At 37.8% G+C, this 221,195-nt stretch overlaps 2 protein-coding genes, 1 long non-coding RNA gene and 2 pseudogenes across 14 annotated transcripts; 2 read left to right on the forward strand and 3 right to left on the reverse strand.

The window, feature by feature from the left end:
- Positions 1–6,288: 6,288 nt before the first annotated feature.
- On the reverse strand, positions 6,289–35,081 carry RESF1 (retroelement silencing factor 1). Of its 5 annotated transcripts, XM_049102301.1 has the most exons (8): positions 34,574–34,689; positions 33,555–33,651; positions 32,693–33,004; positions 20,816–20,881; positions 17,354–17,499; positions 10,829–15,849; positions 9,522–9,605; positions 6,289–7,019 (listed from the first exon to the last, which is right to left on the reverse strand). In XM_049102301.1, exons 6-8 carry the CDS (start codon positions 15,789–15,791, stop codon positions 6,847–6,849), a joined length of 5,220 nt encoding a protein of 1,739 aa, XP_048958258.1. In that variant the 5' UTR covers positions 15,792–15,849; positions 17,354–17,499; positions 20,816–20,881; positions 32,693–33,004; positions 33,555–33,651; positions 34,574–34,689; the 3' UTR covers positions 6,289–6,846. The 5 variants fall into 5 exon arrangements, with proteins under 5 accessions (XP_048958258.1, XP_048958259.1, XP_035563261.2 ...); XM_049102302.1 differs by lacking the exons at positions 32,693–33,004; positions 34,574–34,689 and adding an exon at positions 34,947–35,081; XM_035707368.2 differs by lacking the exons at positions 17,354–17,499; positions 34,574–34,689 and adding an exon at positions 34,947–35,081.
- Positions 25,206–35,132, forward strand: LOC125753872 (translation initiation factor IF-2-like). Its single transcript, XM_049102888.1, has 4 exons — positions 25,206–25,250; positions 30,777–30,889; positions 34,312–34,484; positions 34,585–35,132. Exons 1-4 carry the CDS (start codon positions 25,206–25,208, stop codon positions 35,130–35,132), a joined length of 879 nt encoding a protein of 292 aa, XP_048958845.1.
- Positions 35,133–85,158: 50,026 nt separating this feature from the next.
- On the forward strand, positions 85,159–86,630 carry LOC112665675 (elongation factor 1-alpha 1-like; annotated as a pseudogene).
- Positions 86,631–96,141: 9,511 nt separating this feature from the next.
- Positions 96,142–215,692, reverse strand: LOC112665588 (uncharacterized). Of its 8 annotated transcripts, XR_004809857.2 has the most exons (8): positions 212,539–215,692; positions 211,153–211,231; positions 177,983–178,089; positions 124,689–124,809; positions 123,600–123,674; positions 105,874–105,977; positions 100,588–100,641; positions 96,142–96,654 (listed from the first exon to the last, which is right to left on the reverse strand). It is a non-coding gene; the product is annotated as an uncharacterized LOC112665588 (long non-coding RNA). The 8 variants fall into 8 exon arrangements; XR_004809855.2 differs by lacking the exons at positions 96,142–96,654; positions 100,588–100,641; positions 105,874–105,977 and adding exons at positions 109,024–109,225; positions 166,622–166,656 and having other exon boundaries at positions 124,689–124,806; XR_003140481.3 differs by lacking the exons at positions 96,142–96,654; positions 100,588–100,641; positions 105,874–105,977 and adding exons at positions 109,024–109,225; positions 166,622–166,656.
- On the reverse strand, positions 190,027–190,109 carry LOC112665682 (U4 spliceosomal RNA; annotated as a pseudogene).
- Positions 215,693–221,195: the final 5,503 nt, after the last annotated feature.

The raw sequence follows: 221,195 nt of genomic DNA on the forward strand, positions 1-221,195 counted from the left end.
CAGGGATCTAACAATAAGCTTCATTCTGCAAAAGGATAAACACATAATAACAGTATGTTCTAAATCCATGAAGTTGGTATATAGTACTAAATCACAAATGCAGAAAGGGGAAGTTAAAGATCCCACTGACACAAAGTGGATTAATTTGGGTAAAAAGCACCAGGCCACTAGAAATTCTAAGTGCAAAGCCAAACAGACATGGAAGCCGAAGCGCCATCTGTGAGTACTGTGCTGAGATTACTTAGCAGACATAGTCAGGCAAATTGGTCCAGTACTTCTTTATTTATTCATGAGAAACACATTGAGAGAGAGAGGCAGAGACACAGGCAGAGGGAGAAGCAGGCCCCACGCAGGGACCCCGATGTGGAACTCGATTCTGGGTCTCCAGGATCACACCCTGGGCTGAAGACAGCACTAAACTGCTGAGCCACCAGAGCTGCCCTAGTCCAGTACTTCTAATACTGTAGAAGGGACAAGTGTTCATCTCTATCATGTAATGAAATGTTCCTAGGGGAGAAACAGATTATAATCACTGATTTTCGTGTTTTTGACCAAATTAGAAGTTGTTTGATGACTATATCAATTTTTAAGTGCTCCTTTATTACATTAAAGCTGTTTGACCTTATTTCTCTGGAGCTCAGTTTTCTCATATGTATACTAGGACAATATGACTTCCTGGTTTATTGTGAACAAGAAATAATCATTCATGATAGGCAATGAGTAAAGGTATATTAATGAAGGCCATACTTGAATCTGAGCATAAAACTTAACGGCTTCTACATTTTGTTTCCTCCAAGAGTCTTTGAAGCATCCAAAAGGAATGGAGTTAATTCTCATCAAGCATAAGAAGTTAATATTTTGCTCAGCCCGTGCAGTCATAAGTAGATGATTTATATTTGATATGAGGGTCTTAGAAGTGGTTAAGAGTTTATGAACCTCAGAAAATTAGAACAAGGTAGGAGTCACATTTTGGTTTTTTTCTTTGTTTTTTGTTTTTTTTTTTTTAGAAGTCACATTTTGAATATATAATTCAAAGCAATCAGAGCAAATTCCCAGTGATCAATGAAATATAACACATTAAAAATGTTGCCAAAGTGACAGTAGTAGTTCTCTGATCATTGAGTCCCCATAATTACAACAGCCTGGAATCTCACGCAAGGTATCAACTTGGAGTTATAGAGAGATCAGATAATAGAAGACAGGAAGGTTTAGAAAAAGATTTAGAAAAGGCAATGCTCAATTCAGGTCAACAATCTGTTTCTTGCTATTAACAAAAATACATTATCTCATAGACAAATCCATTCTACTCAGGAAAAACAAAAGTTGGGAGATATTACAAAGATTTCAAATTAAGCCTCAATTATTTTCTAAAATTTACCTTGAAATATCGGTTATGAAAATGTCTGGAAAACTTGTGCCCTGAGTATGAGTCCATTCCTCAACCACTAAGAGTTGTGGGTTAATTTATTCAAGAATGTTGGAGCACTTGAATAAATGTTAATTTATTCAAGAATGTTGGTGACTCAGTTAAGCATCTGCCTTCAGCTCAGGTCATGATTCCGGGTCCTGGGATTGAGCCCCACATTAGGCTCCCTGCTCAGGGGGAAGCTTGTATCTCCTCCTCTCCCCGGTTTGTGCTCTCTCTCAAATAAAATCTTTAAAAAACTTATCCAAGATTACTGCCTTGCAGGTTAGCCTTCAGGTAAAAGCTCCATGGAAACTGGCCACATGCTTAAAGAAATCAATTCCTGGTCAGCCTAAAGACTTCCTACCCATTCAGTGGCACAGTCTAGAAACAAGATTCTCCTCTTTTTCTCCCTTATCTAATCCATCATCAGGTTCTAGTAGCTCTTCCTCCAGAACATAGATCCAAACTGTCTAGCGCATTTTATATTCTAGTGCTCAATACCTACACACAAGGCTAACAAGCTACCATACCGAACAGCTGACTTGTTGACTACTTTCTGGTTACTAGGATTACAGAATTATCAAAATGCTATTAACTTGTATCATTCTTTTTTTTTTTTTTAAGATTTTATTTATCCATTCATGAAAGACACACACACAGAGGCAGAGACACAGGCAGAGGGAGAAGCAGGCCCCATGCAGGGAGCAGGATGCAGGACTCCATCCCGGGCCCCCAGGATCACCACACCTCAGGCTGAAGGCAGCGCCAAACCACTGGGCCACCAGGACTGCCCAATTTGTATCATTCTTAAGCTTCCTTAGCAATGGTTTCTTTTTAAGATTTCATTTATTTGAGAGAGCAAGCCAACAAGAGCACGAGTGGGGGTGGGGAAGGCAAAGGGAAAGAGAGAAGTAGACTCCCTGCTGAGCAGCCTGGGATCATAGATGCTTAACCAACTGGGCCACTCAGGCACCCCTCTAGTAATGCTTTCTTAAAGGTGTATTCATACCCTTTTCAAGGCACCTTCCCAATCTTGAAATATAATAGTTTGATGGTCAGTCTCAAGCTATCTTCAAGTATTTCAGAGGCTTTTTGAGTCCTGATGGCCTAATGGCTATTTTGATGTGATAGTCTTCATTTATGTATATAGTTTCACTGTAATCCTGATTCACACTCCATAATCTCTGCTCTGCAGTCTAAATTTAATATAGTTAAAAGTTTCAAATACTTTTCCAAGTTCTATTTGTAAATATCTTGAGTTGGAAGAAAATGAACCTTGAATGCATTCCTAAACATGGAAATAACCACAAATCAACATTATTTATGCTTCTATTATAATAACATGTTATTTGTGCTTCTTTCTCTGGACCCTTCCCTTGAAGAGAAACTCCAATGAAAATTAGTTGGTAAGACGAGCAGTTGGTTTTGGCCACTTTCATCTAGATATAGATAGGCAAGAGAAGATTAACCTGGCTGTGGTAAGGTAATATAAGGCATTCCAAAGTCAGTAAGAAAACTTCTATCGTAATTGTTTTTTATCTCTCATTTTATCTCCCCAAATATTTATGCCTCTCACAAGTACTGACATTTGGACACTTGCCTCTTCTCATCTTCTAGATTGGAGAATCCTAAGAACTTGTTTTACTCATTTTTGCAGCTTCTATAGTAGTACCATGCTTTCCACAAAGCTTTATACATTATAGTTATTTAGAATTTGCAAATTTACCTCCATCTCCAGGAAATAAGATATATGTAACACCCTAATCAGTGTTGCCATTCAGACGGATTTTTCACTTATTTTTCCTTTAAAATTAGTTTTATTGTGTTCTTTCTGTGATCATTCTTTAAATGAATGTCCATTTAATTTGACCTTTCACCCTTGCATCTCCCTTCTGTTTTCAATTTCCTTCTTCCTGAAGGAATATCATTGGTATTTCTTTCACTGAGCAGGTCTTTCATTTGTATTATGCATAAAGGAATATTTTACACACTGCTGTCTGGAACCTCAAACACCTAAAGGATTGAATTTATTTTACTTATTTTTACTTTTTAAAGAAGATTTTGACAGAAAAAGAGAGCAAGAGAGCAAGAGAGCACAAGCAGGAAGAGCAGCAGAGAGAGAGGGAAAAGCAATGCTGGACTCAACCCCAGGACCACGACCTGAGCCCAAAGGCAGACGGCCAATCTACTGAGCCACCCAGGGACACCCCCCCTTATTTTTTTACTAATTTATTTTTTTTAATGAAGGCTCCATGCCCAGTGCAGAGCCCAACACAGCTTGAACTCACAACCCTGACTCAAGACTTGAGCTGACATCAAGAGTGGGCACTTAACCCATTAAGCCACTCAGGTGTCTTTTTCTTTTCTTTTAAAAAAAAAAAAATTTTTTTTTTTTTTTTTTACTAATTTTTGTTGTATTATGGAGGTTTTTCTCATCCAGTTCTGAAATTAATCTTTGAAATTGAATGTCATAAAATAACATTCATTGGTACCTATAAGGCTTTAGCCTTAACACGTAAAAGCCACACCTAACATAAAAACGTTAACTACTAAACAATTAAGTAACAATAGCAGCCAATTGCCAATTCAACACTGTTAACTACTTTATATGCAACTCTAAGTAACTCCTTTATACTACTTAAGTACTTGAAAGTTAATGCTGATTTCTCGGCAACAATGCAAGACTGAACATAGCAATCTAATTGTGCTTGCTCTTGCATCACCACTGTGACCACCCAGATTTTTAACCATTTTAAAAACTGTGAAATTGAGATACTTATCAACATTTGTTCTATGAAAAATTCAAACAGCGCTTTCATTTAAAGCTAAATCATGTCATGGTTATATAAATAGAATTGTTATTAAAAATATTTACCAGAGATGCCCGGGTGGCTCAGCAGTTGAGCATCTGCCTTTGGCTCGGGCGTGATCCTGGAGCCCTGAGATGGAGTCTCATGTTGGGCTCACTCCATGGGGCCTGCTTCTTCCTCTGCCTATGTCTCTGCCTTTCTGTGTGTCTCTCATGAATAAATAAAATCTTAATAAAAAATTTATCAAAAAAAATCGATGAAAGATCTTTTTTCATTTTTGCAAATCTTTTAAGGTCTGACTTCATAGAACTCAGTTGAATTTATCTACTCGTGCATTCAGCCTGTTGTTGAGCTACATCTTGGTTCAAGTATATCATGAAAATCCATCTCACACACATAGATGGCTTTTTGTGTGGACAAGAGCATTCCTCCAGCTTTTCAGATAATCTATATATTCTTTTGATACACCAAAAGCTGAGTTTCCTAAAGGTTGATTCCAACATGGAAGCCTGATATGATGGATCTTTCTGCATTCTTCTATCGAAATCCATTAGTCTACCTGTCATGAGTAATCTCTTATCAACTTGCATTGTCATCAGAAAATACTAATTCATGAAGTTATGCAGATCTTCCAAGTGTTGACATACTTTAGCATACCTCAAAAATAATTACATACAGGGATGCCTAGCTGGCTGGCTGTAGAGCACATAGGAGTCTTGATCTCAGGGTCATGAATTCAAGCCCCACGTTGGATGTGGAGCCTACTCTAAAAAATTTTTTTTAATTACTTTAATATCTCCAATGAACTCAACAGAGATCTAGTAGTAGGATGCTAAAATTTGGTCTCAGATACAAGTTTTCCAAAATCCTAGTTTTGGAAAGCTCAAGTTTTATCACTGACAAATATTTTATTTTCCTTGAAACGTCAGGATGACATAGTTGAGAAAAATGTCAATAATTTCTTCAAATAAAAAATTATGTTCCAAGGGACCAATTCTGCAATGGCATTTGGACTATCATTGCTTGTGTATTTCGGCTTCAAAACCTTCTGAAATGTTTGAGAGTTTCCAGCAGTAAAGAATAATACAATGATCAATTATAATGACCATCACAGTTTGAAGCCATTGCCTTGACTGGTGCTATGGTGCCAGCTGTTTCCCCAACTATTGCTTTTCTAATTCAATCTTTTATTGACATGAAACCATCAATTATGCAAGATGAGCAAAGCAGCTTAGTATTTTGAGAAGCCCAGTCTGAAGTCTTCAAAGTTTTTAAACTTGTAACATAATATACAAAAAAGTTACTATCTTAAGCATTTTTAAGTGTACAGTTCAGTAGTGTTAAGAATATGCACATAATGGCAAAATTGAAACTGTATCCTCAAACTCCCTATTTCTCCCTACTCTCAAAAGTGTATTTTTAAAATATGAACTATACGTAGAACTTTGAGATTTTATGAAAATAACCAACACTTTTCTAGTCATTAAGTAAAACCCAGAAACATTTCACGTTCCATGTTTTCTTTTGCTCTTCTTCTGAGTGTAACCTGAAAATATTTACTTCTAACAGCTTAGTTAAAATTTCTTCTTAAAACACCCTTCTAGGGCAGCCCCGGTGGTGCAGAGGTTTGGCACCACCTGCAGCCTGAGGCGTGATCCTGGAGACCCGGGATCGAGTCCCACGTCGGGCTCCCTGCATGGAGCCTGCTTCTCCCTCTGCCTGTGTCTCTGCCTCTCTCTCTCTCTCTGTGTCTATGAATAAATAAAATCTGGGATCCCTGGGTGGCGCAGCAGTTTGGCGCCTGCCTTTGGCCCAGGGCGCGATCCTGGAGACCCGGGATCGAATCCCACGTCAGGCTCCCGGTGCATGGAGCCTGCTTCTCCCTCTGCCTATGTCTCTGCCTCTCTCTCTCTCTCTCTGTGACTATCATAAATAAATAAAAAATTAAAATAAATAAATAAATAAATAAATAAATAAAATCTTAAAAAAATAAATAAATAAAATAAATAAAACACCCTTCTAAAATGTGTCCTGTTGTGAGGATAGAAAATCAAATACAGACCACTATGATATATTTATATATATTTTAAAAATAAATGTTTATTTCAAGTATGAAAAGTAATGTCTAAACATTATCCAAAAATTATGTCCAGCTTAACAAGTACAAAACAAGACTTCTGACAAAGTTTACAATTAGGTATAAAATACTTAAGAATATACTTTGACATTCACAGTGAGGGTTTTTAAAAAATAAGTTTTGCTAATAAGCTTTAGAAATAAACATATTTACAGTCCCAGCTAAAATAAGCAAGTACTTAACTGAGAACAGCCCTCCCTCAGGATGGATAGTTAGCATTTCAAAATAAACTGGTAAATATTGTTCAATAATGTCAAAATTCAATACCTTATGGTTTCCCTGACAAATACCGTCTATTTCTTATATCTGGTATGCACAGGTAAGATCCCCAAGCCCTATTAAATAACTTCAATGATTTACATAACTAAGTGGTAACTAAACTCTCTTGATATTTTATCATGGCAATTCCAAGCATTTCCAGCAATATATTCTGAACAGAAAATGGCAGAAATTTTCTGGTGTCAATTATAGAACCATCAAAAAAATTAGCCTCAGAATTGTTTTAAAGGACTGCTATCAAGGCTTCTGCTTCTCTTTTCCATATACATCCTTTTGTAGGTTTGAAACATTGCCTTTGAATCTTTTACTGGATTTTGTAGTGTCTCAAATCCATCTGCACCGAAGCTTCTCTTCGAGAGTCTTGAATTAGTCAAAACATTATTATCTAAGAAAACAGAAACTTTATTACTCAGTATTAGTGACTAATATATAATCAATTAAAATGAAGAAGGAAAACCTGCATTCTTTTTTGGGATACAATTTAGGACAAGGAGCTTGATAAATTATGGCTTTTAATCTTAGAATGGTAAATTATACACACAGGACATCTTGCCTCTCTTTTGGGAACTATTTTCTACTCTCATGCCATCTTCACAGTCCAGGGCTCTTCCATTCTACTTTTATTTGCAGATTATTATAAATGTGACCTTTTTAAAAAGCTATTTAAACTAGCAATATAAAGAGCACGAGCACAAGCTGGTTCCACTCAGTGAATGGAAAAGACTATTTTAATATTCTGGCCTTGCTACATATTAGGTATCCTAAGACATGTCTGTAGTTTTTGTTTGGTTAGACTATTTCAGTGTTGCATTAGTCTCATTATCTTTTTGATGGGTCCAATTTTCCTACTTCTTATATTTCTAGATGTACCTCTACATCTCAGTAGCCATTCCCCCTATTTACAATTCCCATGGTTTTCATTCCTGCTCTAGCCATTCCTTTCTGTATAATAATCTTGTTTTACCTTTTTCTAAGAAGTCAAGTATTCTGTCCTCTTGGTCCTTCAACTGTTTCAAATTCTTGTACGTCCTTGTTAGCATTCTTTTTGATGTCAGCAATACTGATAGCTAAGATGGGTCCCTAAGTCATTTTCCACTGAATTGTTACTTCCCTCTTCTCTGTACTTTACCCTGACTTGATATAGTTTCACATCTTGTTCCATCTACACTCCAACCTTTGCCACCAAATTTAGATGTATGATTATCTAAAAAGTTTCTTTGCATCTGTTTGGGAATTTATGACATTTGTTTTTGTTTCTCTTCACACTAATTCACATTGTCCACCCTTCATCTTGGTATTTGTTCACATTTTTCCTAAACCTTATCAGGCTTTTTTGGATTACAGGTGAACTTTATTTGCCTTTACTTTTTAATTGAAATAAAACTGACATACAGTGTTATATTAGTTTCAGGTACAACCCAGTGATTCAATCTTACACTTTTGACAGAGCTGTGACTCATATTTTGGCTTTTCTCTACCATACATCAGATCTCCTAGAGCTTGTGCCCCAACTTGTATTTTTTTTCATAGTGATTCTGAGTATTGAGGTTTATTCAACTTCAGCTTATTGCTCCTCCTATTTGTGGTTATCTTTAGAATTCTCATTTAGTTCACGCTTATCTTTGGTCAATCTGTACAGGCATCCGTATTTTCAGATTCAGGTCCCAACCATGCCTCTCACCTTCTCTGTGAGGTAAGGTGTCTACTATTTCCAAGGACCTTCCTTGCCTAATCTCCATGACCATTTCTATCTTTCTCATTTTTTTTTTTAATTCCTGTGTTCCACCCTTAGAAGTGTGTTCTCTACACTCAGGAGTCTTAAAATTCATTTTCCCCTCTTTCAACTGTTTTTCGGTTCTGATTAAGGGTGCATTTCTTCCTTCTTTGAGTCTTCTATTGAACTTAGTTTTTTCCTATATGCACCTTTAATACGTAAAACTCAATTTCTATAAGCCTATGTATTTAAGCTCTCTTCTCAATTTTGTCACACTCCTCCCTTTTAAGAAATGTGCTTCTTTATTGTTGCTCATGGTAAAATTCTGCTTCCTTCCATTCTCAAGGAATTCTAAACCCTTATCTTTACATATTCAGTTAACCAAACTAAGGTAAAACTCCTGAACTCTAGCTTCTAGTTCTCAATATGAAACCCTAAAAACAAAGTACATTCATTTCACTACTTAAATCAGATACTTGAAAGCTTTGCCTTTTCTGGTTGGCCCTTGGCCCAAAATCCTCCCCTATAAAAGAAAGAAATTTGAACTAGGAGGCTCCATCTTTCATCATCAAAATAACTCAGATTCCACACTTAATTAACTTTGAAAAGTGGGGATCTATTTCAAGTCCCTATTCAGTTACTAGTCATGGAATTTCAATAAAATGATCTAACCTCCCAGGGATAAAATAGAAACATCCTTGCCTATCTTGTTTTGACCAGGGGCTGGCAAACAGGACATGGCCTGTAGGCCAAGCCTAGCCTCTAGCCTGAGATGGTAAATAAAGTTTAATTGAAACATAGCCCATAAACATTCATTTATAATTATCTTCTCACTACAGTGTCAAGAGACAAGTATTTAAGAGAACTTACATTCCGAAAAACTTAATATTCACCATCTAGTCCTAGGGAGGGAGAAAAGTATGCCAACCCCTTACCCTACCTAACTCATGATGAGAAACATTTTCTTGCTAAGAGGAAATAGATCACTGTTTCCTTCTCCACAGCATGAGAAAAAATACCCCCAAAAAATCTTCCAACCACTCATACAAACACTGAATCACTTTAAAAACATGGATAAAAACCAAACCTCAGAATTGTTTAACTATAATTCAGCTTCTAGATGACCAAGTGCCCAATAGATAAAATAAAAATTTAAATAGATGATAATTTTACCTATTTCTTGTTTGGCTTCTGGCATCCTTTTCTCCTCAGTTGTACCTCTTAACCAGTCTTCTTTTGTACTTTTTATTCCTGTAACTATTTAAATATTCATTTTCAGAGCTCTAGAAATTGCTATTCATCTCTTTTAGTATTGTGAAGGAAAATCAGGTGAACGTAAAATAGACTTTGAAAGGTATTAAATATATTTATGTATAACACAAGTCTAAAAGAAGCCTGAAAAAAAATGTTTTCTTCCATTTCAAGTGCCTGAGTATCTCATAAATGAAAAATAAGTTGCTTTAAGTTTGTTTAAAAAAAAAAAAAAAAGTTTGTTTTCACCATGAAATTATGTCTCTCCCACTTAGGTTGAATATCAACAAATGTCAAGGTACTTAAGGGCACAGGAAACAGAAAGTCACTCCCATTGCCCCCAACTCCACTTTTAATGTTCTTGTTACACCCATGCCTCAGTTTCCAAAGATCTACTTCTATGGCCAAGTAAAATCACCAATGCTTTACAAAATGAATTATATACCCTATTTTATCATATCCCTATCTCCTTTCAAGAAAATGTACCTTAATTTACATCATAACTTTCTGTGCTCCAACAGATTCCATCTGAACAGCACAGGAGAAATTAAGATTGCCATTCAAATCCTTTAGTTTTCCAATCTCAATTTCTCAACATGTTATTATATATATAATATCCACAACCCCTAAACATTTCCTTACTATCACAAATCATTAGTCATCTATTTTCTTCTTTCTTTGCACTATGATGAGAATTCTATCATTCAGCCAACAGTAGCGCTTTAACTTTTCTGGTAACACAGTCGCCAACTATTTCAAAGATGACAATAAGTTTTATACATTTCCTTATGTATAAAAGTTTTCACTAATATATAATAATTATTCCCTCATATCTAGACTAAAATTTCAATTCACAGGGCTTTGAAATTACAAGTCCAAATGAGAATCAACAAAACACATGAAATAATGTAAAAACACTTTTCTAACTTAGCACAAAGAACGTTTTCCATAATATAGGCTTCTTGGTGAAAAAGGAAATCTTTGTATTTGGCAAATCCTAGAATTTTACATACCACTTGTCATCAATACAAATGGAGTACAATTTACAGGAAGAGGGCGATAAAACAAATAGTGCCCAATGAACCATTGATTTAGAAAAGCAAATACCAAGGAATGGCAAATGCATTTAAGTCTTTGCTAGCTACCCAGATGGCATAAGTAGTGCTAACCCACTGTTCACCTACAATGCTTTAGTGTTGGGAGACACCATCAAAAAAATCATACTAGACCTTGCACAGGGGCTTCTTCCTTCCTAGGACAAGGCTGCAGATCCTTCCAGTCATCAACAGAATTTGTATTCTTAATCAGGCCATCTGGACATAACTTAAATTCCAGCATGTTTGGTTTTTCTGTGGTATCTTTCACAGGTAAGAGGCTCTGAGGTTTATTTTCTGGTCTCTCTTTATTAAACTTCCTTGGTGAACTGTCTAATTTTGTGAGACAAATGCTCTCGTGCTCAGTGCATCTAAATGCAACTCTGTTCAGATACGTTTTCCTTTGATCCTTTGACTGGGGAGGCATTTGACTGAATTCCACTTCACTGTTTGAATTTTTGTCTAACTTGGTTTTATCAATCCACATTTTCTCAGGTTGATTTCCACCAACTATTCCCTTAGCATCCCTTGAAATGTATGCTTTAGACTCCTCTGAAGAGTCAGTCTTGAGGTTTTTACCATGGCTTGCACAAATATTTAATGATTCCTTACAAGTCTGTACACTGCTATTGTGTCTCTCATTTGATTTCTCCCAACTCCCTACTTGCGTGGAAAGTTTATTAGACTTCATGTATTGAGAATCACACTGTAAGTTTCTCACACAGCTTTTCTTTGATGCGTTGCTACCCATTGCTTCTTTGTGTTTCTGTCTTTGCAAATATTCCTTTGGTGTTAGAACTTTATTAATTTTAGATGAGTTACCCTTAGAGGCTGCGGATTTAACATTTGACATAGTCTTTTCTTTAACCCTGGCTCTTTCATTTGGGATTGACAAAATATTACATAATTTAAATGTTCCATCCCCATTTTTATTCTGCTCTTGTTTATCATATTTCTTCTTCTTTACTTTTGAATCAAGTATGCTCCCATCATCTAACTTCCTTTTATCCGAAACTTCTGTTCCAAAGCCACCTTTCAATCTTTTCTCTGAGGATACTGATTGTACCAAAGAACCATTTTTCATATGTAAATCTTTATTTTTATTTGTCAAGAAGCCTGCCTTTGTTTTTAGTGGGTGTGAGTTTTGTGCCATGAGCTTTTGGTGCAGACTCTCTTGAGAAAATTTTGTCATTTTATTACTGGTGTGAAAAGTTATCTCATGAAACTGCAGTTTTCCTTTTCTTTTGTGACTTTGCATGGAATCTAGTTTTTTATCACCTTTAGAAAAAAACTGACCTGATAATTCTTGTTCTGTCCTCAGTGATTTGTGTTTTGTTTTGGGCATTTCAGTTATATTTTTGCCTTGCTCTATTTCAGGAGAATGGTTTTTCTTATCTGGAAAAGTCAAAGGAATCTTCAGATTGTTATTTAGAGGACTCTCACATCCACGAGAGACATTTCTATCAGAAGTTCTTTCTCCTTCCTTACAACTTTTGATCTTCAAAGGTGAACACTGATTTTCCCCTTTGTCTTCTTTTGAAGCTGAGTTATTGATGCAATTATATTGACACTGGGGTACTCCTTCATAAACCATAGACAGCCACCCCAATGTATAGCAACCAACATCATCTTTCTCTGAATCCATTATATTATCATCAGTCTTTCCATCTGTATCTGCTTGTGGGTCACACGGACTCCCTTCTATTTTTATAGGCTCTTCTTTCTGATGTTCTGTCAACTTGTCAACCTCACAGAGTGGGTCGTCATGTTCAGGAAATAATTCTTTCATTTGCTCAGAGTTTAATACCGTAATCTGTATTTGTTCTGTTGAGTCCTTGAAGTCACAACCAGTTTGATCTTTTGAGATTTGGTTGGTTATCTGTTGGGCCACAGAACCTTCCTTTGTGTTCACAGCTTCAATACCATAGGGAAATTCTTTTAAAAGTTCTGACAGCTGATCGTGTAGGTATGAGAAAGATGCCTTATCATTGAGAATCTCACTTCTTGCAGGATCTTGGGCAGTATAATTGCAGGACGCATCACCTTCCTGAGGAATAGCAGACAATGAACATGTATCATTAGCTGTGCTTTCTTTTTTAGTGACATGTTCCACGTTGCTTTCCTCTAGAATTTCACTGTTGGCTTTAACATACTTCAAAGATAACGATTCTGGATGTTGTGGTGATTCTGCTGGTCCAGTTATTTTATGTGAAACATCTACACACAGTGAAAAATTACCATTTTGAAAACCAAAGTCTTTATTTTCAGTGAGGCTGTCTATTTGCTCTTTTTTACTAATCACTTGATGATTGGGTAGAGAAGATTTCTGTGGCTCAACCCTTTTCAAAGGAGGCAAGTTGAATATCTCTGCTATTTGGGAATTATAAGATGTATCACCTTCAACAAGAGAACAAATGTTGTCAATATGTAACATATCACCACTAACAATATCACTGTTCCTTGACTTATATGAGGCCTGCTGTTCACTCACAGAACAGTGGGGATCTGGTTCGGATTTGATATGATCTCCTTGATGGCTATTAGGTGTATCTTCTGAATTAGTCGATTCATTTTGATCTTCCTTCTGAACTGATGAGAACATCTTTGTATTTGTTGTGGTATCTGCTACTGGTTCATTAACATTAGCTTTCAACGCAGCAGTAACATTGGTATTTTCTGCCAACTGATTTTGTAAGCTACAAACACTGCCTTCTTTAATAACTGGATACAGTGTTTCAGGTACCGCTTCAGGTGTTACACCTTTGGCAGACAATGTTTTGACATCTGAAAGAATTAAGGGTGACACTACAGCAACCTGAAGTTCTGTTCCCTTTGTAACAGTTGCACTGGAAGACTCATAATTCTGTACTACTGTTGACAAAGATGTTTCTTGGGAAGTGTTTACCATCTTATTCTGAGAATTTCCTACAACTAAAAATGGACTCTTATCACAGGTTTCCACAGGCTTTGAAAATCCAACTGCTGTTCTGTTTTTTGCCTCATTATACTGTTTTTCTTCTGTAGGTTCTTTAGGTTGCTTTTTCCACAGAGAAAGACATGTTGCTAGCAATTCCATGGAAAAGTGATGGTCACTTTTAGAAGACATTCCACTCGAGGATTTCCGCTCAAGGCAAAAAGAGTTGTCTAAAACCTTGGTATTTATATTACAAGGACTTGGAGTTTCCATGGTTTTCAAATTCGTTTGGTTACCAGTGACTTGGGTATTTGAACTAATTTCAAAACTATGTGGTTTAGAGCCCTGAATAGTTTCACCAGTATTTTTAAATAATTTCTCCTGTAGTTTATCTCTACATGTAAGTAAACTGAGAATCAGCGTATTTTTATTTGGGTATTTTGAAACATATTCCTCAAAAGATGTAGACTGAGGAACAGAAGTTGTTTCAGAATTTGTTGGCACATTTGGTTCAACGTTGACATTTCCTGATGAAACCTGGGTGTTATTTAATGTTGTCTGGGTAATCTCAACAGTTGATGACTTTAAAGAAGTCCTAACTTTCATATCATTTAACTGGTCTGGCATTGGTAACTTTTCTGAATAGACAGAATTTCGTAAAGTAGAATTCACTTGGTTACAATTTCCCCAATTGAGGTCTTGAATGTTAGAATTCATTGTAGTGTGTGTTCTACTTGTTTCTTTTGCAGATTCCATTATGGTTGGTGGCTTATTCTCTGGAGTCAGTAGGGTTACCTGTGGCCCAGACTGGATTTGGACATTTTGTTTCACAGACAATTCAGAATTTGGAGCTAATTCATTGTAAGGGGTATCAGTTGTTTTAATACAACCTGCTGCCATCAAAAGATTTTTATTAATTTTAATTTTCCTTGCAAGTTCGGAAAACTTCTTTTTTATTTCTACTAATGTTTTAATATCCCTCACTAACTTCTCTTTTGTGGCATTTGTGTCCAGTATTTGATTTGAAGATAGATCACAAGAGTCTACGCTTCTCTCTTGATTATTCTGAGCAAGGGTCTGAACACCATCTATAGAAGATCTAACAGGTTCAGTAAAAGGCTGAGTGACATTAGTATTTATTTTCAAGTTACAGGAATTTCCAACTGTGCTGACATTTTCATTAAGGCTTTGCCAATGCTGTTGAAAGTTTCTAGGAAAGTCTCTCCTCATTTCAGGTAAGTGCATTTCTTGACTCTGAGAAACACCCAGAGAAGTCTGTTTAATAACATGCTGAGTACTTTGAAAAGGCTGGCTTACATATCTACAGTCAGAAGGCGGAGGAAGTGGTCTTTTGTCAGTATGAGTAACTGCACATTGATAGGACTGTATACTTGCAGTCTGCTTTGACTGTAAAGTCCGTGGAGAATCTGGAGGGTGACTATTTTTCATCTGCAATGATGTAGATGGCATAGGATTTTGTTTCTGATGAGTGGGATCTTGCAAAAAGCTTTGTGACGGGTAATTGTATTGCTTTGGAAGTGATCTGTAATCTGGGTAAGTCAGTCCACTGGATGTATACTGTTGTGCCCAATCAGCCTGTCGTTCTGATAAAGATGGGTTAAGTCTTGGGGCTCCTTGATAAGTTACAGGAACTCTTGCAGAATTAGGAGGGATCATTTGTAGTTGCATAGAATAGGAATCTGATGATACAAATTGATTCTGTAGTGCATGTAAATTAGGTGTATTAGTTCCAAAACCAGTTTGATGGGACACAGTTGCCCCTGTATGAGAAAGCATAGAATTCCTCATTTGAGAGTTCAACCATATATTTTGTGTAACTCCTGAAGACATTTGCAAATTGTGATTTAGTTGTTTGGATCCTTTAACATTTGCATATGTGATTCCTTCTACTGAAGTTTGTGAGGCCACAACTGTCCCATTATGCATATCAGGAATAGGGATTTGCTGAGGAGCTGGATAATTTCTGATGTTTAGCAGTGGCTGTGAAACTGTATTTGAATTACCAAGAAACATACATGCTTCTTGGTTACTTCCAGGATAGTTTAAAGAACTTTGAGATGTTGTATTAAGTGTATTTATTAAAGCCTGCTCCAAAAAAGATGACTGCTTTTTAGGATACTGTGGTGGTAAGGTGACATTCTCTGGTTTTACATTCCAATTCATTGTTGATTTGATGTAGTAGCAGTGTATTAAAAGTCAGTTGTTCTGAATGTCAGGAAATCTGTAGGAAATAAGGAACTTTTATTAAAAATTTATCTACATAAAACTTCCCAAGAAAATTAGTTTACCTTGATACCAATGCTATGTCTATCATAATTCCAGAAACCTCAGATCAAAGCTTCATCTTTAATTTGGGGAAGAGAAACAAAAGAGCAAAGGAGGATATAATAAATACAGCAAATATAAAAAAAAAATTGTCTAGGGTGTTTTACAGGCATTCATTCTACATAAAAGTATTTTGTTTGTTACACTGAAGTGGCAACTACTTTCTGCTTTTATTTATTCTAACAGGCTCTTTATTATGAGTAACCCATGCTCACTGAAACAAAACGAACAAGTCAAACACATGGTAAAAAGTCCTTTTTGTCTATTCCCATTGTCTAACTCCCTAAGGGTGTCTACTGCTACCTTCCCTTTCAGAAAACTTTATACATAAAAAGCAAACACATGGAGAAAACCCTGTCTTTTTGTCTGATTTTCATTACTGTATCTAGGATACCTTATCATTGCACTACAAATATATTCATTGGGGATCCCTGGGTGGCGCAGCAGTTTAGTGCCTGCCTTTGGCCCAGGGCGCAGTCCTGGAGACCCGGGATCGAATCCCACGTCGGGCTCCCGGTGCATGGAGCCTGCTTCTCCCTCTGCCTGTGTCTCTGCCTCTCTCTCTCTCTCTCTGTGTGACTATCATGTAAAAAAAAAAAAAAAATATATATATATATATATATATATATTCATTGTCTGCATAACATTAGTTTCTCTGTATATCATCATTCAACCAGTCCTCTATTCACTTTCTTATGTTTCTTCTATTTGGTTTTCTTAAGTTTTTGTGCTTATAAACTATCCTAAACTAAGCATTCTTATATTTATGCTTTTATGTTTGTGCCTGTTTCTGGAAATTCCTAGAAGTGAAATCAATGTGTCAAAGAACATTAAAATTATTTACATCAACAGTGACAAATTGCCTTCCAAAATGGTTAATTTGTACTGACCAACAGTATATTGCTAAATCTAAAAATGGTCAAATCTATAACCACAGCACATGAACACAGATTTTTTTTCTTCTTCTTTTAAGTTTAGCCAGTCCAATTTATTCCAGAAAGTGCTTAATTGTCCAAACTTTGAAGGTAAGATATTATGGCACAGTCTCAGAAAATAATGGAATTTGGCACAAGATGTTTTTGCCATTTTTGGTAGGCAATTATTATTTTTTAAGATTTTATTTATTCATTCATGAACACAGATTAAAATAACAAAATTAAACAAATGTAAAGTAAGCATATTAACAGTACACCCCAAATGCAGAATACACATTCTTTCCAAACACACATGGAATTTTTACCAATATGACCATCTAGCTGAGCCAGAAGTAAATCTCAATTTTCAAAGTATTAAAGTAATTCAGATTAATTTATAATGGAATCAATCTAGAAATTACAGGGAAAAAAGTAACTAGGAAATTGCCAAATAATTGAAAAATAAGGAATGTACTTTATACTTACATTACAAAGAGAAAAAGTGCTCTCTGGTGCCTCTTCCTCTACACCAGTCTTACTGGATCAAGCCTCACCCTTATGACATCATTTAACTTTAATTGCCTCCCTAAAGGCCCATCTCCAAATAGTTACATTAGGGGTTAGGCTTCAACCTAGGAATAGGTGAAGAGGGACATGCAATTCAGTCCATAACATGCTCTTATACTCATGTTTACTTAACCCTTGAGGATAATTCGTAATATATTTTAAAAAGAAGACTAAGGGGGGGATCTGGTTGATGCAGTTGGTAGAGCATATGATTCTTGATCTCAAGGTTGTGAGTCTGAACTCCACCTTGGGTGTAGAGATTACTTAAAATCTTTTAAAAATTAGTTATTGATATAAAATAAAAATTAGGGATCCCCGGGTGGCGCAGCGGTTTAGCGCCTGCCTTTGGCCCAGGGCGCGATCCTGGAGACCCGGGATCGAATCCCACGTCGGGCTCCCTGCATGGAGCCTGCTTCTTCCTCTGCCTGTGTCTCTGCCCCTCTCTCTCTCTGTGTGACTATCATAAATAAATAAAAATTTTAAAAAATAAAATAAAATAAAAATTAGACTGGGACATGAACTCCACATTTATCATAATAAGCTAACCTAAGAAAAGAAATGATGAGAGTGAAAATAAAATAATGAACAAAAATGTAGAGATTCAACAAGTCACAAGGTAATTCTTTAAAAAAGAATATTAAAAAAAGAATAAAAATCAATAAGCCTCTAACAATACTGATCATGACATTTTAAAAGTGCAATAGGGCAGCCCAGGTGGCTCAGCGGTTTAGCAGCACCTTCAGCCCAGGGTGTGATCCTGGAGACCCGGGATTGAGTCCCACGTCAGACTCCCTGCATGGAGCCTGCTTCTCCTTCTGCCTGTGTCTCTTGCCCCCCCCCCCCCCGTGTCTCATGAATAAATAAATAAAATCTTTTTTAAAAAATGCTTAAAAAATAAAAATAAAAGTGCAATACTGGGGGTGAGGGGGTGCCCCTGGGCGGCTCAGTTGGTTAAGTGGTAAACTCTTGTTTTTGGCTCTGAGTCAGGCTCCATGCTCAGCCAGGAAGTCTACTTGTGGAATTCTCTCTCCTTCTACGTGTTTGCCTGCTTGCGAGCACACTCTCACTTTATCTCTAAAATCAATCTTTTTTTAAAAAGTGCAATATTGGCAATAGAGACTACTACTAGACCCTATAGATGTTAAAAATACTAAGTATTTATTTTGAATAATTTTATTCCAATACATTTCAAATTTAGAAGAATAGAGAAATTCTTCGAAAAATACACCTAACCAGGATTGACATGGTAACAATACCATTTAAGTACCAATTAATTGATAATCAAGTCTCTTTTCACAAAGAAAATGCCAGACCAATACGGCTTTGCTGGAGTATGCTAACAATCTATGAAAGAAATAATCTAATATGAAAAAAGATAAAAAAGAGAACACTTTAGAGCTCATTCATTGAGGCTGTCATCCAAAAGCCAGAAAGAAGGAAAATTAGAAGCCAATTTTTTGCAGAAACGTAAAAACAAAAATCCTAAACAAAATGTAAGCAAACCAAATGTGGTGACATGAAAATGATAACCTATCATGATCAAATTAGGATTATTTCAGAAATACAAGATTTGTCATTTGAAAATTAACCAAATAACAATAATTTTTAAAATCCTAAATTCAACAGATGCAAGAACTTTTCAAAAAATTCACATTCATTAGAACAGTTTTATCAAACAACACAAATTTCCTTAATTTTGATAAATGTTAGCTTTAAACATTTAGACTGACAATAAAACAAATACACCACTATTGTCCCTTCTATTAATCACTGTATTGGAGATCCTGGAAAGTATAAGAATTGGGAAGGAAAACATAAAATGGATATTCACAGATGTAATAGATGTAATAGAGAAAATCCAAAACAATCTATAGATCTTTAAGACTTACTAAATTATGGGTCATAGTGTTCTCACTAAGAAGAAAAACAAGATTGAAAAGATTGAAGAAGGCATATATCCATCTGAATTAAAAACAGATCCCAGAAAAACGGAGTGGGAAGAAATCAGAGAGAAAAATCATAAGAGACTCTTAACTATATGAAACAAACTCAGGGGTGCTGGAAGGAGGGGACAGGGGTGATGGGGTAACTGGGTGATGGGCATTAAGGAGGGCACCTGATGTGACGAGCACTGGGTGTTATATGCAACTGTGAATCACTAAACTCTACGTCTGAAACTAATGACACAGTATATGCTGGCTAAGGGAATTTTTTTTTAAGATTTTTTATTTATTTATTCATGAGACAGAGAGAGACGGGGGGGGGGGGGGGGGGGGAGCAGAGATGCAGGCAGAGGGAGAAGTAGGCTCCATGCAGGGAGCCCGATGTGGGACTTGATCCTGGGACTCCAGGATCACGCCCTGAGCCGAAGGCAGACGGCAAACCACTGAGCCACCCAGGGATCCCCTGGCTAACAGAATTTAAATAAAAATTAAAAAACAAACAAAAAGATCCTAGGAAGAGACATCTCTGTATTCCTCACATGCCTTCTCCCAGGAAAGCTCCTTAATAATGGCTGGCTGTCAGTAGAGCATGCAACTCCTGACCTTAGGGTCATGAGTTTGAGTCCCAGGTTGGGGACAGAGTTTACTCAAAAAAAAAAAAAAACAACAAAAAAACAAAAAAAAAAACTGGCTGATCAGGCACAGGCGTAATACAAAGCAGCACTTCTAGAGTTAATGATGCCTAATAAGTTTCCCTTAGTTTTTATGCATACTTAGGGTGGGAGGCTGTTATGGAGTGAATTGTGTCTTTTTACCACCAAATTCCTATGTTGAAGCCCTAACCCCCTATATTTGGGGACAGGCCCTTCAGGGGGGTAATTAAATTTAAGTGAGGTGATAAGGACAGGGCCTTAATCCAACAGGACTGGTGTCCTTTAAGAGAGACAGCAGGCATATGCACAGAGGAAAGACCATGTGAGGTCACACAGAGAAGGAGGCTGACTACAAGCCAAGAGGCCTCAGGAGAAACCAAATACCTCGATCTGTGAGAAATACAGGTGTTATTTAAGCCACCAAGTCTGTGATTACAAGAGAGCAGCCGGTAGAGGACCAATACAGAGCATATGGGTAGGCAGACAAACGCTCTGAGTAATTTGGGGTTACTTTATTCCTCTCTCTGCTTTGCTAGCACACAAGGAAACTAAAGCCTGGAAAATCATCCCTGAACTACCTATTTAGAGGGAAGGAGTCAAAAGTTGTCTGACTTTATTTCAGATTGCAGAGTCTCTACTTCTAGATACAAAGTATTAAACTTTTTGAAAATATACTATAGTGGAGAGTACAAGAGACTGGATTTCCATGGTCTATCATTTTAATTTCACTTGAAAAAAATTAACTTTTTGCCAAAATCTCCACCCAACTCCAGCATGGCACTTACCTGACAAATCCCAAGTATGGCTGAACTTAAGAATCTCCTTCTCTGCACAGGAATAGCTGAAGTTTTCTGGGGAAAAAAAAAATTTTGACACAAGCCAGCCGACTAATTTTACTTTATGAACAAAAACATAAAACTTAACACCGCTCACAATTCTACTTCATTTTTTGAATTTTTTTCCCCCATGCTCTACGACTTTTTCTCTCCGCCCTGGTCCCTAGCCACTCCAACCATGCTCCCCCTGCCCTAATTCAGCTCCTTATATTTGAGGGGAGAAATAGCACCAATTCTCCATCCTTCCATCATCAAATCTATAAAGCCCACCCTTGTAATTGGAATATGCATCTCCAATGACAGAGCTGACCTTCCTCCTACCAAATCTCTAAATTTAAAATCCTACTCCCCTTCCCTTTATTCCTGATATCAACCTGACTCTATGAGATTAGGCCATCCACAAAGGTGCACACATATTCTAGGACTGGCAGGATTCAAAAACAAACCTCATTGGGCCCCATACTCTTCACCTCCCTACCTCTGTACTAGTGACAGCCTTTTCAGTTTGTTTTAAAATCACAAGCATTTAAAAAATATATCAAAAATAAATAAATAAAAATAGATCAGATTTTAAATGTTTAACACCTTAAATGCAGATAAAAATGATTTTTAAAAGTAATTTGTGTTTTCACAAAATATACAGTAAAAAAACCATTAAGGAGATTGAAATGTACACTAGAAAATATTCACTTAATGCAAAGAAATGTTAAGGGGGGGGAAAGACACAAGACCTAGAAAACAAAAAGCATAAACAGCAGATGTATATCCCCCCCATATTAATAACATTAAATGTGAATGGATTCAACAATCCAAAAGACAAACTAGATTTTAAAAAAACTAAATGCTGTCTCCAGACACATTTTAGATCCAAAGAAAGAAATACAGTGAAAATAAAAGAATACAAAAGGTATCAGATGATGCAAACACAGCAGCTGCGAGATATGTGGAAGGCCTATGCTAATTATCAGACAAAACAAACTAAACAGGAACACCTGGCTGGCTCAGTGGTTGAGCAGCTGCCCTTGGCTCAAAGCATGATCCCAGGGTCCCAGGATCAAATCCCACATTAGGTTCCTCAGGGGGAGCCTGCTTCTCTCTGCCAATGTCTCTGCCTCTTTCTCTGGGTCCCTCATGAATAAATAAAATCTTCAAAAAAAAAAAAAAAAACCTAAACAAATCTTACTACAGATAAAAAGGAATATTTTAAACTATAAAAGGGTCAATCCAAGAAAAAGATATAACAATTAGAAATACTTAACAGATAATTAAAATAAAAAACAAGGAATAGGCAATTCACCAAGAGTTGAAAACTTCAATTCCACATTTTCAATAATGAATAGAACTGGCAAAAAAAATCTACAAGAGAAGTACTGAACACATTATACACACCCACATTTGTTTCTAGTAGGGATTAAAACAGAGTATCTTAAGTTGTTAATAAATAAATGTCCACAGAGGCCCAGGTGGCTCAGCGGTTTAGCGCTGCCTTCAGCTCAGGGTGTGATCCTGTCCTGGAGTCCCAGGATCAAGTCCCACGACGGGCTCCCTGCATGAAGCCTGCTTCTCTGTCTCTCTCATGATAAATAAAATCTTTAAAATAAACAAATAACTGCCCATTAGTTGCCTTGTAGATTTAAGGCTCTCTCTTTGGCAACAATAGTTCAAATTCTTTTGTCAAGTGCTGAAAGGATCAGCAACCAGCCCAGTAATGAGAGCGGATGTCACGGGGCCACAAAAGCAATGGATTTTTATATTCAATTGTAGGAAATTCTAGGAATATCCTTGCTATTAGTAGCTATAGGTAAATTAGCAAACCCTGAATAATGACCCTAGATACAGTTAGCACAAAGTCTGGCTCTACCAACCCCACCCATCTGGCAGGTTTTGCAGTATAAAGAATAGGTAATACCAATATGTTGATGCTGATAAGATGTGGTGGCCCTCACTGGGAGGCAAGCAGCCCTTGTATGTTGACCCTGATAAAGTCCTATGACCAAACTGAGGGAATTCAGAGCCATAATTCACATACTCCTACATCCATGGAGGTTTCCTTGTATGTCATCATGAAAATGACTTTAAAATTTTTAACTAAAAAAAACCAAAAAAAAATATATCCTGGACATAGACAAACTTTTTTTTTAAAGATTTATTTGAGATAGAATGCTCACATACAGGAGCATACATTTATTTGAGCAGAGGGATGGAGAGAATCCTCAAGTAGAGGATCCCTGTTGAGTGTGGAACGTGACACAGGCTCCATCCCAGAACCCTGAAATCATAACCTGAGCCAAAATCAAGAGTTGGCCACTTAACTGACAGCCACTCAGGTGTCCCTAGATAAACTACCTTTAGGTTTAACAGTTTGGGGCTTTAAGTTTTGATACTATTACCATTACTTCCTGCAATAAAACTGGGAAGAAAGCATGTCACTAAAAATTCAAAGTATAAAAAGCTGTGAATAGCAAGCTGTGAATTGCAAAAATAATTTGTGAAGCAGGAAAAAAAAAAAAGAAATGGCTGGAGACTACATGTAACAATGCATCTGATTTTCGTATAATTTCATAAAGACCTCACCAAGTTTAAAAAAAGATTTGTGAATTTTTTCATTTTATTCTATATCCATATAACACAAAGAATGTAGTTTAAGCAAAAAATTGTCAACCCAGAAGCTTATCTGTAATTTAGCCTTATGACAGGAATTTACAAAGCAAAAAAAAAATCCCTAAAAATCATAGTTTGGAGGGGCAGCCCTGGTAGCTCAGCAGTTTAGCGCTGCCTTCAGCCCAGGGTGTGATCCTGGAGACCCGGGATCGAGTCCCAAATCGGGCTTCCTGCATGGAGCCTGTTTCTCCCTCTGCCTGTATCTCTGCCCACCCCCCACCCTGTGTGTGTCTCTAATGAATAAGTAAATAAAATCTTAAAAAAAAAATCATAGTTTGGAGAAATAATCATATTAATATCTATCCTAAACAAATGCACAAGTGTACACCCCATGAACACAACTCTAAGAAAAAGGATCTGTTATATTAGTGTTTGCCATGGCCAGGCCTACTATAAATCAGATAAAATAGTAAGAAAGAACAGGACAAACTAAGCCACATCAAGAATTGTTCCATTTCTAATGTGCTCCACAAACCAAAGTTTATTTGGAGTACCTATTGATGTGGTTAAACTGAGGAAAGCCAGTATTTTCCACTGAAAAACTAATTAGCATTTTAAAAAGCTTAGAGATACTTCTATAACATCAACAAAACCACAAACACCAACACTTCAGTGGAAAAGACACTTTTCAGGAATGCCAAAAGTATCGTGATTTACTTAACCTATTCTAGCTCTGGCTGTTTGTATCCTTAGTCACGTGATAAATTAGGCTATTAACCCTTGAATTAGGCTTTCAAAAGTATTCTAAGTTTTGTGTTATTTATAATGCAACTCTATAAATAACAGCTAACATTTGAGAATTTACCATATGTTAAGAACTGTCTGTGCTGAATGCTTTAAATACATTATCACATTCAACTGACAGAACAAATGAATGAAGCCAGGCAGAAGTGCAGTGGCTAGCAAGAATACAAGTCCCACTATCACTGCTGTTAACTCTCCACAGTGCCAGAGAAAGGCAACAAGACTATAATTTCATGTGCAACTTATTACTTACACAAACAGAAAAACCAAGATTAGTGTCCCTATTCCCAGAAGGTGATACCAAAGTGGTTGAGAATACAGGCTGCTGAGGAGCCAATTCAGAAACAACCATTTTATAGCCTACTGCTCTATCCCAAGGGTAAGGGAAGTGGTAAAGTCCAGTACTCAACTGACACACTGGGGCACAGAAAAAAACTATCCTTGAGGCCATTTTTCACAAGGGTTCTTATCAACCTTTTCCCAGGAAGACAAGCAGGGTGTCCTGCCAAGGTATGGGTTAGACAGAGATTATGTTTTGCCTGTTCAGCCCATGACAAGACAAAGGTAATCAGAGTACCATGGTAAAGCTGCCCGCCCCCCAACTCTACCCTCCACCTTTTATGTGTCCAGCTACAAATTCTATTCAGACACTCCATCAAATACCCTAACTGTACTTTCTCTCAGGCAATATTTGAAAAGTGACTTGACCCTGACCCTTGGCGGGATGATCAGGCCTTTTGTGGAGGTCAGACTACAACCAAGTTCCCCACACCAAGCCAAGCCAGTGAACTATGTCCCAGGTATCATCGAGGTTCACCAATGACAGCCACATGGCTTTCTCCCTGGAAGAACAAGGGAGTGGGAACAGCTCTACTTTTGCTCACGGATTAATCTAGGTACAGCATGGGGTGCTGGCAGTCACATATATCCCATCATGACTGGCCAGTCCGAAGTCCAGAGCAATGCATCTATCATTCAGGTTACAAAGTTTACACTTTCCTGTGTCTCTAGAGCAGAGGTCAGAGACAAATTTCAGACTTCATTTATAGTTGTATTATATCCTACAGTGGGAATTAATGATTCCAGAGCATACATGAAAAAGTCAGTTATCTTTCCTTCAAGTGCTGCCTAGTAACTCATTTTAGAGTGCTCCAGGTATCCACCTCAAAGAAACAGGAATCATTAGAGGGGTAATGGTCTCAAATACCTAGAAATCCCCGACAAGTGCCTCACGTATACATGAGCAGTTTGCCAGGCAAGTATAAGGAACCTAAGATGAAACATGCGTTTGGAGTACAAAGTTTAAGTATTGCTATTATAATAGGAGTGAGCCAATTCTGTGCCTCTTGAGGTAGACAAACTCTATGAAAAGAACTAAACAGTTGCCGTAAAGCAGGCTCAATTGCCCTGAAGAAAAATCTGAAAACTTTTACACCCTGTTAGTTACCTCTGTCATTATAGGCAACATTCTATTGTCTACTCTGGTTGTCTGAGGTTTAGAGTTGCAAGAACTTTTAACAGAGGCATTTTGTTGGCATGGAGTTAAGATCCAGATTTTATAAAATTAAAAGTTGAGATTAATAATGCAAGGGGATCTGAAGTACCCAAGAGACCTACTGGACAGAATCTACTTTGCTAGCGGGATCAAGGCAGGGGATGACAGATCTACTTAAATTCAGAGCCATTAACTGTAGTTTAGACAATATATACAAGAGAACTTGTATACAAGGGAACTGCTTTCCCTTAATCAGGGAACCAATGGAAGTCATGACTAACAGGATAAGGTATACAAGCCTTGGTCCAAAGGATACCACTCCCAAGACCTTCATTCCCAAATTCAGCAACAGCTGAGAGACTGTAGGGAGTCCTTAGATTAAGATCTTCTCCTGGCCAGCAGTATGTTGATTGAGGGTGGTAGGTAGCAACAGCCTGGGGTAAATTAGATTACTAGTTTCTGCCTATTTCCCCAACCCTGATCCCACCTGGGTCTATTGTCTTCCTTCTCCAACTACCATAGGGGAACTATGCCGTTATGCTGGGGGAGAAGGAATGATAATCAGTCAATTGTGGACTGATCAATCCTATGCTCTAAGCCACCCAAGCCACAATCCTTTGTCCAGTAACACTATCGCATGGAAGGAAAATGTAAAAACCGATAGAAGTTGTGGCAATGAATCTTCAGTGCTGTAATGAAGCAGTGACCTATTGAGACATCCAAAACACCCTCAACTACTTCAACTAAAAACACATGCAAAAAATTGAATGCAGAAACAGATTTGATAGAACCTACATAAACAAATATTCTTTGGGGTCCAAAAGAATTTCTAATGTATATAAATGCTTCCTGAGACCACCTGTCCTTTCCATCTGTAGCTGTAGATAGCATACCCACTCAGTACTCGTGGAAGGAGAACCTGGAAGCATGTACCTCACTTCCATGGACTCTTGCCCATGCATCTCTCTCTTCTCTGTTTGACATATATTGTGTCCTTTGCTGTCATAAACTTTAACCATGAGAATACAAAAGTAGAGAAAAGGAACAAAACTAAAACTTGGGTCTTTGAAAAGATCAACAAAACTGACAAACCTTTATCTAGACTGACCAAGAAGAAGTCTCAAAATTATTAAAATCAGGAAATAGAGACATTACTACCAACCCTTCACTGAAAACGAAGAGAGAATACCATGAACTGTTTGCCAATATATTTAATGATTTGGATGAAAACGACCACCGTGATATTTTATAGTAAGAAATATGTATTTGATCTTTGTCCCCACTTCCTGCACAGAGTTCCTAAAATCCTTGGGTTTTCCTAAGTGATGTGTTAAAGGTGTCTTTTGTTATGTTCATAACGCCCAAAGAGGGGGCTGTTTGCCAGGAGAACCAGTCCTGTGATCAGGGGATTAGAACTTTCAGTCCCACCCCACCCCACCTCCAGAGAGGGAAGGAGAGATGGAAAGTGAATCAATGGCCAATGTTTTTAATCAATCATGACTATGTAATGAAGCCTCTATGAAAACCCAAACGAGAGAGCTTCTAGGTCTGTGAACACATGAAGATTTAGGGAGAATGGCATGCTCAGAGGAGGCAAAGAACTTTCACTCTCCTTCCCACATACCTCACCCTATGCATCTCTTCTAGGACTGTGGATTTGTATCCTTTAAAATCATTTTAAATACACCAGTAACCTAGTAAGTAACATGATTCTCTGAGTTCTGTGAACCCCTCTAGCAAATTAATAGACTCCATGGAAGGGTTTGTGGAAACCTCTGTTCTATAGCCAGTTAGTTGGAAGAACAACCTGGACTTGCAATTGGCATCTGAAATCCGGGAGGGTTGGAGAAACCTCCAATCTACAGCCTTTTGGTCAGAAGCACAAGGGAAAACCTGGGCTTCAGACTGCTATCTTAAATGGGGGAGGAGGGCAGTCTTCTGGGTCTGAGCCCTCAACCTACAGAATCTGATGCTACTTCCAGGTGTTAGAATGGTTTAGAACAGTAGGATACCCACATGGTGTCCCCAGAAAATTGCTTGTTGTTGATGTGGGGGGACCCTCCCCCCACATACAGTGGAATTAAGTGCACAACCCCAGAAGACCCCAAAAGACATTGACCAAAACTAACTCAAGAAGATACAGGAAATCGGGGATCTCTGGGTGGCGCAGCGGTTTGGCGCCTGCCTTTGGCCCAGGGTGCGATCCTGGAGACCCAGGATCGAGTCCCACATCAGGCTTCTGGTGCATGGAGCCTGCTTCTCCCTCTGCCTATGTCTCTGCCTCTCTCTCTCTGTGACTATCATAAATAAATAAAAAATTTAAAATAAAAAAAAAAAAAAAAAAAAAGAAGATACAGGAAATCTAAATAGGACTACATAAAAAGATTGAATTAGTAATCAGAAAATTACCTAAAAAGAAATGGTTAGTCCCATACAGCTTTCTGGTGAATCATACCAAAAATTTAAATATTAAAAATCAATTCTACAAACTTTTCTGAAACACAAAAGAGAGAATACGTCCCAAGTTAATTCTATGAGGCTAATAATATTGTCTGAATAGCAAAAACAGAAAAGAAATCACAATAAAACTGCAGACCAGTATCTTATGAATAGATGCAAAAATCCTCAACAAAGTACTTGCAAACCAAATAGATCAGCATATAAAAATTATACGCCACAACCAAGTGGGACTTATCCCTGAAATGCAAGACAGGTTCAACATTAAAAAAAATATTATATAATGTATCAATAGAATAAAGGACAAAATCAATTGACCATCTCAGTAGATGCAGAAGGATCAAATAAGATAGAAATTAAATGCACCTTCAAATCCAACATCTTTTCATGATAAAAACAAACTATAAGTAGAAGGGAATTTCTCTGAGTTGGTAAAAGGCATCTACAAAAAACCCACAGCATATATCATAATGAACAGGGAAAGACTGAATGCTTATCCTCTACAAGATCAGGAACAAAATAGATGCCTGTATTTGCTATTTCTGTTAGATATTATACCAGAGGGTCTAACCACGGCAGTTAAGCAAAAGAAAAAAAAAAGAAATAAAAGACACCTAGATTGGAAATGAAGAAGTAAAACTATCTCTAGTTGTAGATGACATCTTATATATAGAAAACCATAAGGAACCCCATAAAAAACATAATAAGATAGTTTAGCTAGGCTGTCTAGTACATCCTCAATATACAAAAGCCAAATGTATTTCTAAACAACACAATCTAGAAAACAATCTCATTACAGGAACATTAAAAAGAATCAAACACTTTGGAATAAATTTAACAGAAATGAAAAATTTATACTCCATAAAACATTGCTACAAGAAATTAAAAACCAAGGGGGCCTGGCTGGCTGGGTCCGTAGAGCATAAAACTCTTTTGATGATCTCAGAGTGAATTCAAGCCCTGTTAGGTACTGAGTTTACTTAAAAAAAAAAAAAGAAAAAAGAAAAAAAAATTCAAAATATTGGCTGGCTCGATTAGAAGAGCATGCAACGCTTGATCTTACGGATTTGAGTTTGAGCCCCATGTTGAATGTAGAGATTACTAAAAAAATTTTATTAAAAAAATTAAAGACCTAAAAAAAAAAAAAAAGGAACTGAACACCCCATGTTCAATTAAAGATTTAATGCTATTAAGGAGGCAATACTCCCTGGATTCATCTACAGATTCAGTGCAACCCTTACCAAATCCTAGATGTCTTTTCAGAAATTTAGAACCTAATCCTAGAATTCATTTTGAAAGGAATAAATCTGGAGGACTCACACTTCCCAACTTCAAAATTTACTACAAAACCACGTAACAAAACATGTAGTACTGAACAGAACTGACAATCCAAAAAATAAACCATCATATTTACAGTCACTAGAATTCAGTAAAGAATTCTTAAAACTCAACAATAAAAGACAACTCAAATTGAAAGTTAACAAAAATTCTGAATAGACAATTTTCCCAAAGATATAAAAAATAGCAAATATGCACATAAAAAGATGTTCGACATCATTAACCACCAATGAAAAACACAGTACCTATCACAAAAAGACCAGTATTTGCCATGGATGTGGACATACTGGAACTCTTATGCATGTAGTTGAGAATATAAATGGTTCATCTACTTTGAAGAACACTCTGGCAGTTTCTCAAAAAGATCAAATATAGTTATATGATGGAGCAACTCTCTGCTCCTAGGCATATACCCAAGAGAATTAAAAATGTAGGACTACACAAATACTTGTACATCAATGCTCACAGCAGCAAATGCTAACAATGCAAATGTCTGTTAACTGACAGAAGGAGAAACAAAATGTGGCATATCTATACAATGGACTATTACTTGGCAATAAAAAGCAGTGAAGTACAGACATGCTTCAACATGGATATGCCTTGAAAACATGTGAAGTGAGAGAAAAGTCACAAAGGATCACATATCATTATTATTAATTCATCTAAAAGAAATGTTCAGAACACACAAATCTAGAGATAAAAACTAGATTAATAGCTGCATGGGAATGCTTGGGTTGGAGGAAAGGGAAGTTATTTGTGAAGAAGATTCCAAAATACAGGCATTATAAAGAGTCACTCTAAATAGAGTCAAAAGGATAGTGAAGAAACAGGGCCTATGCTGGTCTCCAGTTTCAATTTTTGGAACACCATGAACTTTTGACTTTTGGCAACTAGACCACCTCCTGGAATACATCCTCCTACTTTGGACTGAAATAGAGAATGTTCACGTCTATTAACCAAATAATCAATCATGTGTTACAGTTAGTTTAAACTCTGCTAGCAAAAAAAAAAAAAAAAAAAAAAAACTCTGCTAGCACCAACCATTATTCTTCCAAAACAAGTTATATAGCCTTGTGGTTTCTGCCTATATAAGCATGCACTCCCCACTCACTGGAGCATACTCTGAATTCTGGTCAACTCTGGGTGTCCTAGACTGCAGTCCCTAAGACACCAAATAAACCCTTTTGTTTGCTTTACAGCCTCATTATCATCTAGATTGACACCATTAATGAACATGGAGATGGTTTTGGAGGTCAAGAAACTGTTCTAAAATTAACCTGCAGTGATGGCTGCATACCCCGTGAATATACTGAAAACCACCGTACTCTGTAAATGGGCAAATTCAATCATATGAATATGGTATATGAATTATATCTCTGAACTGTAGTTGGAAAAAAAAAGCAAACACAGCATTTCCCTGTTATTAACTTAGGCACATGACCCAATGAAATTAATTCTAGACTTTTGATAAAGCAATCATATGAAAGGCATGTCTGTTCAAGTTGAAGTTGAATGTATATTATACCTGGAGATACTGCAGCCACTCAATGAAGGGGGAGGGTGTGCCTGAGAATTAAGTCAATGTTGAAGACAGCAAAGATAGAGTATCTCAAAAGTCTTTTAAGATTTTCTTTCCTTTGGGCAGCCCCGGTGGCTCAGCAGTTTAGTGCCGCCTTCACCCCAAGGTGTGATCCTGGAGACCCAGGATCGAGTCCCACGTCAGGCTCCCTGCATGGAGCCTGCTTCTCCTCTGCCTGTGTCTCTGCCTCTGTGTGTGTGTGTGTGTGTGTGTGTGTGTGTGTGTGTCTCATGAATAAATAAATAAAATCTTTAAAAAAAAAAAGATTTTCTTTCCTTAGATTCAGATGCTGAATCCAGCCAAACATGAAGATTGAGCCACTTGAACTTCTAAATGATGTGATCCAATAAATTACGTTTTGAGGCTTAAAAAAAAAAATTTATGATTTGTTTCTTATAACCTATAGTGGAAAATACATCCTATAACACACTTTGCAACCTTAACCATAAAGATTTTATCTACAAATGAAGTGTTGTAATTTAATACATCTCAAGAGAATCTTAGTGATTATCATTAAATGTTTGCAGTAATTACAACAATGAGCAATGTCTCACTTGAGACACTTACCTCAACAGGCCAGCCTCCAACATTGCCCTTCAATTTACAAGCACATTTAAGATCTCAAGAATATACACACTACAATGATGGCTCCAAAAAAAAGCATTCAGAATTCCTCAAAGTCCACAAGATTACTTCTTTCTTTACAAGGCTTATTACAAAGCAAATTTTAACTTGCATTTCTGGAGACAGAGTTGGTAAACTGTTATCTCTTTACCTCAAACTGAAAAGTATGCCTTACATGGTGGGGATGGGACAGGACAGTGGAGAAAGCCTGGTTACAACAAAAAAAATCTGGAAATCCAACTTTATAAATACCTATTTACTTTTTTTTTCTATTTACTTATTTTTAAAGATTTTATTATATACTTATTTGAGAGTGAGCAAGCACAGGCATATGTACGGAAAGGGGAGGGGCAGAGGGAGAAGAACAAGCATCCCTCCCAGCCCAACACAAAGCCAAGCTGGTTGCAGAGCTCGACGTGGGGCTCAATCCCAGGACTCCAAAACCATGAACCTAGCCCAAGTCAGATGTGTAACTGACTGAGCCACCCAGGTGCCCTTATAAATACCTTTTAAAACAGCAAGATCAATTTGCTAAATATCTGTGCTTCTATTTGTACGAGATACCAATAATCTAAATGGGAAGAGATTCCTGTACATCACACAATAATGTGGAAAAACAGGGCTGTGGGGCAAATATGCCCTCAATAAAGAATTTAATGGAGGTGTCCCTGATTTCAAATTAAACCTGCAGGTAAAAACTATAGACTTGCGTTCTGGTACTTCCTTGCAAAAACTGAACCTACAACAGGTTCTATAGTGAGAGGTTTAATCAACACAAAGCTGTTAAATTGACTTAGAGTTGATAAACTTTAGAGCTTAAAGCAAACTGAATTTCCTATTAGACGTAATACATCTTTCCTTATATAAAATACAAGCCATAATATCTTTCCTCTAACAGGACAACAGCTAAAATTTATTGAGCACTTACCACTTACAGCCAGCAGCTGTTCCAAGTAGGTCATATGAATAAAAAATCATGTAACTTATCCCACCAATGCTATGAAGCAGGTGCTACTGTTATCCTCATTTTACAGATGAGAAAACAGAGGCAAAAGGTTAAATAATTTTGGGCAGCCCCAGTGGCTTAGCACCACCATCAGTCCGGGGTGTGATCCTGGAGACCTGGGATCCAGTCCCACATCGGCTCCCTGCATGGAGCCTGCTTCTCCCTCTGCCTGGGTCTCTGCCCCTCTCTCTGTCTCTCTTCTCTCTGTGTCTCTCATGAATGAATAAATGAAATCTTAAAAAAAAAAAAAAAAAAAAAGGTTAGATAATTTTCCCAAGGTTGTACAGATAATAAATGGTACAGCCAAGACCTGAAACTCAGCAAAGGATGCAAGGCCACGGTCTTAATCATTACAGAATATTTCCTGACACAACTTGGGTGTTTACAGGATGGAAGCCCTGGAGATGATCACTCTGGTTTTAGAGGTTGTCCTCTCTCAGAATGGTTCTCCTAGAGTTGAGCTCTATGCTGCCTCACCCCAACCCCTTGCCAGAAATAATAAAAACAAATTTTAAAAAAGGAAGAAACAGAACCATCTTAAGTAGACCTCTGCCTGAGTAACTTGACCCAGTCACCTCACCATGATCTACTCTTCCTTATTCACAAAAGATTAACAACTGAATTCTCTAGGCTAGGTCAACCATTGTCATGTGTCCTCAAGCTCTGTCACTGAATCCATTGTATCCTGCCATTTAATTGTCTAACTGATGCTGATTCGTTTAATTAATAATTTCATTCCACAACAGAAAAATCAGAGGAGGCTACTTGGAGGTAACATACTTACTTGTTAAGTATAATCTTACTCTTTTACCATTGTGTACGTTCCCATTTCCCTCCAAACACGTGCTCCCCCTTCACACAGTGTTTTTACTTCTTTGGTCCTAGGAAGAGCAAGAAACATTCTGCAATTAGCGGTTTAATATAAAGCGTATATATATATATATATATATTTTTTTTTTTTTTATTTATAATGAATTTTACAGTCACAATAAAAGCACACGTTTCATCTGTTTACCCTGATAGGACAACTGCCGGGCCAGAGTGTGTTCCTGTAAGGTTGCACCAAAAAAAAAACGCACTAAGTCTGCAAAATTCCTACTAGGTGTGCAACCTGACAGAAACACAAACTAGGTGTGGCCTCGAATACCCTTCACTGCTTAAAATGAGAATTCGTGTGTGTGTGTGGGGGGGGGGGGGTCCTCCAGGTTCACTGCTGTCCGACCGTTCTAGAACAAATACTTCAATTGCACTGCAATTTCCCTCACTGGAAGAGTTCGGAGAATCCGACTGCACAGAGAAAAATAATTAATAATAATAATAATAAAAGAATGTGAAGTAAAACCTTAACATTCCTGCATGTTCACGCTGGTACCATTTACAACCAACGTCAAACAGAAAAATCCCCAAACAAGCTCCCTACTGAAATGCGCCCCGAGCTTGAATCGCGACGCCGGCTGCCCTCTTTTCTTCTCAAGCTGGGCTCTTGACAAGTATCACAAATGAATTGTCTTCACGGAAACGATTCCCCCCCCCCCCCAAAGGTCGCCGCTGAGGTCGAGACCGGAGTCCCCCGAGGACACCCAAGAGCGACAGACGCCCGGAGGAGCCGAGCGCGGGGAGCGTCCGCCGGCCCCTGGGAGACGCTCGCCGGGCGGTCCCGCTTCGGGAGGGTCAGCAGGACGGAGCCGCGGAGGAAGGAAACGCTCGAGAAACAGTAAATGCAAAAACAAAGACTTTTTTTTTTTTTTTCCCACGACCACGACGCAGGAAATAATTAAAAACAGAAGCTTCTCTCACACCCACCGCCTCAACAGTCGCCTCGCGGCGCCACAAAACGCGCACCCGCCACCTCCACCGCGGACTGAGGCGATTTAAAGCAAACAGCCCGCGAGGCGCCGCCCTGCGGCGCGGGCTCCGAGTCTGGCGGCGGCCGGCGGGGCCCCGAGCGAGGCTGCCCGCCCAGCCGCGGGCGGCCGCGCGCCCGAGCCTCCCCGCCCGAGGCCCGGAGCCGCCCGAGCGCCGCGACCCCGCGCCGCCGTCCGCGCCTCAGAACAAAAGCGGCCGCCGCCGCCGCCGCCGCCGCCCGCGGGCGCCTGGGCTTGGGGCGCCTGGGCTTGGGGCGCGCGGACCCGCGGAGGCGAGCGAGGGGCCGCGGGCCGCCGGGCCGCACACTTACCGACGGGCCCAGAGCCCAGCGCGGGCCAGCGGGGAGGACGCTCCGGCCTCCCGGGCCCCTGAGTTTAAGTCAGCTCGGGCCGCCTCCGGGGGCGGGTCGAGCGGCGAGGCCCCGGCTCCTCCCGCGGCTGGGCCCCGCCCCCGGCCGTGGGCGGCCGCCCGGAGGCCGGCGGCGCCCGGGTCCTAGTGCCCCCCGGGTAAGCAAGGCGGCGGCCGGTCGGGCCTTCCAGTCCCGGGCGGCGAGATTTGCAAAAGCCCGCTCCCGTGTCTGATAGGAATAAAGGGGAAAGGAGAGAAAATGAGTGGGAAGTATCAGTGAGGGTGACGGATCGTGAGAGACTCCTCACTCTGGGCAATGAACCAGGGGTGGTGGAAGCGGAGGTGGGCGGGGGGATGGAGGGACCGGGGGCGGGCCGGGGGGGGGGCGGGGGGCACTTGACGCGATGCGCACTGGGTGTTATGCTCTATGTTGGCAAATCGGATCCAATAAAAAAATATATACAGGGGATCCCTGGGTGGCTCAGCGGTTTAGCGCCGCCTTCAGCCCAGGGTGTGATCCTGGAGACCTGGGATCGAGTCCCACATCAGGCTCCCTGCATGGCGCCTGCTTCTCCCTCTGCCTGTGTCTCTGCTCCCCTCTCTCTCTCTCTCTGTGTGTGTCTCTCATGAATAAATAAATAAGATATTTAAAAATATATATATTAAATAAGACATTTAAAAATATATATATGCAAAAAAATTAAATTTGAATGAAAAAAAAAAAGTCTCTATCAGTGGTTCTCTGCCTTTCACTCACATCAGAAGCATCCAGAGAGCTCCTTAAAAAGGATTGAAGCGCACCACCTTGCAAAATTGCCAATTCAGTGGGCTAAAGTAAGGCTGAAAATGCAGATTTATTTTTTTAAGATTGGTTTGAGAGAGAGAGAGTCAGGCAGAGACACAGGCAGTGGGAGAAGCAGGCTCCATGCAGGGAGCCGGATGGGGTCTCAAGCCCTTAACTGGGATCACGCCCTGAGCTGAAGGCAGATGCTCAACCCTTGAGCCACTTAGATGTTCCTGAAAGGGTAGATTTCTAACAAGCTCCCGGGATAGGCTGTTGCTGCTGATCTCAGAGCCAATGATACAGGGTATGGGGTCAGCAAACTTAATATAAAACAAGTGAAAGAGAAAGCACACCAAGTGAAGCGCACCAAGTAAATAATTTTTTTTTTCAGGTCATTGAAATAGGGAGAACGACAATTAATGCAGAGGAAACTTCCAAAAGTTAGGCCTTTTTTTTATGAGGGGTTTTATAGGAAGAAGTAAATGAGAGAATATGTCTGAGTGGTTAAACGTAAGAAAAGGCAGAGGTAGTTAGTTCTTGGCATAGGGAAGGCAGGGTATTCCTTCACCCCCAGGTCTGGATCTTGACTCTGCCACTCACTAGACATACAACTTTGGGAAAATCACTTAATCTGTTTCTGCTATTTTCCTGCCTGTAAAAGAAGAATAACAGGAATGCAGGTTTCTCCTGCTGTCTGAAAGTAGAGAATTCATATGAAAAGCCAAAGCGGTGTAAAGTGAGGAAGCAATTACCATTAATTTATGTGGAAACATTTTTGAGCATTCCCAGACCCAAAGAACAACTCCTTTTAGGCTTTCCTTAGGACACATCTTGCTAACAGATGCACAGAATAAGTTGGGATAAAGCACAGATGCTCACATAGTTAAAAGCTATAGCAGCTCAATGCTGAGATACCGAGTGTAGTTCCCAAGGAAGGTGAATTGGCGATGCCACTCTGGCTGCTCCGGGTACACTCCGCATCACAAACGCTGAATGCTATTCTCACTTATCATCTTTTTGCAGGAAAGCAAACATCTTCTTCAGATTTCCTTGGGTTAGCACAAACAAGTACTAATGTAAGTCTTTCGTAAAAGCAAAGTAGCATAAGGAAACCTTTCAAAAAGTGAAAAGCAGTGGGGCAGCCCTGGTGGCGCAGCAGTTTAGTGCTGCCTGCAGCCCAGGGCGTGATCCTGGAGACCCTGGATTGAGTCCCACGTCAGGCTCTCTGCATGGAGCCTGCTTCTACCTCTGCCTGTGTCTGACTCTCATTCTCTCTCTGTGTCTCTATGAATAAATAAATAAAAAATCTTTAAAAAAAATAGTGAAAAGCAGTGGATACTTGTACTTACTTTCTAGGATTATTGAGACCATTACATAAATTAACGCATTAACTTAGGACATCTCCTGGAGCATGGAGTGGTATACTTGGCTCAGAAAAGGGGTTTTCCAGAGCCTAAGCCATACAGATAGACTATGAGAAATCAACCCAAGGGAGAGGGAGTTCTATTGCCAGAAAGTCTGATGCAGACCCCACTCCTACATAGCCTAAGGAAGGCTTAATGCCCAGCAAGATTTAATGCCCAGGAAGCTACAACTTTATTTGAGATGAAGTCACTGATCTCTCTGCCATGTATCCTTGTCTGTGTTTATGCTGACTTTCTCCTTTCTCCTTTAGATAAGTAAAGCTTGTCTGACTTCCAAAAAGTGTTTGGTCTTTCCACAAATCCTAAAGTACAACTGGCATTCATCAATTTAGCAGCCTTGAAGGATCACCAGCAAGGAGACTTGCAGAGGGAAGACACAATCTCTAGGACTTGAAAGTATATTTAATACAGGGCTGGATCTTACATTGACTTCTCTTTACCGTACTTATGGCACAGTGTTCCAAAGAACCATATTATCCAGATGGTCAGGCTTGTGGGACCCAGGAAATTTAACAAAATCCCTTATCCCTGGACAAGCAGAGCAGGACTGACTCTATTTTGTGCTGCACCCGCCTTGTGCTGACCTGCTTATTGCTTAGGGTACTGCCCCACCCTAGTCAAAGACCAGGGCACACCCTAATTGGAAATCCGGCTCAGTGATAGGCCGACCTGCTTATTGCTTAGGGCACTGCCCCACCCTAGTCAAGCCCAGGGCACACCCTAACCGGAAATCCGGCTCAGTGATAGGCCAGTTCAAATAGATACTGTAGGGTAAAATGTAATTCAATCGGCCACCTGCGAGTGGACCAGCATGACTGTGCAACTTTCTACGTATCCCATTGGCCACTGGCCCCTATAAAGTTGCTAAGCCTCATTAGTCTCGGGGTCAAGTCCCTGCTCCGCTGTGTCAGGTACACCTGGACCCAGGCTCGAGCTTGTAAATAAACCCTCGTGTGTTTGCATCAGTGTCGGCTCCTCGTGGTTTCTCGGATTCCCGATCTTGGGCACAACAGGCTGAGGAAAGATTTCCCCAAAAGATTAGATTGCTGTATGCTATGTCTACTATCATAAATTACACATCATCTTCCTATGTTTCCCAACATTCAAAAGCAAAAACTCAAAAATCAATTCAACTATAGATATGATCTCAATCTTTTAAAAGCATAATACTTAGCCTCAAGGTTTGTTAACTCCTAAATTTATAAGACATGTTTTAGAAAAGTGGATGACATGGGGCTCTGGGGTGGTTCTGTTGGTTAAGCATCTGGTTCAGGTCATAGTCTCAGGGTCATTAGATCAAGTCCCATGACAGGCCCATGACAGGCTCTATGCTCAATGGGGAGTCTGCTTGGAATTTGCTTTCTCCTTCTGCCCCTCCCCACTGTGTGCACTCTCACTTTCTAAAATAAATAAATAACTCTTGTAAAAAAAAAAGTGCATGACATCATTAGCATGTCTATAGTAAGAAATTATAGTGGTGTACAAAAGATGATTATTATACATTTAAGTGGCAAATTAGGTCATTGGATTCCTTTTTATTTTCTTGGCTATCCCTTGTGTTCTGCTTCCCCTTCCTGTTAGTATTATTTAACTGGATACAGGGTCACATAACTGGATACAACATTCCCCAAGCCTCCCTTGCAGCTAAGTATTGCCACATTTTAATTCTCATAATGAAGTATGAGCACAAATGTTGTATGTAACTTCTTCCTAAGGGAATGCTTTACCTGAAATTCCTCTATCATTCTCATTTGTTTGGACTGCAACATAGAAAAAGCAATAACTAAAGTTCAACCATACAAAGGAAAATAATTCCTGAGGACAGGAATTCTTTTCCTTTTTGGGGCCATAAACCTCTTTGGTTAGCTTAGTAAAACCCATAGACTCCTACCCATAGACTCCTAGTTAGAATAATGTTTGGGAATGCTTAAAATAAAATACATAAGATTACAAAGGAAATTAATTCAATATGAAAGTTCTCGAAATATATATTTTTTAAGATTTTATTTATTTATTCATGAGAGACACAGAGAGAGAGAGAGAGGCAGAAACATAGGCAGAGGGAGAAGCAGGCTTCATGCCGGGAGCCTGAAGCAGGACTCGATCGCAAGAGCCCAGGATCATGACCTGAGCCAGACAGACACTCAACCACTAGCCACCCAGGTGCCCCTTCTCAAAATATTTTTGAAAACAAATTGTGACATGATAATATGTATTTCTGTATTAACAAGATCTAGTAGCAGATCCAAAACAACTATGATTTTTTAACCAATGAACTTAAATGATATTTCAAGATCATCTGCATTAACTCTAATAACATGAAAATGAAGGCTAGTTGGAAGGCAGGCAGGCAAGGACAAGCACCCCTCCCCCACCACAGCCCTAATGGGAGACCATCCTTAAAAGCATTTTTTTTACCACCCTGGATGGAGCCCTCCACCCTTTCCCATGTGATAGGTGACAAAAACCTGATTGGATGAGGTTAATTGGATGAGGGACGGTTAATCAAATTAAAACAGCCCATAGAAACCCCAAGACTTAGAAACTCTGAGGGCAACCGCCTAGGGTCCCTTCCCTCCTTGGGAGCTTTGTACTATTGCTATCATTCAATACCCCTTGTTTTGCTGCCTACTACTCTGTCAGGTCTACCATTTTGTTCTTCGAAGTGGCATGTTCAAGAACCACATGCACCAACGGAGAAAGAGTTCCTGTAACAAAAATACCTGTGATTTTTTATGGTGACAAATTTACTGTTAATACTGCTGTGTTACTGTGGAATTTTTTTTTTTTTTTTCCCAACATTCATAATTGAAGGTCGGAAAGAAAATTCAAGATGAAGTAACCATTGCTAAGATAGTCATTCAAAATAGAGTTAGAAGGATATTAAGGAAGTAAGTCCTGTGTATATCTCCTGTTTTAATTCTCAGAACACCATGAACTCTTGACTTTTGTCAGTTGCAACAGGACCACCTCCTGGGACACATCCTTCTACTTTGGCATGAAGTAGAGAATAAACTTAAACTTGTTAGCTAAATAACCAATCATGTATTAGTCAGTTTGGGGATCCCTGGGTGGCTCAGCGGTTCAGCGGCTGCCTTTGGCCCAGGGCGTGATCCTGGAGTCCCGGGATTGAGTACCGCATCAGGCTCCTGGCATGGAGCCTGCTTCTCCCTCTGCCCGTGTCTCTGCCTCTCTCTCTCTCTCTATGTCTATCATGAACAAATAAATAAAATCTTTAAAAATAAAAAAATAAAAAATAATAATAAACTCTGACTGCAATTCTGCTCATAATTTGTAAATTCCCAATTCAAGCATACTTTGGATTTCAGTGGACTCTGCATCTTCCAGATTGCAACCCCTAAGACCCCAAATAAAGACTTTGGTTGCTTCACAGCCTTTTCTTGATTGATCAAAAAAAGGATATGGTACATTTCATTAAAATGTTAATGAAAATAGTTAATTGTTTTGCCATTACCAGGGAGTAGATATTCCTTCAAGGGTCCTTCTAGCTGGATTGAGAATCAAATTGACATGAGACAGATTAACTGGAGAAAATAAAATTTAATAGCATATGTATGTGGATTCCTCAATCCACATAGACATGGAAATTCCAAAAACAGGCAAAATAAGGTACATGTGTTATGCTAAACTAAGGAGAATGGGATAAGGGTCTGGGACTTCATAAGAAAGGAATGTAATTCACAGGGTAATAAGAATAGAGCAGATGTTTGGTAATTAGATATTTGCCCTGCCATACAGATGGCTCACTCAGATAAAATTTATCCTTATTCTGGAAAGATCCTTCAATTTAGATTCTTCTATGTAGTAAAGGGAGGGGCAAAAGTTTCTCCTAAACCTACAAGATCTTGATTGCCTTCAGATCAAAATAGTCCACATGCCAAATTGGCACATTGGATGAGAGGGGCGTAGAACTGTCTTACTGTCTTCAACTCCTTCACCATCCAAATTCATGGTATTACTAAATTCTATCCGTGAATGTAGTAGACAAAATTTTGGCCCTTGTAATCTTGACCTCCTGATGTTACTCCATGGTTATGTTACTTACATACAAAAGGGATTTTGCAGATAATTAAGATTTCTAATCAGCTGACCTTAAAATAATCAAATGAATATGGATTATCTGGGTGGATCCAGCCCAGTGTAATCACATGAGGCCTTAAAAGCAGAAAATGGGTGGAGACTAGAGAAATGTGGCAGAGGTGGAGTTCTGAAACTGAAAGTGTGAGAGAGGCTCAACTCATTGGAAGCAGCTATGCTTACTTTTTTACCACCAATGCTGCGCAGCAAGGCTCAACTCATTGTTGCTGGCTTGAATGGAGGGGACTACAAGGAAAACATGAAAAGGAAGTAAATTCTGCCAACAACCTGAATGGGCTTAGAAGTGAACTCTGTGAGATATAATAGTAGGTGTTGTTTAAGCAGCTCAGTTTGTGGTAATTTATTATGGCAATAATAAAGAAGTAATGTAATGGACTCCAGGTTATAACCCCTACCCAAGGCAATATTTAGGGAACAAAGTGGAAGGAAAATAGATACTGAAAGGTCTGTAAAGAACTCGCCACCAGCCTGGAACAGCTAGATTATTTAACTGAGAGAGAAGTAAATTTCAAACTTTTAGAAGTTTATTAAAACTCTGGATATAAAGGAATATATTACCTTATATAAAATGAAAAATGAGAAATGAGATGAGGACCAAGCCTCAAAAAACTCTAATGCTTAATGTCAAGAGAGAAGGATAAGCCTTAAAGAGACAAAGGATAGCCAGAAAGAAAGAAAGAAAGAAAGAAGAAAGAAAGAAAGAAGAAAGAAAGAAAGAAAGAAAGAAAAAAAGAAGTTACAACCGGGAGAATGTTGTATTTTTATTCAACAAACCATAGCAATGCCTCCAGATCATGGAAATTGCCATAAGTCATTTTTTAATAATTAGTTAAAATGTATCATTATCCAATTGAGATTTACATTGTTTCCAATTTTTGCTGCAACTCATAAGTATTGGAAGGATTCCCAGGAGGAGGACTATTGGGTTGAATTGTAATTTTAATTTAACAGGTATTGCCAGATTATTTCCTTTTAAGGCTATAAGAATCTCCATTAACATCCAGAAAGTTATCCTTTCCTCATCATTAACAATGGCTATTAACTTCTCAATTTATGTAAAGTGATCTCCTTGTTTTGTTTATTGGAACAGTCAAAAAAAAATCTGGTGCATTGAATTACCAACTAAAAAACAAAATTCAAGGCCAATTTTGAAAACAAAAAGCAAAAAGGGTAGGAAGTGGCCATAGGGCTCAGAGTCAAAAAGGAAAATAGTCCAGCAATTCAGATGCTAAGAGCTTTGAGTCTGGGAGACTGAATGTAAGATGCTAATAGCCAATCACTATTCTGTTCTGATTCATGGTCAAGTGGCATAAATTCCACCACTCTAGGGAACTAGTTTTTAAAGACTGATTTTCAGCCTAGTTTTGTTAGGTCAATTCACTCTCAATAGTGATATCCCGGGATCCCTGGGTGGCGCAGCGGTTTGGCGCCTGCCTTTGGCCCAGGGTGCAATCCTGGAGACCCGGGATCGAGTCCCACGTTGGGCTCCCGGTGCATGGAGCCTGCTTCTCCCTCTGCCTGCGTCTCTGCCTCATTCTCTCTCTCTCTCTCTGTGACTATCACAAATAAATAAAAATTAAAAATTTAAAAAAAATTAAAAAAATAGTGATATCCCAAGTAACACTGAATATTGTTAGAGACACTGAGGATTGTCAGCAATTGGCCTCCAGCACATTATTAAATGCAGGAGAACACACCTAGTAAAAATACAAAAGGAACTTTTGTATTTTGTATTTGTATTTGACTATAAAAGTTCCCTCCCTATTATGGTTACTATAAACCTGGACCCCATAAGACCATTGGCCCCATCCAACTTTTGGATGCATATGGTTCTAAATATTATGAATCAATTTCAATTTTGTGTTTCTCATGGTAACTCCCCACAAAAGTTGCTTTTCGATAGCCTGGTGGGTGTAGGGGCCACCCAGGCCAAAGTTTTACAATTCACTAGTCTTGCCACTCAGTTCAGAAAACTTCCCTACAATTCAGACCCCAATACATCTACAGCATATAATCAGAGCCAACTGCATATGCATAGCCTGTAATGAGCCCACTACTCAATGCAACTTTACCTTACACTTTCCATCCCCAACTAGTAACTTACACCTACCTAGCGATGGGATCTGTTTTGTGCTGGTATGGCCTATTATTACATCATCCCTAAATGATTCTTGGGGCTGTGTTCAATAGGCAAACTAGGATTATTGATCATGTCATATCCAATGACATATTATCAACGAGAGTTGACTCCTCTACCCCCCACCTCCCATTGGGACAATAATGTGGCTCTCATATCAGACAGGGAAACAGCAACCTTGGCCCTGGTGGGACTCCCAGCATTTGGAAAAATCTTACACCATGAGATAAAACAAACTCTCCACCAACATAGTAGAACCTTTTATTTTTTTTTAAAGATTTTATTTCTTTATTCATGAGAGACAGAGAGAGAGAGAGAGAGAGAGAGAGAGAGAGGCAGAGACACAGGCAGAGAGAGAAGCAGGCTCCATGCAGGGAGCCCAGTGTGGGACTTGATCCCCAGACTTGGAATCATGCTCTGAGCCAAAGGCAGATGCTCAATTGCTGAGCCACCCACGCATCCCAACACAGTAGAACCTTAAATGACATGTCCCAAGAGTTAGATGCTCTAAATCAAGAACTGAGAAAAGTTAGGGCAGGACTTCTGGAGAATCAGGCAACCATTGATTCCTTACTACCTCTACATCACTTAGGTTGTAAAGATTTTCCACACATGTGCTATTTTAATATAACTGACAATTCTCATAAAGTCTCACAATTAATAAATAACATTCAAGCCCAAACGGACAAAGTCAGGATCTCTCCTGGCTTGTTCAATTGGCTCAGAGAATGGGGTCATTATTTCAGGGATGCCATTTTGCTGATGGAAATAATTGTTGGTTTATGTTTTTCTCTCTGTTTGCCAGTGCTTTTGTCTTCTTATGCCTTTCAACATCTTCCTGGAGCCATACTGTGAACCTCTTGACCAATCTCCGGGTAGATCCTGACTGCCCTACCCTCACCTCACACCATCCCTTTCTCGCATGAAGTCAGAGATATCATTGCCCTTACCTCCTACTAACAGTTAGGGATCCTATCCTAGGGGGGAGGAATGAATAGGGAAAGGATAGGACTTTAGGTAGGGAAAGAATAGGTATCCCAACTAGACTCTGTGGGTATTTCAGGTATGCAGACACTGAAACAGAACAAAAACAAAAATCAGGAAGAAAAATCAGACCACCCTGCCCCAACTGCTAGGATTGAAATGTTTGGTGATAATTACATTGTGACCACAGAAAATAGAAAATGACCACAAAAAGAAATGACCAGTCCTCAAAGGAAAAGTTAACCATTAAAGATGTTATCATAAATCCTTGCTCAACAAAAGACGTCATAGGAATTGCAAGGCCACAGGTTTCCTGGTCAGTTTTAAATAAAAGAATGCCAATAAAAGCCTTCATTGGCAACCCAGTCAGGACCCCTTTGCTGTGGAGAGCTTTCTTTGTATCTTTGCTTAATAAAACTATCACTTTGCTCACTCTTATTTGTCCACATGATTCATTCTTAGACTCTGTGAGAGAAGAACTTCACCTCCTGCTTTACTCTCGACCAAACAATGATTACCAATCCACAAGAATTATTCCTCTTTCCCAAGGACTCATTTTTGACATTCTGTTCCCCAAATTAGCCAAACTTCAACAGACCCCTCCTGCTAAGATGCCATCCTTTTACAAGTGAGACTGCTCATTTGGAGCCTTCTCATACCTGGCATTCTCCAATAAATGTTGATTCTATAAGGGCAAGAAATGTTACCTTGGTCACGACCATGTCTATTGGACCATGTCCATTATTGCACAAAATGGAGAGTTTCTTTCTCACAGAGTGGAAGCTTTTCATGACTTTACCTTACTAATCACCAAAGCATAATGTGGAAGACTTCTTGGACTCCTGGGATATTATAGATATCACATTCCTGACTTTTTGTACTGGCTGCCCTTTATATGATCTTTAGTTGACACATGTCAAGGATCAGGAATTTCTTTTTCCCCTTCAGGGTCCTTCTAGCCAGACTAAGAATAAAATTGATATGAAGCAGATTAACAGGAAAAAATCAATTTAATTTTGTATGTACAGGGAACCCATATGGACATGGAAATTCCACAGATGATCAGGCAAAAATGAGTTTATATTGTTCTGAACTAAAGAGAAGGGGGGTAGGGCTCTGGGACCTCAGAAGGAAGGAATGCAATTCCCAGGAAGTTGAAAAAAGTAAATGTTTGGTAAACATATGTTTGTTGGGTCACTCAGAAATAACAAGACACAGAGGACTTTGCTCAAACCAGCCTTGCTAGGTTCCTCCCTGGTTACCATACCTAGTTCCTCTCCAAATGTGGTTATAACAACTATTTTCCTGGAACAGGTTGCCTATCTAAATTCTTTTTAGAGAGTTGAGAGGGAAGTAAAGAGCTTTTCCTGAATCTACTTGCGTTTTGATTGCATTTTAATTTGAAGTAATCTTCATGCCAAAGTGGTGCATTTTAGGACAGCCAGCGCTTGGCCTCTACACACAGCTGAGTCTTTGCCTTAAATAGACTTACTACCCTTGGGTTCTCTAACTGTCACAACCCTTTCTTCCTATTTGTATATAAAAAATCAGGACATACTCTAGGGGTCTTAACAGCATAATGGACATTGGAGATCCATTGATTATGTCCCCTTATTTGACCCCATTGCAAAAGGACACCCACCTTGTTTGCATGTGATGACAGCAGCTGCCACAGTCTGGTGACTTAGCCTTATTATCTGCATTTAACCTCATGGTCCCTGAGGCTTCTCAGACATTTATTCTTAAATGAAAGTAGCTAGCATTTTTCTTCTTCTAGATTGGCTTCCTAAAAAAATCATCTCCTTTCCCCTATACCTATTTATTCATTGTAGGAACTCTAGAACCCACCACTGTTCTTCCATATTCAAAAGAAGGCAAACCTCATAACTGTCATGGGCTTATTTGGGAATTGTACCTACCACAATCTCATTTCTTTGAAACTCCTTTAGTGATCTATATCTAAAGCCTTCTGTAGGGGTGCCAGGGTGGCTCAGTTGGTTAAGCTTCTGACTTCAACTCAGGTCATGATCTTAGGGTCCTGAGATTGAGCCCCACATTGAGTTCCCTGCTGAGCAGGGAGTCTACTTCTCCCTCTCCCTCTGTCCCCTGCCATGCTAGTGCTCTCTCTATAAATAAAATCTCAAATAAATAAAATCTTTTAAATCAATCAATTAATCAATCAATCAGTTCTTCATGGATGGGCACTGTTTGAGAACCAAACAAGAAGGCTATCGTGCTGGATACTGCTGTTACAACCTACTCAGATTTCCTTGGATTCAATCCTCTCCCACAGGCCAATTCTGCACAAGACTTTGATAGCCCTTTGCTAAACAAGTTTCTGTATGCTATGATGCATGATTCACCTGAAATTACATGTTCTGAAATAAATGATATTTGTTTTCTTCATTACAGATTCATCAAATAGAATAGAGAAAGTAAATTGTGGTGAATAGAAGTCCTCAAATCTCAAAATACAAGAGTTAGGCTTAAAATATCTGAATGGTATGGTGCTTTTTCAGTTTCAGAGTGAAGTAGATGGGATTACAAACAAGGAGTATCATGACTTTGTACTATGTCAACTTAGCTAACTTCAAACTAACTTTCCCAGAATTTCTTTCCTTGTGTGATTGAGTTATACTTGGCCACAGGAGAAATAGGAGTGTGTTTTAGAAGGCATAAGTGAGTCTACAGCCATACCACCCTGAACATGCCCGATCTCATCTAGAAGGCATAAGTGAAGCAGTTGTCATTTTTTTTTCCATACTAAAAGTCAAGTAGTGGTGCCAGGTATTGTGGTAGTGAGCACATGTTGATGATGTCCTAGCTCACCTAGTGGTAAATGGAAATATTCAGTTCATAGTTCTCCAAGTACATACCATATACCTCCTTCACCTTTTCCTAATCCTGGGCCAGGTGTGTGGAGAGTTCCATGATGAAGAGCATCAGCTTCTATCACAAAGTCACCCAACATCACACATCCTTGTGGTATCTAATTTCTCTCTATGGAATCCACTTCTTTCTCTTCCCTACTTAACATTCAGCTCCCTGATTGCCAGCCTGCATGACCTCAGGCTCATTACAACAGCCTCTTAACCAGCTACCATAATTATCTAAGTTCCAACGCCTACAATAAACTCTTTTTTCTATTATTAATAGTTTCTCAAATCTAACACTTTCGGTGCACTTATGAAACAGATATCTTCTAGAGAGAAACATAAAGTGGCATTGGTAGCATTTATTGTTTGCTACGTGCCAGACATTTAGCTAACTATGACTTATCTTGCTTGATCTTTACCACAATAATATCCTATAGGTGAAGAAATTGAGCTTAAAGAGATTAATAATTTTGCTGAATGGTATACTACTAGAATATGAAAAGCTAAGCAATCAAGAGTTTCTGGTCAGGAGTATCTAGCTGGCTCAGTCAGAAGAACATGGGACTCTTGATCTCTGGGTCATGAGTTTGAGCCCCATGTTGGGTGTGGAGATTACTTAAATATATAATTAATTAATTAACTTTAAAAAAATACTTTTTGCTCATAACCATTGTGGCTTCCTGCCTCCCCTAAAAACATAATTCTGCACAGCAATGAATTCTGTACACAGAGGCAGGCTCGGTGGCACAGCGGTTTGGCGCCGCCTGCAGCCCAGGGCGTAATTCTGGAGATCCTGGATGGAGTACCACGTCAGGCTCTCTGTATGATGCCTGCTTCTCCCTCTGCCTGTGTCTTTGCCTCTCTCTCTATCTCTCTGTGTCTCTCATGAATGAATAAATAAAATCTTTAAAAAATTAAAAAAAATAAAATTAAAAAAATTCTGTACACAGAATGGTGAATTAAAAAAAAAAAAAAAAAAAGAATGGTGAATTTTTACCCAGTAGGCATTTTGACTTTATTGATTTTTGTTTGAAAAAGATCTAAATATGCCACCTCAAAATATGCCATTTTGGCATAAGGATTATTTTTGTGGTAAAGACATTAAGACTCCTACCTCAACCCGCAAACACCACCACCAAAGACAAAGGTGACTTATTGTCCAAGCCAAGGAACCATCACCAGGATTAGTTTGCATAAACAAAACCTTATTAAAATAGCCCTTATCTTCCATCAGTTTCACTTCCTCAGCATTTATTGTCCTTTGAAGCCCAAACTCCCTTTCTTTTGTTAAAAGAGTATATAAGCAGTGCTTCTTTGAGTTTCACTTCTTTTTTATGAACTCCTATACACAGAGCACTTAAGACAGACACTTAAGCACTAAGACAGAGCACTTAAAAAAAAAAAGTGCCTTTTCTCCTGTTGTTATTTAATTTATATACCCCCAGGCATTAAACCTAAAGAGGTAGAGCTTTTTTCCTCCCCATATATATTAAAAATATTTTTTCCAAATAGGTAAACCATCTAAAGAAGTTCCTTTAACAACACAGTATGGAAATGTTGTCTTCTTAGACAAAACTTGCAAGACTTTAATTCAATCACAGTTTAAAATGTTAACTTGCACTCCTTTAAAAAAAGTCACCTATCAAATATCCATTATGTGGGATAAGATTTTTAGTTGTGGGAGGGAACACAAACTATAAGTTTTTGTAAAAGTCACAAAAGATCAAACTATTGCATCACACATCCTCAAAAGAGTCAGGGATGGGCTGAACATGCTGTTTTGTTTGTATGAACATTTTCCTCATTCTTAAAGTAATATGTGCTCATTAGACAATGAGGAAAAATACTGAAAAATAAAATAAAAATATTAATAAAAATTAAAATTATTAAAAATATTAATAGCCCATTACCTAAAGATAACTATCATTAATATATTGGTTTCTTCCTCCCATGATTTCTTTTCTATGCATAGGAGTTTTTTTTTATAATAGTTTTACATATTAAAATGTAATCTTTGGGGGATGCCTGGGTGGCTCAGTGGTTGGGCATCTGGCTTTGGCTGGGGGCGTGATTCCAGAGTCCCAGGATGAAGTCCCATATGGGGCTCCTTGCATGAAGCCTGCTTCTCCTGTCTCTGCCTCTCTCTCTCTGCCTCTCTCTGTGTCTCTCATGAATAAGTAAATAAAATCTTTAAAAAATTAAATAGATAAATAAATAAACAAACAAAATGTAATCTTTGGGGAAACTGGCTAGCTCTAGTAGAGCATGTAACTGACCCCCACGTTGGGTATATCAATTACTTAAAAATAAACACTTTAGGGGCACTTGGGTGGCTCAGTCAGTTAAGTGTCTGCCTTCAGCTCAGGTCATGATCCCAGGGTCCTAGGATAGAGTTGGTGCTCTCTGCTCAGTGGGGAGTCCGCTTCTTCCTCTTCCTTTGCCCCTCCTCCCTATTTGTACTCTCTTGCTCTCAAGGAAATAAATAAAATCTTTTAAAAATAAATAAAAGATAAAATTTTTAAAATAAAATCTTCAGCTAAGTGAAGTAAGTCAGTCGGAGAAGGACAAACATTATATGCTCTCATTCATGTGGGGAATATAAATAATAGTGAAAGGGAATATAAGGGAAGGGAGAAGAAATGTGTGGGAAATATCAGAAAGGGAGACAGAACGTAAAGACTGCTAACTCTGGGAAACGAACAAGGGGTGGTAGAAGGGGAGGAGGGCGGGGAGTGGGAGTGATTGGGTGACGGGCACTGGGGGTTATTCTGTATGTTGGTAAATTGAACACCAATAAAAAAATAAATAAATAAATAAAATAAAATAAAATAAATAAAATCTTCACAAATGTAATTTTAATAGTTTGCTAAATCATTTCTCTAGTGAACACAGAGTTCATGAAAACATTCTGTTTTCTTTGCTTTTACTTAGACACAATAACATTTTTGTGTTTCCCAATTAAGGGATGTTTAAAATACAAAAGTAATAAAGAAATATAAAAATTTCCTACTTGCATCCCCAGAAGTAAAACCATCGTCTAATTTTCTTCTGTGCACTCCTTCTAAAGCTTTGTCTGTGTTGTCTGTGAATATACAATTATATTGTAAGGCAGAATTCTTAGATAAATCTGTAGGGTCATGCAAAGCTTTTTTTTTTTTCTTTTTAAGATTTTTAAAAATTTATTTGAGACAGAGCACAAGCATGAGGGCAGAAGGGCAGAGGGAGAGGGAGAAGCAGACTCTTTGTTGAGCAGGTAGCCTGACATAGGGCCCCATCCCAGGACCCTGGGATCATGACCTGAGCTGAAGGCAGATGTTTAACCAACTGAGACACCAGGTGCCCCAGTACTTGCCAAGCTTTTATTAAATTGTGAAGGAACCAGCATGTAAGAAAAGAGCTAGTGTAAACTTTTGAAGAACAGAGTTTTATTTATATAGTCGGAGGAGAAAAAACATGCCAAGTAAGATTGCAAAATTACTTATAAATGTGGTTAACTTTCTCAAAGCAATAAAGGCCTATCACGTTTGGGGTTAACAGCTCTAGCAGGTAGTAAGTATCCTAACAACTTAATAGGTTTACATGTTGACTTCCAATCTTATAGAGCAGTTGTCTTTCTGCACCTTTATCAGATATTGATTTTTGTCAAATATATAGTGCCATATTCCATATCCCATTAGTGTAGAGTTAGGGGGGGCTCCAGAAAAGAAAGATGAGATATCACTTTCTTGACATAAGAAAAGTCATTGTAGAGCCTGGCCATCTTGTGATCTCTGCTTGATCAACAATGCTTGTCCACAGCACATTTTTTGCAGAACTTCCTGGGATATTAAAATGGCAGAAGAATAGACCTCAGTAGTTAATGATTTTAAGAGAACAAAAGAATGTAAGAACAAACAGCCATTATCAGGCCAGGAGATAGCCTAATCATATCAGAGACAATAAATCAGTAGTAAAACTCCCAGTGCTGGTTCAAAAGTAAAGATTGACCTTATGCACATTCTTGAGTTATCTTTGCAGGATTTAAACCTCTTTGAGCACTCAAATACCAGACCTGCTGGAGCCAGAGAATTGACGGATTCTGACCCTTTCGGGCCCTCATAACCTCAATCAACTAAGACCTAGACTCTGTCACCTTAAGATGACTTTTGCCCCAATTCCATGCTAAATTCCTCATTGCACAAGCCCTTTCATGAATATGTATGCACCCTTAGCTTAAAGCTTCCCCAGATTTGTTCATTTGGGAAATAGCTTATGTTCTTCACTTGTTGCAAGCAAAACCCTTCTTTTCTGGTTCTTTGGCTTCATTGTATCTTTTTGGCTCAACAGCCACCAAGAGGTGAATCCAGTTTCAGGTAACATCAGGGCAAGCAGACTGACTGCGTATTAAAAAAATCAACTAATTATCATTTTACCTCTTTCCAAGTTTGAGATTAATTTTCCTTAAATAAATATACAATGTATATACAATGTATATTTAAGGTACACACACACACACACACACACACATCCCTTGTCATTTCAAAATTATAAAGATATTCTAAAAATGTTTTAATGATAAACTTCTATCTTTGTTTACTTTTGAAGTCTCCCCCTAATATTTATTATTATTTTAAGTTTTAATTGATTTAAGTAATCTCTGCACCCAAAATGGGGCTTGAACTCGCAACCCTGAGATTGAGAGTCTTATGCTCTTTTGACAGAACCGTCTAGGTGCCCCTCAAAACATTTATTATTTTTGACATGATGTATGAATCTTTTTTTCATCAGAACAGACAAAACACCACTTCATGAAGAGTTCATCTTTCCCCACTGGTTTGAGATGAAACTTTAGGTAACTATACAATATAAATATATATCCCTAATGTAACTACATGGTATAAACATATGTCCTTAAGGTAACTACACAATATAAACATATGTCCTTAACTGTTTCTGAAATTTCTACCCTTTCAGTGGTCAATTTGTTTATAATTGCTTCATTATTACAATGTTTTAATAACTTTATATTTTGATTATCTAGGAGAGCATGTCCCCTATGTTTATTCTTCTATTCAAAATATTTATATGAACCTACCCTCCAGAAGATTTTTTTATTAATAAATTATATTCTTTTAAATTGATATCAGTGGAATTTTGGAGTTGTTGGATATGTTTAATGTCAAACTTTCTCAAAATTGTCCCAGTTTACACTCCCAACAGTGGGGCACAAAGGTTTGCATTGCTCACTTTCTCACCAATACATGGCTTTATTAACCTTTTTAAACTCAGTCATTCTGGTGGGTATATAGACATAACTTACTGTGGATATAGATACATCCTATGCTTTTACTGATTATTATGGGACTTAGCACATTTACCTATTTGCCATTTGGAATTTCTGTTTTATGTAATGTCTATTGAAGACTTCAGTATATTTGGGAAAGAGAAGTCTATCTTTTCTTTGTTTCCATTACAGCTTTAAGTTTACATTTTTAATCCACCTGCAATTAATTTTGGTGTATGGTGAGCTGTAGGAGTTCAGCTATCACTTTCTATTTGGCTAATTACTTGTCATAAAACTACTTATTGAATAATCCATTTCAGATTATTGATAATTATAGAATCAGATTTTGTACATGTGTATGTGTGTCTATCTACCTATATTATATATGTATATAAATTCTATAAAGACTTTTCTTTGTATTGCATGGAACGCATAGATAAATTAGAGGAGAACTTTCTTGTGCTTTTGTTGTTTTTTTTTTTACATTGAGTCCTCCAATCCAGGAGCACAGTATATTTCTCCATTTATCCAGGTGTTCTTTTATGCCTTTTTATATGATGCTATAATTTTCTTCCTAGATAGTCTAGTTTCTTTTACTGTTATAAAGATCTTTGCATTATGTTTTCTAATTTCTTTTTTTATATATACTTTTTTAAATTGTGGTAAGATATATATAACATAAAATTAACCATTTTAACCTTTGTTTTGTTTTGTTTAAAGGTTTATTTATTTATTTGAGAGAGAGAATGAGTGTATGCATGAGTAGGGAGGGGCAAAAGGAGAGCATCTTCAAGCAGACTCCCTGCTGAGCAGGAAGCCCAACATAGGGCTCCATTTCATGACCCATGAAATCATGACCTGAGTCAAAACCAAGAATCAGATGCTTAACTGAATGAGCTCCCCGTTTTAACCATTTTTAAGTATATACTTCAGTGGCATTAAGTGCATTCACAAAGTTACACAACCATCACACTATCCTCTAAGTTATTCCTATATTTATCTTACTTGTGGCTACTTACCAAGTCTGTCCATTCTGAGAGCTCCTGGTTGACAACCTTAATTGCAAAAACACTGGTAACTAAAAGTTTGAAAGCATTCACAAGAAACTGTTATATTTTCCATAAATTAATTTTATAACAGAGAGCTTTCCAAGACTAGACCAAGATAATGGAAGATCTGGTTAATTTAGGAACCTACTAGTTCAATCAAGAAATGACAATGATTCAGGGACACCTGGGTGGCTCAGTTGGTAAAGTGTCCAAGTCTTGGTTTTGTCTCAGGTCATGATCTCAGAGTTGTGAGGCTGAGTCCCATGTCTAGCTCTGCACTTGAAGTCTACTTGGAAATTCTCTCCTCCTCTTTCTCCCTCTTCTTTTGCTCCCCAAGTCCCCCACCCCCACCAGCCCCCAACCACCACTTGCATTCTGTCTCTCTTTACAAAAATAAAATCTTTTAAAAGAAAATAAAATCCTTCAAAAAAGAAAGAAAGAAAGAAAGAAAGAAAGAAAGAAAGAAGAAAGAAAGAAAGAAAGAAAGAAAGAAAGAAAGGAAGGAAGGAAGAAAGAAAGAAAAGAAAGAAAGAAAGAAAGAAAGAAAGAAAGAAAGAAAGAAAGAAAGAAAGAAAGAAAGAAGAAAAAAGAACAAGTGATTCTATAATTGTTGATTAGGTAAAGGCTGTGACGAGGCCAAACACATACTTTTTCCTTTTGCCTGAACCTGCTTTCTACTTCACCAACTTTCCATTCTTTGTCTCCTGAGATTAGAACTATTTGTCTTCTTGGAACTAGCTAACTAGAGAGAAAAATATTTGTTCCAATAACTGACTGAGACATCCCCTGATTACAAAACAACCTCCACTGTAAATCACCCCAACTGTAGCTTGTTTACCCTTGTTTATAAAAGTCAAAGGCAATACAACCCTGATGAGATACTCTGATCTGAATAAAATAAATCTTCTTATGTGTGTGGTTTTATTACTGCAAAAGAATAGAATGTCCTACCAGGAAAAAATCACACATAACCAAGATAAGGCAATTTTTCCTTAAAAACTTTATTTTTCATACCCATTAATTATTTTGCAAGATGTAGGAAGCAAAGACTATATTTATCAGAGACACCATAAATGACTTCTCTTCCTCACAGGGCCTAACAAACCTAGAACAAGTGAGGTGCATAAGGAATTGAAAAATTGACTTTAAGACTCCTGGGAAATATTAATTACATCCTCAGGAATTCATCCAGAGATATCATCTTATCCAGAATCATTAAAAGGTAGCTAAACTCTTTGTTTAGATGAGTTTGCTCTCTCACCTATTAGCTGCTGAACTAAGAGAGAGGGGTTGGGGTGTATAACAAAGCATCTTACAAACTACACACCATTACTTTATGAATCAGAAGATCTGAATTATACTTATAATCCTGGTACTAGCTAACTTTAGCAAGTAATTTAACCTTTAAGCATTTGATTTTTTTTCTTTAAAAAGTCGAAGAGTTGAACTAGGCTGCTTCTAGATCTCTTTGCATCTCCAAACTATGGCATTATACAATTAGCCCATAACTGGCAGAGCACTTTTTTCCAAGGAAACCTAGACTACAGGCTTTATTCTTTCACATCTGTGAGGACACAGAGTATGGCTTTTCATTTCTTTTTCTTTTTTTTTTTTTTTTTTAAGATTTATTCATGAGAGACACACAAAGAGAGGCAGAAACATAGGCAGAGGGAGAAGCAGAACCCCGAGATCACGACCTGAGCCAAAGGCAGATGCTCAACCATGAACCACGCAGGTGCCCCTGACTTTTAATTTCTAGGCTACTTGCTTTTTCCTTTTTTATTCTGTTTTCTTTCTTCCCTCATTCTTTCCTCCCTTCATTCCTTCCTTCCCTTTCTTTTCTTCTCTTATCCTTTCCTCTCCTTTCTTTCACCATCATGAGGAAATTCATGATCTCACTTAAGAGGAAGCACAGATGCAGAATGTTCTGTCTTTTAACCTAATACAACAAGTACAAAAATTTTTGAGACTCTTTTGGGAAAACTTGATCTTTATTACCCTTAGGATGGCCTCAGTATGGCTTGGGGATTTAGGCACCTGTAGGGACCACCTGAGGATAAACACACTAATAATGGTTACTCTTGTCCGCTAGGTTTAGAAGTAGCCATTTAAATAAAGATGCCACCTGAGTCCTCAGTCTTCTAATCCTCCTCTGGGATTTATTAAGCTCAGTTGTTAGGGATGCTTTTTACAAGACAAGAATTTATGTTTAACCATCTTACCTTTACTAAGATCCCACAAGAGAACTCCACTATTTCCAGTCCACAGAATTTATAACAAACAAAAAAAGAGTAGAATTATTTTTAAAAATATGATAGAGGGAGGCCTGGGTGGCTCAGCCGTTAAATGCCTGCCTTCCGCCTGGGGCATGATCCTGGAGTCCTGGGATCAAGTCCTGCATTGGGCTCCCTGCATGGAGCCTGCTTCTCCCTCTGCCTGGGTCTTTGCCTCTCTCTCTCTGTGTCTCTCATGAATAAATAAATAAAATCTTAAAAAAAAATAAAAATATGATAGAAATTTTTTCTACCCAAGAAAATTAGTTTTTGTGAAAAATTTAAGTTCTATCAAATTTAGATCCTCATTTACCTCTTATCAAATCTTTTCCCATATCCAACTTGTCTTTGGTTTACATTAATCATTACTAACTCTTATCCCAATAGATAGTCTACAGTGTAATCCTATTCCAATCCAGGCTTCACACTGCCAACCCACATATCATATATACACCATAATATGTGCTGTGGGAGGGAAAAAAAAGATTAACCTTGATTTCATGAAGCTTGGAATTTTAGATAAGGAAACAAATTATATAGATATGAAACTATTATAAATCAGTATAAAGAGTCATCTTGAACATGAAAATTAATGATAAAAAATGGAAATATCCCATCCATCATATACCATGAGCACTGAAAGATTTTAAACTGAAAGGATAGGCAGCATAAAGATAAGGAAATTTGACAAACTGTAGATTTTTACATTTGAAGAATCTCCAAATTGAAAGACAAACTAAAAACAAAAATTTATATGAAAACAGCTTAATATCCTTAATATAAAAACTGAGTATTAGAGTATTAGAGTATTTTTAGGCTCCTTGAAGAAAGATTGACAGTTCTATTGCCATGATAACAAGCAACACTGTTAATCAATTTGCTTTTGTAAAAATGCCTCTGAAAACCAATCAATTAGAGACAGCCCAATATTCCTGAAAGCCAGCTAGTCAGCAAGGTGTTGGGGAGGAAAATTTTTCCCTACCCTTCAAGATTCTCTGGCTGGTCTAAGAATTAAATTGATATGAGACAGAGTAACAGAATAAAAGCAAACAAACAGGGATCCCTGGGTGGTGCAGTGGTTTAGCGCCTGCCTTTGGCCCAGGGCGCGATCCTGGAGACCCAGGATCGAATCCCACATCAGGCTCCCGGTGCATGGAGCCTGCTTCTCACTCTGCCTGTGTCTCTGCCTCTCTCTCTCTCTGTGTGTGACTATCATAAATAAATTTTTAAAAAATTTAAAATAAATAAATAAATAAAAGCAAACAAACAAAGCTTCATTAGGTGCACATGGAGGCCCAATGATCAAGAGAAGCAGTTGTTTTATATATATATATACATTAGTTTTTATATATTTTAGACAAAGACACTGAAATCTGTGAGGAATTGATAGGACAAAGAAAACTGTGACCTTTAATAATTCTAAACAGAATTTGGGCTGAGATAATAAATTAGTAGAAGTAATAAGGTTTGTCTATATAGGTTTCTTCAACCCTGAATTCCCAAATCTTGTGATGTGGATACTTCTCTCAGTCTCCAGGTAAAGGTGGGGGTGCCCTTCCCATGGGAGATTTATTTCCTGCATTTAGAGAGACAAAGGGTCAAGATGCATTCCTTGCACTGGCTGCTTTTCAAGTAATTCAGAATAATCATTATGCCATTGTGGCATATTTTGGGGTGGCATGCCAAAGTAACCCACTCTTTTCTCTGTAACTAGGACAATCCATGATTCTAGGACTGATGTAAACCCACTCTTACCTCTATAATCAATACAACTACTAAACAAATGCTTCCCAAGAACCTCATAAGACAGAGAGTTTGCTTCTTCAAGGACACTATGCTTGATCATACAATTTTCCCTTACTTAAGTAAGCCATACATTTCTCTTTAGTTACAGATGTTGATACTCTCCTTTGATGGAGCTAGATATAAACTATGCAAAAATGCCATTAAATGTGGAAAGGACATAAGAAAATAACTCATAAAGGAGGAAATCCAAATGCCCTTCTCTAAAAAATTCAACTTTACAGATAATCACAGAAATTCTAAATAAAACATTATACTCCCCCTCCCCACCCTGAAAGATTAATGCTGGTAGGGGTTTACTAACCTAACAAATTTATTTTTTTTAAAGTAATCTCTACACACAACCTGAGGCTCAAACTCATGACCCTGAGATCAAGAGTTGGATGCTTCACTAACTGAGCCAGCCAGGTGCCCTTGAAATTAGTTTAACACCTTGAAATCTTTATTTTATCTTAACTCAGGGGCCTTACTTCCAGCCCCCCCCCCCTTCCAGTGAGAGAAAGAAAGGGAAAAAGGAGAGAGGTAGAGGATGTGAGGAGAGAGGAAAGAGGAGGAAGAAGGAGAAGATGGGGTGAAGGAGAGAAAGGAGAAGAAGAAGAAGAAAGTTGAAGGTAGAAAGAAAAACGATATTTTATGAATAAATCTTTGCTGTGACAATAGAAAATATAAGAGATACAACCATGTTTTGATGGTCAAATTATATAATCACAAGGATGAGTGAGGCATGGACAGTCTTATACCTTATCTTTTTTTTAATGATTTATTTGTTGGTGAGAGAGTGAGAGAGGAAGGAGGAAAGGCAGAGGGAGACACAGAATCCTAAGCAGACTCCATGCTGAGTGGAGCTTGATCCTATATGACCCTGAGATCATGAGCAGAGCTGAAATCAAGAGTTAGACTCTTAACTGAGCCACCCAGGTGCCCCTTATATCCTTATGTTGATCACTGCTAGCACCATGCCTTGTTTATTTCTAATAATGGTATTTGTATTGAACTCTATTGTTATTTTCTCTTGATGTAGCTATGCTGGTTTTCTTATTGCCTACATCTTTTCCATCTATTCACTTCTATCTGTTCTATTACCATTTACTTTCAACCCTTCTAAAGTCTTGCATGAAACCTATAAATAAAATTTTTAGATTCAATCTTCTTTTAACTATTGAGGCATCAAGTTTATCTATCTTTACTTTATGAAATTAGTTACATAAAAATCTACCATCCTAGTTTATGCTATCATTTACTTCCTATTCTTTTTTGCCTCCTTTTGGATTAATTTTACTATTTTTTTCTACTACTTTGGAAGTTAGCTGTTCTATTTGGTTTGGGATGTAGTTTTTATTTTTGTTTTTTGTTAGTGGTCACCCTATATGTTGCCATGTGATCATTTAAATTACAATGCCTGAGGTTAATAAATATCCTTATCTCCTCCAAAAGATGAACCTAAACATCTAATTAGATTTTTTCTTTTAATTATACAATCATCAAATATTGTAATTGTTTTATAATTGATATGTGTTTAGATTTATTCAAATATTTACTACTTTTTCTGTACCCTTTGTTTCTTCTTGTATCTTAGACCTTTCATCTGGGATTACTTTCCTTCTGAATAAGTTTTCCCTATCTTGGAGACTCCATTTTATGTGCCTGAAAATGATTTAATTTTGTCCTCATTTTTGAAAGATACTTTCACTGGGTTTAGAATTCCAGGTTGTCAGTTACTTACTCTCATCACATTGAAGAGAACACTTCATTGTTTTGTAGATTATAGTGCCCCTAAACCAGGTGTGACTAACTTGGATTCTTTGAAGATTACTTCTTTTCCCTCCTATTCCCACTGATAGCCTCTTGCCATTGTTGTGAAATTTCACTATTTTGGACATAGGTAGGAATTTCTTTTATAGGTACCTAAAATCAAAGCCTGAAGAATACATAAAGCATAGACTGAAAGAATCACAGAAGAAACAGATAAACCTATAATTATAGTGAAGGAATTTATCATATTTCTGTAGTAACTAACAAAAAATGTTTGACAACATAGAAGATTTGATATACATAACTTACAAAATTTGAAATAATGGAATCATGGAACTCTTGCACTGACAACTGCAAAAAAACTAATTCTCTTTCAACACACATGAAACTTATGGAGTGAATATGTATTTAGCCATAAGGCAAATCTCAACAAAATTCCCAGAATTGAAGTCACATAGCTGATATTTTCTGACTATAATACTATTAAGTTATAAGTAGACAACAAAATGGTAACTAGAAAATCTCCATGTGCTAGGAAATTAAGAAAGACACAAACTAAGAATTCAGAATGGAAATTATAATATGTTGAACCAAATGATTTTTTTCTTTTCAAAATTTTATTTAAATTCTAGTTAATATATAGCGTAATATTGATTTCAGGAGTAAAATTTAGTGATTCATCACTTACATATAACACCCAGTGCTCATCATAGCAAGTACCCTCCTTAATACCCATCACCCATTTAACCTATCCCCTACCTACCTACCTCCATCAGCTCACAGTTTATTCTCTATCCTTAACAGTCTCTAATGGTTTGCTTCCCTCTTTCTTTTTTTTTCCCTTCCTCTATGTTTATCTGTTTTGTTTCTTAACTTCCACATATGAGTGAAATCATATGCTATTTGTCTTTGACTGACTTATTTCACTCTGTATAATACACTCTAGCTCCATCCACATCATTTCAAATGACAAGATTTTGTTCTTTCTGATGGCTGAGTAATATTCCATTGTTTATATATACCACACCTTCTTTATCTATTCATCAATCAATGGATATTTGGGCTCTCTCCATAGTTTGGCTATTGTTGATAATGCTGCTATAATCATTGGGGTGCATGTATCCCTGCAAATCAGTATTTTTATATCCCTTGGTTAAATACCTAGTAATAAAATCGCTAGGTCATAGAGTAATTCTATTTGTACCTTTTTGAGGAATCTTCATACTGTTTTCCAGAGTGCCTGCTCCAGTTTGCATTCCCACCAACAGCATAAGAGTGAATATAAAAATGAATATAAAAATATTACAGATGGCAAATGCAGGATGCAGGTAAGAAATAGAAATGTATAAACTTAAAAAGCTTGTATTAGAAAAATAAAAGAAAATAAATAAACATCTACAATCAATCAACTGTAGGGGACAATAGTTTTCCTTGATCTTTTTAGAGTCCCCAGTTGGGTCTGAAAATTAAACGAAGATTAACAAACGAAAAGCATACACATTTATTTGCTATATCTTTTTGTGTGACATTGAAACCTCCATTAGGAAATGTAGATCCAAAGAAATAGAGCTGAGTATTTTATGATAGGTTCAGTGAAGAGTGGGTAATCCTTTAGAAATATAATAGTAAATTGGGAGAAACATAGCAAGGCTTGTTTATTGTTATTCCTCTCCCTGTTTCTCTGTCCTTGGAGATAAGGATACTCCTTTCCTTCAGCATAGGGAGGGCACCTCTTTTATGACCTGTTTCAGAGGAAGAGGACAGGTGAAAGGTCAAAGAGACCTTCCTTCTTCTCAAACCCTTTCATGTTAAAATGTTCCATATACCAAGGTGTCATATTTAGGGGTAGGATGTCCTTCTTCTTCTTTTTTTTTTTTTTTTTTTTAAGATTTTATTTATTTATTCACGAGAGACACAGAGAGAGAGAGGCAGAGACCCAGGCAGAGGGAGAAGTAGGCTCCATGCAGGGAGCCCGATGTGGGACTCGATCCCAGGTCTCCAGGATCAGGCCCTGGGCCAAAGGCAGCGCTAAACCACTGAGCCACCCAGGCTGCCTAGGGCAGGATGTCCTGAACCCCATCATCTCAAAAACAAAAATAAATCCAAGTAGAAAAGAACACTTATTTTAAAAGAATACACAAATCTGGCAAGAGTAATAAAAAACAAGACAGAAGTGTGAAAACACACTTTACCAAAGAAGTTATATGAATGGCAAATAACATCATTTAGTCATTGGGGAAATGCAAATTAAAACCATGAAATGCCACTTCACACCCACCTGAGTGTCTCAAATTAAAAAGACTAACAATACCAAGTGTTGTTGAGAATGTGGAGCATTTGGAACTTTAATTAATTACTAATAAAAATTAAAAATGGTACAAATACTTTGAAAATAGTTTGTTAGTTTCTTTTCTTTTTTAAAATGTTGTATTTAAATTCCAGTTACTTCACATACAGTGTAACATTAGTTTCAGGTGCACAAGCAATAGTGCTTCAACACTTCCATACATCACCTGGTGCTCAGCACAAGTGCCCTCTTTCATCCCCATCACCATTTCACCCACCCCCCCATCCAGCTCCCCTGTGGTAACCATCAAATTGACATCTGTTTCTTGGTTTGCCCTCCCCTTTTTTCCCCTTTGCTCATTTGTTTTGTTTCTTAAACTCCACATATGAATGAAATCATATGGTATTTGTCTCTCTCTGATTGACCTATTCACTTAGCATAATACTCTCTAGCTCCCTCCATGTTGGTGCGAATGACAAGATCTCATTCTTTGTTATGGTTGAGTAATATTACATTATATGTACATATACAACCTGTTCTTTATCTCCATCAATCAGTGGATGCTTAGGCTGTTTCCTTAATTGGGCTATTTAAATAATACTATAAACATCGGGGTACATATATCCCTCTGAATTGGTGTTTTGTATCCTTTGGGTAAATTCCTAGTAGTGCAACTGCTGGGTTGGTAGAGTAGTTCTATTTTCAACTTTTTGAGGAACCTCCATACTGTTCTCCAGAGTGAGGGCACCAGTTTGCATTCCCACCAACAGTGCAAAAGGATTCCCCATTCTCAGTTTAGTAGTTCTTTTCTTTTCTTTCTTTTCTTTTCTTTTCTTTTCTTTTCTTTTCTTTTCTTTTCTTTCTTTTCTTTCTTCTTCTTCTTCTTCTTCTTCTTCTTCTTCTTCTTCTTCTTCTTCTTCTTCTTCTTCTTCTTCTTCTTCTTCTTCTTTTCTTCTACTTCCTTTTGGTAGTTTTTATAGAGCAAAAATACACTTACCACATGACCCAACAATTTAACTCTCAGATATTTATCCAAAATAAATGAAAATATCCAAATGAACATATATGTCTTTGTGAAAATACTATGACTTGTATACAACTGTTCATTGTCGTTTTATTCATAATATCAAAAAATGGGAAAAACAACCAACTGATGAATAAATTGCAGCACAATACTACTCACCAACAAAAAAGGAACTACCAGTATATATCACTACATATATGAATCTCAAAAGTATTATGCTGGATATGGAGTCAGATAGAAAAGACTATACTTTATGATTCCACTTATATGAGATTCCAGAAAAGGTAAGCTGTATAGTGACAGAAAACAGATCCATAGTTGCCAGAGACAAGAGTAAGACTGACTGCAGGGGTGCCTGGCTGGCTCAGTATGTAGAATGTGACTCTTGATCTTACGGTTGTGAGATTGAGCCCCACACTGGGTGTAGAGATTACTTAAAAATAAAATCTTAAAAAAAAAAAAAAAAGATGGACTGCAAAGGGGCATGATGAACATTTTGGGAGCATAAAAACGTCCTTTCTTATCTAACTGTAACCAAAACAATGTGAATTCACTGCTTGGTGAGTCACAGATACAAACTATACCAGGTTGAGTTGTTGCACAAAGTAATCTTAATTTGTACCAAATAAGGAGCTGTGACTCTTCAAGCAAGGGTGGATAGATTCCTTTTATTTAGGATGAGGATGAAAATTTTAAAAGGAGATCCTTGTCACCTTATGTAGAGGCTGGGCATAAGGTCATACATATGCCTTAAGGAAACATGCCTAGACATACATGGTATGTTATATAAATGAGGCCTGTAGTTCTCTTGAACGTAAAATTTTGTATTATAATGAGGCAAAGGTCATTGTGAGGTACCCTAGAGGTTACTCCAGGTCAGAGGTTATGCTTAAACTGTCTGGGTAGTCTGGGCCACTGGAGGTCTTGTCAGGGCAGTTGCTATTGCTTGAGGAGTGCTTTTGCTTTCCATTTACCTGAGTTAAGAGTAAGATGGGGCACTTGGCTGGCTCATTGAGTAGACATACAACTTGATCTTGAGGTTGTGAGTTTCAGCCCCATGTTGGTGTGGAGATTATTTTGAAAAAAGAGAGAGAGACAAGGTAAAAAGAAGAGCTTAAGGAAAAATGGGCTAGAATATAATAGAAAAAAGTAGAATATGTAATGCCAGAGTGCACTGCAAGATTACTTTCAATTATCCTGTGAAACTTTTGTTTCAATTATATACACATCTATGTCTATACTGGGTGGTGATATAAAATTGAACTTTAATGGGGTTTCAAAACAAAGTTCAAAAAACTTGACTAAACAACAAAACGAAACCTCACACTGACTTAGGGGGTTAATGTAGGAAGAGGTCTTGGCAACACTGATCCTAAAATGAAGAAGAACTTGCTGAGAATATGATCCATCTGTATATTTGGCAGAAGAAACAATAACAAAGGTAAAGTCAAACAGACAATGAGAGAAAAAAATGGGATGAAACATAAAATTGCAAAATTATTAGCAATTATTGGTGTCCTATGCTGGAGTTGGTTAAATCACAAGATCTTCATAAATGATCATTCAAACCAGGTTACCATGAAGAGTGAAAGCAGAAGCTAAGATAACACGTGTAAACTGAGATCTTGCCAGGCATTTGACAATATATGTAAAACTGCATTCTCAACAATTAGCAGCTATTTTTTAACTAGAGTGAATAAGTGTTAAAACTGATCATCTAACTACAACGTTTCATCATCACCAGTGAATTATTAAGGCTTCTGAGTATCTGCCTTCATTACCATAGCCTTGACTGACTGCCTCCACTAAACCTAGCCTTGTTACAATCAGGATGATTCATCTAGTCTAGATTCTAAGCTACAAATCTGATTGTGCCAGTGTGATATTGTAATTTATACAAGAAATACATATACGGTCTCTGTCTACTGTTCCTGTCAAAACCCTTGTAATTTTCAATATTTTGAAAGTTTTAGGGGCATCTTTTATTTACAATAGTGATTTTAATTTCCAGTTCCTGAAGTACCTGCAGAGCAATGAGTGTCTTTTGTTATTCATGTGATAAGCTCCTTTCAGCCACACCTGAGTTTATGTTAATATGGAAACTTTTGGAATGCATCTAAGGATGGGGGCTGATTGCCCTGGAACAAACCATAGGATTAGGGGACTGGAAATTTCAGTCTCTCCTCACTACCTTCCATCTCAGGGGAGTGGGGGGAGAGGGACTGAAGGTCAAATCAAGCACCAATAGCCAATGATTTAACCAGTCATGCTGGTGTGATGAATTCTGAACTGTTGGGATATGTAGAGGTGCTGAGAGAGTGGCACTCCTGGAGAAGACTTAGAAGCTCTGCATACTTTCCCACCTTTTCCACATACTTTGCGCTATGAAGCTCTGCATCTGACTGTTCCTCTGTATCCTTTAATGCCTTTGTAATAAGCTGGTAATCTGTAAATGTTAAAGAACAAAAATTCAACTGAGCAAATTTCAATATCTAATTGGTTTTATTTGATTCATGAATTGGGCAGCAGCCCTTCTAGCAAACAGATAGACTTTTTGAGAAATTGTACCAAACAAAAGTTTTTTATAGGCAAAAGGAGAGTGGGGTTATGGGACCCAAGAAATTCAGAAAATGTCCCCCACCCCTGGCCCCTAGATGAGTAACAACTGTGGCCTCTAGCCCTAGTCCCTGAAAAACCCGCAGAGCACGCCCCATATGGGAATGAGGAACTAAGAATTTGAGAAACTCCTCCACCCCTTCTGGAAATCCCCTAGACCAGCCCATAAAAGCCCAGCTGTAACCCACCTCGGGCCCAAGTCCCTGCTCCGCTGTGTCGGGTATACTTGGACCCAAGCTGGAGCTTGCTAATAAACCCTCGTGTGCTTGCATAGGTGTCGGCTCCTTGGTGGTTTCTCGGATTTGCCATCTTGGGCACTACAGGGTGAGGAAGTTATTAGCAAAAGGAAAGACAAGTTGTTTCAGGCCAGGTCCTCTCCTTTTGGGGGGAGAGGAATATAGGGAACTTATGATGGAGATTATCTCACAAGTGCTGATCAGGAGATTTCAGATCCACCGTTTAAAGGTCAAATTTCTGGGAGAGGTTGAAATAGCAGTTAAGTCTTAGTTTGCTGCGGTGGGGGCAAGTGACCCCATTTTGGGCCCGTTGTTTCTTGATCGACATAAATAGTTTTCCTGAGTTCTATGAGCTGCTCTAGAAAATTAATTGGAGGATGGGGTAAACCTCCAATTTATAGCCTGTTGTAAGAAGCACAGGTGACAACCTGCACTTGAGACTGGAGCCTGGGGACACCTGGATGGCTCCGCGGTTTAGCGCCACCTTCAGCCCAGGGTGTGACCCTGGAGTCCCGGGATGGGGTCCCACATCGGGCTCCCTCCGTGGAGCCTGCTTCTCCCTCTGCCTGTGTCCCTGTCTCTCTGTTTCTCTCTCTCTCTCTCTGTTTCTCATGAATAAATCAATTAAAATCTTAAAAAAAGAGACAGAGATTAGAGTCTGAAATGGAAATGAGGGAATAGTCTTAAGGGCCTGAGCTCAACCTGTGGGACCTGATGCTATCTCCAGGTAGATACCGTCAGAATTGAGTCAGTGGTACTGAGGTGGTTCCGTTGCTTAAGCATCCAACTTTTGATTTTGGCTCAGGTTCTGATCTCAGGTTCCAGCCTGCTTGAATTATATCTCACCCTTTCCCTCCACCCCACCCCCTGCACTCTTCCACCCACCCTCAAATAAATAAATAAATAAATAAGTAAATAAATCTTAAAAAACAACAGAAAAAGAATAAAAGAATTGAGTTAAATTGTAGGTGTGAAATTGCATGATGCGTGAAAAACCCACATCTGGTGTTCTAAGTGATATAAAGTGGAGTGATCTGAATACTCAGGTTAGCTTGTGTAAAATGAAGACAGTACTTTTCCTTTACAACCAGACACAGCTTTAAACCTTTTCATCACAAACAGGTTGGATATTCTTTTTTTTTAAATAAATTTTATTTATTAATTCATGAGAGACACACACAGAGAGAGGCAGAGAGCCCGACATGGGACTCGATCCCCCATCTCCAGAATCAGGCCCCAGCGAGCCACCGGGGCTTGCCCAAGGATTGGATATTCTTTCCTGCTTTGTCGAAGATTAGTTGACCATATAGTTGCGGGCCCATTTTGGGTCTTCTATTCCGTTCCATTAATCTATATGTCTGTTTTTGTGCCAGTACCATACTAGCTTGCTGACTACCGCTTTGTAATATAGCTTGAAGGATGGAATTGTGATGCCTCCAGCTTTGCCTTTCTTTGTTTTGTTTTTTTAAGTTGTGGTTGCACCACTTAACTTGTGGTTCCATTTCTCTCTCTGCTGCTTCGTTATTGGTGTACAGAAATGTAACAGATTTCTGTATACTGATTTTGTATCCTGAAACTTTGCTGAATTCATATATCAGTTCTAGGAATATTTTGGTGGAGTCTTCCAGGTTTCCTACTGAGAGTATCATGTCATTTAGGAACAATGGAACGTTTGACTTCTTCCTTGTTGATTTGGATGTCCTTTATTTCTTTTTCTTGTCTGACTGCTGAGGCTGGGACTTCCAGTACTAGGTTGAACAGCCGGGGAGAGTGAACATCCCTGTCCTGTTCCTGACCTTAGGGGAAAAGCTCTTTTTCCCCATTCTGGATGATCTTAGCTGTGGGTCTTTCAGACATGGCCTTTATGATGTTGAGGTATGTTCCATCTATCCCTACTTTGTTGAGAGTTTTTTTTTTATCAAGAATGGATGCTGTACTTTGTCAAATGCTTTTTCTGCATCTATTGAGAGGATCAGATGGTTCTTATCCTTTCTTTTATTAATGTGGTGGATCATCACCTTGATTGATTTGTGAATACTGAACCACCTGTACAGCCCAGGGAAAAATCCTCTCGATCGTGGCAAATAATGTTCTTAGTATACTGTTGGATTTGATTTGCTAGTGTCTTCTTCTTTTTTTTAAAATATTTATTTATTTATTCATGATAGACAGAGAGAAAGAGAAGCAGAGACACAGGAGGAGGGAGAAGCAGGCTCCATGCCGGGAGCCTGACGTGGGACTCGATCCCAGGACTCCAGGATCGCACCCTGGGCCAAAGGCAGGTGCTAAACCGCTGAGCCACCCAGGGATTCCTGCTAGTGTCTTCTTGAGAATTTCTTTGCATCCATGTTCATCAGGGATATTGGTCTGTAATTCTTCTTTTTAATGGGGTCTTTGTCTAGTTTTAGAATCAAGGTAATGCTGGCCTGGTAGAATGACTTTGAAGTTTTTCTTCCATTTCTAGTTTTTGGAACAGTTTGAGAAGAAGAAGTTTTAACTCTTTCTTAAATGTCTGGTAGGATTCCCCTGGGAAGCCATCTGGTCTTGAACTTATGTTTGTGGGGAGATTTTTGATTACTGATTCAATTGCTTTGCTGGTTATCAGTTTGTTCAAGTTTCCTATTTCTTCCTGTTTCAGTTTCAGTAGATTGTATGTTTCTAGGAATTTGTCTATTTCTTCCAGATTTCCCAGTTTGTTGGTGTGTAATTTTTCAGAATATTCTCTTATAATTGTTTATATTTCTGTGGTGTTGGTTGTGATCTCTCCTTCTTCATTCATGATTTAATTTATTTGGGTCCTTTCTCTTTTCTTTTTAATTAGTCTGGATAGGGGTTTGTCAATATTATTAACTCTTTCAAAGGACCAGCTTTGAAAGAATCATTTTCAATGATCTCTTCAACTATTTTTTTTTGTGTTTATTTGTTTCTCTATTATTTATTTCTGCTCTAATCTTTATTATTTCCCTTCTTCTGCTGACTTTGGTTTCATTTTTGTTCTTGTTCTAGCTGCTTCGGGTATAACATTAGATTGTTTATTTGAGATTGTTCTTGTCTCTTGAAGTAGGTCTGTATTGCTATATACTTCCATATTCTGACTGCTTTACTGCATCCCAAAGGTTTTGGACCACCATGTTTTCATTTTCATTTGTTTCCATGTATTTTTAAATTTCTTCCCTAATTTTCTGGTAACCCATTTATTTTTTTCATAGGATGTTCTTTAGCCTCCATGTATTTGTGGTCTTTCCAAGGTTTTTCTTGTGGTTGACTTCAAGTTTCATAGCACTGTGGTGTGAAAATATCTGTGGTATGATCTCTATCTTTTCATACATGTTGAGGGCTTGAGGGCTGATGTGATCTATTCTGGAGAATGTCCCATGTGCACTTGAAAAGGATGTGTATTCTGTTGCTTTAGGATAAAATGTTCTGAATATATCTATTAAGTCCATTTGGTCCAGTGTGTCATTGAAACCCAGTGTTTCCTTGTTGATTTTCTGCTGAAATAATCTGTCCATTGCTGTAAGTGGGGTGTTGAAGTCCTCTGCTATCACTGAATTGTTATTCAGTGAGTTACTTTATGTTTGTTATTAATTGATTTATACATTAACTGCTCCCAAATGGGAGCATAAATATTTACAGTTGAGGGGTGCCTGGGTGGCTCAGTTGGTTAAGCATCTGACTCTTGATTTCAGTTCAGGTCATGGTCTCAGGGTCATGAAATCAAGCTCTGAGTCTTGTTCCATGCTTAGTGGGGAGTCTGCTTGAAAGTCTCTCCCTCTGCCCCTTTCCCCTCTTGGGCTCTCTCTCTCTCTCTTAAATGAATAAATAAAGTAATTTTTAAAATATTTGCAGTTGTTAGATCTTTTTGGATAATCCCCTTTTCTATGCTTTGTGGCCCTTCATCTCTTGTTACAGTCTGGTTTAAAATCTATTTGTCTGACAGTATAGTTATCAGTATGACTGATATGGCTACTCCAGTTTTCTTTTGATCTATTAGCATGATAAATGGTTCTCCATTCTCTCACTTTCTCTCACTTTAGGTGTCTTTAGGTAAAAAATGAGTCTCCTGTAGGCAACATATAGATGGATCTTGTTTTTTCATCCATTCTGTTACACTATGTGCTTTGATTAGAGCATTTAGTCTATTTATGTTCAGAGTGACTATTATTAGATATCAATTTAGTGCCATTTTATTATCTGTAAAGTTGTTTCTGGAGATTTTCTCTGTGCTTTTCTAGTCTTTGATGATTTGGTTCTTTCTTTCCCACTCAATGAATACCCTTTAATATTTCTTGCAGAGCTGATTTAGTGGTCATGAACTCCTTTAGTTTCTCTTTGTCTGGGAAACTCTTTTTATCTCCTTCTATTCTAAATAACAGCCTTGCTGGATAGAGTTTTCTTGGCTGCATATTTTTCCCATTCAGTATGTTGATATCATGGCATTCTATTCTGGCCTGTCAGGTTTCTGAGGATAAGTCTGCTACCAACCTTATTTGTCTTCTAAGTTAGGAATTTCTTTTCCCTTGCAGCTCTCAGGATTTTCCTTATCTTTGTAATTCACAAATTTTACTAAGATATGTCTTGGTATTGGTCTGCTTTTGTTGTATTGAATGGGAATTCTCTGTGCCTCCTGAATTTTGATGTTTGTTTCCTTCCCCATATTAGGGAACTCTTACGTTGTAATTTGCTGAAATAAACCTTTTGCCCCCTTTTTTCTCTCTCCTTCTCCTGGGATTCCTATGATATGAATGTTATTATGCTTCATGGAGTTGCCGAATTTCCTGTCTACTCTTTTGATCCAGTATTTTTCTTTCTCTCTTCTTTTCAGTTTCATTATTTTTGATAATTTTATCTTCTATGCACTTATTCATTCCTCTGCTTCTTCCATCCTTGTGGTCATTACATCCAGTTGGTTTCACATCTCAGTTATAGAATTTTTCATTTGGGCCTGACTAGTTTTTAGGTATTTTATCTCTGCAGTAAGAGACTCCCTGATGTCTTCTATGCTTTTCTCAAGCCCAGCTAGAATCGTTATGATTGCTGTTTTAAATTCTGGTTCAGGCATATTACTTATATCTGTTTCAATTAGATCCCCAGCTATGACCCTTTCTTGTTCTTTCTTTTGGTATGAATTCTTCCAACTTGGTATTTTGTCTAGGTCTCCGTTTTCTTCTCTGTGTTAGGAAAGCCTATTATATTTCCTGCTTCTGAGAGTAAATGTCTTTATTAAGAGGTCATACGCTTTCCAGTGCCTGTAGCTTCAGGAAGTGTTTCTGGTGTATGTTGTGTCTACCCTGCTGTTGTGTTTTGGATGCTCTTTCCCTTAGTAAGTCCTATGCAGTTTTTTTCTTGCCTACAGTAGGTAGTGTTTGTTGCTTTCTCAGTGTGTGGCAAGTTTCGATTAGGATCACTTTAGTCTGCTTGTTAAAATAAGCCCAACCCTATTTCCACTAGAGCTGAACCTTTTCAACATTATATGGTCAGTAGACTTGATGTGTGTGTTGGGTGGGGGGGATTGTGCTGGTCTTCTGGGGGAGGGCCTACTGCTGCTCTGGTTCTCAGGCACACTTGCCCTAGTAAAAAGCACCTTCAGAGTGCAGGGAGTGGGGCTTAGTGTAAGCACCTCAAGCCTCCACTGTGGACACTGCTTCTTATTGAAGTTCATCTGTACTGATAGGTGGGGGATACAAAAAAAATGTCATTAGCCCATGTTTCATCCCAAGATAGAGTAGTTCTCACCCACTGATATCCAGGAAGCCCTCAGAAAAGAGCAAAAAAACTCCTATCCTTTGTCTCAGGCATCCCTCAAATCCTTGCCTTCACCCTGTCTGTGTCCAGGTCATCTGCCCACCCATGGTGTAGTGCTCTTGTATTTTATCTCAAGCACACTGGCTGAGTTTCAAAACTCCAAATTTTAAAGGCCTGGCACAGCATAAAGCTGTAATGATCCTCTGGGGGCAGGACTCACCACATTGTGGCTGGTTTGTCCCAGGAGGGCAGTCACACAAACATGCAGGGGCTTAGAGTTTAGAGTTAAAAAGCCAGTGTCCAGGTTTGCTACCCTCAGCAGGTATCTCTGCCCCTCCACTAATGAATGGGACAGTGCAATGTTGCCCACCAGCTCTTTTGTCCCCTGAGAGGCTGGAACCCCTCCCAAATGTATTCCAAGAAGGGGCACTATCTCTCCTAGTGCAATCCAGGGGATCCTCAGACCATGCTGCTCCATTTGCAGGTCTCTGTCCTCCTTCTCCACAGAAGGACTTCTACACCCATTAGCCTCCACACCTGCCATGGTGTGGGGTTCTAAGACTTCCATCTTTGAGCTCTACTGCTTGTAAAAACTCACAGTAAGTAGCACCCCCCCCTTTTTTTTCCTGGTTAGTGGTTTTGGGGAAATGGTGTTCTTGTGCAATCCCCTGTGTACTGTTCTCTCTTTCTCTCTCTCTTTCCTCTTTCTGTGATCAGGGCTCCCTCCTTTCCACAGCACCTGATGATTCTTCTCTCCTAAATCATGCCTCTGCACCTCCTACCTTCCACAATGTGGCCTCTTCTCTCCCTCTAGTTGTGCATTTGTTCTCTCAGTCCTCAGATAAATTTATTGGGGAAAAAATGAAAATAAACATTATTTTATTGCAGAATCACCCACAGACTCAAATCATCTTCCCTTGTTTCTCCCTAAATCCATAGTATTGGATGACTACTTCATAACTCCAGTGGAAAGTGGGAATCTCTGGAAAGGACAAAAATGAGTCTCTGTACTGAGGAATGTAGGCAAAATTGAGGTCACTGGTGCCATGCAAAGATAGAGGTTTACATTGTAGAGGCCAAAGGCAGGCTGCCTCAAGATGGCCCACTTTGGTATAAAGATTATTTCAAGTTAACTGTAATCCAAACCTGGCAGATGCAGGAAAACTGTCAACTGCCTTAATTTATAAGGGAAAGAAGAGCCTACAAGAGAAAGAGAGCTATTAACAGAGATTCCCCTTTACCTAAGGAACTTATCTGTTTTTTTGTTTGTTTGTTTTTGTTTTACTGTTTCAATGCTTTATTAACAGTTGGAAACAAACCCAATATACTGGAAGTGATGACATCCCAGAAGCCCAAAAGGCAAGGGGAATAGGTTTGCATTTTGTTTTTTGTGTATTTTTTTTAAATGCATTTTAGCAAAAGTAGATTTAAAAAGAAAGAGTCAAAGCCCCAGATGTCAGCAAGGAGGAGGAGCAGATTCAGGGAGGTAGCCTCCCCCCACCCCCACCCTCCAGGGAAGAGCTCAAGGGAGCTGCTGTTGGGCCTTCACACACAGGCCTGAAGGCCAAGCCAGCACCCAGGTTCCCGACCTGAAGGCCTCCCTGCAGAAATGCTTAGTCGCCTAAGTTCCCCCTTTGCTCCACAGACATTTCCTTTCACCTTCCTGCTAATGACTTTCCTCCCCTTTGTATCCTATGCCCCTACTTCTTTCCATAACTTATATAAGCTTCATGTTGCTGCCTTGTCTCTAGCATTTTGTGTCTGTGTGGATTCCCCTATGTATACCTATTAAATTTTATTTTCTCCTGTTAATAGGTCCCTTGTCAATTTGATTCTAAGTCCAGCTAGATAGACCATAGCGCAGAGGGAGATCTTCCTCTCTGGCAACATAATCACATGCATTGTGCATGCTAAGCCTCTACCTTCTGCTCCATAGTCCTTATTAACTATTCAGCCCCCAAAACCATGGCAGTTGTATCTTTACCCTCAAGGCAGGATATTGGCACAACTTTCTCTGAAGGAATACGTACAACCTAAAAGAGAAGAAATAGGGTAACTGACATTTGGGATTACCCAACCAAAAAATGGCCCTAGAGTAAATTCAAAGTATATAAGAGCTCTCCATGTACTCAGGGCTTCTAATCAGCTCTTTAGTTTTATTTTCAGCCATGAGCAGAAAGATAAAGATTACCAGCACTCTAAAGAAAGTCTCTATCATGAAAGATAAAGAGCAAACAAGCAGAAAAAGCACCCGTTAAGGGAACAGAATATGTAGGAGGAAGAGAATGTTACATAATTTCTGTTCAAAGCTTCTCAGAAGAGACCACCAAAGAACTCTATTATGATTACAACAATAAATACCAAGCATAGTTTATTAGAAATGTGCCAGAAAAGAAAAACTATGAATGAAATCAGTCAAATGGACTATGAGAAGCTTTGACACTTGAATTTTATAAAGTTTTGTTGGGGAGGAGTTAGTCAAAGGATAGTTTTAAGCGGAAGTTAGCAAGAATGGGGGAGGAGCAGGAAGGAAGGGTAGGGCTATGACAGGAAAGAATTGGTCAGAATTTGCAAGTCACTTGAGTCTCTGACTGCTTTGATAGGCTAGGCAAGGCTGTTTGTGAAAGAGTCTGTGGTTTTATCTTTCCTGAACACATGAGCTGTTGCTGAAATTGTCTGTCTTGCAAATTGTGGTTTCTCTCCTTTTTTTTGTTTTGTTTTTTAAGTGTGGTTACAGTAGTTTTCCATTTTTTAGTCCTGAAAGAAGTAAGAGAAGATATTTTATTCTTAAAATAAGAAAAGGACATTGTTTTTAAAAAGAGGAACATTCATTGAACAAAGAGAAGCTTTTGGAAGTTAAAAATATGATAAGTCAAAGCTTAATAGAGAATTAAGATATAAAATTGAAAAAATCACTTAGAACAGCAAAAAAGACAACGGATATAAAATAGGAGAAAAAAGGTAAAAAAATTAAATCAGTCTATGAATTTCAGCAGCTATACAATGGGATTTCCAGGAAAGGAAAAACAGAGGGCAAGGAATCAACAATGAAATAATTCAAGGAAAATTTCCAGAGCTGAAGGACACAAATTTCCAAATTAAAAGAGCCAATTTTAACAGATTAAAATTGTCTTACACCAAAGCATATAATTGTGAAATTTAGAACAAAAGATGAGACTCTCAGGCTTCCAAAAAAGAGACAGAAGGAGATAGGGGACAAAAAGGAGAAAAAGAATCAGAATTGCTTTGGCCTTCTTAGCAGAAATGTGGTGTAGGGGAAGAAAAAGTTTTCTTTAACCCTGTTAAGGTTCCTGGCTGGATCTGAGTATTAAACTGACAAAGGCAGATTAACAGAAGAAAGTCACACAAATTTTATAGAATTTTTATATGTGCACAAGAGCTTTCACAAGAGAATGAACACCAGAAGTGACCAGAGCAGGAAGCTTTTAAACCTTTTAGACAATGGGACGATACATTTGTAAGGAATTGATGAGACAAAGAGATTTGGGTTAGGGGCAGTAAATGGTAAACAGGTAACAAGGTTGGTTTACTTTTTTAAAAAGATTTTATTTATTTATTTATGAAAGACACACACACACAGAGAGGCAGAGACACAGGCAGAGGGAGAAGCAGGCTCCATGCAGGGAGCCGGACGTGGGACTCGATCCCAGGTCCCCAGGTTCAGACCCTGGGCCGAAGGCGGCGCTAAACCTCTGAGCCACCCAGGCTGCCACAAGGTTGGTTTATACAGGCTTCTGGGCTCTAAATTCCCTGTCTCTGGATATAAGAACACCTCTCTTCCTCTTGGTACAGGGAGGTTATCTTTCAGATAGAAGACTTATCTCTTTTTTGGGGAAGAAGAGGGCACAGCAAAGAGTTCAGAGTGACTTTCCTGCTTCTAGTGTTTTCTCAAACTCCAAATTAACATATGTAGTATGCCAAGGTACCATATGCTGGGGTTGTGTATCTGGAGCCCCATCATTGGGATGCTAGAAAATAGTACAGCAATGCTGTAAAAATTCTGAAGGAGGGATCCCTGGGTGGCGCAGCGGTTTAGCGCCTGCCTTTGGCCCAGGGCACGATCCTGGAGACCCGGGATCGAATCCCACGTCGGGCTCCCGGTGCATGGAGCCTGCTTCTCCCTCTGCCTGTGTCTCTGCCTCTCTCTCTCTCTCTCACTGTGTGCCTATCATAAATAAATAAAAATTAAAAAAACAAAAAGAGGAATATCTTAAAAAAAAAATTCTGAAGGAAAATTTATTTGAAAACAGAGAACTCTATTCATCCAAATTATCAAACAGTTGCTGGTGTATATGAAAACTTGCACAGACTTTTTTTAAAAAGGAAAAACTTCCAAAGACTATTATCTCCATATATCCTTCCTCAAGAAACTACTGTGGGAGGGGCACCTGGATGGCTCAGTGGTTGAGCATCTGCCTTTGGCTCAGGTTGTGATCCCAGAGTCCTGGGATTGAGTCCTGCATCAGGCTCCCCAGGGAAGCCTACTTTTCCCTCTGCCTATGTCTCTGCCTCTCTCTGTATGTCTCTCATGAATAAATAAATTAAAAAAAAAAAAAAAAAAAACTACTGGAGCATATGTGCCACCAAAATGAGAAAACTAAGAAAGAATAAGGGTATGAAATATAGGAAATGGGCAAAAGGAATGGTTGAGATGACAGTGAAAGGAAATCACAAATAAATAGCAGGCACCAAGGGTAGACAACAACTGGTCCAGATTGGGTAGATATAACTGTAGGCACATTAGAATGTTATCCCCAAGATGCCCACTGCCATGTTTAACCTGAGGTTAGAATCTTGTCTGCGTTTGCCTTATTTGTATTGCTACCCCTTCTCCCTTGCTGCCTGGATTATCTGAGAATCTTCATTTTACCTCACACAAGTGTTCTTGATCTACTCCTGAGACTTAGGATGTAGGCCACAGTTAGCAGAAATTCCCCACTCCTTGACCATATTCCTTCTGGATATTTATTCCTAGGCTTCCGCACTACAACCCTATGTATGTTTTACAGGACCCTGATGTCAGATGAGGTTCTTAGAAACTCTCAGAAGACAGTTCTACTTTGTAAGCTGTCACTAAACAGTGGCAATGTTGCATTTTTCTTAGACAGTTTTTGTTCTTGCTGTACTCAGTGTTTCATAACTAAAAATGACACAGTAAATTATTTCTTAATGTATGACAAATGGTACCCCAAAATTGAGTTGCATAAGATTTGAGGTCTTGTTATTGCCAGAAAAATGAAATGACCAGATGAATCTCTAGTTAACTTGCTGAGAATTCTGGGGAGCAGGGAATCAATTCCAGTTACTTTATGGCATGATTCCCAATAAATTTTTTTTTTTCCTTCTCTATTTGTTGAGAGATAGGAAGAAAGTAAGTTGTAAAAGTTGTAAAGAAAGGCAAGGGCATGATTAACATGAAAATCAGGAGAGTGTTTCCTTTGGGAGGAAGTGAGGGAGATTAGGCAAATTACCTTGGTAAAATCAGGACCTTTAATTTGTAAATCTACTTCATAAAAGCTCAGCTAAAAGCCCCATAGATCAAGCAGAACTAAGTTTGTTAGGTTTATTGCAATAAGGAAAAACATCACATTGACAGAATCTTAAGAGCATCCTGAAAGGGAAAAGTCAGGAGACAATATTTATAAGGTTTTAGGCCAGGACAGGGAGATTTTTATGGTGGGTCTGGCAAAGCAGGAATTTGAGTGATTAGACAAAGTGTACCCCCTTATAGTTTTGAATTGTATAAGAGAGGGAGATAAGGCTCTTGAAAAAGTACTGACAAGTAAACTTGATGAATAAGCCTTTTTAGTTGGTTCATAGTTTTATTTTCTATGAATAAGTATTTCTTAAGAGAGAAGTAGCTAAGGTATTGTTGCTTGATCCTAGTATTGATAACACAAAAGCAGGAAAGAGTTATTTCTTCCAGAATTGTTTTACATACAGACAGAAATGTATGTTGGTTTCAGTTATCAGAACTACTATCTAAGATCCAAATAAGATAGAAACTGGACAATATTAGAATATTTTTATTGGGGATCCCTGGGTGGCTCAGTGGTTTAGCACCTGCCTATGGCCCAAGGCGTGATCCTGGATACCCATGATCGAGTCTCATGTTGGGCTCCCTGCATGGAGCCTGCTTCTTCCTCTGCCTGTGTCTCTGTCTCTGTCTCTCTCTCTCTGTGTGTCTCTCATGAATAAATAAATAAAATCTTTTTTTTAAAAAAGAATATTTTTATTAAAGTGTAAATCCCACTGGCATCATGGGAAGGGACTCAAGTCTGACTTAAAGTTGGAAACACTTACAAATATTTTTCTAGATGAGTCTCTGAATATATTACATTAACTTCTACAATATCCTCGGTTCCAATTTAGGCAAACCTCTCCTTGATCTTAATAGCCAGCATACAATGACAGACTTTGTCCAGGGTCTTAGAGTAAGACAGTAAGAATATAGGTGAGAAAAGAGAACACTGAATTTGCTGGAAAACTAGAAGGTGAAGGGGCATGCACCGCTTTAGCGTGTGGATTTCTTTGAGCTGAAATCAATCAAGGCCCAAAAGACTGTTTTTTGGGGCCTTTTCTGTGTGTGTGTGTGTGTGTGTGGGTGGGTGGGTTTAAGAAACCTGCATATTTATTTGGATTTACAGTAATTGGCAAAATTCAGTATTCTTGGAAGCAAAAGTACCTCTCCCAGTTATGGGCAAACTGAAGAAAGGGCCTCACCTAGAAACTGCAGGAATTTCACATTGTGGATGCTGTCTGCTAAATGAGCACCATTATAAACTATGTCTAGCTTCAGCTTTCCTGGAGAAACAGCAGATCTCGGGCGGCTCCTCAGCTGACAAGCCCATGCAGTGCTCCCAAAGGAAGTTCAGGCCAGCAAGGTGGTATCTCCCCCCTTACCTGCTTAAAAGAATTTAGATAGGGGATCCTTGGGTGGCTCAGTGGTTTAGCGTCTGCCTTTGACCCAGGGCGCGATCCTGGAGTTCCAGGATCGAGTTCTGCGTTGGGCTTCTGGTATGGAGCCTGCTTCTCCCTCTGCCTGTGTCTCTGTCTCTGTCTCTCTGTCTCTCTGTCTCTCTCTATATATATATATTTGTCATGAATAAATAGATAAAATCTTAAAAAAAAAAAAGAATTTAGATAGAGGTCATGGTCCAGGAAGACAATTATCAACAGAGATAACTCTAAAAAATATGGGCTAAATGTGGTAAGGGGGGGAGAAGGGGAATTAGATTCCTCTCTGTGTCCATTATCTGTGTGGCAAGGCAAACATTTGTTTCTCCCATCTTCCTGTGAATTTTTTTCCTTCCTTTTGAAGCCTCAGAGCCTGACCTCCTTCTTCCTAGCTCAAGATGGCATATAAATCTCAAATGCCTGACTGTGGGTCTCACATTCTTATGGGGCCCCATACTACATAATTAAACTTGTTTCTCTCCTGTTAATCTCTTATGTTAATTTAATTAATAGACCAGCCGAAAGAATCTAGAAGGGTAGAGGAAAAGTTTTCCTCCCCTACAAAGGTCAGTTATAAATGGACTCCCCTCCCTCCCCTTTCTGGTGGTAATTAGCAGAAATTTAATGGGTCATAAAGGAAAAAAATGTAATGTGTAAGGTGAGGCAGATGTTCTGTTTCTAATTATCCAAGGTAGATGGTTTAAGAGTTAATTAGGTTCGAGTTTAGCAAGGAACCTACAATTTAAACTAGTCTAGGAGAATATATTCTTTGGTTTCCATACTACCTAGAAAAATGAGTACTTTAATCTGAGGCCTGCAATCCTGCTAGATGAAAGCTGTAAGAGATTTTAACACAAGCTGAAGAGCAGCAAGAATAGTAACAAAAATACATTTTACTCTTTGTTCTGGAAGCCCATATTCTTGCCATTTGGTGATATTACACAGAGTCAAGCTTCTGAGTGTCCGTTAGGACATCCTAGGACATGCAGGAGTCTTGCATTGTTTATCCTGATTTGATACTAGAAAAAGACATGGACATTAACTCCCTGAAGTTTATGCTTTTGATCTAAGAGTTAATTCTGGACTTTGAGACCAGCCTGCTCTCTTAAAAATCCAAAATTATGACCCAGAAGAATTGCGAATTGCTTAAAGGAATTTATGATGAATTTTTCACACTTAGGAATGTTAATCTAACGATTTCAAGTGTCTACTGTACTTTAAATAAATATTCTCCCAGAAAGAATCCTAGAAGAGGAATTTATGGGAGTAAACTTGGAGCTACCCAGTCCTTTATACTGAAGATTGACCCTTGAAGTCACTTAAAACACTAATGTTTATTTCCCTTCTATTTTGAAGTCCTCAAACCTTGACTATTTAAAAGTGGAACTCTTTTGGATAGGGCTTGATGAAGGAGTAAGTGAAATGCAAAAACTAGATGGGATATTTACCATCTTTGAAATTATCTTTAAAGGGCAGGATGGAAACAAATTTTGTGAAATATAATTTGCCCATATTTGGCATTTGTATTTTTCTTCACATATGTTTCCTCAAGTAGATTCAATTCAAATGCAAAGGGTTTTGTGTGTTGTTTTCAAGAGGAGGTCGGGTTCAGAATGACTCTTCCAAGTCTAACTTGAAAATCAAAGCAGTCTCAAAAAAAAAAAAAGAAGAAGAAGAAGAAAATCAAAGCAGAAAGAATCAGTGACTGCTGTTTGGATGACTTTCCTTCAAAATATATGGGCTTGGTATTATTACACAGTGCTTCTATTGAATATCTATGAGGTTAGAAAGACTTTAGTTCAAATCCTTGTTCTGCCATTTGTTGCTCCCTGGTCTTGGAACAATTACTTAACCACTCTAAGCCTTAGTTTTTGCATCTGACAAATGCGGTTAATAATAGTGTCTATTTACTGTGTCACTGAATACATTAAATGACTTAAAGAATGTAAAACAGTACCCTGCTCAATAAATGTTAGTGGTCATTTCAATGACTCCCCGGCATTATCCTAAAAATGTTAAAGATGAAACCTTATTCTGGCTCATGCTTACCACCCCAGTGTACCATACATTCCACCATAAACTATAATGTTCTTTGGTCTCTGCCTTGTTCATGTCTTCACCTCCTCTACTCCCAGGAGTCTTTATTTTCTCAGATTTGTTATCCATTTCCTTTTTTTTTTTTTTTTTTTTTTAAATTTTTTATTTATTTATGATAGTCACATAGAGAGAGAGAGAGAGAGAGGCAGAGACACAGGCAGAGGGAGAAGCAGGCTCCATGCACCGGGAGCCCGATGTGGGATTCGATCCCGGGTCTCCAGGATCGCGCCCTGGGCCAAAGGCAGGCGCCAAACCGCTGCGCCACCCAGGGATCCCTTGTTATCCATTTCTTGAAGCTTAGCCCTGGCAGTCCATTTCTGAAGTCTCCATTGATTAGGTTAAGGCACTCCTCGTGTGTCCTTGTCATAAGTCCTATCTATATCTTTGTATTCACAACTTTGTTTGAGTGTTGTGTGCTTCCTAAGGGCAGAGATTATGTCTTATTCATATTTGAACCCCAGAAGCCAGTGCAGTGATTTGCATATGGTAAATATTCAGTAAGCACTGGGTAAATAAATAATAAATAATACTCAGACAAATTATTTCCAGGTTCTAATCCTTTGTTTTGCAGGGCCAGGACCTCAAGTTTCTTTGAACATTTAGGAAAAAGCAAGCTTAAGGGAACTGATTCACACTGAATAGACTCTAATTGTAGTGTATAAACTGGTATGCAATTCATTGAAAAATATCTCCTATCAATTCATTATCTCCACTAGAGGTAAGTCTTTAGTAATAATCAATATAATTTCTTAGGAACCTGGTATATTCCAGATACTGCCATGAGTTCACCAAGAGTGAGTCCATCTCTTGAAAATGAACCAGTGTTAAGTGGGCTATTGAGCTGGCCTTGAAAATTTGGAAAGTCAGTGTATTAATTTACAATTACATTGAGATTAGAATGCTCAATTCTGCATGAGGAGCACATTCTCTTCCAGCCCTCAAGCTCTCGAGGAAGCCAATTGCAATCAAGGGCCCAATCTAATTTGTAAGGTAAAAAATCACTGGCAGAGAGGGGGAAATGTGAATGTTGTCTCTACAGACTGACCTACCTTGAAGTCAAATCACAATTAGAATAAAGGAAGCTAGATGATCAAATATTTACTGGTATCAGGCTGAAATAGAGATTTGTTAAAGGGAACTGAACACCTATAGTCTGTTATTTAAAGCCTCCTCATTGTAAGATCACCAAAGAAAACTTGTCAACTTATTGTTTACACCACTTACCTGGCTAATCTACCACTTTCACAATGACTTTTACATGCATGAGTTAATCTGGTTGGCAACTATTTTTTCTTAAAGAGCCAGGAAAAAAATATTTTCAGCTTTGTAGGACATTTATGTCTGTTGCAAGCACTCAACTATGCCATTGTAGTGTAAAAACAATCACATATAATACATAAATGAGCATGGCTGTGTTCAAATAAAACTATGGGCACTAAAATGTGATTTTCATATAATTTTCATGGGTCATTAAACATTATTATTCTTTTGATTTTTTTTCCCAACCATTTAAAAAACCACTCTTAGCCTACAGGCTATACAAAAATAGGTTGCAGGGAATTTGTTAACCCATTATTTAGTCTGTAAAAAAGAGGCAAGCTAGGAGGTGTAGTCTAATATTAATAAAGAATTAAAGGAGTTTCAAAAAGGCAGTTTCCTAAATTCTTTAAAATAGTCCTAGGAAAGTGACAGGTTAATCCAATTATAAGGTTGGGTAATCTCATTATAGAACCCCTACACAAATCTAGGATGCCTAGTTTTCCTGAAGTTTGTTTGTTTGTTCAATATTGTATTTATTCATTTGAGACAGAGAGAGAGAAAGAGCATGAGCAGCGGGGAGAAGCAGATGGAGAAGCAGACTCCCCCACTCAGCCAGGAGCCCAATGTGGGGCTCGACATGGGACTCAATCCCAGGACCTGGAGATCATGATCTGAGCTGAAGGCAGATGCTTAACCATGTGAGCCACTTAGGTGCCCCTATCCTATAGTTTTTGGGGGAAGATTGGTAAACCTTTCACTGATTTGGACCTCCCTCATTTTAGCTCCTCTTCTCAGGATTTCTACAGCAGCTGACATTGTCTAAGCATCATTCAGAATTCAACACTGGTCATTTTCCCTCTGCCTGAACAGTGTGTTTCTCTACTGCTATCCCCCTATTAAGGTCAAACTTTATTGGATATCTGCTGAAGAAACAAATGTAAGACAGAAAGCTAAATTAGGGGCAGCCCCGGTGGCGCAGCGGTTTAGCGCCGCCTGCAGCCCAGGGTGTGATCCTGGAGACCCTGGATCCCATGTCAGGCTCTCTGCATGGAGCCTGCTTCTCCCTCTGCCTGTCTCTCTCTCTCTCTCTCTGTGTGTCTCTACGAATAAATAAATAAAATCTTAAAAAAAAAAAGAAAGCTAAATTAGAAGCTATCTTTATTGATATACACTGACTTTTGTTTAGCTTAATTTATATTCTTGTCATTACATTATGTGACCCTTCAGGACATAAATCAGTTAGAGGATTAACAAAGTATTTCACATTAATATAAAGAGGTTTTAGAATATTAAACGGATAGTCATTTCATATTTTCATACTTATATGCTTCGGTCACCAAGTGTGCCTTACATGAATACTTACCTCATTGGTTCCATCAATGTTCTTCTTTCATGGTGGATTACTTTTTATTTTAGCTGACTTAACTGTGAGATCCCATTGTAGAATAACTGGAGTCGTTTCTATTTTATTTTTAGCAACTGTTATTGAATTACTATTTTAGAGTGAGATTTTAATAAATTGATTTTGAAACTGAGGGGTAAATCAATGTGTGAGGTTGTGGGTGAGGGAGTGGATCTGTCTGTATTGAGAATATCAAAGTGGTGCCTTTTAGCTGAGTAGTACAGCTGGGGTGTGTGTGCAGGAAAAAAACCATGAATGCCTGGTGATGAGTTTAAACCTCACACAGGATAAACACATCAGCATTCTATGATTTCATTTTACATCTGTTTCATTTCATTCTGCATTCCAACGCAGTATCAAATGGAAAATGATGTCTTCCATTTTCCTACAGAATTCAAATTTGTTCCTTAATATCAAGATTGCTCCCATTTCAGAAATCTCACATTCACTGTTCCTTCTACTAAATTCAGGGCACCTGGCTGGCTCAATTGGAAGAGTATACAACTCTTGATCTCTAGGTCATGAATTTGAGCCCACTGTTGGGTATAGAGATTACTTAAGTGAATAAATAAATAAAAACTTTTTAAAAACAAAAATAAAAAACAAAATTCAATTGAGTAAATTGGAAGATCCAGCTGACTTTATTAAATGATTCAGGAATTTGGCAGCCTCTCTAGCAAGTAGAAGGGAATTCCACTGAACTAGAGAAAAGAAAGGTTTTTAAAGGCAGAGAGAAGGCATTAAAAAAAGAAGTAATTTATTAGCAAGAAATGCATTGTTTAGGCAAGGTTACCCTCCTAAGAGGAGTATGTAGAGAGCAATATGGAGTCACTCATGTCAAGCAGTGATGTAAGCATACACTGGTATTGAAGCTAAGATCAAATATCACCAAAAACAGCACAGAGCATCAGTACAAAGGACTGATAGTAGAGCCACTCGAACCTGGAAGAACCAGGAGCTGAGAATCACTAGAACCAGAAGGGGCCTTCAAGGCCTAACACTTATTAAACTCCTTTGAAAAGGGAGAACAACTGCATCAAACTTTCAGGCTCTTCAGACCTTGACTCTTCTATCTTTGACCACATTTGAAAGGTAACTGCAGCTGAAGGCTCTGCTCAGTTGATCTCTGAACAATATAGAGCCCTCCACTGCTAGAACATATTTTTTTTATTTATTTTATTTTTTTTAAATTTATTTTTTATTGGTGTTCAATTTACCAACATACAGAATAACCCCCAGTGCCCATCACCCATTCACTCCCACCCCCCGCCCTCCTCCCCTTCTACCACCCCTAGTTCGTTTCCCAGAGTTAGCAGTCTTTATGTTCTGTCTCCCTTTCTGATATTTCCCACACATTTCTTCTCCCTTCCCTTATATTCCCTTTCACTATTATTTATATTCCCCAAATGAATGAGAACATATAATGTTTGTCCTTCTCTGACTGACTTACTTCACTCAGCATAATACCCTCCAGTTCCATCCACGTTGAAGCAAATGGTGGGTATTTGTCATTTCTTGCTAGAACATATTAAGCAGTACACACCAAAGCTGACCTGGACTGGACAGAGGCTTCACTTCAATTTTGTACTCAGACTGACTTCATTCTATATGGTTCGTTAACTTTTTACAACTTAATGTATCTTGTCTGTTGTGTGACTTTGTGTTTTCCTTTGTGTGATGTGTATGAATCCAAGTTAAATGTATAGTGAAATGCCAGTAAATTTGGAATTCTGAACCTACTTTACAATTACGTTAACCTTGCTTTATGATTGAATAAAGCTGACATTGTGGAAAGACACAAGTCAAGTGTGTGTCATCATAGTGTGACTGAACCAACATGAGTTCATTCCTTGATGACTGATAGAAACTACACCAGGTTAAGTTGTTGTGCAAAGTAAACTTTATTTTCAGCAAATAAGAAGATCACAGGGAATAACTTCCAAAGCTGTGACCCTACAAGCAAGGGTGAATGGGTTTGTTTCATTGAGGGTTAGGATGAATATTTAAAAAGGGGAATCTTCTTTTTCACAATGGGTTTGCCACCAGAACTCAGGTATCATGAAAACCACCGCTAAACCTAAACCAAAATGGGAAAGGGAAAGACTCACATCAACATCGTCGTCATTGGACACGTAGATTCGGGCAAGTCTACCACTACTGGCCATCTGATCTACAAATGTTGTGGGATTGACAAAAGAACTATCAAAAAATTTGCGAAGGAGGCTGCTGAGATGGGAAAAGGCTCCTTCAAGTATGCCTGGGTTTTGGATAAACTGAAAGCTGAATGTGAACGTGGTATCACCATTGATATCTCCCTGTGGAAATTCAAGACCAGCAAGTATTATGTGACCATCATTGATGCCCCAGGAGACAGAGACTTTATCAAAAACATGATTACAGGCACATCTCAGGCTGACTGTGCTGTCCTGATTGTTGCTGCTGGTGTTGGTGAATTTGAAGCAAGTATCTCCAAGAATGGGCAGATCCGTGCACATGCTCTTCTGGCTTACCCACTGGGTGTAAAACAACTAACTGTTAGTGTTAACAAAATGGATTCCACTGAACCACCCTACAGCCAGAAGAGATATGAGGAAATCGTTAAGGAAGTCAGCATCTACATTAAAAAAATTGGCTACAACCCTGTCACAGTAGCATTTGTGCCAATTTCTGGTTGGAATGGTGACAACATGCTGGAGCCAAGTGCTAACATGCCTTGGTTCAAGGGATGGAAAGTCACCCATAAAGATGGGAATGCCAGTGGAACCACATTGCTTGGAGCTCTGGATTGCTTTCTGCCACCAACTCATCCAACTGATAAGCCCCTGTGTCTGCCTCTCCAGGACGTCTACGGAATTGGTGGTATTGGTATTGTCCCAGTGGGTCGAGTGGAGACTGGTGTTCTTAAGCATGGCACGGTGGTGACCTTTGCTCCGGTCAATGTTACAACAATGTTACAATGTTACAAAGTCTGTTGAAACTGGTGCACCATGAAGCTTTGAGTGAGGCTCTTCCTGGGGACAATGTGGGCTTCAATGTCAAGAACTATCTGTCAAAGATGTTCATCATGGCAATGTGGCTGGGGACAGCAAAAATGACCCACCAATGCAAGCAGCTGGCTTCATGGCTCAGGTGATTATCCTGAACCATCTGGGCCAAATCAATGCTAGATATGCACCTGTGCTAGATTGTCACACAGCTCACATTGCTGGCAAGTTTGCTGAGCTGAAGGAGAAGATAGATCATCGTTCTGGAAAAAAGCTGGAAGATGGTCCCAAGTTCTTGAAATCTGGGGATGCTGCCACTGTTGATATTGTTCCTGGCAAACCTATGTGTGTTGAGAGCTTCTCTAACTATCCTCCTTTGGGCCATTTTGCTGTTCATGACATGAGACAGACAGTTGCTGTGGGTGTCATCAAAGCAGTGGACAAGAAGGCAGCTGGAGCTGGCAAAGTCACCAAGCCTGCTCAGAAAGCTCAGAAGGCTAAATGAATATTATCCCCAATACCTGCCACCTCAATCTTAATCAGTGGTGGAAGAATGGTCAGAACTGTTCGTGTCAATTGGCCATTTAAGTTTAATAGTAAAAGACTGGTTAATGATAACAATGCATCATAAAACCTTTAGAAGGAAAGGAGAATGTTTTGTGAACCATTTTTTGTGTGTGTGCGTGTGTGGAAGTTTTAAGTTATTAGTTTTTAAAATCAGTACTTTTTAATGGAAACAACTTGATCAGAAATCTGTCACAGAATTTTGAGACTCATTAAAACAAGAGTTTAATGACAAATAAATAAATAAATAAATAAATCTTTCATGAATGTAGACTTAGGGAACTCAGTGACTCCTTAAAGTGTAATAACATTCATATCACAGGAGTCCCAGAAGAAGATAAAGAAAAAGGAGCAGAGCAAATTATAACTAAAAGCTTCCCTAATCTGGGGAAGGAAATAGATTTTGAAATCCAAGGACAGAGAAATCCCATTAAATCCAATAAAAGTTAGGCATCACCAAGACATATCATAGTCAAATTCACAAAATACACAGACAAGGAAAGAATCCTGAAAGCAGCAAGGGAAAGAAACCTACAAGGGAAGCCAACAATGTTTGCAGCAGATCTGTCCACAGAAACTTGGTAGGCCAAAAGAGAGTGTCATGATATGTTCAATGTGCTAAATGGGAAAAATCTGCAGCCAAGAATACTGTACCCAGCAAAGCTGTCATACAAAATGGGAGGGAGATTCCCAAATAAACAAAAACTAAAGTTTTTCACTAAACCAGCCTGCAAGAAATATTAGAGGGGATTCTGAATGGAAAAAAAAAGAACAACAACAACAAAAAGAACAAAAAAAGAAAAAGAAAGAAAAAAGAAAAAAAGAACAAAAGAACAAAAGCAATAAAGACTAGAAAGGAGAACAAAACACCATGAGAAACACCAACATTACAGGTAATACAATGGCACTGAATTTATGTCTATCAATAATCATTCTGAATATAAATGGAAAATGTTCAAATCAAAACATATGGGGAGAGGGACCTGGGTGGCTCGGTTGGTAAAGCATCTGACTCTTGGTTTTGGCTCAGACCATGATCTCGGGGTTATGAGATTGAGCCCCATATTGGGCGCTGCACTGAGTATGGAGCCAGCATGATATTCTCTCTGCTTTTCCCTCTGCCCGCAACCCCCACCACATCACACTCATTCTTTCTTGCAAAACAAAAACAGATAAAAAAAAACACACATAGGGTATCAGAATGGATTTTTTAATAAGGACCTATATATATGCTGCCTAGAAGAGACTCATTTTAGACCTAAAGGCATCTTCAGATTGAAAGTGAGGGGCTGAAAGACCATCTATCATGCTAAAAAAAATGTCAAAGGAAAGCAGGAGTAGCCATACTTATATCAGACAAACTCAAATTTTTAAAAAAAGATTTTATTTATTTATTCATGAGAGACACAGAGAAAGGCAGAGACATAGGCAGAGGGAGAAACAGGCTCCTTGAGGGGAGCCCTATGTGGGACTTGATACCAGGACTCTGGGACCATTCCCTGAGCTGAACGCAAATCCTCAACTGCTGAGCCACCCAGGCTTCCCAGACAAACTAGATTTTAAACCAAAAACTATAGCAAGAGATGAAGAAGGGCATTATATCATAATTAAATGATTTAGCCATCAAGAAGATCTAACAATTGTAAATATTTGTGCCCCTAAATTGGGAGCACCTAAACATATAAATCAACTAATAACATAAAAAAAACTCACTGACAATAATACAATAAGAGAAGGGAATTTTAACACTCCACTCACAGCAATGAACAGATCATCTCAGCAGAAAATCAGCAAGGAAACAATGGCTTTGAATGACATATTGGACCAAATGGACTTAACAGATGTATTTAGAATATTTCATCCTAAAGCAACAGAATACACATTTTTTGGGGGGGTACATGCTGGACACTCTCCAGAATAGATCACATACTGGGTCATATATCAGGCCTCAATAAATACAAAAAGACTGAGATCATGCCATGCATAGTTTCAGACCACAATACTATGAAACTTGAAGTCAACCACAAGAAAAAATTTGGAAAGACCACAAATACATGGAGGTTAAAGAGCATACTATAAAAAAAAAAAAAAAAGAATGGGTTACCAGAAAATTAAAAAGGAAATGAAAAAGGGTATGGAAGCAGATGAAATAAAAACATAATGGTCCAAAACCTTTGGGGTGCAGCAAAAGCAGTCATAAGAGAGAAATATATAAAAATGCAGGCCTACCTCAAAAAGGAAGAAAAGTCTCACATATTCAACCTACCCCTATACCTGAAGGAATAACAAATAAGGCCTAAAGTCAGCAGAAGAAAGGAAATAATTAGAGCAGAAAAAAATAATATAGAAAAACAAACAAACAAAAAACAGTAGAAGAGATCAACGAAAATGATTCTTTCAGAGTTGGTTCTTTGAACAAAAGCATGAATGAAGAAGGAGAGATCACAGCCAACATCACAGAAATATAAACAATTATAAGAGAATATTACGAAAAATTACATGCCAACAAACTGGGCAATCTGGAAGAAATAGACAAATTCCTAGAAACCTACAATCTACTGAAACTGAAACAGGAAGAAATAGGAAACTTGAGCAAACTGATAACCAGCAAAGAAATTGAATTAGTAATCAAAAATCTCCCCACAAACATAAGTTCAAGACCAGATGGCTTCCCAGGGGAATCCTACCAGACATTTAAGAAAGAGTTAATACCTCTTCTTCTCAAACTGTTCCAAAAACTAGAAATGGAAGGAAAACATCAAACTCATTCTACCAGGCCAGCATTACCTTGATTCCAAAACTAGACAAAGACCCCATTAAAAAGAAGAATTACAGACCAATATCCCTGATGAACAGGTATGCACAGAAATTCTCAAAAAGACACTAACAAATCAAATCCAACAGTGTACAAAGAACATTATTTGCCACAATCAAGTGGATTTTTCCCTGGGCTGCGCAGGTGGTTCAGTATTCACAAATCAATCAAGGTGATAATCCACAATGTTAAGAAAAGAAAAGATAAGAATAAGAACCATCTGATCCTCTCAATAGATGCAGAAAAAGCATTTGACAAAGTACAGCATCCATTCTTGATTAAAAAAACTCTCAAACAAAGTAGGGATAGATGGCACATACCTCAACATCATAAAGGTGTCTGAAAGACTCACAGCTAAGATCATCCAGAATGGGGAAAAATAGAGCCTTTCCCCTAAATCCAGGAACAAGACAGGGATGTTCACTCTCCCTGGTTGTTCAACCTAGTACTGGAAGTCCCAGCCTCAGCAGTCAGACAACAGAAAGAAATAAAGGCCATCCAAATCAGCAAGGAAGAAGTCAAACGTTTCACTGTTCCTAAATGACATGATACTCTTGGTAGGAAACCTGGAAGACTCCACCAAAATATTCCTAGAACTGATATATGAATTCAGCAAACTTTCGGAATACAAAATCAGTATACAGAAATCTGTTGCATTTCTGTACACCAATAACGAAGCAGCAGAGAGAGAAAGCAAGGAATCTATCCCAGTTACAATTGTACCAAAAACCATAAGATACCTGGGAATAAACCTAACTAAAGAGGTAAAATATCATACTCTGAAAACTATAAAACACCAAAGAATTTGAAGAGGACATAAAGAAATGAAAAAACATCCCATGCTCAGGGATCAAAAGAACCAAAATTGTTAAAATGTCTATATTGCCCAAATTTATCTACACATTTAATGCAATCCCTATCAAAATGACACCAGCATTATTCACAGAGCTCACACAAACAATCCTAAAATTTATGGAATCACAAAAGACCCTGAGTAGCCAAAGCAATCTTGAAAAAGAAAGGCAAATCTGGAGGCACCACAATTCCAGACTTCAAGCTATATTACAAAGCTGTAGTCAGCAAGCCAGTATGGTACTGGCACAAAAACAGACGTATAGATCAATGGAACAGATTAGAAGACCCAAAATGGGCCTACAACTATACGGCCAACTAATCTTTGACAAAGCAGGAAAGAATATCCTATGGAAAAAAGTCTCTTCAACAAATGGTTTTGGGGAAACTGGACAGCCACATGCAGAAGAATTGAAACTGGACCAGTTTCTTAAACCACACACAAAAAGTAAATTCAAAATGGTTGAAAGGCCTAAATGTGAGATAGGAAAACATCAAAATCCTAGAGAACACAGGCAGTAACATTTTGGCCTCAGCTGTAGTAACGTGCTACTAGACCTGTCACTGCAGGCAAGAGAAACAAAAATAAAAATGAACTATTGAGACTTCATCATGATAACAAGCTTCTGCACAGTGAGCAAAACAGTCAGCAAATCTAAAAGCAACCTATGGAATGGGAGAAGATGTTTTCCAATGACATATGTGACAAAGGATTAATAAACAATATCTATAAAGAACTTATCAAGAGTTACCTGGGTGGCTCAGTCAGTTAAGTGTCTGACTCTTGATCTCAGCCCAGGTCTTGATCTCAGGGTCATGAGTTCAAGCCAACTTTTGGGCCCTACACCCAATCTGGAACCTACAAAAAAAACAAAAAAACAAACAAAAAAAACCAAAAAAAAAAAAAAAAAAGAAAAAAAAAGAAAGAAAGAAAAAGAAAAGAAAAGAAAAGAAAAGAAAAAGAACTTATGAAACTTAACACCCAAAAACCAAATAATTCAGTTAAGAAATGGGCAGAAGACAGAATAGACATTTTTCCAAAGAAGATATACAAATGGCCAACAGACACATGAAAAGATGCTCAACATCACTCATCACCAGTGAAATACAAATCAAAACCATGATGACATGTCACTTCACACCTATCAGAACAGCTAAAATTAATGACACAGGAAACAACAGATGTTGGCAAGGATGTGGAGAGAGGGGAACCCTCCTCCCACTGTTGGTGGGAATACTAACTTGTACAGCCACTCTGAAAACAGTAGGGAGGTTCCCCCGAAAAGTTACAAATAGAACTACACTATGACCCAGCAATTACACTGCTAGGTATTTACCCAATGGATACAAAAACACTGATTTGAAGAGACACATGCACCCTGATGTTTATAGCAGCAGCATCCACAATAGCCAAATTATGGAAAGAGCCCAAATGCTTATCAGGTAATGAATGCATAAAGAAGAGATAGTATGTATAAACAATGGAATATTACCAACCAGCCATTTAAGAGAATGAAATCTTGCCATTTGCAACAATGTAGATAGAGCTAGAGTGTGTTATTTTGAGTGAAAGAAGTTAGAGAAAGCAAAATACCATATGATTTGGAATTTATGTGAAATTTAATTAAAAAAAAACAGATGAACATAGGGAAAGGAAGAAAAAAAAAAGGAGGCAATCCATAAGAGATTCTTAACACACTAAGAGAGAACACACTAAGGGTTGTTGGAAGGTGGGTGGGCAGGGTATGGGCTAAATGGGTGATGGGCACTTGTAATGAGTACGGGATGTTATATATGAGTGATGAATCACTAAATTCTCCTCCTGTAACCACTATCACAGTATATGTTAACTAAGTAGAAGTTAAATAAAAACTTGAAAAAAAAAAGGAACTTAAAATGGTAAATATATCGAAAGTTGATCGAATCACAAACTCAAGAGGTTAAGGAATTATGTGTCAACCTTCATACAAAGGTGATAAAGACATTATCCTAGTTCTTATGGTGCATATGATTTATATGTAGAGATATCTGCTTTTATATTTGTTATTTTGTAGTGATAATATTAACATATTATAACCATATTATAACCAGATGTTATTTTGAAAGCACATTATCTGATTCTCAGTCAAGTCAAACAGGTATAAAATCCTCTCCTTTGCATTTCTTCCAGATTCAATGAGCATTTCTTGTTCTTTAGCTTCCCCTTTACTGGTGCCCTACAAAACAGCTCAGTGCCCTACAAAAAAGACTGCCAATATATGACTTCTGTAGAGATAATGAAATAACAACATTCATTAGATCTCTGCTTTCTAGTTAAAATAACATTCCAATCATGTCTTTCTGGGATTACCTCTTGCTGGTCTTGATTGGAATTGAGGCATTCCCATTTTTTTTTTCAATATTTAAGACAAGCAAAACTATATAAAGACTATCTCAGCAGGCACAGGAATATCACTATCTAGCTGAAAGAAATAGTTGCCAATGTATTTAAATCCTTTGTTCATACGCCTTCCCACTTTTCCCTCTTGAATGAAGCACTACCTCTAAGGCAGTGCTATCATTCCATTAAGCATATGTATAATTTCATAGTATACATATGTATCCTTAAGCAAAACATATAATTGTTTTGTGTGGTTTTTACTTTATGCAGTGATATCATACTATCCTTATTCCATTATAGCTTATTATTTTGGATGAATATTATATACCTAGAGATGAAAATTCTGATAGACTGCAAGCACATCTTCAAATTTACTGTATATTTTCAAAATTCCCTTCAAATTACTTTAGCAATTAGCAATCCCCATCGCCCCACCACCCTGTAGTAGTATGAGTTCCTGTCGCTTCAAAACTTACTCCACATTTGATATTGTCTAACTTTAAAATTTTTGTGACAATGGGTTTAAAAGTGAATCTGATTGCTGCTCTGACTTGTATCTCCTTGATAATAAATGAAAATCTTTTCATGTGTCTATTGGCTATTTGCATTCTCCACTTTTGTGAGTTGCATATCTGCAAGAATATAAGTTTCATGAGTACAGAATTTATATCCTTAGCACCATGAGTAATGCCTAATGTATTGCAGATATTCAGTGTATATATTTTGAATATTTGTCAGCAAGAATATGTAAATTGATTAAATATTGTAGGGAAGGAAAAAGTTTTCCTTGAACCTCTTACTCTCTCTGTGTCTGAAAATTAACCTGACAAAAAAAAAGATTAACAGGAGAAAAGCATACAAACTTACTTAATGTAAGTTTTATGTGACATGAGAGCCTTGGTAAGAAAATGAAGACCTGAAGAAGCAGTTAGAGCTGAGTACTTTTACTCTAGGTTTGATTGAAGAATGGACAATGGAAGAACATAATAGGTTGTGGATGAATATGACAGGTTAAGGAGTATGAGGTAACTGCAATAAACTGGGGGACACTTAGCAGGCCCCGTTATTTAGCATTTTTCTTGGCATCCATTTGCCTTTGGAAATAAGTATGCTTCTTTCCTCTGGATCAAATTCCTTCAGCTTAAAATATTCAATATGCCAAATTGCTATATTTTCGGATAGCATGTTCTAAACCCATCAGCACAAATGAGTATATATTTATGTATATAGCATACATTTCTAAAAATTGTCTTTTTCTTAATGATTTGTTAGATATTTTAACATGTCTTGAATACCAACCTTTTGTGGGTTACATGTGTAGCACATATCTTCTTTCAACTTATGCCTTGCCTTTTCCATATTTTAAATTTTTTTTTACATTTTGGGCAGCACAGGTGGCTCCAGTGGATCCTGGAGACCCGGGATCAAGTCCCATGTCGGGCTCCTTGCATGGAGCCTGCTTCTCCCTCTGCCTGTGTCTCTACCTCTCTCTCTCTCTGTGTTTCTCATGAATGAATAAATAAAATCTTTTTTTTTAATTCTTTTTTACATTTTTTAAAAAGATTTTATTTATTCATTCATGAGAGACACACAGAGAGATTGGCAGAGACATAGGCAGAGGAGGAGGCAGGCTTGCCACCTGGATCCTGATGCGGGACTCAATCCCCAGATTCTGGGGATCATGACCTGGTCAACCACTGAGCCACCCAGGCACCCTCCTTTTTTTTTTTTTTTTTTAAGTGACTCCATGCACAGAAGTCTTCGTAGTAATACAGTTTTCCACTTAATATGTAAAAGTCAAGGATGGATGTTCCAACTTGCCAAGTGGCTCTAATCCTTGAGGTCATTCAAGAACCCAGGTTTCCTGCAATTTGCATCTAAGCCATTTTTCAGGACTTTGTTTCTAACTACAAAAAAGGGAAAAACATAGTTTCCCTCTTAGATAGGCAACCACATGTTGTCTTCCCTTTTGAAAAAAGGGGGAAAATATTTTATTTATTTATTGACTCATTTATTTATTTACTTACTTAGGTATGTATCATGTATGATTATATGTATGTATGTATTTTTAAGTAGACTCCATATGCAATGTGGGGCTCAAATTCATGACCCCGAGACCAAGAATTTCATGCTCCACTGAGCCAGCGAGGAGCCTCTTTTTTTTTTTAAGGGGGAAGAATTTTTAAATGTACATTTGACAGATTTACCACAGGGAGCTTTCCCTCATTTTCTATTATTTGGAAGAGTTTGTATAGTTACAATAGCAGAGACACAGGCAGAGGGAGAAGCAGGCTCCATGCAGGGAGCCAGACATGGGACTCGATCCTGGGTCTCCAAGATCACAACCTGGGCTGAAGACGGCACTAAACTGCGAGCCACCCAGGCTGCCCCAATAATCTCTTCTTTAAAGGTTTAATATAATTCACACCTAAAATCTTAGGATCTAATTCTTTATCATGGGAATATTTTAAATTCATGATTAGAAGTACTTTACTGGTGATAGAACTACTTAGGCTTTTTATGTCTTCTTGAGTAAGTCTTGCTAAGTTATATCCCCTCCCCCACAAAAAAATAACTTTTAATCTAAATTTTCTAATATATTGGCATAAATTTGTATAATTGCTATTTATGCATTATTTAAATCATTTTCTTTTTTATGCATTATTTAAATATTTGCTAAATCTGCTATTACATTTTCCTTTTTTCTGATCCTACCGTTTTTATTTATTTATTTATTTATTTTTATTTATTTTTATTTTTTTTATTGGTGTTCAATTTACCAACATACAGAATAACCCCCAGTGCCTGTCACCAGTTCACTCCCACCCCCCGCCCTCCTCCCCTTCTACCACCCCTAGTTCGTTTCCCAGAGTTAGCAGTCTTTACGTTCTGTCTCCCTTTCTGATATTTCCCACACATTTCTTCTCCCTTCCCTTATATTCCCTTTCACTATTATTTATATTCCCCACATGAATGAGAGCATATAATGTTTGTCCTTCTCTGACTGACTTCCTTCACTCAGCATCATACCCTCCAGTTCCATCCACGTTGAAGCAAATGGTGGGTATTTGTCATTTCTAATAGCTGAGGAACAAGACAGGGATGTCCACTCTCACCCCGTTTTTTTTTTTTTTTTAAGATTTTATTTATTTATTCATGAGAATACACAGAGAGGAGAGAGAGAGAGGCAGAGACACAGGCAGAGGGAGAAGCAGGCTCCATGCAGGGAGCCTGAGGTGGGACTCGATCCTGGGTCTCCAGGATCACGCCCTGAGCTGTAGGCGGCGCTAAATCGCTGAGCCACCGGGGCTGCCCTGATCCTAACATTAATTATGTGTGGCCTTCCTCTATTTTTTTTTTTTTTTAAGTCTTAAGAGAAGTTTGTTTTATCAGTCTTTTCAAATAACCAACTTTTGGCTGGCTCTTCAGATCCTTATTGTGTTTTTGCTTTCTAGTTTCTTATTTTCTGCTCTTTCCTTTTTAACTTTCTTCTGTTTATTCAATTGTTCTTTTGTTTAACCTCTTAAGCTCTTAATTTCCAGCCTTTCTTGTTTCCTAAAAATATCTAAAACTAAAAAATTTTCTGTATAAGCTGCTTCAGATGCATTCCAGAAGAATTGATATTTAGTATTTTCATTATCACTCAGTTTAGGATTTCTTAATTTCTGTCATGATTTCTGCTTCCTTCCTTAGGTTGTTTAATGTTACAGTTTTAAATTAACAAATAAAATGTATGTGATCTTTTTATTAATTTTTAATTTAATTGCATTAAAGTCAGAGGCTGTGGCTAGTAGAATATTTTGAGCATCAGGCATTGTTATTCTCATTTCTTACTCTAGCACCTTTTCTTTGAAAGAAATATGGCCTTTTTAACTTTCTCTTCCTTTAGGAGAGGCTTCCAGAGGTTCCTCTCTTCTTCTTACACCTGGCTACTAGCCCAACTGCCACATAACATTTGCTTGAATCCTGGAGTGAGAGGAGCATTATAAAATTTAAAAATCTCAAAACAACAACAACAGCTCAATACTTGTTGAACACATTTAGAATTTTGTAATCATCCCCCTTTTGAACTATTTCAAGTCATCTATGAAGCAACAATATGAAGAATTACAAGACACCTGCTATCTATCTTTTAATATCAGCTGTTTCGGAGTTACATTTTTTTGACAAACCAATAGACACCTTCTCACCACATCCTTCTTCAAAATGCTCCCCCGTTAGTTCTGTTAAGTTCAGGAAATTGCAAATTTTCTAAATTGCTTAAGATAATTTGCAATCTTCCTCAAAAGTTACTTTTTGTCATTTCTTGTCACATAATTTGTCTTTTTCCTCATTATATAAATTATTTCCAAAATTAAATATATATTTTTAAAATTTTATTGCATATATATTCATATGTATAAAATTTTAAAACAAGAGAAAACAATACATGCTAATGGAATACACTTTATTACTCATTTTTTAAAGTTTGTGGGGTTTCTTTTTTGGTGAATTTAATGACAATAAGAAATAATTGAAATTATTTGATTTTAATTATCTACTTTTTCTATTGTAAAATAGAAATATATGTTAAAATAATAGCACTATAATGATTAATTATCTACATTTTTATTATGATAAGAATACATAATACAAACTTTATCATTTTAGCTATTTTTAAGTGCAAAATTCAGTGGCATTAAGTGCATTCTCAGTGCTATACAACCATCACCACTGTCCATCTCCAGAATTTTTTCATCATCACAAACAGAAACTGTATTCATGTAACAATAGTTCCCCATTCTACTCTCCCCCAGCCCTTGGTAACCTCTATTCTACTTTCTATCTTGATGAATTTGCCTATTCTAGGTGCTTCATATAAGTGGAATCAGACAATATTTGTCTTTTTGTGTCCAGTTTATTTCACTTAGCACAACGTTTTCAAGGTTTATCTGCATTGTAGCATAGATCAAAATTTCATACCTTTTTAGGACCAAATAACATTCCCTGGATATACATCACATTTTATCTGTTCATTGATTGATGAATATTTAGATTGTTTTCACTTCTTAGCTAATGTGAATAATGCTTCCGTGAACACTGGTGTGCAAGTATCTGTTTGAGTAATTGTTTTCAATTCTTTTGGTTGTACACCTAGTAGAAGTTCATATGGCAATTCTATGTTTACCTCTTTGAGAACCACTGAACCGGTTCCACAGCATTAAACCATTTTATATTGCTACCGGCAATGCACGAGGGTTTCAGTTTCTCTCCATCCCTGCAAATACTTGTTATTTTGTTTTTTGTTTTTTGTAGTAATATCTATCCTAGTGGGTATGAAGTGGTATCTATCTCATTGTGGTTTAATTGTCTACATTTAGAGTCTGATTTGAGAGGCAAGACAAATAAACTTAGGAGAAATAAATAGACTTACTCAAATACAGTTAGTAGGTGGTGAAGGAGAAACTAGGGTCAGGGTCTCCTAACTTGAATCAGAGCTTTTTCTTCTTCACAATCTTGCTTTATTGTATCACTATGATATTTTTCTTTTGGCTCTTTACATATTTTGTTCAACTTACATTTAGAGACAAAATAGGGTAGTGCCCATACAGCATTTGGTCTAATTGTATGAGACTATTATTCTTGCAGGCTGACACAATCAAGAATTCAGAATTTTGTATGGTTCAACTTAATATTAAAACATGTTCCTTTTGGCGCCTGAGTGGCCTAGTTGGATGAGTGTCCATCTCTTGATTTTGGCTGGAGTGATGGTCTCAGTTTCATGAGATTGAGCCCCAAATCCTGGTTCATGCTGGGCATGGGACCTGCTTGAGATTCTCTCTCTCCCTTGCCCTCTGCTTGTACAAGCTCTCTCCCTCTCAACTTGTACAAGCTCTCTCCCTCTCTAAAAAAGAGAAGAGGAAAGAGAAACAAAGAAAGAGAGAGAGACAGAGAGAGACAGAGAGAAAGAAAGAAAGAAAGAAAGAAAGAAAGAAAGAAAGAAAGAAAGAAAGAAAGAAAGAAGAAAGAAGAAAGAAAAGCTCCTTTCATCAGGGTATGTTGGGGGATGAAGTAACATTTCAGAAGACGTCTACAAATGTACTGAAAGAAAAGTTGTTTGATGTACTTTGGAGGGTGAAGGAATAGAAGACTTTCTGTATATACAGAGTAGTTTATAGTTCTTTAAAATTTGGATTGCATTTAAACTCTATGTATATTTTAAAATATGTTCAAGATATTTCCTTCTAAGTTTAAAGACCCTTAAATTTAATTGTATCCTAGGACATACAAATGTCTTTTAGGTTTGTTTTTTTTTTTTAAAGATTTTATTTTATTTTTAAGATTGATTTATTTATTCATGAGAGATACAGAGAGAGAGAGAGAGAGGCAGAGACACAGGCAGAGAGAGAAGCAGGCTCCATGCAGGGAGCCCGACGTGGGACTCGATCCCAGGTCTCCAGGATCAGGCTCTGGGCTGAAGGCAGTGCTAAACCGCTGAGCCACCCGGGCTGCCCTCTTTTAGGGTTTTAAAGACCATTAAGCTTAATATAAGCCAACCAGTTTTTATATTCTCAGAACCACCCAATTCTTATTCATATGTAAATGATATATGGGGAAAAGAAGGACTGTTGTGTAGCAGATTAGCAATTTTTGTTGTTGTTGTTACTGGGAGGCCCTTCAGGCAAAGAAGAAAGGGAGGAGATCTGATCTAATTTTCTTGTGAGCACTCTAAGAAATAGATCTCCTGGCAAAGAAGCTAGTGGTACTTGCTAGGAGTCCTTAGGTATAGAATGCTTTTAGCAGAATGTATCTAGTTGTCTAGGAATGCTATGGTAACCAAACCCAGAACCTATGAATTTATAGAAAAAAGCTTCCTGTAAAATGTCATGTGTCTCCACGCCTCTCTCTCTCTCTGAATGAATAAATAAATAAATAATCTTTAAAAAAAAAATGAAAGAGGGAGAAGTGAAAGTGAAAGAGGAATCAGAGAGAGGGATTTGAAAATGCTGTGTTGCTGACTATGAAGATAGAGGAAGGGGCCATAAACTATGAGCTTTAGAAGCTGGATGAGGCAAAGAAAGAGATTTTCCTCTAAAGCCTCCAGAAGGAATGCAGCCATGCTAACGCCTTGATTTTATCCCAGTGAAACTCATTAGACTTCTGATTTCCAGAACTGTAAAATAACAAATGCGTGTTGTTTTAATTCACTAAATTTGTGGTAATTTTTTATAGCCGTTATAGAAGACCAATACAGAAACCAAGGGCAAGGAAGCCTGTTGGTGTAGTCCATAATGATCCAATCCCATGGACACACAACAGGGTGGAAAGGGACAGGGACTTAAGTCATGGGCAAATAGAAACTACGGCACACTACCCTTTATACTCCTTATCGTGCATTTTGTCCTTGGACAAAATGAGAAATTTGTTCTTCAAAACAAGAAACACATGGGGTGCCTGAGTGGCTCAGTCAGTTAAATGTCTGACTCTTGATTTTGGCTCAGCCACAATCTCAGGGTCATGAAATGGAGCCCCAAGATGGGCTCTGCACTCAGGAGGGAGTCTGCTTGAGATTCTCTCTCTCCCTGTCCCTCTGCCTCTCCTCCTGCTCTCAAATCAATCTTTAAGGCAACAACAAGAGACACACAAAATCTAATCAATCATCAGATTATCTTGGGATGATGTTACTTTAGTCATACTTTCAACCTGAAACCAAAAACATTATGCAATTTCTACAGCTCTTTGTATAAATTGGGGGAAAAAAAAGGGGAGAAAAGTCATTAACACAAAATGTGTTTACTAATTTTTCAAGTGCTGTATTTAGTTATAAAGTTATGATAATAATTATATCTTCTTTCTTCTACCACTCATTCCATAATCTTACCTCTGCTATTGGGTGTAATAGTGAAAAAGGTTACTCACACTTTATCCCATTGGCTCCCAGACTTCTCTGTCACAGTTGTAGAAAAGATGGACCTGAATTGCCACAAATAATTAGATTGTCAAAACAGACTCATATGAATCATAGATCTTACCAACACCAAATTTTGCCAGTGATTCAATTGATAAATACAGGATATAGACACAAGTGTACCATTTATTCCTGGAGGCACACATCTTCCTAATTTCCCCCTTTCTTCCACCCTGGAATGCATTTTGGTTTTGGAGTAATAGATGAGCACTTAACAGTGTATTCTCAGAGAAAGTCATTTGGTAGATAGAAAGGTTTGCATAACTAATTCTCATAAACCAGTTAGTCATGTACACCAATCCATAAATTCCAGGTTTATTAACAGTAAGATATCAAGACAGACAGGTATAGCCTGTTAAAAAGCCATTTTTAGATAATGAACTCCCTATACATTTCCACTAGCAAATGCCATTAGTGTGTTTATAGGGCAGGATGGTTAATGTCAACCATTTCCTCTCATGTCCCTGGTAGGGAGGAAATGAGTCACAGGCCTGATGTTAACTCTTTTCTTCTCAGAAACATTTATTAGTTACTGGCTGAAGGCATAAAGTGCATACTATAGGATGGTGTGCCAACCTCACAAGGTATCCTCTCCTGGTGGGTAACTTCAGCAGCTCTAGGTGATGGGACACATGTTAAGACAGGTGAATATTATGGGCATGAGTACATTGTCAATTTGTTTGCTGTAAAGTTAATGCTCTGATTTGAGTCTGTGTGTGGATACCATACACATAAACTGACAGAAGTACTTTTGTCAGGGCAAGTAAGATTAGACCTGAATGAAATGTATGTCTATCCCTGTGATAAGTTGCTCCATCTCCATGATGGAAGGGATTCCGTGTAATCACTCTGCCACAGGATTGCCTGAATTCTCAGGGAATGATGCCATATTCAGGCTCATCACAGTCCTTTCTTGTTGTTAGTAGTAGTAGCCACAACCTCAATCTGGTGAGGAGAAGATGATGTTGTTAAATCCATGTGTATTAGTTTGCTAGAGCTGCCATAACAATATACCATAGATTGGGTAGCTTAAACAATACAAATATTTTCTCACAGTTCTGGAGGCTAAATGTCTTTTAAGATCAAGGTGTTGGCAATACACCATAAACATCAATGGGACTATATTACATACTGTGAAACTTATTTTTATTTTAAATATAGTCCAATATAGAGCTCCTCAAATTTTTAGTTCATTGTATGGAATTTAATAAAATTATAATTCTGATGCAGGAAAAAAAAAACAAACAAGGGATCCCTGGGTAGCGCAGTGGTTTAGCACCTGCCTTTGGCCCAGGGCGCGATCCTGGAGACCCGGGATCGAATCCCACATCGGGCTCCCGGTGCATGGAGCCTGCTTCTCCCTCTGCCTATGTCTCTCTGCCTCTCTCTCTTTCTCTCTGTGTGACTATCATAAATAAATAAAAAAAAAATTTAAAACAAACAAACAAACAAACAAAAACAAAAACAAAAAAACCTTTCTCCTGAGGTCTCTTCCTTAGCTTGCAGATGGCTACTTTCTCATGGTGTCTTCACAAGGCCTTTTCGTGGGCACTCATCCCTAATATCTCTCTGCATATCTTGATTGCTTCTTCTGTTTTTTAAAGATTGATTGATTGATTGATTGATTGATTGATTGATTGATGAGAGAGACTGTGCATGAGTGAGGGGAAGGGCAGAGGGAGAAGAGAATCTTCCAGCAGACTCTCCGCTGAGCACAGAGCCCAACACGGGCTTGATTTCATGACCCATGAGATCATGACCTGAGCTGAAACCACGAATCAGATGCTTAACTGACTGAGCCGCTCAGGTGCCCCTGATCTCCCTTTCTCATAAGGACATCAGTCAGATCGGATTAGGGCCTACTCTTCTGGATTTATTTTAACTTAATTACCTTTTTAACGGCCTTATCTCTAAATACAGTCACATTCTGAGGCTATGAGGTTTAGAGTTTCAACATATGAATTTTGGTATTCCATTCAGTCCATAACATTCCACCTCCTGGATCCCCCAAATTAATATCTTTCTCATATGTAAAATGCTATCCCAATAGCTCAAAAGTCTTAACCCATTTCAGCACTACCCCTACATCCCAGATCTAATCTATATATTATCTAAGTCAATTGTAGGTGAGATTCAAGCCATGATTCACCTTGAGATGAAAATTCCTCTCCATTGCCTGAAGCTGTGAAGCCAGACAAGCTAGCTATTTCTGATGGGACAGGCATGGGCAGAAATTCCCATTCCAAAAGGGAAAAGTCAGAAAGAAGAAAGGAATCACAAGTCCCAAGCAATTCCATAAATGTAGCAGAGTAAATCCCATTAGATTTTAAGGCTGAAGAATAACCTGCCTTAGTCCTCTGGTCCCACCAAAGTAGTGCCCCTATCTTCTGGGTCATGAGGACACAGTATCATCTAGAGGCCCTGGACAGTAGCTGTGCTCTGAAGGCCCTATATCTATAAATGCAATAATATTCTAAGATACTTGGTTTGGGCTTCAACATTTGAGTTTTTCAGGTGCAGGCACAATTCAATCCATAACACCATGCATAGCTACTTTTCCTGCCACCATGAACAATTGTACATGGGACCATTAAGCAAACACTACGATGACTGGGGAAAGAGGGTTGTACATAGTCAGAGTATAGGCCATCTTGTCTACATTACTGACTCTTCCTCCAGAATGGATGCCCTCTGGTGGCACTTAATGTGACAATAATATCTCCCCATTCTATGCCCATTCTCCAAAGTCTATCCCCACACCTTTTTCTTTTGTTGTCAATCTTCCAATCTTCTTGCTATCAAGTCTCTGTGTAACTAATCAATCATTAGCCATGAATTAGTGTAGATACAGATCTCAGGTTACCTCTCTTTTATTAAGCACACCACCAAATATATGATCCAGATATCTGCCCTAGGGAAGGTTTCTCATCCACTCTCAGAATTACCCTTAAGTGAGGATATAGTGCAGTGGTCTTCCATTTTTGCTGATATCAGCATATCATGAATCTCATCCACAAATCAGGCCTGCATTTTTTCCTATTCCTCTTTCTTGGCATTGAACACTCCATATAAAACCTTAAATGTGAGATGAAGAAAAGGCAGCAAAATAGTAAATGCAGTTACCAAGCAGCTCTGGCTCATCCACTTGTGCAGTTTAATTGTACTTCTTGAATCTACTTGGGCCTAATTTTATTTATAATATTGCCATTATAAATAATAAAATGTTATAGCAAAAATAAAATGTTGTACCCATGTAAAATTCTGATTTGATCATCATGTAATGCTTAGTTTGTGATTGGCAGTTTGGGTGAGCTAAATACGTGGATATTCCACATTTAATGGGTCAGTCTCTACCAGGTCCTAGGAGCAAGTGAAGAGCTACTTTTCAGATGAAGAATAGTTGTCAGAAGAAGAAGGTGTGGTCTTCTTCCAAAACTCTGGGGGTCTCTACTACGACTCTTCTATTCAGGCCTCCTGGAGGCTAAATGCAGCATCTCTGCCTCTCAAAGGTACTTCCAATATCATTGGGACTGCCATTACCTGTACAAGTAACAGGAAAGCTTGCACTGTACCTTAAACTTGCTAGGATAACTTCTAACTCTGGGCTTTACTTAAAACTGGAAGCCTTATGGGTTACCTGATAAATGAGAAGGGGCAATATATCAGTTTAAAGAGGTCCTCCAAGCATGATGCATCTTTCTCCTTGCGGTGCAATGCCATGTGCAGCAATTTCTTACATTTCAGAGGGCAATCCCAACATATCCTCAAGCCACTGGACCCCTAGAAATCCACCAAAGAGGCAGGTCTTGAATTGTGTGCAGTTTATCTACCATTCTCTGGCAAGATTATGTCCATTAAGGTCACTCTTCCAGGAAAGAGCAAGATAGAGAAGAATAAAAACTCTATATGGAAGGGGAATCTATGTGGCTCAGTTTGTTAAATGTCCAACTCTTGGTTTCTGCTTGGGTCATGATCTCAGGTCATCAGATTGAGCTTTGTATCAGGCTCTTACTCAGTGGAGAGTCTGCCTGAGATTCTCTCTCTCTCCCTCTCTCTGCCCCTCCCCTCGCTCACATGTGCTCTCTCTCCCTCTCAAAATAAACAAATAAATCTTAAAATGAAAACTACATATGGAGGAGAAAAAGAGACATAGCCCAGAAGTAAGATGGTGGATGTTTATTTCTACCCCTGACACATGAAGGCAAGCTGCTTTTGATTATCTTGCTAGAAGGAATTAGAAAGAGAGACAGAGAGGGATTATGTACTGGGTCATTAGCTCATACCAAGTTTCAGAGGCTATGTTGATTTGCTCCATAAATATACCACACCCAGGATCATAGCTGTGATTGGCATCACTCTTTGATTAAATTTCCGGTCACCTAGTCATTTTCTAAAATACATGTGGCTTTTGCACCAGTAGAGAATTAAGTGAGACTGTGGCAGAAAGTCCCCTCAAAGATGCACCACTTTGCATCTTTCAAGTGTATGTTGATAATACAAACTTTTAGAATTTTCCCAAGGAAGCAAAATAACTTTTGGAACACTATCTTAGTAGGCTTCTACTTGAACCTTCTTACTGTAATGGCCCTCACTCTATCAATCAAAGAACAGTTACTAAATATTCCTTTTCCGTCATACATTCTGAGAGTAGGGAAGCAACCGTAGAATGGCTCCATTATGGCATTGGACCCACTGTGAAACTGACTCTGGTCAAGATTCTGTTTGTCACCTGGCTTCATAAGGTCAAACCCTGACTAGTGGACTTGGTGGATTTTGTTTGTTGGCTTTTGTTTTGTTTTGCTTTATCTTATTTTGCTTATTTTTTGTCTCTGAGGATTAGCTTCAGTTCAAAACCAATACCAAATAACCCCAAAAGATATTTACCTTTTTCTAGTTTATTCGCACTGGCAAGTGGCCACTTGTCCTTGGGAAAAGTTTTACTAAAGCCTCACAAAACACAACTGTGATCACATTGCAGAGTCCTTTGAGCTCCCAGTGTGTGAACTAGTTTAGTTCTACAAACTGGTTAAGTTTATATTACAATGTAATAACATAAGTTAGGTTTTTACCTACTATACCTAGAATCGCTGTCTGAATATGCAAGAGGCATGTTGGTAGGCTGTTCTTGTATTTAATTCCCAAGGTCTTGTGACCAATTATACATTGTCACATATCCCTATAGGTTATACACTGATTATTGCTTCATCTCTGTGTGTTCTTTTGCTAATTGTGCTCACCTTATTACTGAAGCTTAAGGATTGCCACGTCTCTTCCACTTCTGGATTTTTTCATTCCATTTGAGATGAGGGTTCTTGACAATATTCTTCACTGACATCTTCAGCTGGCAAAGAACAGCCACCACAGAGTTTATAAGGATGTTGGTGTCCCCTTACTAAAGCATTCTATAATACACTGGTATAAGGATTGTCCTCCTTATACCAGAGAGGCATGTGGTTCACAGTGGCAGAGCAAGCAAATCATAATAGATTCATGCTATCATTCTTATTTCTCTGAGCCTTTAGACTCCTTCTTCTACACTATGCTTGGGAAGTTGATGAGCAATGAATTGGACCCAAGATTCAATTAGCCAACTTAGGAGAACATTTATGCTTCTAAGTGTGAGTCAACATATCAAATTCTAATTGATAGAGGAGTACCCAATTGGTAACTTCAGCCCAGTCAAATCTTACATTCATCACCACTGGTCTCACATCTTTGGAATCTAATCACATATCCATTCCCCAGATTCTTCCCAATAAAATTGCTGAAAATTTGCTTTGTTTTTGTTTTTTTCATATATAGGCTGTTTCCTCCTGGATAAGGTCTTATGTTTCCCATCTGGGTTGAACTATGTCTACACAAAATTTGATGTGCTAAGTTCCTAACCCTTGCTATCTCAGGATGTGACTTTATTTAGAGATCAAGTAGAGGTAATCAAGTCAAAAGGAGGTCATTAAGGTGGACTCCAATCCAATATGACTGATGTCCTTCTAAAGGACATAAAAAGGAATATGCAGGGCCCCTGGGTTGCTCAGTCAGTTAAGCATCTGCCTTCAGCTCAGATACTGATTCCAGGGTTCTAGGATGAATCCCCACATTGGACTTCCTGCTCAGGGAGGAGTCTGCTTCTCCATCTCTCTCTGCTCCTCCCATTGCTCCTGCTCTCCCTCTCTCTGTCTTTCAAATAAATAAAATCTTCAAAAAGAGGTTGGCGGGGGGGCAGGGCGTGCAAACAGGGAGAACACCAAATGAACGTGAAGGCAGAGATAAGGGTGATATTTCTACAAGGCATGTGACACCAAAGATTGCCAGAAAATCCCCAGAAGCTAGTTGAGAAGCATAGAACAGATTCTTTCTCATAGGTCTCAGAAGGAACCAACCCTGGCAATATCTTGATTTTGAACTTCTAGCCTGGAACTATAAGGCAATAAATTTCTATCATTTATGCCACCCAGTTTGTTGTACTTTGTATAGTAGCCCTAGCAATCTAAGACATTTGTGTTGGATCTAATTCTCACTATGGGACTAAGAAGAATGAAAGGTGGTAGAGGGGATTCAGAGAATTGTTATCATCTTGGGTATAGTCATTAAAATAATTTAATGACTTTAATAATTTACCATTGCCCAAGCTATAGTCATTAAAATAATTTCATACAGGGGAAGATTGGTTTCTTCAAACAGCTAAGAGGGATCTGCCTTGTGTTAAGAAAAAAGGTTGCATGTGAGTGGGTGTGGGTATTCAGGATTTTAAAGTTCTTGACTTCATTCAACTCTGCCAAAATGAACCAGTCCTCTGTCTCAAGGTCTACTTCTTACCCACAGGTGTCTTTTACAAAAGAGATCATGACAGAGTTGATTGTCAGTTTTGTTATAACTCTGCAACCATTAAATCTGGCCCTTGTGCTTGATTTTTAGCCATACTTAGTCTGCAACGAAGGCTTTCTAATCTTTCATTCAGTTTCTGAATCAAGCATCCAAAGCCTATAATTTGTCCTTTACACTTTCTAGGGCCATCAGAAATTTCCAACAAGCCTAAAATTTTTATAATTTCTATTGTCGTGACAGCAATTAAATGCCATAGTGATTTGATCTCCCTATGCCTTTGACCTGTGCATCATCCCATGCTGCTATTAATAATTTGGGATCAGGCTTTCTGCATGGAGCCTGCTTCTCCCTCTGCCTATGTCTCTGCCTCTCTCTCTGTGTATCTCTCATGAATAAATAAATAAAATAAAAATAAAATAATTTGTAATTATTTTTGTAATTGTGATGCCACTACATTCTATGAGTTATCAATGTTTCACTAAGCAATTTAGTCATTGGTCCTCAAAAATGTTAGCAATCAAATCCTAGAATCCTATTTTTTTTTATTTTATTTGTCTATTTATTCATAAGGGACACACAGAGAGAGGCAGAGACATAGGCAGAGGGAGAAGCAGGCTCCCTGCAGTGAGCTTCATGCAGGACTCAATCCCGGGACACCAGAATCACGCCCTGAGCTAAAGGCAGCTGCTCAACCATTGAGCCACCCAGGCATCTCCCAGAATCCTACTTTAAAGGAACATTTCCTGGAACCGCTTCTGGTACCAGTTACTATATCAGTCAAATTCTGGTAGGAAATACTGCACATTTAAATAGAAACATTGAAGAGTTTAAGAAAAATATAGGTCCATTGATTTTGACAAGAGTGCTAAGACAATTCAATGGGGGAAAGAACAGTGTTTTCAATAAATGGTGTTGGGATCATTCAATAGACATGCAAAAGAATCATGTTTGGACCCTTACTTCCTCCTTCCTCTTTCAGCACTCTATTTCCTTCATACAAAATTGACTGAAAATGGACTGAAGACCTTAGGTCTTTGTTAGAGCTAAAACTCTTAGAACTAGACTCAAGCATAAATCTTCCTCCTTGAGTCAGGCAATGGTTTTTTAGTTATGATGCTAAAAGTGCAAGCAACAGAAGAAATTTTGCCTTCATAAAAATTTTGTATTTTGGGGGATCCCCTCTACTTGCTAGATGGGACGCTGCTCAATTCATGAATCTCTTAATAAAACTAATTAGATCTTCAAAAACTATTTTTTCCTTTCAAAATACTTATAAAGAAAAAAAAAACTTATAAAGAAAGTGAAAAGACAACCCACAGAATATGAGAAAACACTTGCAAATCATATCCAGGGACTAATACTCAGAATGTATAAAAAACTCTTACAACCCAATAATAAAAAGATAAATAGCCCATTTAAAAATGGACAAAGGATCCAAATAGACATTTCTCCAAAGAAATATATAAAGGGCCAATATGCACATGAATATCATTGATGGTGAATGTCATTAACCATCAAGGAATGTAAATCAAAACCACAATGAAATACCACTTCATGCTCATTGTGATGGCTTTAATCAAAAAGATAGACAAGTGTGGTGAAGATGCAGACAAACTGGAAATCTGATACATCGCTGTTGAGAATATAAAATGGTACATCTGCTTTGGATAATAGTCTGGCAGTTCCTCAAAAGGTTATACATAGTTACCACAGGACCCAACAATTTCATTCCTGGGATATATTTTCATTCCTATAGATATGTACCTAAAAGAAATGGAAAACAAATGGAAACATCCTCACAAAAAGTTGTACCAAATGTTCATAGTGGTTGTATTCATTATAACCAAAAAGAGGAAACAATCGGACAATGTACACATGTACTCAATCACAGGCAAAGTCCTAACTTCTGCTGTTCACTTGCCCTTTATTTAGAGGTGGTGAGATTTCCCTTGCACCTTCATTTATCCACGTAAAACACCAAAGTTCCTCATCATCAAATTACAATGACTATAACCATCCACAATTGTTGAATGGTGGATTGCCCTCAGATTATGTGTTTATTTGGGCTGGATGGGATAGGAGTAGACTTCCCCATCCTTCCTGCTCCTCATGATGGCAGGCCCTCTTCTCCATCCTTCCTCCTCCTAGACTCCATTTCCTTTTACTTCTCCATGCAAGCAACCTGCTCTTCTGTCTCCTTCTCCCAATTCCCATCTATAATTCCATCTAGTTTGTATGAAGTAAAGAACTGGTTTTAAGAATTAAATGGCTTTGTACATAGGCATCTTAATCTTTTCAACTCTTCATAAGTTAGCAAATTTTGGGACTCCTCTTTCTGTGACATTGTGGCCTAAAGAAGAGGTAAAAGTAGCTTTTAAGATATCATTAAGAGAGCAAGGTGGTATACATTGAAAATAAATAAATTAATATTATGGTACATCACAGTAGCAGAAACACCATTCCTAAGACCCTTGTAGTCATCACTCCTTAGGGCCTAGATATGTTAGACAAGTAAGAGACCCTTTTGACTTAAAGACTCTTCAAATCAATAAACATGTATTTAAGAGTCTTGTACCATGCCATTTGCTATGTACCTTGCCATGTACCTTGCCAAGTGCTAGGGTAAATTGGTTAAACACAAAACTCACACAGTTCCTGCTTTTGAGGAGCATATTTTTATTAATTTCATGGGATAGTTTCAGTGTGGGATCTTATCTAGCCTTTTGCTGAGAAAACTTTTGCATATATTAGAGAAATGACACTTTACTCCTATTCCAATACTATCTCCAACTCCCTTTTAATTCAAGGCCTTCTTCATTACAACCCACATCCCACAATAAAAATTTAGACTCAAGAGTAGACAAGGCATAGTACAGATCTAGATATAAAATGGGAGGCCAATCAAAGATTCCAATTTGGGGTGCCTGAGTGTCTCAGCGGTTGAGTGTCTTCCTCTGCTCAGGGCATGATCCTGGTCCCGGGATTGAGTCCCACACTGGGCTCCCCATGGGGAGTCTGCTTGTCCCTCTGCCTATGTCTCTGCCTCTCTTTCTGTGTCTCTCATGAATAAATAAATAAAATATTGTTTTAAATTCCAATTTAATCACATTTCATATCTTAGATAGGAAGAGAAGAGTTTCTCTCATTAAGAAATTCCTTTGGAGGGCAGCCCAGGTGGCTTAGTGGTTTGGCGCCTGCCTTCAACATAGGGCCTGATCCTGGGATCGAGTCCCACGTCGGGCTCCCTGCATAGAGCCTGCTTCTCCCTCTGCCTGTGTCTCTGCCTCTCTCTCTGTGTGTCTCTCGTGAATAAATAAATAAATAAATAAATAAATAAATAAATAATCTTAAAAAAGAAATTCCTTTGGAGATTAATGGGGAAGGAATAGGATGTACAAGAGGATATTCTCAATTCTAACCTAGTAGAGACCCAAAGTGTTAGCCATCATGATGGTCTCCAGCTACAGCAGAAAAAAAAAAAAAGGAAGAAAAAATTTTTAGTGTTCTTCTATCCCAATATATTTATAATCTTGCAGGAAGAAAAGCTTCTTATGTAGGAGACAAAATCTTTAATCCAGAGGACATGAAGAAGAAAAAGATTCATGTTTAACTACATGAAAATTAAAACACACGATCAAAATGTTAAAAACACTTATGTTTTATATACATATAGAGAAACAGAGTGAGAGAGAGAGAAAAAGAAGGAAAGGGAGGGAGGGAGAGAGCTCTTACAACGAAAAGTACAACAATTCAATAGAGAAATTGGCAAAGGATGTGAACCTACTATTAACAGAAAAAATAAATATTAATGGTATATAAGCAAATAAAAAGATGTTCAGCTGCATTCATAATTAAGCAAATGCAAATTAAAACACCAAAATACCATTTTAACTTAGATGGAAAAATTCATGGTGCTAGAGAACTTATTGGAAAATAGATATACTAATTGAAACTATGAATCTTTGCAGCTTCTTTGGTAGGCAAATATTGGAAACATATATCAAAATTGAAAGCACAATACTCTGCATCAGCCATGACCTGTTTGCTTTCTGCTCTATTTCCTACTCTTTTGCTCAGCTCTGTCTCACAGAGGCTGAACCCTGCAAACTACAGTCCCCAGGCTCCTTTCCCCGCTAGTTTCCAGATAGATACAGTCAACGGGAAGTAATAGCAGGAGATAGAAGAGCAAAAGTATAGAAGAAGCTAGTATATTTATTTTCCCTTTCTGTTTCCAGGGCATTCCCAACAGTGGCTGCATCTGACTCATGCATGACCCAGTTCTCACCAGGCAGGACAATCCTTCCCTCTATGGTCCCAGCTCCCCAAAAGTGCTTCCAGCTCCAGCCTCTGGTCATACTACCACTTCTTAGTCTCTGCAGCCCCTAATAGCTTTATGCTGTTACCGATATTTAAGTCGCCTATTTGCCCTTTCAGGCTACATTTTACCTCTTTGAAACTGGCTCCCCATATTGAATCCCCTCTATTAAAAGTAACGTGGAGTGGGATTTTGCAATTTTGCTTGTTTTTGTTCTTAAAATTATTCTAACTGATAGACTCTCTGACTTGCACTTGTAGTAATTTTCCCTATATTCTTAGATATGGAGTATCTGTGTGCAAACACTTCAATATGAGGTTATTCAGCAAAGCATTGTTTTAAAAGAAAATGCACAAATATAAGCTAGATATTTACTGATAGATAGGTAATCCAAACAATGGAATATTATACAACTACTTAAAGGTATGAGGTAGATTTATAAATGTGTTGATGTGGAAAGATAGCCAAGATATTAAGAAAAAATAGCATGATGCAAAACAGTATGTAGTACAAAGTTTAAAAAAATGCACATATGTGTGTATACACTTTTTAAAATCATGGCTGAAGAACAGTTCTCTAGAGACAGACTGCCTGGGATTACATCTCATTCCAGAACTTGAACACTGTGTGAACTTGGGCAATTTCCTTGAGCTTTCTTTACTTATCTGTCCCTGTTTCTTTATCTATAAAATGGAGATAATAATTCTCATTTTTTAAAAAATTAAATGAACTATGGGATCCCCTGGGTGGCTCAGTGGTTTAGTGCCTGCCTTCAGCCTGGGACGTGGTCCTGGAGTTCCGGGATGGAGTCCCACGTCAGGCTCCCTGCATGGAGCCTGCTTCTCCCTCTGCCCATGTCTCTGCCTCTCTCTCTCTCTTTCTCGGTCTCTCATGAATAGATAAATAAAATCTTTTTTAAAAAAAATTAAATGAACTAATGCAAGAGTTGGAAAACTATAGCTCATAGGCCAAATCTGGCTGTTGCCTGTTTTTATAAATAAGGTTTTATTAGAACATAGTCACATTTGTTATATACTCTCTATAACTGGCATCCTTGGGAGTGGGGGGGGGGAGGGTGGACCTAAGATGATGGCATAGTAGGAGGACCCTAGGCTTGCTTCATCCCTTGAACACAGCTAGATAACTATCAAATCATTCTGAATACCCAAAAAAATTGACCTGAGGACTTACAGAAGAAACTGCACAACTAAAAGGAGGGAAGAGGCCACATTGAGGAAGGTAGGAAGTGTGGCCGACTTAAGCAAGATGGAACCCGGGGGTCGTAATATATGTGGACTCGAGGAGGTGCTGTGTGCCCAGAGTAGTGGCCGAATGCCTTAATGGGGCGAGGAGAGCATCCACTGCAAGTCAATCGAGGAGATTGCGACGCTGGTGCAGAAGAAGCTGGCTAACCAGTCGGGCCTGGATGTGATCCGCATCCGCAAGCCTTTCCACACTGACAGTCCTAGCATCCAGGGCCAGTGGCACCCCTTCACCAACAAACTGACAATGTTGGGTGGGCTACGCCCAGGAGAAGTCCAGAATGCTATGCTAGCCCAGGCACAAGTGCCATAAAGAGTTGCTCCACCAACTACAATCTCAGGCTCTGGACTCTTACCTCAGTGGAAGTGGTTCTTCCTCTTTCAGAGGAATTCCAAGCCCACACAGGCAGATGGAGCCCACCAAAAGAGACATTGATGCCAAAGCTTTTGCTTGGGATAAAGAAGAGCTCTTCATTGCTCAGGAGGGGCAGTGACTTTGTTCGTCTCCTAATTCTTTCCTGTTTGACATCCCTGAAATCTGACCGTTCAAGAATATTGCAGGCATTTATTTCTGAAATCCAGATTGATAACAGTGATCTCAAATCCTGGTGAGGAGTTTCAAGATTGGCTTCACAAGAGTCTCCAATGTTCTCTTTCTACAGTCATTGAGCTAGAGAGCTAGCTAGCCCCTTATACTGTGCTGTGAACCTGGCATTAGGATAACCATTTTATATCTGTGTGAATGTTTAGATTAGAAAAGTGAGGTTAATAAACTTGCCCAAGGTTACAAAAAAAAAAAGTGGTTTGGGAGAGAAGCAGATCACAGGTGCTACTGAGGGGAGAGAATCCTAGACACAAGAAAGGCGAGAGAGAGTGGAGTGCATAGAAATGCACAAAAGAATAGTTCCCCAAAGCCATTGGCTGAGAAAACAAATGGGGCTGATTTCCATGAGTTTTTGCAATCAGTGGGGCTCAAAGACTGGAGTCTTAGAGGCATGGGGACTTGGCCGGGATAGAGACCTGAGTGTGCTGCCCTACTCCTGGAAAGAAGACATGAAAGCAACCTCAGGGCAGATAACATGATCTGAGGATCACCTACAGTGCATGGGGGCAGGGGGGATAGAGGGAAGACTATTCCCTCTACTTGCAGTGCAACTATGAGAGGTGCCGTTGCCTCTCCAGGGACAAGAGGGCCAATGGAGGCCATTTTACTCCCCTGCCCCTCAGCATCAGCACAGAAATACGTACTGAGAGTGACTAACAGACATTGACTGTTTAGCCTGCTTTGCTCCAAATTCCAACCCCCTGTGCTTTAGTGTGACTGCCTTTCTGGGTCAAACCTTCATTGATCTTAGCCCAGTGAGACTCTCACATAGAAGACCAGTGTGGGTGCCCACCACACCAGGTTCCTAAAGTTTGGAGTCAGCAGGTTTGTCTGTGATAGAGCCCAAAGTGCACTGCATACTTCAGGCAGGTAAGCAACCCAGAGATGGACAGTGTGAAAACAGCAATTTGAAAAATGCCTAGGATGCACAAGGGGAAATTATTTCCTCTTTGGGAGCCTTGCCTGAGAGGATCAAGCACAGACTCCCATCTATTGAGACAAAGAATCATTTCCATCCCCCATCCCTCATCATAAAACAACTTCAGTAAACAGCACAGGGCAATAATGGCTGCCTAACCTGATTACATCAGGTCCCGCCCACCCCCCACCCCCCCACCCCCCCACCCCCCTACCCCCCCGCTGGTACTGCTTTTCTCCAGCAAGTGTGCCTTAGAACCAGTGCAGCAGACCTCTTAAACAGAAGACCAGTACAATCTCCACCCCCCACCAAATCTATTGACCACAGAGTTCTGCAAAGCTTCAGTTCTAGTGAAAATAGTATCAGGTCTCATTTAACAATCAGACCAGAGCACACCTAGTTAAAACTTGCCACACCCTGGACAAGGTCCAAACACTCCTCACTGTAGGCAAGGAGACCCTCTGCAGATGACTGACCTGAGGGACAGAGCAGCCAAAACATAGCAGCAGAGCACATGCAGCACTTAACAGAGGCACTTCCTAAAGCACTAGGCCCTGGATATTATACAATTGCTTCTTCATAAAAACATTACTCACAGGAACAGGAAACAAAACAGAATTTTCTAACACAGAAAAGAAGACAGAGACCTAGATCAAATGCCAAGACAGAGGAATTCATCCCAAAATAAAGAGTAAGAAAATCACAGCCAGAGATCTAATCAAAACAGATATAAGTAACATGCCTGATGAAGAATTTAAAGCACAGATACAGATACTTGCTGGCCTCGAGAAAAACATGGAAGACATCAGGAAGACCCTTACCAGGGGGATCAAAGAGCTAAAAAACAATCAGGGAAAAATGCAATAATTCAGATTCAAAACTGTCTGAATGTAATGACCACAAGGATGGAAGAAGCAGAATAAGTAATATAAGGGAGAGAATAATGGAAGATAATAAAGCTGGGGAATAAAATAAGGAACTATGGATCGGGTGAATAGACTTCAGAAACTCAGTGGTTCCATCAAATGTAATAACATTCATATTATAGGAGTTCCAGAAGAAGAAAAAGAGATAGAAAAGGGGGAAGAAGGTTTATTTGAGGAAATAAGGACTGAAAACTTCCCTAATCTGGGGAAGGAAACAGACATCCAGATTCAGGAGGCACAGAGAACTCCATTCGAAACCAACAAAAAACAGGCCAACCAAGACATATTGTGATTAAATTTGCAAAATACACTGATAAAGAAAAAATCCTGAAAGCAGCAAGACAAAGGAAGTCCCTAACCTACAAGGGAAGACCCATAAGTTTAGCTACAGTTCTCTCCACAGAAACTTGGCAAGCCAGAAGAAAACGGTATGATATATTCAACATCCTCAATGAGAAAAACATGCAGCAAGGTTGCCATTCAGAATAGAAGGAGAGATAAAGAGTTTCCCAGACAAACAAAAACTAAAGTTCATAACCACTGAGCCCTGCAAAAAATATTAAAGGGGACTCTTTGAGTGGAAGGAAAGACCAAAAGCTACAAAGACTAAAAAGGAACAAAGAAAATCTCCAGAAACAAGTAATGAAGTGGCACTAAATATATATCTATCAATGGACTAAATACTCCAATCAGAAGACATAGGGTATCAGAATGGATTAAAAAACAAAAAACAAAAACCAAGATCCATCTATATGCTGCCTACAACCATTCATTTTAGATCTAAAGATACCTGCAGATTGAAAGTAAGAGGATAGAGAACCACTTATCATGCTAATGGATGTCAAAAGAAAGCCAGAGTAGCAATACTTATATCAGACAAAGTAGATTTTAAACTGTAACAGGAGGGCAGCCCTGGTGGCTCAGTGGTTTAGCGCCACCTTCAGCCAAGGGCCTGGTCCTGAAGACCAGGGATCAAGTCCCGCATCAGGCTCCCGGTGCATGGAGCCTGCTTCTCCCTCTGCCTGTGTTTCTGCCTCTCTCTCTCTCTGTGTGTCTATCATGAATAAATAAATAAAATAAAATAAAAATAATAAACTGTAACAGGAGACAAAGAAGGGTACTATATCAAAATAAAGATGTCTATCTAACAAGAAGTTCTAACAATTATAAATATTTGTGCACCCAACTTGGGAGCACCCAAGTATATAAAACAATTAAAAACAAACTTAAAGGAATGCATTAATAATAATACAATTACAGTGGGAGACTTTAACACCCCACCTCCAGGAATGAACAGATCATCTAAGCAGATAATCAGCAAGAAAACAATGGCTTTGAATGACATATTGGGCCAGATAGCCTTAATAGATAAATTCAGAACATTTTATCCTAAATTAGCAGAATACACATTCTTTTCAAGTGTACATGAGACATTCTCCAGAATAGATCACATACTAGGTCACAAATAAGGCCTCCACAAATACAAGACTGAGATCATACCATGCATAATTTCTGACCACAATGCTATGAAACTTGGAATCAACCACAGGAAAAAATTTGAAAAGAAAACAAATACTTGGAGGTTAAAGAATGTGCTACTAAAGAGGTGCCTGGGTGGCTCAGTCAGTTAAGCACCTGCCTTCTGCTCTGGTTGTGATCTCTGGGTTCTGGGACCAAGCCCTTCATGAGGCTTCCTGCTCAGCAAGGAGTCTGCTTCTCCCTCTCCCTCTGCTGACTGCACCCACATCAGTTCTGCTCAATTTCTCTCTCTCTCAAATAAATAAAATCTTAAAAGAAAAAAGTGCTAATAAAGAATGAATACATCAACCAGAAAATTAAAGAAAAAAATTTAAATTACATGGAAACAAATGAAAATGAAAACATGATGGTCCAAAACTTTGAGATGCAGCAAAAGTGGTCATAAGAGGGGAGTATATGACAATACAGGCTTAAACTCAAGAGGCAAGAGCAATCTCAAATAAATAATCTAATCTTACATCTAAAGAAGCCAGAATAAGAACAACAAATCATACCTAAAGCCAGCAGAAGAGGGGAAATAATAAAGATTACAACAGAAATCAATAATATAGAAACAAAAAAGCAGTAGAACAAACCAACAAAACCAGAAGTTGGTTTTTTGAAAAAAGTAATAATATTGATAAACCCCTGGCTAGACTTATCAAAAAGAAGAGAAAAGACCCAAATAAATTAAATCACAAATGAGAGAGGAGAAATAACAGGCAACACTACAGAAATATAAACAATAATAAGAAAAACTTATGAAAAATTACATGCCAACAAACTGGGCAATCTGGAAGAAATAGACAAATTCCTAGAAACCTACAATCTACTGAAACTGAAACAGGAAGAAATAGAAAACTTGAACAAACTGATAACCAGCAAAGAAATTGAATCAGTAATCAAAAATCTTCCCACAAACAAAAGTCCAGGGCCAGATGGCTTCCCAAGGGAATCCTACCAGACATTTAAAGAAGAGTTAATACCTCTTCTTCTCAAACTGTTCCAAAAACTAGAAATGGAATAAAAATTTCAAACTCATTCTACCAGGCCAGAATTACCTTGATTCCAAAACTAGACAAAGGCCCCATTAAGAATAAGAATTACAGCCCAATATCCCTGATGAACATGGATGCAAATAAATTCTCAAGAAGACACTAACAAATCAAATCCAACAGTGTATGAAGAACATTATTTGCCATGATCAAGTGGGATTTTTTCCCCTGGGCTGCGCAGGTGGTTCAATATTCACAAATCAATCAAGGTGATGATCCACCACATTAAAGAAGAAAGGATAAGAACCATATGATCCTCTCAATAGATAAAGAAAAAGCATCTGAAAAGTACAACACACATTCATGATAAAAACCCTCAACAAAGTAGGGACAGATGGCACATATCTCAACATCATAAAGGCCAGGTATGAAAAACCCACAGTTAATATTGTCCTCAATGGGAACAAACTGAGAGATTTTCCCCTAAGGTCAGGAACAAGACAGGGATGTTCATTCTCCCCACAATTGTTCAACATAGTAGTGGAAATCCTAGCCTCAGCAATTAGACAACAAAAAGAAATAAAAAGCATCCAAACTCAAGGAAGAAGTCAAACTTCTCACTATTTGCATATGACATGATACTCTATACAGAAAACCCAAAAGACTCAACCAAAAAATTGCTAGAGCTGATACACAAATTCAGTAAAGTCACAGGATACAAAACCAATGTACAGAAATCTGTTGCATTCCTATACACTAATAATGAAGCAGCAAAAGAGAAATCAGGGAATCAATCTCATTTACAATTGCATCAAAAACCATAAAGTATCTAGGAATAAACCCAATCAAAGAGGTAAAAGATCTATACTCTGAAAACTATAAAACACTTACGAAAGAAATTGAAGAGGACATAAAGAAATGAAAAAACATGATTCCAAGCTCAGGAATCAAAAGAACCAAAATTGTTAAAATGTCTATACTGCTCAAATCCATCTACACATTTAATGCAATCCCTATAAAAATGACACCAGCATTATTCACAGAGCTCACACAAACAATCCTTAAATTTGTATGGAACCACAAAAGACCCTGAGTAGTCAAAGCAATCTTGAAAAAGAAAGGCAAAGCTAGAGGCATCACAATTCCAGCCTTCAAGCTATATTACAAAGCTGTAGTCAGCAAGCCAGTATGCTACTGGCACAAAAACAGACACATGGATCAATGGAACAGATTAGAAGACCCAAAATGGGCCCACAACTATATGGTCAACTAATCTTTGACAAAGCAGGAAAGAATATCCAATGGAAAAAAGACAGTCTCTTCAACAAATGGTTTTGGGGAAACTGGACAGATACATGCAGAATGAAACTGGACCAGTTTCTTAAACCACATAAAAAAGTAAATTAAAAATGGATGAGAGGCCTAAATTTGAGAAAGGAAACCATCAAAATGCTAGAGGAGAACACAGGCAGTAACCTCTCTGGCTTTGACAGTAGCAACTTTTTATTAGATATTTCTCCTGAGGCAAGGAAAGAAAAGCAAAATAAACTATTGGGAGTACATCAAGATAAAAAGCTTCTGCACCAGTGAAGGAAACAATCAATAAATCTAAAGACAACTTTTGGAATGGGAGAAGATATTTGCAAACTACATATTTGATAAAGGTTTAGTATCCAAAATCTATAAAGAGCTTATCAAACTCCATACCCAAACCCCAAATAATCCAGTTAAGAAATGAGCATAAGACACATATAGACATTTTTTCAAAGAAGACATTCAGATGGCTAACAGACACATGGAAAGATGCTCAACATCACTCATCATCAGTGAAATACAAATCAAAACCACAATGAGGTTCATCTCACACCAATCAGAATAGCTAAAATTAACAACACAAGAAACAACAGCTGTTGGTGAGGATGCAGAGAAAGAGGGTTCCTTTTGCACCATTGGTGGGAATGCCAACTGTGCAGCCACTCTAGGCAACAGTATGGAGGTTCCTCAAAAAGTTAAAAATAGAACTGCCTGACAATCCAGCAATGCACTACTAGGTATTTACCCAAAGGATATAAAAATACTGATTCAAAGAAATACATGCACCCCAATGTTTATAGCAGAAGCATCAACAATAGCCAAATTATGTAAAGAGCCAAAGTATACATGGACTGATGTATATTTTGCCATTCATAATGACATGGATGGAGCCAGAGAGTATTATCCTGAGTGAAATAAGTTAGTCAGAGAAAGACAGATACCATATGATTTCACTCATATATGGAATTTAAGAAACAAAACAGATGAACAGGTAAGAAAAAGAAAGAAAGAAAAGAAAAGAAAGAAAAGAAAAGAAGACAAAAGAAAAGAAAAGAAAAGAAAAGAAAAGAAAGAAAAGAAAAGAAAAAAAGAAAAGAAAAGAAAAAAAGAAAAGAAAAGAAAAGAAAGGGAGGGAGGGAGGGAGGGAGGAAGGAAGGAAGGAAGGAAGAAGAAGAAGAAGAAGAAGAAAGAAAGAAAGAAAGAAAGAAAGAAAGAAAGAAAGAAAGAAGAAGAAAGAAAGAAGAAAGAAAGAAAGAAAGAGAAAGAAAGAAAGAAAGAAGAAAGAAGCAAACCAGAAAACAGACTTTTAACTATAGAGAACAAACTGAGGTAACTGGAGGGGAGGTTGGGGGGGGGGGGGGAATGAGTTAAATGGGTGATGGGTATTAAGCAGGCTTTTGTGATAAACAGTAGGTATTGTATGTAAGTGATGAATCACTAAATTGTACACTTTAAACTAATATTACACTGCTTGTTAATAATCTGGAATTTAAATAAAAACTCGACAATGATAAAAATCTATTGATGATAGATAGATATTCTCTATAACTGCTTTCATAGTCCAACAAAAGAGTAGAGTAGTTGCGACAGAGACCAAATGATCCAGAAAGCCTAAAACACTATTTGGCCTTCACAGAAAAATTTTGCTGAGCCCTGCCTGAATCAAATTACAGCCCAGCTGCAAAATGGGCATAATAATAACTGCCTTATATTAATATTAGAGTTCAATGAAATAATTAGTGTCTAGACAGCTAATAATCTACTAATAATCTATTGTTAGCAGAAACCTTACCAGTAAAGTCAAAAACCACATTTTTATATGTTATATGTATTATATTCTATATTCTTTTTTTTTTATATTCTATATTCTTACAATAAAATAAGCTAGAAAAAAGAAAATGTTAAGAAAATCATAAGGAAGAGAAAATATATTTACAGCAATGCACTATATATATATATTTATTTAAAATCCATGTGTAAGTGAACCCACACAGTTCAAACCCATATTATTCAAGGGTCTATTGTAATGTTCTTTTCATGTCAAGATAGGGAGGATTGTTGGAGTCTCTGGGCTTCAGCATGTGGTAAACACTAAAGTGTAGATGTTTTCATACAAGTAGTTGTGAAAGATACAAAGCTCTTGGGGACATACAGAGGCCTCCCTGGGAGGGTTTGCCAAAACCAGAGCTACATCTGAGGGCTGGTTCATTTGTAAGTCCATGGGAAGACTCAGAAAACATGAATCGGCAGTTTTCCACAGAAACTCATCAAGAGTATTCTCTTTTCTCCCATTTGGAGTTTGGATGGGATATGTATAGCTCTATAGATTGATGTTCTTTAAAAGAATGCTACAAGTTATGGGAAAAGAGCCTCGCTTGGAAATCATGCTAAACTCCTCTCTGTAGCTATTTTAGTTACATACTGCTAGATAATAAACTATTCCCAAGTACTCGTGGTTCTGTAGTCTGAACTCCAGGCAGGGTTTGACTACATGGTTCTTCTACTCCATGTGGCCAGAGCCATGGTCACTCACTAGGCTGATTTTAGCTATGGGTCTGGCTAGGCTGGAAGGCCCAAAAAGATGTCACTCACATTTCTTGTGCCTCAGTGCTCCTCCATATGGTCTTCCTTTCTCCACGTGGTCTCTCCCTTCAGTAGTCTTGCCTGGGCTTCTTTACACTGAAGGGGTTTGGTAGAGACCCCCAAAATGTGCCATTTTGACATGTGGACTATTTTGAGCTGAAGGAGTGGAGATGCTGTGGGCTCGAGATCAACTTTGGCCCCTCCCTTAAATACACAGGAGAACCTAAATTGGAGACCTTTCCCAGAATAAGGTTAATTGTCGGAGATAAATATTATCTGAGTGACCTACTTGTACAGCAGGGCAAGCATCTAATTACCAAGCATCTCCTCTTCTTATTGCCCTGTGAATTGGATTTCTTCCCTTCCCTTTGAAATCCCAGAACCCTACTCCCTTCTACTTAGTTCAGGATGGTATATATACCTCATTTTGCCTGTCTTTGGAATTTCCATGTCTGTGTGGATTTCCTGTATCAATGAAATTAAATCTGATTTTCTCCTGACAATCTGTCTCATGTCAAAGTGACTTGCAGTCCAGCTAGAGAGATCTTGAAGAGGACGGGAAATTCTTCCTCTTCGACAACACCATGGAATCTAGCTTCTTGAAACAAAAATGGGAACTTCCAGACTCCTGAAAAGCTAAGCCTAGAACTGGCACAGCATCACTTTGTTGGAAGGGAAACTTTTCCTCTACCAACTTAGGTCTGTTCATTGGGAGCCTGGAAATTAATTAGCAATAGATAAACAGGAAAAAAACAAACAAGTTTTATTCATATGGATGCAGGAATATCCAAAAGAAGAGACTCACTGGACAGTTAGGGATAAAGATTTCTATATTAACAGGAGAATGAGGAGGGGATATTATAGATATAGGACTTCTATGAGAAAGAAATAGCAGAGCAAATGGAAAGTAGTACAATCTGTAATTATGTTTCTTTATGCAATTTCTCATCCTGGAAATCTCTGTATGAAGTCAGGTAAGGGAAGCTCAGAGAAGGCTTCTTTTTGCATCTGCTGTATCTCAAATATCTTCATTTTAAAACAATCTTTATACCATCTTAGTGGGTTGTAAGTCTCTTCAACTTCCACCTCATTCTACTAGTCAAGGCAAGTTACAGGTCAGACCAGATGCACACAAAAAAAACACAAAAAACACACACACACACACACACACACACACACACAAAAAAAAAAAAAAAAAGACCAGATGCACAAAAAAGAAATAATCTCAACCTCTTTTTTTTTTTTTTCATTTAAAAGAAAAGAAGCCCAACCCAGTGGGAAGCCCAACACTGGGCTTAAACTCATGACCCTGAGATCAAGCATCAGACACTTAACTGACTGAGCCACCCAAGCACCCCAATAATCTCTACCTCTTTTTTTTTTCTTTTTGGATTTTATAATCTCTACCTCTTAGTGGCTGGAGCAGACATGCATGGAGGGAGGAAAGAACTTATGGTGGTCATCTTTAAGGACAATCTGCCACAGAGGTTGAAATTAAAGGATTCGAAAGGAGACTCTTGTCTAGGCTTTCCTTACAATGCTCCAGGGACCATTTTTTTGCATTAGACAGAAAAAGGAAGTTCCCAGGCAAGTAAAATGTCTGCTTCCAGTGTCCTTCAGGTGCCACCCAACCCCACCAGCTACTCCAGATATATCATAAAGAAGCCCAAGACTCTCACAAACCCCAAATCCGAAGTCTCACCTCTGGCTCTTGTTAATGAATCAGGTTATCACGGAATGTGGACTGTTCTGATGATAGAGGCAGCATGAAACAGAACTGGAGAGGATCCAAGAATAATGGGCAGAGATTCATCAGAAAAATCTTTTTGAAAGTGTAATAGGTATGTGTGATATTATTTAAGCTGTTATTCACTTCTATAGAAAACTTGAGAAATAAACGAGTGGCTACACTGAGCTGAGTTGTTTAGAGGCAAGTAGTTTGTGAGACAGGTAGAACCCATAAGATGTTTTCATGAACCTTCATCAACATTGAATATACATGGAGTTTATAAAGCAATAAAAAACTGCAATGCATTAAATACGTACAAGAAATACAAGTGCTCAGTGTTTGTGAAGTATAGCGGGGCTGTCAGTGATCCCTCTTGCTCAGCTAGAGAGTGCAACAGTTAAAACCAGAAATAGACAAGACCGCCTAACTCATGCTTGAACTAAAACTCATTGTTCTTATTTCTTATCACACTTTCTTGAGGGATTGATGAAGATATTTTACAGTGACCAGAATGTTCCAACCACCAAGCCAGAAAGGCCCTGATAGCAAACAGAATGCCTAGAAGACCGCATCCCATACATTCCCTTCTCTGCCCATGATCACATGCTGAGCACACACCAACTTCCACCCTTGATCACGTGCTCCCTGTTTCCTTGCTTGCATGTACCACCCCAATCCTGCAGCCTCTCCTTATAGAGCTTCCGGTGCCCATTTTCCAGACAGGTCAGTTGTGAGCCTAGAGCCTGCTACCTCCCCAGACTGCTACCTCCTGAAATAAATTTCTCCCTTCCTCTTCTCCAAAACCCATCTCTTAAGTTATTGGCTTCTCCTGCAAAGAGTTTATCCGAGTGTGTTGGCAAACCCAGCTGGGAGCCTTGCTTTCAATTTGTCCAGCTCCTCAGGATTCCCTGGAATGGAACAGGAGGCTGTGGCCATGTACCAGAGCTTATGGTTTCATTTCATAAGTTAGTGGCTCTGATAGATGGGTAACAGAGACATTGCCACGCAGATAAAATTCAGTAGGCTAACTAGCAGGTAACACCTGTGGCCAGGTATACTTACCTCTGGGTCTCTCTGATATGAAAAGGTATCATTGGGCCCAAATACCTTTCCTCTAATTGAACCTTCTTGCTCAAACTTCAAGTCTGGTCCCCGAAACCATGTGAGTAGCAGGGAAGGCCTGCTGTAGCAGAGAGAGAGGTAGAACATATGAACATCATGTATCCCAGGATTCAGGTTTCAGGTGATAAGGCCATTATATCCCACTTGCACCCTATCTTTTTCATTTTTATTTTTCACTTGCATTCTATCTTAATTGTGTTAATCTCACTCTCTTTTCCTTTACCACTTGTGGTTTATTTCAGATTTATTCACTGAACCATGCGATTTGTGTACCTTAAGTTGTCTGTGAGCCTTTCTGTACCATAGCTTCTGAGTTAGCTTGTTGGGTTGTGTACTTGGCAAACATAACAGATAATTCCTCATTAGAACAGAAAGTTTTTAAAGTTCAGATTGAAAAATAAAATAAAAATAAAAAATAAAGTTCAGATTGAGATGTTGGATTTCTGCTTCTGTGATGTTAACACACTAACGATTGTTTTTTTTTTAAGATTGTGGGAATCAGTCTGGTCTGCTTTTTCATTTATCCTGGGATCCTAAGGCCCCAGGGTTTAATGAAGAGAATACTTTTAAGTTCTATGTCACATATAAACAAAGAGCAGTGAGAAATACTTTACTTCTGGGGCCTACCCTTTTCATTGCTCTTCTACTGTTTCCTTTTTTCTTTGATAAACTTCTCAAGAGCAATATAAAATATTGTTCTCTTTCTCCCCACCCACTTACCCCATAACCCTCTGCAATCTGACCTCCCACTCACTAGCCACTGAAATTCATTAAATGTCCCAATGACATTGTAATGAACAAATCCAAAAGTTTCTTCCCATTTCTTACTTTGCCCTCAGGTGTCATCTCACTATGAATCACTCCCTACTTGATACATTATCTCTTCCTGGCTTCCCTAGTATTCCAAACCCTATCTCCTTGGGTGGTATAGGGGATCAAAATATGTCACTCCCAAATATGCCACTTTGGCATAAGAATTATTATAAGCTGAAGAAAATTGAGAAACATCAGATACCAAAAAAGTTCTCTGCATCCCCGCACTTGCCTAAAAACATACTTAGATTTTTTTTAAGTTTTAATTTTTTATTATTTATTTATTTTTTAAGTAAAGCTCTATGCCCTATATAGGGCTTGAACTCATGACCCTAGATCAAGAGTTGCATGCTCAAAAAAAAAAAAAAAAAAAAAAAGAAAGAGTTGCATGCTCTACTGACGGAGCCAAGCAGGTACCTCTAAGTTTTATTTAAATTCCAGTTAGCTAGCATATGGCATAATATTAGTTTCAGGTGTACAATACAGTAATTCAACAATTTCATGCAACACTGAGTGTTCACTCCTTAGTCTCCATTACCTATTTTAACCCATCTCCCACCCTCATCCTCTAATGACCATCAATTTGTTCTCTGTAGCTAAGAGTCTGTTTTCTGGTTTGCCACTTTCTCTTTTTTTTTTTTTAACCCTTTACTTGTTTGTTTTGTTTCTCAAATTCCACATATGAGTGAAATCATATGGTATTTGTCTTTTTCTGATTGACTCATTTTATTTAGCATAATATACTCTAGATCCATCTCTGTTGTTGTAAATGGCAAGATTTCATTATTTTTTTATGACAGAGTAATATTCCATTGTGTGTGTGTGTGTGTGTGTGTGTGTGTGTATATATATATATATATATATATATATATATATATATCCTCTTCTTTATCCATTCATCAATTGATGGATACTTGGGCTGTTTCCACAATTTGGCTATTGTAGATAATGCTGCTGTAAACACCAGGGTGCATGTATCCTTTTGAATTGGTATTTTCGTATTCTTTAGGTAAACACCTAGCAGTGGAATTGCTGGATCATAAGGTAGCTCTATTTTCAACTTTTTGATGAAGCTCCTTACTATTTTTCCAGACTGGCTGCACCAGTTTGCATTCCCACCAGCAGTGCAAGAGGCTCCCCTTTCTCCATATCACCAACACCTATTATTTCTTGTATTATTGATTTTAACCATTCTGACGGGTATGAGATCATAACTCATTGTAGTTTTGCTCCATTCCATCCCTCCCATCTCCATTGCATTGTTCCATTAAGTGAACAGAAGTATGCCCAGCAATGTGGGAACTGGAGATCAGAGGCTCTTGGTAAATGGTTTATTTTTCTGATAGCATATGAACCTCAGTGTATGCGATAGGAGACAAACTGCAAAAACCTAGCACCAAGTGCCCTTTGCAATAGACTTGCTACACCACCACCTTTTAAGCAAAATACTACCAGAGATTGTAGTATTTAAGAGAGGTCAGAAAAAAAAAAATAAGAGAGGTCAGTGTTGTGGTAGTATGGTCAATAAAGCACATTCTGTATCTTGGAGAGGTTTGACAATCTTATATAAAGGAGAAACAGACAATAGAATCAGAGATCATAACCTGAGAGCAGAAATTTGAGTGCTGGTATACCACAAGGTTTTATTATTCCTACCAGCTGCTCCTGGTGAATGGCCAAATCAACATGCCAGAGACTTGTCTCACTGTAACCTTGAGAACGTGTGGGGTAGGGTGGGGGGGACAATCTGTGTGGGGTTCCTAAAAGATAGGTGCCTTAAAAAACACAAAATCGAAGAGAGCAAAACCACAAATAGTTCTGGTGACTGGAGGAGACTAATGGGAAGTGATGTAAGAGAGTCATAAAGTCTAAATCACATCTCTGTTACAGATCAATGTTGTTAATGCTAAAGATTTTACCTAATCTCATTAATTAAAAGAGAAAAACCAGGAAAGCTGTTATAACCTATTCAAAGAAGTCAAAGAAGAACAAATTTATGTGGAATAAAGGAATGTTGAAATTAATGTGCAAATGAAAGCAAAACTGGCTTGGGGTGGGGCAAGTGAGTTGTCCTCCATTTGAACAGACATTATTCGCATATCCATAAGCAAGAATAATTTTGCATTGTTTTCAATTCATTGATGTAGCAATCAATTATTTTGCATTGTGAACAAACTTACAGAGGTATAAAATACCTCTCTTAAGCTTAGAATCAGATAACCAAACCAAGTGTGCTATAGACAATGGGGTTTTCCAGGGATGCAAATCTTTCCCTAAATGCAATGTCTTAGAAGGATGCACAATAAACATCTTTGCCCTGCCAAAGGTAGGGAAGTGTTCTGTGTTTTCTTTAGACAGTTGTGCAAAATGGGGCTTTTTAATAAAAATGTCTTCATGTAAAGTCTGTTCCAAAAAAAGGCAAACATTTAAAAGTTGACTTGAATTGAGTGCTGCACAATTTAAAAGACTAACACTCCGCTCTGTAGTCAGTGACTGAGTTTGAATCCCAGATTCACCACTTAATAGCTGTTTAATCTTGAACAAGGTACTTAGCCTCTGTAAGTCAGTTTCTTAGACTACAAAAAGGAATATGTTAATACTACCCTTCATGGAATTATTGTGAAGATTAACTGAGAAAATGTATGTAAGGTACTTAGCACTATGGCACAGAGTAAATATTAATAATATTGCCGATTATTATTGTTATTAATTACTATGAAATTGAAGTAGTGTGGAAGGGCAGGCCCTGAAGGGTATTGCGAAGCTAAAAACTCTGAGTCACTCTTTGAGTACCATCTTCAGAAGGGCCTTCACTTCAGACAATGTAAAGTTCAAATATATATGTTAGTAACTCTGGGAAAAGTTATGACTGGAAGAATTTGAAGTGTCCTATATTAACCAGTTCATAGAATTATAGAAATTTAGAGCTGCAAATAGTCCAGTATTTTTCTTTTCAGGCTAGGAAACTCTTATGGACATATTAATTCCTTTAATGTCATAGAAAAGTGAAAAGGATGGTAGTGGAAGGGCTCTGAGAAATGAAGAAGAATATGCTACCCCAAAATATGCCAAAATATGTATTATTGCAAGCTGAAAGCAACTTAGAATTAACAGATGCAAAAAGAAGTCTTCTTGGAGATTCCTTTATCTGATTAAAAAGTGGACACTTCTGAAAAATGATGACAGCTGTAAATCCCCTTTCCAGCGGAGTTCTATGACCATGAAGATGGAAAGTTGGCACTGAGGTGAGTCTACATAAACAAATCTTACTAAAATAATCTTTAGTTCCATTAGTTTCACCACATTTTTACCTTCTCTAAAAGCCCCCTTTCCTTTATTTAGTACTTTCTATACTTTATCGCCCTTTGTTAAAATGATGTATAAGCCATCAAGCCTAACTACTTTTCAAGCTTTTGCTTCTTTACTGTGAACTCTCATGTATATAAAATTGAAAATATTATGGGATTCCTGCGTGGCCAGTGGTTTAGTTCCGCCTTCAGCCCAGGGTGTGATCCTGGGGTCCTGGGATCAAGTCCCACATCAGGCTCCCCGCATGGGAGCCTGTGTCTGTGTATCTGCCTCTCTCTCTCTCTCTCTGTGTCTCTCATGAATAAATAAATAAATATTAAAAAAAGAAAATATTAGCATAAATAAGCATTTATATGCTTTTCCTTCTGTTTTCTGTCTTTTTGCCAATTTAATTTGCAGGTACCAGCTACAGAACTTAAGAGGGTAGAGGAAAGGTTTTTTTTCCTTTACGGAAATAACTGTCAGGAAGATCAGGTGCCCAGGAATGGGAAAGCTATCTGACTTGAAAAAGCCTGAGCAGCCAAGGTCCCTGTTTACCTCTCAACTACCTCACCTAACACTTCACTCTGATAATCCATTTCCCATCTCTCTTCCCTTCCCCTTCCTCTTTGGCTTCACTTTGGAACAGATTGAAAATCAACCAAAGTTTAATGAGTTTCTAACCAAGACTCTATGTTTTTATGAACATTTACTTCTTTGTCTTCTGATATATAGCACAAATAGAATTCCTCTTTCAAAATCAAGCCAGGAAATAAAAACAAACTGGCTTCAACCAATTTTGGACATACTGAGGAAAACGTTTCCTCTACTGACTGGGTCTTATAGCCAGGGGCCTGAAAATTAATTAACAACAGATAAATTATCAGAAGAAAACACATTTTATTCACACACATATAGGAGCATTCAGATGAAGAAGTTCCTTGAATAGCTAGCGATAAGGGTTTATATACCAATTTAATAGGGGAATGAGAGGAGGGAGAAAGGGCTTCCATGGGAAGAGCAAAGGGGCTTTTAGGGAAACAAATGGAAGGTATGACAGTTTGAGATAATGTTTGTTTATGCAATTTCTCATCCCTGTGTGAATGGTCAGTCTTCTTCCTAGGAGTGAGGCTTTCTTGGAGTGGGAATTTATGGCAGCTTCACTCTCTGCCTATTAGTCAGATAAGAGAAGCTCTGAAAAGGCTTCTTTCTGCATCTGCTATATCTCAAAAAATGTCTTCAACTTAATCTTCATACCAACTCTGGGGATCTAAGTGAGTCTCCACAGAGAACTGTCTGATACAAAGGTAAAGAAAGTCACTTCAAAGGAAATTCCAGAAATTTAACAAATTTCCATATACATATAAAATTCCATGGGATCACATTAAAGCTTATTTTTTAGAAAATAATAATGAAAAATAGTGATAATTATACTGTAAGTTTCTATGAAAAAGGCTGCTGAACTCTGAATATTAAAGTCAGTGGTTCAAGCATTTAAGAAACACAGAGCATATGGAATAATGACTTCTAAACTATTGAATTTCCTACTCTACAGTGTGTAGTAAGTATATAATTCAGTAGGGAACCAAACACTTAACATCATTCAAACTTGTCACCTGTGATCCCTAGAACATGAGAACAATGAGCAACTTGATATCCTGGGATATATTAGAAGTACCTATATTGTGTGAGATTGTTGAGTATTCCATTTTTCCTCCATTGTGGCTGCCATAATGTTTAGAGCTATAATTTCTGCTCTTATATTTTGTGAGTTTGTTCTGGATCTCAATACCATGACATTTTCCAGTCTTGGATACTGGGGCAATCTGATTATTTGGTTGTGTACAGAAGAACACCACCAACCTACTCTCACAATATGATGTTTTTATTTAGCAATCAATTGTGCCAAAACTTGGTGATTTAGATTAAGCCCATAGCTTCATCAAGGCACAGCTTCTGTTCTGATTTGCCCTGAGCTCTCAAAGTCCCAGTGACTTTCCCACAATTCCTTTCAGTAGATCCATATCTATGTATTCACTCACCAAATATGAGTTAAGCATTTTATTTATTTATTTATTTATTTATTTATTTATTTATTTATTTTTTAATGATAGTCACAGAGAGAGAGAGAGAGAGAGAGAGGCAGAGACGTAGGCAGAGGGAGAAGCAGGCTCCATGCACCGGGAGCCCGACGTGGGATTCGATCCCGAGTCTCCAGGATCGTGCCCTGGGCCAAAGGCAGGTGCTAAACCTCTACGCCACCCAGGGATCCCGAGTTAAGCATTTATTATTTGCTAAGCATGTTCCAGACTTTTGGAAACACAAAAAAGAATATCACATATATGGGTTTCTATGAATCTCAGCCTAGCAAAAAAGAAAGACATATAAATAAATTATTGAAATAAAATGTGATACATGTTATAATATAAATGTGCACAATAGAAGCTCCCTTAAGTGACCTTTTCTTAACCTATTCAGTGGATTAACTGATGCTCACGGTTCCTTTAGCAAGACTAAAAGAAGACTTCAACTACCTCCATTTGGACCTCAGTCTGCACTTTCTAATTCTTTAAGTTCTTCTTTCCAGCTCATCTCTAAACTCAGGCCAAAAAAGAAAATTACCTCTAAAGCAATAACTGCCCCAAGCCAGCAATGCCTCTTGTGGTTAACAAGGAACATCAACCTGACCTTTACTGCCCACCTGCATTTACCCACCTACCTTTGTCTCACATTTTCCTTATATAAACCTAGAAGTATTTTCAGGATTTTGGAAACAATTTTTGAGACATTAATCCACTGTCTTCCTGGTGTTAGTCTCACTGAAGTAAGCTTCTTATTTTACTACCACTCTCTCTCTCTGCCTTTGGATTTTGTCAGTGGTGAGTGATGAGTACTGAGACCCAAACCTGGTTTTTGTGGGGCCCCTGGAGCCAGGTACTTTTGTACCCCTTCACCCCAGTTACAAGACATGACTGATAGTCACAGCAATCTTACCATTTTCAACTCGTGGATTTATGCCTATAAATACAATCACTTCTGCTTTTATATAGTGATATTGTATTCTTACTAATAATCAGACATGCAAAAAGAATAAAAAGGAAACTCGCTCAACTTCTATTTATTATAGAGGTATAATAATTAAAAACATCATGTGCTGTGGGAGGGGGAGAATTTTGTTGTATGAAAGTGAACCATGGTAGATCAGTGAAGAAAAAGAGGGACTATTCAATAAATTGAGTTGGAAAAATAATTGTCCATATAAGAAGATGAAATTGGATTCCTAGCTCACACCATTATAAAAATCAACCACAGACAGATTAAGGACTTGAAAATCAAAAGTAAAATTTTAAAACTTTTAGTAGAAAAATATGGAGATACACGTTTCTGGTTTTTGGCTAGTGAAGGAATTCTTAAGACATAGAAAGTACTAAACCTAGAGTATATGAAAAGTCTGCCCATATAAAATCAAGAATGTGTATTCATCAAAAACACCTTAATGAAAATGAATAGTCAAGACACAAACTTGAAGAAGATATATTCAATACACATAACTGATTAAAGGATTAGTGTCAAGACTATAAAAAGAACAACTATAAATGAATGAGAAAAGGACCAACTCATTGGAAATAAAATGGACAAAGATCATGAGCAGGTTTATACTTGAAGAAATACTAAATTCAATAAAGATGAAGAGATATTCAATTTCAGCAGTAATAAGGACCTCAATCAAGACCACAATGACATGCCATTTTCTACTCATCTAATTGGCAAACATAATGTCAAGTATTGGAGAGGATGTGGGTCAACATATGTCTTAAACATCAGTGGAGAGGGTGTAAATCAATTTTTGAGAGCAGTGACTCTACTCCCAGCTAAGAAGTAACTCTTCTCCTACCTACATGAAACTAGTTTATATACACTAGGACCCAAACACAGGAATGCTTATACCCCTTATAAGAGTAAAAACAAACACAACACACAAAACACCTAAATTCTTCAAGAAGAGGGTGACTAGATATAAAATATTGTATAGTGATAAAAATGAATAAATAAAATTGCAAACATCAATATGGAAGCATCCTAGTAATGTTACATTTGAATGAAAAAGCCAAAACTAATAATATTGCAGATAATGTGATATACACTTGATAAAATTTGGGAATTATGAAAGTTAAACAGCGTCTTTTAGGCACACATGTACGTTGAAAAAACAACTTAAACAATAAAGTAATACAATCAAACAAACAAAATGTGGGATACTGTATAAGATGAGTATCCTGTATACTCAAAAGACTAAATTAAGTACTGCAGGGAGTAGGAAGTCATCAAAAGATAAGCAGAGAATAAACATTTTCAAATTTGCATTTAAAAATATGCCAGTCTGGTGGCAGCCTGGAAGATCATTTACTTATAGACAAGAAATAAAATAAAAAATAAAATAAAATAAAATAAACAAGTATATAGACAAAAACCTCACTGTACAGGCATACCTCAGAAATACTGCAGCTTTAGTTTCAGACCACCACAATAAAGTGAGCCAAATGAATTTTTTGGTTTCCTAATGCATATAAAGTTATGTTTATACCATGTTGTAGTCTTTTAAGTATGTAATAGCATTATGTCTAAAAAAATGTACATACCTTAAATAAAAAATATTGCTAAAAGAAAGCTAAGCATCACTAAGCTTTCAGCTAACCATAATCACTTTCACCAATAATCATAGCAATTAGAATAATAATGAAAACGTTTGAAACATTGTAAGAATTACCAAACTGTGACACAGAGATACAACATAAGCAAATGCTATTAGAAAAATGGTACCAATAGATCAACTCAGGGTTGATGCAATCCTTCCATTTGTAAAAAATGCAATATCTGCAAAGCACAATAATGCAAAGTGCAATAAAATGAGGTATGCCTGTATAAAAGTAACATATAAAAAGCACATAAAATTATATTCCTCTTCTTCTTGTAACACAACTAAATAAAGTATACAAATATATATATATATATATATATATGCATAACATTATTGTAGGTTTGATTATGAAATATCAGAAGCAACCTAAATCCCGTACATTGGAGTGGTTGAATCAGCTATGGCACATCCACACAATGGAGGACTATGTAATTACAAAAGAATGAAGAAGATCTCTATAAACCAGAACAGAGTGATGTCCAAAACACATAGTTAAGTGACAAAAAGTCCAAAAGAACATCTATAGTATGTAACCCTTAATGTGAGAAAGAAGGGTATGTATGAAAACACATTCATATCTGCTCTGTGGTTACAGGGGACAAATGGGAAAGAGGTGGAAATAAGTGAGGAAGATGAGATCATGGTAGCAGGGATGAGGAGGAAGTAAGAGAGCTGGGAGCCAGATGGCTAATCTTGGGCTCTAGCACTTACAATAGCAATGCATCAGTCTGGAACAGTGACTGACCCAAAGTTAGTACTCAACTAATGCTACTAATTACTAAATTTATCCTTAAGTATTTTATAGTTTTTGTCAACTATTGTGACTGGACTATTTATTTGCCCATTTTAATTTATAGATACCTATTTCTAGAATTGTGAAAACATCAATTTGTATACCTTTTGTATATTTATATTGAAATCAACTACCATATTAATGCTTTTTATTGATTCTAGTAAGTTTTTTGTTTATTTGCTATTTACTAGAATCTTTGGGATTTCTCCAGGCATAATCTTATAATCAGCCAAAAGGGATCCTTTTATCTTTTCTTTTCCAGCATATATGCCAGGGTTTTTTTTTTTTTCACTTATTAAAAATCTTACCGAATTTATTAGAAGATTTAAGATTATAATAAAACTTACAGTGATAGATGGCACCCCATCTAGTTCCAAGTTTTAACATTTTACCATTTAAAACAGGAAAAAGATGGAAATAATTTAAAGGAAAAGATCAATTTCATTACATTACAATTTAAAAACTCTGTTCATCAACAGATCCCATAAAGAAAATGAAAATTCAAGCTACACACTGGAAGAAAATACCTGGTGCACATATATAACCCTGTCAAAGGACCAGGAGGAACCCAGAATATGTAAATAACTTTTACAGGTAAGTAAGAAATCACAAACAACTCATGAAAAAAATGGGGGAAAGTTGTTGGGGCAGGTTTTGACTTCAAGGGCCAATAAATTGTGGAGAAGTGGCTAGATTTACGGGGAAAACCAGTGAAAGATAAGGGTTATCTTATTTTAGTAAGGTTTGTTTATGTAACCTCATCTTGGTGCAGGCTCTCCATCTCCATTGATAAGAGTTACTTTCCTCTTCCTGGCACAGGAGAAGGGAGGACACTTTCACAAAGGGAAATTTAGGCCATACTTTTAGGTAGTCAAGGGGAGGGCAGAGAACTGATTTTCAATTGCCTTTATTTAGCTCAAAATATCTCTTATGTCAAGTGGCATATTTTAGGGTGGCATATCCTGAACATTTTTGAAGTCATATAAAGGCATGTCATGAATTAACAACTAATGAGAAAATGAAAATAAGTACAACCTCACTAGTAATCTGAGCAAGGTAAATTAAAACCATGATGTGATATAATTTTATACCCACCCTATTCCCCCCAAAAAGAAAGAAGGTTGCCAAGGATGTGGAGCACTAGGCAATCTTACCCATTGTCGACGGGAGTCTGAATTGTCGATGGGAGTCTGAATCAATTAGGCATTATCTGGAAAAGCTGTGATGAATGTGCCCTATGACTCAGCAATTTTACTTCCTGGTCATGTTTCCTGGAAAAACTCTTGCATGTGGGTGCAAGAAGGCTGTAAGAATGTTCACAGCTGGATTGCTTATAATAGCAAAACATTGAAAACTGCCCATATGTCCTCAAATAGAATGAAAAATAAAGTATGATATAATATAATCAAATACTGACATTATTAAAAATAAACTATAGCTATGAGTGAAAACAATCCATACGTTTCATAGACATAATGTTAAGTGAAAAAACAAACCAACAAAAAATATATATGGTATTGATTCCCCTTACAATAAGTTAAAATGCAAAAATAAAACAATATGTTTTAAGGATACATGCATATTTGGTGGACTATGAAGAAAATCAAGGAATGAGAAAAAGCAAAATCAGGATGGAAATACTTTTAGGCAAAATGTGATATGATCAGGAAGGAGCTCACTCTGTATTTCTTAACACTGAGTATTTTTTAAAGTAGGTGGTGGGTGCATTGATGTTCATTTGACTATTAATTCTCTACAATACTGGCTCTGAAACTCAGGTGCACATCGGTATCAAAAATGAGCTTTTAAAAGACACTGATATGGCATGTGGGTGGCTCAGTCAATTAAATGTTCAACTCTTTTTTTTTTTTAAGATTTTTTATTTATTTATTTTGGAGAGAGAGAGCAAGAGGTGGGGAGGAAGAGCAGCAGTAGAGGAAGAGAGAGAATCTCAAGCAGACTTCCCATGAGTGTGGAGCCCATTGTGGGGCTCAATCTCAAAATCCTGAGATCATGACCTGAGCCAAATACTCAAACAACTGACCCACCCAGGAGCCCCAAGCATCTGACTCTTGATTTCAGCTGAGGTCATGATCTCCGGGTTGTGAGATCCAGCCCCATGCTGGGCATGGAGCCTGCTTGAGATTCTGTCTCTCTCTCCTTCTCCTTCTCCTTTTGTCCCTCCTCCCCTTCTAAAATAAGTAGATAGATGATAGATAGATAGATAGATAGATAGATAGATAGATAGATAGATAGATGATAGAAGACACTGATACCTAGTTCCTACCACAGAGATTCTTATTTAAGTGGTATGGGATCTGACAAATATTATCATAATGGAAATCTTGTCTTTCTTAAAATGTGTCACTGAAGATAGTTGGCCACATTCCTGATTCTTTTTAAAAAATGTATTTTGAAGTAACTTGAGATATACCACAAAGCTAAAATTGCAGAGTTCCCATATATTGTTTATTTTTATTCATTTCCCATATATATTTTCCATATATAACTACAGTACAATAATCAAATCCAGGAAATCAACATTGATAAAATACATTTCAATTTATATTTTTTTGCTCAGAAAAATGTCATAGGATGATGAATAAATTACTTTTAAACATATATTACATTAGAATAAAATTTTGTGGGGTAAAGGAATAGAAATATGTGTTCAAGGAGGAAAGAGAAATTACATAAAATGAAATTACTTTAACTTTTTATTTCCTATGATCTTAGAGTCCTAAGTGTCAAATGCTTCTTCTGAGTTAAATTATTATTATAATTATTAGTAGTAAATAACTGATCATAAAAATAAATGTTATGCTTTTTTTTAAGATTTTATTTATTTATTCATGAGAGACAGAGAGAGAGAGAGAGAGAGAGGAGAGACTGAGGCAGAGACGCAGGCAGAAGGAGAAGCAGGCTCCATGCAGGGAGCCCAACGCGGGACTTGATCCCAGGACTCCAGGATCATGCCCTAGGCTGAAGACGGCGCTAAACCGCTGAGCCACCTGGGCTGCCCTGTGTCATGCTTTTTAAGAAATAATTATTAAACATTGTAAGAAAAAAAATTTCAGTAAATTAGAACTTGTTCCAGGCCTAGGGACACCTAGGAAACTGACCCTGAATTTACCTTTTTACAACTCTAATTCCAGGAATGTTAAGATAAACGCGGAATGGGGCACAGACTGGCCTTTCCGCATGAGATGTATCTGGTTGTCCAGATTATTTATCGTACAACCTAACATTGATATGTTTCAGCTGCCCTGAAGAATGTTAGTAAGTTACATACACCCTGAGGAACAATAAGATAAAGAGTATAAAAAGTCAACGAGCAGACGGTGGAATAGCTTCCCCAAATCAGTTATCCATCCTGCTTTACCTTCATCTCATACAATTGAGTATCACCTATGAAATGGAAGGTCTTGGAGGTTGTGTCTGGGATATTGCAAAACCTTTTGCTAAAAGTGGTGCTTGATTGCTGAAATACCTGTCCTATTTCCTTTGAATAAGATAAATAAACTGGTTTCAGAAACACATTATGTTTTGTTAATCTTTCTTTAGTCCATATTTGTATCTAAAGTGAAAAATAAGGTGACCATCCCTAATGCCATATCGCAAACTTTTATGTAAGAAGTAGACAAGGGGGGGCATCTGGGTGGCTCAGTGGTTGAGCATCTGCCTTTGGCTCAGGTTGTGATCACCAGGTCCTGAGATTGAGTCCTATATCAGGCTCCCCGCAGGGAGCCTGCTTCTCCCTCTGCCTATGTCTCTGCCTCTTTCTGTGTGTCTCTCATGAATAAATAAGTAAAATTTTTTTTTTAAAAAAGCAGACAAGGAATGAAGAATTTTGGTTATGTCAGACTAAAATGCTTCTATACAGCAAAGGAAATAATCAACAAAATGTAAAGGCCACCTACAGAAGGGGGAGAAAATATTTGCAAACCATGTATCTGATAAAGGGTAAATATCCAAAATGCAATTCTTTATATCCAAAATATAATCATTTATATTCCTACAGCTTAATAGTTTTAAAAATAGGCAAAAGAATTAAATAGACCCTTCTCCAAAGAAGACATACAAATAGCCAACAGATATATGAAAAGGAGCACACATCATTAATCATCAGAATGTGCAAATTAAAACCACAACGAGATATCATGGCACAACTCTTAGGATGGCTTTATTTTTTTTAAAAAAGGCAATGTTAGAGAAGATATACAGAAGGTGGAATCCAGACTGCACTGTTGGTGGGAATGTAAATTGCTGCAGCTACTAGGGAAACTGTAGGGAAGGTCCTCAAAAAACTAAAACTAAAAATAGAATTACCAAATGACCCAGGAATCCCATGCCTGGGTATGGGGAAAGGAATTTAAATCAGGATCTCAAAAGAAATGTCTGTATTGCCATATTTACTGCATTATTATTCATGATAGCAAAGACATGGAAGCAAACTAAATGCCTATTAAATGATGAACAGATAAAGAAAATGTGGTATATACGCCATAGAATATTATTAAGCTTTAAAAAAGAAGGAAGTCCTGCCATTTGCGGCAACATAAGTGACCCTGGAACACATTATGCTAAATAGAATAAGCCAGACACGGAAAGACAAATACCATATGGTCTACTTACATGAGGAATCTAAAATAGTCAAACTCATGTTAGCAAAGAGTGGAATGGTGGTTCCAGGCAGAAGAGGAAGGGGAACAGGCAAGTATTAAAGGGTAATAAAAAGAAAAAAAGAGACTTCTGAGGCCTGAAATTTGCTGACCCATATCAAACAACATGGATATGGATACCATCCAATTACCATTTTATAATTCTGTCCAGGAATTGATCTGATCAGTGCAATTTTATTTTTTTAAAGATTGATTGATTGATTGATTTATGAGAGAGAGAGAGAGCGAGGCAGAGACACAGGCAGAGGGAGAAGCAGGCTCCACGCAGGGAGCCTGACGTGGGACTCAATCCCCGGTCTCCAGGATCATGCCCTGGGCTAAAGGCAGCACTAAACCACTGAGCCACCCAGGCTGCCCATGATCAGTGCAATTTTAAAAATATTAACCTGAACCAATAAGAATGATGAAATGCCACCTGCTAGTGTTCATGAAGAAAAGCAGCTGAGGGGGAAAGACTAAAAATACCATCCCATGTTTGCTGCTTACAGCATTGTTGGATAGAAAACCACTGACAGAAAGAAACGGAAGAGCCAAGAACTCAAAGACCACTATTTGAAACAAAGGTTGATTCTCATAGCTTCCCTAATGGCTTGTTGAGGGCATGGAAAGATACCATCACTATTTGCTTTGCCACCTCACTGAGATCCCTCATTAATCCAAGGTCCCAGTGGAGGTGTCCAATTCACTACAAAAGTCCAGCATTACAGTATGAAAAAATTGGGGTATTTTGTTTAAAAAAAAAAATACCAGCAGCTGCTATCTTGGATCCTTAGATAGACTATCAGGATGCCAACATTTTAACTGAGATACTCCAGAATGTAGTAGTCTGCATGGAAGAAGCATTTATAATATAGAAACAAATTGTATCTGGAAAGTCTATCAGTCCTGAACCTGACATTCACCAATAGCTGAGATGGTGGTCATTCTAGCACAGAAATAAAATTTTATTGGGTATATATATATATATATTAGCGAGATGAATGATGAATGCTGTTTTGTTTTTTTAGTTCATGCTTCCATGGGTGATTATGACTTAGTAAGAAAATGGTTTAGGGTTCAGCATCAATTCTGTGTGAACCTTTGGCAATGTTGAACTTTACCTAAGTCTTGTCCTAGAAAAAAGCTATCTTTAAAAAACTGCCCCCTCTCCCCCCGCCGCCACTCTTTTGGGTTTCAAGCAGTGGCATACTGCCAAAAGCCATCCTTCTCCATATGACTTAGAAAGACTCATTGATGAGCCTTGTTATCTATGAAAAAGCCAGACATACCCTCCAAAGTCTCATTCTTGGTCTCACAAATGATTAGCTGAATTGTTTACACTGACCAATTTGAACAAAATGCCACTAATCTGTCTTAATCAAACTTTCCTTCTCTCCTTCCCCCAGGACCCTGAACTTAGGCCTACCCTTGAGCTTCAACAAGCATTGCAATGGGGAACAGCCTCATTAATGGCCCTCGCAGAATTGGCTGACCACAAAGAAGAACTATCCAGTCATGCCATCTGCTCAGTCCCATTCCTCTATGCCCTGTTCCTCCTGACCTTGTTTACTACAGTGACCTGTTCTCTCCTTTGCAGTATCTTCCTTACCACACCCCCTCACTTCACAATAGTCTTTTTGGGGAAAAAAAAATCTCTCCTTTCCTGTCTGGATTTGTTTTTATTTGACAACTGACAGCATAAATAACTAGGTGGGAAGGGGTTTTACTATAGTGGTATTTTCAATTATTTGAACTTTTTCTCAGCTACATGCCCAAAATTGCATAGTTATCAATCATCAAATGCTTATTTTTAATGTAATTTTGGCTATCATCTTCTTTAGATCTTCCTTCAACTTTGTTGAAAGCAAAGAACTGAAAACATTTGATTTGCAAAGGATATGTTACTTCATCATTTGAATCATTCACTTCCTCAATAGCTGATATTGTGTTTCAAAGTGTATCCAAGTCTAGTGCCCTGGAAACTTCCTCTCCTCCAAGCAGTACACTACCCTAAGTTTATATAAGAGGGGAGTAGATGCAAAAGGGGGGCTCGAAAGGTAGGACTTGTATAAAATCCCAAAACCAGCATGATGTCTTCACTAGATAGCCAAGTTCATAGGCAGATTGGGTTTAAGAAAAAGTATCCACAGAAGTTGAAGATCTGGAAGCTTTAAAACTAATTGCCTCCATTCTCTATCTTCACTAAAGTAGTCATTTTGCTATTGCTACCTGCTTTGGCTGACATAGCCTCTTGCTTCAGATTGAACAATAACATGAATCAATAACCAGACTTCAAGGTCAGATGTGGAATGGAGACAGGATACACCTTACCTGGCAGAAAGGTATAGAATAGTAACAGCTGAGGACAAAAAGCCTCAGAAATTTCTTTTTAAAAATAGCTATGAATAGGAGTGCCTGGGTGGCTCAGTCAGTTAAGCAACTGACTCTTGATTTCAGCTCAGGTCGTGAGACTGAACCCTGAGCCAAGCTCTGCACTGGGCACAGAGCCTGCTTGAGATTTTCTCTCCCTCTGCCTACCCCCATCCATGCTCTCACTCTCTCTCTCAAAAAAAAAAAGGCTATAAATAATATTACTGGAGTGGAAAAGATAAACCCAATTAAAGATGAAGGGGAATCCCAGGGCCCAGCCTTTCTTCTCTAAAATCTTTATATAATTACTTGTCATGCAAAAACCAAAGCAGCTTCAGAATCGCTCCCTAGAATATGAAGGCAGCTGGGCACTGACAATATTACATGTTCTAGGATGTCAGCCAAACAGTCTTTCCCAGATCAAGTGTTGAATAGCAAAGGTTGAAAACTAGAAGATATTTCTTTTTTTTTTTTTAGAAGATATTTCTGATGAAGATAGTAACAGTCTTGCAGAAACAAATAATGGTATTGCAGAATTAAAAATGAGAACAAGCTAAAGCTATTTATTCTGAGCTTGTTGTAGCAAGAAAATCACCATCACTTGTGTTTGGCAGAAACTCAAAGGCAGGAAAAGAGGTAGGGAAGCTTCATAGTGGAAAAAGGGGAAGACTGGGTGTGACTTGTTTGGAAGGGTTGATGTGGGGAAGCTATAGGTGGACTAACTACAAGTAGAATATCCTATGTGATTGTTATGTGATTTGGCTTTCTCTATTTAGTCCTACATTGCGTAGGAGCAGCAAAAGTTTTCCGGTGTTATCAAGTCTTAGACATTTCAGGCTGATTGTTACAGGGGTTATTGTATTATTGTTTGGCTTCCAGGACTGTTTCCTGGAGATGGTGATCTGACTTCTACAAGTCTGACTTTACAGATAGTAAGTTGACTTCCTGGGCTGGTTACTGTAGATAATGGGTTAATTTCCTGTGCTAGTTAATACAGATTGTGGGCCAGAGTTCTGTTTTTATGTGTAGTCTGGCTATTGTCTCTCAGTCCAAATACTCTGGACATTTTTTTTTAATTTTTATTTATTTATGATAGTCACACACAGAGAGAGAGAGAGAGGCAGAGACACAGGCAGAGGGAGAAGCAGGCTCCATGCACCGGGAGCCCGACGTGGGATTCGATCCTGGGTCTCCAGGATCTCGCCCTGGGCCAAAGGCAGGCGCCAAACCGCTGCACCACCCAGGGATCCCTACTCTGGACATTTTTGATGTGACATCAAAGAATGACAGTAAAGTCTTTCTGATTCTTGGTGCTCACATGGAGTATATTTAACAATTCAACTCTGTAGTTCCAAAGTTGTAGAGAAGCAGAGAACTTCTGTGGAGGCCGAGAAAATTAAGGCCATTCCACCTCAAGTTTAGCGTTAGCACAAGTACAGCCATCTCAAGCCCCTGTGAACAAGAGCTGAACTTTACCCTACTTCAGTTACAGGAAAAACCGCAGAATGCCCTTGACAGAAAGTCCCATATCAGGATGAGAACAGAGCTTAAGGCCCTTGACAGAAAGTCCCATATCGGAATGAAAACAGAGCTTAAGAAACTCCCCCACCCTTTCCCCCATATGGGAATGAAGAAATTCCTCCACCCCTTCTGGAAATCCGCTAGACCAGCCCATAAAAACCCAGCTGTAACCCACCTCGGGGTCTAAGTCCCTGCTTCACTGTGTCGGGTACACTTGGACCCAAGCTCAAGCTTGCTGATAAACCCTCATGTGCTCGCATCGGTGAGGGCTCCTTGGTGGTTTCTCGGGTTTGCAATCTTGGGCACAACACTTCATCTACTAATACTTATATAATAGGAGAATTGTGTATATTAATAATGCTGTTTGTTCATCATTTTTCTTTCAATTAACTTTACATTTGCATTTACTCCCAGGATCTTCATTTATTTGTTTAAATACAAACTATAAATGTGGTTTGCATGATTATTATTTTTTCTTTTTTTTTCCATTCCCACACGGCTATCCTTGTCATTATTATTTTAATTTTATTTGGGGAGTGAGCATATTTTTGGTTATTGTGAGTTTGTGCAAGTGGGTATGTGTGTGTATGCAGTGAAGAATGGATTAGAAAATATTTCTTTCAATTGTCCTCCTTCCCCAGCAGAAACACATGTTCACATTTATTATGTTTTTGCCTAACAGTGCAGACAATTACTGAAAAGTAAGTGCCTTATGTTTCAAACATGAAGAGATTCAAGATTTACTTTTAGTTCTGTTAATTTTTGTATTTGAGAAAAATATTCTTCTTTAAGGTATCTTGCTATCAGCTTTGGGTCATATGTGAATAGAATATCTTTGGTCTGGGGAGCCCGGGTGGCTCAGCAGTTTAGCACTGCCTTCAGCCCAGGGTGTGATCCTGGAGTCCTGGGATAGAGTCCCACGTCGGGCTCCCTGCATGGAGCCTGCTGCTCCCTCTGCCTGTGTCTCTGCAGTTCTCTCTCTCTCTCTGTCTCTGTGTGTGTGTGTGTCTGTCTCTCATGAATAAATGAACAAAATCTTTTTTAAAATTTTTTTAAAAATATATAAGAAAAAATATCTTTGATCTGATTTCCTTTGATTTGGTTACCCAGTCAGATTCAGAAGAATTTATCTCATTTTCTTTGTTTCAACCTCTTCTTTTTGTTCTTAAATAGCTTGGTCACCCTTTGGTAATATGTTCTCCCATGCAGGAAAGGAGTCAGCAAGCTTTCTTTTTTTATAAAGAGCCAGATAGTAAATATAGCAAGCCATATAGTCTCTGTTGCAACTATTCAGCCCCGAGCTTGTAGCACAAAAGTAGCCATAGACAATATGAATTAGTGTAGTAGTATCCCAATAAACTATTTATGGACATTGAAATTTTTCTTTTAATTTTCATGTGTCACAAAGTAGTATTCTTTTAGTTTTTCCCAACTATTTAAAAATGTAAAGACCATTATTAGCTTTTGGATTGTACAAAAATAGGCAATGGGCCAGATTTGGTTCACAGTCTGTGGTTTGCCAATCGCTGATCTAGACTAAGAAAGAAATAGGGTAGAGTGAAGTCTAGGCTTCCCTCTGTAATGATTGTTCACTCTTCCTGAATAATTGAGACCACCTGCATCAACATAGCTTAACTATTGGAACAGAGAACTTAAATATTTGCCTCAGGAAATCTTATCCAGAAAGATAAGATGATAAATCAATAACTTCACTATCCACTTGGAGAAATTTTTACATATCTAATTTTATCTATGTAAGCAGTTTGTTCATCTAGGCAAACAGCTTTTTCTATTAAGACAAAGGATCAACCACCTGGACATAAAACTTACTTAACAAGTAACTATTTACTTATCATGACTCACTTCAAGGACCTCATCTCACTAAATCCACCAATCCTAAACTACTATATCACAAACTTTCTCCAATCTCCCAATTTCCTTTCTTGACCCATCTAAGCCTCTTGAACTCAAGGCTCTAAAACCCTAAGAATATCTTCCTCTGACTTCATTCTTCTAAAGTATTACTTAGACTCTATCAAGGTGGTATTCTTCCTTATGGCAGTTATTCTAACAAAGTTTTGTCTGATTAATAGGTTTTTCTAGTCGTGTTTTGGAAGAGTTGACAACTCATCTGAGGAACAGCAGCTCTATCCTCAATTACTGGTTTTGTATCTCCTAGTTGTTTTTTTGGATTTCAAGATAGGCTAGCTTTCATGCATTTATTAAATAATTATACATCAACCTTATCTTATGTGCAAACCGTTCTTACTAGTACATGCAGAGTTGTCTCTTTTTCAGCAAGGTTGAAACTGTGACTGTCCTTTGTTTAAAGCAGCTATCTGCATATAATTCATGTGCCATACAATTCACCTATTTATACAATTCAATGGCTTTAGGAATACTATATTATTAATTTTTTAGAACTCTTTTTATTATACCTATAACATAAAATTTGCTATTTTAACCACTTTAAGTATACAGTCCATGGCATCAATCACATTCAGAATACAGTGCTTCTATTATCACTATTTTCCAGAACTTTTTAATCACTTCAAACAGAAATTGTAACCATTAATTAATAACTCCTCATCCCCTCCCTTCAGCCTCTGGTAACTTCTAATCTATTTTCTATGATATGGGACTCCTGGATGGCTCAGTGGTTGAGCATCTGCCTTCAGCTCAGGGTGTGATCCCGGGGTTCCGAGATCAAGTACCGCATTGGGCTCCCTTCAGGCACCATGTTTCCCCCTTTGCCTATGTCTCTGCCCCTCTCTCTCTGTCTCTCATGAATAAATAAATAAGATATTTTTTTAAATCTATGAATTTACCCATTCTAGGTATTTCATATAACTGGAATCATATAATATTTATCTTTTTGTGCTGGCTTATTTCATTTAGATAATGTTTTCAAGGCTCATCCATGTAGCATGTGTCAACACACCATTCCTTTTTAATGGTTGAATAATATCCCCTTGTATGTATATGCCGTATTTGTTGGTCCGTTCATCTGTTGGTGGACATTTGGATTATTTCCACCTTTTGGCTAATGTGAATAATGCTGCAGTGAGAATCAGCTTCCAAGTATCTTGTTAAGTTCCTACTTTCAGTTCCTTTGAGAATAGGTATATTAGTGAAATTGTTAAGTCATATCATAATTCTGCATTTAGCCTTTACAGAAACTGCCAGACTGCTTTTGTATTGGCTGCACTATTTTATATGCCCATCAGCATAAAAATTGTATAGCAATCTCTCCACATTTTCACCAACACTTGTTATTTTCAGGTTTGTTTGTTTGTTTACTCACAGCCATTCTAGCAAGTGTAAAGTGCTGAATGTCATTTTGAATCCAAAAATAAAGTTTTAAACTCATGTGTATCATTAACGGATACAATTAATGAAAATGATTCTCTACCTTCACACTGGATTGATCATTCAGCTAGGTACCAAATTTTATGTTGGAAATTAAAGTCCCTCAGAATTTTGAAATATTGCCAGGATCCTTCAAAAATATCCTTTTCTTTAAAAAAAAAAATCCTTTTCACACTTCCCTTCACTACCATCATCTTGGGTCCAAGAAAAGGAAATGGAAGGACATGGATACAAAGAAATATTCAACAATATGAAGAATACCCTATCTCTGTCTGAATCATTTTAACATATGTGGTTGACAGGATATATTTTTTAAAAAATTAAGTCTATTCATGTGATACAAAATGCAAAAATTACATTAATACCTATCTACAAGAAATTGCATATGTATTCTTTATTCCCTTTTTTATACAAATTATAATATTCAACACAATTCCTGATATCTAATATAATAAGCTCATTACAATAAATTGTGAGGAGAGTCCTGGGTGGCTCAGTTGGTTTAGCATCTCCCTTTGGCTCAGGTGATAATCCTGGGGTCCTGGAATCAAGCCCCACATCAGGCTCTCTGCTCAGTGGGGAGCCTGCTTCTCCTTCTCCCTCTGCTTGCTCCTCCCCCTGCTCATGCACTCTCTCTCTCGGTCAAATAAATAAAATCTATAAAAAAATTAAAATTTAAAATTTAAAAATAATTTTAAAAACAAAATTAAATTATTTTTGTGAGAGATTTGGAGCTTTCCTATCCCTTCATTTGGGTCAAGATTATTGTCCTGTATACCATCTATCATTGTGCTTTTTGCCAAAATATTGTGATTGAACACTTTAAGTTTGTCACCCACAGTGTTTTGGTATTGAGGAAATTAACAAGACTTAATTTGGGACTCCTCAAAATTGAAATAGTTGTAAAAAATAAGATTTGGGGGGCACCTGGGTGGCTTAGTTGGTTAAACATAGGCCTTAGGCTCAGGTCATGATCTCAGGTTCCTGAAATAGAGCCTGCTTCTCCCTCTGCCCCTCCCCCTGTCCATGCTTTCTCTCTGTCTCTCAAAGAAAGAAATAAAATATTCAAAAGAAAAAATAATAGTCTTTTTTTTTTTTAAGGCAAGTATGGTGGAATGTTCAAAACCAGAACTTTGAAGGAGACAATTTAAGAGATGTTAAAAGACAATTTTCTGTAATGTGTACCACTCCTACATGTTTAACCCACGTGACCCAGAACTATCTGTCCAGGAATGCTTGTATAGGCAGACAGTCCTGGGAAAGACAGAGACAGGGACTCCCCCTGGATCAGATGTATTTGCATTCCCAGATAAGTAAAGATCAAAATGGTGACTCCTTCTGTGAAATTTACAGATATCTTTCCCCAGGAACTTTTATTTAAATTCCAGGATAATAAAATAATGTCTTTTTCTAGAAAGTAGGATAAGGTAGCTAGCAACACTATTAAGATCAGAGTCTCTGGGGATCCCTGAGTGGCGCAGCAGTTTAGCGTCTGCCTTTGGCCCAGGGCGCAATCCTGGAGACCCGGGATCGAATCCCACATCGGGCTCCTGGTGCATGGAGCCTGCTTCTCCCTCTGCCTGTGTCTCTGCCTCTCTCTCTCTCTCTCTGTGTGTGACTATCATAAATAAATAAAAATTAAAAAAAAAAAAGATCAGAGTCTCTGAAACTTGGACTTCATCTTCTTTGTTGAATTCCAAAAGCATGCATAGGTACCATCTGGCCCTCATTGTGTTGCCCTGTGAGGACTGGGGTTCAGGAAACAGGAGCTATGATGTTACCTTGGCTGCTGTGTTCATTATGAGTACACAGTTTTTGTCTCTAACACAGACATTTCCTGTTTTCTGCCAGTGTATATATAAAACCCTAAAGCAGCATAATGTGTTAGCTTGCAAGCAGCTTAAAATCTCATACCCTTCCTAGTTTCTGATTTAGCAAGAAGAGGTTAGGAAAAAATGAGTCAGAAAAGAGTGAATATATGAGTGTCATTTAAATAAATGGGGTGTTGGTCCCCTCCTAGAGTAATAGGATTTAAAAATAATAAGATTCATGGTTATTGGTGCTGCTCACTAATATATGATTCTCCCCCCATCTTTCTGACACATAGGATTACACATTGGGTTGGACCAAGTTAATAGTTCTGGCCAATGAATTATGAACAAAAGTGACACGTGTCCCTTTTTTGCAGATGTGCAAAAGCCAATCCTAAAATTTATGTGGAATTTCAAAGGGCTGTGAAGAGTTAAAACAGTATTTAAAAAGAACAAAGTTGGGGACTCATGTTTCTGCATTTAAAAACTTACCACACAAATATATAGTAATCAAAAATGTGTGATACTGTCATAAAGATAGTTGTATTGACCAATGGAATAGAATTGAGAATCCAGAGATAACCTATGCATTTATGGCCAATTGATTTGCAAGGGTGCCAAAGGCATTCAATGGGAAAAGAATAGTTTTTTCAACAAATGTTGCTGGGACAACTGGATATCCACTTGCAAAACAAAGAATGAAGTTGTACCCCTACTTCATACCACATTAGCAACTTAACTTACAATGGATTGATGACAGGGGCCCCCTGGTAGCTCAATTGGTTGAGCATCTGACTCTTGATTTTCACTCAGATCATGATCCCAGGGTCATGAGATTGGTCTTGTGTCAGGCTCTACACTCAGCAGGGAGTCTGCTTGAGATTCTGTCTCTTCCTCTTCCTCTGCCCCTTCCTCTGCGCATGTGCTCTCTCTCCAATAAATAAAATCTTTTTAAAAATGGATCAATGACCTAAATATAAGAGCTAAAACTATAAAATTAGAACAAATTATAGGGATAAATCTTCATGATCTCAAATTTGTCAAGGCATTCTTGGATAAGACACAAAAAGCATAAATAACAAAAGAAAAAAATAGATTGGATTTCATCAAAAGTAAAAAGCTTTTGTGCAGCAAAGGACATTATCAAGAAAGTGAAAAGACAACCCACAGAATGAGAGAAAATGTTTGCCAATCATAAAGGTTTTATTCCCAGAATATATAAATAACTCTTACAACTCAATTATAAGAAGACAAACAGCCTACTTTAAAAATGGACAAAGGAACAGAATAGATATTTCTCCTAATAAGATATATCAAATGGCCAGCAACCACAGTTGAAGACATTCAGCATCATTAGTCATTAGAGAAATGAAAATCAAAACTACAAAGATATCCACTATGTTGGCTATTATTTATTTATTTAGTTAGTTTAATTTAAAGATTTTTTATTTATTTATTCATGAGAGACAGAGAGAGAGAGGCAGGAGACACAGGCAGAGGGAGAAGCAGTTTCCATACGGGGAGGCCGACGTGGGACTCGATCCCGGGTCTCCAGGATCACACCCTGGGCTGCAGGCGGAGCCAAACCGCTGTGCCACCGGGGCTGCCCTATGTTGGCTATAATTTAAAAAGAGAGAGATTGAGAGAAGAAAAATAAGTGTTGGTAAAGATGTGGAGAAATAGCAACCTGTGTATATTATTGGTGAGAATGTAAAATAGTTCAACCATGTGGAAAACAGTTTAGTAGTTCCTGAACAGTTGAACATAGGATTATCATTTGATCCAGAAATTCCAGATATATACTCAACAGAATTGAAGACAGAGATTCAAACAAATACTTGGATACTAATGTTCATTACTATTGTAAGTACTACTTACAATAGCCAAAATATCCAATCCAAATATACATCAACAGATAAATAGATTTTTTTTTTTAGTGGCATGCTACACACTAATGAATCTGAAAACATCACACTAAGTGTAAGTAACCAGACACAAAATGTTACCTACTGCATGACTCCATTTCTATGAAATATCCAGCATAGGTAAATCCATAAAGACAGGAAGCAGATTGGTGGTTGCCAAAGACTAGAAGATACGAGGAATGCAGAGTAACTGCTTAATTGGTACAAGTTTTTATTTTAGGGTGATGAAAACGTTTTGGAACTAGATAGAGTTTGTGGTTATACAACATTGCAAATGTGTTCAATGTCACTGAATTATTCACTCTGAAATGGTTAATTTTATTTACGCGAATTTCACCTCAATTTTTGAGAAAAGTGACACATGTCATAGCTAGGATGAGCATTTAAGTGCCCAATGTGAGAGTTGCCACAGTTAAAGATGGAAACTACTTTGTCAGCCTGAGTGAATGACTAAGTGTCTAAGATGAACAACATATCTTGAAGAAACATGGGGACATGTAATTAGCAAAAACCTTTGTTGTTTTATGCTATTGAGATTTTGGGTTTTTTTTCTGCAACAATCTAGTCTATGATTAATAAAGTGCTAGTAAGAACTATAGCATGCTGTGGGGTTTATATAACAATGAAGCTGGTGTGAAGGATTCCTCAGGGAAGTTGTATTTGAGCTGAGCTGAAGAATCCGTGAAAAAGACAAGGGAAAACATTTCAAAAAGAGAGAACATATGTGCCAAGGCTCTGAAGTGGATAAAAATGTGGCATATTCATAAATGTGGTTTATATTTTGAAAGCAAAGGGAAGAATGGTATGCAGTGAATATAATAAAGTAGAAATGGAGAGACAAAGCAGGATCTTACAGGCCTTATTAACAATTTTGGTTTTTATGATAAGAATAATAGGAAGTCTGAATGGTGTTAATGAAAATAATTACAATAATACTTAATATTTCTTGAAGACTTACTATGTTCCATTTACCATTCTGACAACTTCACAAGTATTGTCATTCAATCCTCTGTAAAAACTCTTTGAACTAAGTATTATGATCATCTCTTAACTTATTGATTGAGATACTGAAACACAGAGAAGTTAATGTGGATTTTTTTTGCCTACTTGCTACGAAAATTTGCAAGTGGTAGAGCCATAATTTAAAATTAGGAAGTCAGGATCCCTGGGTGGCACAGCGGTTTGGCACCTACCTTTGGCCCAGGGCGCGATCCTGGAGACCCGGGATCGAATCCCACATCGGGCTCCCGGTGCATGGAGCCTGCTTCTCCCTCTGCCTATGTCTCTGTCTTTCTCTCTCTCTCTCTCTCTCTCTCTCTCTCTGTGACTATCATAAATAAATAAAAATTTAAAAATAAATAAATAAAAAATAATAAAATAAAAAAATAATAAAATTAGGAAGTCTAGGCTCAGGGTCATAACAAGATGTTCTATGCTTACTTTGTATTTTGCTGCCTTAGTCCTGAAATCACCCATTTTTTTCAATTAAAAGTCAATGATTCCTTTTGGGGGGAAGAGTATTTAGAAACTATAATCTGGACAGCCAGTGTGCTCACTGCTACTGGAGTGTCATTGCTTCTGGGCCACTTTAGTGAACAAAAATAGGAAGTGATACAGTTTTATTTATTTATTCATGAGAGACACACAGAGAGAGAGGCAGAGATGTAGGCAGAGAGAGAAGCAGGCTTGCAGGGAGCCCAAGTGATACAGTTTTAAAATCATGAGTTGATATTGACATTGCCAGATCGAATTTAACATTACTGTTTTCTCTCATTTTATTTTTGTACCTTCTTATCCTTTTGTATTTTATTTGTCTTACACTTGACTCTGGACCTTTTCTTATTTGCTTTACTCTATGATATATGTAAAATAGTTATATATCATTTTCCAAAGCCAATGTCATGAAGAAAGAAAGAAGAAAGAAAGAAAGAAAGAAAGAAAGAAAGAAAGAAAGAAAGAAAGAAAGAAAGAGGGGCAAATGTTCTAAATTAAAAGTGATCCAAAAGACCAGACAACCAAATATAATGCATGAACCTTGATTGGATTCTAGGTAGAAGAGAAAAACAAACAAACAAAAACCAGCAATAAGGGCAGCTCCGGTGGCGCAGCGGTTTGGCGCCGCCTGCGGCCTGGGGTGTGGTCCTGGAGACCCTGGATCGAGTCCCACGTCGGGCTCCCTGCGTGGAGCCTGCTTCTCCCTCTGCCTGTGTCTCTGCCTCTCTCTGTGTGTGTGTCTATGAATAAATAAATAAAATCTTTAAAAAATATAAAAAATATAAAATAAAAATAAAAAATATAAATAAAAAAACAGCAATAAAAGGCCATGATGACACTGGGGAAATCTGCATATGGATTAGATATCAGATGGCATTGTAGAATTATACTTAATTTTCTTGTGTGGGTAACAGATTGTGATTATGAGGGAGACTCTCCTTATTCCTGAAAGATGTTTGCTGAGATATTAATGGGTGAAGCATCATAATATCTGCAACTTACTTTCAAATGGTTAGATAAAAAAGCCTAAACACACACACACAGACAATAAAAAAGTATACACTAAAAGGAATAATTTCCTTTTAAATGGAAAAAATGGCTGACTCCAGGTCTGAGGCAGGAAAATGTCAAATAAAAACAAACTCAGACTTAGGTAAGGAGAGACTTTAATGAGAAAGAAAGACTATTGTAGTAGCGAGAACACTCATATCAGAAATCCGCAAGCATCTAAAAATCAGACAGAAAATGATTTTTCTTTTATAGGGCAAAAGAAGAAAAGCAGAGTTGTGTAGAATCTTTTATGAAGAAACTGGATAAGCAAGAGGAAGGACTAGTGGGATCTGACAAGAAAAGGGTCTCACTACAGTCAGTCAACTTTAGGAGAAGCTAATAAGGGGGTGCATGTTCCACTTTTTTCACATATGTGCTTGCTGAGTCTTGGGGAGAGCAGAGCTCAGGGGCCTACAGGGAAAATAGAAACCTGACTACAGTTTGGTCAAAACAAAACAGAGGGAAAGAAATAGGCAATTGTGAATACTTAGAAAACACAAAATTAGCTTACAATGTCTTGATATAACCGTAGAATTAGATTTCCCAGTGTTTTGTTTTGTTTTGTTTTTTGAAGAGATTTCCTAGTTTTAAATGATGACTCCACCCTTGCAAATTTTATGGAAATGGCACAACAAAAAATTATACATTACAGATATTAAATATGACAAAATTAACAGTGACTGAATCTAGGTGAAAGATATATAGATATGCATTATTTCAATTTTCTTGTGTGTTTAAAAGTTTTTCACAATAAAAAGTTAGGGGGAAAAACACCCCAAAAAGATTCATTTTATAAAAATTTCAAGTGCTTGGGAATAAATCTAACAATGTGCAAAGTCTTTTGGGAGAAAATTATAAAACTTAGTGAGATACAGTAAAGAAAGCCTAAAAAGTAGTGATATACCATGCTTTTGTACAAGAAGGATCAATATCTCTAAAATCTCTAAGATTAATTTATAACAAACTGATTCTAAAGTTACTATTGAAGAACAAAGGACCAATCACAGTCAAATGCTGCTTTAAAATATATATTAATTATGATATTTTTTTAAAAAATGAATCAGTGGATTAAAAATGAGAGTCTAGAAAAAAGTCCCTTGCATATACAGAATCATGACTTATGACAGAACAGCACTGCAGATCAGCAAAGAAAGTATGGCTCCTGAGTAGAGGGTGTTGAGACAAAAAACAGTTCTAGGCAAATTATAGTCTTAAATATGAAAGACAAAATTATAAAACTTTTGGAAGACAAAATAAGAAAATGTTTTAAGACTTTAAAGTAGGCAAGTGTTTCTTAAACAACACATAAAAAACCTTTATGACCTTGGCCACAGCAATTTCCTACTAGACATGTCTCCAAAGGCAAAGGGAACAAAGGCAAGAAGTATGAAGGTCCTTTGGGTTTGCCAGTCAAGTTTAGAGTTTATGAATTTAGCGTGGTACCAATATACCTCGTTCATTTTCTCCACCGGGGCTTGGAAAAAGGCTACACAAATGTCAAAAAAGAGAAAGCAGAGCATTGGGGTTACCTAGAGTTAGAGCCTGTGAGATGAGGTAAGAGGACAGAGGGTGAGGAATTTGATTCTTCCAAGAAACCATTGCAGTAATTAATCATAGTGTTTAATCTGGACAGGGGTCAAAGAGTTAGGAGAGGATGGATGAATAGGGACAGAATATAGAATATTAGTGTCAGTAGAGTCTGAGGCCCTGTGAGTCAAAAATGATTGAGTGAGAATATTTATGAGCTGAATATTTATCTTTTTGAATTTTTACTATGGTGTAAGTGCTATTGTAGACCCGGGGAAATTGCTGTTGAGTCAAAAACAGATATAGTTTGCTCCCTTAGGCATGTTGCATTTTAGTGGACGACCCAGAGAGTAATAAAATAATTGCACAAATAAACAGAAAATTGCAACTATAATAAGAAATAAGACAGAAAGGACTGAGTGATGATGTTTAAGGAATGCTACAATAGGGCCTGTGACCTATCAAAGAAGTTAAGGAAGGCTTCTCTGAGGAAGTGATTACTGATTTGCCCCTAAACAATGAATAAGAGAGAGTTTATTAAGTGAACTGATGGACTGGGTGTCTCTGTGCATAAGTTGAAGAGCTAAGTAAGACTATTTTAGGCAAAATGCAAAGAAAGAGATTATATTTGGTGAGTGAAATGTTTGAGATTTGAAGGCAAGAAAATTTCAGATAATGATAAGGTACTGAATGAACAGCACTGTCCAGCAGAACTAGAATGTGAGCCTCACATGCAATTTTCCATTTTCTAGTAAGCATTAAAAACAAGAAGAGACAAATTATTGAAATTAATTTTAGTAATATATTTTACTGTCATATGTCAAAATATTGCCATTTCAACATGTAATTATAAGTTTATCTCAGTGATTACAGCATGGACTCTGGAATCTAATAAAGCTGGGTTGAAATCCTTGCTCTACTATTTGTTTTGTTCTATCAAGTGTCAGCCAAAATAAATAATTTAGTCCTTATAACAAACATATGAGGAATATATTATTAACCATATTTCACAAATAAAGAAACTGAGGCACAAAGAAGTTAAGTAATTTGCTAAGTATAGAGCCAGGAATGAATCCAGTCAGTCTGGCTCCTAAGCCCCTACTAATGAACTACCATATATGGTCTTTGTATAGAATCTGGTGAGGTATCCCAGTGGAGATACCCAGGACACCATTGAGAATATGGAAAAGGGGCAGCCCCGGGGGTGCAGCGGTTTAGCGCCGTCTGCAGCCCAGGGCGTGATCCTGGAGACCCTGGATCGAATCCCACGTTAGGTTCTCTGTATGATGCCTGCTTCTCCCTCTGCCTGTGTCTCTGCCTCTCTCTCTCTCTCTGTCTCTACGAATAAATAAAATATTTTTTAAAAAAGAGAGAGAATACGGAAAAGGAGCCAGAGATGTAAATTTTAGAGTCATCAGCTAGTAACTAAGTTACATGAATCTTAATTCAAGGAGGTGCATATATGAAAACAATTTCCCCTCAAATCAGTGTTTTCGATCGTGCTTTGCTGAATTCCATTTTCATGTCCTATAACATCTATGGATAGAGTCCATGATCTCCATTTGGGTTCCTCACTTTCAGTTATGAAGACTCAGTCCAGTCCAGTTAAAAAATACAATCACATGTCTAATTCAAAACTTCTCAACCTTTCATTTCTTACTAGAGTTTTGGCTAGAAACTGAAAGTAGTGGCTGGTGGGGGGTTGAGTCAGTAAGAGTCAGTTCCATTATTTCATTATTTCCTCCACCATACTGACATAAGATCTGGCTTTCACTTGATCTTTTCTTCTTCAAACTACCCCCACCCATTTTCCTCCAGCTTTTTACTGCTAGAATCCCCTCACTTGACCAAAAGTGTTTTGGGCCAACCAAAGGCCCAAGAAAACACATGTATCCCTGCCATGCCAAATAGAATTTTGACCACTCCAAGTCTACCTCTCACTGTCATACTGACTCACTGTCACAACTCTAAGGTTCATCTGAAGAAGACATGCTAATCTCCTTATTGTAAGCATACCAAGCTGTCTCAGTGTTTCTATGGGAGTCTTCCTTCTCAGTTCTGTGAAGGAAGCAAGAACCATGTGGCTGTGGGCAATTCTGACTCCATATCCCTTTCCTCACCACTCCCCAGCCCTCTTCTATAGATGAGAGTTGGGATAGGGTGAAAGTTGGTTTGAATAAAGCCCATCCTGCGTCTGTTGGTAAACCAAAGGGTGAAATCTAACCCCTAAATGGTGACTCTCTGTCAAATGCCATGAAAGTTGACCAAAACCTCAGGAACTCTAAAAATAACAGAGAAGTTCTACTGTGTCCGTTATTAAGAGTCAGCTCTCAATTGGATTGATAAGATTTTTTAAAATGGTATAGTATATTTCAAAGTTGTTAAAAAAATAAATCCTAGAAGTTCTCATCATGGGAAAAAATAATTTTTTTCTTTTTCTTTCTTTTTTTTGGTATCTATGAGATGATGAGTGTTAACTTATTATATTGCTATACATCAGTTATATCTCAATAAAACTTAAAAAAATATGTTAAAATGTTATTATGCATTGGTAGTGATAGTAAAACATTAAGTAGCCACTGTAGAGTCACATCTTGAAATGTCTTGTGTTGGCTGCATTATATCCAGAGTTGCCATGCAAAACACGTATCATGAAGGGTAAGAGGTCCTATGTTGGGTAAATATGTATGAGGAAGAAAGAAACAATTAGAAGATCTACACTAACAAGCATAATAAAACAAAGGAATTCCAGGAAAAAAAAAGTCAGAAACAATCAAGTAAGCTAATATACATCTTCCATCTCTCAGAGAAAGGAGCATCAAAGGCAAGGAGATAGAGCCCATAGAGAGATGTGTTCTATCATCCCAGAAGACCCAACTGACCCCAGACCCTGGCTTATGATGCCATTCTAGGTTGACTATAGCTTGAGAGTCAGCAACCAGGACCCACTGAAATTCTTCTCAAAAGTGTTTATTATATCACATTCACTGTTTCCTGGTACAGAGTATTTCCCAACACAGCACAGTGCCTCCTCTCCAGTGGTCTTCATATTGGGGTATTTTCCCTTAAGGAAACAAAGAATTCCATGATGTGCATGATGAAAAGCTTTAAAAAAAAATTTCTGTCTCTCAGCTTCTATTTGTTCTCTTATGGAACCGACCTACCTGGGAATGTGTATGGGGTCTGCTGGTATTCCAATCACCCTTCTCCCAACATATAAAACAAGGCATACCTCTCATCTATCCCAAAATGTATATAGTGTATAGAATGTTGAGGTGGAAAGATGTAAAAATGCTCTCTGAAGCACAAAATAAAGGAACTATTCACCATATTCAGCTTTATTTCATCTGGATACCCAAATGACCAACTCATGCCTTGACCAAGTAGCTATTTATCTCAGAATTACCTCAAAAATTTAATAGTTTAAAACAATAAACATAAACTCCCCTGAGTCCTTAAACTCATGGGGGGATTGCCTATATCACCAATTTGAACCCTCAAGATATATACAAGGGATCCTGGCCTCAGGAGAGGCTAAAGTAGAAGTTTCCAGCAGGGTTTCTTTCCCTCTGGTGACATAATAAAGCCAGGTTATCTAACTGGTTAGGCTGGTTGAAAACCATCAGTAAAGAAAATGACCTTGGGGTTTGCCAGAGGAGATTCAAATTTTAAACAGCACATCATAAATTCCAATGCCCTTATGTTAACAAAGAGTCAAAATCCAAACTTCCAGGCTTCCCCAAAGCTATAAATCAACCTATTGTCTATCCATGCTTCCCCAGTAAATGGACCTTCCTTTAAGAGCTCTTTGTGCAAATTCAACAAACTGAGGGGTTAAAAGCACATTAGGAAAACATCTAGACACAGAAGACTCAGGCTGATTTGGAAATCACTCGTTCAGGACACATTCTAAGTGCTCTCAGCATCTGTTTTATAGGAACTCTGTAAGTCTGATGAGACAGAAGAAGAAGGAAGAAAAAAGAAGAGAAATAAAAAGCAACACTTTGTGGGCCCATTTCCCTTTCTGTTTCTTCTCTTCCTCTTCTAAGCATTTTCACTTCCTCATCTACACCACAGTTCCCCTCTTAGCTGTATAAACTTCCCCTTCCTAAAAGGGCCAGTGTGACCTAGCTATCTGGTCCAAACTTAACCTTCTAATACCTATAATTTTGCTTTCACCCTTCTGACATTGATTATAAATTCTTTTCTCTTATTCCTGCATGCCTATGTGCTGGGCTCCTACTGGGTCAACATTTAGCTCATCCCAAGATAGAAGTTAGGCTTCCTGCTGTAGAAGATAAAATAGACTTGATATGTCCTCCCAATTAAAAATAAATATCACAGGGCATCTGGGTAGCTCAGTGGTTTAGCAACTGCCTTTGGCTCATGTCGTGATCCTTGGGTCCTGGGATCAAGTTTCACAGGCTTCTGGCAGGGAGCCTACTTCTCCCTCTGCCTATGTCTCTTCCTTGCTCTCTGTATTTCTCATGAATAAATAAATAAAATCTTTAAAAAAAATTTTTTTAAATACCATATGTATACCTGAAACAAATATGACACTGTATGTTAACTAACTGGAATTAAAATATAAACTTTAAAAAATAAATATATACCACAATATTAATATCCAAGTTCTACTTACCACTGTTTTTCCTAAGCAAACAGGTTAAAACCGATTTATAACCCTTAATATTTATGTGATTGATTCCAGTCACTTCTTTATTATTTTTTTTGCAATCTGTTTTCTCCTCAATAAATCTGTTCCCCATTCTTTTGGCTATTGAATTTTAGTGTGAGAATCTTGCTAATAAAGATTCAAGAATGATAAAAACTCCCTTTAAGAGACCATCCATGAGGTAAACCAACATACCAGGTCTAGTCACTGGGTCCTCACATCTCCAAGGCAGCCTTGAACTATAGTTGACCCTTGGCCAGCCCAAAGCAATGTGGTCTCTGAGTGTTCTTTACAATGTCAACTGATGATTTTATTGTGTACATCCAGAGCAATGTACAGAGCCATAGCAGCTTGTCAATTTGCTTTGCACAAAATCCAGATTGATGGTGTACACCTGGTTTCATTGTTGAGGTCCTGAGTTTTGGTTGCTACCATTGGTAGTACAGTAGGCTATGCCTATGTGACTAGTCCTCCCTTAGAGCCTCATACTCTGAATCCTGAATGAGCTTCTCTGAGCAAATACATTCCACCTATGTTCCTATAGTTTGCTTCTAAAGAGAAAGCATATCCTGTGTGTCTTCAGATTAGGAAGGACTTGTAATATGTCTTAGATTTCTCTATACACCACCTCATGTAGGTCGTTTTTTCTATTGCTTTTGCTCTGAAGCCTATGTTGTACTATAGCTGCAAGTTCGACTTGCTATTGAGTCTTGTAAAAATCACCAAATATATATATATATATATCCCTTGAAATGTCTGTGCTAACCAGTCATCCCATTTCTGTTTAAATATGTTCGGTAATGGTGAATTCATCACTTCTTGGTAGCACATAAATTTAGAAATCATTTGAATTTAATAATCATAAAATGCAATATCCCCAACTAAAAACTGAACAGAAAAATTGAGTGATAAGTAAGAAACTATTTTGTCAGAGCACTATCTTTTTTCAGAATCTAGGAGAGCCTCAAGATGGTAATTATTGATTTTTCATCAGAGATTATATCTGGAAGTATGGAAGAAAAAATCCACCTTTACAGCAATCATGAAAAGACAAATAATATCAAGTGGTGGGGAGGATGTGAAAAAATAGGAACCCTTATACAATGCTGGGAGGAAGAGTTTAGAAGTTCCTCAAATGTTAAACGTGGAGCTATCATATGACCCAGCAAATCACTTGTAGCTATACCCAAAAGAAATTAAAACATGTTCAAACAAAAACCTGTAGGGATGCCTGGGTGACTCAGACGGTTAAGTGTCTGCCTTCGGCTAAGGTCATAATCCCAGGGTCCTGGGATCGAGCCCCACATTGAGCTCCCAGCTCAGTGGGGGGCCTGTTCCTCCCTCCTGCTTGTGCTTTTTCTCACTATCTCTTTCTCAAACAAATAAATAAAATCTTCAAAACAAACAAAAACTTGTACATGAGTGTTCAGAGCAGCACTATTCATCATAGCCAAAATGAAGAAACAAATATCCATCAACTGATAAATGGATAAACTAAATGGAGTATTATCCAGCAATAAAAAAAAAATAAAGTACTGATGAATGTTATGACCTGGATGAACCTTGAAAGCATGGTAAGTGAAAGAAGTTAGTAACAAAAGACTGCATATTATATAATTATATTATATATGAATTATATGAAATGTCTGAAATAGGTAAACCCATATAGACAAAAAGGAGTTGGTGGTTGCCTAGGGTTTATGATTTGAGTAGAAATGGGGATGACGAGGTGATGAAAATGTTCTAAGATTAATTTTAGTGATGCTGGGCAGCTCTGGTGGCTCAGCGGTTTGGCGCCGCCTTAAGCCCAGGGCATGATCCTGGAGACCCTGGATCAAGTCCCACATCAGGCTCCCTGCATGAAGCCTGCTTCTCCCTCTGCCTGTGTCTCTGCCTCTCTCTCTGTGTGTCTCTCATGAATAAATAAATAAAATTAAAAAAAAAAATTTTAGTGATGTTTGCACAATTTTATGAATACATCAAAATCACTGAATTGTATACTTTTTTATAAAGATTTTATTTATTTATCCACGAGAGACACAGAGACACAGGCAGATGAAGGAGCAGGCTCCATGCAGGGAGCCTGACATGGGACTCTATCCCGGGTCTCCAGGATCAGGCCCTGGGCTAAAGGTGGCGCTAAACCACTGAGCCACCCGGGTTGCCCTGAATTGTACACTTTAAATGGGCAAGTTCTATGGCAATTATTGGAACCTTCAATTCATTATTTCTAGACTAACAAAAACATGCTATTATTATACTGCACTATGTATTATGAATAGTTTACACACATATATTACTTTCATAATAAAATATTTTAAAATTATACACTGCTAGAATACCTTGCTACCTGTTAATTTTTTTTTTTTTACTTGTTAATTTTAATAGATAGACTCACAGACAGTTTTTTAAGGAAAAAAATCTAGCTAAGTCACAGGGCTTTCCCCCCCATCATACATGGGGGAAAGAAAAGAGGAACAAATGATTTTCTGATTTGCAGAGCAATCTTATTAGAATTTATACTATTTACACATTCAGAGATGTCAGTTGCAACATTACTAGCAGGGCAACAAATTATCAAGTAAAGCAATCAGTCAGAATTATAAACTTCAAGGAAGAAGTTCACACAGCATGTCTGCTTATTTCTGGGAGAGTCTAGAGTAAAGATACCAATCCCTTGACCAACCTCTGGGAGCTAAATCCTTGGAATTAACATAGTTACTTGTCTTCGGAAAGCATTAAGACAAGATGATATCAGACTTTCAGTCTTGTTTGACATACATAACAAAATTTATCATGTGCATCTGCTTCCTAGTGTGAGGTCTGCACCATGAGTGGTCACATAGAAGGAATGTGCCTACATGACCAGATTCCCATAAGAATTTTTGGGCCCTAAGACCTAAGTGGGTTTACCTCAGCAGAGATATCTTATACACATTCCTATAATTTCCTCCTAGACTGAAAGCACTGCAGTGTGACCGACATGCAGGGAAGACCTGGAAGTCTGCATCTAATCTCTGGTCTTCCCCTATACATATATTTTTTCTGCTGATCCTATATTGTATCTTCTGTTGTATAAATTTAAGCCACGATTGTAACCTATTATTTAGTTAAATGAGTCCTACTAAATCTTCAATCTATTATTTTTTTAGGACTCTCAAAGCACAAGAATTTCTCTAAAGTTTATTTTTAAGGACATAGCAACTAAACATCTAAGTTTTAATAGTTTTACAAGACTCTTTACAAGACTCTTTTTTAAAAATTATAGGTCTGGGGAGTCTGGGTTGTGCAGTCAGATAAGAGTCTACTCTTGGTTTTGTTTCAGGTGGTAATCTTAGGGTTGTGAACTTAACCCCTGCATCTGGCTCCATGCTCAGCACATTGTCTGCTTGGGAGTCTCTCTCCTTCTGCCCCTCTCACTTGTGCCCTCTCTCTCTTAAATAAACCCTAAAAAAAATTACACTTCCCAGGAAGATATTTGCAAATTATATATTTAATAAGGGGTTCATATCCAAAGTATTGCTAATTGTAAATTTTAACTAGATAAGACTCACAGACACTTTGGTGAAATAAGAAATCTAGCAAAATCCCAGCCCTCCCCACCCCCCATGCATGAAAAAAAAAAGGAACAAGGAAGGAGTTCACACAGAACATTTAATTATTTCTGGAAGTATCTGGAGTCATGGTACCAACCCTTGACCAAACTCTGGGACTAAATTTATACAAATTCAACACCAAAAAAAAAAAAAAAAAATTAATCTGGTTAAAAATGGGCAGAGGCCCTGAATAGACATTTCTTCAGAGAAGACATCCAGATGGTCAACAAACACTTGAAAATATGTTCATCATCAGGAAATGCAAATCAAAACCCCCAGGAGATATCACCTTTCACCTGTCAGAATGGCTAAAATTAAAAACACAAGAAACCACAAGTGTTGGTGAGGATGTGGAGAAAAAGGAAACCTATACACTTCTGGTGGAAATGTAAATTGGTATAGTAACTGTGGAAAACAGTATGAAGATTCCTCAGAACATCAAAAGTAGGGCAGCCTCAGTGGCTCAGTGGTTTAGCGCCACCTTCAGCCTGGGGTGTGGTCCTGGGGACCCGGGATCGAGTCCCCCGTCGGGCTCCCTGCATGGAGCCTGCTTCTCTCTCTGCTTGTGTCCCTGCCTCTCTCTGTGTGTCTCTCATGAATAAATAAATAAAATCTCAAAAATAAATAAATTAAAAAAAGAACATCAGAAATAGAAATACTATATGACTAAGTAATACCACTTATGGGCATTTACCCACTAGAAATGAAAACACTAATTTGAAAAGGTATGTGTACCCTCATGTTTATTGCAGCATTATTTATAATAGCCAAGATAGGGAAGCCACCCAAATGTCCATCCATAGATGAATGGATAGGGAAGATGTTGAGGGGGGTGTGTAATGGAATATTGCTCAGCCATAAAGAAGGATGAGATCTTACCATTTGTCACAATATGGGTGGACCCAGAGAATATTATGCTAAGTGAAATAAGGCGGACAGAGAAAGACAAACACCATATGATTTCACTCATATAATTCTACTTCCACGGAATCTAAAAAACAAATCAAACATAAATAAACAAAAAAGCAGAAATAGATCCATAAATACAGAAAACAAACTGATGGTTTCCAAAGGGAAGTGGGGTGCTGGAATAGGCAAAGTGGGTGAAAGAGAGTGGGAGGTTTCCAGTTAGAGAATGAATAAGCCACAGGGATAAAAGGTACAGGTACAGCATAGGGAATATAGTCAGCGATACTGTAATAGTGTGGTATCGTGACAGATAGTTGCTGTACTTGTGGTAAGCATAGCAGAATGGATAAACTTGAGTCACTATGTTGTATACTTGAAACTAATGTAATGTATGTCACCTATACTTCAATAAAAAATAGAGTTTCAGGAAACAGAAAAAATTATACTTTCAAGGGAAGATTTATAACAACAGAAAATAGAACATGCTTAAAATAAAGTTACACTATCTCCATTTTGCACAGACAAAATCAATATTTTTGTGACTATCCACCATTTAACATTTTATAAAATCAAATATTTCAAACAAATTTTACGTCACAGAGAGATATCTCTTCCTCTGTGCTATAAGGAAGAGAAGCATATCCTTTATCTCTTTCTGAAATATCTTTTGTTAATTGGAAAGGCTTGCATTGATAAAGCCAAGCTCTGGATTTTCGTTAGTTAGCATTATATGCTAAAAGCATACCTATGGAGACCAATTTTACTGGAACAAATACAGTTAAAAATGAAAAAGATCTTACAGTAACAATTAAATAAGGAGTGCATAGCACTACTTTTCCACACTGTTTGGTCACATATTTATAAATGTGACAATAAAGGAAATATCACTAGAATGTTACTCTCTACAAATTTATGGCAATAGGAGCAAATATATCCTAAATGCTGCTTTATGCTTTTTTGTGCAATTGTTTATTTACATAGGCTTTTCTGTCAGGTCAGACAAATTTTACTTGGAATTTTACAAGAAATAATGGATCATTAGGTTAAGACAATAGATTTGGGTCACGGCCAAGGAATATAAACTTAAGTTGATTTGTGTATACTTCCTTTTTTTTTTAAGATTTTATTTATTTATTCATGAGAGACGCAGAGAGAGAGACACAGACACAGGCAGAGGGAGAAGCAGGCTCCATGCAGGGAGCCCAACATGGAACTCGATCCGGGGTCTCCAGGATCATGCCCTGGGTGGAAGGCAAGCACTAAACCACTGAGCCACCCAGGGATCCCCGATTTGTGTATACTTCTAATAAGACAAAAACTTGAGGTTGTTACCCAGAATGCACAGTTATGTAAATTATTTCTGAGATAAAAATTATTTGCTCTTCAAAAATAGAAATTATTTATTTTCCAAGAAATTATTTCCTGTTTAAACACAAATGAATAATAATGAATTAAAATAAGTGGCAGATAAGTAAAATAAGAAGATTCCTGTGTTGTTTTCTTTTGCTTTATGTGTAAAAATAAACCTTTCTGACAATAATATCTCTCTTGTAAGTATACCAGGTATATATCTGAAACCTTATCACACAGATCAGAGTAACAATTCCCTGACTTTATGAAAGTAAACAAAACAAAAACTAGTGAGACAATCCTCTATTATGAATCAGAAAATTGTTTCACAGACCAGGAATGAGGAAGACTGTTTTTCTTCAAGTTCTTATTTTTTATTGTCTTCAAGAGTCCTTCCTATCTATCTGTTCATCCATCTGTCTATCTATCCATCTATCTATATTCCAGGTTTACTGAGATATAATTGACCTGGGTTCTTACTATTTATATCACCAGGTCAACTAGCCCACTCCTAATGATCCTGGGATGAAAGTCGTTTTTGTTTCTCTTGTCCAACAGTAAGAGGTAGATCTCTGAGGACCTTGGCCTTCTAAGTATGAAACAAAATCCAGAAGAGATCTTTTTAAATGACAAACTTTATTACTAAAAAAAACTATTCATGGCATAAGTCAAGAATTTATTAACAAAGTCAAAAGACAAATGAGAAATACCTATCCAATAAGAATCCCTGGAAACACATAAGATCATTCATTACAGTGATTGGGATGTAATATCATTGAGAAAGGACTAGAATGCAATTGTACCCAACATTGCTAAAATATCAACTTTACACTACCCAAAGAAATTTTGTAGTAAAAGCAAATGTTAGAGGAGATAATGAAATGATACTAAGAGAGCAAGGTTTTGGCACTGATTACCGAATTACTATTTTGAGTCCAAAGAAATTGACTATAGTGGACACATATACTCTGATTGTGCGATAGTTCTGACTCCTGAAGGATAAAGTTGGTTTACTCTACTCATCATAGTTTGGATCAAGAATTTCACAGTTTGGATAAACAATATATTTCCCATTGCTCTACTTCTATTCTCCCCTAAAGAAACTGATTGTATAAATGCTTCCCAGTCACCTAAACAGAGGACATGAAAAAATACATAATTTCCACTATAAATTTTTCTGATAGATGTCCTGGCTTATAAATAGAAAGTTTCTTCTGAGTTTAGTTATCAGAGTATTGATCAGAATCTGATCAATTCTGGGTTTATTAACAATTTTAAATTTCACATCTGTGAGCTGAGAACCAGACTGCACATTGATGGCTTTTTTTTTTAAGATTTTATTTATTTAGTCATGAGAGACACACAGAGAAAGAGAGAGAGAAAGAGAGAGAGAGAGAGAGAGAGACAGGCAGAGGGAGGAGCAGGCTCCATGAGGGAGCCCTACGTGGGACTCAATCCCAGGTCTCCAGGATCACTCCCTGGACTGAAGGCAGCGCTAAACCGCTGGGCCAACAGGGCTGCCCTCAGGTAGCTTTTCTTGCATTACAAATCACCCCCAAAATTAGTAACCTAAAACCTAAAACTTATTTTTCATAATTTCTGTGGATTGCAGTTTGTCATCTGGGTGGTTCTTCTGCTGACTTTTCCTGGAATCACTCATGTGACTACAGTAATCTCTCCAAGAAAGTCTCATTCATGCACCTGACACAAGTGCTGGCTGTCATCTGACATTCCTAGTTTATGGCCTTATGTTCCAGAGCTTAGATTGAATTTATTTACATGGTAGTCTCAGGGCAGCGTTCTAAGAGAGCAAGAGCAAAAAGCACAAGACCTTTGGAGGTTAAAATTCAAAAATCTGTAATACTGTTTCTACATTTTATAAAGCAAAGTAAGTCATTAGTCCAGTCCTAGATTCAAGAGGTAGGCATGACGGTTAATTTCATGTGTCCACTCAACAGGCATAGCTGGTAAAACATTATTAACATTTGAATCAGTAAACTGAATAAAGAAAATCACTCTCACCAGTGTGAGTGGGCATCTTCCAGTTCTTCAAGGGCCTGAATAGAACAAAAAGGAGGGACAAATTCACTCTGTCTGCTTGAGGGGAGACATCCATTTTTTCCTGCTCTCAGACACTGGAAGTCCTGGTTCTCAGGGGTTCAGACTCAGTTCAAGACTCATACCATTGGTCCCCTGGGTCTCAGCAATTCAGACTTGGACTAACTTATACCACTGGCTTTCTTAGTTCTTCAGGTTACAGATGGCAGACCATGGGACCCGTTGGCCTCTGTGATCACATAAGTCAATTTCTCTTATCTAAATATCTAGATATATTTCTATATCTGTCTTACTGGTTCTGTTTTTCTGGAGATCTCTGACTTATACAATGGGGGAACAGTCTCCACCCCTTTTCAGGGGAAGCTACAAGTAAATCTGTACTATATGTCATCCTCTACTATTTCTAACATAAATTCATCAGTAATCCCAATGATGTCCTTTATAGAAATTATTATTGTAGATAATACCAATTATTTCATAAAGTTGTGAAGATTAAAATAACATATATACTTAAAGTGATTATCATTTATTTATTTTAACTAGTTTTTACTGGAGTTCTATAATTTTTATTAGTGTTCTAGAAATATATAAGTAAAACAATATCCTTGCCTTAAAAGAGATCATAGTCTAATCTACAACAGATGTTAGCAAACCTTTTCTGTAAAGGACCAGAGTATAAATATTTTAGGAGCCATACAAGAAATACATAAATGAATGGGTGTTGCTGTGTTCTAATAAGCTTTACTTACAAGATATGTTGTAGGCTAGACTTGGCCCATGGGCCATTGCTTGCTGATCTCTATTCTATAGGAAACAGATCAACAAATAAATAGAATTACAAGTTTCCATAAGTGTTATGAAGGAAAAATTCAGATATTGCAAGATTATATAACACTGACCTCATCTTGTCTAGAATGTCAGGGAGAATAATGCTGAGGAAATAACATGTATGCTAAGACCTGGAAAATAGATAGCCGGTAACTAAATATACTGTGGTAGGGAGATTTCCAGGCAAAGCAAATAGGATATGCTAAGGTACTAAGGAATAAAGTTGCAATGTATTTTTTAAGAGCTCAAATAAAGCCAATGTGACCAGAGGGCAAAAACATAAATAATGTGAAAGCCTTTAACAAATGTTTATTAACTTCTTACTACATACCATGCATTGTTCTAGCTAAAAGGAATATATTGGTAATTAAGACTGACATTTGGGATAGAGGTGGATAATAAACTCACAAATAAATAGTTACATATTTAATATGTAACTGTATGTATGTATATGCATGTATAAATGAGTGTAGTAATATATTTTGTTAAGTGTTAAGAAGAAAGTAAATATTTTCTTCTGTGATATAAAACAGGATAAGGGCACTTTAGATTCATGGTTGGAGAAGACTTTTTGAGGAAGTGACACCTGATCTGAGATTTGAACACTGAAAAAAGGCCAAACACAGAAAAGCAGGAAGAATAATGTTAAAAGTGTGAAAACAACAAAAGTAGATGAGACAATAAAGAGCCAGTATTGAGGATAGAACCCTAAGGGAGCCAAAGTGAAAATGCTTTAAAATAAGATTGAAGAGGTAGGCATAGCTCAGACCATGTAGCCCTGAAGCCTTTGGTGAAAATTTTAGATTTTATTTGAAATGCATTGAAAATCCATTGCAAAGTGTTATTGAAGGGAGTTACATTACATTTATACCTTGAAATGATTTTTCTGGGCTTAGTGTGGTGAATGCAATAGAGAAAACCAAGATCAATAAGCAGAAAGGCAAGTTAGATGCTATTTGCACTAATCAAGGTAAGAGCCTACAAAGCATCTATGAGAGGGTGGCAATAGTATAGATGGAAGGAAATGAACAGATTAGAGAAATATTTAAAAGTCAAAATTGATTGGATTTGGTGGTTGATTGGATCTGAGCATTAAATGAGGAAGATGATCCCTAAGCTTCTGAAAGGAGATGTTGGGTGAACGGTGGTGCCATTCACTGGGACATCCCAGTGGAAATTTTGGTAAATATGTAGTTGAAAACAGGAGCTCAGAAGAGATTATGAAACTGGGGATGCACTTGTCCACTGATGGTCACTGAAGCCACAGATGTAGATAGTAACACTTGGGAAGAAAGCATGAAGTAAGAAGGGAAGCCAGCCTAAGACTGATTCTTGAGAACTTGGACATTTAAAGATGGTAGAAGGGGACAAACTGATCAAGGAAGCTAGGAAGAAATGAATGTAGTGTAGGTGAAAAACCAGGAAGCATACTATCACAGAATGCTGCTGAGAGAACAAAAATGAGAAGTGAAAAACAGCCACTGGATTTAAAGACAAGGAGGTCACCAATAACCTCGGTAAGAGTTATTTTATCAGAGAGGACAGAGCCAGATCACAGTGGTGACAGGCAGTGTAGACGACTTTGAGAAATGTAGATATAAAAGGAATAGACATAGGCCACAGACTAATCTCTCAGTAGATAATAGTTTTTGTTACTACTATTTTATTGTCATTTAATAAATGCTATAGGTAATTGAGAGTTTTCACTTGAGTATCCAATTTGCTTGCTTAGCCCACATTAATTTTTAATTTTGCCTTTTAAAATACACAATACATCCAAATGGTTCCAAATTCAAAAGGAACAAACTGTACAGTGAAATGTTTACTTCTCATCCTGTTCCTCAACCCCCAATTTCTTTCCCAGAGGAACCAATGTTATGAGTTTAGCTGTCTCATCCTTTTTAACAACTGGATGGTAAGTACCTAATTATACATGTTACCGTACTTTATTCAACCAGTATGCTAGCAATGGATACTTAGCTTGTTTAAAGTCTTTTCCTATTACAAACAATAAAACAATGGATAATCTTGTATGTGTAATTTCACATATGAGTGAGTATCTTAGGTCTGTCTCTCTAGGAGCAGAGATTCTGGTGGAGGCTCTCATGCAAGTGTTTTATTAGGAGAACACTCTCAGGAGTAAACCTAGAAAAGTGAGAGAAGCAGGACAAGGAAGCAGAAGTTAAGCAAGAATGTGGTTTCAGAGGAAGACTGGACTAAGTCTATTCCTATAGGAAGCTGGAAAGCATAAATTGCAAGCAACTTTTACCTGCCCTTAGGCAAGGGACCAAAACATTTGCACCCTCACTGTAGGAGTGCTGACAACACTGACTCCATCTTTGGCCGTTCATCGTGTTCATGTCTTCATGATGACCTCCCTCAGAGCTATGCGTTCCAGGCCTCCTGGAGGTTAACGTGTATGTCCTGATGAGAACACAGGAAAGTGTGCTCTGATCTTCCCTAAATAGGTGCACAGAAGATGCCATTTTAGATAACTACTAGAGATGACTGGCCCAATAGAAGTCACCACTTTAGATAACTACCCTTTGACCTCACCACAATGATCCCTTCACTCTAAAAAAAACCCACAGGTTAAGGTCCAAACTGGGCAGAGAATAGCTGTGTAGTGCCTGGATCCTTGCAGGCCTGATCTCCTCCATCAGTAAGTCACTGTGAATAATATACTCTATACATAGCATGGAGTGGCTTGCTTTGTTTTTCAGTCTCAAAGTACCTTCTCTGTCTGGAGAATAAGTTAGTGTCCCTCCCTCTACCTTCTAACACCCAAATAGTCACTGGCTACTCCAGGATGGGTGTGAGGGTGGGGAGATATGAGAGAAACTCTTTAAAGTTCACGTGGTTCTAATCATCCAAAGGGAATCCTCTGGGGTTGTAGGTGGGAGCCATTCCCAGCAGCTCCCACTGCTGCCAGGGAGGAGTGGTGGAGGAAACAGGCACACCAAAATGGTAGCAGGGAAGCCTGGGGGCACGACAGATTCTACAGTATAACTGTAGGGTAAATTCCTAGAGGTAAAATGACTGTATGGGGCTAACATTGCTAGTTGCCTACTCAAACAAGATCCACCCCAACCCTGCCCAACTCTTCTCCCTAATAGAGCACTGATTTCATTCGAAGTAGCTCTGTGCCCAATTCAAAAAATACTTCCCCATCCTCCTTGGCATTGGGGCTGGTTGTGACAGTTTTTGAAATAAGATGAATGTAGTAGTTTCTGAGAAAGTGTCCCGTACAGAACTCACTGTGAGTCATCTCACAGAACTCACTCTTTTCTGAATAAAATGACAAAGCTTATTTTGTCCTCTTCGCCCTTTACTTCTCATCCTTCTTTCTGCTAGGAATGTACAGAAATGTGTCTATAGATGCTGCAGCAACCCTCTTGTGACCATGAGACAGAAAGTAGGAAAATGGAGACCTACGCATGAAAGTGGGGGAAGTTAATACGAGCCATGAATAATAATAATGTCTTCTTGTACCCAGGCCCTAGTGTAGTAGCATTAGTAATAATCATTATACCAACTGACATTCATTTATATGGTATTTTCCAAGTCACAAGTGTGCTTTCACAAAATTCACCTCACCCTCATTCTTTCTTTCAATGCTTCCGCCTCTGTGTGATAGGTATCAGTACCCTGGGGGTACTCCAGTTATCTCCTACAATATTAAGAGCACATAACTCACCAATGGCTAATTTTGAGTTAGTTTGCTCTCCTTCTAGCACCTAGAAGTATGGAACTTTTTAATTTGAAGACAGGACAAAAGTAATCTTGTGGCATAGAGTATTTTGAAAAGCATCCCATACCCCAAAAGTGATAGAGTGGAGTCCCACAAGAGCACCAAAGATCAAAGGAAAGATGTGCTAAATGCGAGAGAAAGAGTGCAGAAAGCATGCCCATACATTACACAACACAAATTTTGCCCATTCTGAAATTTTGCACTGTAGTCTGTGGGAAAATTAATTTTCCCTGTATTCCTGTGTTCCTGCAGGACACTGATCTACTATGAAGATGAGAATGTTTGTTTACTGCCTTGCTTATAAAACTTATCTTACCTGGAGTCAAAGCGTTACATTCCAGGACAAGGAACTTTCCCTCCTTCCCTAAAGATGCCTAAGGAAGGATTTGGGGAACTATCTGACTGTGTGTTTACACATCAAAAGAACAGAAAATCCAGGTTCTGATTTCAAAGAGGCTGGTTTTATCTTCCCTCAGAGATAATTTAGATAGTTGAGCTTCCAAAGGGTAACAATCCAAGATTCTTCCCTTTCTGTTCCTAAGGAGAATTAGTTTACATTAGAGGCACACTTTTCTCCCTCCTTCAAGAAAGGGAAAGAAGAATGGTTATTCCTCCCTATGTCAACTCCCAAAGGCCCTCTCCCATAGGGTGATCCCTCCCTACATGAAGGCCTCCCCACCTTATTCCCATTGAGTCTCCCTGTGTGGGGCTTGAAGCCTGAGAGACAACACAACTGTGTTAGACCGGGTGTTATTGCTGTGAGTAAATAAAGCTCTGATCTCTCATCCAGACCAGGTGTTTTTGCTAGTACCAACCTTCCTCCCCCTACCTACCTATCTCTATGCAAGCAAGGTAGCATCTAAGACCCATCTCAATTTCTATCTTGACATAATCTTCCTTTAAGTAATTAGTGAATTACTCTCTTTAACAATGATTCAATCAACACTGAGTTTCTAATATGTATACAATATCACTTATGCATTTTCCTGCCTAAAATGGGGGAAATCTAAACATTGGGAAAAAAATCTTAAATGGTGAGCATTCTAAAAACATATTGGCCTGTGTGCTTCAAAATGTCAATGTCAAAAAAAAAAGGTCAATGTCAAAGAAGACAAAGTCTGAGGAACTGGTCCAGATTAAAGGAGGCTAAAGGGACATAGGAACAGAATGAAAAGTATGAAGGAAGAGGAGTGTTACAGAGGGCATTATTGGAACAATTGGCAACATTTGCACATGGACTGTATATTAATAATAACAGTGTATCAATATTAATGTTCCTGAATTTGGTAACTATACTGTGGTTTCATAAGTCATTACCTTTTTCTTTCTTTTTTTTTTTTTTAAGATTTTATTTATTTATTCATGAGAGACACAGAGAGAGAGGCAGAGACACAGGCAGAGGGAGAAGCAGGTTCCCTGAGAGGAGCCTGATATGGGACTCCATCCCAGGACCCTGGGACCATGACCTGAGCCGAAGGCAGACTCTCAACCACTGAGCCACTCAGGTGCCCCTTTTTCTTAAGGATAGATCCTGAATTATTTAGGTGTGATAGGTCATGATATCTATAACAGTTTCAAAGAGAGAAAGGGGAAAAAAAATTCAAATCTGGAAAAATGTTTACTGAACATTTTTGATCTAGGTGAAGGGAGTTCCAGAGTTCATGGTACTATTCTTATAACTTTTCTTTAATTTAAAATTTTGTTTTTGAAATAGGTAAGAGGAAATGTAGTCCTGACAAGAGAGTCTAATATGTGGCAGGCTCTAAGCCAACCTATATAGCCCCAGAAATAGAGTAATGGATGTGATATATTCCCAGGCCTCAAAAATCTGGCAGCTTCTAGTGAAGGAGATAAACAAGGAAATTGATCTCATGTGATAAAATTAAAAAGCATATTGTTTATGTTTATGTATGCTTATGACTATTTCTTCACATGACTTATGTAACACCCATCTTTCTTGAATCCCCCTCTTGTCACCCTGGCTACTGCTTCTCAGTATCCTCTGCTAATTCCTTTACATCTCACAGAACTCACTCTTTGGACTTCTTCCCTTCTCCGGCTACCCTTGCCCCTCAGGTGGACTTAATTAATTATATGGCTTTAAAGATAGAAGCTGATAACTCCCCAATTTTTTTTTTACATTTTTTAATTTATTTTTTTAATTAATTAATTAATTAATTAATTAATTTATTTATTTATTTAGACAGAGAGAGAGAGAAAGGCAGAGACACAGGCAGAGGGAGAAGCAGGCTCAATGCAGGGAGCCCGACGTGGGACTCGATCCAGGGTCCCCAGGATCACGCCCTGGGCTGCAGGCGGCGCTAAACCGCTGCGCCACCGGGGCTGCCTTACATTTTTTAATTTAAATTCAATTTGCCAACATATAGTATAACAGCCAGTTATACTATATGGCACCTCATCCCATCAGGTGCTCTCATTGCCCATCCCCCAGTTACCCTATCCCTTCCCCCACCTCCCCTTCCACACCCCTTTGTTTCCCAGAGTTAGGAGTCTCTCATGGTTTGTCTCCCTCTCTAATTTTTCCCACTCAGTTCTCCTCCTTTCCCTTATAATCCCTTTCACTCTTTCTTATATTCCACGTATGAGAGAAACCATATGATGATTGTCCTTTTCTGATTGACTTATTTCACTCAGCATAATATCCTCCAGTTCCATCCATGTCAAAGCAAATGGTGGGTATTTGTGTCTTCTGATGGCTAATAATCCATTGTATATAAATACCACATCTTCTTTACCCATTTATCTGTCAAAGGACATCATGGCTCCTTCCGCAGTTTGGTTATTATGGACATTGCTGCTATGAACATTGGGGTGCAGGTGTCATGGTGTTTCAGAGCAGAACTCAATGAAATAGAGACCAGAAGAACTGTAGAACAGATCAACAAAACCAGGAACTGGTTCTTTGAAACAATTAATAAGATAGATAAACCCTTAGCCAGCCTTATTAAAAAGAAAAGAGAAAAGACTCAAATTAATAAAATTACGGATGAAAGAGAAGAGACCACAACCAATATCAAGGAAAAACAAACGATTTTAAAAATGTATTATGAGCAACTATATGCCAACAAATTAGGCAATCAAGAAGAAATGGATGCATTTCTGGAAACTCACAAATTACCAAAACTGGAAAGGAAGAAATAAAAAACCTGAAGAGGACAATAACCAGTGAGGAAATTGAATCAATCAAAAACCTCCCAGGACACAAAAGTCCAGGGCCAGATGGCTTCCCAGGGGAATTCTATCAAACATTTAAAGAAGAAATAATACCTATTCTACTAAAGCTGTTTTGAAGGATAGAAAGGGATGGAATACTTCCAAACTCATTTTTTTGAGGCCTGCATTACCTTGATCTCAAAACCAGACAAAGACCCCACCAAAAAGATTTATAGACCAAACTCCCTGATGAACACAGATGCAAAAATTCTCACCAAGATACTAGCCAATAGAATCCAACAGTACATTAAGAAGATTATTCACCATGACCAACTGGGATTTATCCCCAGGATGCAAGGGTGGTTCAACACTCGTAAAACAATCAATGTGATAGATCACTTCAATAAGAGAAAAAACAAGGACCATATGATCTTCTCAATAGATGCAGAGAAAGCATTTGACAAAATACAGCATCCATTCCTGATTAAAACTCTTCAGAGTGTAGGGATAGAGGGAACATTCCTCAGCATCTTAAAAGCCATCAACGAAAAGCCCACAGCAAATATTCTCAATGGGGAAACACTAGGAGCCTTTCCCCTAAGATCAGGAACATTACAGGGATGTCCACTCTCACCATTGCTATTCAACATAGTACTAGAAGTCCTAGCCTCAGCAATCAGACAACAAAAAGAAATAAAAGGCATTCAGATTGGCAAAGAAGAAGTCAAACTCTCCCTCTTCACAGATGACATGATACTGTACATAGAAAACTCAAAAGACTCCACCCCAAGATTGCTAGAACTCATACAGCAATTCAGCAAGGTGGCAGGACCAAATTTTTTTTTTAAGATTTTATTTATTTATTCATGAGAGACACAAAGAGAGAGGCAGAGACATAGGCAGAGGCAGAGGCAGAAGCAGGCTCCCTTTGGGGAGCCCAATGCAGGACAGTCCTAGGACCCTGGGATCATGACCTGAGCCAAAGGAAGACGCCCAACTGCTGAGCCTCCCAGGTGCCCCTCTCCAGCCTCAGCCTCTCTTCCAAACTCCTGCCTATTCCACATTCCTACCTGGATGTCAAATAGTGATCAAAAACTCAACTTCTCTAAAAACAAACTCCTAATCTCCTTTCAACCTTACCCTTCTGGGAAAATATTTTCAAATTATATATCTGACAAAGGACTTGACTCCAGGGTCAGCCTGGCTGGCTCAGTGGTTTAGCGCCACATTCAGCCCAGGGTGTGATCCTGGGGAGCTGGGATCAAGTCCCATGTTGGACTCCCCGCATAGAGCCTGCTTCCCCTTCTCCCTAAATATTGTAAAATCTTTAAAAAAAAAAAAAAAAAAGGACTTGACTCCAGCATATGGAAAGAACTCCCAAAATGCAGAAGAACATAAACAGTCTTATTTTTTAAATGTTAAAAGATTTAAATAATCACTTTACCAAAAAAGATGTACAGATGGCAAATAAGCATATGAAGTGATGTTCAACATCACTAGTCATAAGGAAATGCAAAACTACAATGAAAATGAAATGCTACATACCTCTTAGCAACACACACACAATTGACAATACCAAGAGCTGGTGAGAACTCACAGTAACTGGAATTCTTTTTTTTTTTTTTAAGATTATTTATTTATTTATTCATGAGAGACACACAGAGAGAGGCAAAGACACAGGCAGAGGGAGAAGCAGGCTCCTTGCAGGGAGCCCAGTGTGGGACTTAATCCCGGGACTCCAGAATCACACCCTGAGCCAAAGGCAGGCGCTCAACGGAAGAGCCACCCAGGCATCCCAGTAACTGGAATTCTTTTTTTTTTTTTTTTTTTTAGTAACTGGAATTCTTATACATTGCTGGTGAGAAGGCAGACTAGGACAACCAATTTGGGAAACTCTTTGGCAGTTTCTTTTAAAGTTAAACATATACTTAGCATATTTATCTAAAGGTAATGAAAATCTATGTTCACACAAAAAAACTGTATGTGAATGTTTAAAGCAGCTTTATTCATAATCATCAAAACCATCAAAAACAACCCAAACAGCCCTCAACTGGAAAAAAAAAAAATCCTACCCTCCCTATAGCATTACCCAGCTTAGTAAAGAAAAAATTCTATTCTAGGGATCCCCAGGTGGCTCAGCGGTTTAGCGGCTTGCAGCCTGGGGTGTGATCCTGGAGACCCGGGATCGAGTCCCACATCGGGCTACTTGGGTGGAGCCTGCTTCTCCCTCTGCCTGGGTCTCTGTGTCTCTCATGAATAAATAAACAAAATCTTAAAAAAAAAAAAAAAAAAAAGAAGAAAAGAAAAAATTCTATTCTATGTCTAGAGCAAACATCTTGGAGTCATATTTGATGTCTTTCTCTCAAACTCTACATGAATCCTTTAACAAATTATATTAGTTTTAAATTGTAAATGTAATATATCCATAACTGACCATCTCATAGTACATCACTGCTACCACTGTTTCAAACCATCATCATTTCTTGCCCAGATTATTGCAATAACTTTCTAGTTAATCTCTACACTTCTCTGTATCTGTTCTTCATACTATTAAAAATGCAACCCGGATCATGTCAGATTTTGGCTCAAAGCCTGCAATGAAGTCCTAACTCACTTATGATTTTACAACCAACACCTAACTCTAGCCTCCCTGGCCTCGTCTCCTTTTATCTTCCCATTGGTCCCTCAACTCCAGCTACACTGGCTTCCTTTTTTTTTCCTGAATGGAAGCATGCTTCTACCTCAGGACCTTTGTACTTCTTTTTCTTTTTTTTTTTTTCTCAAATTGTTATTTAAATTCTAGGTAGTGAATATACAGGGCAATATTGGTTTCAGGAGTGGAATTCAGTGATTTATCACTTACAAACAACACCAAGTGCTCAGCATAACAATGCACTTGCTTTTCCTTCTGTTTGGAATACTTTTTCATCACATAACCATATGGCTTCCTCCCTTACTTCCTTCAGGTCTCTATTTAGATGTCACTTTCATGGTGAAGCTTTCCCTGACCACCCTATATACTATTTTGTATTTCTGCCACCCTTCCCCAGGACTGCCTCACCCGCCTTGCTCTTATTTTTCTCCATAACACCTATTACTATTTGATATATTATCTATTTATTTGTTGGGTTTTTTGTGTTCCCCAATTAAATGTAAACTCCCTGAAAGCAAAAACTGAGTTTTCACCCTGTATTATCTCTATACCTAAATCAATGCCTGTCATATACTAGGTGCTTAATAAACCTTTGTTAAAAACATGAATGAATGAATCATAATAGAATGTAAGAAATACACGTAGATAATACTATCTCCATAGAATTATTATATGTGCTGCCAAGCGAGCACAGAATCTCCATAGAATTATAAAAAATAATTACATTTGGTTAAAAGCTTTGGAAAATGGTGAACAGGGTCCTATAGATACGGGTATTTTGAGGATTTTCAGTTCTATGGGAAAATTATCCTGGTCGTCAATAAAGAGGAATGAAGTTGCATAGCTGGCTCTCAGATAAGAGATAAGAGAATGAAGACCAAATTGTGCTTCAGACTTGAGACTACCAGACCTTACTTACCAAGTAAGTCAAGAGCACATTGGAAACTGGCCAAGGAAATGGGTAAAGGGCTCCACAACACAGGACTCCCCAGGCATGCACTGGTTACCAAGCAGATGCGCCACCTCCTGAGGATAATATTATAATGAGAAATGAAGTAAATCGTCAATAAGAGGTTAGTCTAAATAGTGCCACCTTGGAGGAAGATCTGGGGGAGATGTAACAGTCGATTAAAGGTAAGATAACCTGAACACAGATTTTAGATTGTAAATAAAATATAAGCCAAGACTTGGGCTTAAGAACTCCATGGGTACTAAGTATCTGTGAACCTTTCTGTGATTGGATTAGTGATTGGGGTTTGTGTTTATAAATTTGATGTCTGATTCAACAACATTGATTCATTGTATACTTCAATAAAAACAGAGTTGTTTTTTGTTTTTGGGTTTTTTCTGTGGTGAAACAGAACTCCCTCTCTAGGTAGTTTACGTACCCTGGCAAGGAAGGAATGCCTATGGACTCTTACTGCTTTGTTTGCTTTCTATGCCTCTTACTATAGTAAGAGCAAATAAACTAGGCAAAGAGAGTATCAAAGAGAAGAGCAACATAAATCAATATTTAATATACAGTGGAGTGAACTAGGCTTCTTGTGGTGATTGTTTCCCAACATACATAAATATCAAATCATTCTGTTGTACACTTGAAACTAATATAATATGTCAATTATACCTCTACAAAAATTATATATTCATACACATATGTATTCACACACAGTTTTCATGGTGCAGGTCAGCAATATTAGTAATAATTAGTGATAATCATTATTAAAATGTTATATTTATATGGTACTTTACATTCAAGTGTGCATTATACTCTCATTTCATTCTCACTACTGCCCCCTTCAGTTAGGTGTTAACACTCCCATTTACAGTTCAAGCAGTTAAGAGAACTTCATCATTCAGCTGTGACCTACACCTAGAATGAAGATAGTCCTATTTATGCCTATTGTCCTAGAATAATTATTAAGAACACTCTTTTTCCAAAGTCTCCTAGTCGGAAATAAATTTTATGGTCACTCTACCAAAAGCCTATTTCTTTCATTCACACAATTTCATTATCACTTTGTTTCTTCCATTTATAGCACCTCGTGGTGGTTATAACAGCCTAAAGAGCTGTCTTCTGACCATGAAATCACTTCTCTAAGAAAGGGCATTTTAGTTTGCAAACAAACTCAGCCAGTAACTTTTAAAATGGAAAATTATCAATATAGTATAGCAGTTAAATGATCAGGGTCTCAATCTTAGCTCTACTACTTCCTAGCCATGTGGCTTTGGGGAAATTAATGTGGAAAAAAATCAGCCAGAACACCATTAGCATAAGACTTTATTTTAGGGGCACCAGGGTGGCTCAGTGGTTGAGCATCTGCCTTCGGCTCAGGGCGTGATCCCGGGGTGCTGAGATAGATGCCACATTGTATCTGCCTATGTCTCTGCCTCTTTCTCTGTGTCTCTCATGAAAAAATAAAAAATAAAAAAATTTTTTTAAAAAAAAACCTTATTTTAAAATGTTGGTCCTGGGTGCCTGAGCGGTTCAGTTGGTTAAGCATCTGCCTTCAGCTCCCATCATGATTCCAGGGTCCTTGGATCAGAGCCCTGCATCTGGCTCCCTGCTAAGGGGGAGCCTGCTTCTCCCTCTCCCTCTGCTCCTCCCCAATGCTTCTGCTCTCTCTCTCTCTCTCTCTCTCACTTGCTTGTGCTCTCTCTCTCCAATAAATAAATAAAATCTGGGATCCCTGGGTGGCGCAGCGGTTTGGCGCCTGCCTTTGGCCCAGGGCGCGATCCTGGAGACCCGGGATCGAATCCCACATCGGGCTCCCGGTGCATGGAGCCTGCTTCTCCCTCTGCCTGTGTCTCTGCCTCTCTCTCTCTCTGTGACTATCATGAATAAATAAATAAAAAATCTTTAAAAAAAAATAAAATAAAATTAAAAAAATAAATAAATAAATAAAATCTTTAAAATAAAATAAAATGTTGGTCCTGACATTTCATGTCAGACAATTTTCCAAAGAAAACATCCAGATGAAAAAAATTAAAAAAAAAAAAAAGAAAGAAAAAAGAAAACATCCAGATGGCCAACAGACACCTGAGAAGATGCTCAACATCACTCATCATCAGGGAAATACAAATCAAAACCACAATGAGATATCACCTCACACCTGTCAGAATGGCTAAAATTAACAACACAAGAAACAGGTGTTAGTGAGGATGTGGAGAAAGAGGAGACTCTTGCACTGTTGGTGGGAATGCAAACTGGTGCAGCCACTCTGGAGAACAAACAGTATAGAGGTTCCTCTGAAACTTAAAAATAGAACTATCCTATGACCCAGAAATTACAGTACTAAGTATTTATCCAAAGCATACAAAAATACTGATTCAAAGAGGTACATGCACCCTGATTTTTATAGCAGCATTATCAACAAGAGCCAAACTGTGGAGAGAGCCCAAATATCCATCGACTACTGAATGGATAAAGAAGATGTGGTATATCTATATTTATATATACATATATATATGATTGGATAAAGAAGATATAAATATATATAATGGAGTATCACTCAGCCATCAAAAAGAATGAAATCTTGCCATTTGCAATGACGTGGATAGAGCTAGAGTGTATTGTGCTAAATGAAATAAGTCAGAGAAAGACAGATATATGATCTCAGTCATATGTGAAATTTAAGAAAGAAAAAAGATGAACATATGGGAAGGGAGAGAGGGAAACAAACCACAGAGACTCTTAACAGAGAACAAACTGAGGGTTGATGAAGGGAGATGGAAGGAGAGATGGAATAGATGGGTGAAGGGAATCAAGGAGGGCACTTTTTGTGATGAGTCACTGAGTTCTACTCCAGAAACCAATATGCACTGTATGTTAACTAGTTAAAATTTAAATAAATAAATATTTAAAAAATAAAATGTTTGTCCTGAGAAGGCTCCTGAAGGAACTAGAAAACAGTTTGTCTTTAGGAAGGAAGGGTCAGGAACTTATAGGATTTTAGCTGGGATCAAGAAGGGGACTGTGGGCCAAAATTCAGTCAGTTCTGGGAATAGCTGGTCAGAAAAGCATCTAAGAATAGGAGGAAATTGTTATTGCAAATTAGTAGCCATTGTTTGGGCAATTTGAATTAATCAGAATGGATGGGAGTGACAGATCAGGATTAAAATCCTGTGCAAGGGGCAGCCCAGGTGGCTCAGCAGTTTAGTGCCTGCCTTTAGCCCAGGGCCTGATCCTGGAGTCCCAGGATCAAGTCCCACATGGGGCTCCCTGCATGGAGCCTGCTTCTCCCTCTGTCTGTGTCTCTGCCTCTCTCTCTCTCTCTCTCTCTGTGTCTCTCATGAATAAATAAATAAAATCATAAAAAAAAATCCTGTGCAAGAAGGAATGGGAGGAATAATTTAGGCCCAGTAGACACACAGGGGCCATGTGGAAAACTTTCAGGATGTCAGGGACTCTCACATAAATTAACCTCTTCAAAGCTCAATTTCCTCATCTGCAAAATAAGAAGATGTACAGTACTACCTTTTAAGTTGTTGAGAGGACTACATATGTTATTAAATATAAGGCAGGCAAAATATTAAGGACTTAATAAATATTATTATTATTTTCTTTCTTTACTTCCCTCTGCCTTCTGAAAGAGGGTAGAATGGGAATAAGGGTGAATATATATTTTCCAGAAAGGTTTAAGGCAGTACCATCTCCAGAATTTTTATGAGTTTGGGCTTAGCGCTCACAATTCTTTTGGAAGGGGGACAGTAACAAAAGGAGGCTTGGATTGGCATTAGTGCCTCCATAATTTTAATAAACTCTCCCACATGTGCCCTTTGATGTGGAAAATGACTTTTTCTCAAAGGACTAGCCCAACACTAATCCCTGTGATACCATATACCATTCGTCATCCTTCTCAACCCAACGAAGCTGCCATCCGTAAACCCCAACGCTCTGGATCTGTATGGAACAGCTAAGGGACTTTCTCAAGGCTTTCTTGTATTTGCATAATAAGTTCACCATTCTCTATTTAGATTACATATTTTAGATAAATATATAATCATTTACATAATATTTACATATTTTAGATAAATATATAATCATTTACATAAATAAGCACAATTTACTAAATGATAAAACACAATTTACTAAAGAAGCTTGATTCACTTTCCAAAAGTTTGAGAAAAAAAATCAGTTCTTTATAATAAAAGACGAAAACTCCAAAAGGCATCTGAAGTGAGGAATAGAAAGCATGCATAGAGATTATGAAGGCAGGGAACTTTCCAAGTGGTACTCAGACTTCATCCACTCAACATATTGAAACACAGACTGGTGATCCATGGTAGTTTGAAAGTGTTTTATATGTTATTCATTACTTAAAGATTTTACTATATTTTTCTTGGAAGAAAAAAACTCCTTCTTTTGGCTTTTTGAAAATAAGGTAGATTTCATCAGATGTCAAAAGTATCAATGACTAGTTCAATAGCTTCTCTTTAACTCTAAGACTAAAAGAATAGTGATTAACTCTGATACTTAGTAGTTTCGTTCCATAAATCACAAATTTTCCATTATTTTCTTGCTGGAACTGTCTAAACTCTATTTAGAACCAAAGGCCCTGATGATACTAACAGTTTCTATTCTAAGTGTCAACACATTACACACTTTTACTCTGTGCAATGGCACAAGTGCTTTATAGAGATACATGATTCTATGAATCAAAGTCTGGAGAGGCTGTCCATTTTTTCTTCTGTTCAAGGAGATCAGTGTCCTCTGAAATCAAAACTCACCTAACAAAAAAGGAACTTGATGTTTTACTCCATGAAACAAGTATCATGTAGAGAGGGGTAACACTTTTATAAAGGCAAATTATTGTTTCTAAATTCAAGTTTTATATTTCTGGCACCAGACTAGATCTAGATGGTCCATCCCCATCACAAGATTACACAAATGTTTGACTAGGGTTTTTTTTTCTCTTCTGTATTTATTGTTTTATGACAAGTGTTTCATTTCATTTTGCTCCTTTATGTTTTCTATATTTTAAATTGAACAAGTCTTACTTTTATCATAAGAAAAAAGAGAAAAAATAAATTTTAAAAATGCACACATACAGTATTCACATTGTGTCAAATAAATGACCAGATAGGCAATAAGGGCAGAAAGAGTTCTGAGAAAAACAGATGGACACTAAGGTGGCACAGCTGGGAGGGCAGTGGGATTAAAATAGCCTTGAAGATGGGCAGCCCTGGTGGTTTAGTGTCGCCTTCAGCCCAGGGCCTTATCTTGGAGACCTGGGATCGATTCTCCCTCTGCCTCTCTCTCTCTCTCTCTCTCTCTCTCTCTCTGTGTGTGTGTGTGTGTGTGTGTGTGTCTCATGAATAAATAAATAAAATCTTAAAAAAAAATGGCCTTGAAGAGAAGTGACATAGGTTAAGAGGAGAGGAAGAGGGGAACAAAGGATCAGGGGAAGGAAGAAAACAACAAAGCATTGTGAAGTTTATACTTTAGGGGGAAATTGGTCAGTTCCTTTATTAGTTTATTTGAATTTTTTATGCAAAAGAGAAAATTTGGGGGATATAGGACCCACATTGTAAAGAGTTTATTTATTTATTTTTTTTTTTGTAAAGAGTTTAGAATTAGGATTAAAGGAACTTTATTCTGCAAAACTCAGACACAAATTCAAGAACTGAGTAGAGTTTTAACTTGCATTTGCAAAAGAGACAAGTTAGTGCAGAATTGACTCAATCAAGAAAATAGAAGCCTTTGAATTAAAAATCACAAGGTCAGGAGATAACTCTGTTCTATGGTAGTGAGTAATTCCAACTGGATAACTTTTGGGTCCATTTTGATACAAAAGAAAACATATTTCTGTCTTTTGAATAAAAAACAACTTTCTGGCTTATCTTAGAGTTCAAGGCTTTTAGAATGGTTCCTGTTTTTTAAAACTTATCTTAGAGTGCAAAGTTTTAGAAATGTCAGCCTTTTCTAGGCTTTGGTACAGAATGGGCTTGATTAGTAGTTATTGTGGACAGGACTAGACAAGACATCAGTTTTCTTTGACATATTGTATAAACTAGAGTATAGAGCTTCAAACGTCCAGAGGTTTCAGCCAGACCATGGGGTAGAGCTATGATCATACTGGTTGTGCATGGCACAACTGTAGGGGGTGTTATGTACACAGTGCCCTCTGTAGACCTACAATGCCAAATCTGCTCAGCTTTACTTGGAAACCTAGAAGCCAGCCAAGTAATAAATCAGTGAAACATAAAATCCACCTAAAGGATTCCAACTAATTAAAAAAAAAAAAGTTCAAAACACAGTGGAGCAATAAAACAAATTTGCAGTCTATATCCAGCCTTGGAGCTCCACTTTGCAGCCTCTGCCTATAGAACCTAGAAACAGTCAATATTTTTGAGCAGTGTAATGATATATTAAAGAGGTCTGTAAAATGAATTAGAGAGAAAAAAGACTAGAAAGAAGGAAACCAGTAAGAAAACTACTTCAGTAGCCTAAAGTGGGAGAAACAAAGGCCTGTCCTAGGCTTATGGTAATTGGATAAAAAAGGAAGAATTCTTCAGATTCAGTGACAAAATTCAGATCTGATTCAGAATCAAGTTAATTCAGAGGTCTTCCCAGAAGAAAAAGAAGCAAAGGAGTTCAGAGTAATACAAGATTTGGAACATAGGTTCTTACGAAAATACTTGGAGAAGAAAAGATTTACCTTTGAAATAAATTCAGATTTTTTTTAAGATTTTTTTTTTATTTATTCATGAGAGACACAAAGAGACTGAGACATAGGCAGAGGGAGAAGCAGGCTCCCTGCGGGAAGCCCGATGTGGGGTTCACACACTGAGCAGAAGGCAGACGCTCAACCACTGAGCTACCCTGGCATCCCTAGATGTTTTTTTTAAAAAAGATTTTTAGATTTTAGATCTAAAAAACAACTTAAATTTTACATGCAAAAAAAAAAAAATTTTAGACTATGATAGTAAAAATCGTATTTTGAAAGATTATTTAATGCTATAGTACTATGATTCAAAATACGTGGGGAAAAAAAGCCAAAAAAGAGGGAGAAGGAAATTGGAAAAACTATGCAAAAATGTTAACAGTGACTGTTTTTGAGTAATGTGATTATGAGTTCTAATAATTCTCTTCTTTATATTTACATGCAGTTACCAAATTTTCCACAATAAATGTATTATGTTTATAATTAGAAAAATCAAGTGTTTTAATATCCCAAGGTACTTACCTTTCATATAATCTATATATCTATATATATATATATTTTAAAGATTTTATTTATTCATGAGAGACATAGAGAGAGAGACAGAGACCTAGGCAGAGGAAAAAGCAGTCTCCCCAGGAGGAACTCAATGTGGGACTCAGTCCCAGGACCTCAGGATCATGCCCTGAGCCAAAGGCAGACACTCAACCACTGACCCACCCAGGCATCCCTACATAATCAATATATTAAGTCTCCATTGGTTTTCTTGTTTGTTTGTTTCAATTATTTGCAAAAGCAAATGCTAATAGGTTAGCTTTTTTTTTTTTTTTTTAAGTAGGCTTCATCCGTGGTAGAACCAAATGCAGGGCTTGAACTCAGGATCCTGAGATCAGAAGTCTGATGCATAACTGACTGAGCCAGCCAGAAACCCCTACTTTAGCTTCTTGGTGTTGGGAAAAAAGATCTTGTTCTAGGGTGTGAAATATAAAGTCTTTGCAATCCCAAAGATATATTTGATATTTTCCAGTAATATAGACTTGTTTTAGGCATTATTTTTGACTCAAAAATTAATTTCAAATGTGTTAATAATTTTGTTTAAAAAACAATGGGTTTGTTTTCTTTTTTCAGCATTAGCTATGAGTCTTTCTCACATTGCCCTCAAGACTTAAAGACCATCTGAGCTTTTGCCAAGAACATAAAAGTTCAAGGTAAGACGAAATGATAATAGAAACGGCAATAAAAATAATGTTTATAGCTTTAAAAATAGTTTCACATATATTTGATACAAGGCTCATTTGACTTTTAAGAAAAAAATAGAATGTAATAATGGCAGGGGTTTTTTTTAGCTCTACTTTGTGGAGGAGACATTGAGACTCAGAGAGGTGAGTCTTTTGCTCAGTATCACACACAGCTACTAAATTAGTAAAATCAGAATTCAAAGTCTTCCATTTCTAAGTACTGTAATTTTTCCTACAGAGTGTTAATGGGAAACCATGAAAATTATGTCCATCTCCTTAGACCCTTTTCTGTACTGACAGCGGGGACTATTAATCTTGCCACCTTTGCCCAGGCCCATGACCTCTCACTATGGTCCAGCCTACTCTAACCTAATGAAACCCAAAATACAGCAAAGGAGACGAGATAGTGATTAAACACACACACACACACACACACACACACAAACACCACCACCACCCTAAAAACAAAACTTGTTAAGTAAAAAAAACAGTCTTTCATTTCTTTGAGACATATTTGGCATTTTAAACTTTGCACAATGGTTTGCATATAAGTCCTTCCTAAATGAATACAAGAGTAAAGTTCTGAGATAAATAATGGAAATGATTGAAAATTCACAAGTTTATTATGCAGTAAGTCACACCCACCAACAGAATAATTTTTTTTATGCATGAATCTTGTACTTATCATAAACGGTTAGAAAGGGGGTACAAGGGATCTCTGGGTGGTGTAGCGGTTTGGCGCCTGCCTTTGGCCCAGGGCGCTGGAGACCCGGGATCGAATCCCACATCGGGCTCCAGGTGCATGGAGCCTGCTTCTCCCTCTGCCTATGTCTCTGCCTCTCTCTCTCTCTCTCTCTCTCTCTCTGTGACTATCATAAATAAATAAAAATTAAAAAAAAAAAAGAAAGGGGGTACAACTCTCTTGGATGACCCGAGGCATAACTGCAAGAATCAGCTTCAGTTCCACCTGGTTATATCCCCCAAATTAGCTTTCCCTTCATACGTCTTTTATATGATCCCATTTGGCAGTTACACCTACTTGCTGGAAGAATTTCTCATTGTTCTGTGATCAAGAATATCACTTGTCTTAACTGATACTCTACTGTTCGTCATGCAAACATGATTTTTGCTTTGAACACCACTTTGATTTGATACATTCTCAAATTGTTCTTCATGCATGCATGGGTTCTTTGTGTCATTTTTTTTCTACCTGGATTATTAACTTCTTACATATACTATTTGGACATTTGTTCATGCTTTTATGCTTAACACCCACACTGCTTTGTTCAATATGGGTGGATAATTTGGATATACTAGCAAATAGCTCATCTGTCACTGTACTGATCACTTTAAAAGCAACACTGCTTTTTCTAAAGTTTATTGTCACATAATAAGTAGTTATCAAATGAATCATTAAATGGATATCAGCTAAGAGGTATTATAGACAACTTTGAGTGGGATGTTACAAAAAGTAGATTCATGGGGGTTTTACTGAGCAATAAAAATGATTAAAGCCTGGTTGTAAATTAATATTTGAAAATTTTTAAGAATAAAGAATAAACTTAAAGAACAAGAACTTGTAAAAATGATGACTTGATAACTTCTCAAAGGAAACAGAATATCCTCCTGCCCAAAGGTACTCCCTCCTGTATTATTTATCTATTTATGCTGATGGGGTTCAGAACACACTATCCCAAAATATGAATATTTTAACTGAAGGAGTTTGAGAAAACAAGCAGAAGCAGGAAGATCACTCTGACCTTCCTCCTACACTTCTGCCTTGAATCGGGTCATAAAACCCTCATGGACGAGGTGCCCTCCCTATACATGGTGGAAAGAGCATCATTATCTCCAGGACAAAAGGACATCAAGAAGAATCCAAACAAACGGCCTTGTTGAGTATGTTACTATAATTACCTCATAATCTCTCATACTCCTCCATATCAATCCTCTCTTCAAACCTAGCATAAAAGTACTCAGGTCTAACTGTTTCTTTGGGTCTTCATTACCCTACGAAGGTTCCTGTGTCCCATAAAACTTGTATTAAATTTGTATGTTTCTCTTTTACTAATCTGTCTTTGTCGGTTTAATTTTCAGACTAAGCCAGGGACCTTCACAGGTTTGAGGAACACTTTTCCCTCCCTTACACTACATAGCAAATTACTTGAGACTTGGCAGTTTCAAACAATAAACATTTATTATCTCACACCATTCCAAATGGTGAGGAATCTGGGAGCAGCTTAGCTGAGTGTTTCTGCCTTAGACGGTCTCCTGAGGTTACAGCCAAGATGTCAGCCAGGCTGCAGTCATATGAAGGCTTACCTGAGCTAGAGGATCCCCTTGCCAGTTCGTCACCTGGTTGTTGGCAAGAAGTCTCAGCCTCTCACCAGATGTGCCTCTCCATAAGATTGCTTATGAAGTGACAGCTGGTTTCCCCCAGAATGAATGATGAGAGAGAGAGAGAGAGAAGACACCAAGATGAAAGCTACAGTGTCTTTTATAACCTCTTCTCAGAAGCGACATAGTATCACTTTTATTGTATTCAGTCAGTCACGAAGACCACCCTGGTACGACGTGGGAGATGTCCCAAGGGTGTGAATACCCGGAAGCAGGGCTCACTGGGGGACATCTTGGAGCCTGGCTGTCATCCTTCCCTTGTATCCTTTACTATCTTCTTCTGCGCCCATCACCCTTTTGCTCTGTCAACTTAAACTACTTCCTCCTTGCTAGATCCTCCCCTATCTTGGTTCCAGACACTCTGAAATTATACTCTGAAGCTTCACTTCTATATCATCTTGGGGAAAAAAGAAAACACAAAACCCTTCCTGAACTGCTCTTCCTACTTTGGCTCTAGTTACCCACTCTGTCTCCATGGTTGAACTCCTAAAAGAGAAGTCCGTGCACACTTCTGCTTCTTCACCTTCTATTTCTTTGTCCCACAGCAATTTGACCTGCACCCAAACTTTTCCAGGGGAACTGTGATCCCCAGGTCACTGGAACATTGCAAAGAGCTCTTGGTGTAAAATTCCAATACATTTTCAGCACTTACTTAATCTCTGCAGCGTTTGTTTTCATGAATTTCTTATCCCTGGGCCACTGTGACACCATTCTTCCTTGGCTTTTGTCCTAACCTTTTTATGACTATTTCTCAGCTTCCATTGTTGATCTTCTTCCTTTAAGTAAGTATTGGTATTCTTCACAATTCAACCCTCACTTCTTTTTTCTTATTATTCTGAACACTGTCCTTGTATTTTTTTCTATTCCAGAATTTCTAATTGGGAGGGGAAATTAAAAAAAAGAAAAAAGATACTCTAAAGGAAACCTTATCTCCAAAAAGAGTTTTATCCATTTGGTAACAAACTCTAGTGCAAAGGCATAATGAAGTGTGATCTCAGAAGAAGGCTTCCCTCTCTTCCTAGAAGAATCCACCAATATATCCACCAAGTCAATATTCACCATTTTAGTTCAACATTAAGAGCAGACCGCCTACTCTCATCATCAGTTTATGCAGAGAGAGCTACACCCAACCTCATAGTCACCTCCTATCTGTCAGCACCTCTTTCAGATACTTCATGGTGGCTGTGCCAAGACTCCCAGAATCGTGCCACATTCTGTTCTCCTAGACAAATTGTTCAACCAACCTCTCCCTGGAATGCTCAGGGTTTCAGACCTACACATCTCCTAAATTATTGTCACGAGACCACGTTCTGAGTCATACCCCACAGTGTGTTCTTAGCACAGACACGGCTATTGCTACTACAGCTAGTCCTGCTGTCTTCGCACTTCCACCATACTATGCACTATGAACAAGAGCTTATGATCAGTAACATCGTGATGCCCAGTAAAGGGCACTGGGCAGCAGCCTGCTGTTCATATACCTACTCAATCAGAAACTTTTAACATTTCCTTGTTGGTATATGCCCCTTTTCAGGAGCAAAGCTAGAAGTCAGGTAGGCAGGTGTTTCCTTGTATTCAAGCCACAAAGCTTATTTTGCCAATGAAATCACTGGCATTGAGAAAAGTTTTCTTTTTCTTTCTTTCTTTCTTTCTTTTTTTTTTTTTTTTTTTTTTGAGAAAAGCTTTCAATTAGCAATAATCACGCCTCAGAGAAACCTCATTGGCTACGATACTGCCACTGTGCAAAGCTGAAATCACTGGCATTGAGACTGAGCACCCAGAATTTCTCCACATCTTGGAGTCTCCAGAGCCTCATTCTAAAGCTAATGAAACCATCTCTGTACTTCAAGCCCATTTAGTCAGAGACTGCCAGAAATAGCTACTGCTCTTCTAACATATAAAACTGATTAGGGATCACAAGAAAAACTCATGTTTCATCTAGGGAAAAATATCTAAACATCAGTAGTGTGGGGAGGAAATTGTAAAATAAAATGAAATGTTAAAAGGAGAGAAAATCTGAAACATATGTTCCCAGAAAATGTTATGTCTAACAAATTTAATGCTAGTCCTAGATTATTAATGGAGAGAATGCAGAGAAGAAGAAAGGAAGGAAAGAAAAGGAAGAGAAGGGAAGGGCAAAGTGAGGGGGGAGGTAGGGAAAGAAAAAATATATAAAAAGAGTCTTTTTAGAAATCAATGAGAAAGGCACAAGGTTTGGTTCTAGATACCCTGAAACCACCTTTGCAAGTTAGTCAAGTTTTCTTCATCTCATAGTGCTTTCTATTCATTGGGAATGCATACATTTATGGCTGGTGTTTATACTGATATGCTTGTATTTTTGTCATTTTGAGAATGCTTTATAGACTCATAATTAAGACATAATTCAAGGTGAAATAGACAAAGGGGATTGCAAGTACCACTTAGCTTGATGAGCACTAACAAATGTATGGAATTGTTGAGCCATTATATTGTATACCTGAAGCTAATATAGCACTGTATGGTAATTATACTTCAACGAAAAAAGACATAATTTGCATCCTTTACCACATTAATTATTTGTAGCCACATGCAATCTTGATGTTCTGATGATTGACTAGGAAGAAGGCACACAAAATTTCAAATAGCATCTCTAGTACCGGGACAAACCAGAAGCATTCTGATCCTGACAGTTGTTCAAAGAGCAAATAGTATTGACTTCACATCATACCAGAAGCCTGCAGTAAGAAGTTACCATATATGACCTTCAAGTCCAACATCATCAAATTAGGAGGAAGAATTTCAGCAGCAGAAAAGAATACAACCTCACTCCATCCATCTGCCCAGTCTAACTCTGCATATTACACTGGTACGTATATGCAAGAAGAATCATTGAATTATTCCGACTATTATAAACACTTATATAGGATGTAGGTAATGGTAAAGAGACTCTTACCATTGTTGTAATCAATGTTGCAAATTTAGGATGGCTTTGATTATATATGTTTTTTCAAAAGTTTATTCTCTTGAGCTGGGTTTGAGACATCATGAAACCGGCATGAATCACAAGATCAATAAAACTTTCCAAGGTTCTGCAAACCTGGTACCTCTGTTTCCTTGACATTTTCCTGTTATGCTTAAGACAAGCTGTTGAGATTGAGGGAGAGGTTAAATGGGCAGCTTGAAGAAAATTGTAAATGTTTGTAAAATCTGCTGAGGGAATTTTGGAGAAACAGATGGCCCAGAACAAATAAAAAGATTGTCAAGCTTTGTGGTAGGGTCACCTAGTTTCGAGGTCATGGATTTATTGTAGCTTTTACAGGCCAGAATCACTAAGTTTATTTTCATATTTAATGCATGACATCTATATATGTAAATGTAATTTTTCTTCATTATACAGAATTTAAGTCACTAATATAACCTTCACAGCTAGTTCGTTAGGGTTTTGTGGTTGCAAACAACAGAAAATTACTCTGGCTAATAAGAGATAAAGGGAATTTCATTGGAATGATAGGTGAAAGCTATTAGAACAAAGGGAGGGCTAATTAACCAGTATCTAAAGGACAAAACATTTTCACAGATCTCAGTTGTAGAAAGAGATAGATGCCTATGTAAATCACTTAATGTCTTCGAGTCACTCCATTCCAGAGTCCAGTTCTAGAGAGAAACTGTTTGCCTTAGCAAGGATCATATGTTTAGTTTAGGAGAGCTGCCAACAAGCCTGGAGGGTTGGACAGGTAATTCACTAAAGGAGAACTGTAGTGCTGTTGTCAAAAGAAAAGGGGTTGAATGATGGTGAGCAAAAATTAATAAATGTCCACTGAAGATAAAGGAGCAGAATTGAGATCCGAATCTATATTTGTCCCAAGTAAAATCTAATATGGTATGTTCTTTGTCAAGTTGCTTCCTAATAAGAATGGAGAAGGTATGCTGTTGGTCAGAGGGTTACAGTAAAAGTGGAACAGAAGAGTAAGAATATGAGAGAGTTTTGCAGGCTGCAAATAACAATGGACAGTGGGGCCTCCAAGCTAGGGATGAAAGTGAAACCAGAAGAGGCCTTCAGAACTAGGAGAACTGGAGGGACAGAGCGGTAAACAGGCATTTCTGGGAGTCTTCTGAGATGATGCCAGAAATTTTGTGATGTAAACCAAGTGAGAGACATGTCCTGAGAAGCTGAGGTATGTCATGAGGGTCATGAAAGAACAAATAAAGTTCAGTTGTGTTTTAGTTTCTGAGAGAGTCAGAAGCACGCTAATTATGTGGTTATTGAAAACTTAAGGAGGAAGACTGTTGATTGCCATAGCCATCTTAAAAATAAAATCTGCTCCAGAGACTTTATGGCTTTGTGTTGAACAAAGGAACAATGAAAACTATATTGGCCAATGGTATTTACAAACTAAGTAAAGAATGTCTGAAGAATATTTTATGAATGAATTTATTTTTCTACCCACACCTTTCCCCAAAGAACTATTTTATGAATCCAGGTAATTCTCTCAAACACAGTGTTAAACACAAGCCTAGAGGCAATAGCTTTTAGGTACCTAAAGATAGTCCTACTGATAAAAAGAAATTGAAAGCAGGTGTCTTTGTTTGCTTTGTATTGAACTCACCTGTCCCCAAAGCTAGGAAAGTGCATTTTGTTTGTGCTGCTTTTCTTTTTAATTAAACTTTATTTTGAGGTAATGATAGATACACACACAATTGTAAGAAATAATACAGAGAAATCCCACATAGCCTTTATCTGGCTTTCTCCTGTGATAACATTTTGCAAAACTATAGTACAATATCACAACCAAGGTACTGACACTGATACAGTCAAGGTACAGCTTTGGGGGAAAACGTCACCCCTACCCCTTGTGTTTCCATATGCAGTAATTTAAGCTGGACCAAAATGATTCTCTAACCTGATTGTTCATTTGTTCCCTGGGTGATCTCAAACTTCCTGGAAAGCTAAGAATCATTAAGTCTCTCTCTGCCCTTCATTTACTCCTCCCCAGGGGAATAGGGGAGCCTAGCTGGACAGGTGAGTTGAGGAGAATAAACAGCTCACCCTTCCCCCACCATTTCTAGATCTGTGTTTTGCAGAGAGTGCATCAGCTTTCCCCTCACAGGCCTGTATTCTACAGGGAAGCTGTGTTGTTCAACAGTACCAGTAACTCCTGGACAAATCTCAGGAAAGTACGACAGCGCCCACTTGGCCATGTCTTCTAGTCAGTGTTACTAAGGACAGTTTGACCTTCATTTGTCTGATACTGTATCTCTTTCAACTGGTTCTGACCTCAAGAGGAAGAAAGGGACAATACTTCTTAGGTACCCGTTTCCTACAAGAAAAGGGTTTTCAGAGGGCATGACCTCATACATCAGACGGGGGGACCCTGGGGATATGATCTTAGATTTGCCTTCGTGCCACTCTGCTCTCCAGAATGTAGCAAAGTAAGATAAATGTGGAATGTTGGCAGGTCAGATTGCACCTGGCTTACAGAAGCATTCATTGTGAAATCTCTGACTAATGAGTTACAGCTGCACCGGGAAGCATGCGACTTGGCATTTACTTCTGAAGAGCAAGCATGGGATTATACACAGGTAGGGAATAGAAGGGGGGGCTGCCCCAGCATGAAGTTGTCTGTCCCGGGTTCAACCTCATCTCTTGTGACTGAGCCCTGTTGAGTGGAGGAGAGAAGCTGCACCTCACCTGTCACCAGGTGTCATATAACGTGTGTAGCAAGTGGTCCACTAGAATTCCAGCACCTGGTTCCTGCTCTTCAGTAACTAGACAAAGTTCTTTGTTAAGATCACTTAGCTGTTGTCATTCTGTAGGTTAGCATGTCTATCACTCATTTCCACACTTATTTCCATTTTCCTTCCCTTTTCAGAGATGCAGGGAAGCTAACTTAAACTTCTCAGACTACCCTGCAGTTAGAGTCAGCCCGGCCCCCAAGATTCAGTTCTGGCAAATGAAATGCCAACTGAATTTTTCCGGTACTGCCTCTTCTACTTCATTTTTCTTGCCTGGAACATGTGCACAATGCTCGAGGCTTAGTCATTGCTAAGGATGCATACAGCAAGACAGAAGGGGTCAGTTGATGGCACTGTTGAGCTAGCATACAAGTCTTGGACCTCCTATCACCAGTTCTGTGGAGTGTCCTGGATTATCCAGCTGCACCCAACATGATCATAAAAGTCCTTATAAGGGAAAGAGGGAGGCAGAGAGAAGGATCAGAGAAAGATGTGACAACAGAACCAGAGTCAGAAGTATGCTGTGTGGCTGGCTTTGAAGGAGAAAGAAGGAGGCTACAAGGCAAGGAATGTAGGCAACCCCTAGAAGCTGGAAAAAGAAACAGATTCTTCTCCAGAGCCTCCAGAAGGAATGCAGCCCTTCCAACACCTTAATTTTAGCCTAGTGAGGCCTGTGTCAGGCTTCTTCTCCTTTTTCTTTTTTTTTTTTTTAAGTTTATGTATGTATGTATGTATGTATTTGAGAGAGAAGCACAAGCAGGGGGAGGGGGTAGGGAGAGGGAGAAGCAGACTCCCTGCCCAGCAGAACCCTGGGATCATGACCTGAGCGAAAGGCCAATGCTTAACCAACTGAGCCACCCAGGCACCCCCTGTCAGATTCTAACCTACCCAAATATAAAACAATACATTTGTGTTGTTTAAATCACTAAATTTGTAGTAATCTTTTACAGCAGCAATAGAAAATGAATACACTACACTGAGACCTTTTAATAACAAATTATGATTAGTCTAAGGAAATTGTTTCCTTCCAGTGCAAGACACCTCTAGTTTTCAAATCAAGGGCAAGCAAAAAAGAGGCATAACTTATTTTTTTAAGAAGAAGAAAAAAACCAGGAAACTATGAAAAGATTGATGTTTTTATAGCCATGATATTTTCAAGCTGGTTTTATTAAACCTATTTAATTGATCATTGACAACTTATTCCAGTAAACATGCCTCAGGAACAGAAAACACACTTCTATAACCCGTGTTTCTAAGGCTGATTTTTCAACTACTCCTGCCTCAGTAGCCAATATGTCCCAAAATAATACTTTCCATGAAACTTCTATTTGTTCTGCTCAGTGAGACTGATTTACCTAAGTAAGCAATAAATTTCTAGGTTTCACATTTTGGATGATGACCTTATCCTTTGATACACTGTACTTAGAAGAAACTCGTTCTTAATTTTACAAGGATCAAGGAAGACACAAAGTGCCAGGTTTTCCTATCAACTGTTAAGTAAAGGAGTTGGGAAAGCAGTATATGAGAGTTTTTTGATTATGTAAAGAAATAAATTTATATGGTTCCTTAAAATTCTTGATTTGTTCCTATATTTATATTTGAAAAACAAAAACTCTAAACTAAATAAAAATCACTCATGATTCCACCATCTTCATTTTTAAAATATTTTTTAAAATACAAGTCCTTGATCTCCTTCCTACCAATCTCACCCAACAGGGGTAATTGCTAATAACAATTTTATGTATATCTTTTCAGATGTAAACTTAGGCACAGAGGTGTTATAATAAGCCTATTTTAACCTGTTACCATGGGGTTGATGGGATCTTTGAAACATATTTTACATGGTTTAGTTTGGTATTTTAGCATGGTGATTTTTAGCATTTTTAGCATCACGAGAATGGTAGCCATGATACATTCATCACTCCAAAACAAATTATGTTACATAATAGGTTTTCAATAAAAATGTATTGAATTTAATTAAGAACTAAATTTCTCTAAATAAGTTCCCATTTGCTTTTTGGTATAAGAATACAATACTTAGTCCTAAGGTGATATGACTCAGATACAAAGTCCAACTGTGGCAGACTCTTTGGGATCTTAATGTTTAGTTCTAGGACAATATTGCTCAGAGAGTGGTCAACTAGTGGTGGTCTACCAAGTATTCAAAAAAGTTTGGCCATTTCAAAGAAAAAGCAAAGAAGTAATTTTGTTCATGCACAGTTCATAAGTGTGAAGTTAAGATTAAGTACTTCTTTTACAGAAATTCTCTTATATTTTTAGTTTATTATTTTATTTCTTTTTAAGATTTTATTTATTTATTCATGAGAGACACAGAGAGAGACAGAGACAGAGACACAGGCAGAGAGAGAGGCAGAGAGACGGAAGCAGGCTCCATGCAGGGAGCCTGACGTGGGACTCAATCTCAGGTCTCCAGGATCACTCCCTGAGCCGAAGGCAGCCGTCAAACCGCTAGGCCACCCAGGTGTCCCAGTTTATTTTAAAAATAAAAATAGATTTAAAAAAATAGATATGATTCTTATGACTCAAAACTGAAAAAGGTTGGAGTGCCTAACTATCTGTCAGTAGAGCATGCAACTCTAGATCTCAGGGTTGTGAGTTCAAGCCCCACGTTGGGTGGAGAGATTACTTAAACATTTTTTAAAATGAAAAATAATTGAAAAAGGTCAAAGGATAAACAGTAAAGGGTCTCCCTCCAACCACATCCCCTAGCCAATACTGATCAGGTTTGGGTTCTTCCAGAGATATTTTACAATATGTAAGAAAACATACACATACACATACAAACACATACACACACCTCTAATCTTTTTATTTGTATAAAAATAAATATTTGTATATTTGTATACAAATAACATAAGCCATATACTCTTCTGCACCTTGTCACATGCAACAGTATCTCTAGGACAACCTTCCCTATCAGTACACAAAGAACCAGCCTCATTTTCTTCTTGAATGGACACAAAGACAGTTTTTTTTTTAATTACAAAGAATATCTTAATAACCTTGTACAAATGTTACATATTTAAATCTGTCTGTAAGACAAATTCCTAGAAATAGACTTATTGCATCAAAGGTACATGAATTTATAACTTTTAAAGTTAACTGCCAAAATCTCTCTTCATGGAGGCAATTCATCCTCTCATGGAAATTAGAGTGCCTGGTTCCCCATAGTATCAGCCACACAAAACATTATTATCAAACATATTTTCTCTGCTGATCAAACAGCTGAAAAATGATCCCCTAGCAGGACATTAACTTTCATCCTATTGTGAGTGAAGTTGACTTTTTTTTTTTTTTTGTATGTTTGAGTCATTTGTATTACCTCTTCTGTGAATTGTCTGGTTATATGATTTGTCTATTTTCTATTAGGTTGTTTTTTTTCTTTAGTTATAGCAGGTGCTCTTTTATATTAGGGAAATTAGCCCCTTGTGATACAAATATGGAATGGTTTTCCTCAAGTAGCCAATATTATAATTTATGGTAACTCTTCCCATGCAGAATTTTTAAAAATACAACTTGCAAATATTTTATCCCATTCTTTGCTTATCTTTTCACTTACTGGGTAGTTTTTGAAGCACAAAATTTTTAATTTTAATGAAGTCTAATTCATTTTTTTGTCTTTTGTTGCTTGTACTTTTGGTGCCATATGTAAGAAACTTCTGCGTACTGCAAGGCCACAAAGATTTATATCTGTTTTTTTTAAGATTTAGTTCCAGTAAATCTTTTTTACTAGAGCTAAATAAAAGCTTTTTTACTAGAGCTAAATCTAGTATCTAGGTATTGATCCATTTTTAGTTAATTTTTGTATATAACAAGTGTATTTAACACTTGGGTGTTAAATTTGTTTGTTAGGAACACCTGGGTGAGTCAGCAGTTGAGCGGCTGCCTTTGACTCAGGGCGTGATCCTGGGGTCTGGCATCAAGTCCCCCATCTGGCTCCTGTGGAGAGCCGGCTTCTCCCTCTGCCTGTGTCTCTGCCTCTTCCTCTCTGTTTCTCATGAATAAATAAATAAAATCTTTAAAAAATAAAAAAATAAATTTGTTTGTAAATTCCAATTTCCCCAGAACTATTCATTAGAGACTATTACTCCCACCCTCCCCCCACGTTGAATTGTCTCGACAGCCTTACTGAAAATCATTTTATCATAAGTATTTGGTTTTTTTTCTGGACTCTCAGTTCATTCCATTCATCTACATGTCTATCCTATGCCAGTACCACATAGTCTTGAATACTCTAGCTTTAAAGTAACTTGGAAATGAGGAATTGTGTGTTCTAACTTTAAACTTTTGGGGGTTTTTCCTGTTGATGTACACCTGACATAGTCTTTATTAAAAAATAATTGACATAAAATATTGTATTAGTTTCAAGTATATAACATAACGACTTGATATTTATATACATTATGAAATAGTCTCAATAAGTTTGTCACCATACAAAATTGTAACAGTATTATCAACTATATTCTCTGTGCTGTATATTATATCCTTGAATCTATATATTTTATAACTGGAATATTGTGCTTTTTTTTTTTTTTTTAAAAGATTGTTTTAGCTCTTCAGGGACCCTTGCAATTCTCTATGAACTTGAGGGCCAGCTTTCCCATTTCCACAAAAAGGCAATTCGAATTTTGACAAGATTTTATGGAATCGGCAGATTAATTTGGGGGAGTATTGTCATCTTAACAATATTAGGTATTCCAATCTATAAGCATGGGTATCTTTCAATTCCAGTCTTCTTTAATTCCTTTTAATGGTGTTTTATTTTTTCACTAGGAGTCATCCACTTCTTTTGTTAAATTTAAGTATTTTATTCTTTCTACTACTATTGTAAATGGAATTGTTTTCTTCAGTTTTGGATTATAATTACTAATGTGTGGAAACACAACTATTTTTGTATATTGATCCTGTATCTTTGCAATATTGCTAAACTGGCTTATTAGCCCCAATTGATTTGTGGGCTTATATATATAGAAAATCCTGGAGATTTTGGAATTATGTCATCTGCAAAGAGAAATAGTTTTACCTGGAGATTTTGGAATTATGTCATCTGCAAAGAGAAATAGTTTTACTTCTTTTTTAATCTAGATGCCTTGTATTTCATTTTCTTGCCTAATTGCCTTGGCTGGAACCTCTAGTACAATGTTGAATGGAAGTAATGGAAGCAAACATATTTATATCCAGTATTTTTTAATTTCTAATTTATCCCCAAATTATAAGATAACTGCATTAGCTAAGAAAATGTTAGTGAAAACAGTAGTGATCATTTTTTTTTAACTTTTGTTAATGAGAATGCTTCTAATATTTTCTTTTTGAACATAAGCTGGCTTGGGAGTTAAAATAGATTTATGTTAAGGTAGCATATTCTATTCTTATTCTTTTATAAACATCTTTGACTCAAAAATAGATTTTAAATTTTCATCAAATTCTGTTTCAAAGTCTGTAGAGTTGATCTTCTTCATATCTATCCATAAAATATATGTCTTAATATTTAATCACCTTTATATTCCTGAAATCCCATTTTGTCATGTTATTCTTTTAAGATATTGCCAGCTTCCTTTTCCTAATATTTTATTTAGTATTATTTCATCAATATTTATAAGTGAAATTAACGGGCATTTCTTTCCCCTACAGTCTTTGTCAGATTTAGTATCAAAATTATTCTTGCTTTGTATAAAGAATTTAGAAGGTTCTTTCTTTATGTGCTGAAATAGCTTGAATAATTTTGGAATTATCTGTTCCTTAAGTCACAACATAACAACCTATAAAAATTGCTTTTTAATGTGTGGGATAGCTCTTTATATTTTCTTTACAGTAATTGATTTGTTTAGACTTTCAGTTTCTTTTCAGATCAGTTTTGGTATATTGTAGCTTCTGAAAAATCCATTTTATCTAGAATTTCCAAATTATTGCATCAAGTATATTTGTGCTTTTTTTCTTAATTTAAAACTTTTTCTTTCCTAAGCAACCAGCTCTTGGGTTATTTAATTCTGCCATTTTTAATTTTATAATTAAGTACTTTCTACTTTTATCTTTTTTTTCTAAAAATTTTATTTATTTATTCATGAGAGACACAGAGAGAGAGAGAGAGAGGCAGAGACACAGGCATAGAGAGAAGAGAAGCAGGCTCCATATAAGGAGTACGACCACGTGGGAATCCATCCCAGGTCTCTAGGATCACTCCCTGGGCCGAAGGCAGGTGTGGGAATCCATCCCAGGTCTCTAGGATCACTCCCTGGGCCGAAGGCAGGTGCTAAACCACTGAGCCACCTGGGCTGCCCTACTTTTATCTTTTTAATCTCTTCTGTTTCCTTAGTTGTATTTTGATCTTTGTTTAATTTCATTTGGATTTTTACTTCATTTGTTTTCATTCTTTTTTACTAGTTAATGTGAAATTTTCTAGCTGCTTTGTAATTTATTCACCTGTAGGTAAGTCCTAATTTGCAATATTTATAGAGCATTTTATCCCAGGATATGTTTGTGTCAGCATGCCCTGAAATACATGCAATTTATATCTGCTTAAAAACCAAATCATTCAAGTAGGCACTGATAGCCAATGGCAAAACTGGTCAAACTTAATGTTTGACATAACTTTAGTTTGCTAAGGGACGGCTTGACCCTGAACTTTGTGCAAACTTGCTATGCTGTAACTTGTTTGTTCCATCTCAAACCCCAACTCCGCCCATATGCCTAACCACCAACTAAAATTCCATGCCTTGATCTTCTTGCTTTTACAATATTCGACACAGTTCATTAAGTTCAAGACCCCCTCCCCCCGGCCTTGCAATTCTTCCTCTTTGCACAGCCATCTGTCCCATGGTGTCTGCATATAAAAGTTTTGCTTGCCACTTCTTCTCAGAGTTGTTTCTGGCTTAGGTTTTGAGTATTTCCCTATTGCAGTAGTTCCCCTTAATAAACTCGTACCTTGCGAATGTCCAGACTCACATTTTTGTTTTGACACCAGAAGAATTTGAAAGACACTTTGATTTCTAAAATTTTATTGATATTTGGATTATAATTTTGTTGCTAGTGATTTTTGCTTATTAAATAAGCAAAATATAAAAAATATTTTTTTAAAAGTTTTAAGTAAGTTAATTAAGAAAAAAAGCACAAATATACTTGATGCAATAATTTGGAAATTCTAGATAAAATGGATTTTTCAGAAGCTACAAAGATAGGATTATAAGTGCCCTATTCTACGCAATAATTAAATTAGTAGCTTGCTTCATCCTTCTACCTCCCCTTTCTCTTCACAACTTCCTCATTTTAGTTAATTATATTATCTCTTAATATTTAGCTTTCTGTTTAGTAAAAATAATGTCCATATTTGTTTTCATTTTAATCCTATTTGTCAGCAGTCCTTAAAGCTATCTACTGGGCAGCCTGGGTGGCTTAGTGGTTTAGCGCTGCCTTCAGGCCAGGGTGTGATCCTGGAGACCCGGGATCGAGTTCCACGTTGGGCTCCCTGCATGGAGCCTGCTTCTCCCTCTGCCTCTGTCTCTGCCTCTCTCTCTCTCTCTCTCTCTGTCTCTCATGAATAAATAAAATATTTTTAAAAATAAATAAATAAAGCTATCTACCTTATGCTTTCTAGTCCTCTATTGTTTGATAATATTTGTCCACTGGCAAAATCATCAAATAAGTTAATGGAAATATTATCCCTAGGATCTTGTGTTTTCAGAACTCTGCCTTTTTACTTACCCAACACTTTGGCTATGCAATTACAGGTCACACCTCTTTCCTTGACTTTGTACTGCTCTAACTACAATGTCTTACAGGAATGAATATTGTGAAGAAATCTGAAATCAGCCTCTTTTTCTCATTATAAGTGATTTATTTTCTAAAAAAAAAAAAAAAAATAAGTGATTTATTTTCTTTAACTTCCAAAGAATGCCAATTTTTGCGATTTAGTAATTTTATGAGGACATACATGGTGTTGACCATGTGGAACTATTTTGTAAAATAATATTTGCCTTGGGGATCCCTGGGTGGCTCAGCGGTTTGGCGCCTGCCTTTGGCCCAGGGAGCGATCCTGGAGTCCCGGAATCGAGTCCCACGTCGGGCTCTTGTCACAGAGCCTGCTTCTCCCTCCGCCTGTGTCTCTGCCTCTCTCTCTCTCTATGTCTATGATAAGTTAATTAATTAATCAATTAATTAATTAATTAAAAATAAATAATATTTGCCTTTTTATATTTTCAGATTTGAGTCTCTTTTTATTTCTATGATTTTTTTCTTGAATTATAATTTTTAATTTTTTTTACCTGTCCCATTATTTTTTTCTTCTTTACTTTTAAGATCTATGGATTTAGGGATCCCTGGGTGGCGCAGAGGTTTAGTGCCTGCCTTTGGCCCAGGGCGCAATCCTGGAGACCTGGGATCAAATCCCATGTCGGGCTCCCGGTGCATGGAGCCTGCTTCTCCCTCTGCCTCTCTCTCTCTCTCTCTCTCTCTCTGTGACTATCATAAATAAATAAAAATTTTAAAAAATTAAAAAAAAAAGATCTATGGATTTACGCTTTTTCATCAGTTCTAGTAAATTCACAGCCATTATCTCTGTATATATTGCTTCTCCTTTCTCATTATTCTTTTTATGTGGAACTCTGTTAGATCTTGTCATTCTATCTTCCATATTTTTTAACCTTTTTTTTCTTATTTTTCATTTTCTTGTTTTTCTTTACTACATTCTAGATCAGTTCTCCAGCTATATCTTCTGGTTTGCAAATTCTAAATTGAGTTATCTAATCTAGTTAATCCCTTCACAGTTGTTTGTCTGTTTGGTTTTGCTATAGCAATTGTTTTTTTTTTTATTTCTGGTTTCTTTTAGATTGTTCTCAAAATGTTTCTGAAAATTCCTAGATGTTTCTATTAGAATGGTCACTTTTTACATTGCAGGCTTTATTTAAACAGTTCATACACAGCTGTTTTACGTTGTATGTATATAATTATGATTCCAATAATTGAAATTTTTAGGGAATCTAAATCTGTTGTTTGTTTCTGCTGACTCTCACTCATGGTTATTGCCTTCTTGTGTGTTTGGCAATCTTGTTTCTGAGTTCATTGCTTAATCATAATAGGTAGGTAGTCTTCTGAACCAAACTTGGAGAGCTCTCCTCTGGACAATGTTTGTTTCTATTTCTGTCAGTAACTAAGACCTCTTTGTTTTCTTTGTGGCTTTCGCTTTGAGTGTCCCAGGTTCAGCTTGTCCAGATAGCTGTCCTTCCAAGGGTTGGTGTTCACAATAATTGCGTTGCTATAGGAATACTTCCTCAGACCAACACTACTCTTCCTGGCTTCTTGCAGCAAGACGGCTTCCTGTTACTCTGGCTATCTACTGTTTTCCAAGCCAACAGGAATCTTGCTTATGACCCAGTATTCTGTATGTCAGTTTGATTTTTCCCCCAGCCAATGGAGATAGGCCATCACAGGGATGTTGACAATGCAGTCTCTGTTCTCCCCCACTGTTACAGATGCAGACTGTTTTTTGCAACTACAACTCCTCCCTGTGATACATATGTTGCTACACTTTCTCTGCTTCTTGGAACCATGTGGATGTTGGGAAATTCTTGCAGCCTACCTGTGAATTGCATTCCTGCCTTTGAAATGAGATATTTAGGCTCCATGCAAGAGATTTAAGCTATGTCCCTAACTTTTAAGCAATATATTTTGCTGCTTAACCCTAACCCTGACCCCAATCCAATCTGAAACTCTAAATCCATTGAGATCTTTCTAAAGTCTTCACTCTTAACATCCTCTCATTCTCTCACTGCCATCCCCTTATTTTGTAACTTAGGGATTTGTCTCCTGGCTTTTCTTACTTTGCTCTTTACTTTTGGGTGATTTAGCCTTTAAAAGGAAAAACACAAGCATCTGGGTGGCTCAGTCAGGTAAGCATCTGCCTTCAGCTCAGGTCATGATCTCAGGGGTCCTGGGATTGAGTCCTCATCGGGCTCCCTGCTCAGTAGGGAGTCTGCTTCTACCTCTGCCCCTCCCCCCTGCTCATGCTTGTGCATTCTCTCAAAATAAATAAACAAAATGTAAATAAATAAATAGTAGGAAAAATGCTAACTTTACTGTCTTCAAACAGTAAGTCCTGCTACATTCCCTGTGATAATATCATTTTTGAAAATATCACATGAACTATAAAAGTATTTGGAAATCTGTCTCCACTAATATTCAATTACCAGGTATAGTTCATCTTGACTTCAAATAGTTTCACAACACTGTGTCACTCCTATTGTGTGGTCTTATATCTCCAATGTTTAAAGAAATGCTATCAAGAATTTTGGAAGGACTCAGGCAAAAATATAATGATGAAAATTGTAATGTAAATATTAAAATTCAGAATGTCATATATATAAAAAATGAACAGGACCCCCACTTTTATATAAGAGGCAAATGTGATAATTTCAGAGAAACAAGTAAAAATATATATATAAATAGAAGTGTATGGTGAATATCTGAAAATTAGCAATGTAGTTATCTTTTTTCACACTGTGATATCTTCTAAGAAACTGTCAAGTTTTGGCAAAAAATTGATGCTTTGATTTCAATTTCTAACATAACACTGTGGACTCCAGTAAACCAGTTAAAATTTTCATTACTAAAACAAAACAATATAGTACATAATTAAATAATTATTTTTGCTGAAGTCAGAATGAGACCAAAACTACCAATATATTTTTTTTAAAGATTTCATTTATTTATTCCTGAGAAACACACAGAGAGAGGCAGAGACAGAGGCAGAGGAAGAAGCAGGCTCCCTTTGAAGAGCCTGATGCAGGACTTGATCCAAGGACCCTGGGATTACGACCCAAGCCAAAGGCAGATGCTCAACCACTAAGCCACCCAGGTGCCCCCAAAACTACCAGTATTTTATTCAGAGTTGTATTCCTTATATACCAAATGAGGTAGTTCTCACTGCTGTCAAACAGTTTATAAAAACTAGCTGGAAAGTCATTGAAAATATTCTCAGAAAAGAAAGAAAGAAAGAAAGAAAGAAAGAAAGAAAGAAAGAAAGAAAGAAAGAAAGAAAGAAAGAAAGAAAGAAAATATGCTCAGAGAAAGCAAAACAAGCTACTGGCAAAATTCCATTGTCAACTTATTTAATGTTGTATAACATCAATGGCATTTAATGTGGAAGAGGAATTACTCTTCTGTGCTCATGCTAGCAAATATTTTATTTAGAGTTGCATGAAGCCACTGATGGCTAAAATCTAGAAAATCAATCAGTTCTTGCATATGTGTGGTATAAGGAGAAGTACTAGAGGACTTTTTATTACTAAAATCCAGTGTTTCAGAATAAATTTTTTATTTAGACAATCACTTGTAAGCCATAACATGAACTGGAAATGGTACAGTGGATTCAGTTCTGATACTGGCTAGCTACACATAACAAGGAATACATGCATTGCTTTATTTTTTTTTAAAGATTTTATTTATTTATTAGAGAGAGAGTGGACAAGCAGGGGGAGAGGCAGAGGGAAAAGGAGAAGCAGGCCCCCCACTGAGCAGGGAGTCTGATGAGAGGTTCAATCTCAGGATTCTGAGATCATGACCTGAGTCAAAGGCAGATGCTTAACTCAGTGAGCCACCCAGATGCCCCCATACACTGTTTTATAAGGAAAGATTTGTGCCACCTGTTATTTTTTGAAAGAAAATGTAGAAAAGAAGAAAGTGAACAAACTAAATGGTGGCCACTGAGTATTCAATTCCCCAAGTGCACTATGTAAAGCCAATCAGGCTTTGCCTGCTTCCTCCACAAGTATCTCTTATCAAACTTGTATCTTCACTTTGCCAAATCTAATAATTAGTTCTCTAAATCACAGTTGATCTCTGAGCAGTATTTGACAACTCTTTTCTCTTTGAAACACTTTTCTAAGATTTCCTGAAACCACATTCCTCTGCTTCCTTACTGGCCGCTCCTTCTCAGTCTCCTTGGAAGGACCCACCACTTCCTCTGCCCAGCTTCTAATTATTGACACTCTATGCTGTTGAGTCCTTGATGCTCTTCCCTCCTGTATCTATACTGTCTCTCTATGTAATATCAACCAGTTCCATAGCTTTATGACAGCTGTATGCCAGAGACTCACAGATATATACCTGTAGACCCCCTTTTCTCTCTAAACTCCAGATTCATATATCAGATTGCCTTTTTGACTTCTCCGCTTAGATGTTGAAAAGTTCCTCAAATTGAACATATCCTTAAGATAATTTTGTTTTTCCCCCCAAAACCTTGCTCCTTCTGCATTCATTGTTGCCTCAGTAAATGGCACATCTACCCTATTACTTCGGCCAAAAATCCATAAGACATTCCAACTAGTGTTCCTGATTTGTCTTTCATTTCACTATAACGTATTCTCCACAAACAGGTACTCTCCACACAGTATCCCAGTAATTCTTTCCTATTTATATTTCTAAATCTATAAAACATATTTTACACATAGAAGAGTATATACAATATATTGTAAAGTAAATTTCCATGTATCTAAACACCGGTTTAGAAATAGGACATTATCTGCAAAAGAATGATGTTGGACTATCTCATACTATATACAAAAAATTAGCTCAGAATGGACTAAAGATCTGAATGTAAGAAGTTAAACTATAAAACTATTTGAAGAAAACATAAGTTATAAATACTTGTGTCTGTGGACCTAGGAAGGATTTCTCTTTTTTAAGATTTTAAAATTTTGTTTATTTGTTTCTTTATTTATTGAGAGAGAGCGTGACTGAGTGAGTGAGCAAGAGTGTGGAGGGGCAGAAGAGAGAATCAGAACCAGTTTCCCCACTGAGTGTAGCTCAATGTGAGGCTTCATCTCAGGACTGTGAGATCATGGCCTGAGCCAAAATCAAGAATGGAACACTTAACCGACTGAGCCATCCAGGTGCCCCAGGAAGGATTTTTTTTTTAAGTATAACACCAAAAGCACAAGCAACCAAAGAAAAAGAAATAGATAAATCGAGCTTCATCGAAATTAGAAACTTTTGTGCTTCATAGAAATGGGACACTTTTAGTACCGTATAAGGCTGCTTCCTGCTCACATCTCCCTTCCTGTTGAGATAAACACAATCCTTTTTTAAAAAAATCACTCTCTTGCCTAACTTCTGTTTCACCACATGATATATACATGCCTAAATAATATAGTTTATTTTATCAATTTGAAATTATATAAATGGAATCCCACTGTATGTATTCTTTTGTGACTTGCTTTGTTTTGTTCAAAATTATGTTCATGAGCTGAATCCTGATGGATATAGCTGGAGCTCTGTATAAAATTCATAATATAATACACTGTAACTAGAATCATTAGATTACACTATTTTGGGACTTTGGATTATTTTCGGTTATTACTAGTGCTACACTGAACATTCTGATATGTGTCTCCTAATGCTAACGTGCAAGACTTTCTCTAAGATCTATATCTTTCTCTTTCTCTTATCTATATTTTTATATATATATATATACACAATATATACATATACATATGTACGTATATTTTGGACTGTCTTAATAAACATGGTGTTACCTAGGTGGCTCAGTCGGTTAAGTGTTCAACTCTTGGTTTTGGGTTAGGTCATGATCTTACAGTCCACACTGAGCATGGAATCTACTTGAGAGTCTCTCTCTCTCCTCTCCCTCTGTCCTACCCTTCCCTCTAATGCCTTTCCCATTCCCCCCACTCTCTCTAATTAGTTAAACATGAAGATGTACAACTTCTATTTTCCAAAAATGGTTACATCAATTTAACATTGACCACAAGAGGATGAATTTGCATTACTATTGTCAAAGTTCTTTGGGTTTTTTCTACTTTTACCAATCTAGTGGCTTATATGGGTATTTTATTGTGGTTTTAGCACATATTTCCCTGGTTGATTAATGAGATTGAACATTTTTCACACATTTACTGACCACTTAGATTTCCTCTTTGGGGGAACTGCTAATTCAAGTATTTTGCTGATTTTCCAATTGCATTTTTTGTCTTTTATCATATAGATCTGTAGGAGTACTTTTTATACTATAGATACTAGTCTTCTTTACTTTGTGTTGCAGATATTTCCCCCAAATATATGGTTCCAAATTGATCTGTTAAAAATGCCTATCATACTGTCATGTCCTTGTTTAAAGACTTCCAGGGGCTCCCAAATGCAGTTAGCTATAAATCTAATGCCTCATGATCATCAAGGCCCTAAGTGATCTAGTCTCTGCCTACCTCTTTGTCCCATCTCCTTCCTTAAACTTCAGCAACACTGGCCTTCTTTTTGTTCCTCAATTATGTGTATGAAATAGACTTGGGCTCCCTCCCTTGCACAGCTTTGGACAAGTGCCAGTTCTTGACAAATGCTCATTTGCACCTCTGGAGAGTGTTAGAAAGGCCCAGCTGCAAGGTGCATAGCACTAGCTCTGATAAAAATGCTTTCTTGTGATACATAGAATTGTTCAATCAGTATGTTTTACACCTGAAACTAATATAACATTGTATATTAATTATAATTCAATAACTTTAAAGTGATTTTTTAAAATGCTTTCTTGTAATTATGGTAAGACCAAAACAAACAAACAAACCAATCCCAAAATAGTAAATCTCAGCCACGAAAGAGAAAGACAGAAACTAAGTAGGGTAGTATCTATTGTTAAAGCTGTATCCAATGGAAAATTACCAGCTTAATAAGTAGACCAGACGTTACACGTAAGGAGAATGGAACATCTCCCTGTAAGTCACAGGAGAAGCCCTTCAGATAAGATCCTACCTACTAGTGGTTGCTGCCCCAGGAGCTCTGATTCTAATAATTATAATAATAGCCAATATTTATGGAGTACTTACGATGCGCTAAATCCTTTTCCAAACTCCTTAACACATAGTATTTTCTTCCATCCCCCAGGAACCTCATAAGGTTATACGGTACAAGTCTACAATCCCTTATCTTAATTTGGAAGCCCAAAAGACCGAAAACCAACAGACTTTTCCTCTATTTGCTGCCCAAATTCTTCTGGTGGCAAAATTTCTCTTGAATAGATGTGAGGCTATTTAGATTACTTATAATGCTTTTTATTTATAACTTTTAAAAATCAGGAGGTAAAAAGGTATGAATATCCATACATTTATTAATTTTATTGCTGTGTAACAATAGGACTACAAACTTAGTGACTTAAACCAACACACATTTACTATCTCAAAGTTTCTATTGGTCAGAAGTCCAAGCTCAGTCTTCTGCTTAGGGTCTCACAAGGCTTCAATCAAGGGGTTAGCTGGGGCTGCAGTCTCCCCTGGGTTCAAATGGGGAAAGATCCACTTCCAAGCTCACTCGTGTTATTGGTAGAATTCAGTTCCTTGAGGTGGTAGGATTGGGGGCTTTAGCTTAGTGTGTGTGTGTGTGTGTGTGTGTGTGTGTGTGTACATGTGTATGTGTGCTTTGTTTGCTGCCTGTCAACCAGAGGCTGCCCTCAGCTCCTACAGGCTTCCCACATTCATTGCTGCATGGCATCCCCTACCATGGTCATTTGCTTCCTCAAAGCCAGCAAGGATAAGAGGTAGGGGGAAAAAAGACTGAGACTCCAGCAAGATGGAAACTATAATCTTATATAACATAAGCACATAATCATGTGCATACAATCACAGACATCCACTTACCTTTACCAAATTTTTCAGTTAGAAGCAAACACAGGTCTTGCCCACACTTGAAGGGAGGGGATCCACAAGGGAGTGAACCCCAGGAAATGGGGACTGTGGGGTCACTCTGAGAGTCTGCCCAGACTAAGTTTATTTAGAAATGTTGTGTTCAGTGCTTGAATTTGTTTTCTAGCATTCTGGATGGGTGGTCGTCCAGCCTAAAGGAGAACTGAATCCATCCCACGTCCCAGGAGCTTTCTCACATAAAAATAGCTCATAATCCATTCTGGTACTTTAGATGTTGAAAAGCCTATGAAATTCTACAAGGCAGCTGCCAGTGGAATTTAGGGCTTGCAAGCTTGGAGGAATGTTGGTCCTTTATCATTTTAGAAGGTTTAGATGTAGTTGTTAGTTTACTAATTAGCAATGTTATTTTGTAGCAAAACAAAACCAACAGAGCATCAAAAAACATTAATTACCACACGGGGTATTAATTTAAGGAAGATTATGACACTTGAAAAATTATTTGAAAAAATGATTGTGTTATGAACTTTTTTGGTTCTTTTTTTCTCAAGTTAACATCAACATAAAATGGCTGTGTTCATGTAATTTCTTTTCTCAATTTGGTTCAAGACTTGTATAGCTCCCAGTGGTAGATTTTGCAGTTGTATTGCATGATTAAAGTGTCCATCAAAACCGTACAGTTGGTAAACAGTATTAAAAATCCATCTCCAGCTTCTGTAAAATGTATAGAGAGCTATGAATACTAGAAGAAATGGAAATATTTTAATTAACTCAAGTAGGACTAATCAAAGCAAAGCAGCCAGTTTATTCAATTGAACATGTAAATGTCTATTCATCCATGACATGGCTGAACATTTATGTCATCTATTAAAAGCTATTCTATTGCTTGAAAAACAACAGAATACCTTTCAATGCAGAAAAATTCATGTTTGATTTGCCCTAGAGCCCCATGAGGGTATCTCATAATGCCTGATATATGCACCATGATAGCACTCTAAAATACTACAATTTAGAAATTCTCAGACATATTGTCCTCATGGATTTTGGATAAGATATGATATTACTATCTTTATTTTACAAGTGAAGAAATTGAATTACCAAGGATTTAAGAGATTCAGTCTAAGGAAAACGCACTTCCATGTGGTTCTCTTCCACTCTCAATATTTATTCCACTACTATATATCTTCCTCAACTTATGATGGGGTTACATCCTGACAAACATGAATTGAAAATGTCCTAAGTTGAAAATACATTTAATACACCTAACTTACCAAACATCATAGCTTAGCCTACCCTGCTTTAAAAATGCTCAGATCACTTACATTAGCCTACAGTAGAGGAAAATCATCTAACACAAAGCCTATTCTATAATAAAGTGTTGAATATCCATGTAATTTATTGAATACTGCACTGAAAGGGTTAGTTGTCTACCTTCGTAATCATGGTTGACTGGGAACTATGGCCTTTCACCCTTGCCCGGCAAAAGAAAATGATGCCACATACCATGAGCCTGGGAAAAGAACAAATTCAAAATGTGAAGTACAGTTCCTACTGAACGCATATTGCTTTCACACCACCATAAAGTTGAAAAATCATAAACTTAACCATTATAAATTGGGGACCATCTGTACACTACTTCATTTCTGCCACCAGATGTGTGGGTTTTCTACACATCAAGCAATTCTGCAGTACCAGCTGAGTGTCCTACAATTTAATTCAATTCTGACACTATCTACCTGGAGATAGTACCAGATCCCACAGGTTAAAGACTCACAAATCCCTCCCCACACTCACACCTGATGCCAATCACAAGTACAAGTTGTCACCTATGTTTCAGACCTACGGGCTATGAACCCCTTCTTGGGTTCAAATACTTTGGTAGAGCAGCTCACAGAACTTAGGAAAACATTTTACTTACTAGATTATCAATTTATTGCAAAAGAATATAACTCAGAACAGCCAGATATAAGGAATATATGGGGAAAGTTTTAGGAGAAGGAGCAGGGAGCTTCCATGTTCTCTCTGGGTGCACCACCCTCCCCAAATCTCCAAGTGTTCACCAACGCAGAAGCTCTCCAAACCTGTTCTTTCGAGTTTTTATGGAGGCTGCATAAACAGGTATGATTGACTAAATCATTGGTCATTGGTGACTGGTTTAACCTCCAGCCCTTCTCCCCTCTCCAGAGATGAAGGATGGTACTGAAAGTTCCAACCTTCTACTCAGGTTAGTTCCCCTGACACCAAGCCTGCATCCTTAGGGGGGCTTTCCAAAAGTCACTGCATTAACATAAATTCAAGTGTGGTTGAAAGGGGGTTGTTATGAATAACAGGACATATTCCTTTCACTTTTTTTTTTCAGAAAGAGAAATTTTTTTTAAGATTTATTTATTTATTTATTTATTTATTTATTTATTTATTTATTTATTTATGATAGACATAGAGAGAGAGAGAGAGAGAGAGGCAGAGACACAGGAGGAGGGAGAAGCAGGCTCCATGCTGGGAGCCCAACGTGGGACTCAATCCCGGGACTCCAGGATCGCATCCTGGGCCAAAGGCAGGCACTAAACCGCTGAGCCACCCAGGGATCCCCTATTCCTTTCACCTTTAAGGCTTTGGAGCTATTTTAGGAACCAAGGACAAAAGACCAAATACTATAAGCAAAAGATACTTCCATTGCTCTTAGGAAACCCCAATAATTTTAAGAGTCTGTACCAGGAACAACATGAAGGCCAAATATGTATAAATTTTTTATTATTATTATAAATCACACTCACACATATATATATACACACATATATATTATAAATCACAACTTACATTCACCTTAGGCAAAAATAAGGGTTCAGATTCCGAGGTTAGAGCCCAAGCACTTAGCCACCCGCAGGTTCCATGGTTCCGAGATTTAAGAATCTCAGATTCTGAGTGCTCTCATCACCACCATGGCAACCCGGAATTGAAACCTTCAGAGTCCCAGGCTTGAAGGTCCTATGGATGCACACGCTGCTTACTACACCATAGTTCTTCTCTTTCCCTGGGGACACCCTCCACCTGCTCCTTTCATCTTTCCAACTTTACCAAGCACAATTCTTGCATCAGAGCCTTTCTCTTCCATCTCTGGATCTCAGAGTGGTTAGCTCCTTTTATCCTTCAAATCTGTTATATTAATTAAACAAGTAGTCCATTAGACTGAGGTGGCTCTAATGCCACACTGGCCTACATGTGCAAACCCAAATCTAAGCCTATAAATGCCTCAATGTTCCAATATCAAAACACTAAGGATAATCAATCACTAAAAGCCAACTAGACTTTAATATATAGCCAAATAACTTCCTTTCTTCGCTTCTGTACTTTATCTAAATAAATAAGTCTTTCCCCTGAATTCTGTTGGCTCGGCACTCATAACTATGGTTTGGCACTGCCTAATTCCAATCAATTTTTGCTCTGATAAACTTTTTAATATCCCTTAGTTTATCTTTTAACAGGTCTCATCAAAAATGTTACAGCCTTAAAGATGCCTTCCTTTGACAACCAAAGCAAAACTAATCCCCCTCTGTCTCTCCCCTTCCTTCTCCCTTTCTCCCCAGTAACCTTTTGCCCCCATCCTAACTTGTTCTTTATAGTCCTTATCTCTACACATTGTTTTCTTCATGTGCTTGCTTTCTTGCTCTCACACTAAAATGTAAACTCCAAGAGGACATGTTTGTTTACTGATATATTCTGCCTGGCACATAATAGGGATCAAATATTTAAATAAATGTCATTAATGGATTTTCTTAAAGTCTATCCAATAGAAATGATAGGCATTTGATTCCATTTGCAAATGACCAATAAATTTGAGTTAGGAATTGCATAACTTTATAAAAATAAAAATAACCAATGAAGCTAACGAGAAAAAGACAGGGCTTAATCTGTCATTGTCCCGCCTCTCAGCATCTTGATGAGAGACCACAATTGCCATCCCCCTCATTGTTATTAAACACTAACAATTATTACTTTGGCTCAGACTGAGCTCTTATTCTAATTTTCAAACTGTTGTGATATTTTTTATCTAAAAACCAGTAGCTTATAAATTGGTTATTTTCCAGTCTCTCCTTCTCTACTCAGGGCTTTAAGAGACTGATTTTTATAGACAGCACAAACTGGGATTTCTTGACCTCTAACTTATAGGTGGGTTGAAACTATAAGCAGAAGCACCGGGAGATCAAAAGGGGGATGGAGAATGGGGTTTGAGTATCTATTCTTCCAGGATCCTTCCCAGCTGGGCACCCCTTCCCTTTTTGGTTCCCAAAAGCCATAGCTCCTTGTAGGTGGCCTTACGTATAGCCACTCTCTTCTAGTTTTGGTAACTGTTCATTCCCTGCTTTCAGGACTAAGAGAGGTAAGGGCTTCCTGCTATTGCTAGTCTAAGGGTATTAAACCACCCTTATCCCTGCTTTCCCTTAATCCTGTCCACACCCTTATAAACAGCCTCTTTATTAATATCTCCTTGCCTAACCTGCTTGAACTTGCCCAGCTGTTTCCTGCAAGGATCCTGAGTCATACATTTTATGCCTCAAATTAAATCAAGGGTTTACTTAATGGAAAATTTTAACAATGCACAAAAATTCATGAGCATGGCATTGTTGTTTCCAATTTGGAGTAAGACATGATATGAGATATAAAAAGAAATTAAATAAAAAGAATATACATTATTTTCACTTTGTCATGGATTAAGGACACTCCCACTTGGAAATAACCTACACTAGTAGAATAATGAAGAAGTCACTCGTTTGGCTTCTCTTTATTCTGTTTGTTTTCAGCCCCCTTCAGAGTTATAACCTAAAGATCAAGTTTAGGAAATGTACTGGACAAGGGATTGGCAAATATACTCTAGTCCCACCTTTGCTCAGAAATCTTGAGAAATCAACTCTTCTGAAACAGTTGCCTAAACTGCAAAATTAAGATGTAGCTAAGATATCCTTTAGTTTTACATCCCTGGTAACTATATTTTATGATTACCAAGAACTATCAAGAGTTTTTATTTTAAAGGTGTAGGGACAACCATATAGTATTAAGAACCCAGCTCTGCAGCCTAATTGTTTGGCTTCAAATCCCAGCTCTACCACTAACTAAACACATGAACTTGGTCATGTTTCTTAATCTCTTTAGGCCTCAGTTTCCTTGTCTAGAAAATGGGTATGATAACAGTAAAAATACCTATCAATGAGGGGTTTTTTTAAAGGGTGAAATGAGCTAGAACTTGTAAAATACTCACTGTGTGCAAGGATTATTCTAACCATTCAATAAGTGTTCACAATTATCCTTGATACTGTTAACAGAAAATTTCCCACAATTTGCTGATCTAGGAGGTTTTATTCAGCAATTCATAAATGGGGCAACATCCAGTCTAGCAGATAGAAAGGAGCTCTAATGAACCATGCAAGGCAAGAAATGTTTACAGACAAAAGTGAGAAGGAACAAGGAAGTTATACTTGGCATTTGCTGATTGGTTAACGCAGGATTACTTCCCTTATATTGAGCAAAGGAGAGTCTGGGAGCGAGGTCAGATGACTTGTGCTGGGCAGGCAAGCACTGATTGGTTGGCTGAGGCCACTTTCTCTAGGAGAGCCAAGCATAGAAATTTAGTTCAATTCCAGTTTGCTGATGTGGGCTTAGCATAAGTGGTTCCATCTTGCACCTAGTCTGAACACTAACAATACCCAACTGAAATGATCCAGGGTTAGTAGTAAATGATAATGTATAAGTTACACTGAACTGAAAATTAGTATTAGAAGAGCAATTGCTGGGGTGCCTGGGTGGCTCAGTTGGTTAACCATCCGACTCTTGATTTCAGCTCAGGTCATGATCTTGGATCATGCTCCAAGCTCTCAGACTGAACTCTGTGTTGGGCTCTACGCTCAGCAGGGAGTCTGCTTGGAATTCTCTCTCTCCTCTTCCTCTGCTCCCCCAATGCCCCCCTGACATGTGTTCTCACTCTCTCTCTCAAATAATTAAATCTAAAAAAAAAAAAAAAAAAAAAGGAAGAGGAAGAGCAATTGCTATTTTGAATCTAAATATGAGCAGTATGGTTTAAAAGTGAAGAACCTAACTTATTACATACATACATACATACATATACATATGTATACACACATACATACATATACACACACAGTCGACCCTTAAACAGTGTAAGGGTTAGGGGCCCCAAGATGCCTCACACCAACAGTCAAAAATCCGTGTGTAACTTTTGACTCCTCCGAAACTTAATTACTAATATTCTACTATTAAGGAACCTTACCAAAATATAAAGTCAACACATATTTTGTATGTTGTATATATTATATACTATATTCTTACAACAAAGTAAGCTAGAGAGAAGAAAATATTAAGACAATCATAAGAGAAAATACATTTGCAGTACTGTACTAAAAAAAATCCACATATAAGTAGACCTGTGCAGTTTAAACCCACGTTGTCCAACGTCAACTGTGTGTGTATGTATATACGCATACATATACGGTAATATGCTTAATCATTTTATCTGTATACATTTATTAGATATTTTTCTACACATATAACTAGGAATAAATAGCATGATTTAAGGTAAGTAATGTTGCTTATTATTCTTATATAAGCTGCCTAGAAAATCACACTGTAAGTCTTCTCTAGATGATAGCTAGGGTAGGAAATGGAAGAGGTCCCCAGCTAGAGGAAACCACAATAATGAAGTGGGCACAGCAAGCAAAGAGGGGAGAATGGGAACATAACATCTTGCCCTTAGCCTAGTGCTGTCCACAAATCACTTACTATGCACCAGAAAACTTTTATTCTTAATAACCTTGCATTCCAAGATAAACCATGAATAACAGGAACCTCCTAAAAGCACTAACAGGAAATCCTGAAAGCTTTGCCTCTTGAGATAAGCCACAAAAATAAGAACATCCTGTTTTCCTTACAAAAAGACAGAAACATCTTGTTCTTATCCAATCTGAATTGTCAACTGCCATATTTGAGCTATAAATATCTGCTATATCGTCAGTGCTATAAATTCCTCCTCTTCTATGGGATGAGCCACTATTTCTGAACTGCTAGTGAAAATGTTTTCCTAAATGGCAAATAGGTAAAAGGGGATGAAGAGGTACAAACCTGCAGTTACAAAAGAAGTAAGCCATGAGATGAAAAGTATTGCACAGAGAATATAGTCTATAATATCGTAATAGCTTGGTATGGTGATAGATGGTAACTATACTTACCATGATGAGCATTCGTAATGTATATAACTGTCGAATCACCAGGTTGTACACCTGAAACTAATATACGTCAATTCTACTTCAATTATTATTATTATTTTTTTTAGGTTTCCCTGTGTTAACATTTGTCTCAATCTTATTTTGACAAAGAGTTACAGAATCAGTAGTTGAAACTGATTTTCTTGGGAAGTCCTGGATATACCAAAGCCAACTTCATGGGTGGACCAATGGTGCAGTCGTACAGGGTCCTGCCTTGGTTTAATGCTCTACTATCACCACCTTGAAAAACCTAATAATTTTTTGAAAAGGTGCTTTGCAAGTTCTGATGATCTTGAACATACCATAAGCCTCTCTCCTAGCACCCAAATAAAGTAGAAACAGCATGATCTTTGGAGTCTGACAGACTCGTTTATTTAAGTGAGCCTCAACTTCATCTATAAGATAGCATGCTATCTCAGACTTGATTGACAACTACATGAGATCAGGTAAGTGTTTACCATGATTCATACCTAGAAGGTCCATAAATAATAGTTCTGAATTATCCCATTTTACCTTGTTTAGAGCTATATCTTTATACAGTCTCCTTTTCTTCTCAGCATGAGTCTTAATAGAAGCAGCAATTCATTTGAACAAGTATCTATTCTAAGTGAGAGTTGGGCTACTTGTGTGTTCATTTCCTTACTTACCATTCATTTCTCCCATTATAATCACACTGTATCCTCCACCACCCCCCCTCAAGGACCCTTGATGATCTTCTTGTGGCTAAACCATCTTCAAGTATTATATTAGTTGACATCTCTTCAGCATATGACGATTCTGGTCATGTGTATCTTCTGTAGCACCCCACCGTTTTCTTCCCCTACCTCTTTGACTGTTCCTTCTCAGTCTCAATTGCCAGTCAATTGCTGTTCTCAGTTACCTTTCCAAGGACTTGTTGTTCTCATTCTACATACATCTGACGGGTGAGCTCATCATTTCTCATACCTTCAATTTCCATTTATATATATACATATATTTTTTAAGATTTATTTATTTATTTAAGTAATCTCTTACAACATGGGGCTTGAACCCACAACCCTGAGACCAAGAACCATATGCTCTATTGACTGAGCCAGCCAGGCCCCCCCAATTTCCATTTATATGCTGGTGACTCCTGCTATGAATATAATTGTTAGGATGTTTCAGCAGCAAGAAACAAAATTCACCACTGATTTTATCAATAACAAAGGGAATTAACTGAATTGTGTGACAGTGAAAGATGAAGCCACTCCTGCCCAGGTTGCCACATCAGCAAACCAGAACTAAGATAACTTTCAGGGCAGCCCGGGCGGCTTAGGGGTTTACTGCTGCCTTCAGCCCAGGGCCTGATCCTGGAGACCTGGGATCGAGTCCCATGTCAGGCTCCCTGCATGGAGCCTGCTTCTCCGTCTGCCTCTCTCTCTCCATGACTCTCATGAATAAATAAATACAATCTTAAAAAAAAAAAAAGATAACTTTCACTTTTCTATAAATGCTCTGCTTCACCAGAGTGCAGTATATCCAGCCAGCCAATCCCCAACTGCCAAGACTCTGTAATGATTTACTTGTTTTCAGATCTGCAACTCTAGCCAATCAATTTAAGCCTAATATTCTTCCTTTATTCCCCGATTAACCTGCTAGCCTTATAAGGAAATCCCTGACCCCCTAGCCAATCATTCCTTTTTTTCCTCATTGTTGCTTCAAACAGTATAAAACTTCCTCTTGCCCAAACATCCCTCAGGAAGAGTACTCCACTGCTTGTGGGGCACGGCATTTCCCCAATCCATGGATGTTTTCCAACTAAAGAACATCAAACTCGTTGCTAAATTGTTTTTTGTCTTTTAACAATAGTGAAGAGGGGTGGTGTTCAGGCATGGTTCATCAGGAACCTAGTTGTTATTCTGTGATTCTCTTCCTCTATATAACGTCCTTTAACTTGACAATTCTTAGAATACTGATTCACAAAGCATTGTCATATATTTGAGAAAACTTCTTTCCCAAAAGCCTGCAGCAAATTTTTTCCTGCTTTTTACTGGTCTTGAATGGGTCACATGCCCATATGCCCATTCTTGAACTCATCATCCCGGTGGCTGAGGGCATATGGTGACTTCTTGATTGGTTAAAGCCTGCTAACCCTTAAATCAATCACTGCAGTAATCACCGATTAGCTTAAACTAGACCTCTGAAGAGAGGGTCAGTTCTCCAAACTAGATGGCTGCTATTAAAAAAGGTACAGATGATAGGGCACCTGGGTGGCTCAGTGGTTGAGCATCTGCTTTTAGCTCATGTCATGATCCCAGGATCCTGGGATCAAGTCCCAAATTAGGCTCCCCAGAGGGAGCCTGCTTCTAGCTCTGCTTCTTTCTCTACGTCTCTCGTGGATGAATAAATAAATAAATAAATAAATAAATAAATAAATAAACTCTTTTAAAAATAAATTAAAAAGAGAGGGATGAAATAAGAATGTCAAGGCAACCACAGCATACATCAGATTTTATTCAGTAGAAACAGACTCAAAATAAACTTTTGATACAGTTATGCTAAATACCTGAGAGGCTAGTTTGTAGATACCACAGGTCCTAAAATCTCCAGGAAATCATAATCAAAACAGTTATAAGACGGGTGCCTGCATGGCACAATCAGCTGAGCATTTGACTCGTGGTTTCCACTCATGACCTCAGGGTCCTAATCTCAGGATTATGAGATTGAGCCCTTAGTCTGGCTCCATGGTCAGTACGGAGTCTGCTCGGGACTCTCCCTCTCCCTATGCCCCACCCACTCTTGCTGTTACACCCTTGCTCCCTCTCTCTAAAATACGTAAATCAATCTTTGAAGGAAAAAAATAGTTCTAGGAATTGTGATATGATGCACCCATCTTTGACCTTTAAAATAATTGGCTAGAAATAAATAGGGCTTTGTCATTTTACTTCATTATATAATTATTTTCTTAAAAACAAAAGCTCTAAAAAAAAAAAAAAAAAAAAAAAAAAAGCTCTGATGACTTCCTTTGACTACTGAGAAGAATTCTGGCACCTAAAGCTGAATATCTCATAATAACAGGGCAATGATCTGTATTTTCCTAGTCTTGAAGAATCAAGTAATCAGTGGGAAGACCCCCAAGGTACAGCTGTGCAGCACTCAACAGTAGGAAAGACCATGAAGTCCTACCCTTATTTGTTCTGTCGAACTCTCCTATGGTCTTCCAAGGTCTAACTGGCTCCCAGAACAGCAGATGACTCTTCCCAAAAATGTTACTGTATTAATAAGTAAATGTATGTATCATCATGACTACTCAATCTCTTCTTTCAAACAAACCAGCACAATTAGCAGTCTATAGTTCCAGGCCTACATTTTCCATAGATACTTCAAAAGCCACAAGGCTGACATTTAAATACTCTCCTCTTCAAAAAAACTCCTGCAATCCTCTTAGTGCAATAAATGGCACCACCATATGCCACCTAATTCTCTGAACCCAAAGCTTAGAAGTTAGTTTTGACCATTCACTTTCCCTCACCCCCACCAACCTCTGAATCCTATCAGTTCTACTTCCATTACCTCTTGAATTTGTCCATTGCACTGCGATTACTTTAGCTTAAGCTATCATCAAAAGACTCCTCTCTGGTCTTCACCTGTGACATCTACAATTCTTTTAACATGTAACAGCTAGAGTTCTTTTCTAAAACTCATTTTTCCCATGCATGCCCTATCCTTGCTTAAAACCTACCTATGACTCCACCCAGTCCTCCAGACAAAGCCTGAATTGTTTAACACAGGTCCTCAGGCCCCATTTTGGCTTTCTGATCAGAAGAGGACACACCACCAGCCAGCCAAATCCTGCCTCCTGCCTGTTTTAATGTAGTTTGCAATGTAAAGCTTTTACATTTTTAAATGGTTGCAAAACCAAAATATGAATAATATTTCATGACAGTGAACACTACATGAAATCCAAACCTCAATGTCCATAAAAAAAAAAAAAAACTTTATTGGAACACAGCTCCACCCATTCATACTATCTATGGCTTCTTTTGAGCTTCAAGTTGAGTAGCTGTGACCAAGACAGTATGATCCACAAAACCCTATAATCTTTACTCTTTGGCCCTTTATAGAAAAAGTTTGGCAGCCTCTGCTCCAGATTCATCTCCCAGCACTCCCCACTGTAGCCACCACCTTAAACTGTCTGTAGTCCCTGAGACCACAGTTTTCTCTGAACTGCCCCCCCCCCCT

The sequence above is a fragment of the Canis lupus genome, chromosome 27, assembly GCF_003254725.2.
Source record: "Canis lupus dingo isolate Sandy chromosome 27, ASM325472v2, whole genome shotgun sequence".
Classification (NCBI taxonomy): domain Eukaryota; kingdom Metazoa; phylum Chordata; class Mammalia; order Carnivora; family Canidae; genus Canis; species Canis lupus.

Coding starts and splice junctions, on each gene's coding strand:
- RESF1 (XM_049102302.1), bottom strand. CDS start 15,791: ATGAATTGGAATGTAAAACCAGAGAATGTCACCTTACCACCACAGTAT. Junction 9,606..10,828: donor GGAAGAAGCCCCTGTGCAAG/GTCTAGTATGAT, acceptor ATATTTAAATAG/TTACAGGAATAAAAAGTACA. Junction 7,020..9,521: donor AGAAGCCAAACAAGAAATAG/GTAAAATTATCA, acceptor CTGTTTTCTTAG/ATAATAATGTTTTGACTAAT.
- LOC125753872 (XM_049102888.1), top strand. CDS start 25,206: ATGACTGGCCAGTCCGAAGTCCAGAGCAATGCATCTATCATTCAG. Junction 25,251..30,776: donor GCAATGCATCTATCATTCAG/GTTACAAAGTTT, acceptor ATTATCATCTAG/ATTGACACCATTAATGAACA. Junction 30,890..34,311: donor ACTGAAAACCACCGTACTCT/GTAAATGGGCAA, acceptor CCCCCCCCAAAG/GTCGCCGCTGAGGTCGAGAC.